The sequence below is a fragment of the Chanodichthys erythropterus genome, chromosome 10 (genome assembly GCF_024489055.1).
Source record: "Chanodichthys erythropterus isolate Z2021 chromosome 10, ASM2448905v1, whole genome shotgun sequence".
In the NCBI taxonomy this organism is placed as follows: domain Eukaryota; kingdom Metazoa; phylum Chordata; class Actinopteri; order Cypriniformes; family Xenocyprididae; genus Chanodichthys; species Chanodichthys erythropterus.
Window position 1 is genome coordinate 53,990,601 of NC_090230.1, and position 288,358 is coordinate 54,278,958.

Sequence of the window (288,358 nt, forward strand, 5' to 3'; positions counted from 1 at the left end):
CTTTAGGGCACAAATGGATTCCACACGTTTTCATGAAAACTTTGGGGAAAAAGTGCAAATGCAAAAATGTTAAGCATGAAGAGATAATAAACAGGTATAGTTCTAATAATACAGCTGCAAGCAGTAATTACAGGGCCAAGCACATCAATGACATGCACATTTTGAGCTGACTATATGTTTATGGTCACAGCACTTAGCATTGTGATTTTATGAAAAGGCTATGAATGGACTCATTATTATTATTATTTAAAACTTTGTAAGTTTTCTGGCACTTTAATATAATTTGTGGGTATTTCTGTAAATACTCCTGTTCAAATGATTTGAAAAATAAAAATGTTGGTCTTTTATGTTCACAAAAGCTGCATTTATTTGATAAAAACACAGGAAAAACAGCAAATATCATTATAATGTAAAATACTTGTTTTCTATTTGAATACAATTCAAAATGTTATTTAATCCTGTGATGTACAGCTGAATTTTCAGCATCATTACTCCAGTCTTCAGTGTCACATGATCCTTCAGAAATCATTCTAATATGCTGATTTGATGCTGATAATCATCCATGCTGAAAACAGTTGTACTGCTTAGTATTTTTTGTGGAAACTGTGCTACCGTTATCACTTTCAGGATTCTTCGATGAATAGAAAGTTCAAAAGAACTGTAAATAGAAATCTATTGAATCATTTTAATGCATACTTGCTGAATAAAAGTATTAATTTCATAAAAAAAACAAAAAAAAAAACATTTACTGACCCCAAACTTTTCAAAGTTTGTCAATATGAGCATTGTCTTAGGTGTTGCCTAAATTATTTCCATTTTTCCAAAATTTTGTCAGAAAATTTGTCAGAAAAAAATGGTACACAAATCCATTTAAGATAGTGGAAAAAACATTGCAAGCCTCAAAAATGTGTTTCTGCGAACCCCCGCAGATATACAGTATATGGAATGAAGAAACTTGACTTTTTCAAGATTTTGGTTCATTTTTATGTTTCCTATTTGATGTAATCACCATCTTATCCATTGATGAGTTACACACAAATAGTTTAGTATATCACAATAGCTGGATGAATTATTCAGTTAAAACCACAAGGTGTCTTGCCACAATCCAAGGAATCAGAAAGAAAAAAATCACTTGATCTCCATGTGGTGCTTTCAGCACTCTCTTGGCAATTTGTAAGAATTTTATGTTTTTGGCAAATTGGTGGCTAATTTGTTTGTGTTTGTACAATCTCATTCATACATTTTTGTACAATCTGCTTGTGATGGTCAGGTTTAGGAGTGAAAACTCATGTTTTTTCTTAAAATCTATTTCTGAACAAATCACACTGTACCAGTTCATACGAAAACATCATCTCATTAAAATAGTAATAATCTGTATCAATTCATACGAAAACATCATCTCGTAAAATAGTAATGTTTTCTCATGAGATTGGGTTGGGTCCCTTAGAAGGCATGCAGTCTGTTTCCTTAAAAATGTCCCTTCATACTAAAATGCTGCTGTTTAGCCATTGATTGACTTGGTAGTGAAGTCTGACCTATACAACAGTAATAATAAGTCTAAACACTACTACTTATTCTTAAAGGTGCCCAAGAATGCTTTTTCACAAGATGTAATATAAGTCTAAGGTGTCTCCTGAATGTGTCTGTGAAGTTTCAGCTCAAAATACGCCATAGTTTCTTTTTAATAATTTTTTTTTTAACTGCCTATTTTGGTGCATCATTAACTATACACTGATTTTGGCAGCGCCGCCCCTTTAAATCGCGTGCTCCCTGCCACACGAGCTCTCGACTATATTACAGTGCATTTACAAAGTTCACACAGCTAATATAACCCTCAAATGGATCTTTACAAGATGTTTGTCATGCATACTGCATGCATGCTGTGAATTATGTGAGTAAAGTATTTATTTTGATGTTTACATTGATTCTGTATGAGTTTGAGGCTATGCTCCATGGCTAACGGCTAATGCTACACTGTTGGAGAGATTTATAAAGAATGAAGTTGTGTTTATGAATTATACAGACTGCAAGTGTTTAAAAATGAAAATAACTACGGCTCTCTTGTCTCCGTGAATACAGTAAGAAACAATGGTAACTTTAACCACATTTAACAGTACTTTAGCAACATGCTAACGAAACATTTAGAAAGACAATTTACAAATATCACTAAAAATATCATGATATCATGGATCATGTCAGTTATTATCGCTCCATCTGCCATTTTTCGCTGTTGTTCTTGCTTGCTTACCTAATCTGATGATTCAGCTGTGCACAGATCCAGACGTTAATACTGCCTTTCCTTGTCTAATGCCTTGAACATGGGCTGGCATATGCAAATATTGGGGGCGTACATATTAATGATCCCGACTGTTACGTAACGGTGTTATGTTGAGATCCGCGTGTTTTCCGGAAGTCTTTTAAACAAATGAGATTTACATAAGAAGGAGGAAACAATGGAGTTTGAAACTCACTGTATGTCTTTTCCATGTACTGAACTCTTGTTATTTAACTATGCTGAGTTAAATTCAAATTTTGATTCTAGGGCACCTTTAAGTTTAGTAGATTCTTTGTTTAGTAGAAAATAATGCACTTGGACGAACTTCTGCCATCGTTTGCCATGGCTTTTTTAATATGCAAGAGTGAGGGAGACATTTAGCTAGCAAGTGAGCACAGCTTATTAAATGCTTCATATGAAAGATCACAGCTAAATGACGCACACTAACCAGTCAAGCAAACATAATTAATATGCGTGAAATAAAATCACTCACCATGACACAAGCATGTACCGGTGAGATGCAACAAGCAGGCTACTCTAATCATTAACTTTCCTGCTGCATCCCTGAAATGAGACAATAACAGTGTTTGTCAAGGCTATTACAGTTTGCTAATAGAAAGTGCTGAGCTTTATGAGGGAAATACCCAACATCCATCCATCCTGCCCTGTCAAAACAACACAGCATGCAGAATAAGGACTATAATACACAAAATCCACAAATTATTGTTGCTAAAGAGCTTTTAAGCCTTTAAAAACCAGTGAAGTTGTTAGCTCCACTGCTAAGATTAGCACAGGCTTACACTATGATAACAGTCTTGGATGAGCATGGTCTAGACAGGATAAACCATTATTTCATGTTTTTCTGAAAATTGTAGGTCCACTCTATATCTCTGTTCTAAAAGCTATTTTTCAGCATTTTAAGACATAAGTGAAGCACACGCTGCAAAGGTTTGGGAATGACAAACACATTAATGGAGTGAATCCTCTAAATAATCAGCCAGTCTTAAAACTGGATAGCAATAACCCCAACAATGTTTAGGTGTCTCATTGCAAACAAGATGAATGCCTAGTTTAACCCCAATTTAACAGTTTGTGTTGACAGAAATGTTAGACACCACAATCCAAAAGACACCCTGTGAAAAACAGTATGTGACAAGAGTATTATGTCCAAATTTATAGTATTCATAAAACAGGCACTACTCTCCCATGAGGCCACAGTATAGGATTTGTGAATGCCACTGAAGCAACATCTAACAATGTTAGGTCACATGACAATGACAACAATGCAGATGTAGTATGTCCGGGTTTCATTCATAATATATATGTTCATACTATATATTGAACGAATGCAAGCGTTTCGCTTGTAATAAACCCACTCAACGTATCGGCACCAGGCACATTTTTGACATGATGTGCCACAACAATTTGAGGCTGTCTATACTGGACACGTCAAAGTAAAAGATAAATAGTATGTGAATCTCCTCAAGTAGCTAATGTTGCTAAGTAGCTGTAGTTGCTAAAATGTGCCATTATACTCAAAAATCTAAAACTGCTATAGCCTATGTGAAAAAAAGCATAAGAAATTTAAGAAAATTATAATAAGCTTCCAGGTTTTATGACTATACTCTGAATGATAGCTCTTTCCAATCTACTGAGCTAGCTTGCTGCATTTAGCAAGTTGCACACTAATGATGAAATTCTCATAAAATATTCATAAATACACACAACACACACCAATATTGGTTGAAAAAACTTGTTACTTTATTACTAAGTGCATTCAAAATCACATACTGTCAAGTAGGTACTACATTTGCTAAGGAACGTACTGTGCGACAATAAAAAAATCAAGTTCTGAAATGCTGTTAGACTTTTTACTTGTAATTGTTATTTTACTGAGCTTGGATGACACACAAATTATGCCTATTGATTCGATATATATCATAACTTGTCATAGTTTAACATTTTCAGTTCATCAAAAATGTATTTAATTTTAAGTTCTGTTAATGTAAAATACATTATGATGACGTGTAAACGTGTTTCATTGTTTTGAGTTGTATGAACACTTCTTTTAACTGGGCTGGGATTTCTCCCTGAAAGGGAGAGTAAATGCTAAAATTAAGTGTTATATAATGTTTTTTTTTTGCACAAGATTAATGGTAAGGGAGATTTAGCAGTAATTATGGTTTTGTTATGCCACTTTGGAAGAGTTAATGTGTTAATGTGGGTTTTTGGAGAGTTGCATCATGGTGACAAGCGGTTCTTGGTAAGTTCATGTTACTTAGAAATGCGTTTTATTGTGTCCTAAAAGCGTCTTCATCTTACTTAAAACAATATGTTGGATCAACTTAAATAGTTGCATTCATGTTGACAATTATTAAGTTCATGTTACTTAGAAATGTGTTTTTATTGTGGAAAAATATGTCTTCACCTTACTTAAAACATTATGTTGGATCAACTCAAAATATTGCTTTGAATTAATGTAATTCTCCCAATTAGCTTAAGTTAAAAATTCTAGTGGAAAACGTTAACATATTTTTTTTTGTTGAACCAATGTTTTATTTTTGAGAGTGTAATATGTTGGACCTTTTATTGAAAGTAGTAGCCTACTTTTACCTGTTGAGACATGCTTTCACAAGAACCTTTAAGAGCTGTGTTTAGCTGCATGTGAAATCACATACTTGCCTACTATATAGTAGGCGAAAAAAAGTATGTGACAAAAGAAGAATGTCCGAATTCGCAGTAATCATAAAAGAGTAGGCAAAAAGTACCCAGATGACCTACTACATCCGACGAGATTCTGAAGTGGACATTATATGCTGTAATGGGAGTTTAGGATTCTATTTGCTGCCTTTATGTTTTTCAAACCTGTAACTGTCAAAGCCACCTCATTACTGGTTTTCTGGATCTCAGCCATTCAATTACATAGACTGTCAACACACCCTCAACGGGTAAATGATTTCTTTCTTAAAATGTCTACATTTTAACTTTCAAATTGTAAAAATGTCTTTTTCTTTGTTTAGTTTAACAGAACATATAGCCTAAGTGTGAGCAGCTCTGTTCAGTTTAGGATGCTTCTCTTCTCCACTAACAGAGATATTGAACTTATCCATATTGTTGGATTTTTTAAATTACTTTGTTTTATGCATAAACATACCCAGTAACAAAACAAACAAACAAAAAGGGTAACACTTTACAATAAGGTTCATTAGTTAACATGAACTAATAATGATCTGCACTTACAGCATTTATTAATCTTTATTGTTAATTTCAACATGTACCAATACATTATTAAAATCTTGTTAACAATGCCCTGTGAACTAACATGAACAATGAACTGTATTTTCATTAACGTTAAACAAGATTAGTAAATACAGTAACAAATGTATTGCTCAATTTCATGTTAATACAATAATGTTCAACTCAAGCGAGTGGCTACCTCAGCTACCCACAAATCAGGTAACCAATTGGACCTCATCTACACACGCTGTGGCTCCACCGACAATACACTGGTTACTCCACTACACACCTCAGACCACTTTCTCATTACTTTCACACTCAACCTGACCCCCAACTCATCACACACCCCACCACACATCACTTTTCGGCGAAACCTACGCTCCCTCTCGCCATCTCATCTATCCTCTTCGGTCTCATCCACACTTCCTCCCGCTAACCAATTCTCATCAATGGACACTAACACTGCTACTGACACTCTCTGCACCCCTTTATCATCTTGCTTAGATGATTTCTGCCCCCTCTTAACCAGACCAGCCCGCGCCACCCCCTCTGCCCCCTGGGTCTCTGATGTTCTCCGTGAGCATCGGTCTAGACTCAGGGCTGCAGAGAGGAAGTGGCGCAAATCGAAAAATCCTACTGACCTTAGCTTATATCAGTCACTCCTTTCTTCTTTCTCTACTAATGTCACCAATGCTAAAACCTCCTACTATCACACTAAAATTAACAACTCAAATGACTCCCGAACACTTTTCAAAACCTTCTCTTCTCTTCTTTGCCCTCCTCCCCTCCCTCCCACATCAGTTCTTACAGCTGATGACTTTGCCACTTTCTTCACACATAAAATAACAACCATCAGCGGCCAATTCTCCACACCACACACTGACAAGAACATCTTAATTGAAAACACACAAATTCTCCCCTCCTTCTCCATGCTTTCTGAGGCAGATGTTTCCAAACTCATTCTTTCCAATCACCCTACTACCTGTCCGCTAGACCCTATCCCCACTCCTCTTCTTCAGGCCATCTCCTCCTCAATTCTACCTGCACTCACTCACATTATCAATTCCTCCCTTCACACTGGAACATTTCCCACAGCTTTTAAGCAGGCTAGGATTACCCCACTGCTTAAGAAACCCACTCTGAATCCAGCTCTTTTAGAAAACTACAGACCAGTATCCCTTCTTCCTTTCATTGCTAAGACACTTGAGAGAGTTGTATTCAACCAACTGTCTACTTATCTCTCACAGAACAACCTCCTTGACAACCACCAGTCTGGTTTCAAGAGTGGCCACTCTACTGAGACTTCCCTGCTCTCAGTCACTGAAGCCCTGAGACTGGCACGAGCATCTTCAAAATCTTCAGTACTCATCTTGCTGGACCTGTCTGCTGCCTTTGACACAGTGAACCACCAAATCCTCCTGTCTACACTCAAGTCGAAGGGCATCACGGGAACCGCGCTCCAGTGGTTCGAGTCTCACCTCTCCGGTAGGTCCTTCAGGGTATCTTGGGGAAGTGAGGTGTCCAAGTCACATCATCTTGCTACTGGGGTACCTCAGGGCTCTGTGCTTGGTCCACTTCTCTTCTCCATCTACACGTCATCACTAGGATCGGTCATTCAGGATCATGGTTTCTCCCATCACTGTTATGCTGATGACACACAACTCTACCTCTCATTCCAACCAGATGATCCGACGGTTGCTGGTCGCATCACAGCCTGCCTGACAGCCATTTCTGCCTGGATGAAGGACCACCACCTCCAACTCAACCTTGCAAAAACGGAACTGCTTGTGATCGGTGCAAACCCAACACTTCATCACAACCTTTCAGTTCAACTTGGGTCTTCAACCATCACTCCTTCCAGGACAGCCAGAAACCTTGGAGTGGTGATGGATGCTGGTCTAACCTTCACAGATCATGTTGCAGCAACGACCCGGTCCTGCAGATTTGCCTTGTACAACATCAGGAAGATTAGACCCTTCCTATCTGAACATTCCACACAAATTCTTGTCCAAGCTCTTGTTCTATCCAGACTGGACTACTGTAATGCTCTCTTGGCTGGCCTTCCAGCATGCACTATCAAGCCTCTACAACTGATCCAAAATGCTGCAGCAAGACTGGTCTTCAACGAACCGAAGAGAGCGCACGTCACTCCTCTCTTCATCAGTCTGCACTGGCTGCCAGTAGCTGCTCGCATCCAATTCAAGGCTCTGATGTTTGCTTACAGAACGACAGCTGGCTCTGCACCGCTATACCTTAACTCACTACTTCAGACTTACGCGCCCTCCAGAAACCTGCGTTCTGCAAGTGAACGGCGCCTTGTGGTGCCATCACATAGGGGCACAAAATCACTCTCACGGACCTTCTCCGGGACTGTTCCTGGCTGGTGGAATGACCTACCACGCTCTATCTGAGCAGCTGAGTCTCTAGCCATTTTCAAAAAAATGCTAAAGACGTATCTTTTTCGTCAGCACTTGACCCAGTAGTAGTAGCACTTACCTTGACTAATATTCTTCTCCTATCTGTGTATTTAAAAAAAAAAAAAAAAAAAAAAAAATTTCGCTATGAGCACTTTACTGACATAACTGTGACTTCACTCAGCACTTGCATACTGTTGTTCTCATGTTGATTTAATTGATTCTACTACTCTCATTTGTAAGTCGCTTTGGATAAAAGCATCTGCTAAATGACTAAATGTAAATGTAAATGTAAACTAAAGAACCTTATTGTAAAGTGTTACCATAAAAAGCATTAAAGCTATCCCATGGCTTTATAACACTTTTCCTTTTAACATTGTCACATACTGTCAAATTTTGCTACTTTTGGCCTTCATAAACATAATTATCTTTACATAAACAAATGAGAGACACTCTAAACTCAATTGTGTATTTCACATGCACAACCTCATCATCTGCAGATAGAAACTGCCACTCAGTTACACGGAAATGGACTTAAAGACGTTATCAGAGATTGTGGAGACTTCACTGGAATTTGGTCTTCATTTGGCATACATCTATTTTGTGTTTTTTTTCCTTGTGCATTTATTCATATTTAGTGTCAGTTGTCATTTAATGTATTCAGCTAATAACTTGTTCGAGCACTGTAATTTTTTTTTAATACAATTTCATATTTTTTACATAAAAAAATTGTCACAGTTGGTTGCATCAAGCAAGGAAGCAGGATCTAAATGCAGCAGTACTTTTATTGTAACAAACCTACAACACAGAAACTCAGGTAACACGAACAGAACAAACTTTATGCAATGGAGAACTGACCAGAAACAGAAGGAAACAGTGTTTAAATACACAGTGAACAGAAGGACTAATGAGACTAATTAACAGAACACAGCTGAACTCAAACACTAACCAAATCAGAAACCATAGTAACAAGTGGCGGGAAACTAAGAACAAAGGGGAACATGTGACCAAAGAACAACAAACTCTAAACATGGACTAAACAGAACAAAACACAACTCAAACCGTAACAAAAATAACATTAATGATACTAATATTAATAATATAAAGCTAATAATATACTAATATTGATAAACTATTATTAAAAAGTTTATTTATCACCCTGAGGTTTTATATAGCACTTTCAAAGTATGGTTCTTTATGGAACCTTATAAAAAGGGTTCTATTTAGCACCAAAATGGTTCTGCTAATTGTCGAAGCCGAAGAACCCAAATTTGGTACTGTTTAGAGCCATTTTCTTTAGAGTATACTCAAGAGAGTATGCAATTTCAGACGCAGCCCTTGTGAGGTTAGAGTATAGGGGGAGGCATTTGCAAAATATGTTTTTTTTTCCCGCTTGGTGCACAAGTGTCGCAGAAACTAACTTTAAGTTAAAATTTTATAAATTTTTATATTTTATAATTTATTTTTTGAACAAAACGTAAAAGTTAACCTTATTTTAACCCAAAACCACTAAAGCACAAACCTATTGGAACCCATGGCAAATTAACTTACACATTCACACCATGACTGAGCAGATTGTTCTTCTCACATTTAATAAAATAAAAGTGGTAGTGTTCATAGCTCTATGCATACAATATGTCACTTATTGGTTCCTAAATATTTACAGATGCATTTCCACTTGAAAAAAACTGTCCTGAAGGGCTTAAAAGAGATCAAGAAACCCAGGGTCACTCGCATATCACACAAAGGACCACTATAACAACAACTAGATCCTTCAAGCTAGACAAGAAAACAAATGTAAATTTATGTTCTCTGTCCAATTAGGTTGTAGGTATAACACCCACTTCCTGAAAAGCTGTCTTCAAAGACAGTAGATGTGTGTCATTAGCGTTCCAGTAACATTCTGACATTCCTCAAACTGATTTGAGGAGCCCTATAATTATCCAGCTCTGAATGCCTCTGCTTAGCTAATAATGACACATTGTCATCGAAATTGTATTCCAGGTGAATAATGGGTTTGGAAAGTGTTCGTGGTCACGAGAGGGATTGGCCAACAAAATCTTTTTACGAGCCTATTAAATTTCAAATCGTACTGAAATGTAGTTCTCTATGGTGCTTTTGTATCTGAACCCTGAATTAATGTTTTTAAAACAATTTTTAGACAAATAGGTAAATAAAGACTTTTATATGATTTATATATTTATAAAATATTTGAAACAACCCAATAAATTCATTAAACATCTTACATTTGGGTATTTAAGACAGATTGGAGGTTATTTTTACATTAAGAAGTTATTTATGATGATTTTTAAGAACATTCTTTTCGGGATTATGAATACTTCTTAAATTTTATCTTAAGAGCAATCTTAAGAAAAGTTTTTGAGAATGCAAAATATTCTTATCTTTTTTTAGAAAATAAGAAGAAATTGGCAGTTATGAAGAATTTTATTCTTTAGTGAATCTGTAAAGAGCACCAGAGAACCATAGTAAACTGGCAATGAAAGACTACTCAAAAAAACAAAAAAAAACAAAAACAAACAAAAAAAAACCTTTAAGGTCACCATAGTCAAAAAGCGCCCTCTTGTGTTTAAATAAACTTTTCTCCAGTTATAGCCATACATGCAAGGTTAGTAAAAGCCATCAATGAAAATTAAAGTAGGTACATTAAGTTTGAATATTTTACATTTTTATTAAAATATTAATTAATTAAAAAAATATTAATAGATGTTTGATAGAAAATAAGAAAATAAAATTAAGTATTAAGTATTCCATTTTATTATCTCCCTCAGGAGAAGCTCCCTCGTGCCGCGCCACCGGAAGTCAGTTTATAAATAGCTCATATTAGGCTTGACCTCTTGAGGCTAAGGAGGATCATCATTTTCTAAGCCTCATTTCATTGAATGTTACAATTTTTTAAGAGATTCGGGCCCTGTTTGTACCTTATTTGTGGAAAACTTTATTAATTCATTATTGCAAATCAGTAAGAAATTTAAATATTTATATGAAACTGGAAATTGCATGTTCGATTTAGGTTAAAAAAAAAATCACAGCATTTAAATGTGTACAATATGACTGTAGTGTCGTTTTATGGCCAGATGGTGTCGCCAACGTCCTTATCAAATAATATCTCCCTCACTTGGGCTTTTCTGTAATACAAATGAAAAGTGAATGAATAGGGGCAAACATGTTAACATGGAGACAGTCTGAAGAGCAAACTGTGTGACTTAAAATGCAAATTTAAATGTTTTTCTTTACACAAAAAGACCTTTATGAATACCCTCAACTATAAATAGTAACGCAAAATGCATGTGGGTTTAGGAGGCACCCAGTGCTAGGCCGTTTACATATGAAAGACCATACTATTTTTGTGAGGGTTTTATAAAATAGAACACAAACATTTCTATCACATATCTCCCCAGTATTGTATGTATATTGTGTATGACATGTTGCTCTGTATAAATGGGATCTATGTTTTCTCTGTGAGCACACACCTGTACAATACACTGAACAATCTGATCTCAAATCAGCAGTGAAGCAGGAACAGAAAGTGTGCGCTTGTGTGCTGAGGAGGACTGAGCATTCAAAAGACTCAAAGGATTCGTTCACTGACAAAAGTCGAGGAAGACTAGCCTATACAGTAGGCTCCCATGAGGATGCTCGTTGTCGAGGCAAATTATGGACCATTTCAAGAATATTTTCGAGTTTACTAATATATCCAGCAGTCCACTCGTTACATTTCTTATTTCACCAAGAGACATACAAAGTGCACGTACAAACAGATACACATGATCTCTTGACGTTCAACTAAAACATTTCTGTCTCTTTAAAATACATGCAGCCTACGCCTCGAAAAGCGGCTTGTTCCGGCTTTGCCCCTTTACATCTTTATCCTTGCCCCCTACATGAAAATAGTACCTTGCACAATAATCAACAACAACATCCTATGCCGTATTCTGTTGAAAAGCAGCACACTTCCAGGGTCTAACCGAGTCATTTTAAGTTTAAACAAGCACATCCACAGCTCAATTCTGGATGCGAGCATCTGCGCGGAGTGATATCGATTCTGAATCTCACGGCTTGACGGATCTTTGAAATTGCGAATCCTACTATGGCAAAGGCGTGGCTAATGAATATTAATTAGGTGATAAGAAGGTTGCTTGGTAACTTTGGAGAGTAAAGCTTTGAATTGTAAGAAATGTATACGGATTCTGGTTCAATTAATGATTCTTTTATATTACTTTTGAGGAAAAAATGTAATGCATTTTTAAAATAAGAATATTACAGATAGCAGAAGAGATCGGCTATAACATTATTTCCAGACTTTTTTTTAGAGGCAGCATAAATGCAAACACTAATTGGTTCTAAAATATATATTTAAAACACCAAACAAACAACGTGGATACATATTTATTGATTTAAACTAATTGGCTACTGATTACAACGAACTATATCGTGAACAAAACTTTGTCCAATAAACGACACTGATTTCAGTCTCGCGACCTCAAATATATCACTTCATATAGCCAACCAGTTTTTGTAACATCACATGATTCATTTCGAGAAGGAAATGACGAACGTCGTAATAGCTTACTGTAAAAATATTTTCTTCCCAGGTCTAAAGCGAAGGGCTTGGCTCATGAATATTGATTAGATAACGCAGACGTCAAGTTGGTGTGTGTCCAATGGCACAGCCCTGGCTTTTTCATATTAAAAAGCAACACTTCGTCATAGTAGTTTTCGTATATTCGCTGACAGTCATGGGAGTGTACCTGCTCATGCCGAACATGTCGCGCTGTCAGGGAATGCGCTCCCAAATCGCTGGAAATTGCATATGTTATTTTATGTGATGTCTGGACGGAATAAAAGGACGCCAAAAAAAAATTCGGGAAAAACAAGTTCGGCTCAGCTGTGAATAATTGAATGCGATGAAGAATTTGGTCTTGATGGCGAAGTGCACACAAACTATGGACGGTTATGATGATACTCTGTATCGCCTACGGTAAGTGCAAGTCGCGCGACTTAGTATTAGGAAGTATCATTGAGGATCGCTGCTGGTGTGGCGCGCGCTGTTTTCAAGATATGCGCGAAATGATTATGCAACATCATCCCTATAATAAAATTATTTTCAAACTTTTTGTTTCCCATGAAAACAAATAATCAGGCAATGGACAGTGATGCATGAGCGCCTTGTTTTAAGCTTGTTGCACAGCTAGTTATTTGCACAAGAAGTTTCGCGAATTTCGCCTTTTGCGTTTGGAGTGATGTGCATTGCATATCATATTAGATATTAGCTATAATTCTATGCCTTTACTTCAACGTCTAATAGAATGCTTGGTCAAGAATAATAATCAATAATCAGTCATTTTCATCATGGTTTTGTAAATCCGAATATCCACCTGTATATAAGATAAAGTTTATCTGCACTATAGCTATAGTTAAGTTTAGGTGCACAGATGACAGTAAAGTTGCACAACACCAAACACAATTCGCGCTCAAAAAGACTTCCGCGTCTTAAGAACAATTGATTCTAACACGTTTCATTGATCCATCCAAAGCATAAGATAATGATGTTCATTTTCCATTGAAACTAACAACGATGCTCGCATTTCTTCACGTTTAAAAACACATTATACAAGAACACATTTCAGACAATAGACAATAAACGTAGTAGTTTCAGTTTCATTATACACTGTAAGCATTACACTGAATGTTGTGACCTAAAGAGGGGTTTTCTACATCATTCCATTCTTAAAAATGGCATTAGTCAGGCTCATTGAGTAATAAAACTTGAATACAACCAGTTGATATAAAGCACATTTTTAGGTTACCTGACAAAACATTTTTAAAGAGATGCTCATTTGAAGGCGTAACCAACATGACTGCATGGCAAGCAGTAAACAGTCAATATGATTATGAATAATGAATAATAAAAAAAATATATAGCCTAGACTAAGTTACAGGTGGCCACAGGTAATGACAACAGTAATAAGTGATTTATACAACAATAACTCTCACTAAGAAGTTGATTCGTCTCTTTGTTTTGCCTTTGCAACCTAAGGAATGAACATTTCCTTTTGCTTGTCCATGCTGTTGGTGGGGGCGAAGAAGTAAGAAGACAGAGGAGTTGTCGGGGCTGACAAGTACAGGATGTTCCAACTTTGAGGTCACAGTAACCTAAAGATATACTAGTGTGCACATTTGCACCCATTACCCCTCAGCATGCACAGGGTTCAGGTTCTGGGCCTGTCAATATATTGGAGCAAGTGCTTTCCAAGAAACATAAGGGACCATCCATCAAGGAGGCGCCAGGTGCAAACTGTCTTGATGGAAGTGATAATTTTATGGTTTATCCTTGGTTGTGTTGTTGTCTATGTGAGTTAAATCAGAATAACTCTAAATATTATAACTTTGTATACTCACGTGATACACTTTAGTGAAATAGTTAGGTGGGAATTCATGAGTTGAGCAGTGCAGTTTTAATTCACCTGAACTTTAGGCACACACACGTATATGATTAAAAGATGATGTGTTTTACAGTAAAATAGTGCATAGCTTTCAAACAGTTGCAAACGTTTCCTGTTTGATTTATTTCTTCAGTCCCCGCGTCACATGGTCACAAGACAGTGAAGTTATTTCCTGTTTATGAGCTTGAACTGATCTTTCGGTTTGTTTTTGCTTTAGCAACACGTTCCACATAGGAAATTATAAGTTTAAAAAAAACCTATTGTAGCCTGTATTATTTTAAAATGTATTTTAACGTCATTAAATTAGCTACATATAGGCCTACTGTATGTAAGAATCGAGTTGCCATATTATTGAAATATAGGCTAAGTATTAAGTATTAAGAAATTTGTTAAAACGCTGTGTTTGTATTAATATAGTTGTAATTAATTTTAAAGGTAAAGTGCTGACTATATGCAAAGTGTATCGGTGATGTTCACTCGCGTGATTAGGTGCGTGGGCGTGAAAATAACAGAATTTCCTCGTGCAGATGCTCCTTGTGACCATGAATCACTGAATCACGGCCGAAACCCACCACCGCAACTATATTCAGACCCCACGACCACGTTTTGTCACATGCGTGAACCCATCGACATTAAATTGAGCAGCATGACTCGCGCGAGCGGATTCAAGCTTCGCTGTGGATGTTTCACGCACGCGGTCATTTACACGGTGCGTAATTGAATACATTTTTTTAATGTAGCCTATATATGTGCAACTTACTATCTACTTCGGGTGTTACTTTATTTCTTTTCTAATGTTGCTTCTGAATTGTTTAGAATAGTGTTTACAATACAGTGCACAATACAATTACAATACAATACAGTGTTTACAATACAGAGCATACGCTGCATTTGCTATTACATATTGGTTTGTGTTTGTTTAATGATACAAAACGAAGTTTCTCGTAAAGGCAGACTTTGCCAGTAAACTTTTGAATACTATTTGAGATGATTTCCTTTTACCTAACAGCTAAGATTTTATACAGTTATTTTTCCATGCCTTTATATGAACTATGGCTGTTGTTTTTTGTACTTTTAAGAGTTTGATGAATATAATGTACTGAAAGAGAGGAGTGCCCACATGGCCACAGGCACAAGTCTTTCCCTGACAAAATGATTGATTCTCAACAGCAGTGGGGCCCTTGCATAACTTGCATGACAGGGTATGGAGTGTCACTGAAGCTTTTCCTGGAGGAAAAGCAACTGAGGAGTTCGTCCAGCAGGTGCTAGTACAGCAGTTACATGGCAGCTGAAGCTCTGTCCCAGCTAACAAAAATATACTCCAAGAACGCTTCGCTAGCACTCCCAATAAGTTATGAAAACGATATTTCTGAATGTTTTTTAAAAAAATCTATTTTTTTATCGAACCAAGAATGTTTCTTCTTGATAATTCTATCATTTTGAAAACATTATGAGAACCTTTTCTCTCTACATTGCGAGAACGTGTATCAAACATTAATAGTATTATTAGAATGTTCATTAAACATTATTTTAAGAGTGCTTTGTCCTAACATTTACATAACCTTTAAAAAATGTTTGTGAAAGTTATGGGAACGTTCCCTGTTAGCTTGGGTGTAGTGTCCAATTTCTTTTACCGCTGCAATTTTACATCTTCCGACAAAAGAGCCATCCATGAGCCACTGGTGAAGATAAAGTCCATTTTCAACTGTCCTTTTTACATGTTCCTCTCCCTGATGTTTGTGAAATGTGTTTAATGTGGGGTTTCAATCAACACATGATGGCTGTTTGTAAATCACACTTATCTGCTCCACCTTCTGTCCTGCAGGAAGTCCCCGAAGAGCAGCAAACAGGCTGAGAGGAGTTCAGAAACAAATAGAGGGATCTAGAGAAAGAGTGAGGGAGGGCTTGAGTGAATGGAGATGTAAGAACATGAATGAGTCTGAGTGCAAGACAGTTTATTCCTGGAGCTGAAAGGTGATGGCAATAAGAAATGACATCAGAGAAGGGGGAAAGTGAGAGCAAAAGAACATTTCTAAAGAGAATATGAGTGCCATGATGGTAGGGTGTTGCTGAGTGGTTGTTATGGTGTTTTGGGTGGTTGCTTTGCGGTTGCTAGGGGATTCTGGCTGGTTGCTAGGATGTTTCGAGTGGCTGCTTACTGGCACGTGTAAGAAAGAAATCACGGGTTACATGCAAAAGCAAACCTATTTAATCCTATTTGTGAAAAAATGACACTTACGAGTCAAATGAATTGGTTCTTTTATTAAAACTAGCAAAAAGACTTAGGAGTTATTGTTGTGAATAATATATCTCTGTTTAAATCGTCATCCTAACACAATTATAAGGCCACCCAGAAATTGTGATTTATGTGTAAGTGTGGTTTCAGTTTTTTTTACATAAATTGCAAAGATTTGCGTGAATGCATGGTTAGTGAATGAAGGTACGTACACACCATGCCGTAATTACCACAATTACTAGATTCCAACTTGTAAAAAGCTTAATTACAACTTGTAAACTGGGAATTTTCTGAGAGCTCCTACTTGTACCACGTGACTGCTGCAGATTCATTTAGGCGTTGATAGTATTAGCATAGAAATGCATGATTCTCAGTCCTAGGATGTGAACAGCTTAGAGTACAACATCACGTGTTGTCATCTCGAAATTACAATAATAAAGACATGGTGTGAACGCAGAATGAGACCCAATGTCGTCTTCTCTCCACAGGTGTGTTTAAGGCACTGGGGCGTGGCGGCATGCGATCTCCCTGAGAGTGATTGTTCCACCTGGAGGTCACAGGATGCCGGTGCAGGCAGCTCAATGGACTGAGTTTCTATCCTGCCCCATCTGCTACAATGAGTTTGACGCCTGCAGCCACAAGCCCATCAGCCTGGGCTGCTCGCACACCGTCTGCAAGACCTGCCTGCACAAACTGCACCGCAAAGCCTGTCCTTTTGACCAGACGGCCATTAGCACTGACATTGATGTGCTGCCTGTCAACTGTGCTCTCCTGCAGCTGGTGGGGGCGCCGGTAAGTGGGGCATGCTGGGCGATTGATAGGATTGCTTTTGAGTTTTTGTGTAGCTCAGTTATCCAACATCCAGTGTTGTTTTATATATATATATATATATATATATATATATTTACTAATGTCATGTAAATTAATAGATTTAATGAACTTCTTAGTGACTTATCACAAATCCCACAAATCTTATGTTTTTTATTTTGGCATATGTAATAATTTTCTTTATTACCATGTAATATTTTAATTTAGCTTCATTCCAAACATTTTCACCAGTGGCCACAAATGATGCTTTTAATCACAGTGTCACAGTAGAAATCTGCTGCCGGGGCTTCATATCTACCAATGTACCAATGTTTTTTTTTTTTCCTGCAGGTTCCGGAGGGAGAGATTGTGAGTGTGGGCAGTGCTGAAGACACGAGACATTATGAAGTGTGCAGGATGTGTGTGGAGGAGCTGGCACTGTATCTCAAACCAATCAGTGGAGGAAAAGGTGAGAGTGTGAAGAGAATGATACAGGTAGATCATCACTCTGATGTCAAGAACCACGCCTGTGAATGCTGCATTATTGTTTAGGTTTGTGGCTGAATGAGCTCAGATTAGAATAGTGCAACATTTCCTGTTGTTCAGCGGGTTTGTGTGTTTGATGTGTCTGTGGTTGGAGATATTTGCGTCAGTGGGAAAAACAAAAAAACAGTGAAACCCAAAAGGCCACTTCTGAAACAAAAGAAAAGCATGCAGGTATTTCATTTGTGTTTACAACATACAGTACACAATGTTTAGCAATGCTTAATAAAAGCAGTGAAATTATTTAAAACAAAAGGAGTAAAGAAAATGTGCATTAAAACATACCCAGTGCAATTTTACATATCGGGTGCTGGTGTCACTGAATAATTTCCCGCTGTGTTGACTATTGAACACTAAGAACGGCTCTTTGTAGGCCAATAAAACACTTGAGCAGTAAAGCTTTAGGAAACTGAAGCTGCTGTGAGTAGAAAAGTCTGTTTCAGGACTCAATTGACTGTTTTATTAGAGTAACAATAAAAGTTACTCCTCACAGCAGACTAGTGGGGCGCCAAAGGCTAAAGCTCTTAAACTCCTCATTGATGAGCTTTGAGCTCATATCAGAGCTCCTCTGCCAAGCCTCCTCTATTACAGTGTGGTTCTAGTCATACGACTCATGGGACTTTCACCCCTGGGGATGTTTAGCAGTTCCTGTAAGTAAGAATAGTAGTTGATATACAGTGCATTAATAGTAGATTAACTGTGGGAAAAATTGACTGACAAGCCATTTAATTGTATCAAGGATAATTTGACTTCAGACCATCAATATAATCTAATATGTATATATATATATATATATATATATATATATATATATATTTTTATATGTGTGTGTGTGTGTGTGTGTGTGTTTGTGTCTATGTAGTATATATTCTTAAAAGAAAAGACAAAAATGTCTGTCCCTACATATATATATATATATATATATATATATATATATATATATATATATATATATATATATATATATATATAATAAACTAACAATACTATATATATATATATATATATATATAGAGAGAGAGAGAGAGAGAGAGAGAGAGTATTGTTAGTTTACATACAATATACACACTTAAATATATATACATATTACATGTGATAGATAGATAGATGGATGATAGATTAGATAGATAGAAAAATAGATGTTTAGCAGTGCTTAATAAAATCAGTAAAATGATTTCAAACTGAAGAAATAGAGCAAATAGCACATTAAAATATGCCCTGTGCAGTATAGTACATATATTAGAAATTTAAGGAACTTAAGTACACAGGCAAACAAGGATAATTAATGACACACACCTGAACTGAATGATGAATCAAATTAACAACCATGACAACAAACTCAATCACATACATACTTAAAATACTTTCTCATATACAGTCATCCAAAAATGATTCAGACACAAGATATAATTTTTAATATTTTATTTTATTAACTATAGTGAATAAACTGTATTAATGATTGAAATGCTCAAGGTGTCTGAATACATTTTGGTTTGACTGATATATATATATATATATATATATATATATATATATATATATATATATATATATATATATATATATATTTGAATTATGCATAGAAATGTAACTATGCAGTTTGCTCTCCCACACAGGTGTAGTGACCCTCAGTCAGAGCTCGCTCAGTAGGCCCATGCAGAGGAAGCTGGTGACCCTCGTGAACTGCCAGCTGGTTGAGGAGGAGGGGCGTATGCGGGCGGTCAGGGCGTGCAGGTCTCTGGGTGAGCGCACTGTCACCGAACTGATCCTGCAGCACCAGAACCCACAGCAGCTCTCCGCCAACTTATGGGCCGCTGTGCGGGCACGCGGCTGCCAGTTCCTTGGACCTGGTGAGTTCTGTGTTATGATGTGTATCATTTCTGCCACTGCTTCATTTTTATTATTCATCATTAAAGGGGTCATGATGTGAGAAATCAAAGATTTCTTTATACCATTAAAACATCCTGCAAGTTTCGTAGCTTAAAATGTCCTTCTCATTACAAAAAACAAAGAATTTATTTATGCAAGCTCCAAAAATGATGTATTATTGAAAAAGTTTGGGAGGAGCACATTCAGATAATCTACCCAGCCAGTGCGAGGAGGCCTGTATATAAGTAGCTGACTCACCTCTGTCCCACAACAGTTTTCCAGCATCCTTCCTCCACCCCAACTCCTCACTCTCAACTGTTCCTATCCCAGCCAGGTATTTCGAGCTCAGAGCCCTCCCACCGGACAGCACACCAAATATGCTTACTGTTTACTTTATTTGGTTATATGCAAGTGTGAACTCATGAAACTGCTCGTTTTGATATTGTGGGATCTGTGATATCACACAGGCAAATACATTTGCATATGACTGCCTCCAGAGCAAGACATTGACAAATAGTTATACATCCTCGCACCATAGGCCCCGCCCACTGTTTTCAAAACACTCTTTCGTGTACAACAGCAAGTGGGCGTTGATATGGTTTCCTATGCAATGACATTAGGCACTCAAAACAGTGGATGTTTACTGACAAGCTTTAAAGGAGCCGCCCCTTAAAACGGATTATTTCAGACAGAGGGTCAGAATGAGGGATGAAATTATTAATTTTTCCACAAATATATATGTTTTTTTTTTGCGCAAAAAAACCTTATGAACATTATAAGTGAACCTCAAAAAACATAAAAAAGAACATTTCATGACCCCTTTAAAGATATATCATTAAAGATATACACATGGTTATTTTTGCATATTTCGGCTTATTTACAACTTGTATCCAATTACAAATTTATATCCAATATTTCAATTCATGTCCAGAAAAAAGTAAATCTGATTACTTTAATTCAGTTATCTGCAAGAGGAAACTGTGAAGGAAGTGGAGGAGTTGTAACAACTGTCCAGACTTTTTATTAGGAGCTGAGTTCTTAATAGCATGACCAGAAGCTTTGGAAATGTAGTCCCAAAAGGACAATTAGACAACTTCACAGTATCTTTATGTGCTGAGCTTCACAGTTCTGCTTTTACACAGCTCAGAAATGGACAGCAATGGTTTATTATTGTTTTTTTATTAATATAATACAGTATGTACACTACCAATGAGAAGTTTAGGGTCAGATAGATTTTTTTTTTTGAAAGAAATTAATAATTTTATTCAGTAAGTATACATTAAACTGATCAAAAGTGACAGTAAAAACACTTGGTGAGCAGAAGATAATTTTAGAAATTGCATTAAAAATACTTAATTTAATACTTACTTAAAGTAAATAACCCGAAATATTATTTTAATGTATGTGAATGGAATGTCCATATATGCATTTGTGCTTGGTTGTCAATGATGATTACTCATAGGGCAGATTCTGAATGTGAAAACGTTGATTTTCCCATCTGATCTCATTTTGAGTTTTCTGGTCTGAGAACATCCAAAGTCTAAATACATTCCTTCAACATGACCAAGCACACATTGATCTCAGCACTAACTCTGTGTCTTTGTCTGTATACATATATTGCAGCCATGCAGGAAGATGCTTTGAAGCTGGTGCTGCTGGCCCTGGAGGATGGCTCGGCTCTCTCGCGGAAGGTTCTGGTGCTGTTTGTGGTGCAGAAACTGGAAGCGCGGTTCCCTCAGGCATCTAAGACCAGCATTGGTCACGTAGTTCAGCTGCTGTACCGCGCCTCCTGCTTTAAGGTCAGAGCTAAAATCAGCTTTATGCAGTGTTTGCGCTAAAACCGCTGATCACTTAACAGCCATTACGCTCAGTACGAAGCCCCTGACAGCATGAATAGAAAGAAAAAGAGTTATCTAATGTGTTAAGCCTGCCGTAACTTGATATTATGTGGATATAAAGTGCTTGGCAATGGAAATATCCAATAAAGTCTTGATATGCATCCAAACAGCTTGATGGTTGCAAATGAGCTGGAATCTTTCATTGGAGCTTGATTTACTATGGCACTTCATGAAATAAATCATCTTAATGAGATCATTTACATCAGACGTCAATCAACGTTGCTTATTTGGAACATTTGAGTGTTATTTATGTTATTTATAGTGTTATCTATAGGGGCTTGTGCTAAACATATTTGTAAACACAAACAGCCATTTCTCTTTGTTTCCTTTCAGGTGACCAAACGTGATGAAGACTCCTCGCTCATGCAGCTCAAAGAGGAGTTTCGCTCTTACGAAGCCCTACGCCGCGAACACGACGCTCAGATTGTTCACATCGCCATGGAAGCGGGACTGCGTATCTCACCCGAGCAGTGGTCATCTCTGCTGTACGGGGATCTCATGCATAAATCTCACATGCAGTCAATCATAGACAAGGTACTGCATGCATATTGCACAAATCATCAAAATAATAATATAAAAAATATAATATAATATAATATAATATAATATAATATAATATAATATAATATAATATAATATAATATAATATAATATGTGACCTGATCCAGCAAAATGAGTCACGTGACCCAAATTTCAAAATTGAGATTTGGTGTCAATGGAAAGATGAGGCAGTAAGCTTTAAAATGAGATCTTAGTCAAAGTCATACCTTAAATGGTTTTAAAAATATACCCATTTGAATTATGGTCTGCCCTCTTTTTCCAATTGAAAACCTGAGAAAATCGTTTTTAAAGTTTTTTGCCCGTTTTTTTGTTGATATCTTTCAAAATCCATTGCATTTAAAGGGATAAACTATTTATTTTACAGCTTAATTTGACCAAATACATTTTTATGTATATAAATGCTATTAAACCAGGCTGAAGCTCAAATTATTTTAAAGTATTTTTTGAATTAATATTTTATAAGGCACTTTTACAAAGATTTACTAAAATCAGAAAGATTGAACAGAGGTGCTACATTTTTACTTGAGAGAGAGGGTGTGTGTGTGTGTGTGCGCATGTGTTCTTGTTTATATTACATTGTGGGGACCCCACGATGTAATATAAACCTGAGCTCACCTCCACGGTCCCCACAATGTAAATTAATTATTAAAAATACTAAATGGTGGTTTTGTGAGAAAATAAAGGTATGCACAGTTTCCTGTGATGGTTAGGTTTAGGGTTAGGGTTAGGGTTAGGGTAGGGGGATAGGAAGTACGGTTTGTACAGTATAAAATGCATTGCGGCCTATGGAAAGTCCCCACAATTCACAAAAACCTAACAAGAATGTGTTTGAGTGAGAGAGAGAGAGAGAGAGAGAGAGAGAGAGAGAGAGACCAGCAGCAGAGCTTAGGTTAGCAGCCTCCAGTGAGTTTAAAGCTTTGGCCACTTTTTTCTCTTTTTGACAGAGACATTTCTCAAATATTATTAGTAAACAGAACTAACTTACACACAGTATACTACACTACACTATACAGTACTGAACTTGAATCTTTCTGAGGAGATCTACTAGCTTGTTTACACAGAGCACGCACTAGTCTGACAGGAGGATGGCTGGATCAAGTCAGTCGAAACGGGGCTTCCCATTGATAAAAATCAGCGTTTATGCCAGTGTGTTTACATTTCTAAGCTTTTTGTTTGGTTCTATACAACGTGTAACTGTATTTGGAGAGCAGAGATAGTGACGTTTCAGGGGATACCAGGAAATGCTCATAGGTGATGAGAGGAGTTGAGAAGTTCATTTCCAGCGAATTTAGTAAAACCATGTCAAATTTAATAGCCATTTAAATACCTTTACTCAATTATCTGGACTACGAACCTTTGGGAGATTATTTTTGAAAGTCTGTTCTTTGAAATTAGCTTAAAAAAAAAATCGATTTTTTTCACATTATCGGCCCATATCTTAAAATAGAACGTTGCGACTTCCGACTCATTTCGCCAGAGCGGGTCACATATTTACTTTAGTAATAGACATTACTCCAGTCTTCAGTGTCACATGATCCTTCAGAAATCATTCTAATATGCTGATTTGATGCTCATGAAACATTTCTGATTATTATCAATATTGAAAACAGTTGTGCTGCTTCATATTTTTATAGAAACTGATACATTTGGTCAGGATTCTTTGATTAACATAAAGTACAATGAACAGCATTTATTTGAAATATAAATCTTTTGTAACAGTATAAATGTCTTTAATGTCACTTTTGATCAGTTTAACGCATCCTTGCTGAAAAAAGTATTAATTTCTATCTTTTTTTTCCAATCTTCCTCAAAACTCATTTTCAGTCGTAATAATATTTCACAGTATTACTGTATTTTTAATCAGAGAAATGCAGCCTTCTTTCAAAAACATTAAAGAATCTTAAATATTCCAAACTTTTGACTGTATTAAATAATAATAATGATTAAAATATATAAATATATAATGTAATACAGCAAAATAGATATCTAATTTACAATAAAGCAAATATTTCTAGACTTTTTTTGGCACTATCGTCTCTCTGGTGCAAATTTGAATGAATTTGTCCTTTTCCACCCTATCGCCACAGCTTCAATCCCCAGAATCCTTTGCAAAGAGCGTGCAGGAGCTCACCATAATCCTGCAGAGAACAGGAGACCCAGCCAACCTCAACAGCCTCAGAGCTCCTCTCGAGCTGCTGGCCAGCATCGACCACAACCCTGGTGAGGACACGCACTTTCACTTCCACAGGAATGCAAACACAATCAGATTACATAGCAATAACCTGTGCGTGTGTGTGTGTTTGTGTAGATGCGGCTGCTCCATCCTGGGCAGAGCTGGAGAGCGTGTTATTGGCCGTGAAGGTTGTTGTCCACGGGCTGGTGGAATTCATCCAAAACTTCAGCAAGAAGAGCAATGAAAGCCCTCAGGTACAGCCTGATCTCTCATTACACTGTTTCAGGATTCTCCTAAATACATTCATTCAGCATCACTTTAAAGGCACAGTATTCAAAACAATAACAAAGGCGTAGCTTAATGATGCCATGAATGAGTGTGGAACCATGGGAGTTGTCATCTTCACCTCCACAGCTGATGGAGAGCAATCCGACGGTAAATCGAGAGTAATGCGGATATGACGTCATTTACAAGCATCGCATTGACACTGGACATTACACTGATTAAAATTGCTGATTTAAACATTGTTGGAAACATTTGGGATAATGTAAGTACACAAGTCAACAAAATATATAACATTGTTCTAGTGGTTTTTGGATTTTAATCCAAAAATCTTACATATTGTGCCTTTAAGTACAGCTTCTTGAAATAGAAAAGATTTGAAATTATGTCAATTTAATCAGACAATTTAAACATTACATTTTGTTGCAATACTATTTAATGTAGTAGATGATAGATATACCTGTCATACCATTATTGTCTTCTGATCTTTACTTTAAGTAAGAACAAAAAAGCAAGAATGAACATCAGAGGTTTTGTTAAAGGTGTTCTAAGTGATCCTGGGTGGAGTAACTTCCTGTTGACGTTTGAAGTGTTGTCAAACAAAGCAGAGGCTAGCTAGACCCTCCCTCCTCCTCCTCCCCCCCTCCCCTCCGTGCTTCCTGAAACAGTCATGAACGTGCATTTAAAATCATTCTTGTCGGTTATTGGCTGGAGCATGTTTATTATTATTCATGGTCCAGGCTGCACCAGTTTGTTTTTATTGCCGTTTTCGGAGCTTGTGGCGACTACAGAGACCGCATTTTTTTACAGTGTGTTCAGGGGACAGGCAACTAGCGGATAGTGAGGAGATGTTTGCTGTATGTGACAAAAATGTTTTGGCCTAAAAACGCGTGACATCACTTAGAGCACCTTTAAAAGATAATGTGAAGCTTAACAAAATGCAATCATCTCTCATGTAATCGAAATGTGATGAAAGTTATCCAATGTTTACAAAAAATTATCTGAACTTCAGCACAAGAGCATGTTTCTAAAACTTTAAATTAGGTTTCAAAAATAATGTGTTAATTTCTGCGATTAATATATTCTGTTTAACACGTTAAAGATTTAATTAATTATCGCAACATTTGTTTTTCCCTTCCTGGCATCCTTTGACTAGTATCACCCACCAGCTGGTCCACATGTATAAGTATATAATATGTATGTATTTTTCATATAATTGAAGTATAATTATTTCAAGTTTATTTAAATACATTTTCTAATTATATCAGGTTTTTTACATTTAAATTTTACTCTCTTTTTGTACAAAGTACAAACATAACTATATCAAAACATATAAGTATTTTATGCATTGAATGTATTTAGAAATGTGCGTTTGTGTATGAATGTATGTAGAAACAAATGTATTTCTGGGTCAAATGACTCCAAATGATGGAGCAGGTCACAAATGATCACAGCTGTGTTATCCACATTAATTTAATAGCTCTCTAATAACTCATACTGTACATCAACTATTGATCAATTTGTATGTATTTTTATTAACCAAGGCATTTTGAAAGTTTGAAACTTCTGGCACAATTTTGATATTCAAATAAATCATATCTATTAAGTTTCCTGAGCTATGAAAGAGCAATCTATAATGATATTTTCCCCCCGATCCTGAAACAGTTGTCTGAAATAGTATACTGTTCCCTTGTTCAGGCTCAACCGAACAGCAAGTACAAGACGAGTATGTGCAGGGACTTGCGGCAGCAGGGCGGTTGTCCGAGAGGGGCCAGTTGCACTTTTGCCCACACGCAGGAGGAGCTTGAGAAGTAAGAACACATGCACACATTTTCATGTTTTTTGGGGACTTTCCATAGACATTATTATTTTTATGCACAAACTGTATATTCTTTCCCCAAACCCTAAACATACCCCTCACAAGAAAACTTTCTGCATTCTAACATTTTCAAAAAACATCATTCTGTATGCTTTATAAGCTGTTTTCATGGGGAAGAAAATGATGGGGAAGAAAATGGGGAAGAAAATGATTTCAGATATTATCATCTTTGTGGGGACATTTTGTCCCCATAACGTAGGGTTTACCAGGACCACACACACATAGCTACAGTCTTGTGCTGTAATGCAGAAAAAGAAAAAAAAAATTGGCACACATGAACCTCCCCGCCTGTTCCTTATTCTTATTCAAGATCACCCACACAATCCCATCAACACAACAGCACACTTTGCAGAATTCTGGCATGACCGTGCCTGGATCTGCCTTCCCTCTCTCCCCTCCTCCCTCACATTCTCTCTACATCTTTCTGTTTCTTTTAGGCACAGAATGAGGAATAGGAAAGCTAGTGGGGTGGTGAGGCCCTTCCTGTCAGTACCCGCAGTTATGCCAAAAGCTGGCACCAAAGGAGCAGTCCCAGGGTCAGAGGTGGGCACCGGAGGGCTGAAGAACCATGAGAAAGAGGATGCGTCTCCCACTCAGCTCATCCCAAGAGGAGGAGACCACCAGGAGGACAAAACTCTTCCCAATGGTGCTAACGGACTGCATACTACAAGCCTAGAACAGTAAGTGCGCTTTTTTAGCACTAATGCAAGCATCACTGTTACTAAAGCTCATACCTAGCATTATAGATTGGGAAAAACTTTGGTGCTTAACTTGGCAGCATTTGTGCTACAGCCTTGAATGATGCCTCAAATCATGTGGGTTGTTGTAGAGAGGTGTGCTATGACTTCAATTACATCAATGTGGTTGAACTTGCAATGGTCAGGGATACAAACTTTTTAGCGAAAATTACACTTTTGATACCAAAATAAGGCATTTGTGTAATTTGTGTAGATCATTTGTAATCTGCAATTGTTCATAAATCTGTCTACAAAACAGAAGTTTAGAGGTCTTCCTGCAGTTTTCCGGCAAAATAAAAGCTCTATGTTTTAACGTTTGAAAGCAATTAAGAAAAATTAAAATGGTCTGTAAAATTATTATAATAAATATTTATTTTTTATTTCACAGTACTATAATATTATTAATCTAGTAATATATTTATTGATGGCTTTGTTTAAATTTATAATTGAATATAATAATAATAATAATTAAATGTTATTTAGTTTCCTTTTTTAAAAAGAAACTGAATGTGATGACAAACATTAAAAATATTTTAAAAATATTTAAAAATAATTTTTTTTTAATTACTTAAAAAATATAATTAATTGAGAGCTTTTATGAATCTGACATTTCTCTCTACATTTAGATTCTTTAAAATGTATTTCTTTGTCCATCTTTGTTTCTTATGGAAGCTATTTTCTTTTTCCAGAAATCCCATTAGTCACAGCCAGTCTTCTGCGATAGCTTCGGTAATGTCTATAGAGGAAGGTCTCCTCAAACACGGACCCGTCCTCACGAGAGCTCATCCTGAGATATACCACTCTCAGGACCAGAGAACATATGACCTGTCACCCTACCACCAACCTGCCAGTAAGCAACAAACCCTGTATCTCTCTCTTGTGGCATTATATCCTCCATTACTTTCACTCACTTCTGTTTTTCTTCCACAGTTCCTCCTCACAGGCCATGCAGTGCTCGCTTCCATCGTTCCAGCAACGTGACTGAGTCCATGTTACCCCCTTCAATGGGCCCTCTGTACCCAGATCAGCACTCCTCTATTCCTCCTTCAGACAGATTAGGCCCCGGCCCTTATGGGCCACCCTCTACCTACACCTCTATTTCCCAGGCTCACGCACATGGCATGTATACCCCCGTCTATGACAGCAGGCGTGTTTGGAGGCCACCGCTGTACCCTAGGGAGGGCGGGAGGAGTAACTCTCTCCCTCCTGAGGTTTTTCATTCCTCCGTCTACCAGCCGCCGCTCCGGGAGCGCTACAACTCACTGGACAGCCCCTACTGCAGCACAGCGGAGCAGAGAGCGGCAATGCATAGGGCAGGTTTCATTATCTCATATCTTGGGGGGCAGTGTTGGGGTAACGCATTACAAGTAATGTGAGTTACATAAAATTAGATTATATTACTTTTAAATTTACATGAAAATATATAGTATAAAGTAACTAGTTCAAAGTTCAAATAAGTATCATCATTTCACATCATGCATCATTTCACTTTTGGTGTAAAAGGGCCTTTACATTTAACAAAAACAGAACTTTTTTTTGTTATTAAAAACGAACAGCCAAGCCCAGCCCAGGTGAGAAAAAGTATTGCAAAAGTAACGCAACACTTTGTTTTCCATAAAACGTAACTAAGTAACACAATGTAACAAAATGGAAAATAACTCAATATTGTAATTCCTTAGAAAAATAACTTTCCCCAACACTGCTTGTAGGCCCATTTATGTTTGTAAAAAGAGTATCAGGTGGAAATTTTCTTCCATGTTAATTTGCATTGTAAGCAATGGCAACTGTCAGCAGCTTAGTGTGTTAGTGTGACAAGACATTTTGTCAGTCACTCCTGAATTATAATTTGGATTGTCCTGGAAAATTAAAATAAATAAAAACTAAAACTGAAATAAAAATGAATTAATCCTAACCACTAGTATTAAAAAAAATCTAAAACTAATAGAAATGACCAAAGCACACAGCAAAATTACTAAAAATTAAATTAAAATTAAAAAGGAAAATTGAAAAGCTGATTCAAAATATTATATATAAAATTTATTATATAGTATAGTTAACAATAGCATTTAATTTTATATTTTAATGTTTAATATTTAATATTTAATTAATATTTAATTGTTCCTGCTCACTTCCCCTATTTTTCATTTATATTACCTTTGCCGTCATCCAACGATCACTTAAATTTAATCTTTGAAAATATAATAATTTATGAATAATAATACAATAAAGACTATTAAATGTAATCTTTAGCAATCTTGAAATACTGTTCATTCTAATGTTGTGTTGCCTAAATTCATGTGTAACATTTACATTTATATATTTATTTAGACAGTGTATACAATTTTAATACTGGCCATTTTTTGGCCGCACAACATTAACTCAAAAGAAATATTTTGGAGTGTATCTACCTGTTTATCCAAGCAAAGGAAGACAGTGGAGTGTTTGATACTTGTTTTTAAAAAAACAGAAATTACACAGTTCACTTTTCAATGCAAAACAGGTGATTATGCTGTTTCATCATGGGAATAGAGAAGTTAAAAGCTAATTTTCTGTATGTTTTGTATAGGACGCATACTCCCGTGTTCCTCTTGGCTATGAGGAACTCTATCGCCACAAACAGGAACAGTGGGCACATCACCACGGCAACATGAACAGGCCCTCCCAGTCCTCTCCAGTCTTCACTGTGGATGTGTGTTCAGAGGTAAGGCCTAGTGATATGGTGTTTTGAGAGGTGTGTATCCTGAAAAAAAACTACACCACATGTCTGAACCGTGCTAAAGTGGTGTTAAATCAGATTTGTTGTTTCTTTGAATAATAACTTTGGCACTAAAGCTGCAGTCACCCTTCTGAGGTATGTTAAGCTATTTTAAGTGGGTCTGTTGCTCAGCAACTGATAAATCCAAAGCAAGAAGCGGTTATGTCCTGAAAATTGTGTGTGCGCACAAGCGCTTTGAAATGCATGAACTCTCAGAGAAAGATTTGGCACCATGGAGGCTGAGTCACTTTGCATTGTTTCTTTCCACCCCCATTTTTTGAATCTGGCAGCCTGTTGCACACTGGTGGGTGTGTGATAGAATGTTGTCATCTCTCTCTTTCTCCTCCTTTAGCATCCTGAGGGTGTAGGTGGTGGGCGTATGACTTGTAAGTGTCATGGTGGAGAAGACAGTCTTGCCCACTACTCGCCCTGGTCGTGCAGCACCATCAGCCCATTTGAGTCAGAGCCCCACCATTTGTCAACCCACTCCTGTTCCAAACAGATAGTAAGTGGTCACTTTAGAACACATTTACTTTTACATTTGCTTACTCAATAACACATTTCTGTTGTTTGCTTTAAAGTGCATCAAAATGAATATGAAACATGTATGAGTGGAGTCACTTCAGATCACATTTACACTAATATACTTTTAAATGTGCTCATTCTTTAACAAATTCTCTTTGATTCCCTCAAAGTGAATTAAAAATGTATAGAGAGTACAACTGGAGTCACTTCAGATCGCATCCACACTGATTCATTCTTAAATCAGCTTACCCAGTAAAACTTTCCTATTGTTTCCATCAAACTTAATCAACGTAAATGTGCAGCATAAGTGGAGTCACTTTAGATTCACACTTATTTACTTTTACATTTGCTTACCATGTAACACGTTACTAATAATTCTCTCAAACTGAATTAAAAAAGGACGTGTATACAGTACAACTGGAGACACTTCAGATTGCATCCACGGTGATTCATTCTTAAATTGGCTTACTCAGTAACACTTTCCTATTGTTTCTATTAAACTGAATCAACATAAATGGGTAGCATACTGTAAGTGGAATCACTTTAGATTAACACTGATTTACTTTTAAATTTCTTACCATATAACGCATTATTTCTCCCAAAACTAAATTAAAAATGAACATGTACTATGTCAGGTACAAGAGGAGTCACTTTAGATAATATTATTTACACTGCTTTATTTCTAATTTTACTTACTCTACGACTTGATTAACCCAATCTGAATTAAAAATGATTGCTTAGCAGATACAAATAGATTCCCTTCAAATAACATTCACACTGATTTACTCTCAAATTTTCTTACCCAGTAACACATTCCTGTTAATTCCCTTAAACTGAATTAAAATACTATAAATGAGTAGCTGGTGTAAGTGGAGTCATTTCAGAATACATTTATACTGATTCAATCTTAAATTCACTTGCTCAGTAAGACAATTATGTTAATTCCCTCAAACTGAATTAAAATACTATAAATGCGTAACAGGTGTAAATGGAGTCACTTCAGATTTGCACTGATTTACACTTAAAATATGCCTACCACATAATACATATAAATTTCCTCAAACTAAATTAAAAATGAATGTGAAAAAGGCACAAGTGGAGTCACTTAACATCAAATTCACACTGAATTAAAAATTAATGTGTAGCAGATATAAATGGAGTCACTGCAGATCACACTGAATCACTCTTTGTTTACTCTGCAACACAATTTTGTTGATTCTATTCTGATTAAACTGATTTAGAAATAAATGTTCAGCAGGTAAATGTACACATTTGGCAGACACTTTCATACAAAGTGACATACAGTGTTACATTCATGGTTTACATTTTGTCATGCCTTCCCTGTGAATACAGCTGTTTGATCTACAGGTGCAAGTTTTCACTTCACAATCAGACTGATTTTCAACCAATTAAAATGAATGCATAGCATGTAGAAGTGGAGTCACTTCATTGTAATATGAATGGGACTGTAATGCAGATTCTCACAAAACATTTAAAGTGGTCAATTATCAGGACTATGAATACCCTAAATTAAAATTAAATAATATATTTCACATTTTTCTTGTAATAATTGTAAATAAATTGTGAGTTTCAGAAATTACTTCTATATAATGACCAGTTACACTACACAAAGCAGTGCTTCAAAAATGTGATTGTGATATGGTTCCTAATGGATATCTTATTATCTGTCCTCAGGACGGGGAGAGTGGTGGCAAACGGTGGCTGCACATGTTTGAACCCTACCGGCGACTGAAAGACGAGGATCCCATCATTCCTTTTGGAGAGGGGCCCATCATCTCTAAGTGGGGAGCCATCTCCCGGGCTTCCCGCACTGGCTTTCACACCACTGACCCGGTCCAGGCCACTGCATCGCAGGGGTGCGCCGGCACCACATCAATCAACTTTAGAGGTTAGAATTTTTTTTGCTTGCTATGCTTTGGACTCTGAATTTCTTTGGCTTTGAGAGTGATTCATGTTCTCTTCTCTTTACAGACTATGGCTGTCATATTGGTCACAGTGACCTCAGATGGGGTCCACGTGGTTCTGATTCCTCTAGTCACTCCAGCTTTCTAGAGAGGTACCAGTTTAAAATGAGACATGAAACTAAAAATCCTATAGACTTGAATTGAAGGAGGCACCTGAGCCATATATAGAGATCCGAGCCATATCATATACAGTATGAGACTTGGGGGTGGGTTCTTTTGACTTGGTCTAGTAAACAACAACCATAGCAACCACATAGCAATATGATGCATTTTAAAATATTATTAGTGTCATTTGTACATTCTTTATACTAGATTGTCAGGAACTTTGTACAAGTAGTCTTCACAGTGTTTCCCTGTCTTTACCCCCGCCCCATCCCGCCATAGTTGTCTCGCTGTCCTCTGTGCCATTCTATAAATAGAGCAGCAGCCGGAACATAGCTCCTCTCGTTTGTGTGTGCAAAGCTCTTATACACAGCAGTGAGGGCTTACATTTCATAGAGTCTCCATAAAATGCACAAGTCTGGGTTATGTATAATAGATTTAAATTCATTGTGCTGCTTAATATTTTTGAGAAAAGCATGATATTTTTTCAAGATTCTTTGATGAATATACTGTCATTTACTTGAAATACACATCTTTCAAGTCTTAATCTTTTAAGACATGATAAATGTAACTTTTTATCACTTTCTTTTTATATCTTATATAAAAAGAATGTATCTTTCTTTTTTTTAAAAATCCAGTTTTTCCTCTGATATGCCCTCCAATAATTTAACATTGTTTTTTGGTGTCAATGATGATTACTCATAGGGCAGATTCTGAGTGGGAGAACACCTCTCACCTGATCTCAAAATTGAGTTTCTAGTCTGAGAACACCAAACAACAGAGCTGACTCATTTGTGTTCTTAAATTTAGGCATGCTTCAGAGCTCAGTGTGTGTGTCTTTGTGTCTCAGCGATCAGCTGGCCGTGTCCGGGCTGCATGTAAGATGTAATTCCTTCAGCGCCGGGTCAAAGCAGGGCACAGATCTGCTGGGGAAGGATGGAACGGAGAGTGAGCCTGACAGAGACATCGAGCTGGAGCTGTCCGCGCTGGACATGGAGGACTCAGAGACACAGGACTGCAACTCTGAGGTAACATTCTCGGTCTTGAAAGCCTAGATTGCATTGGGTTGTTTTGTGTTGTTTAGTGTTTAATTGCTTGTATAATCTAAAGGACTCAATTGAAACGCAAAGCCGCTCCCAGAACAGCCACCTCTCTACAGTCTTTGGTGATCCAGCATCCAGTTCTCAGTTGGAAAACAACCTGCCTGACAGAATGGACACTCACCTTATGAAGAAGATGGCATTCAGGTAAAGCAGAGCTTTGTTGACACTGCACACAAATCTGATTCGGTTTTCAAATCCCTATTTTTAGGGCTGACTGTTTGCTTGTCATTTTGCATGTGATGAAATCGGATAAGTTTGATTGTAGTGGTTTATGTAATGATGCAAGCATCAGCACAATGTCAGGATTCTTTCTCATACAACAACTCTAAGCGCTGTCAGTGTGGAAAGAGAGCATGGTAAACTGGAAATTTTGTCTCAAATGTATATGATATGTAGTTGCAGTGCTGTACATGAATGACATACGGTGTCCAGAATTGCTGACTCTTTCACTAATTTTCACTCATTCAAAAAGTAGGGTATTTATAGTTTGGATTAGTTTTGTGGTCATGAAAAAGTATTGTATCTTCACTTTTTTCCAGTTATGTTAGTTTTTATTGTTATTTCAGAATTTGTTTTTGATGCAACTGGCTGAGAAACATTCCAAACATATTCAAATCAAATTGGACACCACACATGAACATGTCTTGAAACAAGTTTGATCCAACTGTGCACGAATTAATGATCAGTAAAACATGAACCTGACAGAAAAAACATGAATTATTATTATTATAAAACATGAATGTATTATTATTACAGCATAGACCAAATATGCAAAATATTTAAAGGTGCCATTGAAAGTTTTTTTACAAGATGTAATATAAGCCTAAGGTGTCCCCTGAATGTGTCTGTGAAGTTTCAGCTCAAAATACCCCATAGATTTTTTTTTATTAATTTTTTCAACTGCCTATTTTGGGGCATAATTAGAAATGCGCCGATTCAGGCTGCGGCCCCTTTAATTGCTCACGCTCTCCGCCCCCTCCCGAGCTCTCGACTCTATCATTGCATAAACAAAGTTCACACAGCTAGTATAACCCTCAAAATGGATCTTTACAAAGTGTTCGTCATGCAGCATGTCTAATCGCGTAAGTACAGTGTTTATTTGGATGTTTACATTTGATTCTGAATGAGTTTGAGGCTGTGCTTTGTGGCTAAAGCTAACATTACACACTGTTGGAGAGATTTATAAAGAATGAAGTTGTGTTTATGAATTATACAGACTGCAGGTGTTTAAAAATGAAAATAGTGACGGCTCTTGTCTCCGTGAATACAGTAAGAAACGATGGTAACTTTAACCACATTTAACATTACATTAGCAAAACATGCTAATGAAACAAAATCTTACAAATATCACTAAAAATATCATGTTATCATGGATCATGTCAGTTATTATTGCTCCATCTGCCATTTTTCGCTATTGTTCTTGCTTGCTTACCTAGTCTGATGATTCAGCTGTGCACAGATCCAGACGTTAATACTGGCTGCCCTTGTGTAATGCCTTGAACATGGGCTGGTATATGCAAATACTGGAGGCGTACATATTAATGATCCCGACTGTTGCGTCACAGTCTGTGTTATGTTGAGATTCGCCTGTTCTTTGGAGGTCTTTCAAACAAATGAGATTTATATAAGAAGGAGGAAACAATGGAGTTTGAGTCTCACTGTATGTCATTTCCATGTACTGAACTCTTGTTATTCAACTAGGCCAAGATAAATTAAATTTTTAATTCGATGGCACCTTTAACATGACTGAGGCAGACAAGGAAAACTATTATTGTCTATTATTATTATTGTATTATTGTCTAAATGCAAAAAACAAAATATGGAACAAACAGTATTATTGTATTATTATTAGCCATATTACCATATGACAAATGAAAGTGTACCAATTTAATTTGACACACAACCTTTGACATCCACAAAAAATAATTATGGGAAGCATTTTCTCTTCCCTTTTAATAGTTGATAAGTTTATTTATATTAATAAGAGCTATCGTTTATTATTTCTCTTATGGTGACTTATGACATTACAGAAAAACCCTCTCTCCTGGAGGCCTCAATATGGGGAAGATGCAGATGAGGACATGCTCGCCCAGGCCCGGAGACCCTCCACGACCCAGTCCAGGACCTGAGATGCTGCTAAATGGGAAATGAAGCAGGGTGGACACACCAGCCCTCCTCATGTTCTAATTCCATGGGGTCATGCCAAGAATCCACCATCCTCCTTAGGTAGAAGGTAGAGTTGCCCTTATAGGAGTCAATCGAGGCAGCAAGACGCAGCCGAAAGCCTTCTGTATTCATGTGTTCTCTTCATAAGAGCTAGCTATGCCCTGTAATTGTAATCACCCATCATCTGTTCAGAGTCCGTTTGTTTTTCTTAATCACTGCTTGTGGATGAATGTTCACTTTGAGTCACAACTCCACCTCAGGTAACTCTTGATGTCAGCCAATCAGAACCCTCTCCAAGCCAGGAAACCAATTACCCATGTCCCGTTACTCTGTACAGAAGTGATGGTTCTCACTAGCTTTTAGCTCACTGAGGAAACCATAATCTACTGTATGAAAACTATATAGTGGACTCTTCCAATATATATCAAGAATAACCAAGGTGCTTGGAATCTATAGTACTTGCATTGTTATTAATATTATTGCGGTGTTAGCCACTGAAATATTATGTGCATGAATTATTTGTTGGGCATCATTGTTTGAAACTACCATTCATTGTTTAAATGTATGTATGGATTGTGGTATAGGTCTGATATCTCTAAGAGACATTTCATAGGCAATCAATAAATATTTTGTACAATTACTAAAAAGAAACAGTTCACCCAAAAAATGATTTCAGGTGTTATTCTGCATTCAAATACAGTACATCAAGATGTGTCTCACCAGCTTTGACAATGTCGATTGGTCACAAAATCTCAAGATTTGAGAACTATGACAGGAAAAAAAAAACTTTGCAGAGTGAGACCAGCTCATTTGAGTCAGAGTCCAGGCCAAGACCTGAGTAGGTTGAGTCCGTATCAAGACAAAGACTAGAAGAGGCTGGAGTTTTAGTCATATATCGAGACTAGAAGAGGGCCGAGTCCAGATCAAGACAGAGACCAGATCAGGATAGAGTTTGATTCAAGACAGAGTCCAGAAGAGATTTGAGTCTGAGTCAAGGCCTAGAACACAAAAGGGTCAATCTTGAGTCAAAACAAAGACCAGAAGAGGGTCGAGTTTGCGTCAAGATAGAAACCACAAAAGGGTCAAGCCTGAGACAAGACCAAGACCAGAAGAGGGTTGAGTCTGAGTCAAGATCGAGACCAGAAGAGGGTCAAGTCCAAATCAAGACCAGAAGAGGGTCAGAGTCAAGACCAAGTCCAGAAGAGGGACAAGTCAGAGTCAAGACAGAGACTAGAAGAGTCTTGAGCCTGAGTCAAGACCAAAACCAGAAAAGGGTCAAGTCCGAGTCAAGACAGACCAGAAGAGGGACAAGTCTGTGTCAAGACAGAGACCAGCCAGAAGAGGCTTGAGTCTGAGTCAAGACAGATACCACAAAAGGAATGAGTCCAAGTCAAGACCGAGATCACAACAGGCTTGAGTTAGAGTCAAGAGAGAGACAAGAAGAAGGCTGAGTCTAAGTCAAGACAGACCAGTTGAGTTCTGAGTAAAGACCAAGAACAGAACAGGGTCATGTTAGAGTCAAGACAGACACCAGAAGTGGGTTGAATCCAAGTCAAGACTGAATCCAAATGCTGAAAATATGTTCTTGGACCTGGAGAATGCTGAATTTTGATCATTTTTGGGTGAACTGTTCCAATAATAGCTACAAGCAACAAACAGCACAATAGAATTTTAGAGTTCAGTCTCTTTAGAGGATTTTGGGATTGTGTTTAGTTTGTATGAAACGCCGATTACAATGACAGTTCCGGTTTGTTGTTTACAGTGGTCCAAAGGTCACCTCATTTTTATTGCCTCTGTTTCTGTTTCATTGCTTCTGTAGTTTCAGTTTAAAGAATACCGATGATTAGACTGAGTTTAAGGTTTTTTCCCCCCAAAATTCCTGTTTTCCTTTATTTTATTACGAAACATTGCTAACTTCCATGAAGTTGTTGTTGGAATATTTTGTATCCGTTTTTAATTGTTTGGTCAGCATTTTGAAAGTACATTCAACCCTACATTATCTATACACCATCACATGTTTTTCAGGATTATTTCCTGATAAACATGAAAAATAATAATGATAACTTCAAGAATGCTGGTGTTTTAATGCAGGCTAGTTTTGTGCTTCTAAAAAAGAAGTAAAAAACTCTGTGTAACAGCACATAGAAAAATCTCTCCTATTTAAAACAGCATTTATTTGATTCAGTATCTAATTTATGACGGGATTGTTTTTGTTGAATGTTTTTCTCCGGTCACTGACTTCTCCTTTTTAAATGTCTTTCCTGGACCAGTTAAGTGTGTGTAAATGTTTGTATTTGTGTATGAATGCGCACATGTCTTTGTTAAGCCTGAACAAAATATGAATATGAATGCATTATCACTTAAGACTGTTAATCACGGTTTTACTTATGTGGTATATTAGTGTTTTTCCATTGAAATGAGTAATGAGGAGTGAAATCTTCCTGGTCATTAAATCTCATTTTGCCTCCTGCAGTCGAAGTGTTTTTCGACAGGGGATGTTACAGCTGTACCTTCAAGCGAAGATATTTTTTGCAAAATGCTGAAATACAGAGAAATTTGTCCTCCTAGTGTGTGCAAGTGCAACATCTTGTTGATTTAGTGCACATGTTGAGAATTTTGCCTTTTTTTTTGTTCATTTTTTATGTTTGGCCTCATCTGATATGAGTGTTTCAAAAAATGGCGCTGGGTTGGTAAAGATACGAGTTTCCGTTTTAATTTTCTCACTAGCTGTCAAAAATATAACTTTTTCCTTTTTATCACCCGTTGCGACGCAGCAAAGCCTTATTAGTACATGTTTGACTCGTTTATCTGCCAGCTCAGCCCTGTATCATGCATGCTGCCTTTGGCAAAGAGGTTCTTTGGCAAAGGAAGTATGATTGTGTAGTTGTGTCACACAACACCCCAGCGCTGTGAGTGTCCTGCACTGTATCTTACATTTTACTCACTTCCTATAGCGCTTACTGTCCGCTCTTCATTATGGATTAATATCAGGATTATGATTGTTATTGTTTTATATCCATGTAGTTTTTTTCCCTTGGAAATGTCAGTTTTGTTTGCATTTAAATTTTAAAAATTTGCTTAGCTGTAATAATGGGGCAGGACGTGTTTGGTTGTAATGATGCTTGTTTTTGTCCTGTGTGCAACTGCAAAAACGAACTGATGTGTTGGATATTTTTACGTCTGTATTAGACATTTTCTTTGCAAATCTATTATTCGATTCAATTGTAAATGAATAGAAGATGGGCATCCGTCATTTTATACAACCAGAGCCATCATTAGATGGACATACTGCACATTTTTATGATATATAATCAGATATATGAGGCTATTTATGGTCACAGAGAGAAAGATTCTAAAAGTCAGGAATATCTTTTGATGAAATAATAGTAGAGATTATTTATATTGCATTTGTTTCTTTTTAAATACCACCGGGCAAGGATTTCCCTTTTGCTTGTGGCAATGCAAGAAAGAATATATAGAAATGTAGCCAACGCACAGTCAATTCTTACTGTTTTGGTTTTTTGTTTGTTAATGCTTTTGTATCTTGGCTAAGCTTTGCTCTGATATGTAGGGCAAGCTGGTGAGATGAATCTAAAGGTCATGACATGTAGTTGCATGCCAAGATAATAAACACAGTTACATCATCACTTGAGTGTTCAGACTCTTTCTTATTGGGAAGATGCAGTTTTATGAATAAGCATGCCATCTGCTGGTGTGCTGTGGTATGACATGTGACCGTGGGCTACTGAAGTCTGAGATAGCCATTAGTTTATTTAAAGATTAAAGTCCAGCTCACAAAAATGTGTTGTTATTATGTGTGGTGTGAAAATGAGAAGGTGTCGCAATGCTCAGAACTTTAAAATAGATTCCTTATAGTTTGTAGTAATAAAAAAAAAAAAATTTCAGTTAAAGGGTTAGTTCACCCAAAAATGAAAATTCTGTCATTTATTACTTACCTTCATGCCGTTCCACACCCGTAAGACCTTCGTTCATCTTCTAAACACAAATGAAGCTATTTTAGTTGAAATCCGATGGCTCCGTGAGACCTCCATAGGGAGCAATGACACTTCCTCCTTCAAGATCCATAAAGGTAATAAAAACATATTTAAATCGGTTCATTTTATCGAGTACAGTGGTTGAATATTAATATTATAAAGCGACGAGAACATTTTTGGTGTGCCAAAAAAACAAAATAACGACTTATTTAGTGATGGACGATTTCAAAACACTGCTTCAGGAAGCATCGGAGCACAGTGAATCTGTGTATCGAATCATGATTCAGATCGCGTGTCAAACTACCAACGGCTGAAATCACGGGACTTTGGCGCTCCGAACAGCTGATTCGATACACTGATTAATTTTATGCTCCGATGCTTCATGAACCAGTGTTTTGAAATCGTCCATCACTATACAAGTAGTTATTTTGTTTTTTTGGTGCACCAAAAATATTCTCGTTGTTTTACAATATAATATTGAACCACTGTAATCACATGAACTGATTTAAATATGTTTTTAGTACATTAATGGATCTTGAGAGAAGAAATTTCATTGCTCCCTATGAAGACCTCACTGAGCCATCGGATTTCAACTAAAATATCTTAATTTGTGTTCCGAAGATGAACGAAGGTCTTACAGGTGTGGAACGGCATGAGGGTAAGTAATAAATGACACAATTTTCATTTTTGGGTGAACTAACCCTTTAAATATGGTTGATTATGAAAGTAAGTTTTTACATGTTCAATATCAAATGAATATTGTTATAATAAATTGAATAATATCAATTTACAGTAGGAAATACAGCATTACTCTTCCTATATCTGCGTTATTCATATATTCTATACAGGAGATACAGATTTTCTTAATGCATAGATTACATTTATGACAAAGTACATATTCTAAAATGTAGGCTACTTTAGCAATATACTTGTACAACTGTTTGTGACATTGGCTATGTTTAGAATACCATTTTAACATTCTAGGCTACTCTTTTGTTTCTGCAGTATATAGTATGAAATTTTTCTGTAGCCTATGCACACAACCAGATGAGCTACTATAATGTGAAGTATGCAACATAGCACACAAACACAAATCTTTTTTTTTTACTCATTGCTTAATTTGACTGCCAAATGTTTCGATTTTCGATAACAAAGTGTGAAATTATATTTATTTTCTAAATGATAAACGCACTCTGTCAGGTAAACATGCAACATAATAATTTCTTTTGACAACAATGTAGCATACTACTCTGAATTCCGTGCATACGCTGATATTCGACTCTGTTCCGAACATTGCCGAAGAGTGCGGTAGCGCATGCGCAGTTTGAGCGGGGTTTGGTTTGTGTTTACAGCAGCAGCACTGTTGCTGGCTAATGTTCAGCGCTGTTATGTCAAGCCTCTCTGGAATAAAAAGCTTTTGTGGAAACAGGTAGGATGAGTGGCAGCGATACGCACCACCGTGCTTTTATCTATTCTACACGTCCGTTTCTTTATTCAGTAGTTTTGTCTTTTTAAGAGGAAAAAATTACACAATATATGCAGATTTGGATTTGAGGCTAGCATGCTACAGTGTGTTAGCTCGTTAAAGGCCGTAGTGCTCATCTCTGCTTCACTGCATGACACAAAACCTGCAAAGATCTGCTGTCTGCACAGCACACATACCCACCTTTGTGACAGATTCTGTTTTTTTTTAACGAAGAACAATAGAAAACCAAGGACATTGTTTGTGCATTAATGTGTAAGCCATATGTAAGATTTATTTATAGGATTTGTTCGCCTTCTCACTGTAGAAATGCCTCATTTGGGATAGATGCAAACACTGATGTATTACTAAGTTTTATTGCATTTGAGGATGTAAATGTTTTGAATCTATTTGTGTGTGTTTTGATGATCATGTGTTTGATTGCAGTAGCTAGTGGTGGGAAATTTTATTCAGGTTCATTTAAATCCATTCACCAAAAAGGTCTTTCACTGTTCAGTGACTCTTTCTGTAGTACGCCAATAGGTGGCGACAAGTGACTGTCTTTCTGTCTGTATTGAGCAAGCCATTGAATAATGCACTCAAGGGATTCCTTCATTCATGACCGAAAATTATAATCATTATTATCTTTTATTATGATAAGAAAGCATATGTAATTTTTTTTCGAACTGCCTGGCAGGACTAAGAGTGTTTGCTAATATCAATAAGTACTAGTTCAGTGCTGCTCCAAGCCTTGTTTAGACTTGCTTTGACCCGTGAAGGGAGAGTGTTTGTTTATTAAGTCCAGAAATTATACTCTTGAAGTTCTTTGTTTCATTTTCGTTCTTCTAAAAGAAGTTTGAAGTCGCTTTCATTTAGATTGGCAACTTCAGTGTCTGCTATAAAGCAGCTATCCAGTGTGTTCACTTGACGGACTGAACAGAAAAAATGAAGCGGAGAAAATTTCCACCCAGGGATTTCCTGGGTCAGGAAAGGTCTTTAGTGGTGGTGGATTAACACGATCATCCACACAAACAGTACAAATACCCTACCCATGTGAACTGTGAGCCCAGTACTGATACTGTTGGCTCGTGGTACAGTCAGGAAAGCTTCAAAAGGGAAGGACGAGCCAGTAGACTTCAGAGGAACATTTGAGAGCAGTGGCACCGGTGCCACCAAGTTCTGCAGATGGTGGCATCAGCACCTGATTTGGTAGCACCGGGGTGGCGTGGTGGGGGTATTGTCAATTTAATGGGATAGTTCACCCCAAAATGAAAATTCTGTCATCATTTGTTCACCCTCATGTCATTCCAAACCTGTATGACTTTAGTTCATATTCAGGACACATGTATTTTTTATGAAATCTGAGAGTTTTCTGTCCCTCCATTAGGTGTGTGACGAAACAGGTAGCTCACGAGACGAGACTCGAGATTGAGTTCACGAGACGAGACAAGATTTTTAAACATTATTTTTAAGAAATTCTCAACGGTGAAATACATGTCTAGATAAATATTCAGCAGGTGTATTTGAAATGTTTTAACTAATCATCTTGTAATGAATGACATTTCAGTTCTACTTTCTGAGTATGAATTATCATATGCAGTAAAAGACAACAATACTCAAGTAATGTAAAAGGTTTTGCCACGATCTCAACTGACTGACTTCTCTTCTGTATGATTTCAGTCTCTTCAGACCTTACTGTACATGATTTATGAGCTTCTACAACTTTAGACCTCCTAACTGAACTCCTTTCCACAAACTGATCATAGAAATAAAAACAGTATAAATAAAAATGGTAACACTTTACAGTAAGGGCTCATTTATTAACATTAATGTATTAACCAACATCAACTAACAATGAGCAATATCTTTGCTACAGTATTCATTAATCTTTATGTTAGTTAATAAAAATAGTCATTCATTGTTAGTTCATGATAGTTCACAGTGCATTAACTAATGTTAACAAATGAAACCTTATTGTTTGTGCTTAATAAGATTAAAAGAAAACTGTTATTAAGTGCAACCATAATCACACTCTCTCAATATTCAAAGTGCAAATAAGACCACATTTCTCTTTAATACAGAGCTAAGAGATGGTTACAACTACCCTGCCCAGCCTAAAATAGCTTTCATATTGAGAGATATTTGCATTCATCAGGGAGCCGCTTTCAAAATGCGGGGTATTGAAATCATGTTTGAATGCGCGCTCATGTTTACTTTCACGATCGCGCGTAACTCTGTAAATATGGAGCGGTGGCGACCGTTATTTAAATACAAAGCAAAAGCATAGTGAAGGAGTAATGTAAAGGTAGCGGTGGCATATTCCTTCCTAAACATCCTAACCACTCTGTCATGGCAACATCATGAGACTACTTTTCCCCCCGATGAGAAATCTTGTCACATTTTAGTCACACCCCTACCCTCCATTGACAGTCCAACTACCACTTTGTCGCTTCAAAAAGTTCATAAAGAGATCGAAAAACTAATCCATATGAATTGAGCGGTTTAGACCAAATTTTCAGTAGAGACTTGTTTGCTTTTATATGATAAACAGATTGAATTTAGGCTTTTATTCACATAAACATTGATCAACGAACATAAGCACAAGCTCAACCATACTTGCTTGATGTGCAAGAACAAACCTCACTGGTTCTTGCGGAAGCTCAAACGTGCTGCCTAAACATGAACCTGATTGGTTTTTGCACATCAAGCAAGCATACTTGAGCTACTGTTTACCACAGCTGATGTGTGTGTTGATGAATGTTTATATTAGAGCCAGACCGATATGGATTTTTGGGGGCCGATGCCGATATTAACTCGAAAAGAGCTGATTTATAAGCCGATATTTTGATTTTGAAAATAAACTGGATATTAGACCCATTTCCTATAAACTACACTTACACAACATTCAATAGCAAAATATCTGCCTGTTCTATGTATGTGGGCTGTATAAACCATTTTCCAGAAGGGATTATGTTAAAAAAAGCCTTAGATTACAGTCTCAATGACTAAACAATTGCACATCAAAAGTATATATTTTTTAATGATCAAAAAACAGTCTGGTTTTAAACATTTAACAGTTTTACTTCCAGTTGAAGCTGGTTTTAACAGTCTGTGTGTGTACTGTAAATAAATTATAATACTAAAGTTAAAGTAAAAGAGCTATATTTAGATTAAGTTAAACGCTAACGTTATAGTTTGACCTCTTATTAACGTTCGCGCTCTTCCACTGATAAACATGGTATTAGCTTTGTGGCTAATCTAATATAGTAATGCATTAGCGGCTGTAAGTGATGTTACAGAATATTTAGAAGTGATAATGATAGGACCGTTAGCTAGAACTACCACACTGTTTTTATATACAGTGTATTAACTAAATCTACAATCATTTCACATGACGAACGACAGACACCGTCAAAAGAGTACATCTCCGTGGCTCGGCTGATAGCTTTTTTCTGTAGTGGATTTCTGGCGCTGTTGTCAACTAGGGAGTTGCAGAGCTCCCTCTGGTGGGCAAACTATGCAACACGCATAACATGAGTGAAGCATGAGACTCTGTTTCTCATGTTTCATCGGCCATTATAAACGCCGATGCCGATTTAAATGCAATTAGCTCATATTGGCCGATAATATCGGCCGGGCCGATATATCGGTCGGGCTCTAGTTTATATGTGAATAAAAGCCTAATTTAAATCTCTTCATCATATAAAGTGACCATGTCACTTAAGAAAATTCGTACTGAACAATTAAATTCATATGAATTAGTTTTACGATCACTTCATGAACTTTTTGAAGTTTCAAAGTGTTAGTTGTGTAGCTGTCAATGGAGGGACAAAAATCTCTCAGATTTCATAAAAAAAAAAAAAAAAAAAAAAAATTGTTTTGAAGATTGGAGCGACATGAAGGTGAGTAAATGATGACAGAATTTTCATTTTTGGGTCAACTAACCCTTTAACAAAAACAGCTGCATTCAACAATGATCGACTCCAAGGCAACTTTTTCTGAAATTTCGTGAAATGTGACTGGGGCTGGTACAATGTGTCATATCGATTACGTAAAATAGTCAGTTTGCATGGAATGCATAGAATCGTTGTGCTGTTTCTGTTTCTCAGTGATGGCGGCTCCCAGGTATGTTGAAAATAAGCTGTTATTAAAAAAATATCGAGCCCGATGTAAATTGTGGAATTTTTTTTAAATGGAGACTGAATAAAATGGTGCTCTGCATGCTGTGTAAAGCTGAAATGGCAAACCACAGCAACACAACCTGTATGCAAGAGCATCTGAAAACAACGAGACAGCAGGTAATAGTCCAAATACTTACTCCAAATCAATGAGATGGCAGCGTAAGCATTTAGACTATTACAGTGAATTTTTACACAGCACTAGAAAATGGTTGTCAGTCCCATATTTTGTGCTTAATATGGCTGTGTTCATACAGCGTTCAGTTTTTTACGAGCTGCCTTGGTTTTGAGGCACATGGTTCAAACATACTCTTTGCAACCGGTTACAAAGCATTTAATGCTGTTGTTGGTTATTGAAAATATCTAATGGATGAACTCATGCCTCAATTGGACTAATTTATTTAATAATGCGCTGAAATTTGTGGTAAAATTTCTAGGTTTTATGGACACCGCCTTGTTTGATAATGCCACTGTGGTTAGTTAGAATGCGGTTGTGACTTCAGCTGTTTGTTCATACAGCTGAATGAACATATTCAAGCAGCTAATTTCCTGAATGAACAAAACATTTCAGGATTCACACTTGTAAGCAGTTGCTGCTGTAAATCCCAAATAGTTACTGTGAACGCAACGCAGTCATATTAACACCTTTCCTAACTAGCTCTACACTGTGTAAATCTGATCTTTTCTGATCATTAGGTAAAAGTTCATACATAGATTAGTTATGGTTATTATTTATTGGTAAATTAACCAAAAGGATTAATCAACTATTCAGAAAATAATCGCTAGATTATTTAATTAATCTGAAAAAGAGTTGACAGATTAATCGATTGAAAAAAAATATCATTAGTTCCAGCCCTAAATGTGACCTTTTAGCAGTCTGGAGCCCTTGTAATGATTCGTTGATTCAAAAGTTTCGCTCAAAAATACTGATTTATTCACAAAAGAAATACTAACACCACTAACTTATTGTAACACTACATTATTTCTAGAGGCGGACATACCCGTTTCTTACTGACAGCAGTGAGTTCAGCTCTCATAAATGCAGATTCATGTTGCTAACATTAATTCAGGTTGCATAACAGTAGACTTGTTGTCTTTGGAGGAACTGTCTGTCTGGTACGAAGAGCCACCACCTTAATTTAAACCCGGATTGATAACTTTTTTCCCTGACAGGTGAAGTAATGTATTTATTTAATGTGTTGTTGCCATTATTACTCAACATGTTTTCAGCCTTTCATTCTCAAGTGAGCAAACAACTTAGCCCAAAAGCAGTTTGCCATAGCCCAAAGGAGAAATGCTGCATACATTTTGCATATATATATATTGCAAAGTCTGCATATATTATTGATAATTGTTTATTATTATCATTTAAATATATTTTAATAATACTATTTAATAATAATGATTCTGTTTATATAATAATATAATTATGATTCATAATTATTATATTATTATTCTAATCATATTATGATTATTTTAATTTTGTGATGTAAACCACAAAATTTGAAGTTTCTTATGCTGACCAAAGCTGCATTTATTTGGTCATAAATAGAGTAAAAACAGTATTACAGTGAAATATTACTACAATTTAAGAGGTGTTTTCTATTTAAATATATTAAAATGTAACCTAATCATGTGATCAAAGCTGAATTTTCAGCATCATTACTCCGGTCTTCAGTGTCACATGATCCTTCAGAAATCATTCTAATATGATGATTTGATGCTCAAGAAACATTTTATATTATAAATATCAATGTTAAAATCAATTGTGCTGCTTCATATTTTAGTGGAAAAACATTTAAAAGTTTTGTAAAATGAAAAAAAAAAAAAAAAAGCAAGAAAAAAAGAAATTAATACTTTTATTCAACTAGGATACATTAAACTGATCAAAAAGTTCATAATAATACAAAATATTACATTATTAAATAAGTGCTGTTCTTTTGATTTTCTGTTAATCACCAAGTCCTGAAAAAAGTACCATGGTTCCCATAAAAAAAATATTAAGCAGCACAACTCTTTTTCGACATATATAATAATAATAATAATAATAATAATAATAATCAGAAATGTTTCTTGATCATCAAATCAGCATATTAGAATGATTTCTGAAGGATCATGTGACACTGAAGACTGGAGTAATGATGCTGAAAATTCAGCTTTGATCTCAGAAATAAATTACATTTTAAAATGTATTACAATAGAAAACAGTAGACTGTCACAATTGTATATTAGGCTGAAAATTGGACGAAAATTGGTTTCATTGGTTAAAAAACCTAATAGTAGACCATCAGCATTATAAATACATTATAATTCCCAGTGCACTTGTGTTCCTCAATCTAAGAAAAACGCATATTTGACACCATGTGGAACAGTATCGCAAATCACAAGGGATAGCGTGAGTTGATCGATGTGTAAGAGCGTAGGACTGGGGAAAAAAACCCAGTTTGTGACCATGTGTCTAACGGCACAATGACAGATGTTTCTCATCTCTTGGGTATGTGAGACAGCTGGCCCACGTGCAACCGCACCCTGACTCTATATCGGTGACAGACCACATGCTTCATTTGGACATTTGAACTATCCATTACAAACCCATCTTGATGGGTGTTTCTTTTTGTTTTGCTTATTCAGTAGCTGTGTTCAGTGCAGCTTGTTACACTCATTCTATTAGTCATTAATGACAGGCACAGCTGAAAGTTTATTGGCGTAGTAATGCAAACTTGAAAGTAACACTTACTGCTTATAACATATGGATCACTAGCTGTTTCCATGTATTATTGCACCCTCTTTCTCTTTCATTCTGCCTCTCCCTATTTTGTTTTGTCTTTTTTTTCCCTCTCCAATCTGTGTCAACAAAGCTTTATTAGCGTGACTGTAAAGGATTACAGTGTTGCTAAAGTGTTTGACCATACCTACAGGCTTAGCAGGTGTATCTCCTTTTTCACACACCTAATCTACAGTATCATCATCATCAGCTACTCTTACTGATCTTACCTGCTCATCTCTCCTGTATTTTTCTCTTCATATGGGAAGTGAACTGGTGTTTAGCATCCACTGGGCTTACAGCAAGGTCACTCTGCTTAATGATTCAGTGTGGCTCTACACTGTATATGTTTTTTGCCTTTTAATTCACTTCTTATTCTCAGTACAGTACATTAAAGGAGAGGACAGGAAATGATAGGGAGTAGGGAAAAAAAAATACCATTTGTGTGAAATCTGACACCAAGTGAAGAGCTACTGTCCTGGCAGTGTAGACAGCAGGCATGTGACGGTAAAAAATTTTCATGTTGCGATAATTGCTGAAGCTTTAATCATGGTATACTGTATTATCACAATATTGAAATAATTTGCAAAAAAAGTGGTGTCATAGGCTACTATAACAGGTTTAATAACTTTTTTCTTATAGCAAAAATAACTGGACATTTTTAAGCTGCAGTCCGTAACTTTTAACTTTTGATTAAAAATGATTCAAAAATCAATTTTTGAGCAAGTACTTAACCAGCCAGTGTTCAAAACTATCTCCTTAGCCTGATTCACAACAGTAAGCTTGTAAGAATGTTTTATAATAAATCGATACTGGTGGATTTCCGCGGGAAATTCGAGCATGCAGCAGTTCGTCTTTGCGTCATTACGTCACATCTGTAAACAGAAAGAAAGGAGTCCCTGCATAAAGGATGCTGCTGGTAGCGGATCGTTTAGAGCCTTTTCTCACAGCAGCTGCAATAATTAAACTTATCATTTTGATGGCGGAGTGTAATCCAGAAAGGTCCAAATGACAATCATCAGTGAAATTGTAGCGTAACCTACAGAAATTGGAATCTGCAGGTTACGCTAATACACACTAAATACACAGTCACGCAATGCTTATGTTGTTAACATTAACAATTTGAGAAGAAAGTATAACAACAATAATTTGCACAGTTTGATGAGACATCTAAGCATCTAACATCTAAGCTATCATTACATTTAATCACCATTGGCAGCACAATTTATTGTAGGCTAATGCTTTTTCCCTCAGTTGGTCAGAATAAAAGTGGCAGACATGTTACTTACTTGTTCAGACAACATTTTCCTGTGAAAATTCCTGCTTTGGTCATAGTTCAAGACTAAAATCTGTGATTCCGAAAGTACAGTATCCACACCGGTGTGGTGACTGACAGCAAACATTAGATTCATCCACGCTGAGGAGCTGTGCCGATGCACAACGCACAAAGATAATAATTCCACATATAACTGCAATTGCAGATTTCAAACAGAGATGGCGACTAAGAGGCGAATCTTATGGACAGCAGCTTTAAAGGAACACTCCACTTTTTTTGAAAATAGGCTCATTTTCCAACTCCCCCTAGAGTTAAACAGTTGAGTTTTACCGTTTTCGAATCCATTCAGCCGATCTCCGGTTCTGGCGGTACCACTTTTAGCATAGCTTAGCATAGTTCATTGAATCTGATTAGACCGTTAGCATCGCGCTTAAAAATGACCAAAGAGTTTTGATATTTTTCCTATTTAAAACTTGACTCTTCTGTAGTTACATCGTGTACTAAGACCGGCGGAAAATGAAAGGTTATGATTTTCTAGGAACTATACTCCTATTCAGGCGTAATAATCAAGGAACTTTGCTGCCGAATCATGGCTGCAGCAGGCGCATTTATATTACGCAGCATCTCTCACAAACGTCTCCATGGTTGCAAGGCACGTTCCCTGTGCAAGCAGGGGCTCACGGGCGCTGCGTAATATCATTGCACTGCTGCAGCCATGGAACGGCAGCAAAGTTCCTTGATTATTACGCCTGAATGAGAATATAGTTCCTAGCCATATCAGCCTAGAAAATCACAACTTTTTATTTTCCGTCGGTCTTAGTACACGATTTAACTACAGAAGAGTCAAGTTTTAAATAGGAAAAATATCAAAACTCTTTGGTGATTTTTAAGCGCGATGCTAAGGGTCTAATCTGATTCAATGAACTATGCTAAGCTATGCTAAAAGTGGTACCGCCAGAACCGGCTGAATGGATTCGAAAACGGTAAAACTCAACTGTTTAACTCTAGGGGAGTTGGAAAATTAGCCTATTTTCAAAAAAAGTGGAGTGTTCCTTTAAATAGCCTACAATAAAGCAATACACACACAAAATATGTAGGAAAGTAATCAAATATTTCAGTATCAAATATAACAGATTTAAGTGCAAAAGAATTTTAAAGAAGAATAGGTATAACTTTTTGACAATAAGTTCAATAAGATCTACAGAGCAATAAAGAATCAGAACATTTTCAAACAATATTTATAGGGCATGTTGTAGTCTAGATAAAAATGTAAAAAAATATATATTTTTGAAAATGAATACACAAAGTATTTAGATATTTGGTGCTGAGATGAACACCATTGTGAATACAAAAATCTGAATGGCTGTTTAAAACATTTAAATACTGTTCAGAAACAGAAAGTAGCACAGCTGCTTTGTTTACAGGGTTACTGGGGTAACGGCTGCATGTCTTTTGTTCCATCAGTGCCATCTACTGTCAGAGAGTGAATGTTGCCTTTTAATTCAATGTGTCTCCTTCACTTGTTCCGCCCTGCTCTTCTCATCAATGTTGGGCTTTTTTACGTCCGAGTGCGCGCATGCCTCTTTGACCTCTGAGTCACATGTGTCTCTCTCTGCCTCAGTTTTACCTGTCTCTCTGTCTGCCTCAAATCTGTCTCTCTCTCTCGCTCCCTCAGTCACACCTGTCTCTCTTTCTGCCTCAGTATGCCTGTCTCTCTCTTCCTCAGTCTCGCCTGTCTTTCTCACTGCCTCATTCTCTCCTGTCTCTCTCTTTCTGCTATAGTCTGGCCTGTCTCTCTCTGCCTTAAGGCTGGGCGATATATCGCATGCGATTGTCACTCGCATTTCGTCAGTAAAGCCGGTTCCCTGATTACCGCTAAATCGCCATCACCTGCTTTCAAATGGAGCGCCATTTAATAGACAGAGCCATAGATCACTGACAAGCTACGCAATATCACGTTCATTATCGCAGATGAATCGCCTTCGATAATCGGGGTACCGGCTTTACTGACGAAATGCTCGTGACAATCGCATGCGATATATCGCCCAGCCCTACTCTGCCTCAATTTCACCTGTCTCTCTCTGGCTCAGTATGCCTGTCTCTTTCTGCCTAGTCTTGCGTAGCCAGACCTTCAGACTGATGGCAGAAGGTCCGGACTCTATCGCAGCTTTCATTGGCCAAGAGGCCCAGACCGCCCAGAGGCCGTTTGACTGACTTGTAATTAGGGTTGCAAAGGGACGGAAAGTTTCCGTTAAATTTCCGGAAACTTTCCACAGGAACTTAACCTGGGGAATTTTGGAAATATTCCAATTTGGAAACTTAACAGGAATTTATGGAAATTTATGAGAATTTATGGGAATTAATTGGACATTTTGGGAAATTTATATAAATGTATAATATTTACATAAAAGTATCATATAAAAACAAATATAAACATTTTGTTTTGTCATAACATAAAATAACAGTTATTTATTTTTCGCATTCAATTCATTCTAATTTAGTAAATATGTAAAATAAATATATTTTTATTGCAACAATTGTTATGTGTTATTATTTTCAGTGTCACATGATCCTTCAGAAATCATTCTAATATGCTGATTTGATACTCAGTTATTATCATTGTTGGAAATAGTTGTGCAGCTGATAGGGCTGGGCGATATATCGTATGCGATTGTCACGCGCATTTCGTCAGTAAAGCCGGTTCCCTGATTACCGCTAAATCGCAATCACCTGCTTTCAATTGGAGTGCCATTTAATAGACAGAGCCGTAGATCACTGACAAGCCACGCAATATCGCCCAGCCCTAGCTGCTGAATATTTTTTGGAGCCTGTAATACTATTTTCAGGATTCACTTATTAATAAAAAGTTAAAAAGAATAGAATTTATTCAAAATAGAAATATTTTCTAACAATGTCACTTTACTATCACTTTTATTTAACAATTTCACACATCCTTGAATAAAAGTATTAATTTCTTTCAAAAAAAGAAAGAAAAAAAATTACTGACCCCCAAATTTTGAACGGTAGTGTATATTGTTACAAAAGATTTCTATTTTAAATAAATGCTGTTCTTTAAATTTTTATTCATCAAAGAATCCTAAAAAAAAATATCACAGGTTATAAAAGAATTAAGCAGCACAACTGTTTCCAACATTGATAACAGAGTATCAAATTAGCATGTTAGAATGATTTCTGAAGGATCATGTGACACTGAAGACTGGAGAAATAATGCTGAAAATTCAGCTTTGCATCACAGAAATAAATTATATTTTTATGTATATCAAAATAGAAAACCATTATTTTAAATTGTAGTTATGTTTGACAATATTACTGCTTTTTTCTGTATTTTTGATCAAATGTGCATGTTATGGACTGGGAGAATGCACAGTGCATGCAGGGGGTGTGACCTCAATAGCCTCAATAGTAAGTAGTGTGCTGTGTGAATGTCAGGGTAAAAATTCAACTAAAATTGCATTAAATATGGTTGTTTTAACCAAAATTATGCTAAAAGATGTTCTTTTCAACTACATTTAAGTACCCTTTCATAGGCTAACCTGTAATTTTGCAAATTTCCTGTTTATTCCCATTAATTCCTGTTAATTCCCATATATTCCCGTTAATTCCCATGGAAAGTTTCAAGCTTTGAAAATTCCCGGAATTTTGCAACCCTACTTGTAATGCAACCAATCAAAGTTCGTTTTGTTCAGCGTCATGTTTAGGGGCATGAAAATGTAAAACCGATGTCCGTACAATAACAGACTTGCGTATATCTATATAAATGATTCATCCAAGAACATTGTGCAAGTTTACTGCAACAATGGAGCCGCGAAAATCCAGCATTTAGTTGGTAAGCGCTCGTACGTCACAGTTGTAAACACAATGGCTTTCTTCCACGAACTGGTTTGGCGCCACAGCATTTGTTTTTAGACGGACCGTTAAAGAATACGACACACACATCTCCTGGACATCCTGTAGAATTCAACCAACCACATGACGACTTTGAAACTCCTGAAGTGTGAACTTTCCAGATAAGTGTGCCATATGCATCAGACATTCAGCCAGCAGTCCGTGGACGTGACGTCTGAGGCTGAGACTACTCTCTGCCTCACTCTGCAAAAGAATTTTAAAGAAGAATAGGTATAACTTTTTGACAATAAGATCTCATTAGTTAACATTAGTTAATGCATTAACTAACATTAACAATGGGCAATAGTTTTGTTTCAGAATTTATTATTCTTTGTTAACGTTAGTTAAAAAAAAAAGTACAACTGTAGTTCATGTTAGCTCAGGTCCATTAAATAATACAGTTAAAAATTTTGATTTTAATAATGTGTTATTAAATGTTGAAATTATCTAAGATTAATAAATGCTTTAGAAGTATTTTTCATGATAAAGTGTGATAGAGCAATAAAGAATCAGAACATTTTTCAAACAATATTTATAGGGGATGTTGTATGGGAATTAACAGGAATATATGGGAATTAACGGGAATACATGGGAATAAACAGGGAATTTACAAAATTACAGGTTAGCCAATGACAGGGTACTCTCTGCCTCACTCTGTCTGTCTCTTTCTCAGTTCCTCAGTCCTCCTGTCTCTGTCTTTCTGTTCCTCAATTTGCTTCTCTTTCTCTCTCCTCCTTGTCTTTTTCCTCATTGTTTTGGCCCAACAGAGTTTAAAACATCATGTTGTTTCACTCCTCATTTGGCTGTTGCGTCCTGAGGCAAAGAGAGAGAGAGAGAGAGAGAGAGAGAGAGAGAAAAGGGAAAGACCGACAAGCCATCCATTATAATGGCACGAGAACAGAGCATCAGTGTGAAGGAGCATCCTGTCTGTCTGTCTCTTCCACACGAATCCATGCAGATATCAGCGAACAAGGCTATGAAGTCAGTGGTCTTGACTGTTAGTCTGTGTAAGGAGCTACTCTTCTATCTTAACCAGTAGCCTAACCACACAGCTCTTTGTAGGAGCTCTTTGAGTCTTGTGTACTGCTGGTTTCTGGTCATTGCTCCCCAGGGTGTAGCACTGAGCCTGGTCTCCATTAGGACAGAGCACAATGTGCCCAGTCAGGAAAACCAAAGCTCATTCACAAAGGAACAACCTGCCATTCAGTGTCCTCTCTTACAGTATCCCTGCAGGCTGAACCCACTGACCTGTGAATCAACACGTCTCTCCTGCTACAGTTTGTGTAAAAGAGATGGTTCACCTAAAAATAAAAATACTCATATATTCACCCTCATCATTTACTCAACACAAAAGCCGTTTTTTAAAAGAAAGTCCAAGCTGCTCTTTTGCATTAAATGAAAGTGTATGATGACAACATCAGTAACATGCTTGAAACAGTGGTAAGGCTACATAAGGGCACTGGCCCAGTCAGATTGATGTCTCGTTCACCCAATCGGCCATCACTGTATAAGTCGTTATTTTTTTTTTTTTTTGGTACACAAAAAATATTCTTGTCGCTTTATAATATTAATATTGAACCAATGTACTCACATGAACTGACTTAAATATGTTTTTAGTACATTTATGGATCTTGACAGAGAAAATGTCATTGCTGAACTGCATGAGGGTGAGTAATAAATGACATTATTTTCATTTTTGGGTGAACTAACCCTTTAAGTGCAATAATAAGCTGTGGAAAACTCCATGCGGTTGGTGCTCGTGCTGACTGAGCCAGCATGCGATCGTGAATTCGTCTTATTGTCAAAAATGCCCGTCATGTGAAGTATTCACGTAAACATAGTCGGTTATGTTTTAAATTAACAGTTGGGTGAAAACTGGAAGTGTGTCAGTATTTTGGATCAGTGCATTTGGTCTTAAAGGGACCACAGCATAATAAACTGCTGTCTGTCTTATTAATGTTAAGCAACAAAAGACAGAGAAGAATCACTCCCTGCTTTTGAGTGAATCACTTGTATCTTTAATAAGAATCAGTTCATATTTGATTAATTCACTGGAGACTATGCACTATTTTAGTTACTGATTATTCAATTTCTGTAGTATTTCTTTCTACATGATAAATAAATCTACTGTAAGAATGCTGAAAAATGCACAGTTTATTTAATTTGTATCTTTGCTCTATTGTATTTGTCCTACTGTTTGTAATTTGTTTCTTTGTTCTTATTTTTAATAACAATAATAAAATAAAAATAGCTACATCAAGATATATAGGCTAGTAGTTTTTGCTGTGTTATGCAAATACTTAAATGGTGCTTTAAGTAATAAATGGAATGCAAAATTGCATTTGCCCAATTTAATTTTTATTTTTTGCTGATCAGAAAAATGATCCAATCCATGACTCAATATGAGTCTGAACCATGAGTGTTCTGTGATCTGTTGCACTACTAGTTGTCTTCTGTGATTTCAGCTGGTACTGAACAGGTTTTCAGTTTTGTTTCAGTTTGCATAAGTTGGTATTGACCAGTGATCAACAAGAGCCAATTATACAACAGTGAAAACAAACATCTGTCACATGCAAATGCATGTTGAGTCAGTTAAACTGTTTTGTAATGTTCTGCAGTTTGAACAAGTCAAAGTTGTTTCAGTTTAACTTTTCCAGACTGGGCAAGAATTACAAAATGCCATTGTTTGCCTGGCATTCTGGTGGTGAAATCCTCATTATATTTGAAGTGACTTTTTTATAACATTTCTTTGTCTTGGGTTAAGTAAAATGGGTGGATCTCTTTAGTTTCCTATAACTGTCAAAACAGGTGTGCCCAAGTTCCCTGGCTCCAAAGAACGGATGCCTTTTGTATTTTTCCACATCCATGACTAACAATGGATTGCATAATTAACAGTATCAGCCAATATTTATTTATTTATTTATTTACAGCATTAATGCAAAAGCTCACATAAAATAGGCCTAGTAGTCTAGGTTTTGCTCATTTTTGACATTTGTTAACATTTAAACATTAATAGATTGACATTAATGGTTTATAAACAAAAATGAATTAACCCTAAATAATAGTATATTTATAAATTAGTGTTAAACTAGGCTAATAAATATATACGGTTTATTTTTTGTTCATAATAAGAACATTTTGTTCAATCAAGGAGTGTTAAAGTGTTATTACATTTCTGTTAGACCTTACTTTAATTTGTAACTTTTTTAGATTGTATTTTTCTATGCTTGCAATTTGTGTATTTGTTCAATCAAGGACTGTTAAAATGTTACAATAAGGTTACAGTAAAAGTGTGTTCATTATTACGTTATTGTTATATAATTATAGTATGGCTATTAATAGATTAAGATTTATTAATCACACACTTACTGTGAAATTAAGCATATACCATTTGTCTTGTTTAGCACATTCATTTTGTCATCATTTGTTATATCCAGCAAGTAAACCATAAGATTGAAGGGTGATTCTCACAAAACTGTATTTTCTACAAGCTTTTTTTCAAGGTAAATGTAGGTGTCTTTCCAAAAAAGGACAGTTGGAAACTTCAAGAGGACACAAAATAACCAAATGATATAAGGATTCCATAATTCATAAATTTATGCTTTAAAACACACGCTGGAATGAATAATTTACTGAAAATGCAACAGGAGTCTCCATTCTCCCTGCACTCTCTGATGTAATGATGTAATATTGGTTTTTGTTACATTAGCACTGTTTTGGAATGATTTTTTTTTAAAAAAATGAATTCAATACTGGAACATTAGACTGAACATTTTCCTGGAGTTCAGTGGATTAAAATGATCTGATTGCGAAATCGGGTTAAATAGTAGAACAGAAATTTCCACCTACCAGGGTTACAGATTCTTGCACCATTGTAGATGCTTATTCAGTGTGATTAAATTCCCAACTCCCAAGATCAACTGTGTGACGTTACGTTAATGATGTAATTTCACGTTCTCCAGTAACTTGTTTGCATTAAATAATTTTAATGCCTTAAGGATTTTAAATTAAACTCATTTGTGTTAACACGTTAATGTCGACAGCCCTAAATTATTGTTAATAATTAGCTCTGAATATACTGTTAAAAAGTTTGGGGTCAGTCAGATTTTGTTTTTGAAAGAAATCAATATTTTTATTCAGCAAGGATGAATTAAATTGATCAAATGAGACATTAAATATTTTAATGATGTTACCAAAGATTTCTATTTCAAATTTCTATTTCAAATTTCAATAGTTGTACTTTTGAACATAAAAGACTTCTCAAATACATTAAAAAATCTCACTTACCCCAAACTTTTGAATGGTAGTGTAACCATTAAATTGTGACTTTACTTTATGGAACAATAGGAGCATTGTTTTAGTTGTTTGCATTGGTCTGCTGAAATATTGCTGACTGTAAATTCTCTGAGACGGCCTCTTTGAATGTCTTCATGAGAACTGGCTGTTATCTGTAGATCTTGATACACTTGTCACAGGCCTGTAACTCACTGTTGTGACTTGAATTTATTGTATCGACATCCCCTTTGTGCAGGACTTCTGGGATTGTAACACATTGGAGCACATTGTACGTGTGTCTGTGTAAATCACTCAGAGGTTCTGCTCATTCTTCAACACTTCCTCCAGGGTCCTGCAGAAGAATCTGTATAGAGTGATATAGCGCTGCTGCTTTTGTTAGTGCTTTCAAGTCTGGACCTGTACAGTCCCATTATTTCCCTCCCATATCCAAATATAGTTCAGCATTGACCCTCTGCCAAACCCTCTCAGCTTGTCCAGATACACACAGGTACAGCTCTCATAAACACAACTGTTGTTCTTTCATCAGCCTTCTCTTCTGTTGCAGTTGAACTGTAAAGTTTGCTGCTATTTCTTTGGAAATAAAAAGAATTTGCATAACGATAATGTCACTCTGAGATCTTGCGTTTGTTTTTAACTAAAGTTTTGTACCCGGTCACATGCATGGTAAGGTAAACAGCACTTGGCGTCAGTCGGCGTCACAGTTTACAATCCACAGCTGCATCAACTTTGTTTGTCATTTGACTGTTGCCGTGGAGATAACGTTGATTTTTTGCATTTCATGTACAATTGGCTGCTGTAGAACAGAGCCACCCCAATTTCCATCCTAACATTCCATCTGAACATTGTCTAAATAAACTTTTAGCAGATATACACATTTAAAATTCTGGTAACACTTCAGTATAGGGAACACATATTCACTATTTACTACAACTTTTTCCTCATAAAACTCTTAATTTATCGCTTATTAATAATTAGTAAGCTAGATGTTAAGTTTAGGCATTGGGATTAAGAATGTAGAATGTGGTCATGCAGAATAAGGCATTAATATGTGCTTAATAAATACTAATAAACAGCCAATATTCTAGTAAAATGCATGCTAATGAGCAACTAATTAAAAGACACTAAAATACCAAAATTCTTTATTTTTTAGGAAAACATATCAAAATATTAATGGCTCATGTTAATGAGATAATGCCACTAATATCACCTACGTCTGACTAACAATAGTGTATCAAATCTTATTTCATAGCTGTGACACAACTAAAGCCGATTGACTACAGGGGCTTTCACACTGGGTAGTTATAGAAACTCAGTTATAGCAACTAGCCATCAGAACCGTCTCTCGAGAACTAAATGTTCCCCAATGACTATTTTCCTGGTTGCATTCACTGTAAGGTAGGAACTATGAAGTGACTTAAGCTGGCAGACAGCAACGTCATTTAAAAGCGCCATTCCATTATTGATATTTTTACACTCTAAAAAATGCTGGGTTAAAAACAACCCAAGTTGGGTTGAAAATGGACAAACCCAGCGGTTGGGTTAAATGTTTGCCCAACCTGCTGGGTAGTTTTATTTAAACCAACTATTATTTAAAAATTGCTATATGGCTAGCTTAAAATGAACCCAAAATAGTTGGGAAATTTAAAACCATATGCAATTAGAGACAACAATAATAGACAAAAGGTGAATGTTTATTAATAAGCTTTAATATTTTATGAATATAAATGTAATAGTTTAATAGTTTATTAATATAAATGTATTAATAAGCAATTTAATAAATGTTTATTGTTTAATAATTATTCATTGAACATTAATAAATCATTTCCAACATACTTTGGGTTCATTTTAATTAAGCAATACAGTAATTTTTAAACAATAGTTGGTTTAAATAAAACTACCCAGCAGGTTGGGCAAACATTTAACCCTACCACTGGGTTAAAACAACCCAATTGCTGGGTTTGTCTATTTTCAACCCAACTTGGGTTGTTTTTAACCCAGCATTTTTTAGAGTGTACTCATCATATTTTGAGCATCACGAACAGTGAGCATGCTCTGCACAGTATTGGCTCTGCTGGCACATCTGAGTTCTCTTTTTTGCATCCGTCTCTGTCCTGTGTTAACGTCCAGTTTACTGACTTCAGAATATTTCCATACTAATTACATTTTGGGAAATTATTGTAGTGCAGTTTTTTGTTTTTTTTTTTCAGAATAGAGTCCAGAATAGAGATCAGCTAAAATAAAAATTTTGCACCGGAGGAACGTTTTCATAGTTCCTTTAACTAGATATGATGGTTCAGATTTATAGTCAGTCGAAAAATGAAGTAAGCGCACAGTAGTTAAATTTTTTAAATGTGTTAATGTATTCAAGCCATGCATTAGGTAGGCTAGACATTTATTTCGAAACATGATTAACCAAGGTTATAAAAACCCTCCAAACCCTCAAGTGATTTTACTGAACATAAGAACTACTCGTGAAAACCAGTAATAAGTAATAAGATCCTAGTTGATGAGTGATCTTCCAGTGCATTGTAAATCAAGAGCTATTGTCAATCTGATCGATTGATCCAATCCAAGCGCGCTCCAGCTGTAAAACTGTGTCCGATTGGTCTCTACACATTGTCTCTACCCACTGTAACCACCCACCATACATTTATTGTAATAATAATGGGGGAAATAATTGTCATGAAAATAATGCAAAAAACAAACACTTTGGATAATACACATCACAAGTTTGATTTAACACTCATGTATAACCCTGTAGTTTCTAGTAAAGTTAACAAAGTGATTTTATTTTCTTGCCGGTTGGTTTGGCAAATGTTCGCTTTAGACTCTTGATGTGTCCCCAAGTTATGAATACCTATTTCCATTTACCAAACTTTATCTGCCATTTCTTTATCATTTTACAAAATGTTCTCCTCACACACATCTCTGTCTCTTTAGCCAGCATTTTTGTCAAGGTTTTGCAATTTATTTTGCTCTTCAGACACCATGTGTCCATAAATAGCTTTGCATGTGAATGCTACCATTTGTAGAACAGTTTGAGATGATTGAAACTGTGAAGCGTGAAGAGCCACAAACTTTATTTGAAGTTGACAAAGGATGCCTTCAAATTAAGCATGGTCAAGCTCCTCTCATGTTTTTTTTTCCTTTCCTCATTGTTTTTTCATCTCTTTGTTTTCCAGGTAATTTTGCTCATTAAACCACCATTCATGAGCGCGTCTGGCTTGATTTAACAGTCATGGATGACAAGGCCTCGGTGGGGAAAATTAGCGTGTCCTCCGACTCTGTGTCCACCCTCAACAGTGAGGACTTTGTCCTGGTGTCCCGTCTGGGGGATGAGACCCCTTCCACTAATAATGGTAGCGATGATGAAAAGACAGGACTGAAGGTAAGAGTAGACAGAAAATGGACAGGGAGATCTTCTGCTTTGGGAACTATTGATGTATGATTCTTCAGTTAAGGGCACTTTTGATTAATTACAATTTTGAAAACTTCTTCGAAATAAGTTTAATATTCATTTATCACATGTCTTGGAATAAAGCCTTTAAAATGAAGACGCCAAAAGAAAAGTTTGATAAGAAATCTCAGTGTAAAAATAATGATGCTGTCATCTTTCTGAAGTCATTTTGACCCCCTGTAATTTGGCTCCAAATCTCAGGACAAATTGTCATTTTGACCGCCCTCTACAAAATAGTCGATTACTCGGTAAATATACATTCATGACATGTAATAATTTGTCTTTCTTCTTCATTTATGCATTTCTTTCACCATCAATTTTTAGCTGGAGACCTCTGGTTGAGTTGACATGGAATGACCCTTTTGGGGATTGTTCACGAAAATAGTAAATTAATTGATAGTTTCGTTTTTGGTAACAATTTTATTTGGAAAATTGTAAGATAGGATTTCAAAACACTTCATCAAACTAAAATCTTGATGGGGGCGATCATTAAAAAGAGAAATTATAGGAAATTTTACACTTTGACACAAAATGAGAAAATAGTAATTTAAACTGACAATAAAAAATTAAAACTATTATAATATATCCTTTGAACATATACAAATTTTTTTAAATCCTCTGAGGGGACATAAAAGTTCCCCTGATTGAAGAATCACCTCAATAAGGTAATAAGTACAGTTTGCACCACCTGGCTAGGTTGTTCAGAGGTGCTAATGAGATTTTAAATGTTCACATCCATTCTGACAGTCACTGTCAAGAGGACAGGCAGACTGCATACTTTATATTGTCACCCTCATTCCATGTTTTGTTTCTTTTTTTTATCCTGTGCCCTGACTTGTCCATTCCTCACATTACACCACACCACATGAATGTTACCGAGATTTATGTCCAGTTCGTATCACTTTTGATTTTTTCCAAACTCCTAATCCTTTGATTTGATGTGACGGCACTACAGTGTGTTCTTTAGCCACATCCCACTTTCTGCTCATGTGCTTTCAGCCATATGTACAAATGTTCAGTTCTATAATGCCATAGTATCATGGTGGCCCACGATAGGATGATGCATCAATACCGGTCTCATTCATTCATGGACCAGAATTCATGGAGATTCAACTACACCACACCAGTCTTTCCTCTTTTCAGATCTTGCGGTCAAAATGCTTGTATGTTTATTGTATCATGACTCTTTTGCTTTCAGCTTTAATGAATATGTTCATTTCAAGACTTCTCATTCATATTTTCATTTGATCATGGCTATGGACCAGCCAACTTTCAAATGCTTTTTTCCTATGATTCTTGTTTTCATTTGTCAGATTCGGTATTAAAGGAATAGTTCACCCAAAATTATCACATTTACTCACTGTCATGTTCCAAACCTGTTTACTTTATTTTAGTTTTTGCCAAGAAATAATAATAATAATAATAATAATAATAATAATAATAAAAAAAAAACTACCAAGAATTTACCAAGAAATATAGTCACTTAAAATGCATGGAAAAGAGCAGCGTGAACATTCCTCTTTTTTTTCTTTTTTTTTTTTCTTTGTGTGTGTATGTGTGTTCCTTGGTAGAAAGAAAAGTCATATTTGTTTGGAATAACATGAGGGTGAGTAAATAATAGCTGGTTAATAATTTGGCCAAAACACTTGCTATTGCCACAAGAGGGCATCATCACATTTTATGTAGCAAAGTTCCTATTCTACTGTGGCAGGTAAAAGTGAAGATGCTTTTGCTGGTTGTCATATTCTTTTTATAGTCTGTCGGTCATGATGTAGAGAACGTTCTATCTCAGTTAACCCATTCATCACCATTCTCTCACCTCTGTAGGCGTCTCGCATCTCTTAAACACTTTGTTTGTTACACAGGTGATTTCTGAGGAAGGGGTCAGCTTTAAGGTCAGTTTATATCTTTTCCTCTCTCACTTCCTCTGTGGTGATACTGTGTCTTTGTGCTTTGTTTCTGATTGGCTGATCAGTTTGATTGGCAGCTTCACTGGCCTGTACAGCAGCTGTGTGGGGGATATAAGCGGGCCTATGACGTTGTGATTGTGCAGTGCTCAGTTGAAAGTTTATAGGCTTATGTTTTGTGTCTGGTGCTTTCACTGTTTACTTCATTCCAGGCCTCTTAGTCCAGTCACCATTTAGTCCCAACAGTGTACAGTCCATGCTAGATACCTCTGGCTTGTATGCTAAATCTCTTTTGCATTTAGCAGAACATTTTTCATGGAGGTCACCTGCTTAAACTTCTGTTCTCACTGAATTTCCTGGCATTGACACATGCAATTCTTACATGTTCAGGGATCTTTCTTTTTTTTGTCGCTGTCGTCTTGGCTGTAATGAACACAAATCAATGTAATGTAATGAACCTGTGTTTCTTCAGCTAATCACAATAACAATAATTATAACAAGTTACGATCTGCTGAATTACAAACTTCCTGAAGTGAAACCAAATAAAAACAAAAATGCACTGATCATTCTGATTTTAAATCCAATGTCAAATATGAGCAAATTTTTTTGTTATATACATTATATATATATATATATATATATATAATATATATATATATATATATATATATATATATATATATATATATATATATATATATATATATATATATATAATATATATATATATATGTGTGTGTATATGTATATGTATAGGGCTGTCAATCAATTACACATTTTGATTGAATATGGCAACATATGGCAATTAATTAATTGCAGTTAACCATGTATCAATGTTTGCTTTAGAAAAGCCCCTAAAGGACCCAATATATATCAAGCAAAATTGAGGAACAGATGTGACGTGACGTCATTTCAAACAAAATCAGGCCAAAACAAAGTTGTTGTTGTTGTTTTTTTTTGTTTGTTTGTTTGTTTTTGTTCCTGGAGTCAGAAACAGCTTGCCAAAACTTTCTGGAAAAGTTTGCTCCGAGTGGTAAATACCTTTGAACTACCATTGGTCCGTGATGTGTAGGAGGGTGTGGTTCTGAGTCTCCGCCTTTATTGATGTGGAAATCTTCTCCAGTTCATTTCTTCTGTTCAGTCCGTCGAGGTCAGATGCGACTAAAAACATGAGCACACTGCTTTATGGAAGAAATCGCACTTCTAATTAAAAGTGACACAGACACTGCATTTTCATGTTTAATGCTTTAAAGCAGTCTATTGTATAAAGTGCTATATAAATAAGCGTGACGTGACTTTAATGGAGGGCTGAACTGAAGAGCGAGTGAAAACATGTCCACATGTGATGAGATGCTTTTTTAACTGCTGTTTTCTCACCGCTGTCATTTTTGTTGTGTTTTTGCTATTGAAATGAAAGCTCGCAGCACATATTTACATATTCATCTAAACGTGGGTGGCATAAGGATGTTTGCTAACAGTATATCGCTGCTCTGGTATTTCAAACTTCTTTTTATCCCTAAGTGAAGAACGAAAAAGAACTTTACTGTGAGTATATGTCTTAAGTAATTCACCTTTAAAAATGCATCTTAGAAACATCTCAGGTCAGATCAGATGTAGGGCTGCTCGATTATGGCAAAAATCATTATAAAGGTTATTTTGGTCAATATTGAAATCACGATTATTTAATATGATTACTGGTGGGTGATGTGATCAAAGTCTTGTTTCATGATATGATTAATTTTAAATGTCGCAATTAAATGAAAAATGAAAAAAAAAATAAAAATATGACAATTATTGATACTTCAGCAAAAACTAATACTAGGTTAATAAATGTAAGTAAAAAGTCCTCAAATCAGTAACAAAAGACTAGTAAACAGCAATACAATAAGAACAAGCAAAACTGGCAGTGGTATTCAGATAGCTTAAAGCAGAACTAAGTAACTTTTTTACCTTCATAAATAGTTTTCTAAGTCCTTAAGATGGTTAATTGACTTGTAGTGGTGTGTTTGAGGCGTGCACTAACCCCCTCTGGCACGTCTACGCCAGAAAACAGCACTTGCAAGTTGAGCTGCGCCAACCCGACACAATCTCGCCTCATGTTCACGTTCACGCGAGAGTGACAAAATGCTTTACGGTAATTCAAAAACAATGTATATATTATGACTTTATAAGAAAATTTTGAAAATTACCCACCTCCATCGAGATTTCTTGTACTGTATTTGCGAAACTACTGCGCTGGTGAGTATTGTAGTCGTTGTAGTCCAGAGCTGCACTTGGAGTATTTAGATAGTGATTCACTGAAGGAACCTGTAGGGGGAGCTTCGCAAATCTTACTAAGTTCCGCTTTAAAGGTGCTAAAGTGGATGTTTTGTTTTGTACAATATTACTTGAAACTGTCTTTACTAACTGATAAAAGACTATTTATTAGGTGCACTGAAAGGAATAATATTAATATACATCATCTGTGCACGAGATAGGGCCTTAAAAACATCAGCCAATCGTTTACGTGATCATCGCATAAACGATTGACCCTCTGGCTTGTCAATCACTGCCATGATGTTCCTTGTGCGAGACGTGCGCGGCTGCACTCTCCATAAACTTTCCACTCTACAGGCGCCGCATGCAATGTTTTTGTCAGGAGTAACAGCTGAGTTACCTGCGTTGAGTCCGACATAATGAATCCACTAACACGACACAGCGAATGCCGGTGGTAAACACTCGTGTTCCAATACTCGTGCACTAATTTTGGGAGGTGTTCCCACGAAATGAGCTGTGAAGGAGGGGGGTTGTTCTTACGCATGCGCTCATTTCAAAATCTCACTAACAGTCTTTGGTTTCTCAGTCAACAAAAAGATCCTCTTTAGCACCTTTTAATACAACAGAAATTGACTCAAGTAATCAAATGTAAAATAACACTGCGGTATACATTAAATATAGTCTAATCCTTAGTAAAACTACAGAAGTTATTCATTCAAGAGCAGTGAGTGATTTAATCTTTGTCTTTTGTTGTTTGATTAACAATAATGACTGCAGTGGATTTATTAGGCTGCTGTCACTTTATACTGTTCCACACGCATTTTCTTTCTCATCTGTATACATTCACTTAAGACATAACCGACTGTGTTTACAAGGATACTTACTAATACAGTATTTTGACATATTTGTGTTGGATATTTGACCGTTAAGGCGTGTATCTGAAGCCTACAGAATACTGTGCTTATGCTCGTTCTGCACCATCTCTGAGCACGTGCACAGAAAGTGGCCTAAGGAACAGTATCTCTTTCGCGGCTTAATGCACTTTAATACCAAGCACGTCATGCAGTTTAGCAACAGGAGATTGCATTTTACAACACTCACTTATTCGGCTGATCTATGATGTTAATTTGGCTTGGGGAGGAATGAAAGCGCACTGTTGTGAAGAAAAGGAAGGTGAGCTGGACGGAATGCTGCACAATAATCGTTTTACGAAGATTATCTTGTTTTTATAATCGTTGGAAGCCAAAATCGAAATTGAAAAATTTATTACAATTAATTCCACAGACACTGATTGATCTTTATGGTCCGGTACTGTCCAGTCCGTTCACCCTATTGAACCTAAATGTGTCTCAGATGAATCGTGGAATGACTGTACTGATGGGTCTGTGTGTGTGTGTGTGTGTGTGTGTTTAGATTGTGGGGAACGGCAGTGAACAGGAGTTACAGCAGGAGCTGGAAGATGTGCTGATGGACCCTTCGGTAACTGAACTGGTGGGTGGACCGGACCAACTGGTTGGGGTTGACCATGGCTATCCCACTTCAGCTGCGCCATCACGGTCTGGCTCAATGCCCCCTAAACTTGAGATAGTGCTGCCCATTCAGGGAGCTCAGGAGAGCGAACTCAACGAGAGATCTTACAGGGGTAAAAAAAACAAAAATCACCCTACTACTGTACAGACCATCTGCAAGAGTGAAAGGAATACTTGAACATGACTAAGGGTGCTTTCACACCTGAGTGTTTGTTTGGGTGCGTTTCCTGGTGCGTTATCTCCCTTGGTTCGGTTTGTTTAGGCATATGTGAACACGGCCATCGCGCTCGGACCCGCACCAAAACAATCGCTCCGAGATCGCCTGAATGAGGTTTGGAATTGCAAACGAACTCTGGGGCGGTTCGCTTGTGGCGTGAAAGCAATCCGACCCAACGGACCAACGAACTAAAAGATATCATATTTCATAACGGGAAATGTGTTATATAAAATTGATCAGTGTTTGATTCTGTGAGTGAGCACATTAGTTACATCAGTAAAAAACCAAAGAGCGCCTCTTCATCTTAAAATGTTGTGTAGTCGCCCTTCTCCGTGCAAGAAAACCCTGATTCCTGCTCTAGATGCATTATAACATTCGTATATAGTGTTTGCATGTGTCTCGACAAATCTATTAGACAGTTCTGGGAGATACAGAGAGATCGCGCTTGAATTAGTAGGAATGTAGTACATAATTTAACAGCGGGAATGACGGCTACATTCGTATAGTGTTTGCGTGTGTCTCGACAGTAGGTACTAAACAAGCCACAATATTCTCAGCTCATTGTCAATCAATGTAATGAATGACGCAGAGGAAACTCTACACGGAGGACAGTTCTACACGGATGTGACTTGCAAAAACACATTTTGGTACGCTTTGAAATATTGCCTTGTGAAAGCAAACCGAACCAAGAAGAAAATGCAACATTGTAACAAATTAAGCCCTTGTTTCAGAACAATGCAATCCATCTATAGGTGTGAAAACACAATAAGAAATTAAATTGGGTACATTTTGATTTCATGTTGACTTTATAGGCCTGTTCACAACCAAGTCTGTTATCACTTGAGATACTAATTGGTTCAGATTACTTGATTTTTTTTTTAGAGGTGCTGTAAATGCAAACCAATAATTGGCTTTAAGTCTGTTTTAAATAACACTGTTAAAAAAATCAAATAAAAATCCAGTAATATATTTCATACTTAATTTATTTTTATAAAACACTACAGACAAAATGATATGTATGATGTGTACCTTTTTAATGCATGGCAATCACATTTCAAAACCATATTTTTGTGTTCAGAAATGTAAAAATAGCCAATATTAAAATGTCATGGATTTTTATACAAAGAAAAGTGTGTAGAGTCAGTGTGACACATATGCAGGCAGTGCCATCTGCTGGTCATTTACCGAGGTGCATATATACCTGTTTAATTGTAGTTATGACAAATAAATTTGAAGGCACTATTTATTTTGGTGTACAAAAATATAATTTTAAGCATTTAAGCAGAAGCATCCGGATTAAAAGGTTTTAAGGTAATGAGAAATATAAATCAAGTGTGTCCAAAATGTTGAGTTTATAAGTTTAATTTTCGAGTCTTCTAATGGAGTGTGTCTCTCTGCCAATCACTTCCTGTAGATGAGCCCTCTGACTTAAGTCCTGGCACCCCTGTCCCGGACGAGGACAGCGTGGTGTTCAGTAAACTGACGTATTTGGGCTGTGCGTCAGTGAACGCCCCGCGCAGTGAGGTGGAGGCCCTGCGTATGGTCAGCATACTCCGCAGCCAGTGCCAGATGCCTCTGGACGTCACCCTCTCCGTGCCCGGAGTCTCAGAGGGCACCGTCAGGTACGTTGGGAAGCTATGGACAAAAGCAACAAAGAGTGATAACTGAAAAATTGTTGGTTCAAACACCACAAGAGATAATCAATCAAAGCATCTTGTTCTTGAATATCCAATCAGGCTGCTGGACCCTCAGACCAGCACTGAGATTGCCAACTACCCCATTTACAAGATCCTCTTTTGTGTTCGCGGCCATGACGGCACACCGGAGAGCGACTGCTTCGCCTTCACCGAGAGCCACTACAACTCAGAGATCTTCCGCATCCACGTCTTCCGCTGTGAGATCCAGGAGGCGGTGAGACAAACACAATTGCACTTTACACATGGATTTGTTAAGGAAGATTGTGGAATGATATTTGTGTGGAATTTATTGATTGAATCTTATGAATACTGTCAAGAACTGTCCAGGTCATATTTCACTAACGCTCAAAAGTTTGGGATCGGTAAGATTTTTAATGTTTTTAAAAGAAGTTTCGTCTGCTCACCAAGGCTTAATTTATTTAATTAAAAATACAGTAAAAACAGTAATATTGTGAAAAATTATTACAATTTAAAATAACTGTTTTCTATTTGAATATGTTTTACAAAGTAATTTATTCTCGTGGTGGCAAAGCTGAATTTTCAGCATCATTACTCCAGTCTACAGTGTCACATGATCCTTCAGAAATCATTCTAATATGATGAATAGTTCCTCAAGAAATATTTGTTATTATTATCAATGTTGAAAACAGTTGTGTAGTTTTTTTTTTCAGGATTCCTTGAAGAATAGAAAGTTCAAAAGAACAGCATTTATCTAAAATACAAAGCTTTTGTAACATTTTACACTACCGTTCAAAAGTTTGGGGTCAGTAAGAATTTTTATTTTTATTGTTTTGAAAAGAAATTAAAGAAATTAATACTTTTATTCAGCAAGGATGCATTACATCAATCAAAAGTGACAGTAAAGACATTTATAATGTTACAAAAGATTAGATTTCAAATAAACACTGTTCTTTTTAACTTTCTATTCATCAAAGAAAAAAATATTGTACACAAATATTTTGTACAATTGTAAACAATGTTTCTTGAGCAGCAAATTGACATATTAGAGTGATTTCTGAAGGATCATGTGACACTGAAGACTGGAGTAATGATGCTGAAAATTCAGCTTTTCCAACACAAGAATAAATTACATTTTAAAATATTTTCAAATAGAAAACAGTCATTTTAAATTGTAATAATATTTCACAATATTACTGTATTTTTAATAAAGTAAATGCACCCTTGGTGAGCAGATTAAACTTCTTTTAAAAACATAAAAAATCTTACAGATCCCAAACTTTTGAGCGGTTATATATATATATAATATATATATATATATATATATATATATATATATATATATATATATATATATATATATATATATATATATATATATATATATATATATATATATATATATATATATATATATATTATATTTTATAAAAATGATATCTAAAATGTATTTGGTATAATAATAAAAATAAGCAGATTTTCCAAGAAAAAATGGAGTTTAATACTATTGTTTTTTTTGTTTTTTGTTTTTTTTTAATTATAAAAATGAGAATTCTGCGGAACAATGTATTTTAATTGTGAGAAAAATCACAACGATACAAATCTAATAAAAGGCATATGTTTTCTTTCTTTATTTTTCTTTTGATTTTGGGGTCAAATATGATCTGTTCATGAGATATATGCTTGTCATGAATTTTTTTCTTCTTTCTGATAGAATGATTGCAGCTTTCTGGTTTAGTCTGAAGGGGGGGCACTTGTTGTTAGTATTTGCTCTGAGATCAAAGCTTTTGCTTCCATACTGTATGTCAAACTCAGCTGTTAGGTTAAATTTAGCCTGAAATGCTCCCAAAATGATCCAGTTCCTCTTATACAGACACACTTAGAGCTCAGCTTGAGGGAGACCACAGCCGTGCAGACAAATCTGTTATTGTTATTTAAATTCAAATTCAAACTCCATTCCTTTTATGCATGATTCATCAGTGGACATTCTTCTAAAGGGATATATATAATAAGGCTGCATTATGAGCCACAGAATTCAGAAACCTTTGCGATTAGACTCACAGAGCAGTTGTCACTCCACATTTAAAAATTTATATCTGTTAATATGTTTAATAATGATGGATACATGTACACACACATTTGATGGCTGTGTTGGAGGTGATGAATTAAATGATGAAACTTCTCAGTTTTTTACTGTACTATTGACTATTGGCAAACTATAGCATTGCAATTATGATTTTTCACTCTGAAAACATTAAACTCAGTAGTCCAGTGGTTCTCCACTAGTTTGGCCATAGGACCCACAGTTTCCCATGGCCATGAAACCATGACCTAAGTTTTTAGGAATTTGAACCAAACTAATTTATTTCTCAAAAATGGACACAAACACATGAGTACTGTCCTTTCTTTACTTAACATGAACATAAATTCAAAGAATATCACTAACACTGATGAATAACATTATAAAGTATATCTTAGGGGTGTAGCGATACATTGTTGTATCGAGATATCGCGATGATATGATTCACGATATAGAATTAGTTTTATCCAAGGCTCAGATTACTGTATTTTTAAGGTATAATTCACCCAAAAAGGTAAATTCTGTCATCATGTACTCACCATCATGTCATTTAAAACCTATTCGTTCAGCTTTTTATGAAACCTGATAGATTTCTGTCCCTCCATTTAAAGTCCATTCCTCTAAAACCTAAAAAATCAAAAAATAATAAAATCAATCGAGTGGTCTAAACCAAATCCAAGTCTTCTGAAGAGACACATGACTTTAAATGATGAACTGATTTACAACAACGTGCATACTGTAGTAACGCAGACGTTCAAATGCTTGCATACTGCGCAAAAACGACATGAGAGTGAGTAAATGCAGAATTTAAATTTTTGGATGAACTAACCATATGCGCTGAAACGGCACTCCTCAAAATGAAAGCACAAACATCATTTAAATCAGCATATCACATTTAGTTTTAGTAGTATGATTATTGAAAGCATTTTAGATGTGTTATAGTGCATTAATAGCGGGGCATAGTGAGCACCGGGAGAGTCTCTGCGTGCGCAGCTTGTCTGTGTAAGAGATCCAACGAATGCCTTCATTGAAAGTGCGACTACTGCGTAAAGAAAAAATGAAAGTTTATGGAGTTTCATTGACATTACTACATTAAATTACTATATCTAATGTTGAATATAATGTATAGTAATGCAATGGGGGAGTATTTGTGGGCCTCGATAATACATGTAAATTACAGTTACCATGGTAAACTGTACATTGTTGTTTCTTTTTGACTACACGCTTCTCAACTTAAAATGGTCTTGTGACCCACTTTTGGGTTGTAACACTGCACTAGTCAACCTCACTAAATGACCGGTTGATTGTTTGATGACTTGTTGACCATCTTGACCATCTTGAGACTGTGGAGTAAAAGGTTAAAACGGCAAAAGGCTGTGTGTATTTCTATCTTTGTGTGCTAATGAGTGTGTTGATAACCTGAGAACAGAGCGACTGTGAGTCACTGTAATACAGCCTGTGTCACTGGAGACTGTTTTGACTCCAATCACTGAGATGTGTGTGTGTGTTTGTAGGTCAGCCGAATACTCTACAGCTTTGCCACAGCTTTCCGCCGATCAGCCAATAAAGCGCCACTCGCCAAGGCTCCTCCCCTTACGCCAGACAGCGATGTCTTCACCTTCACTGTCAGTCTGGAGATCAAAGAGGATGATGGGAAGGGCACATTTAGGTGAATGACTTTGCTACTCTCCCTCCATTAAAGTTCATTTAGGTCTCCCGATTCCTCCCCGTACATATCTGAGTTTAACCCCGGAGGTCTCGTCTCTAACTGCATAATTGAATTAGGTGTTATTTTCTGGTATCCAGTCTTCGGAAGTCATCTGCCCTATTTTGATGAAGGAAACGATAAAAATAGAAAAATCTGCAGTTCCTCCACCTCTTTTTCTTCTCTTTCTCTGAAGTGTCGACACATGCTTCCTGTCATTTATCATCCCTTACATCTTCGCCTCATTCCTCCGCCCTACACAGAGTTCTATTAACACAAATTTGCAGCAGACCTGCACTGTAAAGCAGTGGAAAAAACTCACTTCAAAGGAAACATATACTTTCTTGGCTTGTTAACATCTGTAAAGAAGCACTGTTCAGTGTAACAAGCACTGACACACATCTCCCTATGTGTGGAATATTCTAATTATAATAATATTGTTATTAATAATATTATATTAATTAAATTAATATTAATTATAATATTACAGTTACGTTTACAATTGAACAGTTTGTAAACCTTTTAGCGGCCTATATAGTGTGTTTACAATGGCTTTTTCAATGCTGCACATTCAAGACAAAAAGAGAGAAAAGTATTTAAGGGCCCAAAATAACCTCGCTGTCTCCATCACCATGAGCTTGATGCTCCAGAGAGACTGTCCCTGTTATAAATGGACTGCAAGTCACTTTGGATAAAAACAACAGGAAAAAAAATGACAGAATTACCTTGAAAGGACTGTTTGCTCCATTTGGATGCAAGAGATGCATGTTTTACAAAGACTTAGTTGTAGTTTTGGCTTTTGCTAAGACTATTCTGAATTTATTTGTACTACCGTTTATATTCAGATTTTTAAAACTAAAACAAATTTTTTTTTTTTTCAGTAAGGACATTAAAAGTGCCAGTAAAGACAGAAAAAAAAAAAATGTTTCAAACAAATACTGTCATTTTGAACTTTCTATTCACAGAAAATGTTAAAATGTATCACGGTTTCCACAAAAATATTAAGCAGCACAGCTGTTTTCAACATATTTCTAAATAGTGAATGATTTCTGAAGGATCATGTGACACTGAAGACTTGAGTAATGATGCTGAAAATTCGGCTTTGCATCAAAGGAATGAATTACATTTTAAAATATATTCATATAAATAGCACTTCTTTTATATTGTAATACTATTTTACAATATTACTGTTTGAACAACTTTTTACTTGACAAATTTCTGCAATAATCACTGATTTACTAATTTAATCTTCGATTTATGATCATTTCATTAAAAAAATAATTACTACAGTAATGAGCATCTAATGAGAATCACCATTGAGTATAATGTGAATTCTCCACATGTATAATTTGGAGACACATTGCAGTGATGCGAATTTTGGGGGGAAATATGCTTCAGTGTTGTCAAAATAATAACAATCTTGTCATTTTGAGGTCAAATCTGTTTTTTTGTGAGATTCACCCAAGCCAGCGTTTGAAAACTCTCTTTGTGTCCATCAGTGCCGTATCAAAGGACAAGGACAGGCAGAGCTTCAAACTGCGGCCAGGCATGGACAAAAAGATTGTGATCTATGTTCAGCAGACGTCCAACAAAGAGTTGGCTATCGAGAGGTACGTGCTTTGCACAGTGACACAGGCTCTCTCCACTGAGAGGACATCCTCATCCAGAAAAGCCCCATGTCTCCCATAACAACCAATAATTCATTTATTAATGATAAACATACACTGAATTATGTGTTTTCTGAGCTCAAGTGTTCCTTTCGGGCCATGAGAAAATGGAGGATGGATTTTCTCCATGGTGACTGATGTTGTTTTGAACTGAAGCCAACCCTGCCTGAATGCACAGCTGTGCTTTTCTGTTTATATATATTTTCTCAGGCTCAACACCCCAAAATGGGTGTGCGAATGTGCAGCTTTACAGTTAATATGTGTAGTTCCTCTGTGGTTCTGTTCCAGTAAGGAATGTGTTTGTGTTTCAGGTGTTTTGGTCTGCTCTTGAGCCCGGGGAAGAACGTAAAGAACAGTGATATGCACCTGCTTGACCTGGTAGGTGGTGTAAGACAAATCTGGATCTCTAGTTTTGGATTAACTCCACTTATCCGTCCCTCTCCAGTACTCTTATCTTTCCTCGATCAATTAATTACTTTATAGCAGTGGTTCTCAACTGGTTTGGCCATGGGACCCACAGTTTCCCATGGTCATTAAGCCACGACCCATATTTTTAGGAATTTGATCCAAGCAAATTTATCTCTTGAAAATGTTTGACATACACACAAGTACCGTCCCACTTTATTTAAAGGTAGGAGTAGGCAATTTCGTAGAGAAGCAAGTAATAGCAAGCTAGCTGTGAAAACATAAGATCTTACCCTCCCTTCAGAGCGCTCTTCAAAGCCACGCCTCCTTCAAAACACATGAACGCACACAGCAGAGTCTGCAAAGCATTGTGAGATGAGAGGAGCCGTTACAACGTCACGGGCTGCCGCCTCGTAATTATGATTATGACATGGCGTGAACGCAGCATAAGCTTGTCGTTTTGGTTCAGAAGGAACTTTAAAAGGTGGCTGCTGTTTGTTTTTGGCGCCCGGTGACTGTCTGTCTTCAACTCTGCATAGCCTTACTGAATGCGCTGACAACGTGATACATATGTTGACAGGCAGGTAAGACGTCCTATCATTGCATTCAGACATTTTTTTTGGTCCTGAGACTTCCACAGAAGATATATGCACGTTTTAATATTTAGACCTTCTATTCTTGATTGGTATCAGGATGTGAAAAGAGACTCAACCACTTTAACAAAAAGTGTTTATGAAAAAAACCTACATTTAAAAACACTGATGAATAAAGGTAAGGCTCAGTCCCAAACAAGTTTTTATTAATACAATAAAATTAGTAAGTTTGGTATGAGCCACCACAGTCATCAAAAACATAGAAAGCAACACAAAGTGAAAATAAAGTGGTATTTTGGTTTAAGGTTACGGAAACTGGTAAAAAAAAATGATACTAATATGAATTGTTAATAAAAAACATGGACACTGATCCTGATGAATAGAATGAACATTATACCTGAATGCAAATCCTTCCTAGATAACACACAATGTACCAGTAGTGTAATTTATTGGTACTTTTTTGGTAATTTCATGTCTTATTAATTAAAGGGTTAGTTCACACAAAAATGAAATTTATGTCATTAATTACTCACCTTCATGTCGTTCCAAACCCCTAAGACCTCTGTTCATCTTCGGAACACAAATTACGATATTTTTGATGAAATCCAAGGTTTTTTTTTAATCCCCCATAGAAAGCAAAGTAATTACCATCATTCAAGGTCCAGAAAAGTAGTAAAGACATATAGACTGAAAGAAAAAAAAAAAAACTCATCTGACAGGCACTCTTTACTTAAAGGTTCTCTAAGTGATCCTGAGCGGAGTAACTTCCTGTTGACGTTCGAAGTGTCAAACAAAGCAGAGGCTAGCTAGACCCTCCATCCTCCTCCTCCCCCCCTCCCCTCCGTGCTTCCTGAAACAGTCATGAACGTGCATTTAAAATCATTCTTGTCGGTTATTGGCTGGAGCATGTTTATTATTATTCATGGTCCAGGCTGCACCAGTTTGTTTTTATTGCCGTTTTCGGAGCTTGTGGCGACTACAGAGACCGCATTTTTTTACAGTGTGTTCAGGGGACAGGCAGCTAGCGGATAGTGAGGAGATGTTTGCTGTATGTGACAAAAAATGTTTTGGCCTAAAAACGCGTGACATCGCTTATTAGAGGACCTTTAAATGACATCTGACAGAAGGGTCAACAGCTTTCACACATGTATTTCAAAATAAAAGTCTTGATGAGTAAAAAAGTTTTTTGTTGTTGTCGTTTCTTTTGACTACATACTCCACGACCCACTGAAAATGATCCTGTGATCCATTTTCAGGTCACGACCCACCGGTTGACCGGTTGAGAAACATTGCTTCATTATAAATTGTATTGTATCCTAGATTTGAATCACAGTGTAGATCAAATAACACACAGGACACTAAAATAATGTAAAAATAAACATTAACTAAATAACTGAAAATGTAGCAAATCATTTGAATGTACATAAATTATAACAAAAATAAGAAACAAAACTATTTGTATAATATATAATCATATGTGGACTTTTGGTTATGTCCTTTTACTGTTTTAAACTGTAAATGATTACATATTATTTCTAAAAATGGCAAAATTAAGAATAAAGAACCTGATTAAAAAATAAAGAACCTGATTAAGCCCTGGATCTTCAAACTTTTAAAACTTGCTTTGAATGAATTTTGTATTTGACCAAATTTGATTTATTTTTTTATTTTTTTATAACTAATACACTTAAGGTTCTCTATTCTAAGTAAAGAAAATGAAAATAAATAAAAATAAAGTCTGCAGCCAAATTAGTGTATCAGGATACATAATCTGTCGACTTTTCCCTGCAAATTCTTCATTGACTGAATTCTGGATTTGTAAAATTGTATGAATGACAGAACTTCCATTTTTGTGGAAATGTGTGTGTGTGTATGTAAAATAAAATAAAATAAAATAAAATAAAAAAAAATATAATATAATATAATATAATATAATATAATATAATATAATATAATATAATATAATATAATATAATATAATATAATATAATATAATATATAAAAATGTTTGTCTTCAGTGACTGCGTAATCTGGCATTAGAGTCAAGCAAGGATACACATGAGACAGTTAGCCAAACATTTGTTTGGGACAAACAGAAAACAGAATGCAAATGTGTCCTGTAACTACAACTACACTTTTCAGTTCTGAAACGGCTTTTGCTTGGCCCATGTGATGATGTTTTCAAGTGTTGTCTTGGAAGTGCTCCATTGTGTTAGTTCTGTAGACAATGCCAGCAATCAGCAGTTAGGATTTTGGCTGGAACTGCCCCCACAGTTGTTTTAATTCATTATGAGCTGAACTACAGCTACAAATGAAGTTTCTTTGAATTCATGATAATGTTTGCCTTTGTTTTTGTTTTATCCTCTCTTTGTCTTGGATCTCCTCACCTGTCCTCCGCCCATCTGTTAGGAATCAATGGGCAAGAGTTCTGATGGGAAGTCTTACATCATCACAGGGAGCTGGAATCCCAACACTCCTCAGTTTCAGGCTGTGAATGAGGAGACGCCTAAAGGTACTGATCCATACACATGCTCAGTTTGCAAGGGATTATGTTCCAAATCATTGTTTGAGGTCTTTGTATGCTGATAATTGAATATTGTCATTTAAACTATAAGTGATCTAGAGAAGTTGCACTTAGCCATTGTGCCCCAAAAAGACCCTACTGAAACGGGTTTCAAACTGTTTTAAATTACACACATTTGTAATGCAGCCTGCCCAATCAGATCAGCACTGGAGTTAACCATAGTACAATAAAGCAATAAGCCCTGTGAAGCTGTGGTTTATAGTGAATGTTAAAACCCCCTTAGCTGTTCTAAATTCCCTGTAAACCATAGCTTAATGGGGTTTATTGCTTTTCTAAAATGGTTAGAATATAAATATTAAAATAGAATATGTACTTATTTGTTTTAATATTTATTTTATTCATAAAATAAACACACAGCAACAACAACAACAACAAAAATACAGGTTTATGATTGTAGAGTAATTTACCACGACTATAAAAGTGGCTCAACCAATCAGAATCAAGGGCTGGAACCATCCACTTTATAATATTATTTATTCTCCTTCTTTTCACACTTATGTTCTTATTTATATTAAACATGTATACTAAAATGTTTTCACTTTAAATGTTCCTTTTTTCCTAAGGTTTGAAGTACTTTGAGCTAGGGATGTCCAGATCCGATCACGTGATCGGAAATCGGGCCCGATCATGTGGTTTCAGACTCGATCGGAATCGGACATTACCTCCCGATCAGGACTCGGATTTATATGTATTAGGGGTGCAACGGTTCTCGGTAAAAAATCGAACCATACGGTTCTCCACTTACTTTGCACGTGCACTGCGGTCCATCTCGAATGACGCATCTATTGGTTAATATGGTTTGTTTAAAATAGCAACGGGGAAAACATACAGAGTTCAGATAATGTATGTTTCAGTCGATGGATGCACAAAACGTTACAACAACAATAATCAGAAAGCGTGGAGAAAACAGCCACTCTTTGTAGAAACTGTTAACTGCGAGTGCCGTCTGCTGTAGGTAATGTCCAGTCATTACGTCGTCATCACCCGGGTGTTGATAGCGCGCGAGTGCAGGTGAGACCTGAACAGCACACGTTGCAGTCTTTGTTTAACAGACAAAACTCATTTAAGCCTTGCTGATTTAAACCTTCAAGAACAAGACGTGAAAGAGAACTCGCGCGCGCTGTGAGAAGATTTGTGTGCGCTCATCCGAAGCGCGCACACGCTTATTCCAGTCAGCGCGCAAAAACTGAGTTCTCTTTCAAGTCTTGCGCTTCGGCGGCCACATTCATACAAAAATTATGTCAACATGCCCGTCCTAGTGAGTATCCTAGCAAACATAGTCGGTTATGTCTTAAGTGAACGTATATTTGTCGAGAAAGACAGCGCATATGGAACAGTATATGTACTGGATCGTGCATGTCTTAAAGGGAAAACAACTATTCCTGCTGCCTGTATTTAATGTTAAATCAAACAACAAATAACAAAGAAATCACTCACTGCTCTTGACTGAATAGTTTTTGTAACTTCAATAATGATTAATCTTTATTTATTTTATACAGTAAAGATAATATGCAGTGATATTTTATATTTGATTACTATTTGAAAACTGTTAGATACCTGAAAAGCACTGTTCCTGGATCTGTTTTTCGCTCTTCTTTATTCTTTTTTACGTAGGCTATTAAGTATCGGATCGGGACTCGGTATCGGCAGATACTCAAAATCAAATGACTCGGACTCGAGGGCAAAAAAACGTGATCGGGACATCCCTACTTTGAGCTGTATTTGATGCGTGAAAGGTGCTATACAAATAAAATGTATATTTAATAATAATTATTATTTTATGAAATATACATCTTATTTGAAAAGCACATTAGAATTATTAACACATAATTATTTTTATCATTAAATGAATAGCACCTTTCATTCATTGAATGCAGCTCATCATTAATGATGAAATTATAACGTATTATTATTATTAATAAATAAATAAAAATACTTTTTTTGGCACCTTTTGTACATTGATGTGTCAAATGTTGCTGTTAAAATACTACTACTACTACTACTACTACTACTACTACTACTAATAATAATAATAATAATAATAATAATAATAATATTTATTATTGTTGCTGTAATTAAATAATAATATATAATATAATAATAATTATTATTTTAGTAATTTGTTTTTTCTTGATATTTGAAGTACTTTGAGCCGCATTTAATGCAATAAAGGTGCTGTACAAATAAAATGTATTTTTTATTTAATAATGAACATTTTGTTGTTATAATTATTTTGTAATTTAATTATTATTGTATTATTATAACAACAACAGCAATAATAAAAATAATAATAATGAATATTATTATTAGGATTATTAGACAAACTTTACAGGAATTCAAGAAATTATTGTGAATGACATCATGCTCAACTAAAACTCAACTAATATGAGTGCGCTTTGATGACCATGTGCTGTTCTTTTACTTGTATGACACAGATAAGTTCATGTACATGACGACTGCGGTGGACCTTGTGATCACAGAGGTGGAGGAGCCTGTGAGGTTCCTGCTGGAGACGCGGGTTCGAGTGTGCTCACCCAACGAGAGGCTCTTCTGGCCCTTCAGCAAACGCAGTTACACCGAGACCTTCTATCTCAAACTCAGACAGGTGTGGACGAGCACAGATCAGGGCTTTGTTTTGCTGGAGAACCTAAATTTTGTGCCTCAAAACCTAGTGAGCTAAATACAATTAAGCTAACAAACTCATGTTTTTGCCAAAATGTCACATTTTTGATTGCAACAATTTGAGCCAGCCTTCACATTAGAAGGACTGGGTGCTCACTAGGTTTTGAGACAAGGCCGTAGTATGAACGAGCATGTGGAGACAGTCTTTAAAAGATTTGTGTGTTACTATGCCTTCACTCTGCTGTCAGATGGAGAACAAGGAGAGGAAGAGTAACTCAGACACGCTGTATGAAGTGGTGAGTCTAGAGAGTGAGACAGAAAGAGAGAGGAGGAAGACCACAGCGAGCCCCGGCATCCTGCCGTCTCACGGCTCTATGGTGCCATCCCCTCCTGAGGATGATGAGGAGGAAGGTGAGCAGCCCTCGGCTGTCATTCAGAGTTGTTCTCATTCACATCATTATATACATGTGGGCAGTTGTGGCCTAATGGTTAGAGAGTCTGACTTATAACCCAAAGGTCGTGGGTTAGAGTCTCAGTACCTACAACTGAGGTGTCCATGAGCAAGGCACCTAACCCCCAATCACTTCCCAGGCGCCACGGGTGTGTGTGTGTGTGCTCAATACTCTTTGTGTGTTTGTGCGTGCACTTGGATGGGTGAAATGCAGAGCACAAATTCCTAGTATGGGACACCATACTTGGCTTCATGTCACATAACCTTTCACTTTCACATAAACTAATATATTTTAGCACATAAGGATATTTACTGAACTTTAGTAACATCTTTCTGGCTTTTCTCTCCCACTATCCTCCCAGATAATGATGAGCCGTTATTGAGTGGCTCTGGAGACGTGTCTAAGGAATGTGGTGAAAAAATTCTGGAAACTTGGGGAGATTTACTGTCTAAATGGTAAGTGCTTTGAAAACAAATGGAAATGAAGGCTCAAGGTTGAAACGTGTGAAGAAATTACAGACAAATGTAATGTTATTATTAAATATATTACCATTTTGGTAACCCTTTACAATAAGGTTTCATTTGTTAACATTATTTAACTACATTAGGTAACATGAACAATGTTTCTACAGCATTTATTAATCTTAATGTTAATCTAAAAGTTTATTATTACATTTTTTAAGATCCAAAGTTGTATCTTTTAACATAAGTTAATGAATTGTTTACTAACATGAACATGAATATTTTTAATAACTAACATTAACAAAAGTTAATAAATGCTAGACACATGATGGAACATGTATACTGCTGTTCAAAAGTTTGGGGGTCGGTAATTTTTATTTATTTATTTTATTTTTTTGAAAGTCTCTTTTGCTCATCAAGACTGCATTTATTTGATCAGGAATACATCAATAGATACAGAATAGAATTCATACATAGAAACATAAAATATTATTACAATTGAAAGTAACTGTGTTCTAGTTTAAACTATAATTTATTCCTATGATCAAAGCTGAATTTTCAGCATCATTACTCCAGTCTTCAGTCACATGATCCTTCAGAAATCATTCAAATATGACGATTTGATGCTCAAGAAACATTTACTATTATTATCAATGTTGAAAACAGTTGTCTCTCTTTACAGCATTATTTAAAATAGAAATCTTTTGAAACATTATAAATGTCTTTACTCTCACTTTTGATCAATTTAATGCATCATTGCTGAATAAAAATATTATTCCCCCTCCCCCTTTTGAAAAAAAAAAAACCTTTTAAAAAAACCTTCAAAAAGTAGTAAATCTATTTTTATTGACTTGCTTTTTGTAAGGTGTTCAATTTAGACCCTGCCAAGCTGCATGTATAATTTTATTAAACTCTTTGCAGGAAAAAAAATATGCTTTGAGCCACAATACTATTGTTTAAGAGCCGTGGGTTGGATACAAAGCTTGTACAGATTCCTGTAGAGATTAATTGTTGCACATTAGCATATGCACATTTAGATTAGAGGTTGTCTTATCCACCTCTTTCTTCTTGACAGTGTTGAACTACTGCCGTATGCCTTCTATGCAGAGAAGTGCTATAAAACAGGCCAAAAATCAAGTGTTCCCGTCCCACACAATATTTTTTTTCTGTCTCCAACTGAAAAATAGCTCTACATGTGTGCGCTCACACACACACACACACACACACACACACACACACACACACACACACACACACACACACACACACACACACACACACACACACACACCCCCCATTTCTAATTTAAGAACTCATTCATGGGAGGGAAATGAGAGAGATATTTTAATGTGGAGCAATAGAAGAGACGGCTAGAGAGACTGGGGGATGAGGGAAATGGTCAAATACAGATAAGGGTCTTATTAAGATTATTTCCCGCTCCCATTACTCTTATTGTTGTTAATCAAAACCTCGAGATGAATTCAATTAAAAATCCCAGGAATTTAATTACAGGCTTGCGACTGTCTCTGCACCCTGAAGAACACAGCTGTGTCTTTGTGTGTGTTGTGCTCACATCTGCATCTAGTCCCTAATTTTTCTCTTCTTTAAGCCCTTGGCTTTCCTTATTTGGAAGCTGAGATTTACAGTCATACTATTGTTAAAGGGGTCATGACATGGATTTTTAAATTATTTTAATATGTTCCTTGAGGTTCATTTATGATGTATAATGTTAATACGGTTGTTTGCAAAAAAAATATATACACACACATATATATATATATACATACACAGTGGGTACGGAAAGTATTCAGATCCCCTTAAATTTTTCACTCTTTGTTATATTGCAGCCATTTGCTAAAATCATTTAAGTTAATTTTTTTCCCCTCATTAATGTACACACAGCACCCCATATTGACAGAAAAACACAGAATTGTTGACATTTTTGCAGATTTATTAAAAAAGAAAAACTGAAATATCACATGGTCCTAAGTATTCAGACCCTTTGCTGTGACACTCATATATTTAATTCAGGGGCTGTCCATTTCTTCTGATCATCCTTGAGATGGTTTTACACCTTCATTTGAGTCTAGCTGTGTTTGAATATACTGATTGGACTTGATTAGGAAAGCCACACACCTGTCTATATAAGACCTTACAGCTCACAGTGCATGTCAGAGCAAATGAGAATCATGAGGTCAAAGGAACTGCCTGAAGAGCTCAGAAACAGAATTGTGGCAAGGCACAGATCTGGCCAAGGTTACAAAAAAAATTCTGCTGCACTTAAGGTTCCTAAGAGCACAGTGGCATCCATAATCCTTAAATGGAAGACGTTTGGGACGACCAGAACCCTTCCTAGAGCTGGCCGTCTGGCCAAACTGAGCTATCGGGGGAGAAGAGCCTTGGTGAGAGAGGTAAAGAAGAACCCAAAGATCACTGTGGCTGAGCTCCAGAGATGCAGTCGGGAGATGAGAGAAAGTTGTAGAAAGTCAACCATCACTGCAGCCCTCCACCAATCAGGGCTTTATGGCAGAGTGGCCCAAAAGAAGCCTCTCCTGAGTGCAAGACACTTGAAAGCCTGCATGGAGTTTGGTAAAAAACACCTGAAGAACTCCAAGATGGTGAGAAATAAGATTCTCTGGTCTGATGAGACCAAGATAGAACTTTTTGGCCTTAATTCTAAGCGGTATGTGTGGAGAAAACCAGGCACTGCGCATCACCTGTCCAATACAGTCCCAACAGTGAAGCATGGTGGTGGCAGCATCATGCTGTGGGGGTGTTTTTCAGCTGCAGGGACAGGACGACTGGTTGCAATCGAGGTAAAGATGAATGCGGCCAAGTACAGGGATATCCTGGACGAAAACCTTCTCCAGAGTGCTCAGGACCTCAGACTGGGCCGAAGGTTTACCTTCCAACAAGACAATGACCCTAAGCACATAGATAAAATAACGAAGGAGTGGCTTCACAACAACTCCGTGACTGTTCTTGAATGGCCCAGTCAGAGCCCTGACTTAAACCCAATTGAGCATCTCTGGAGAGACCTGACAGAGTCAGGACGTTTACCATCCAACCTGACAGAACTGGAGAGGATCTGCAAGGAGGAATGGCAGAGGATCGCCAAATCCAGGTGTAAAAAATTTGTTGCATCTTTCCCAAAAAGACTCATGTCTGTATTAGATCAAAAGGGTGCTTCTACCAAATACTGAGCAAAGGGTCTGAATACTTAGGACCATGTGATATTTCAGTTTTTCTTTTTTAATAAATCTGCAAAAATGTCAACAATTCTGTGTTTTTCTGTCAATATGGGGTGCTGTGTGTACATTAATGAGGAAAAAAAATGAACTTAAATGATTTTAGCAAATTGCTGCAATATGACAAAGAGTGAAAAATTTAAGGGGGTCTGAATACTTTCCGTACCCACTTTATATGCACGCAAGTAAGTGTTTTGAAAACATCCATATGAAATGTCATTTACAGACTAATTATTTTGAAATAATTCACAAATTTTGAAATAATTTAAAATCAGTTTGTGATGTAGCAGCGTCACATTCAATACAGTTTGACTGCTTCATCTTTTAACAAAAGCTTCTTTGCGAACTCTTCATTACACTGAATATATATATTTATTTATTTAAATATATATATATATATATATATATATATATATATATATATATATTTACTGAAAAAGAAAGCTGTTTTGGTACAATATATTGTTACATATATATTAGTATTTATATTAATTTATAATTATATATATTTATATATTATAAATATATTTTTATTCAGGTTTATGCATCTAGTTTCAGTATATAGAATATAAAGATAAAATTGTAATATTTGCTTTGAATTGCATTATTTTACTTACAGTGACAGTATCAAAAAACAACAAATATGTAATTGTAGAAACAACATTTACTTTACTGTTTTTTTAATGAAATTAATACTTTTATTCAGCAAGGATGCATTCAATTGATCAAAAGTGACAGTAAAGATATTTATAATGTTACTTTTTTTTTTAAATGCTGTTCTTTTGAACTTCATATTCATCAAGAAATTCTGAAAAAATATGGATCATGTTACATTGAAGACTGGCATAATGGCTGCTAATAGTATCATGAAAATTAATTACATTTTAAATGATATTTTGAAATGTTATTAGGTTTGGTGAGTGTACGAGACAACTTACAAAAACATTTAAAAAACCTCCAAACTTTTGAAATCTGATTAGCAGTTTTCTCACACTGTATAAATGGCTCATTATGCATGAAAATGTACAGATTCCTTTCATCAAACTTGGTACATCAAAAAGTTTGTCATCTTTATGACATCACAAGTTGGCCAAGTTATTTAAATACATAAAATTCATATTAAATGATTCACATACATGACATTTGTGAATAAAATCACTTTGTTTTAGATGAATATGTCAAATTAGTGACTACAGAGCTGGCCCTTGATGTCAGTGCTTCCTGGTTCAATAGCATTTGGTTTAAGGGGCACATTTGCAATTTCCAACTACAACAACAACAAAAAGATTCTACTGACTTTGTATTTGCACAACATGTGTCTCACGCATATGACAGCATAATGTCATGTTATAAAAAACAGCGTGTTGCACTGATCAAAGTTCTTCTTATTGGAGGAAACAGGTTGCGGTTATAATCCCAATTGAGTTTGTCAGTTTTGAGTGATTGGCAGAGTAATATCAGTGGTAAAAATCCCTGAGGGAAGGTTTGTGCACACTACAACACAGTGGAAATATGCACTTTCCTTTTAATCAGTGAGGAAAATGGGCACCAGCAACGTTTAAGACATTCCATAATCAAATAAATGCTGGTAAATGTGCAGACCACATTTAGAGATTGTGCCTCTGGCAGGTTAACATTGTCATATATAAACATGACTTTAGTAGTAGGTCCTATGGAATAAATTAAACACCAGAATGTCACTTCTGTCTGTGTGGCAGAGTGAGTATCATTATTTTATGCTTAATAGTTTTCTTGCACAGTATATATGGGTCACCGTACATGAAAATGTTGTTTTGGACCCCAATGTATTTTATAGCAGCGTGGACGGCGTCTGAATGTTCATTAAAGGATTAGTCCACTTTCAAATAAAAATTTCCTGATAATGTACTCACCCTCATGTCATCCAAGATGTCAATGTCCTTCTTTCTTCAGTCGAAAATAAATGAAAACATTCCAGGATTTTTCTCCTTATAGTGGACTTCAATGGACCCCACTGTTGAAGGTTAAAATTTCAGTTTCAATGCTGCTTCAAAGGTTGCTGCTTTTATACGATACCAGACGAGGAATAAGGGTCTTATCTAGCGAAATGATCGGTCATTTAAAAAAAAATACAAATATATATGCTTCATAAACACAAATGATCGCCTTGCAAGTGCTTCGGCATTCCACCTTCCGATTGGTCATTTTCAAAAAAAAAAAAAAGTATTCTTCAAAAAGCTTACGCTGCATGTCCTACGCCTAGGGAAGGCGTAGGACATACAGCGTAAGCTTTTTGAAGAATACTTTGGTCATTTTCTAAAAAAAAAAAAAAAAAAAAAAAAATTATTCTTCAAAAAGCTTACGCTGTATGTCCTACGCCTTCCCTAGGCGTAGGACATGCAGCGTAAGCTTTTTGAAGAATACTTTTTTTTTTTTTTGAAAATGACCAATCGTTTCGCTAGATAACCTCTAGGTATCGTTTAAAGTCCTTTGAAGCAGCACTGAAACTGTAATTTTGACCTTGAACATTGGAGTCCATTGAAGTCCACTATAAGGAGAAAAATCCTGGAATGTTTTCATCAATTTATTTTCAACTGAAGAAAGAAAAACATGAACATCTTGGATGGCATGGGGGTGAGTAAATTATTAGGAAAATTTTATTTGAAAGTGGACTAATCCTTTAACAGTATATCGCCGTAAAGTTATTTCCAACTTCTTTTTACTTCTAAGCAAAGAATGAAAAAGGACTTCACTGTGAGTATATCAAAAATCTTAGTGGGGAAATCTTTTGCCCTTGTGTGAAATTTAAGATCACATGTATTCCTATTGAAATAACTAGATTTCACCTGAGATTTCACCTGATGGTAAATGCCACCCCACCTTAAGTAAAAAGTAGGAAGAATACAGATCACATTGTGTGCTAATATAAACTTACAAATTCACAACATAAAAAATACTCTAACTGTTTCACTGTGCAGACACAACATGGACTGTCTTGGATTTAAGTGTTGTAATTAATTTGTAACCATGAGTCACTGTTGGTTTTGTAATGTTTCATCAGGCATCTGAACTTGGCCGTGCGACCCAAACAGCTGCCGGCGCTGGTCCGCAGTGGTGTCCCGGAGGCCTTGAGAGGGGAGGTGTGGCAGCTACTGGCCGGATGTCATAACAATGACCATCTGGTGGAGGAGTACCGTATACTTATCACTAAGGTAGGCATACAATTTCCATCCTCCATTTCATTGCACCAGAGGCACATTTCATCAAATAAAGCAAAGCAAAGGACTGACTCTAATGCATCGTCTCCATTATCAGTATGTTTGTTTGGTTGGATCAGAAGTTTTGATCGACTATCTTAATGAATAATTCATCCAAATTATTTTTCCTTGAGTAGGCCTTAAATGTTTGCCATGAACCAATTATGCTGTAGACATGAGTGGTACCTAAAAATGGCTTGTTGAAGAAAGATGTGCTAGTACTTTTCTAAGCTGTTGGACTTTTGTTTTGTTTTTTTGTTTGAGAATAAATGGGATTATTAAATTACTGTCAGAAATTACTAAAGTACATTGTAATAAATGGCAAGAGCATTACCAGTATTTTTAGAAGATGTTACCAGTAAAAGAATGCACATTTCTTTGTTTATTCACAATATTTTGATTACATTTACAGAAATATTGCAGTAGCAATGTCTTTTTCAGAATAAATGCTGAACCAGAATATAGACCTAAATGTGCGATCAATTTTCATGGCAAAATTCAGTAGGAATGCACGTGATCAAGAATTTCAAGGCAAGTTTGCACTGCAGAGGGCACAGGAAATGATTGGAACGAGAGGATAGGGATGGAATTAGGGCTGGACAATAATTCAATATCAATATATATCGCGATATAATTCTTTTCGATAACGGTGATATGATTTTTAAACACATTTCCGGTATTTCGATATACATTACAGCATTTCTCATTGACTTAGCGGTTAGAAAGAGCAGAACAAGATTGGCTATTTGCGTGATGACGTACACCACAGAGACACGCTGCCATCAGCGTATCTATTGGTTAATATGGTTTGTTTAAAATAGTAACGTGGAAAACAGACAGAGTTCAGATAATGTATGTTTCAGTCGATGGATGCGCAAAACGACGATAATCAAAAAGCGTGGACAAAACAGTCACTCTTTGTAAACTGTAAACAGCTAACGTTAGTACCGTGTGCTTTCATGTCCAGTCATTTACGCCGTCATCACCCGGGTGTTGATAGCGCGCGAACGCAGGTGAGACCTGAACAGCACACATTGCTATCTGTGTTTAAACTAAACTCATTTGAGCCTTGCTGATTTAAACCTTCAAGAATAAGTCGCGAAAGAGAGAGAACTCGCACGCGCTATGAGAAGATTTGTGTGCGCAAATACTGAGTTCTCTTTCAAGTCTTGCGCTTCGACGGCCACATTCATACAAAAAATGATGTCAACATGCCCGTCTTGTCGAGTATCCTAGCAAACATAGTCAGTTATGTCTTAAGTGAACGTATAACAGTCGAGAAAGACAGCGCATGTGTAACAGTATATGTACTGGTTGTCTTAAAGGGAAAAAAAAACTATTCCTGCTGCCTGTTTTTAATGTTAAATCAAATAACAAAGAAATCACTCACTGCTCTTGACTGAATAGTTTTTGTAACTTCAATAATGATTCATCTTATATACAGTAAAGATAATATGCAGTGTTATTTTATATTTGATTACTTTATCCATTTTCTGTACCTGAAAACTACTGTTACATACCTGAAAAACCTGAAAAGCACTGTTTATTTTATTTGAATATTTGCTTTATTGTACTTATTTGTGATGTTGCTTGTAGTTTTATTGTTTGTTCTTATTTTCTTTATTTTTATTTGACAGTAGTCCTATTTTTAGGGTCACGGTTTCGGTGCGGTACAGACATCCATTGTGGCCGTTCTTGGCAGTTTTTCTGAGGCTATTATATAGTTCATATCGATATCGGAATTATATCGTATCGACCGAAATTTAGAATTATATCGTGATATAAATTTTGGCCATATCGTCCAGCCCTAGATGGAATCAGTACATGTTGCAAGCCAGACTCGAACTCGACTAATGAGCACCACACCTCAATCCATTGTGGCTCCAACAAGACTTGTCAAGTATTTTTGCACTATTCTTTTCAGTTTTTGGCATTAAATTAGTGCATATTTTTGCTTAATCTGACCAACAAATATCCATTTCGTTATGAATTGCCATCTTTCCATATTCAAAGAATTTGGTTTGGACGTCAAAAAAGAGTTTCTTGGAAAAAGGCTATAATTGCGTCTCCTCCACTGTACAAGTAAGGAGAGAGTACACATGACACTCTATCATGAGGTACTCTGCATTAACAGATGGAGACAGCCTAGAGATCCTGAGAGCCGCTCGATAGCCAAGTAATGGCTGAAGCATTTTATATGATTACCAGTAGCATTGGATTGCTAATGGCTGAATAATGTGTATGAGAAAGCAGGACTCGAGTACAAAGAGTTGTTTTCTTTCTTATAACTCTTTGTCTATTCAGAGAGTAGGGATGCTAACAATTATTCGACGATCGTTGAATTGTTAATATAAAACTTAACGATGGTCAACTTTAGGACATGAGCAGAACAGAGCCTCATGGCTTATATCTGCATGTTTTCTCCAAGTATTCCAAAGCAAATTAAACTGTTTGTAAATGGTCAGAAAAACGGATTATATCTACTGCACGAGCAAGACATTTATATTAGATGTCGAGCTGCAGGAAAGACAAAACTGAATTATCGGCATGTATGAAATGCTATACTACGGTGCTATGCTATACCGCATATGACATGCTGAAAAATAGATATGATTTCTTTTTTAACCAATTATTTCTTTTGCAAACAAAGCTTTGTACTTCACTCGTGTCCTAATATATGTTTAATGTATTAACGTTTATTTAGACTAAAAAACCTTTTCATTCGAGCGAGAAAGCTGCCGTTTTGAGTGCCATTTGCACATCTGGTCATACTAGTGATTATATGCTACTGTAGTAGATGCATCTTGCAGTATTAAGGTTAACAATTAATCGATTAATTTAAATGATAATCGATCATGGGAATTTGTGTATTGACATCCCTAATTCAGAGCCTTGACATGTAAATGCAATGTAAGGTGTCTTCACATCCAAAACTAGTGTAAAGGTGTGAATTTCTTTGCATTTATTGATTGGAATCCATGTAAATAGTAGACTTAAAAATGATTTATAATAAGTCTAATGTGTTATGAACTTTCAGTTGTGTAACTTGGTGTCGGGGATTCTGTACATGATTTACTTTACATTACCTAAATAAACCAGCAGCAGCATCATGTATTCACTATAGCTTCCCGTTTAGCATTATGCATGTCAACTTAGTTGGTTCATGTTTTATCCCGAGGGAAGCATGTCAATTTACTGTATCTTGTCAATCATTTCACCATGTCCCCTAGGTGCCTTACAGTGGTTTGGTTATTTTCATGAAAACAGGAGCTTTTACTGTGCTGAAGTTTTGGCCTTTTCCCAAACAACATTGAAGAGCACTATTCTCAGAAATCTGTGAGCCTGTAGCCTGTCCCATTTGTGCCTTAATGTGATTTGTCTCTAATGTGAAAGCTGGTTGTGCCTGTTTAAGCCTTGCTTTTGACTGCACTTCACAATTTTCATTATGGCTTCCTTTATCCTATGTGACTAGAAAAGGGTTGAACTTCACCCACTGGAGAAGTCAAGGGACATTCACACTGCCAGTGATTTGTAATGACAGATGCGACATCATGCTTTTTCAGTGAGAGATGGTGATTTGAAGCGGAATGAGCGAGGCGACTTTCAAAGCAATTCAAATCAAAGCAATACAAATGGTAAAATGGAAAAGGTTATGTGGAAAATTTACTATCAGAAGTATTTAGAAAATGGCAGTGATTCTTTCCCAGAAATCCATGTACTTCTGTAAAATCCACGATTTACTAAATATAACACACACACACTTGTTTTGCTATCAAAGTGAGGACAATGGTTTTTATACTGTACAAACTGTATATTCTGTCCCCCTACACTACCCCTACACCTAAACCTATTCATCACGGAAAACATTCTGCATTTTTAAATTTTTAATAAAACATTGTTTAGTATGTTTTTAAAGCTTTTAAATATGAGGTTTCATGAAATGTCCTCATAAAACATATTTACGTTGTAATACCAGTGTAATACAAATACAAATTTGTGTCCTCATAAAACATGAAAACGCACACACAGGTGCACAGGCGCACACATACACAGCTCATGCACAATATACATACAGTGATTTCACTGGGCATAGCCATGTCAGCTGTCATTATGTAAAGAAAACATCCCGCAGCACTGAGGTCCCAGGTGGCTACAAGATGTTCCTCTCTCCCACCCACCCTAAAGTCCAAATAAACTTGATGTACACACTGAGTGTATGTTAGGACAACAACCATGCTGAGTAGCTTCTGCACATATAGGCTTGTATATGTGCAGAAGGCTTGTATATGAACTAAACAAACCCACATTTGTATTGCTAAAGGCCTTCTAAAGAAGGAAACTCATCCAAAACTTCAACTCGTTCCTTTTCCGCTATTCGTCACCATTATGGCTTAAGCTTTGTATGTCTTGTACACAAAGTTTCATTACATGAAAATAGGACAGTATGGCGTAACAGTAAATAATATCCATGAAAATTTCCTGAGCCCAACACTGCCAATGCTGAAGACCTGCACATGTTTATGTAGTGATCCAGAGTTATCATTCGTGTTTAAAAAGAATTGGTCATGACAAGAGCAAGTTTTGCCAGTTCTTGCGACACATGGAGTTGAATGAATACTGTGAATTCTCAAAGATTTCTTTGTTCATGAGTTAGGAAAAAACACTTGTAAAAGGGATGGCCTGGAGTTTTCTGGATAGTCAAATCCAACAGTGTGGCACCAATTAAGTGAAGAGTACTTTACTTAGAATACCTCACCAGCTTCCTAGAAATAATCTGAATTTGATATTCATTGTGCCATTTAAGGGTAGTGTAGCCTATCCTAAAACTTTTCCCATCTGTCTAGAAGAGCATGTAACTCTGGACTGGTGACATTATCATGCTCAAAACTGGTCCATTTCTTTCTTTGTCCAAAAATAAATAAATAATAAAAATAAATAAATGTAATCTCTTTAATCTCACCTTCAGAAAACAGAAAACTTACTTTAATAATATTAATTGAACAATAAAGCAATATTTAAAAAAAAAGAAGTTTAAATTGTATCATTTATTGTGTACTACTATTGTAGTTACACTATTTTACATGCACTGTAATATTTTAGTATTATACTACGGGGCTGTTGAATACTCGAATCTGATTGGTTGACCAACGTTATAAGGTGTGCAATTATTTTCAGGGAACCTTACGGCTAAAGTAGTTCTAGGCAGGTCTTGACCGCATAGCAGTTCCATATCACTTCGCCAAATGATTTGTTATTTAGGTCCTACAGCCTATAACCGCAAATTAAACAAAACCCACAACGACACCGACCAAGCAAATAAATTAACAATAGAATGAAAACGACAAATTATTGTCATGTTTTTTGCCACAAAATGCGTTCAAACTTACTCCCGTACTGTATAGTATGGACACACACTCGCACAGAAATGTTTTGTCAGCACTGTTCTGACGAATTTATCAGTAAAATAGTTTAGCAACTTAAAAGATACATGACATTTCTCACCAGCGAGATAATAACTACTAAGTACGGTTCTTGAGGTAGATAAAATTGCAGTTTCGCTATTAGTAGAGACACTGCTGCAGTGAGAGACTCACAGACGCAGGTTAGGCTAATATGCTTATCCTCTCTCTAACTGCGTTAATAACTGTATCAGTTATTATATACGTATATATACAAAAACCTGACAAATGTCTTGAAATACAACATCGGAACAGTGTCTTGAGGTGTGGTAACCATAGTATAAGTGGAATAATTGACTCCGGGCTGTTGAATTCTTGGAAAATAATGCACACCCGAGGTGTAACGGGCACGACGCGAAGCATTATTTTCTAAGAATTCAACAGCCCGGAGTCAATTATTCCTTACTTGTTACATTTCCTTACACATGCTCTATTATAAGAGAACAGACCTGGCTGCAGCCTTCGCTAAGCTGAATCACAGACAGCCTTTATAGTGAGGCCTTGATGAAAGGTCTTGTTTCCACTCAGCTAGTTATCACAGTCCTGCACTTTTCACCGTCTGCCCTACTAGGGCTCTGCACTCTGATAGAAGAAGACTAAAACGATCCCTCATAGGGTTTGAGTGAAAGCTAAACCGCAAGCCACACGTTCCTCTCACATTGCATAATTAGTAATTAATGATAGTTTTCTTAACCTTACAGCCAATTTAGAAGCTACAGCTGACGGTGATATTTTTTTCAATAATGACAGATGTTGAACCAGGCAAATTCTGAATTCTTTTTTAACACAACAAATGCTTCCTATGTTCCTTATGCTTTGCTTTGTATGTGTGCGTTTGTGGTTGATGCCTGGGAACCATGGTGATTCATTTCTTAAAAGCGTCACACAAAGAATAGCCATGCTCACAGACTTTTGCCATTGTGTTTAATTCAATGGAGGCATTGAACGGGCCCACATTTCTATTTTGAGTTGTTATCACGGAACTGGCAGGCTGCTTTATAGTTTAAGCTTACGGCAAGTTAAGCAGCAAAGTGACATTGATGAAACAGTCTGTCTCTGCTTCCAATAAACATTTTAGTAAGAAATATAGAATTTCCAGTGTTTTGAGAGACAGGCCTCCCTCTGATACATTAGGGCCAAATGGCTGGATTAAGACGAGTGTTGATTTTCACCAGGGCTGGGTCATAAATACATGACACGTCTTAACACCAGGGCTTGGGTGATGACAAGTTTGATTTAGTTTTACTTAGTGCCTTCACCTTTTCCATGTATTACTCAAGTACTGCCATTCTTTCTAACCCCAACAACTTTTCATTTATTTACACTTGTTGCCATGGGAGTTATGGCTGCCATGACAGGTACAGTAACAATGCTGTTACAATGTGACATTTATATACTTATTTAACAGTTGGTTGGGTATGAAATTGTTAAATTAGGCATTTGGAAAATATGATATAATATAATACAATATTATATAATATTATATTATTATATAATATTATATAATATTATATTATATTATATTATATTATATTATATTATATTATATTATATTATATTATATTATATTATATTATTTTATATTATTTTCCAAATGGCTAATTTAACTATTATATTATATTATATTATATTATATTATATTATATTATATTATATTATATTATATTATATTATATTATATTATATTATATTATATTATATTATATTATATTATATTATTTTATATTATATTATATCATATATCATACACACACACACACACACACACACACACACACACACACACACACACACACAATGGAATTCAGTGGGGTCCAATGTTGTTTGGTCCTCACTGGTGCTCATTGTATGGGCAAAAACAATTGAAACACTCTTCAGAATATATTCTTTTGTTTTCTACTAAAAAAGGAACAGGTTTGGAATGACTTGAGGTTGAGTAATTGATGACAGAACTTTAATACTTTACTATCCATTTAATACTATAGGTTTAGGTTAGAAATTTGAACAACAACTCTGAGTATGAGCAGACGTAATGGTGATTGTTGATTTTCCTTCTGAAGAAATGAGTCTAAAGGTGATGATACACGGGGCAACTTTTTGAGCAATGTTGCTGAGCAATGTTGCCTGGGCACTTTCTCATTGAGAATGAGCAACAAATTTACTTTAGATCGGTCGTGGGCAATTTTCTGAGATCCTCGAATCAGAATGCTAGCAGCCGATCACTTGACCAGCTTGGAGATTTCAGAAAAAGTTCAAACAAGATGGCGGCCTCTTAGCGGCAGTGGAGCGAGGAAAAGGAGAGTGAACTTATATCTTTTTAAGCAGGTAAGTTGTCATGTGTCAACCCAAAACAGGGAATTTACCCTATATTTAATGCTTAAAATACCAATAAGTGTCCAATTTAAAATGTGCAGGCTATAATTTAGCCATCAAATGTTTTCAGTTAAATAAAAAAAAGACGTGCTCTGTTTAACGTCTGTAGTGGCGTAAGCTTGTAGGGCTTATGGCACATGAATGTAGCTTTCTTGCTCTTCTGTGTTTTCCTATTACAAATCAGATCAGAAAGGCATTTATATTTAATGAAAACAAAGAGAATAATTGAAAAGTTGAAATAAAGTGCCTAACAAGTGTTCATTGGCTCCTCTCTGATTGGTTGCTGCCAACTGTCCATTGCCCTAATTAGTTACCCTGTGTCTCACCAGGTTGCCTATTGACGGCAACATTGCTCAAAAAGTTGCCCCGTGTATCATCACCTTAAGGTTCTCCAGCTAGAAGACCAGAGTAAAATGGACCAGCTAAGACTGCTTTAATTTGGTTAAGATATGCTCTCATAACAGCTAGTGGTACATGATGTTTTCAGTGGTGATGTTGTAAATCCAATCAAGTCTTTAATGCATCACAAATTGGCATGGAGCCTAAATTTCAGTCAGTCACCATCTGTACGGCTTCTATTTTTGTTAATGAAATAAGTAGCCTATATTTTATCAGATCGTCTGCAATTGACATGGCAACAAGCATCTTACTTTGTGGCCTTTCTTCACTCTGAACCCTTCTGCGCATCCGAACATGTTTGATGGGCTGCATTTCTTCTGCTCATACTATTACCAGATGTTCCCTGTGTCCATAAACACAGACACAGAGGTCAGACATACACAAAGATTTCTCTAGACACTCCTCACACACCACCCCATGTGGTGAATAAAAACAAACTGCTAACACAAAGCCTGGTCTGTTAGTCTGCTGCAGTCTGCACCTCTTCTCACTTCAAGTACCGGCATTCTATACGCACCACAATAAATAACCTTCTCAGCAGCAGGCGTGACTTAACAAAATAGGGAACAGATAGTCTTGAGCTTGACTGCGTTCAGTAGAAGACCTTTTAATATAGCAAATGGTAGCATACATGCCTGTACAAAAATAGTGTCTCTGCTCTGTGGGGTTAATGCCACACTGAATGGTCTAGACCCAGGGGATTGAGAAGGGTTTATGGAGGAAGACGGTGGGTGGTCTATATGGCAGGATACTCTGCTACAGCAGTGATCTCCAGGTCTGTGGGGCTGAGAGTTTGGCGGACTACTGATTTAAACCTGCTGTCTCACTCTATGAAGGGATGAGTATGTGCTGTTTGTGTTCACTGTGTTTTCACCGAGCAGCTGAGTCAGGCTGGACTCGACTAACACCTTCCCATCACTATGGGGACAGCCTTTCTCTTATGTTCTCCTATAGCAGATGACCATAATCAGAGCAGATGACCTGTTTCATTTGACATGTACGAAAACGAGGCTGTGAGGGATAGAAGTATACTGTAGTTCATACTTGTACATCTTAATAAACCAAACCAAATTGATTTTGTAAGTGAAGAAGTATTTTGAACTTGAAAGAAAGGTAGGACAGGATTTTTCGTTGTGATAATTGGTTGCAACATCAGCCATTAATTAGAGTCATTGTAGAGCAAGAGCAAGTGGAATGTTATTTTTTGAAATAATCTCCAAGAATAAGTAGATTTCCAGTAGGACCAGAAATTAAAATGAAAAGTAAAAATTGTGGTCCATATGGTCCTAGGTCACGACTAAATTTTTGGAAGACCGTTTTAGTGGTCGCCAGAATGATCGACATGTACAGTAAGTGTGTGTCATTAAAGAAGCTGTAAGTTCAACTTTTACAACTTCATTTTGTCAAATTAAATATGCCTCTCTCAGTCTCATGCATTTAGCCCTTCCATTCCTCTTTATCTCTTCCTTTCCTCCTCATTGTTCTCGTCCTAATTGATGAGCCCAGTGTTGTCCGCTCTCCACCTTTCAAGTTGGGCCTATTTTTAGCCCCTCGTGTGCCTGGCTGAGGGGATGCGTGAAAGTGGGGGACTGTGTGTGTGTTGTTGATTCTGGCAGTGATGGAATGAAAGGAGACTGACGGGGTGCTATGGTTTTAATATTACCATGGTGACAGGGAACAGAAACTGATTACTATGATATAAATGGTTTGTGTTAGGGAAACACTTAAAGTTCAGTAAATCTGTGTGGCCGACCAGACTAGCACAAATCATATCATGATAACCTTAGTATTTTGACTGCCCGCATGTGTTGATGCTGGCTACATGCCAATCTCTGATATCACCATCTTTCCTAATTCATCTGATAACGTGATAATGTGTATTTGTTTCATGTATCACCAAGAAAAATTAGCATGTAGGATGCAACTGACTTCCTAACATGTATCGAAGGTCTTTGAAGTGTTACGTAAATAGGAGCCTCAACACTGCATAAAATGGGCATAATTTCACGTTGACAACATGAAAAGTTTCAGTTGATCTAGTAAGAAATGTATTTCTTTAACTTTGGAAATGGATACATTCTGACCTTCTGCTGTTTTTTTTTGCATGTGTCCGCATAGGCAGGAGAAAGAGCGAGTGCGTGGGAGGGATGTTGTATTGGAATTGTGATGGGAATAGAAGGAAAAAGAAGGACAGAGCAAGTAATATGAGTTTTACATTAGAGTGTTGTTAAGGGAGTCTTAAAATCTGAAAGCAATGCTTTTTTTGGATAGTATTTGTGAGAGATTGAGTGGTGGGTACGAGTGGGGTGAAGGAGTGTATGGATTGACAAGGGAAGGGGATGCCTCTCTGCTCATGCTTCGACATCTGCTCACAGGCTAGAGCCAAGGGTGGGAGGAGTTTGAGTGCTCCTGCTGCAGCGGAGAGAGGGAGGGAGAGAGGGAAGGAAAGAGCGGGGATGCATCAGTGCCACAGAAGAGAGAGAGACTGCTTTCTGCATCACACCACTCTATCCTTCATTTACATTCCAGACGCTGGCTCCTCTCTAGAGAGCCCCTTCTCCGTTTGAAATGCCAATCACCACTTGCTGTTTCTTCATCCTGGATCACACATACTTCCTCCACATTGATGTGAGGGAGCTGGGAGCCTGGCACGTGCTGAAGAGATTCCCCACTGTTCATTCGATTGACGACTGACGACTGAAGTTTCTGCAAAGACATCGCTTTGGATTGCGTCCTTTTTGGGATTTGTTGGAATAAACAATTTGATTACTTAGTTGTGAGGAATCGTCGGTGCTTTTTTGCTATACGTGATCCTCCGGACTAATAACTGTTTGAGAGCGACTGGGACTTCTGTGATCACAGTGGCAAGGAGTCTGCTTCCTCTGCTTTTTTCCTTGTGCGCGTCCTGTGCCGGCAGCTGCCTACCCTGCTCAGGCGCAGCTGTGCTTCTCCCTGGAAAGGTGGGGGACTGATAAAAGAGGAGGGTTTATTTGTCCTGTACTGCTGGGGTTTTATCCAGAATTTAAGCTAGACTCACCACCTGCCCCCACAATAGTCACTGTATTATCCAGTGTGTTTTACAAGTGACTCTCCCCAGGATACTGACACTGCATGCGTATGTGTTAGTGAAAGGATTGGTGTGGACACTGAGGACTAGCGGCTCATGTTGCTAATATGGAAGGCACCTGGCATGGACACCTCCCCCAACAGGGACAGCCGTACTGTGGGCAGTCTTTGCTAAGCTAGGCCCCCAAGGAACTAGCACCCTAATTGTGCGCCCAAGCGCACCCTGAACAAGATGAACGCCACTGAGTTGAACCATAGCACAGAACCCTTCTGCCTGCTGGACATTGGCTACTCCCAGATCTTTAACACCTGCCTGCTGGAAGTAGCTGTTATTTTCTTCTTGACAGTGCTCATCATCTCTGGGAACCTGGTGGTTATATTTGTGTTCCACTGTGCCCCGCTACTCAGCCACCATACCACTAGCTCCTTTATACAGACTATGGCATACGCAGACTTCCTGGTTGGGGTCAGCTGTCTTATCCCCTCTCTGTCTCTTCTGCACCATCTGGAGGGTTTGAACGAGGAACTCACCTGCATGGTCTTTAGCTACATGGTCTGCGTGTTGAAGAGTGTCTCCATGGCCTCTCTGGCATGCGTTAGTATTGACCGTTATGTTGCCATCACCCGACCTCTTTCCTACACAGCTCTGGTCACACCCTGCCGTCTTCGCACTTGCATTACCCTTATTTGGCTGTATTCAGCACTCATCTTTTTGCCGACTTTTTTTGATTGGGGCAAGCCGGGATACCATGGTGATGTATTTAAATGGTGCTCCTCTTGGGACACCCAGCCCCTTTTTACCGCCTTTATTGTTGCGGCCCTCTACGCACCAGCTGCTTTTACTGTTTGTTTCACTTATGCCCATATCTTTCGGATCTGTCGGCAGCACACTCGGCAGATCAGTGAGCGGAGAGCTCGCTTTGGCCCACAGGATCCTGAGACGGGTGAGCAAGCTTGCACGGACAAACGCTATGCCACCGTGCTCTTCCGTATCACCAGTGTGTTCTACCTGCTTTGGCTACCCTACATTATTTATTTTTTACTGGAGAGCGCAGGGATATACCACCATGCCATTGCCTCATTCCTGACCACATGGCTGGCCATTAGCAATAGTTTTTGCAACTGTCTCATTTACAGCCTGTCTAACAGCGCCTTCCGCAAAGGCCTCAAGCGCCTCTGCCTGCTTTGTCTGCAACGTACCGACACCAAGAAGCCTCTAGGAGATCCACCAGCACCTCAACGCCCTGCATGCCATGTGTAACGCCATCTTTTGGCAAGATAGTGAGCTTAATATTGATGGCAAGGGTCTTGTCTGTTAAGTGGGTGCTGAAGATTGGTTTTGTCATCTGAGCACTATCCCAGTTCAGTCCCGGTGTTCTGAATGAGGCTAGATGACAAAGGTCCGTTTGCCTTTATGTATAGTTGAAGGATTACCTGGTAGGAAGAAATGGACCTTTGATCTTGGTCATTAGAGATGAAGTGCACAACTATGTGAGAGTGAGTTATTCTCATTGGTGTTTTCAGATATACCATTCTCAGCAGTTTTTGCTACAGTGATTAATTAAGCAACGGCGAAAGGAGATAAATATCATTCTGTGAGACAGAATTGTGATTGTGACTCTTGCATTAAATATTGTCTGGATGCAGAAAACATAATTTTACTGTATGACAGTAATGCAAAGATGGAGTTGCGCTCAGCAAATGTCTTCTTAAAAGAAGACCAGCTCGTGTCTTTAACAGACTTCAGCTAGCTGATCTTTTAGACTTTGTGGTGAATTTACCAGCCTTTGTGGACTTTTAGTTCTGCTCATGTTGTCAGCATAGTGAGAACAAATGGTCTCTGTTTCTCCAGTTAACATGCTCACATTGGTTTAAATGTAGGAAGAAGGATCTCTGCTAGACTGATGTAAAATCTGAAATATTAGACTAGATGTTAAAATTAACTTCTGAACAGAGACTCTCCGAAGATTAAAGGCATTTCCAAGAGATGATCTGATTTCAGACTCATAATCTTAGTTGTTTTTACTAGTAATATCCAATTCTTGCCTCGTAATTTCCGAGGATAATCTGATCACTACCCTGCTCTCAGCTGAGGAATGTTTGCTAGATGTTTCTTGCCTAAGAATCAGCGATAAGTCTTGACCTTCAGCAATCACAATTGGAATTTTTTTCTAAAGCCCTTTTCCCAAAGAGCAGAATTCTACTCGAGCCCCTAAGCGATGCCACAATTACATGGTCTTCCCATTTTCTGCTTATTTAAAGCCATGAAGGGATTACATAACCACGCCTCCAGTCAGAGGACATCATCCTTAAAAAACGCAGTAATACAGCAGCAAACAGACGGCACATTCTGATTCCTTTCTAACCCTTGATCACACTGGAGATGAACTTCCTTGCTGAAACAAACATTCTTTCACCCCAGCATCAATAGGCTAACCATCCTGCAAGTCCTTCTGAAAGATCTATTTAACTACTTGGAGTATTTTATCTGATTTTAATTTGATTTAAATGTCTGCTGGACAGAGTGACTCTTGGACTCTGCCGTGAAGTTTCAATCCTGTACAACTCTCTTGCCATGCTTGGGTTGCTTCCACGGGTTAAAATGTGTCCAGACACACAATCACCCTTAAAATATTGCATACTGCAGTTAGGCACAACACAGAATCACATGACTGTAACAGATGTTAGTTGCTTATTTCTGCATTTGGGCCCTTAAGATGAACAACGCCGCAGTGGTGAAGGTTGCTGATGTGGGCAAGAACCAAAAAGCTTGTTGTGTTCAACTGAAGGTGTATTAGGACACTTGGATAAAATGGAGGTCAGAAAAAAACCTACTAAAACAGTGATATCTGGATGCAGAGGTCAAAGTTTTATGGCACATGCTTCTGGAGAGTCTTGCATATGCACACACACACACACACATAAAAAGCGGAACAATAATAAACTGCATCTTACAGCACTGTACTATTTATCTTTATGACACACTTAAGAAGCCTCATACACAGATTCTGTACATAATTCATATGTGGAGGTGCCAAGAAAATAGAGGGCATTGAAAATCATGCCCTTTGTCATTTTTTTCATGCTGTGACTATGATCATAAATTTACTTATTTGGATGGTACTGTTAAAAATACTTTCTTATGCGGATAGCTTTTTCCTTATAGCTGACCAAAGTAACAATATTTATTGATGTTCTCTGATGGAATTGTGTGTTGTTTTTTTTTGTTTTTTTCTAATATATATATATATATATATATATATATATATATATATATATATATATATATATATATAAATAATATAATATACAGGAACCACAAAATGTAATAAGATTGAAATTACATTTTGAATGGATTTATTATTTGTAGTATGTAAGGCATTTATTATAAAAACAGTCTGCATTCCTCTTTGTATTTAATCCAATAGTATTTATGAATTTTACCTTCTCTTAAATTGTTTTAAGAGAATCTTTTCCATTGGAGAGGGTTAAATATTGTGGCATATTCCCAAATACATTTTTTATGATACCATAGGAAAAATGCTCTAATTTTATCACCAAAACCAGTAGTTTGACTGTCAGAAATGGATCTAGTTATTATGCCACTTCACTTCAGTTAATGACTGAATTGCCTAAAGACTTGCTTTCATAACTTTAATACTGTGACGTGAAGAAGTGACTTATGACTGTCTCTTTAAGCGTTTGGTCAAGCTTTTGATAGGTGATGTGTAAAGTCTGAACTGCCATGTCATGGCAGGGTGATGTGCAATACTTACACTCACTAGAGAGTGATAGAAAACATATCACACATAATAGAAAAAGGGCTTTTATTCCCAGCTTGTTTGTTCAAATGTAGATCTTGATCTTGTGGCCTCTGGCCATGTGCTGTTTTTGATCAAGAGCTGAAAGAATTTGTATATCTCAGTTTAGCCATTTACCCATCCATCGCTTTATTGATTGCACATGACTGTGTGTTCGCACACGTGCATGGATGTGTATGTGCTTTAAACAGAACAAAGGTTCATGTCTATTCCAGGGGCTTGTTTTTAGCACTCGTCTTGATTGCTTTTAGGACTTTTTAATGTCCCTGGACCTCTGGACTCACCCAGGACTGCTTCCTCCCTCTTGTCTTAAGAAACAGTCCCTGCATTCACCTAAAGGAATCAAATTAAATTAAACGGCCTTGCTTGAGAAGCTGCCTAGAAAACATTTGCTTGTTTATAAACCATTTGGATCGGTTGAATTTTGAGAAACCAACCATTGTTGCTATAATTCAGACTGATTCTGATGTCTTCTCATTGGTCACAAGTTAATTCTTTCTATAAAAATAAAATCAAAATTGGATTGGATGCATAAACTGCTGAGAAAATCCAGATCTTGAAGCATGCATATCTGTTAATTTTCAGATGCTGTAGATATTGTCTTCTGAGGTTGTTTGTACATACCTCTTTGTGTCTGAAGGATATTGTAAGTGGGATTGTATATTGATTTTCTTTACTACAAATGGAAACGTATGTTTTGAAATGGAATGGATTTTGATGCTCTAATGCTGCTCAAACAGGTGTCAGCATTGCATGTTTTCCTTTATAAGATGATGGTACTTCTGTCATGGGTAAAAGTTGGAGAAAGGATTTTAACTTTTGGGACATTTTGATGCCAGAGAGTGCTTTTTTGTTGTTTGTTTTTTGTTCTCCTTATGATGCCAAAGTATTCTTTTTTTCTTTCCTGTGGGAAAACTGCTCTGTTCTTGAAATCAAAGTCAAGGGCTAGTGCTCTCAAGGGAGAAAATCTCCCAATACGACTTGCTCTCTGCTGTGCCATATTAGGACGCAGGACCCAACCGGCCCCTGCCATCGCAGAAAATGGAGGGCTGAGCTTGGAACAGTGTGTGTTCTCTCCCCGAGGAACACACTTTTTCACGCACACAAACACAAAAACTCACATACACTCCCCTCCATAACCTCATCTTGATTGTGCTAGACATCTTTATTGAGTTTATACATGTATGTTTTAATAATCTGTTAAATTGCTGAGCCAGGCTTCTTAATGAATTGCTCATAATCTTGCCCTCCAAAGCGGGTCCGATTTTTATTTGATTAACTGGAGAGAATTGTTTTTCACCTTTCACCTTAAAACATTCCAAATTGTGTTTCATTTCTTATCGTGAGTGAACACTTTGCGCAAGAGGATATGAAAGCACTGCAAAGTCTTTGTGATTAACAACATTTTGAACTGAAGTTGCTTGGCTGAAAGAAAACTTGATCTGCTTCTCCGTATTTTCGTCAGCATATCAACAAATTGTCTGGTGTGTGTAGGGCTGTAACTGAGGTACTGGTGTAGTGTACCATAAATTTTGTAATGATGTCATGTTTTAGAAAATAATTGTCAATAATATATTTATATTCTGGTATATCTGCACTGAGGAAATAAATGTGATCTTATCCTATCTTATTTGAATGCTTGTCATTGTAAGAAGAAATGTATGGTCGAATGAGTAGAGTGTGTGTGTGAATGGTGAATGTATGCATGTTTTTAATGTAGATGTTTGTGCTAGAATGCATTTCTGACAGTACATTAATAAACTGTTGGTAATTACTTGCATTAGCACTTGTTCATCAATTGCACACATCCACTATTTAACATCAAATGTTCAAGTCAGTGTAAAGCATTGGAAAACATCCTACATTCCTTGAACAAGTACATGTGTTTTTAAGTCTTGCCAACTTAAACATTTGTTTTTCTGTGACATATTAAGGCAGAATTGTCTTTGTTTTCATAAGTACTGTAAGTTTCTCATGACCTTATTTAATGTTGCGTAGTATTGCTGGTTTCACCAAATTTAACAATTATCTAGGTTTTCTTGCATGTCTAGACCAGATTTGTCATGCTAAAAGACCATCCAAATTGCAGAAGCATCAATTTAAACAGGTCTAAAACAAAAATCAAATAAGAAAACAAATCATAAAGAGGTTTTTTTTTTTTTACTCTGCAGCAATATTTGTCTTACACGTTTCCCTACAAGGAGTGATGGGGTAAGTTTCCAGCGACAAATAATTTGTCTGTCCAACCTGCTTGTCGACGCAACATGCACAGTCTAGTAAATGTTTAATATACAATTATGTGGAGCTAGATTTTGAAGCGGTGAGATTTCACACTGGACGGACAACACAACACACAACACAACACAACACAACACAACACAACACAACACAACACAACACAACACAACACAACACAACACAACACAACACAACACAACACAACACAACACAACACAACACAACACAACACAACACAACACACAACAACCAGTAAAAAGTACTGTGTGCTATATCTACAATATATTTGCAATCATTTTCCTGGTAATTATGTTACTTATGAGGTGTCATTAATAATTTTATGATTTTAATAATATACTTACTTATTTAACTTATTATTTAACCATGTTCATAAAGACCATGTCATTAAAAAAAAGTTTCACCATCTTTATTTGTCTTATAACTTGCGATTATTAGTGTTAAGATATGTTTGCTGCTCATTCTTTCTATTGATTAATTTAGAAACTAAAATCTAGGAAACAGCCTAGGTTTAACAGAGAAATATGTGCTCTACGGACGGAGTGTAGAAGGGCAGAAAGAAAATGGAAAAAGGATAAATGGCAAATTTCTTTGTCCAACTATTGCAAAATTCTTTGTCCACATTTCAAGTGGTTGCTCTGCAAAGGTCCAAATTATTTGTAAACTTAATTTCTAAAAACTCCCGCTGTCCAAAGATTCTGTTCTCCACCATCAACTCTGTACTTCCACCATCCTCCCAGTGTGGTCGCTCTTGATCACAGTCTGGAGTTGTGATAAGTTTTGTAGCTTATATATAAACAAAATCAGATGCATTAAATTTCATATTTTAGTGAATCCATCTCAGATAATCTGGTACTTACCTATGAGTCCAGCTAACTTTCTAAATTTGTATTGTATTTCATTATATTTCATGGATATTATCTCTAACTTAAGATTGAGTTTGATTATCTTCAACTCTTGATGCTACTCTAACTACTTTGCTAAGGATGTTATATTCAGTTGCACCTAATATTCTGTCTGTTATTAATAGTTCTTTACAAAAAAGTTTTGTTGCATCCTGTTTTAAACATGCTTTTCTAAGAAAATAAAAGCAAATGAATTCTGATGTTAGAGCCAGCATACGGAAGGGGCATACGGAAGCTTAAATCTTTTAATGATTTAGAGATGTGCTTTTATTTCAACAAGGCTTGCCCTGTATGCAGGTATCAACCACTTTTCCTTTCACACATGCAACTGGCTCAAAACGGTTCAGCTCATTTCTTGATGGGGAAAAAAAGGGGGAGTATATCACCCCCTATCTAGGACATTTACACTGGCTGTAAAATTTAGAATCGATTTAAAAGATTTTAACTTTTGTATTTAAAGCCTTGCATGGCCTGGCTACAACTTACATTGCAGATCTTGTCCCCTATAACCATTATTAATGATTGAGCAGCAAATCATCATATTAAGATGATTTCTGAATGATCATGTGACACTGAAGCCTGGAGTAATGATGCTGAAAATCCAGCTTTGATCACAGGGATAAATTCAAATATATATATAAAATTCAAAATATTACTATTTTGACTGTATTTTCATTCATATAAATGATAAAAAAAAAAAAAAAATATCTTAATTATTCAAAACTTCTGACCAATAGTGTATTTCTATATATTATTTAATTGGTGCATTTAAATGAAAATGATTGTGTTCATTTAGTGAAAAACTGTGGAAAACATTGATTATTTTAACAAGAAGTTTAGTGTTTTACTTCTTGTATTAAACATTTTTAATCTACTTGGTTAAAATGGCTTTTTGATTAAAGTGATGGTTACTCAGATTAAAATCACGCTTTTAAGCCATTTCAAAGTAAATATACATAAATACATATGTGTATCAAAAACAGAAAATGTGTTCAGTGTAACACTGTGTCCTAACTTAGTTTTCACAATGACTGTTTACATAATATAGTGTACAATTCAGTCTCATTAAACCTTTCTTTCTAGTCACTAATGTATTCTAACAGACCCCGGAGATCGCTGCTGGTCCCAGACATGTGCCCAGTGGGTGAGATGTTGAAAGGAAAAGGATGTAGACCCTCCCTGCCTCCGTCTTAGTGAGGGAGTGGATTACAGTGAACCCACCAACTCACCCACCCTCAGTTTCTCACTCTCTTTCATCAAGCTCACTACACTTTTTATAATCAGCCTCCCCCAAGAAAAACAAAATGCCATTTTTGCTCATTGTTGCTGATCAGAATAAACGACCGTAAACAATGGTTAGGAAAAAAAGAACAGTGCTTCCTGCGGAAGCAACCTTCCCCCACCACACACACAATCTCACCATCACAGTCAAAACCCAACACAGGTTATGTTTTGTGCTCCGCACTCACGCAAGAGGTTCACACAAATCCCCTTTTAAGCAGTCTTATGTCACCACGATTTTCTTAGCACTTTTCAGGGTCCAGGATGACTTTCCCCAATGCTAGCAGAACATAAATATGGCTCCTTATCTGAGGCATCAGGTACTGTTTCTTCCCAGCAAACCCTGAACATGTTCAGGCTTCCTTCTTGAGTAGCTGTTCAGACAGTGAGAAAGAGAAACCTTCTGAAAGAAAAAAAACGTGGCTTTTTTTTGGGCTTCATCCATTAATTCTTTGTTTATTATTCATCTTTTCCTGCCATTCTTTGCGTTCTTTTTTTCTTTAATTCCTCTTGTTCATTTTCATGGAAATGCTTGAGAGGAAGAAATTTGTACCTCTTGAACTAAAGACCTAATGCTGGCTCCTGCTCAGAATATCCTCATGTTATGGTTTTCAATACCACCTTTTCAGTAAAACTTTTAGGTCAAGGACCCAAGAATGCTATTTTGTTTGTTCATTTTGTTTGATCATTCATAAAAACCGCAATATTAATTGCATTAATAATGCAGTAACTACACAAAATGACTTGAATACCTCTTATGTAATGTTTGGCATGTAACTTTTTTTATTTCTAAATTAAAGATTTTCATTATATTTCGAGCATATATTCAAAATTCTTGTGAATTTTGACTCTGAAAAAAATAAAATAATTAAAAGCATACAATTCTTGAAAAGAAAATTTTGGCTTAATCTTTTAGTATTTCTTTGAAAAAAAAAAAAAAATCAGTTATACAGTGATAAAATATTGTAAACATTGAAAAACGTTTGTCTGCCAAATGCAGAAATATACAGGAAATTATATTATAAGGCAAGGTAACATAAGTGAGGTTGTAAATGTCATGTGGTACATCCCACAAAAACAAAAAAAAGTAATAATTTTAAATGATATAAATGAATAATTCACAATATTTGTAAAAAAAAAAAACTTTAAAATGTTTATATATTTAATGTTATTCATATATATATATATATATATATATATATATATATATATATATATATATATATATATATATATATATATATATATATATATATATATATATATATATATATATATATATATAATATTTCTTTATAGTTACACCACATTTCCATTCTCTTCTCATCTTGCAGGACTAGCTTGTTTGAGCAGTGGGTCAGTCTGCCTTGTGGTCGACCTGAGTTTGCGTAGCTGCTGAGCACGTCAGCTGAGCTGCTGGCTGCAGATGCATTATTTAGTGGCTCCTCTCTTCCACATAAACATAGCATCAATTATAGAAAGAGAGGGTAATTAATCTTTGAAAAGGGGTATGCTTACTAAGGCAGGAATCCGCTGTTAGCGCAAGTGTGTGGGAGCACTTTTGAGCACCTTGCACGCGTACATGCCAGTCTGTTTGGTGTTTCTTCGGAAAAAAAATTTCCCTGAAGGTTATTTCCTGGACTTTAGTCTTGGTACCTTTGTTAGAAGGTGGCGAGTGACATGTATTACATGTGTGATGGTGTAAATTAGGTAGGTAGGAGGCCCAAACCTACAATGTGTATGCCGACTTCTGTGAAAGTCTGGAAAAATGGTGACAGAAGCAATGGAACCAGGCGACGTAAGCAAAACACATACTTGCTTTCATCGCCTTGTTCCATTCCTTCTGTCACCATTTTTCAGTGTGATGGAAGAAAGGCAGTGCGTGATGACTGATATTAATCATGCTTTTTGGAGAAGATTGTAGTCTTGTGATGGAAAGAAGATGAATAAAACATGGTGTCCTGAATTCAGGCTGAACCCCATCGTCCATACGTGCACAACCAAAGAGAGTTGGGAAACCTGGAGGAGACCAGTGTTGGGGTAACGCTTTACAAGTAACATGAGTTAAGTAATCAGATTACTTTTCCAAGTAACAATTAAAGTAATGCATTACTTTTAAATTTACAACAAAATATCCAAGTTACTTTTTCAAATAAATAACGTAAATTACTTTGTTTTCTCATTTATTTACCGACACCTCTCCTGTCCTCATGTTGAGATAAATTGGAAGTAAGACATTCACCACCACCTACTGGCAGTTTTAGTTTTTTATTTAGGATATCATTTTATAAAAAAAAAAAATGATTTCTTATTTCCATTTTAATAAAAAAACCCATGAAAGGGAAAGTTCACCCAAAAATGAAAATTCTGTCATCATTTACTCACCCTCATGTCGTTTCAAACCTGTACGACTTCCTTTCTTTTGCAGAATTTAAAAGAAGATATTTTGAAGAACGTTGGTGACCAAACTGTTTTGGTTATCATTGACTTCCATTGAATGAACTATATATATATATATATATATATATATATATATATATATATATATATATATATATATATATATATATATATATATATATATATATATATATATGCTGAATCAAATACAATTTCTTTATAAAGCTACTTTTTATAATGTCTATTTGATGTTTTTCTCATTTAACATGGTAATGGCAATGACTTGAAATGTCATGATAATTAATAGGCACATCATGTAATTAATTAGATTTTAAAAATTTTAATCTCTTGATAACCATATTTAAAATGTATTAAAATAGCAGTTATTTTAAATTGTAATAATATTTCATAATACTACTGTTCTTACTGTATTGTATCAAATAAATGCAAACTTGGTGAGCAGAAGAGACTTCTTGACATTGAGGGTAAGTTAAGATTTTAACAGCAGTATTAAAAAATAAATGGTCATAATTATATAATGAGACTCTATATTAGCCATTTTCACAATCTGCATGACCGTTAGAGTGGAGTTTTCTGCAGTTGTAGATTTTGCCTATGCTTAGGCAAGTGTGTATGTTGTGTTGGACATTCAGTAATGAGTCATTGCTGTACTCCTCTCGCATCTCTGATATTAATGAGCACATTTAATAATCAGTTTAATTATGATAGTTCAGAATCATCATATGACTTCCCTTCTCGCTTAAAGGGTCTTTAACATTGCCCAAGGCAGTTACAAGTCAAATGAAGACTTCTGCATGGAAATAACAGGGTTATAGAAATCTGATATGAGCATTATGGGGTGATACTATGAGCACATTAAGAAAATGTAACTTAACATCTCTTTTCCACGAATTGATGTAGGAATTTAGCGCATTGTCATTGCTGTACTTTGTAAGTAACTTTTTGAGTATGTAATTACTGATGGCCATGGGCATAATGTAGTATTTTGCATTATTGTCTTTTAAAATGGCAAAAGAGAGTGGCAGCAGTTTGCCCTCAAGCTTCCGTGACTCCCGCTGGGTGTGCGTGTGTGTTTGAAGCAGAGAGCAACCTATAAATAGGTGTTGTATAATATTTGATGTTGTATGTATTTGGTACATTATAAGCAGTGTTGGGGGTAACATTCCAAATAATGCAACTTATGTAATCAGATTACTTTTTTCGACTTGCAAAGTAACGCATTACTTTTACATTTACAACAAAATATCCAAGTTACTTTTTCAAATAAGTAACTCAAGTTACTTTCCCATTTATTTACTGACACCTGTGAATGTACAGCACTCTTTTCCACCGTCAATACCACGACTGAGGTGAGACCCTTGAGCAAAGCACCGAACCCCCAACTGCTCCCCGGGTGCCGCAGCAAAAATTGGCTGCCCACTGCTCTGGGTCTGTGTTCATGGTGTGTGTGTGTGGCTACATGTCATGTCACTTTCACTTTTTCACTTTATTGTAGGTCTAGGCTAAATGTGAGCAGGCATTTATTCACCTCACTGACATAAAAGCAGATTCAGTATTCCTCAAAATGAATAAAAACTGTGAAATGCAAAACTCAGAATATTACACAATCCTGCAATAATTAAATGTTTAATAACAGAAATATACTTTATTTGATCTCACTTGTTTCAACCCATGTATTTGCTGCTGACCTTCGATGATCCAGTTCAACCATACTAGAAGCAAAAATGGCTTTAGATAAACTTTACATTTGTTTAATTTTTTGTTTTGTTTTGTATATATTGCTGAATTAAGAGTATTGAACTTTCTTCTCCTGCATGTTATTCTTCTGCAATCCATAATGGCAGCACAGCTGAAAGGTTTGTTTGAGTTGCGCCTACTGTACAGATGTAATTTTGCATTTTCATCAGCCTAAGAATTATTCCATTACATTTACAAGACATTTTTTTGTTGTTAAAAAAACAAACATGCATGCCCAGCCCAGGTGAGGAAAAAGTAACGCAAAAGTAACACATTACTTTCCATAAAAAGTTCCTAAGTAACACAATTAGTTACTTTTTTAGGGAGTAACAAGAATGGGCCACATCAGTTGACTAGTCTATTAGTAAGGTGGACTAATTTATCTGGATTTTTGTTTATAGTTTCTGCATTCATCTGCATTTTATGCTTTAAAGGAGACAAATTTCATAACTCCTTTACAGCACTATTTTCTGTAGTTTTCATTTTTTCATGTAATGCTGATTTCATACAATTAATATTGTAAAAAGCATTATACAGGAGTATGAGTATTTAAGTATATGTATTGTATCACAAGTAGCCTGTATGTTCATGTAGCAAATGTGTCTTTCTTTTTCTTGTCTAAGATACATTAAGGATAGTATTTAACAAATTCAAAAATGCATTAAAATACTGAACAGAATCGTTGTTAATCTAATTGAGTCATTCTGAATTAACAAAAAAACAAATCTTTTGATTTTAAAAAATTGTGAATTGCAAATAGTATTGATTTGCTATTAACCCATATTGAGCCCACTGAAAGGCTTTTTTAAAGGCTGTTTAGTCAACTGGATGGCTTGAGTTGAACGGCAACATAACTGACTGTTACTATATAACATGACGAGAAATAAACATAACACATCCAAAGTAATTTTATTCGGCATTTTTGTGCCATCATGAGCTGGCTTTGATGTAACGGGTACAACAATAGATGGATGGGAAAAATAAAGTGCGACAGAAATAGTAACGGGTGTCCGTCAACAGTCTGCAGCCCCAGGCGCTCACGGTTTGTTTATTATGAGAGCGATCTAGTTTAGTGTGATCTAGTTTTTTTTGTAACAGTCTAACTAGACTGAGTTGTTGTTGCTCTGAAAACTTTACATGGTGGGGACATTATATGACTACAAATGTTAGCAGTTTCTGATTTCTGACCAGTAGGTTTTAGAGGCCGGTGTAGAGCTAGTTTTTACCAACCCAAACAAACTTTTCTGCTGTGCAATTTATGTTAATTGCATAAAACTATTTTGTCAGAATATACAAATGCCGTCAAAATACAATGCCGTCAAAGGAGAAATAGGCTTATGATCTGCATAATGGCCTAGTTACAGCAGTGGGGTAACTGTCAAAACTAACCAACCAAACTTTGGTTACACCTGCACTGTAAAAGAATATTTTCATGATTTATCATCATAACTTTTTTTCTTTTGTCAAATCAGCATAGATAATTAATGTAGTTCAGATAACATAATATTTTGAGTTTCTGTTGATTAAATAAATCATCTTTATTGTATTAACTCAAATTTTTAATTTCAGTGAACTCAAAAATTTAAGGCAACCAGGTAACTTTAAGTTAAACCAACATATTTTTTTTATTTCTTTTACAGTGTACATAAACTTAATAGAATTTGAAAATGTGCTCTCTTCTGTTATACTACATCCTTTTCAGCAACATTTTAGATAATTCAAATCCACAGGAAATTGCAGTACAATCCTAAGTTAATTGAATAGATTGAAATTGGATCACAGTGAACTCTAGTGGATGCTGCTCTGGTCAAGTAAAGTAACATCTCCTCCAGAGTATGAGCCTCCCTGTCTCTATCTTTTGCTTTCATTGTCATCTCCATGGCACCCCCCACAGGATTTATCAAGGCATTTTACATATTCTTTCAGTCTTATAATGGTGTTCTTGGATTTAGTGCATCATGTGCTCTTTTCTGAGAGCTGTTTAAGTGAGCCAGTGAAAGATAACAGTCCCCAATTCTCCTGTGGAGGCACGTCTACCATCTGACAATTTAGATCTTTGCTCCGATCACCTGGGCAAAATTTGTTTCTAAAAGACATGGGTAATCTGTAGTCCTGCTGAAAAGACTTTCTTCTGTGGAACACAAAAGGAGAAGTTTTGTGTTCTTTTCCATACTACCAGGGTCTATGAAGTTATGCTGGTCTATTAGCTAGACTAGCACTCAATCTGTCTTAACCAGCCCTGAGTTTTCATGGTGGTATCTTCAGTGATTACAAACTGTAATCAGTATCTCTGAGGCTCAAAGAAACCTATATTTAGCTAGAGCATCACAGAAATATGATTTAGCTGGTAATTGTACCATCACATGCTTTTTTAGGGAGAATAATGTAATAGTTGAGCTGCTGAGAGCTGTGATTTGACTGAAGACATCTGAGATGTGCATGTAGACCTTGCAATCTGAGAAAACTTAAGGATCTTTGGTCTTTGCTAGATGGCCTCCAGCATTTTGGCAACATACATGTGACCAGACAGACCCATATCTCATATCTTACAACCACTGACACTCGAACATACTCATAGGCTGAGCTTCTGGGATATTCAATATACTCTGTGTGTCTGTGATGCTTAAGGACACGCTCTTGAGCACATATATGCATATATTTCCACCTCGATCTGTCCACATTGTTGTTTGGGGATAAGAACACCCTGTTCCAGTGGACAGATCTTGAGGCACAACAGTATGTCAGTGATGTTTTTTAAGCTCCCCAAAGAACCTTTTCTGTGAACAGTTGTTAAAATAACCATTTTTTTCATAGTATGAAGTAAATTTTAACAATCTTGAGTGGAAAGGTTCAATGGATGTTAAAGGCTCTTCATGGAACCATTGATGCCAAAAAAAAAAGAACTTTTGTTAAGAGTGTATGTGTGTTCTGTTCATGCCCTATCCATTGCCCCCTAGTGGATAGGAGTGAAAAGTGCTGTATTTGTCTATATGCAATGAAAGTGAATGAAGACCAGTCTGGCTCAACCATTGCCAAGAGTTTGGGATTGGATGGTCCGTTTGTTCGAACAAAGACAGATGGGGGAGTCATTATTTTTGCACTTCCATTTTGTGATGATAGTGGCAGAGAAATTACACACTTTGTCTTTAAATTGTATTATATTGCATTGTAATTTTATATATAGGCCTTACAGATATTAGCTGTGCCTTATGATAACATTTCTTTATTTCTGTTGCTTGTCTTTTACTAGGAATCTCCGCAGGACAGTGCCATCACTCGTGACATTAACCGTACATTCCCTGCACACGACTACTTCAAAGACACAGGCGGTGATGGGCAGGACTCTCTCTATAAGATCTGTAAGGTGAGCATGTGACCTGTCTGCCATTTGCTTTAAATTTGTCTGCTCACTTCTGTTCTGCTCCTGTTCATTTATTATCTTCAGCTCTACGAAAACAATGTCCTAACATTAAGAAAAGTTATATGTGCACTTTTGGATTGTTCCAGTTTCTTTAGTAACTTACTTTATAGATTTTTTTTTTTTAGGCTCATAAGTAATGCTACATGTTTAAAGACACTTTGTCGAAAAACAAGTGTCAAAGACTAGGGTGGTAGAGATTGAGTGAATGGTATGGTTCAAATGGTTGATATAGGTTGATGATTGATTTATGTCAACTTCCAGCATGGTGGGTGATGGAAGCATGTAATTAATTATTTTCTAGTAACTGATGGATGATGGATGAATGGATGGATAAAGATGAATGCATAGATGTTTAGATGGAGATATAAATGGACAGATGGCTAGATATCGATAGCTGGGTGTCTAGATGGTTGGATGGACAGATAGATGGATGTATATAGATTGATTATAGATGGTTGGATGTATATAGTTGGATGAATGGATAGATATGGATGGAAATCTACATGTCTGGAACTCTGCATATATAGATGGATGGGTGGATAAAGATGAATATAGATGTTTGGATGGAGATATAAGTGGATGGATATAGATAGGTGGGCGTGTAGAATGGGTAGATAAATAGATGAATATAGATCGATGTGTAGATGGTTGGAGTGGAGACAATGTTTGACTCGCATGATAAACACCTGTTTTTAATTTTGGTTTATTTAGCAAAGAAATGTATATTGTTACTGTTGTCATCCCCTCAGGTACCTTCTTTCAAATTGTTTATGTCTCAAATATCTACACTACTTCCACTCGAGAAACTTACTTATGATACACATCAAAGTCTAAGGACTTTTGGCGGATATGGACACCTCTTTGGCACTATGTTAATAATCTTCCCTGATTCCTTATTCTACTGTGTACATTTACTTTCCTGTCTGACACAGTTGTATTTTTATTTATTTATTTATTTTTTATGTATTTCTCTTTTAAAAAAAAAATCTTTCTCCCATTGTGGGTTTGAGGCTATATCTGTATGTCCCTGGACATTGGAGTAAAAAAATAATAATAATAATACTACTGGTATAAACAAATATTTAAAATATATCATCTTTATATTTTTTTTACGTTAATTTCAATGTGAAAATATGTATTACAATATAAACATATATTACAAATTTTAATGTTAGGTGTGATTAATCATCAGTTACAGAAAGAATTGTGATAAATTAGTTAATTTTTTTAAATCGATTGACAGCACTAGTATGTATAATATATAGGTTAATCGTGATATTTATTCATGTTTTAAACATCCACAGTCAATTGGCTTTTTCATAGCATATAAAGATGGTGGAAGTTCAGTCAGTAACCCAAATCACCTGTTTAGCAAACAAAACACTTTTCAGGTCTCAAATTTTCTCCCTAAAATAATGAGGTCAGTGGGTTTAATATGAAAGTCACAAATTATGAGAGAAATGAGGAGATTGATGTTGGGTTTCCATCTTTGGGCGTCTCTTAATAATTCACCAGCCCTCTCTCCCGACTATTACCGCCATCATTCATAGAGCACTATAGATTTCTCATATTGACCACACAGTGTGATTCAGTTCTCTCAATCCACAGTTCACAAAGTTTATTAGCACTGCAGTTTGTGATTGTCACAATATTAGCTGACATTTTAACAGTTTTCAGAGTTATGTAGGTCAATCTGTAAGCATTCTGTCGAGCTCTCAAATCTCATTTGCACTTCTGTATACTCAAACATGCCACTTGAAGATGTGTAGCTCTAGGTTTGTGATGCTAAACAACATAAATTCTCATGTCTCGTACTCACAAATCACTCACATAATCACAAAATGCCAAGTTTTAATAAATGCAAAATCACAATTGAGATTTGAGAACTGCAGCGGCGGTCAAGATATAAAGGGTTAGTTTTATTCACATATTAACATTGATCGACGCACACATCAGAGAATGGAATCTCAAGCATACTTGCTTGATGTGTGAGAGCCAACGAGGTTCATTCTTGCTTGTTACGCAGCACATTAGAGCTTTCACAAGAACCAATGAGGTTTCAATTACTCTAAGTTGCTACCAAGCAATTTAGAGCATTATTACCCAAAATTCCACTTTAACATTCTGTATCTTTCATCCTGCAGGCATACTCTGTATATGATGAAGAAATTGGTTACTGTCAAGGACAGTCCTTCCTTGCCGCTGTGCTGCTACTACACGTGAGTGTCAAAGAATCTTCAATCAAAACAGTTTGAAACAAGGACATCTATAACATTTAATATAATGGCATATTTGCGTATTTGCACTTGCAAAATATGTTATTTAGTCAAGTAAACTCCTTGGTTTGAACTAATGTATGTGACATCATCCTTTGAGATGAGAGGTGGTGCCCTCTAGTGGAGATTCCCTGTTTTGGGATTTTGTCAGCATGATGGGTTTTTAATATTGAGCTCTGTGATCAATGATTGTTTGCGGTGTCATTTTGGTGCAGATGCCAGAGGAACAGGCGTTCAGCGTGCTGGTCAAGATCATGTTTGAATACGGTCTCAGGGAGCTCTTCAAGCAGAACTTTGAAGACCTGCACTGCAAGTTCTTCCAACTGGAGAGACTCATGCAGGTTAGTGTTAGAAAACTAAGAATATTAGTTGACATATTCGAATACAAATAATAACAGTAAAGGTCACATTTTAAATAAGCTGTTTAAATAACCAAATGTGTTATTCTTCCTCTTGAAGAAATAGTCCCTGATGTGTCCTTAAATTAAAAAAGAAGACTATTTTGTCAGATAAATTTGTAAGATGAATTCACCTCAAAAGTACAACTGCACAAGATATTAAGATATTAAAGGTGCCCTCGAATGAAAAATTGAATTTATCTTGGCATAGTCGAATAACAAGAGTTCAGTACATGGAAATGACATACAGTGAGTCTCAAACTCCATTGTTTCCTCATATAAACCTCATTTGTTTAAAAGACCTCCGAAGAACAGGCAAATCTCAACATAACACCGACTGTTACTTAACAGTTGGGGTGTACGCCCCAATATTTGCATATGCCAGCCCATGTTCCCAACATTATGAAAGGCATTAGACAAGGGCAGCCAGTATTAACGTCTGGATCTGCACAGCTGAATCATCAGACTAGGTAAGCAAGCAAGGACAATAACGAAAAATGGCAGATGGAGTGATAATAACTGACATGATCCATGATATTATGATATTTTTAGTGATATTTGTAAATTGTCTTTCGAAATGTTTCGTTAACATGTTGCTAATGTACTGTTAAATGTGGTTAAAGTTACCATTGTTTCTTACTGTATTCACGGAGACAAGAGCCATCGCTATTTTCATTTTTTAACACTTGCAGCCTGTATAATTCATAAACACAACTTCATTCTTTATAAATCTCTCAAACAGTGTAGTGTTAGCCAGTTAGCCACAGAGCATATAGCCTCAAACTCATTCAGAATCAATGTAAACAATATAACAGTATACAATACTCACATAATCCAACACATGCATGCCGAACACTTTGAGGGTTATATTAGCTGTGTGAACTTTGTTTATGCACTGTTCAAGGCAAGAGCGAGCTCTGTGGGCGTGGAGCAGGAGAATTAAAGGGCCAGTAGCCCTGAATCGGCTCATTTATAATGATGCCCCAAAATAGGCAGTTAAAAAATGAATTAAAAAAAATCTATGGGGTATTTTGAGCTGAAACTTCACAGACACATTCAGGGACACCTTAGACTTATATTACATCTTTTAAAAAAAAAAGTTCTAGGGCACCTATAATGCTTCTTGAATGCAAGTCTATTTCATCTTGTAGAAAGGTCTGCTGGTCCTACAAGACAAAATACATATAACTGTACACTGTCATTCTGTGAAAATTTCTTATTCTTCTGCTCAACAAGACTGTATTTATTGGATTAAAAATACAAAAAAAACAGTAATAATGTGTAATATTATTACAATTTCAAATAACTGTTTTCAACTTGAATATATTTTAAACTGTAATTTAATCCCGTGATGCAAAGTTGGCTTTTCAGCATCATTACTTCAGTCTTCAGTGTCACATGATCCTTCAAAAATCATTCTAATATGATGATTTGATGCTTAAGAAACAGTTCTTATCATTATCAAATTTAAAAACAGTTGTGCTGATTAATATATTTGTGGAAACCATGATACGTTGTATGACTGGAACATCCACAGCATCCACAACTGGTACTGTTAGTGACTTCTGCCTCTCTTTATTGTAGGAATGCATCCCAGATCTGTATGCACACTTCCTGAACCTGGGTTTGGAAGCACACATGTACGCCTCCCAGTGGTTCCTCACGCTCTTCACAGCCAAATTCCCTCTTTACATGGTCTTTCACATCATAGACCTTCTGCTGTGTGAGGTAACATTTCATTCTTACCTGCTTTACCTCAATTTTACCTCACTTTTCCTGCTCTCTTTACCCAGTTTACCTAGTTTACCTGTTTATTTGGAGTTAAGGGTTTAGTAGTTGCTATTTAGATTTTGAGTTTTAAATTTTTAACCATCTTTGTTTTGTCATTTTAATATTATCATACTGATTTCTTCCATTTTATGTAAAATAACATTTTTAAAAGGTATTAGAGAATGAAAAAAGCAAATGAAGATGGCAAAAAACAAACAATCAAAAGAATTCATCAACTCAATGCTAATACTGATGTTTGTGCTGATGTTGTCCCACCAAAATCTGTCACTTCCGGGAGGATGATGTCATTAAAAATATAGCTATTATAGCAGGGTGTAAATACTGTATTAAGGACAAAAGAATAATATATAAACAATTACCAGTTAAATCAACATTTACAAGACAACAAGTTTAGTTTGTAACATTTCCATAGGAGAAAGAAAAAAATACCTGAAAAATAAACTGTAATGACAATACAGCAACATCTTATCAAACCAAAATTATTTTAAATTCATTCGATGTAGTCCACTTTATCACCCAGTTTTCATAAATGACTGGCGGAGATGGTTGCTGCCCTCAAGCTCGAAAAGATTCGCTTTTCCAGGATTGATGCTTCTAAAAAAATTCGATAAAATCTGGGGCCCCTTCCTTAGGTATCTGTTTAAGAGTTGAATTTGCTTGTGCATTCATGTAAATGGATAGTCTCACTGATGTATTTCTTCACTCCATGTTTTGTTTGTTTTATGTATTTTGTTTGTTTTATGTTTTATGCTTATGTTTTGTCTAAGATGTTTATTTTTCATTGTATCTGGTGCCTGTTTATGGGGGGTGGGGGGTGGTTCTCTTTTGTTTGTTTCCTTTTTTGTGTGTATAGTATATTTAAGTATTTATGTAAACATTGAGATTTTCATCTGTTTTATGTTTATATAAAAACTGTTATAAATAAAATTATGAAAAAAAAAAAAAAAAAAAAATCATTCGACGTACAATGATTTTTTATTTTACATCCATCCGAAAATATTTGATCTAATATAATAAAAAATTAAGTTGGCATGAAAATGTACTTGTTCATAATAGGAATGACCTCTCTTAATCTTGTGTTTTCTCCTTTCAGGGCATCAGTGTCATTTTCAATGTGGCTCTTGCATTATTGAAGGTAAGGAAGTGCTCATGAATTTTTTTTTTATTTTTTTTTTTATGTTTTTCTCTGATGTTTCACCAAGGTAGCGTAATGAATATATAGGCCCATGCTGTTTCCTGAAAATTAAGCTGCAAACTACCCATGCTTCTTCAGCATGGTTACAGATATGAAAAGAAAGTTAGATGTAATTAGCACACCTAATAACTGGCAACTACACTGCTTTGTGATCAGATGTTACTTAGTGCTGTCATCCAACCCTATAGGAAGAGTGACAGTCTACCAGTGTATCCCCATCACACCTCAACAGCAGAAAATGAACATCATTAAAGGAACACTCCACTTTTTTTTTTGAAAATAGACTAATTTTCCAACTCCCCTAGAGTTAAACAGTTGAGTTTTACCGTTTTCGAATCTATTCAGCCGATCTCCGGTTCTGGCGGCACCACTTTTAGCATAGCTTAGCATAATTCATTGAATCTGATTAGACCGTTAGCATCTCGCTCAAAAATGACCAAAGAGTTTCGATATTTTTCCTATTTAAAACTTGACTCTTCTGTAGTTACATTAGACCGACGGAAAATGAAAAGTTGTGATTTTCTAGGCCAATATGGCTAGGAACTATATTCTCATTCCGGCATAATAATCCATGAACTTTGCTGCCGTACCATGGGTGCAGCAGACGTTGCAATAATCATATTACACAGCATCTCTCACAAATGTCTCCATGGTTGCAAGGCATGCTCCCTGTGCAAACAGGTGGTCACAGGCGGTGCGTAATATCATTGCGGCAGCAAAGTTCCTTATTACGCCGTAATGACAGTTTTAAATAGGAAAAATATAGAAACTCTTTGGTCATTTTTGAGCGATATGCTAACGGTCTAATCAGATTCAATTAACTATGCTAAGCTATGCTAAAAGTGGTACCGCCAGACGCGGAGATCAGCTGAATGGATTCGAAAATGGTAAAACTCAACTGTTTTAACTCTAGGGGAGTTGGAAAATGAGCCTATTTTCAAAAAAAGTGGAGTTTTCCTTTAACTCAAGATGATGCCTTTGAGCTTTTCTGTCTGGCTCTAGAAACATTCTGAAAAGCTCTCTGTCTCTGCCCACAGACGTCTAAAGATGACCTGATACAAACGGACTTTGAGGGCGCGCTGAAGTTCTTTCGAGTGCCAGTGCCCAAGCGTTATCGCTCTGAGGAGAACGCCAAGAAGCTCATGGAGCTAGCGTGTAGTATGAAGGTAACCAACCTGTGTTTAGGCTTTTTATTTAGTTCTTAAGTATTTTATGTGATGGAATTTAAAGACAGAGAAAGGAAAACAATTACAAGAAAATGTGTATAGTGTACAAAGTGACAAATGGGAGAGCTTTTCTCTCATTACCAGTGTCCCAAAAATGGCAAATGCAGGATTTGCAGTAGTATGGTAGTTGACAGGACTCCTGAATACACTTCTGCTGTTTTACTAGAGCTTTTCATGGTGTGAATAGACCATTCATCTGCTATTCGCTCTGCTTGTTGTGTTGTGTTTTGTGGGGCAGTAAGAGTGTTGATGTAATTCTCTGGATTGGCCAAAAGAGGACACTGCAGGGGTAAAAAAGAGACCCATGATAATACATTCTTGGTTCTTGTTTTTACTGTATTTACAGCATCTGTCCTCATGTGTTGTTCATATCTACTGAATGTAATTTATACTTCTACTGTATTTAAAAAAAAAATAAAATAAATGCAGATTATCGGCATTAAAAAAAAATTGAAAAGCTAAATGAATAATCACATTAACTCTCCCTCATGTTGTTCCAAACCAATAAGACTTTTGTTCATCCTCAAAAGCTTATTTTTAATATTCTCTTTTTTTTTCATCTATTGAAAGTTCACGCAACCAAAAAATTCACATCAACACATAAAAAAGTATGTAAAGACATCATAAAAAATAATCCATATGAATGGAGCAGTTTAATCTAAGTCTTCTGAAGAGAACCCATCACATGAACAGGTTTACCCACATACATAGAGCACATCTAATATGGTAAACGGAAGCTAAACGTGATAACCAAAGTTTCATTTTTGGGTGAACAAGCCCTTAAAATGATATATCGATCTCCATATTTTCAGTGTGTTCTGAGACGTTTGAACAGCACTGTATCTGTCTGCCTGTTTACTTTGATTGCTGTATCAGTTCCTCATTGCAGTCTAAACATGACTGATTGAGTTTCTTTTGGGTCTCGCTCTTTTTCCTCCAAATACAAGCTAACCTTTATTTCTTTTGCCCTCATTCACGCTATTCCACCACAACACTGAAAGCTCACTTTCATTTCTGAATTTGGTTGTGTTTATGTGCTATTTATATACGAGGGGCCCAGCATTAGAAAAACAGAAGACCACGGCCCCTTCCTCAGTTTAACACCAGTTGCGATCAAAAGAGCTTTTACACACTACGATACTTCATTTCACTGCATCCAGGGCCTAATTGTTCCCTGGGGTGTCGCTGAAAACATGCTGACTGATGAACTACTCTTGACATTGAGGGCTTTTATATGGATCTCATTTCATCTGTGCAAGCATTACGGATTAAATATGGAACAGACCCGGTTTTGTGTCCCAGAGCTAGTCAGATATGGCGCAGTGCTAAATAGAGCTCATTTACAAACCTGCACGTACCTGCGGCTCTCGCATCAGTTCCACGGTCTTCTGGTGAGAAATGGCTGATGCTGTACACACAAAACACACTCAGTATCGCAGAAATGGGGTCATTTGATGAAAATGAGGTAGTATTGAGCTGCAGGTGGATAAATGTTGCACGGCTTGTGTGTTTGTGTCCAGTGAGTGGGAAGTGCATGTACAGAAATCCTGTTAAATGAATTAGTGCTTAGTCTTGTTGCATTTGAATAAATTAGCTTGTTCAGAGTGAATTTTTGTGTTGGTGGCAAGTCTGATTCTTTCACAGTTTTTATAGTCATAAACTTTAAGAGTAATTCATGCTAGTTTCACAAGAGCCAGATTCTTGACTATTGACATCAAGTCTGGTCCACTTTGGAGATGATAATGACCAAGAACTGAAAGGAAGGGGCCGTCTTGCAGACATGTGAAGTAACCATCACCCACGTGGTACCTTAAGGATTTTCCTTGGCAGAGTAAAATTGCATAGAAGTCAGTCAATAAAATTGAATTTTAAGAGTTTGTGAAGATCTTGTTAGGGCTGGGCGATATACCAGTAGACTCGATAAACTGGTACACATTTGACAAGCGGTAAAGATTTTGGATTATTGTCTTTTTTATGGTGCGCTCATGAGACATTGCAGTGCTCTATTGTCGCAAAAGTTTATCCTTTTAATTCATCTTTAAACCTTTCCAGTAGGGATGCACCGATACCATTTTTTTTTTAGGACTGAGTGCGCGTACCAATACTTTTTTTCTAGTACTCACCGATACCGATGCCTATACATTTATTAATTTCTCTCTCTTTTATTTTTATTTTTTGGTGGTGATGCAGTTTTCCAAGCACAACACAGTGAGACTAATGAATGTAGAACAGCTTCTTTATTATTCTAATGAAACAATTAATAATTTTTATGCGCTTGTCACAAACTTAAAGAACAAAAATTTCACAGTGTCCAATAACCTTCAAATGGCATAATTACCAATATATATGTATATATATATATATATATATATATATATACATATATATATATATATATATATATATATATATATATATATATATATATACATATATATATATATATATATATTTTTTTTTTTTGTTATATAGAATGAAATTTACAAACCAAACAACAAATACTATTGAGATAAAAATTAAATAAACTTGTTTTACAGATACAGTAGGTTTATTTACCATGTACACATTTATTTAACATATTTTGCTGTTTTATTAACATTAATGACAAATATAGCTTACGGTCTCTTTAAGACCGAATCCATGGATACTGAGTAATATCCAGTTTTCACCCAAATGTGTATGTCCACTTAAGCCATAACCGACTGTATTTACGTGAGATACTCCAAACGATGGACATGTTGGCTGCGTCCGAAAACTGAAAAATGCTGCCTTCCGAGGACACATTTCAAGATAAGAAGGCATCAAGGCACGTCCGAATCCAATGTTAGCTTCACTTCCTCTCTCATGAGATACCTTCCTCAGATCGATTTTTGAAGGAAGCATAGATGTATCCTTAGCTGCCTTTGATATCCCACAATCCTGTGCTTTCCATTCTGTGACAGTTGAGCTAGAAAAATAAAGATGGCGTCCGAAGGTTGCGTTTGCTGCTCAGTTTGTGTATAAATGTACGATTTTGATCAACATATTTCAATTTTGATATAATTTCTATCGAGAAATTACTACTGTAGTAATTAAATATTTGTTTAGTTCTCACCAAAGCTCGCGCTATATTGCTGTAGATCATTAAACTGTTACACTGCCTCAGAAGTCTGTCCGAAATCAATTTCGTGAGGTACCTTCATGCACAAACGCTGCCGTACAAGTCATTCTCTTATAAGATAGCGAGACAGCAAGACAGCTACCTAGGTTTTCGGACGCAGCCGTTGACAACTAGTTTATGTGTGCGTTTGACCATTCAGACGTGAGGAGAACTAGGATCGCGCGCAAGTGAGAGAGAGAGAGAGAGCGCTTCTGGTCTGTGTCATTCAGCGTGATTCCGCCTATCCCGCCTTCACTAATCGATAACGAATTGTGATTGAAAGCATGCAGTTCGCAATGTGTGTGTTGTCATCATTAATCTGAAGTATTTCCACTCCCCTGAGGCTGACATTGTTTCTCTTACGTAGAATCTTACGAAGATTCTGTCAGTTACGTCACATGAGGTATCGGTCTTTGGTATTGGGGGTATTTTTACGAGTACGAGTACAAGTACATGAGCTTGGTATCAGGCCCAATACCGATACTAGTATCCCTACTTTCCAGTTTAAACTTTAAATTGATTTTAAGCTGTTCAAGTGCAAGAAGACGTGAAAGAGAACTTAAAGGATTAGTTCACTTTAAAATGAAAATTGCCGCAAGCTTTACTCACCCTCAAGCCATCCTAGGTGTATATGACTTTCTTCTTTCTGATGAACACAATTTGTTATATTGAGTTATATTATTATTGCCTGGCAAGTCCAGAATGATATATCTTCTACAAGATATATCAGTCTGATCAGTCCGCCCTCCGTCGCGCCTCGAGTCAACTCCAAACCGTACCGTGCAATCATATTAGTTTATTTCAGTGACGCAAAAAGCGTCACACTACTGCGGCGAAAGTCCCTTCAATATCAACAAAGATGGCGCACGCAAGACCTGAGAATTTGTTCTATTCAGACGTGAATTCAGTTTTAAATGACCAAAAACACATTAAGTCATGTTAAGTCGGGGCCGTTTATTTGCTTTCTGCTGTTGACACTCTTGTCGCTTTGCTAACGTCATATCCGCCCTTTTCTGATTGGTTTACTCCGCTTCCTGTTTGCTCGGATTTGCTCCACCCTAGAAATTGAATTGATTCAATGGCGACTTTCCAGCGAATGGCGATTTTCCAGGCAAATATTAATAAATATCCTGATGCATCCAAGCTTTATAATGGCAGTGAACGGAGGCAATGAGTTTGAAGCTCAAGAAAGTGCATTTATCCATTATAAATGTACCCCATACGGCCCCATGGGGTTAATAAAGGCCTTCTAAAGCAAAGCAATACGTTTGTGTAAGAAAAATATCCATATTTAACAAGTTATAAAGTAAAATATCTAGCTTCTGTCAGACCAGCTTCCGTATTCTATTTACCAAGAAAGAACACCTCTCGCAGTTCAAAACACTTACGCTATATCCTACGCGATGTCAGTTAAGTCTATTTTTTCGTACGTTAAATACAAAAGGTGGTCTGGTGGAAGCTAGATTTTTTACTTTATAACTTGTTAAATATGGATATTTTTCTTACACAAACTCATTGCTTCACTTTAGAAGGCCTTTATTAACCCCCTGGAGTTGTATGGAGTACGTTTATACTGGATGGATGCACTTTCTTGAGCTTCAAACTCATTTCCCCCATTCACTGCCATTATAAAGCTTGGAAGTGCCAGGATATTTATTAATATATCTCAGATTGTGTTCATCAGAAAGAAGAAAGTTATATACACCTAGGATGGCTTGAAGGTGAAAGTAAAGTTTCATTTGAAAGTAAACTAATACTTTAAATTAAAATGTCTGTCTTTGCCAGTATTAAAGTAAACACAGTTGGTTATATCTTAAATGAACGTAACAGTTGAAGAATTGGATGTGTGTATATATATTGGATCTGTGCATTAGGTCTTAAAGTGACAGCAGCGTAATATACCTGCTGCTGTCTGTATTCTTTATATTAATAAAATAATAAAGACTCTTGACTGAATTACTTTTGTAGCTTTTATAAAAGTCATTGTGTATATATACATATCGACAACCCTTAACTCTTGTTGTGTGTGGCTTTAAAATTGTGCGAGATCATCTTTGTGTGTGCTGCTGAAAGCTTAGATTGGATTTGTCCCTGGGTTCCACTTTTTTTCCCCCTGGGCTGTACTTTGTCCACATCCATTTCAACACCCTTTGTTTTTGTATGTCACAGATCAGTCAGAAGAAACTAAAGAAGTATGAGAAGGACTACCACACCATTCGAGAGCAACAGGAACAGCAGGAGGCGCCCATCGAGAGATATGAGGTAGATTTATCCTGCGTCTGTTTGATTGTCTGACCGCGTGATGTGTCTCTGTCGGATTTACACATCTGCATTCATGACTATGTGCATATGAATATTTACATAACTCTTTAGGGTGCGCGTGTGTTCCCCCAAATGCGTTTAATCTTGCCGTTAGATTTCGTCTGCTCTGAGCTCAAACTCATTTTCCTCCATTTCCATCCTGTATCTTGTGCCATTAGCATATGTGCTTTATGCTTATAATGAGCATCGATGTGAAACGAGTTCACCGCTGGGCTCAGAGATGATGAAAAAATGGCCAGATGGATTCCTGATAACGGCAGCCTGCCAGTCAACTGTTAGCCTGAGCCCAGCTCACGAGGAATTACTCTGATCATTTAGGAACTGTCAGTTATGGTCGAACATCCACACACACACATTAAAATGCTTTTTGAATTCTCTACAACAAAAAGGGCTCCTAAATATTATGCAAGATCACAATTAGAGTGTCTTAAATCAAAGTAAAATGAAAATAGTTTGCTAGAGTTGCCCAGATATTGCACTAGTTCTGGTTGATTTTTTTTTTAAGTGTGTATCCAGGCATGCAAATATTGCCCACAATCCCTTTGTTGGAGTTCGTGATGGCTCTTTTACCACACTTGGTGTCTTTTGACAAGAAAATGCACTAAAAAACACAAAACACTAGAATAATTCACCATTCAGTTATTTACTTGACAATAAGATTTAATTTGTTAACATTAGTTGCATAACTGCATTAGTTAATATATACTAACAATGAAAAATGCATCTGAAGCATACCTACATAGCCTACTGTCTAATAATATACAATATTTTAACAAATTATACGTCTTTTGAAAGGTCTAAGGGTTTTTTGTCAATATGTGGTCTTTGTGTCGGGAGTACAAATGACAACATGCAAAATCAAAAAGGGACTTCATAGCTTTGTTATGAAATAGCGATCGTGAGATGAATCCAATCCGTCGCACTTGAGTAAAATGTCCATGACAAGCGTTCAGTGGAAAACATCCAGCAGCACTTTTTGTCCACAAAAGTGTTAAATCAATGAAATATTGAGATACTATCCATTGTTTATGTCAGATTTTGCCTGAATGATCTGATCTCCGTCATCGTTTTTTAAGAAATTATGCAATCTGAGCACCATTTACATGTATGTTGTAAAACTGTAAAGATTCTCACAAACAAATGAGCCGACCTTATTTTTCAAAATTAGGTGGTAGTTTTACTTATAATATCTAAGCATTGCCGTTGGAAATTGTGATGTCTTTTTTCTCTGTACACAGCCAGTCATGGTCTTGGTTGTAAAATCTTGACGGACAAAACTTTTAACCAATGCGAAGACGATTTCAACAATATGTGTGATGTTTGTCTTCCGCATGTGCACGTAGAGTACAGCTGTGTCTCGACCATTCAGCAGCGAGCTCTTGCCTGAAGCACCTGTCACTAGTGACGTCATTGTTTTTACTCCATGTCCCAGACTGCGCTAGTTGATTGTTAGTTCATTGAAATGCTAATTTCAGCATTTACTAATAAACTATAAAAATTAAAAGTTGTATCTGTTAATATGATTTAATGGACATGAGCTGACATGAACAAACAATGAAAAGTTTTTTTTTTATTTTTATTTACTAATTTTGACAAAGATTAATAAATTCTGTTACAAATCTATTGCTCAGTTTTAGTTATTGAATGTCGAAAAGCTTTAGCTCTGTATTGTTGATCATTGTATTCCTCTTGTATTAATAAAATAATTTACATTTGAATTCACTCCTGCACTGAAAATGCACACTATATGTTGCATAACCTGAATTCAGTCATATGCTCCACTTAAATACAGAAGCTTATAAATATTTCTGTATATGAATGGCATTAACACACACACATACACACACACACGCCCTTTAACAGGCTTTTAGTACAATAGCCGGAGGACTGAAAGTCCAGTCAGTGTGTTAATTGCTTTCTGACATATTTCCTTCTAACTGGTCAATTTTTAATCAGGTTTCTTCTCCAAGGTTCCTCGTATTCCCAGCACAGTTAACCATTATAGTGACTGTCACAAGACAGTGACGGAGTCACACACGCTCACTCTCTGTGTCTACTCTGTAGAGAGAAAACCGGCGGCTACAGGAAGCTAACATGCGTCTGGAACAGGAAAATGATGATTTGGCTCATGAGCTGGTCAGCAGTAAGATCGCCCTAAGGAAAGACTTGGACAACGTAAGTCTTTTAGGCAGTTTGCCACTTTTAGGCTATTTTAAAAGTTTTATTTCATTGCAGGTCTAACTTTAGTGGCTTGTGACATTCATACATGCCTGTGGCCTCTGGTACTGTATAACACAGTGTGTCTGTTTTCCTTTAGGCTGAGGAGAAAGCTGACGCACTCAACAAAGAGCTTCTCATTACTAAGCAAAAACTGGTGGACTCTGAAGATGAGAAGAGACGATTGGAGGAAGAGTCTGCACAGGTCGGAGACACCTCCACCACCACCCAAATCCTACCTGCAATACTGGTCAAAATAGTAAATAGCATCTCATAGTCACAAAAGCTATGAAATAGCACACATTGGAATATGGGAATTATGTAATGAACAACAAATTGTGAACAAATCTCATATCTTGTGTCTTATCCTTTTCAAAGTCATCACCCTTTACCTAGATTCCAGCTCATTTTACTTTGTTCATTCTCTCAACCAACCTTGTGAGGTGCAATAAAAAAATAAAAAACAATTCGCACTACCTGAAAGCAAAATATTTTTTTTAAGAAGATAAATTACCCATAGGCTTCAAAAATAGCTAATGTATAAGTCAATGATTTCAGCTATGTTTAAAAAAAGTTTAATTTCCAAATTCTCAGTGAAGGACTACACTACCCATAATCCTCAAGTGAGTTCCACCAATCAGAGAAGTCACTTTTACCATAAAAAGTTTGTGTGGTGCTCAAAACTACATTCAAAAGACATAAAATCCCTGATTAATTCAGCTTAATTCAACTTCAGATTATTTTTTAAATGCCTTTAGATAAAACAAATGGTTAGTTTTGTAAAAAAAAAAAAAAAAATTATTATATATATATATATATATATATATATATATATATATATATATATATATATATATATATATATATATATATAATATATATATATATATATATTCTTACATTGTCATGAGAAACATAAATTCCTTATGTCTTTTGTTTGGTTTTGTATTTCCTAAATAACGTTCATAAACTGTGTATGTATGTCTATATTTTGAATGGAGTGGTATCAGGGAATGATCCCTGGAGAAGGCAGACTCACAGTATTCTGGATGTGTGCTCGAGTAGATTGCTGTGGTGCCTCTGAGACAGGTTTTACATTTGTACAGCCTGTGGACACAGTTGTCCTTTGATAGACAGGAGATATGTCTCCCAGAGGGGACACTTGGGTTAAATATAGTATTGTTGTGAAAAGACTGATGAGAAAAAGAGGCAGAGTGTTTAACTTGCGTCTATATCTGTGTTTTCAGCTGAAGGAGATGTGTCGGAGAGAACTAGATAAATCTGAGTCTGAGATCAAGAAGAACGGCTCCATCATTGGAGAATACAAACAGGTAAACACACACACCGACTCACACACACACACAGTGTGTCTCCAGTGAGCATGGTCAGCTGTTTCTATTTGAGATTGCTCTGATTCTAATGGCCTTCTATCACTATAATGAAGTCCAATATCCCTCCATTGGCTGCATCAAACCCTAAATCAGTTTAAATGTCCCAGTCTCTGTCATATCTCATCTTAAAACACCCCATCGTCCAGTTATATTACCTTCATAAAACTCTTAACTGAGACACTATGAATGTGCATCAGTTTTACGGTATGGTTTTCTCTTGCCCTGCCAAATGTTTGTTTAATATATTTTTACTTACTTTTTACTTTTACTTACTGTTATAGTTTTATGTGAGTATACATTTTGTCAGTTCGTGCATTCCCTGGGAATCAAACCCAAGACTTTTCTTCCCAAAATTTTCTTGTGCATGTCACTATATCTTTCCCCTTTTTACCTTTTACTTTTATTTCATGCAGCATAACTTAACTCATCCTTAAGGAAAAGAGCCCATTAGTCTGTAGCAGACTCACTACAATACATCTTTTGTTTTTAAGGGACCAGGCACTGGTGGTGTGTAGGCACATATTTTATCTCTTGGGTTTTTCATCTTTTTCTTCTGTTGCTGCTCCTTGCTGGGAGTCTATGGCAACACTTTGAACTGGATGGTTAAAAGTTTGGCACACTCATTAAGGGTGGGTTTCAGTATCCCAGCTGGCAAGTATGGTATCAAAAGCCGCTTTTCCACTGTCGGGCCATTGCAAGCCAGGGCTAACAACGTACCAGGTGGGGCCAATAGCCTCGGACCTTGAGTCACGAGGCAAAAACCAAGCTCCGTTTCTACTGTCAGGCTGGTAGCCCTGCAGCGCTGCCCTAAAACCCGCCCTTAACCCACCTCTGAAGAACAACGTCACACAACCACACCATATCACCAGCATGGGGAAGGTAGCCGACTTAAAACTAGCTAGATCACAAACTGAACATGACAGAAGCGAACATTTGGACGTAAGACTCCAGCATTAATATTTGACCAATGATTTACAATTTAAAAAAAAAATTTGTGTCAGGACTCAGGAGTGCACGTTAATCATTCTGAATCAAACTGTTATTTATCATTATCGAACATAAAAAGAGAACATACTTATTCTGTTGCACCTGCACTTGTGATAACAGGAATGCACAAAACAACTCCATTAAGGTTAAGTCCAAAGGCTCACACATTTTGAAAAATATTGATAAAACATAAAGCGTTTACGTAACATTTATTTTAGATAGAATGAGAATTTCTATGCATTTTCTATGCAATCTGAGGAGGTTTAAGCAATCTCTCCCATCTAACAATACTGTTATCCTTTCAGCCAGAGCAATAGAGGGAGCTCACGAGCAGATAAAGCACAAACTTTTTGCATAGCATATAAATACATTACTGCTTCATACAGTGATCAGAATCCCCTTCAGATTGCAATCGGAAGTTACTTCCTTCAAACACTCACTGGTGTCTGAAAGTGTGTTTTGAGCTGAAAATTGTTTTAAATGTCTTAAATATTGAGGTGCTGAACCTCTCAGTGCTGAACCTCTCCTGACTCAAGATAATCTCTGCCTCTGTTAATGACCACAGTTTACCTGCATTGGACCAAGGCTCTTGGCAAAAAAAACCCTGGCCTTTGGTCCAGATGAGGCCCGATCAAGCCCCGTAAGTGACAGTGGAAATGGTACTGGCCCTGGCACGCACTAGCATGCTTGCTTTTGGCCCGACAGTGGCCCAACCAATGTTTAAAGTTGGCATAACACGGAAATTCAGCCTGTCCATTTTCTAAATGCATCTTAATGGTCTTATTGTAAAAGATTTATCCATGCAAATGTTTTCATTCAGACTGAGACTGAGCTCGCATTCACATCTGCTCCCATCTAATAAACAATTGATGGATGAACCACGTCCCACCCTATGATTTGTTGAAATGATCTGTTGCTACTTGTTAAATTGAGAATTTAACCTACTTACTTTTGAATGGCCTAGAAACAACTTTGGAATACCTAAAGTCAAGCATCTAGAACCTACAATTTTCTATTTGCTGTATAGCTTCTCACAATTTTAAACTAATTCACTTATAAAAAAAACAACAAAAAAGGCTACTTCTCATTCAATGTTTCCTGAATCTTTATCAGACCAAATTTTGAAGTTTGACACTTTTCTACATAGAAACTAAACTGCTGGTAAAGACACCAAACAGGAAGTGAGGCAAAATCACAACAGCTGTGATGCATATTGACATAAAACATTGTATGTATTGTTGTTACATCGACATGAGAATACCTTGTTACATTGGATGCAAAGTTATTTAATGGACAAATGTTATGAAGCTGTAAATAATGGTAACTAACTTTACATGGCTTTGACAAAACAAAGCTATTAATCCTTACAATGTCCCATTGTTGTACTTGGCCTCAGCTGAGTTTTATTGTAGTTTTGGCTTTTTGACACATTTATTGACCAGTGAGTAGAAAGAAGGCAGGAAATGATGGAGAAAATAGGGCAGAACAAGTTTCGTAAGCCAATTCAAAACATGCTCAATGCGTCAGTGCATGTGTGCCAACCACACTCCAACCATTTTGTCTCATTTTTAAGTTTTACATAGGACACCATATTCAGAAATAACCCAAGATGGCTGTTAATAGAGCACAGTAAATAGAGCTAAAGGCTCAATATGCCCCTGTAAACATGTAAGTCCAAACAAGAGCAGTTTAACGTGCTTATGTATGGATAAGGGCTGATCTGATGTCTGTTTGAGTGTAGAGGAGAGGCTGGCCTGAAAGTGGCACCTTCAGTGCCGTATGAGAGCATCTCTGTAAAAATAGTTGAGCTGCTGTCCCTGCAGAGTTCATTTTAATGGGGCCGCTGACAGCATGATTCATGGTGGAGCATGATAATGGTGTCCTCTGAGCTGAACCAGCTCTCTCTCTCTCTCTCTCTCTCTCTCACGCACACACACACACACACACACACACACGCTCTTATTGGTTGTATGAGCCAGACAGCACACAATGAGCGTCAAAAGCCTGCAGGTATCATGCTGGACGGCTTCCCGGTGTGAAATGAACACACATTCACTCATTAGTGTGAGGAGGAAAGGTTTAACACATCTGCTGTCTGAAGACAAGGTTGAGAAAATACAACACAAAAAATATTTCTATAAAATGTTTTCAGGCCTAGTTCATTTCAAAAGTCGCTTCAGTCTCCGTACTGTACGAATAAATACATTATTCACATCTGACATTGCTGGGCAGCAAAAAATGTCGTCTTTAAGTAAAAGTCTTTGTTTAATAAAAATATTTCCCATCTATTCATATCTGTTCACTTAATGAGTAGCTCAGACATATTCTCGAAATGTTGACATTCTTTATATTAAAGAGGGCTAGTTCACCCACAAATGAAAATGCTGTCATTTATTACTCACCTCATGTCGTTCTACACCCATAAGACCTTCATTCATTTTTGGCATACAAATTAAGATATTTTTGATAAAATCCAATGGCTCAGTGAGTCCTCCATTGCCAGCAAGATAATTATTATGTTGGCTTGGCACAAGCCAACATATTGATATTTTACTTAAAACATCTTATTATTTTTCTTCTGAGACTAAATTTTCTGACTGCTTCTCCTCCCAGAGCTTTAACGCTACAAGCACCAAATTCGCCAAATTTTTTAAACTCAAAATCTTTCCATAGACTAACATTGACAGAGCAAAAATGCACCCTCTAGAGGAGCAGTACCGTCCACTGGAGGAAGCCGGTTAAGAAATAATCTTGTTTTCAGCCCAGTCAAATGACAAATAATGTAGAGAGCGCTTCACAAGCTGTTTGTTTATATCAACTGGAAATATTGTGCAGTTTATGGGTAAGTGAAATAAACACTCCAGCGATTCGACAAGATTCTATCACAAGAACGCATTGAAGAGTTACATATAGTAAATGGACGCTGTTTTGATGACAAAGAGCCGCGACTGCCCAGAGCAATGCGTTCTCTCTCTGTTCCTCATTCACATGTGTTTTTTAACCTTTTTAAATAAAAAAATTCCAGCGATTCGACAAGATTCGTTCACAAGAATGCATTAAAGAGGTACTTTTAGATTTTGGATGAGGTTTTAAGTGACACAGGGACGGCTTACGTCTCTAATGAAGCTCTGACTCCGGAGCTCGTCCATTCTCGCCTCATCATCATGTCCAAAATACATGGCGAATCTCATTCAAGTGAGCACAAGAACGCATCAAAGAGCTTATTTGTTTGTATGACTTTGTTAATGTGTTAATCATGTGTGGCATCTGTGCAAAGATTTGTGCATTAGAGGCGCGTTGTGTCGCCCGCGCCGCTGCAGCTCCCAGCATGAGCAGATGAGCGAGAGACACGACAGTTTCATTATATCTTTGTTTATACCATCTAGAATCTCAGTATTGATGGGGTGACTGCATGTTTTAAACAGTTTATTGAACAGGTTAGATCAGTGGTTCCCAAACGTTTTTGCTTGGAGTACCCCCTGAAGGGATTCCCATCCTTCTGCGTACCCCCTTCTCTTCCATTTCGACTGCAGTCACACCTTTTCCTAGCCTGACTTCGTCATACTCATTTTCTAGGCAGAATGTGAGTCTGATACTGCTCCATTGCACTTGAATTATGGGGCGTGTCTTAACCGAACCAGTAAAAAAAAAACTGCACTCAATTGGATAGACCTACAACCAATCAGAGCAATGCAGTAAGTGACGTATGTTGAACTTGTACTTAAACTTTTGCCGAATCCTGTTGGAAGGACGGCAAACACATCTTTCCCATCGACAAATGCCGTGATTGCGGTTCTTTGTTCGTCTTTTAAAATTAATGCGCTGTCGATTTCTTTTATTACAGACGTGATAGTGGAATCTAAACATCTTACTTCTCCAGCAGTCATCGTTGGTGAAAACCAATTCAACCCAAGCGCTCTTTGATGACGTGGGTGGTTACGTAACCGCAGATAGCCTGTCCATCATCGATTAAAGCCCGCCCTGGCAATTTGATTGGCTCGGCCTTCTGGGAGCCGAGCATAATTACTCCACAATGGATCGAGTCCAGACCGAACTTCCCGTCCAAAAAATGTTGTGGGCGGGGTTCGGGCTGGCACCCAGGCTAACCTTTTCCATTAAGGGACAATATTTGCTTCCTAAATTGATTTTCCAGTGCATTTTTTTACCTTTATGAATAATTATATAAAATAAATAATGTTTTAAATAAAAAATGTTCAATAGAGAAATATGCAATGATGGTAAAACTAAGTAAAACTTTTAAATATTAAACTAAAACCGCCCGCAGGTGGCAGTAAGTCACTGTTTTTATGAGTGAGTCATCGAGTCATTCATTCAATAACGAAGCAAGTGGCTGTGAATGAATCATTGACTCATTGACTCTCACGATTCGTTCAAAGCCACAGAATTGTTCGCGAAACACAGACGCGTGTTGTAGTTCTGCTGTGGTTTTCATTAAAACTATTATTTCATTGCAAAATACAGTAAATAGGCTACTACTGTGTTTAAAATGTACATTTTATTTTTTGACCTGTTGTATAATAATATCACGTTTGCAGTCATGTGGATATTTGGGAACAATTGCATTCTTGCACGTTATCAATATTAAATACAAGAACTCACACAAGGTATGTTTTTGTATTGAAGAAAGTTTGAGTCTTAAATCGATATCAGTCCACTATCTGTGTCTGTATTTGTTCTTCATGCGAGTAAGTGCTAAATACCAACTTTTACAAAGGTGCATTGTCGAGAACGGCAGTAATTTAGACCGATTTAAGGCAGCAGATTCGGCACGCAATCTATTATATCCATGCTGCTTCTGTGGATACAGCAAGTGGCAACCTCCCCCTTTCTCTCGTGAAGCCAATACGGAAGTAACTTAAACTGCAATTCATCGACTGGCCGCTAGGGACAGGCTCCCAAAGAGAGCAGAATCTCATAGAGTCCCATGTTAAATTGGCCAAGTTTATAGCAGAAAAAAACATGTTTACAAGTTGGTTCAAATTGTGGTTTTGATCTATACTGCTAATTTTGCCCTTCATGACAACTCTGAGGGGGGTGATTTTTTTTTTTTTTTATAACTCATCCGTTTAAATTATATTAAGCCTTAACACTAGAAGTCCCAGAGATTTGTAACCCTCCTTTAGCCAAGTGCTAACTGGCTAGTCTTTTGGCTATCATTAGCATCAATTCATGTGTAAATATGGTCATTACCTGAGCAATCTGCAGGGGGGTTGGGGGTGTGTGTGTGAATGGTTGCTGGTGGCTTGTTTGTATGTGTGGGGGAGGGAGGGCTGCTAAAAGCAGAGAACTTGATTGACCATGGGCCGGTTTCAGAAAGGAGGTTAAGTGAAAACTCTGAGTATGTTAACCCTGAAATGAGGGAGTGCAAGTGATGTTTAAAAAGTTAACTCACTCATTCACACTGCAACCATGCTTTTCATACTAAGTTTTTTTTTTTATCCTATTTCAAGTAAATTAAAAAAAAAAAAAAATCTTAAATCAAGATGGATTTTCTATATGAGAAAATTATATATGATATTTAGTCTTGTTTCCTGGGGGGATCTAAATTAAGTGCATTTTACTTAAGTAAAATTATCAATATCTGCCAGTGTGGTAATAAAAATAATCTTAATGCAAACAGAAAGTGTTGGAGTGTCTACCCAGGTGAAAAAAAAAGTGCAGTAAAATACACTTTATTTTAGTACACTTTTACACTTCTATAATGTACAGTGCTCTATTTCCATGCACTTATTTTGTACTTAATATACTAAAAGCTCTTCTTTAGTACTTCTTAAGATAATCTTAAGAACATCTAAGTGTACTCAACTGTGCTATTTTGAGACACCATGAATTTGAACTAAAATGTGCTTTTAACATACTATCTCTGTATAGAAAAATGTATTTAGTTACCACCTGTAGTACACTTGAACCCATCTTTCAAACACTTTTAAAAATGGACTTATGATGTATTTCAAATATAAGATTAATATATAATGAATATATACAAAATGTATTTATAATATATTGCCAGGCAGTGCCAGGATTGTGAGTGATTTCTGGAATGTACTCACTCACTTTTTAATATTATTTGTAAATATGTGTACAAATGGTTGGTTTCTTTATTTTATTTTGTACTATTTTTATCAATAGATCTCAGCAACAAAGGAAAAAAAAACAAAACATGTGTGTTGATTTCTCCCTAAGATGGCAAAGTGAAACACAAGTTTCCTTGAAGTGGCTCAGCATGGCCCCACATTGTTTACATAACAAAAGCAACTGTTCACAGCTGATTAAGGATATTAGCCTAAAGCCTTCCAGCCCATCGGCTGTCCTGCGGGTTTTATAGGTAGAAAAGCCAAATGGCTGCTCTCTGGGACTTCTAGTGTTAAAGTTCTGCATAATTAAGGGCGTGGTCACTTGAGTGACAGGTAGATTACCGCTGCTGTCTGTGAGCCGTCATGTTACCTCAGCTGCCGCTGAATTTGGCATCTCAGCCGTATTTGTGCTTTTTTCTAGATTATTTTATACAATTATAAAATATGGCTTGCTGCATAATATTCGAGACTGATGTGTGTCTGTGTAGATGTGCATGCATGGGGAAGATAAACAACACACATTGTTGGATTGTGGCATTGGCTGAAAGTTTTGGTTGTGAGATTTACAATGACAATGGCAGGAGGATATCAAAATCCGACTAAACTAAAACTGCTGCACTATTTTGAAAAAATATACTTTGGACATGGGCTCATTTGTTTGTTAGATACGATCGTATACATCTTTACAACATAAACGCTGCTCAGATTGCATCCTTTCTTGAAGAACGTGATAGAGAGCAGATCATTCAGAAGAAATGTGTTATTATTAAAGTTATTTGTTTTGCAATGGACACTCATATTTTACCTAAGTGCCACAGATTGGATTCATCTCGCAATCTCTATTTATTATAAAGGTATGAAGTCCCATTTGATTTTCCATGTTGTTATTTGCACACCCAACACTACTGGTGTTGGAGCATCTATATCTTAAAGAAACACCATAGATTGACAGTAAACCTTTAGAACGTTCTAATGATAAAACTTATCTTCATTATTATTTTAGATCATATCTAAGATAAGATAGATAGCTCCTTTGCCTGCTAACATGGTCACGTCGAGCTTGGCGGGCGTGGTTTCAGCAACCAGTCACATCAGCTCAAACCATGTCCCGCCTCTTTGCCCATTTTCAGTTATTCGGGAGTGATGTGCGGTGGCAAAGATGGCAGCAGCCTCATTTTCGCTTCAAAACTGCTGTTCAGAACTCTATGGGTGACGTCACGGATGCTACGTCCATATTTTTTTTACAGTCTATGGGATACAGTCGTTTTTGACTGCAAATGATGAGGTAATTTGATTAAATGTACTGGATTTACGACATTTTGGCGTTTAGAAATACATGCTCGATTTTAATATTATTTTAAGGTAGAATTAAATGAACTACTCAGCATTTTGTTCACGTACCCCCTTTTGTCACCTCACGTACCCCAGTTTGGGAACCGCTGGGTTAGATGATCGCCTGATATGATGTTACCCATTCAGAGCTCGCAAGCCGTGCCTCTTAAAGCGCCTGTGACTCTTAAAGCGGCCGCGCCTCTTCTTAAAGTGGCCATGATTTGAGCACCTCTTAAAGAGATAGAAGAATACAAAGATCCATCAATCATCACAACAATTGTTTGTTACAGCACTAAATACAAGAAATTCATTCTTTCTATATTTATTTCTTTGTGGCCAAACAGAAGTCAACATCAAAGTTTGATTTCAAACTTTATTTTCTAGTTAACACTTTTAATGCCCAGAAAGCAATTAAAAACATTTTTTTAAACAGTTCATGTGAGTACAGTGGTTCAACCTTAATGTTATAAAGTGACGAGAATACTTTTTGTGTGCCAAAAAACCCCCCAAAATTACGACTTTATTCAACAATATCTAGTGATGAGCGATTGCTTCATGAAGCTTTGAAGCTTTACGAATCTTTTGTTTTGAATCAGTGGTTTGGAGCGCATATCAAACTGCATCGGAAAGTGTTATTTATCTTGCTGGCAATGGAGGCCTCTCTGAGCCATCGGATTTTATCAAAAATATATTAATTTGTGTTCCGAAGATGAACGAAGGTCTTACGGGTGTAGAACGACATGAGGTCGAGTAATTAATGACAGAATTTTAATTTCTGAGTGAACTAACCCTTTAATTCTTGTCAAGCAGCAAGAATAAATTATCTGGCTTGTTTTTGTTACAGATATGAATGATGCCTCAGCATCATGTTTTGAGGAGAGGTACAGCATGCTACTACATTTCTGACTGATCAGGTTGACAGTTTTAGTTTCGTGGATGATAAAAGAGGCGAAAAATCTATATCACTTGATCTTGATAATTATAGTGGAGAGCAACTTGAAGTTTTTAGGAAGAGAGAAGAGAGAGTGGGACAGAAACACAGGGCAGAATCGACCAGCATCAAACGTAAGCCCAGGTTTACACGTACAGCTTGAATTTCATCCTTAAGGTGTAGTCACACTACACTTCTTGTTCCATTGATTTTAATTCATACGCATGCGAATGTGGGAGACAGGAAACACAAGCTCATATGAATCGTGCTATTGCGAAACATTGTGACCTCTCAGCTGAATTAAAACTACCCAAACTTTAAATCAGCAGTATTGCAGCATTGCTGGAAAGTGGACTAGATTGCATATTTTTACACTTTATTTTGAATTGTATTTTAGAAAAATTATTATTACAGAAAAATCATATTACAGCCATTGCCGTGTCCATTAAAATTAAACATGCGGTGCTTCTCAATCGGAAGACTATATCCTAGTAAAGCTGCATATCTTGGCCACCACATCATCAAGCTCCATCAAAGAATGTGTCAGTTTGAAGGATTCTTTGAAGGCATTTGGTTTCCTTCATTTGGCTTATTTTTTAAGAATCCATCAACTGTGTCCTTCACAATCACCCACAATCCTTAGCACACATTCCAATTCACAAAAAAGAATAACCGGAGAATGAATCGGCACTGAGCTTGTCTCATTTTACTATATAATGCAAGACAAAAAATTATTTTGGAAATGAAGGGATTGTTTTATTTTGTTGTAAATGAATCACATAATGCTAAACTGTGCGTAATGTAAATCACTGGGAGACCACAGACGCTTGTAATTACGCTTTATATAGAAAGTCAGACAATATTAAGCTTTTTAATATAAAGTATTTTTCAAATTATAAGTGTAATAGTATTTTCCATAGACTATATATAAAAAAAAAAAATGTAGAAAATGAAGCCAAAATATCCCAGAAACAGTCGTTGCAGATTACGTTATTTGGAGCCAGTGTCTGTGCAGTAGTGATCCTGAGGTGGAGCCGAGGTGTCAAGGTCCCGCCAACACAGCTGTCAATCAATCATGATGTTACACCCTATTTTTATAGCATCAAATAACTAACTAAAACTAAACTTACTGGGAAAATGAACACTTGGACATAGGTCAGCATGATAAGAACAATCTAAAATGACAAACCATCTTCAAAAAAAGGGGGGGGGGGGATGTGGGGGGTTGGCATAGTTGAATAACAAGAGTTCAGTACATGGAAATGACATTAATATGTACGCCCCCAATATTTGCATATGCCAGCTCATGTTCAAGACATTACAAAAGGCAGGCAGTATTAACGTCTGGATCTGTGCACAGCTGAATCAACAGACTAGGTAAGCAAGCAAGAACAATAGTGAAAAATGGCAGATGGAGCAATAATAACTGACATGATCCATGATTACATGATATTTTTAGTGATATTTGTAAATTATAGGGGTGTGTAACGAAACAGGTATATCACGAGACGGGACTCGATTGAGTTCACGAGACGAGACAAGATTTTTACACACTATTTTTAAGAAATCCTCAATGGTGAAATACATGACTAGAAAAAATATTCAGCAGGTGTATTTGAAATGTTTTAACTAATCATCTTGTAATGAATGTCATTCAGTTCTACTTTCTTAGTATGAATTATCATATGCAGTAAAAGACAACAATACTCAAGTAATGTAAAAGGTTTTGCCACGATCTCAACTGACTGACTTCTCTCCTGTATGATTTCAGTCTCTTCAGACCTTACTGTACATGATTTATGAGCTTCTACAACTTTAGACCTCCTAACTGAACTCCTTTCCACAAACTGATCATAGAAATAAAAACAGTATAAATAAAAGGTAACACTTTACAGTAAGGGCTCATTTATTAACATTAATGTATTAACCAACATCAACTAACAATGAGCAATGTCTTTGCTATAGTATTTATTAATCTTTATGTTAGTTAATAAAAATAGTCATTAATTGTTAGTTCATGATAGTTCACAATGCATTAACTAAAGTTAACAAATGAAACCTTACTGTTTGTGCTTAATAAGATTAAGAGAAAACTGTTATTAATTTTTTTTTATGGTAACACTTTACAAAAAGTGCAACCAAAGTGCAAATAAGACCAAATTTTTCTGTGATACAGAACTAAGAGATGGTTACAACTATGCTGCCCAGCCTAAAATAGCTTTAATATTGAGAGATATTTGCATTCATCAGGGAGCCGCTTTCAAAATGCAGGGTATTGAAATGTTTATCAAATGTTTTTTATTTAAATACAAAGCAAAACGACAGTGGAGGCGTAATGTAAACGAAGCGGTGGCATATTCTTTCCTAATCATCCTAACACTCGTGCCACGAGATCTCGTCACACCCCTAGTAAATTGTCTTTCTAAATGTTTCGTTAGCATGTTGCTAATGTACAGTTAAATGTGGTTAAAGTTACTATCGTTTATTACTCGTCTTTTACCGTCACTATTTTCATTTTTAAACACTTGCAGTCTGTATAATGCAAAAACACAACTTCATTCTTTATAAATCTCTCCAACAGTGTGTAATGTTAGATTTAGCCACAGAGCATACTATCAAATTCATTCAGAATCAAATGTAAACATCCAAATAAATACTATACTCACATGATCCGATCCATGCTTCCAATCCAGGGTTATATTAGCTGTGTGTACTTTGTTTATGCACTGTATTATAGTCGAGAGCTTGGGGGGCGGGGAGCGCTAGGATTTAAAGGGGCCGCAGCCTGAATCGGCACATATTTAATGATGCCCCAAAATAGGCAGTTTAAAAAATTAATTAAAAAAAATCTATGGGGTATTTTGAGCGGAAACTTCAGACACATTCAGGGGACACCTTAGACTTATATTACATCTTGTAAAAAAACATTCTAGGGCACCTTTAATGCTGAGGAAGTCTCTAGCCTACATTTCTCCTCAATCTAGTTTCTCTGCGGCTTAGCATAGTATGTGCACACATTTACGCACAAAGCCAGAATTTTCTAATTCTTTTTACACAGCTCCTACATGCTCCTTGTATTTTCTTGCACTAATTAGTTTGTCCACAAGGTAGCAACACTGACAAACTGTTGTTTTACAGTTTTACAACAAACTACCAATGAGTGCTTGTGTGAGATGCTTGCAACTCTAGTTTAAACGAGCACAAAGACATTTTTGTCACTAATAACTTCTGGAGAGAAATAGCACAGACACTGGTTAAGAATAAAACTCGGTGTGTCGAGCGCCTGTGTTTGTTCATTATATTAAATGTACACTTTGAAAGGCTACATAAACAGATACGCTAAGTTTTCACATCAAAACTGAATTATACTTTGGGCTTTAACCACTGTGTCGTAGCTCAGATGTAAAACTGAATCTTTCAACAGGAATATTCTGCGGCTGCATCATCCCTGCTCATTCATTCATTATTAATTTGAGGCTACATCCTCCCTCCTGATGAATGCATGTTTACTGAGGGTGTTCACCAAATTAAGCAATGCTGAGCTGACCGCATTGATCCAACGACAGCCTGCAAAGGAGTGATGCCGGGTTGGGAAAGAATGCATGAACCCCATTGATCAAGGTGTCCGATCAGAAATGGATATACTGTTGGGTGAAAATGAGCTGTGTGGTGCAGTTAGTGCACTTACTGTAAGAGGATGCTGGGACTTTATAGATACAGAGGGGAAATGTGATATACTGTAACAGGAGAGATAGATTGAAAGATTGTATGTTCCAGTCATGATGGGTGACCTTTTACCGTAAGCCTCGTTCTCCCTCCTCCTCTTGAACTGAAAGCATGTGTATTGTGTGAGCCAGAGTGTTACTGACCCTTGACCTCTGTGTGTTTGTGTTTCAGATCTGCTCTCAGCTCAGCGAGCGACTGGAGAAACAGCAGACGGCCAACAGAGGAGAGCTAGAGAAGATCCGGGTGGGTGATGACACAAAAACACACACAGACAGCAGTCCATAGCTTAATGCAGGAATATATTCATTTAAAAAATGAATATAGAGATTATGACTATTAACTAATATTATAGCTGCACTGTATACAACATTCACACTAACAATTTAATCTAAAACTTGGCATTCTTCTGGAATAGGGCATAAACACAATGTAATGTAGATTTATTTAAAATAGAAAAAAAAATGTAAAGACTGCAGGCAAAAGCACACATTCACTTGATTTTAGATGACATTTTGTTTTTTACCCTGACTGTTGACTATTTTTTGGAATGATAAAAGGAATAGATATATTAAATTCACATTTATTTGTATAGCGCTTTTCATAATACATATCGTTTCAAAGCAGCTTTACAGGGAGTGCATATCATATATCAAAAATCCTCTCTGTAAAAACAAGAAACAAGAATTTTGAATATAGCTTTATTCAATGTTCAGGTTTCTGTTCTGGAAATGTATGCAAGTTTGTGACTAAATACCTCATTTGCGTATTCAAACAAAACATTTCAGAAAACTTGTAATACAAAAACAATGTTTGCAATTCTTTATGTAATTAATCAACTTTACCCTATTCACCTGGGGTATCTCACCTTTAAAAAATTAAATAAGTATATAGAAATGATTGCAGAGATGAATGCAAAAATAATTTTAATAATAAATTTTTTGGCTGATTGTACTTTATCATGTTACATAGCTATATAAATATATACATTAAGTTAATATTGATTTAGCAATTATGTGTGAGAAAGAAAGGATCTCAGAAAAAAACATGGAACTTGCAGTTATGTTGTAAATCAGTGGTTGGAGACAACAATATATTTATACTGTTTATCACCATTATACAATAATATTTGACCACAGATTACTGTGACTGACCAGTCAGAATCAAGTATTCCAGATGAATGAGCAACAATACATCAAATAATATCACCCTAATCAGACTCTCACAACAATTAAAACAAGTGTAATATTGTCACACAATGATATGGTCACTGATATACTGCTGTGTTAGTAGCCTGAAGTTTCTTTAAACATTTAGTTTACCCAAAAATGAAAATTCTGTCATTAATTACTCTCATTTCGTTCCACACCCGTAAGACATTCATCTTCAGAACACAAATTAAGACATTTTTGATGAAATCTGAGACGTATATGACTCATCCATAGACAGCAATATAATCAACACTTTCAAGGTCCAGAAAGACATTGTTAAAACCGCCAACGTGACTGCAGTGGTTCAACCTTAATTTTATGAAGCGACGAGAATACTTTGTGCAAAAACAAACACACACATGCGTTGTGCTGCTCACATGATCAGCTTTGGCCAATACCAGGCTGGCATTCAGACGTAAACACGGAAGCCTTCACTGTGCTTACTACGTCAACTGCATAAGAATAATGACAGGGAAGAGAAGATATTGTTGAATAAAGTTATCTTTTTTGTTTTTGCGCACAAAAAGTATTCTTGTCGCTTCATAAAATCAAGGTTGAACCACTGCAGTCACGTCGACTGTTTTAATGATGTCTTTAGTACCTTTCTGGACCTTGAAAATGGTGATTATATTGCTGTCTATGGACGAGTCATATACCTCTCAGATTTCATCAAAAATATCTCAATTTGTGTTCTGAAGATGAATGAAGGTCTTATGGGTGTGGAACGGCATGAGGGTGAGTAATGACAGAATTTTCATTTTTGGGTGAACTAACCCTTTAAGTGCGTTTGACTCGTCAGATTATTCTGATGTTTGGTTTTCTAACAATGTTTCAAAGTCTACAAAAATGGCCCTGGCCCTGTGGCACATCTCTCAAGACACACACAAACATCCTGTTCAGCTCTCTCATGTGAGATAATTTGATCAGTCACTTGATTGGTCAGTCGTGCCATTCTCTACTAAGCTATTGCTACATTGTATTTGATTTCTTACACAGCTGTTCTAATCAATAATTAGAATCTAGTCTAATAATTACACTCTCTACCTTTAACTAATTTCGATAGCCGTGTAATAAGAAAGATGATAATATACGACCTTACGGCACATTATCGCTTTATCACTAGCTCTTTGCTGATTGTCCCGATCACCTGCTGTGGTTTATTAAATTTGATCTCCATATCCATATCCATTTACATATATTATATATATATATCTTCCAAGGGGTTTTTTCCCTCCTAGGACTTTTTTCCCAGTGCTAGCACGCTGGGTTTTTCTCCTAGGGGGTTTTTTCCAACCCTGGGAGTCAGCCGACATTGGCTTAATGTAGCACCATCTTGTATATGTTACATATTACCACGCTTGTTTGTACAGCTTATTTTTAACCACTTCCTTTTTTCTGTGCTTCTAATATGTAAAGCTGCTTTGAAACAATTACCAATTGTAAAAGCGCTATATAAATAAATTTGACTTGACTTGATTAAATGTTAATAACCAGCTGATACTATGAGCAGAGTTATGCTTGTAATTTGGCCATTGTCAGGCTTGTAGTGAACGGTTAAGTGGTGTAACGTGTTTGTCTGTACAGATGAAGGTGGAGGGCTGTGAGAAGTGCAGCATTCTCTTCAGTAAGGAGGGCCGTCTGAAGGCGCTCAGCGCTCCTAAGGAGGGCAGTGAGGAGGACACGGACGAGGAGAAGGAGGCGCTGAAGAACCAGCTCAGAGAGATGGAGCTGGAGCTCGCGCAGACCAAACTACAGCTGGTGGAGGCAGAGTGCAAGATCCAGGTACCCAAAAAAACAGCACCTACACATGGATTTAGTTTTCTTCCACCAAAGTTCTTTCACAGACACAACAGTTTTCAGTGTGTTTTTATTGGCTTTAGGACATTGTCCAATCATAGGACAGTGTAAAATTCCCCACTCATAATCAGATTGATTAATTACCCATGAGTGATGTGTCCTTTAAATGACACTTCTGTTCAAAGAATGCTTATGATTCAAAGTCAGACAGTCAGTATGTTTACTTGGACAATATTCCAGTATTAACCTGATTAAGACAAATACAAATCAAATTAAGACATGTGGAGTATTCCTATTTTAGTGGCATAATCGAAGTGCATTACAGACATGTACACACCTTAATCACACTATTAATGTCGTGTGGGAGTTTTCGCCGCATTTTGCGACAGGACACATGGCAGTGGTCAAGCGTTTGACGGCAAACGAGAGCATAGCTTCAAGCAAGAAGGCACAAATCAAATTCCTCTCACCTCATCGCATATCCTGTACCTCCGAATTTGTCATGGTGGTATGAATGAAATGCTGCCTAATGAAAGTACAGAGGCGGCATGTATAGCATGACAAATAATTAACTGCACTTGAAGCTTTCGTAAAATTAAAAATTAAACCCCCAAAACGAAGATGAACTGTATGTTGGTATGCAAAATTCTGGAGGGAACTACAGACGGCGTGGCATGGGGACATAATGACGTGTGCCATTAATCGATCTATGTTCTGTAACATGTAAAACGGGAACATGAAAGGAATATTCTAAAAGCAACTCATGTATTCAGAATAAGGCCAATAATGAGACAACTGCTGTCCATGTAAACATAGTAATAATACAAATGTTTTAATAACATTTACAAACCTTTTTAATTAGTTTCTTATATAAGTAATAATTCACATGAAATACCGGTTATTGGCAGGCAGCTTAGTGGTGTCGCCATTATTTGAAGATCAACCTGTTTAAACAGACCCTTTGTATGAAAAGTGTGCAAAATAAGACTTTTTTCTTTTCTTTTGTCAATACAACCATGTTGGTCCTCTTCCTCATGTTGTTCCAAATCCATACGATTTTCATTCATTCATCCTAGACACACATTAAAAAAAAAAATCTTAATCAAAGCTGAGATATTGCTGTACCTCCACCAAAACATTGATGCTTCAAAAAGTTCATTGTAAAAGTAATCTTTATGAATTGAGTGGAAGAGTGCTTTATATGAACAGATTTAATTTAGGCTTATAAGTATTAAAGAATGCACATACATGGAGCACATGGTCAACAGAGGCTCAAACGTGCTTGCATGACGCATGAGAACCAATGAGCTTTATATATATGTATATATTAGATATAGACACATGCACTTTTGTGATAGTCCTGTGATTAAAAATCTGGTAAAAGACATCTTGTAGTTTTGACCTTGACATCATGTTACTGTCCTTATAAGTTTATAGGTTCACCTGAAGTTACTTTGAATAAAGCGTGAGCTTAATGACCAAGAAGTAAATGTCTTCTTTAGGATCTGGAGCATCATCTGGGTCTGGCTCTAAATGAAGTCCAAGCAGCCAAAAAGACGTGGTTCAACAGGACATTAAGCTCCATCAAGACTGTGACAGGAGCTCAAGGCAAAGAGAGCGTCTAACAGGACCAGACTTCCAGAGACCGAACACTCCAGCCCCCATTATCTCCCCCGTCCGGCTCTCACCCCGCAGCTGGAACAGTGCGAACATGAGTTTTCTCTCTCCTCTTTTCCTTTTGTAAAAACAAAAAAACTTTACTTCTAGGGTACCAGCGACCCAATTTAAAACACAATTACTTACTGAAAAAAAAACTTTAACGCTAGTCTTTCTACTACTGATGTTAAACAAAGGATTGTGGCGTGTAGATGACTGAACTGTCTTCTGGGGGATATTAACATTTCTATCTACTGACCTACTCAAGACTACTTGCACAAACACAGTCCGAGTCAACATAAGGTACGAGTGCTGCCGGAAAACTAGCGTGATTTTGGTTATTGTAACAGGAGGGCAGATGTGTTGATGGTGTGCATGTGTACGACCGAGGTCTGCTTTTATTGTACTGTGTGTGTGTGTGTGTGTTGGCCAATATTGTGGTTCTCCAAGGAAGACTAAAAACAGGAAGTAGACAGGTAGCACACTGTACAGTGAACTTTTAATTAAACCACTAGCTGGCGCCTTTCTGATATTAGTAAAAGCAAATGGTATTTGATGGGATACAGGCATTGTGAATATGCATAGCCATATATGACCAGATCTATGAATGGCTGCTTGTGTAACAAAGTTTAAAGGCCCTTTACAGTAGCTGTTGATCATGACTAACAGGAAGCACTTATGCAGTGAGCACATGCTATGATCGGAAAGCACATCTGGAGGTAAAAGAACCTGTGTGTGTGTGTGTGTGTAAGTAACGAACTCTCTGAGGGGGAAGGTCTTTGCACCTTAAAGACATATTTATATTGATATCAAGCTTGCTAGAGTTATTGTCATTGTTAATGAAGGCCATTGAGGCCTCTTAAGACAAATGAGGCCGTTCTAAAAGGCACTGGGTTGTAAATAAAAAAAAAAAGCATATGATTTTTTTTTTTTTTTTTTGGATTAATTTTATATTTCAACTATTTGGTAACTGTACTAATGTTGCCTAATTGTACTGTGCTACAGATTATTACTCATATTTTGCTTTTGTCTTAAATTTCAAACTGCTGTCTCATCATTACATGCCAAATGTACCTTTTACCCAGCATTACGTGCGTGTGGACATGGTAATAGTGTAGGATGCATCATGTATACTTCCATGAATTTCAGTATAAACCTCTGAACACGTGTCTCCTGAGGTCTTGTGTCTGTTCTTCATGAATGAGATTCGCCTTCAGAAAGGTATGAAATAAGTCAAGTTTTGGCATTACTAATTGTTTCCTGGGATCATTTCAGATTTCACAACATTTTGCTTATATGGTACATTTGCAAAACATGAACAAAGTTATAGCAATTGAAAGAAAAAAAAAAAAAAAAATCAGCTTATGTCAACATGCATGACTTATTTCACAAAATAAATGGTGGTCAAGAACTGTAACCCGTTTTAGTAACCTTAATATACATAAGTCATCACATTTAAAACAATTCTCATCAATAATTTAAAGCTCTTTGATCAACTTAATTGGAAGCTAACATGCATGAATATTTACAACACTAACTCCAACAACAGGTCGCTAATTACAACACCTGCTAATTAAATTTTTTTAGGACATACTGTTATCAGAGACAAGAATCCGCAATTTAGTAAGAATCCATTTTAATTCTTATAATATCCCTAAACAAAAAGACACGAATAAATTATCGTTATTGAGATTACAAAATCAAATCAATTTAAGGTTGTGTAGTGTGAGATTATAAAGCCACCAGATATACAATGACCTAATTAACCAAATTGCAATTATTTTCAAATAATACAATTCATATTAATATTTTAAATACTCAGATGCATAATATATTTACTCAAGTTTATGATGTCATCAAACGCAAATGTGACCAGATTTCTTAAATAAACTATGGAGACAAGGTAATTGTCTTACCTATGAATTAAAAAAACAGAAAAATTCAGGGTCTGTGTATTTAAATCAGTATAAATGTAATGCTTTGATGAACTATATTGTCATAGAATTATCTCAATTACACGCCGTTTATAAACATTTGAATGAACTTTAATGCAATATATTTCATACTTAAAATACAATATGTTTGGCATTATATAATGTTAATATGCTCTTGTCCCAGTAAGCCCAACATATCGGCTGAAAGGACGTTGCGAAGTTCATAGCGAACGAAGTGCAGTGGGAATGTAAGAACGTGTTTCCTTCACGCGCTTCACATTGAAATGCAAAGAAAAGCAGCCAATCGCAGTGTGAAATATCATTTGCATATTTACGTTAGGGAGTTTATGTGTTAATGAATGTACCTTACTTTGAAGCTGAATGTGGCGACAGTATGACGATCTCTCACGGTCATTCACGCTAGCTCACAGCTGTAAAATCAGTAAGTCATGCTGCCTTCACGTGCTATCGGAAATTTGATAATTCCTACTTCTGAAGTCGTGATTACGAGCTCATCGCATTCAAGTTTCAAACTGGAGGGAGTTCATGTGCAATTCTTACCTAGGAATCAGCATAATCAGTAGAGAAGCTGATACATGTTGAGTTCAAGTCCTGCACACCATTGTGTTGTTTTCAGCTGGAAAGCAGGAAATTGAGCTTCATTTCAGATCGTTTTCCACGCCGGTTATGGTATGCAAGTTCATGACACAGCCAGCGTTCAACATCAATCTAACTTGTTTTTAACTGTATAATATAAATTTTAACATCTACCTCCACTATTTCCCTGTCTCTAGTAGTGTCGGTGTCCTAAAGTCCCAGAATCCATTGGGTAGCCGACGTCACGTTCGACGAAGGGCACTTCGGAGTGAAAACGATCATGGCCGCCATATTGAAGGGTCGTTCCAAATCAAAAAGGGAATGCCCTTTATAAAGGTTAATAAAATGCCTCCAGGGTAAATAACAAAAATATGCATTTTTAAATATGTCACTGCTGATAAAACAATGATGAGAATGTTGCTTGTTTCAGAATAAATTATATTTACAACACACACAAAAAAATCCTATTTTTTTTTTTTCCAGGCAAGCTACTTTTTTACTCTGACAAGTAAATGACCAATTTAGTTGTCCAAAGGACAAGCACAAAACAAGGCTTAATGTCGAGCACTGTATTTTGTATTTATATTCTCTGCTTTAATGGTAGCATCACTCTTGATCCTGACACAAAGGAGAAGGCACAGGCCTAGAGAAAGATATATATATAAACACACACACACGTTTACATTTGCCTATCTAATCTTACAAATGTGCACATTATTCATATCTCACATTTTACGAACTGATCAGTGGATGAGACTAAATATCAACTAAATTGTTAAAAGCTCTTCTGACACGTCGTCAAGGCAAAAAATGCAATAATACTGGCGGCACCTCCATTGACAGTGTGCTGGTTTTCTCCAGTTCTTAATATGTTAACTAGGCTAGTTTTGTTTGGAATACGTGTAATGCATATACAAACAAATATGTGACTAGGATTGCAACATTTAGGGCTCATAAACAGAATCTGAAATCAGATTCATTCTGATTGAGGAAAATTAGAGCATGTAGACTTACCACAATATATGTTTCTCTGACACAGTAGGGAATATGCACTGGGACCCTATGAATTGGAATGCAGCTCACAAGCTTACTATTGCCAAGCTTCTGAACTGCACTCCAATTTATAGGTTTCCTTAATACTGTATGTCACCCAGCTTCGATAGACTTAACCACTGATCATGTGACAAGTCCTAGTGAAATGGCTGTCCTACAGCATGTATTTTAATATCATTAAGCTTGTTTATAAGCATGCCACATTAACTCTTTAGATAGCACATGGTCTAGTAAAATTATCACCCTGGGATGATGTGCTAAAGAGGTTTGGGAATCCTGTTACCGGGAGTTACCTGGCATCAGTACAAACCTAAACGTCAACGCTGATGAAACCAAACTCCACAGCTCACTTGTCACTCGTTAGTGAATTCATCTGGAGGTAAAGAACAGGGGGAACATTGATAGCACTCATTTACCCAGAGCCTGACCAGTTTGTGCTTGAATACCTCCACCCAACCCCAGTGTGCCTCCAACTCTGCCCAGGTTTCGCTGACACAGGAGACAGGCCTGGTGTTATGCTAGCTCAGTCATCGAAAATAGCTTCCAGAGGAGGTGAGGAACAGCTGCAGGAAAAAAAAATACTGCAATGGTTTTCCCAGATGAGAGGTTTCTAATAAACAGCTGGGATCTCTTACATTCTGGCAACATGTATTATGTCCACTGTCATGCTCAAATACTTGGTCTTACCTCACCATGGCTCTATGAATGTTAACAGCTCAGATGAGGCCAGTCATATGGATGTGTTCCTGGTCCTTCCACCTCAGACCTGACTGGTGTGGAAGGACCTCAATATGTAAAGCAAGAACTTGACTGTAGGCTACAGTAGAGCTAATTTCTCAGTGAAAGTGTAGAGATGAGGAGCAGGAGATGTTTAATCCCACTGGTGACGCAGAGAGTAACCAGACTCTTGTCATTTCATTGGTGCCTGTCATCCAACACCAACATTCCAGGAGTGTTCTATCCACACTGATCCCATCCAAGTGTGATCAGAGACTGACAAGACTAACCCTTTTAAACCCCATGGACCCACACAGACATCCCAAACTCCTTTATTTGATTCTTTTGAGTTGAGAACACTCAGTCGTTCTTGCAATCCCAAACCAGGGATGAACGGGCAACAGTTTGTCGTTGTCAAAAAGTTAAAACATCACTGATGTCATCTAATCTCATGGTATTTCATACACTCCACTCAGCATTTGATTTACGGGACTGTTTACTCCTTGCTGGATAAAATTTGAATGGATTTGCATTCTTCAGATCGCTTATTTCAGCTTTGCTGCAAGGCAGAAGCTTGTCACCCTGCTCATATTTACAGACCCATCAATGTTACAGTGCGCACTTTACACAACTAATCTCAGACTAGGTGTGTCAATTATAAGATCATTCCCATCCCAGACAATGATTATCCCAGAATTACATTTGTACACAAAAGTCATGTGACAACATGGATGAATTGTTGTGGAAAAAGGAAAAAGAAGGGACCTATCCCAAATAGCACCCTAAACCCTCACTGTCTTCTGCGTTCATACTTTTTTATGAAGTAATGCTGCTTTGACTGTCAGTAGCTGGGTTTCCATCCAAACGTAAAGCAAATCTTTTCAAAGTTTGCAAAAAAAAAAAAAAAAGTCAAATGCGAATTGACCTTTCGCCCGGAGTTTGATTGACAATCGATCTAACCAATCAGAACGCCGCATCCGCCATTTTGTCCGACAAAGCAGCCAGTAGTTAAAAGATTAACCTCGGTGGAGTTAAACTTGAAAAAATGGTGTGTATTGACGTCTTTCCGCGTTTGAAACAACATTCATTCTCATGTTCATGGACTAATAGGAAGATATGATCGGTTTTTACGAGTGGCTGAGCTGAGGATCTACAGCAATCTGTCACGACCATGGTCACGACACATTAAAGAGCAACAAAACGGTTTTTATGGTTTGAATTTTTTTTTAATAACTACACGGTTTGAAAGCTGGGACTTTGTTTTAATATCATAAGTAACCTGCTCTGTCTTGTCTGTCGATGTGTGGTCAGTATCCTCTTTGTTCCGCGATGTATTTTTCACTGCGTGTAGAGTGACAGCGCCACGGCTTGTCGGACAAAGCAACAGTAACTAAGGGGGGCGGGGCTCGGCGAAAGGCTAATTATGTGCGTTTTCATCAAGTTGTTCGAGCGGAAGACGGTGGTATTGGTAACCTAGTAACCAAAAGTAAATGAAACACTGTGACCGAGCGTTTGTGAAGGGTTCGCCTAAAAACACTAGAAAACAATAAATGAGAGCCTTCTGAACTTCTGACTTTATTAAGAGTCACACACGTGAGAGGACAAGCCCGAAAACCCGCGACACTCCAGTACAAAAGTATGGCAAGCCCCGAGGGGAAAATGCATTTCACACACATAACATATATCAGAATTTATTCGGCAAATGCGTTTCCATCTCCCATTATTCGCATTAACTCTTTTTCGCACACGTCAAAAAACCCCTCAAGGGAGTGTAAAAAATCTTTTGCGGATTAAGGGATTTTCATTCGAAATTTGGCCTTTCCATCAGTTGTTTCTGATGTGATACTTCAAAATCTGCATAAAAACAGGTTGATGGAAACATAGCTAGTGACTAAGTCCAGGCTTGGCAGAAGTGCAAATCAAGGGCCCATATTGCCTGCAAAGGGAGAGCTTGTGAGCATCCTTCTGAAACCTAAAATGATAAAACGCACACAATGGCCATTGTAAGGGGCTCTTCACACAGAACACGTTTTTGCATTCCACTGTGCTGTTTTTCCATATTTTTATTTTTTTATTTTTTTTATGTTAACATGCAAGACCAAGGGTCGCCAACCCTGCTCCTGGAGAGCAACCTTCCTGCATACTTCAGGTCTAACCCTGCTCTAACACCTGCCTGTAATTTTCAGGTAACACTGAACACCTTGATTAGCTGCTTTAGGTGTTTAAATGGGGCAGAGCTGAACTCTATAGGACAACAACTGCATCCCAATTCAGAGGCTGCATCCTTCAAAGGCTGATTGCATATCATAGCTGCGAGACAAAGGTTGTCCCAATTCCAAGGCTCATTCATATGTGGCCTTGAGATGTGTCCTGACAGATGGATCCTTAGTGGCCTAGCTTATCCCAGAATTCTTTTTTTTTTTTTGAGAGAGAGAGAGAGAGAGAGAGAAATTGCCAGATTACAGTTTTGAGTTTCAACTCAAATATCTAATGATACAAATGAAAAACAAAAACAACTTTAAAGCAGTTCAAATGTTGACATATCTTACTAAGATGCAATTTTATATAGTTTATACTCTTTATTGTGTACATGAATGGACCAAGGTGAACATAATTACACAAGTTGTGAACCCTGTTTTGCTTTCAAAAGTGTACAATCCAGTTCAAATGTTACTGCCGCTCGTTAACGGCAGCTGTCACAGTTGCTAGGCAACAAGAGCAATCCTCTGTAGGCTAGATCGTCCCATTTAACAATGCTCAGTCTGATATTCGCAGACTTTGAAGGATACAGCCTCTGAATTAGGGCACAGCTAGTGACTCCTGCACTAGACGGACATGTTTGACCATTGCACTTGTCTTTTACAGATTCTTGTGCATGAGACAGCGTTTTAAAAATGCAACGTTCAGCTTTTTAAAAACGTGTCTGTAGGCCTTGCATTTTTTTCATTTCACTACCCTGCATCTTGCATTTTTAAATACAAGAACACATTCTTTAAGTATAGCCACAAAGTCCACAAAACTGCAAATACACATGAATTGTGCCATTTGACAGCTTGCTATCCTTGCTTACCCAGCACTCCCTCGCCCTTCTGTCTCAGGCTGAATCCAAAGTGGCACACTTCTATGCCCTTTCGGTCTTGTAGACTTACAATGTCTGCCCTGTGCTTGTCCATTAACTCCACAACACCAGAGGGTATCCCATTCATCACTTTAGGTTTCAGAAGGGTGCTTGTGAGCACCCCCTTTGCGGCCAGTATGCTCCCTCAATGTGCACTTCAGCTTAGCCAGAAAGTCTGCAAGCTACACAGAAGACTTTACCTGGCAGCGGCATTAAGTCACGAAAATGCGGACTCAAAGGAAGACTGTGAGAGTTTAGGGTGCCATTTGGGATTCAGCCACACTCTTTCAACTCTTGATTGCATTAGTCGTTGCTCATTGCTGCCCTCCGTCTTATCGGAGACAGTGCACATAACCAACAACTGGTTGGACACTTTTCAAACAAGCCTGACATTTATATTGTAGCATATTCAACCTCTCTGATCAATAACTGCCACATTCTACCAACTGGGACATCTAGTTAAAAAAAAAAAAAAAATTGAAACATGAAACTGCCACAAAGCTTCTGTCTTGTAGTGCACTAGACAAAACAAAAAAAAAGAATGGACAACAAAATACACCACACATCAAAAAGTTTTTATACATTTATTTAAAAAAAAAAAGTTTACACTTTAGCACTTTATTTTAAAAGCATAAATTATGGCAAAAAGACAAACCACCAGTATTTTCACAACTAATAGTTTATAATTTGATACCACGGCTAGCAAACATCTACTGCTGTCATGTTCAAGCACTGCTCGCTCACATAAGTTGTGCATAATCACCACTTCACATTATATTGTTACCCTTTATAATATCTCAAATCTAGATAATTTTTTGTTTATATTTGTCAAGTTACATAAAATTTGTGAAATGGATAACTGAGAATCCCGCAGACTGCTTTCATTGGCAGTCTGACTCAGGAGTATTTACAGAATCATGGAAGAGCTCACAAGCAAGGATTTGCCTATGCTTGTAAGTTACAAATAAAAGTAAATAAACGTAAACAATGGGCATAAGCACCCCACCCCTCCAAAAAACAAAACAAACAAAAAAACAAAATCACATGAATTTTTTTTTTTTAATTTTTTTTTATCATAGGTAAATAATTCATATCAGTGTATTTGGATGTGTCTACAAAGATGCACTTAGCTCTTCTATGAAAGTACATTCTACTACATAAATACATTCCAAACCTAAACATGGCTGTATTGCTGGTTCAGTCTACGGGAACTTCAGCGTCCCGGCTCACGCATGAACCAGCTCAAATGACGGCCATCCCCATCTGCCCCGGCTAATATGCAAGGGGAGATCGGAGACATGAAGAAAACATTCACTTCAGCAATTCATTTTGCAAAGCTTGCTCATTCTGAAACTGGATCTTTATTTCTGTACTTGTATCGCAAGCTCGCAAATTGAATTTCCAGCTTTCCAGTGCCACACACAAGTCCCTTTCCTTTGCGACAGGATAAATATTCCACCACTTAATTCTTTAATAATTAAGAGTCATCAAAAACCAAAGTAGCCTGCTTGTATTGATAAAGCACCAACGTTATAAATTGTCTCTAATCTAATGGCTATCAATCTATTGCAAAGTGAGAGTAAAGGAAAACTGCTAAATAATTTTCTTTTAAAATCATTTAATCTAGTCATTTACCTATTAAATGAAACAAAAATTAAAAAGATTTTAAATGAGGTGTTTGTTCTGTCAGAGGCAGTCCAATCAAACCTTCACTGCCAATGTTTTGATTTCAATCTAGATTTATTTTTAATTTAGGAGCTAAATTTTTCTACTGTATTGGACAGAGAAAGTGAAGACACTGGGGATTTGAACCTGCATTACTCACATACGCATCGGGTAGCACATACATTAACTGCTGTGTCATGGCAGCAGAAGCGGATGCCATATCTGGAAAGTTGCATTTGACATCTACCCGAGTAGAGCCTATGAAAGTCGCACACAATCTTATGAGTATTGTGTGGCCCCGCCCACAAGCTGTGACATCATACAGGAGTCGCCAAACAGAATCGGAAATAAAACTAACTTTTAATGGCTCACAGGAAATCAAGCCTGGTTTATTTTAATCAGATGTTCTCTTGTGGATCTGAAGCCTCTCTGGGTCTTTTATTGGAATTTTATTTCATACATCACCTCAACACTTAATTTCACAAGGGATACAGCTGTGCAAATGTCTTCTCCCATCTTTCCCTATACGATAGACCACTGAGATTCAAACACAGCTGATGAGCTCCGCTCGACTTTGATAAGCAGAATTAAAATCTAAACTGAACAAAAATTTGAGTCCTCACAACATATTTATGAACACCATCTGGCTGTCGATGCCACCTGGGGAAGCAGGCTGGCATGAAGAGAGACATATTTGCACTTCAGGAGAAGATTTTGATGCTTTTTAAGCACTGCAGCAACAATGCAGCTACATCTGATGTTTATAAAGACAGACTATGGCTGCGTTTACACTGGCACAAGAAAAATCAGGTTTTTTACTCACATCTGACACACATCGGAATTTATTGCACGTGTAAACACAAAAATCAGCATGAGATCCGATTTTTCGCATCCGTTCTGAACCACTTCCAAATGTGGTTTTAAATCTGATACATATCTGATATCTGGAAATCTGACCTATGTCTAAACATGTAAATCCGATTCCCCTTGGATTTCCCACAAGGCGAGGGCAACAAATTTGCCAACACAGATAGCTTTTTAATGTTGTATTATGAAGCAGAAATGGAGCATAGAAACGTGTTTTCAACCTCTGCCTCATGAATCGTATAAATAAAACCGCTTCTCTACTGAAAGCTACACTGTATTTCTCAGCAACGAGATGATAACTTAGCTTTTTTGTAATTAAACTTCACTATTACACGCTGTACCAACCTAATCTCACAGCAATTCGTACATATTTTACAAGGTGGCTAATTTGTATAACCTCACTTGTACAAATCTGTGCATTTTTTTGTTAAATCGTACGTATTGTACGAGTTGCCAAATTCGTATGGATTTGTACGAATGGCCTACCCCAAAGACTATAGAATAACACAAGACATGTCACTCGTATTGTTTTGAATGGGAGAAAGTGTAACGTGCAATATGGCGGAATAAGTCCCGCCTTCTAAATAAGAGCCAATTGCCGACTGGTAAAGTCATCGCGTCACTTCAGCGGCCGTTAGAATCACCAGTTTCTATAGAAACAGTCAGACGCGCGCCTCCGAAGAGACGCGCAATTAGGTCTGCGCATGCGCATTAGCTTGATCCAGCCTGAAAAATACAGGTTTTTTTGTCATGATTCGAGCGTTTAGAAACTAAATTTATGAGCCGGTGGTTGTTAGATTTCATTGGTGATTTTAAATATGAAATTTAATCGTTCATTTCAAAGATGGCCGCCGAGTGAAATTACTTGTCTTAAAGGGACTTTGCCTACCCCCAACCCTGGCCCTAAACCTCCCTGTCACTGGGGTTTAGACAAACAGTATGAATTTTCTACGAGTGAGGTCGTACGAATTAGCCACCTCATAAAATACGTACGAATTGGTCATAAGATAGCGTTGCCGTGGGTAATTCACAATCTTTACGCACTACTTTATTACAATTGACAATTATAGATCTAAATAAACCGTGAATAAAATAAACAAAAATTACCATTATTTTCTGATTTTGTGCCGCAAACATCCATGACAGCTTATCCATGCTGGCAAGTACTCATGGCCACCCGACTTGAATTATAAAATCATTTTAATAGCACGGCCATTCAAAACCAAAGGGTCGACCATGTCGCGTGAGGCGATCACCAACAAAATAATTTTGGGCGGGGATTAATATTAACACAGATATTGGATACCAGTCATGTCTAATGTGAATGTAAACAGGCGGGAAATAAAACAAACAAACAAACAAACAAACAAAAAAACGGATATGGTGAAAAGATCTGATTTGTGTATTAAGACTTGCAGTGTAAACACAGCCCATATGGCTTTTATGCTGGATTTGTATATTTGGATTAATGAAACATCCCTGTAATATCTTTGTTGACTATGAGACATTGCTTTGAAACACGTAATATTTTACAGCACATTTGTAATCTTGGTTAAAGTCAACATGTATTGACATTCTAAACTCACATCTGTAAACAACATTATGTATGTTCAAATGAAATACTGTTTTAATTTGGATTATGAAAATGAGCGTTACATATAAGTCAGCCAGATGATTAGAGGAGAGGGGCTGAAAAATAAGAGGGATTGTTGACATCAGCAAAAGTCATTGCAGAGGCATTTATTTTAAGTTGAAAAAAACAAAAAAAAAACAAAAAAAAAAACAAGTGTTTAACATACAGTGATGAATCGTTTATAATAATCTAGGGAACGTGTGAAAGTAAATCGGGTCAATTTTGATTTCATGTTGACTTTAATCATCAATGAGTTTTATGCTCTGCAAACTGATTAGACACATATCATGGAAGACCTTGAATCGACGTAATGCAAAAATGAAAACATTCTTCGCTACAATTTGTTAGCCCTCTCAATATAACGTTAATTGTGTTAACACCCAGTTGTGAGTCTTTTGAACTGCATAATGCTGGTGTGGTGTCAGATCGAGGAAAGGGGCTTGTGTGTTTGACGATCATACATAAAGCTCAAAGAAAAATAAAGGCCATCTAATGTTTTGTCTTTTGATGAGCTTTTCTCTCAAATCTCTATTGCATTCCCATACAAAACTTACCCATACAAGACTTACCAGCTCTAATTCAAAACTGACCGAAGTCTCGTCTGGTTGGGGAACAGAAAAATGAATTTGTTTTCAAAAATGTTCCAAAAAATTTAAAACGAAAAGTACATTATGAGAAACAAATGTGTTTAAACTGTTACTATCATATGATGCATGTTGTACTATTGCTTTTATTGAACTATACTGTACTATTACTATTCTGTAGTATGTCTCTGATTATATCCCATCTTTTTCCTATTTGAGAGCTACAATATTTCACATTCAAACACAACAGCTAAAATATGACTAAATACGTGGGGAAATTTATATAAGGGGACACATTCAGTATACAGTATATGTGAGCTGGGTGGTAAAGTCTATCAGTTGTGTCCTGTTATTGTGAAATCCAATTTTTTTTTTTTTTTTTTGCCTTATACATTTGGGTTTTGGTGAGAAATTTTAACATTCAATTGGTTACTGAAAGCACAGTAAAATATCAAAACTATTTTGACATACAAACATCAATACATTCCTAGTGATATTGGTTGAATTATCTACTCTTATACATGTGAAGCTAACAAGTGAAGGAAATTTTTATATAAAAAATGACTTTCGTTACTTAAGGATAAGCATTCAGACTACAGTCCTGACAGTAAGATGGTTCTTTAAATAGCTTCAAATCTGAATAAAGCACAGATAAAATGATATCATCAAGCTTATTCCCATTACTGTGCTCTGTGGTTGGTATCTGGGAGTCTTTTGAGTGCCGTTATTAATTAGTTGGCCTAAAGTTGCGCTACAACAGACCTGCTGAAGAAAAACGCAAAAAAGTAAAAAGCGACTGCTCGCTGCTGCATTAACCCAAGGCCTGTTTCACAACACGCGCAAGCGGCGGTAAAACATGCATTGCGCTTTCACACCCACAGCGTTTCTGCTGAACTGGTGATTTGAACACGATGGTGATTTCTAGGTTACTAAACTGAGCATCTCTTTCAATAACAACCATAATTTATTAAATAGCTATTGGGAGTTAGCTACTGAAAACGCTTACAAACTTGACTGACGTGAAAGTGAAAATGTATTAGCCTACTTTACATCCAAATGAGAATTATTCTACGGAACTGAACCCAAACACAAAGCTATAAATCGCTTCAATGATCTGGATTCAGTCAGATTTACTGAATCGAAACTCCCGTTTGTGTCACGGTATAAAAGCTTTTAATGCTAAATATTGTGTTGATAAATAGGTTTATAGCACATTTTCAACATGTTTTCCTCAAGAACAGGCACAGCACAGAAACTTGCAGCTACGCTTCTGCTATCTAAAGTCATGCTGATTGTGCAGGCAATGTGAATGCTGTAACATGGGCACTGAAATATGTCCAAATATGTGCCACTTTTGTGTGCAGTGTGAAACAGGCCTGAGAAGTGCGAATGACAGAATGAATGGAAAGGCAAATGAAGGGCCACCTATGCCGCATTAAAGTGAGCCGGCTGTGCTTTTGCAGGGAGAAGTGAGGAGTGACCGGGTCACGCTAGCTGCCCCTCATACCGTGATGACGTGTACGAGTATGCACCCCAGTCAACGGCCAGAAAGAGTAAACAAATCTGCCGTCGAATGTGCTTTAGAAAAAACCTGCGTGTACGCTTGTGAGGTGTGGATGTAGGCGGCACGGTGGCCAGATGTTTGGAGGAGGACCTCTTAACCCAACCAGAACGCCAGACTTTGGTCGACTGAGCAAAAACACACTCGCGCAGATCTGACGAAAAGACACGGCGAAGCCGCTCGAGTCGGAGAGAAGGAAGCATTACTAATCTACTGCAGGTAGATTAAGAAAAGGGCTTTCATATTGCATTTTCACAAGAATAATTTACGAGTAATAATTTAAATTGCTTAGCATATATATATATATATATATATATATATATATATATATATATATATATATATAGTATATATAAAACTGGAAGAAAGGTATATCCTAGTATAATGGTTACATATCACTTTCCAATTCTAAAATAATTAATACCAAGAATATGTATATATATATATATATATATATATTGCATATAAATATACATAAGTACATCGGTATATCTACACATATATATTTATAGTGCCATAGACCATACATATATATGCATGTATTTATAATAGAGCCACACATACACATGTGGTGAATATACAATGACTATATTGCAATGCCAAGTTTGAGTAAGACTCAACCGAACATTCACATCTCAAGTAAGCTTAAAGCTCAAAAGAGTTCAAGTGTATTGCTATATAAGGAGGAACCGAGGTCCCCGGCCGGTTTTCGGGACGAGCAAGTCAAATAGAGTATTGCTTTTGTAAGAGTGGTGCATTTTTGGATCCTTAGATTGGGTTTGGATGGGTTTGTGAATGAAGTTTGGGCCGTTTCTGTGCGGTGGAGACAGCCTGGTCATGCCTGGAGTGGTACGACAGTTTAGAGCCACACAACCTGATGGTTCTAGAAGTCAGAGAAGAGATCTTGAGGACCCAAGTGAATAAAAAAAGGAGCGATGGTCCGCGGCTGGTAAAAGGGATTGTCAATGAAAAGACCACCTACAGTGAGGACAAGAGCAGAGAGAGCTGCGATTAATGATGCGGCCCGGCAGGAGGCAGCGGTATATATACATTCTGATGGCAGGAGGGAAATGGGGTTAGGGTGTGCCACAGGGGTGGATACTAGGGTCTCTGCTCTTTCGGGCTGTACGTGGGGTTTTCATTGCACCGGGAGCGTCTCAGGTTAATAAAAAAGACATCAACAACTTAAGCTGCACGGTTAACTTTCCGACAAAACGGAAAAAAACTTGGAGCTCATTCCTTTGATAGAAGGCAGAGGAAATGTGAAACGTATGTGGCACCTCTGAGGTTTCCATACAGATGTAGTTAGTACATAACTCTGACAAATCAGATCTGTCGTGATTTTGGAGAGAGTATAGTACAATGACTGCTATCGCTACCAAAGAGGACAGGCCATTGGTTTGGAGTGGACACTTGAGGATGACCATGACGAATGCGAGGGATCCATTTACAATGAATGGGAATATCGTGACCACTCGTGTAACCATGGCGATGGAGTTCCTCTTTGGTAAGCGACGATCATGACCCAGCCATAAGCCAGCACAAGCATTGTCCGGATGACCCAATGAGAACCAATGGAGTCAATGTTTTATGAATGTTAAATCCAGAATGTTTGGAGAAACAGGGAAGAGTTCTTGTGTCTTTGCCCTCAATGTACGGAAGCCAATGTTATATTTAAGGTGCGCAGCATCACCTGTAGCTCAAAGGGTCAGGAACAGGGTTATTACAGATAATTAGTACTGAAAATATGAAAAATACAAAAAAATAAAAAATAAACATATTAAATGTGCTAAAACAACTAAAACTTAAATTAAACTATATAAACATAAAAAAAAAGTAAAATAATGGCAAAAACAAACAAAATTACTAAAACTTTAAAAAATAAAATAAAAATGAAAACATTCCAAATATGAATAAACACTAGAACACTTTCTCAATAAACCTAAAATAGCACTGGTCAGGAAAGACCCAGAGCAAAGTGAGCGCACGTGATCCTCAATGTGAAGTCGCTTGTGCTGGCCTTTGGAGGAGTATGAAATAACACCTCACACACAATAAGACACTCACCAATAAGTCAAAACAAAAAAGGACAAAAAGACATTTCAGTAGCATGTCTCCATGGATCCCTTGTTGCTGCTTTCGATTCTCCGCTGTAAGGCTGTGACTGGAGGCTCCGGTGTGTGTCCATGTGAGGGGGCCGTGTTTGAGTTGTCTGTGTAATGTGTGCCTTTGTATGGTTCAACTCTACTACTAACTGACATCTAGAGCCTGATTAACTAACCTTCTGTGAGGAGACAGCAACGTATGTTTCATGACAATGAATGGAACAATCAGTTTCATAACTAGCTCAAGACAGGGTCACCATTCATTCATTGGGACAGCATGAGGGGTCAGGTCGGCATGAAAAGGGTTCAAAGGCCATCTTGACATGCGTTAACTGCCCAAAAAAGCTACTAGACTGCAGGATGATATTCTTAAAATCCAATGTTTTAAACAAGCTCTGGTAACACAAGCTGCTAGAATGAAATAAAAAGTAATGTTCTGGGTTCAATACATGCCGTCAGTTAATACAGAAGAGAACTGACTCGTCCCTCAGTTTGTAAAAACGAGCAAAAACTGTGTCCACAGTAATGTACTTATAATGGAAATCTATAGCACTGTGAATTTTTGTTTTACATTAAAATAATTAACAAAAACACATTTATATATTAAAATATGTAACATTAAAATATGACACCCTTTGAAAATATAGCTTTAACATTATACATATTAGCACAGTCAATTTTTTGATTTAGTCTAACAAAACCAAACCAAACCAAAAAAAAAAAAAAAAAAAAAAACACCACCAAAATCAAAACAGACTTTCACAGAAAGTGCATTACAGAAATGTTCGCTTAATTTTACAAACTGAGGGACAAATCAACCCTATTTTCTGTGGTAATCAACAGAACGTAAAGATGCTGTCTGGAACATGTCTTAAAACTATGTGAAAGCTATCAAAAATTTTCATTTAGTGCTGCTAAAATTGCTATAGAGGAATATATGAATGCTTCATGAGTAACTAAAGAGGTTTCAAATATACAACAGTCAGTGCTTGGCATTTGATGAAGATAAAGGTTTATTTGTAAGCAGTAGTTTGAATTAGATCTATACATCTTAAGCACAGCTCCTAATATCCGTACATAGAGTAAGCCTGTCATGACAGCCTATTCCCATTCTACAGAAAAAACCATGATAACAAAAGAGGCTAATATAATTTAAATTTCCAAGAATGAGGTAACAATTCACAGTACACATCCTTCAAGTTTTGTTTCTGAACAAAATAAAACCTGTATTTTTTTTTTTAAAACCAGAGGACAAATGTGGTAATAATCAAATAAAAATCACTTTACAAATACCCTTATAGCTGTCCCAGCATGTGATAGGGCTGTGCTATCTGACCTTCCCTTCTCACGTACATTTACACGGTGTGTGTATGTGTGCGTACTTGAGTGTGTGTGTGTGTGTGTGTAAGGTAGGCTCCTGAGCTAAAAGAAAGAGTAGTGGGGGACGGGGTAGGCGGGCACTTTCATGACGGGCAACAGAAGCATTCTCTTGGGCAAACCTAGAGAGAAAATGAAAAGAGCACTCCACATAAGTCCAGGACAAAATAAAAGACCTGAGGGTGTTTTGTTTGAAAGGAAGCTAGAGCCAATTCAGTCTCATTCTAGCATGAGAATATGAACCCAAGAGAGGGTAGGAGAGCGGAAGAACAGGAAAAGTGAGGTCAGGTGAAAAGAGAGGGCAGAAATCAAGCATTCATTCAGAAAGGAGATGACACACATGTACCTGCTGGCTAATGTCATATGACATACACATACAGTTGACCCTCTGAACTACATGATATATTCAGTCATCTTATGAATAATGGCTCTTGAGTAGGGCTGGGCGATATACTGGAGATCAAATAAAATGTAACAGTTTCAGTTCTTTAATTTAATTGTTTGATATTTCAGCAACTTGGTGCTGATATTCAGTACATTGTATGCTGGTGTAATTATTTCAATATTTTCCAGCCTTTTGATGACATTTAAATATACAATATTTATGTATTTTCTGCTCGGAAAGTATTTTTTTAAAGCCCCTAACAATTTAATCAAACCATCACCAATTTCAGCATTGTATAAATCAAACAATAAACAGTGAAATTAAAGTTTTAAAACAATTCATGGTATGTTTGCTGCTAAATTATCACATTAAATTAAAGGAATATTTTTTTTTAATTATTGTTATTTATTTATAATGTATAAAAATATATTAAAAGAATTATATATATATATATATTAATCACATCCAGATAAAAGTTTGTTTACATAATATATGTGTGTACTGTATATAATAATAAGTGTATATATATATATATATATATATATATATTATATATATATATATATATATATATATATATATATACATACATACATACATATATATACATATACACACTTAATATCCTAATAATTTTTGCGCTAATTTTGATCCATACAATGTACAAAATACCTTATGACTGGTTTTGTGGTCTAGGGTCACATAAATCTAACAATATATAATAAATATATAATATAATAAATCTAACTAACAATAATATTCAGTAAAATTCTATTTAAAAATAAGGTATAATACAAGTATAATACTTTTTTTATTCATTTATCAAAAGAACTGCTTTCCGGAGACGAGCTGAATTTCAGAGGTTTAAATCAGAGACGCTAATAAAAAATAAAAGTTGCGACACTCAGTACATATAAGCAGGCTAGTTTACTAGCATAGCCTTGAAGAAATGTAAAAACAGCACAATCTCATTGTAATATTCATGTGCTGGTTAATTTCAATCAACTTATTAATATCCATAAATATTCAGTGTATCACCCAGCCCTAGTTTTAACTACTAGACAGAACTCTCTAAATGAAATTAAAGTTAAAACTGGTGTCTGAACCATACATTTGAATTGTGGGTTGGGGCACATGGAGGGTTACAGGAGTGATTTGCTGGCTGGCGCTCTTATGTGGAGTGTTCATTCTGTGCCGTGTGTGTTTGTTGTGTATATGTGTGTGTGAATAGAACTGTAGTCGTAGTCTCACAGTCGTTCCCATTTAGAAATCCCAAAGCAGCAACAGGAGGAAGAGGGTTGGACAGCGTAAGATGACTGGTGAGAATTACTGCATGCACACAGCTCTCAGGCACCAAACCAGAGAGACGTCAAAGAGAGGGGTGCACTGTTCTCTTACAGCACAATACCAGGTTTCACCTTCCACCTAAAGGAACAGTCTTTATGTGGCAGGCAGAGACCAGGGCGCTGGGAGCAACCCTATATCCACCCATCACCCACCCCCCTCATCCTGCGAGGAATAAACACAGAAACCCAGCAAACCACCCTCCAAATTCAGCCCTCGTTCCCGCTGAGCCCACCTCACCTAGTCCCCCCTGCACATAAGGCTCATTCAAAGCATCTTCATCTGGGCCTGACCGAAGAGAGGCGCTTCAAGATCTCTACAGGAGTTGTGCCGCACATTCGTTTATAAAACCGACGGACCGTGTGTGCATTCCTCTATTTGTGTGTTTATAAGTTTAAGTGCGAATGGGCGTCCCGGAACGGTGTGTTTGTGTGGAATAAACCATGAAAAACATCTCTAACATGGCATGTCAAAACTCAGCAGCATTTTCAGACAGTTATTACAACAATGCGTGATGAATATTAAACATAAAACAACAGTTAACTGTCAAACTGTTAACTGAAACTAAAACAATTAAAAACTAAAATAAAGCTCATAAAATAAAAAAAATATTCAATGAAAAATTTACACTTAAATAAAAAATTTGAAATGTTGCATTGGCAACTAACTGAAATAAAATGTTGAACTTACTTGTTAACTACTACCAAAACTGAAATAAATATAAATTAAAGCTGAACAGAAATATATTTTTAAAAACTATTAAAAATGAAAGTAATACTACTATAGTACATAATACAAAATGTACTCTGTTCTGAATGTGCCATCTCTAATGTGTAGTGTGCAAAAATATGTCAGTATGTCTGAATTCACACTATATAAAACAGTATGTGAAACACTGCTGAGATTTTGAAGTGCACATTTGATGAACACTATTCCATGAGGCCGTTGACCTTTCTTATCAGTTAAAGGCTTTCTGTAGTATGTACAGGTAGGTGGACTGTATTACTAGCATATTACCTGGGGCTATCGATTTTGTTGATTTAGTGCGATTAATTATTAAAAGAATTATGTGATCAATTTAAAGGGATAGTTAACCCAAAAATGAAAATTTTCTCATCATTTACTCACCCTCACACCATCTTCAAGATTTTTAGGACAATAATTCATCTCTGTGAGTCCATATAATGCCACTGAATGGCTTCCACTCATCTGATGCTTGAAAAACCACACACAATGGCTAATCCATACCCCCCCACTGGATGAATCAATGACTTCTGAAGCCAAATGATAGGCTTGTGAAAAAAATATAACACATTGAAATAACATTCATTCTGGTCTACTGTCATATGAGGGTTTATGAGAGGGACGTTGTGACGCATGGCATACATACTTTGTGAAGTTTACACTAGAAGAGGCGGGCATCCGTGCTTCCACGCTAATTTTCACGCAAACTTAAACGCACTTAAGTCACGTCACAACGTCCCTCTCATGAACGCTCATATGACAGTATACCGAAAGAAATGATTTATAGAAAGTTACAAATATATATATATATTTTTTTACACCTATCGTTTGGCTTCAGAAGACATTGATTCATTCACTGGAGTCAAGGATGGCATGAAGTTGAGTAAATGATGAGAATTTTTATTTTTCTCTTTTAATATAACAAACATGCACCCCGACCTGTACAGAAATTACACAAGAAGGGATTTTCCTAAAAAAAATGAAACTATTTCAAGCACATATCGAAGGACTATTCAGAGCTAGGATGATGTTAACTATAACTATAAAGTTTTAAAAATTGTTCTAATTCTATAAAAAAAAAAGTCCACAACTATTTAAATTTTTAGAATGATTTTTCCCCCCATTGACAGCCAATCAGAATCCACCCGACTCAAAAGAGCTGAAGCATTTAAAGCAGATACTAATATAGTTATTGTTATAGTTATCAATCTTGGTGCGAACGGACCTTTAGACGGTGCAGACTGTAACAGTTTGCAGGGTTGAACTATTAAACTTATTTAATGGGGTCTTAAGGGGATAGTTCCTTTTAAAATTGTCGTTTACTCACCCTTATGTTTTTTCAAGCCTTTTTTTTAACCTCTTTTTTGTCTCTACAATGAAGGTCAATGGATTCCAATGTTGTTTTTTTGGAACCCACTGACTTTCATTGTGTGAAAAATATTTCTTGTATCCCACAGAGGCAATAAAGTCATACAGGTTTGGAAATGACATGAGGGTGAACAAATGATGACAGAATTTTTATTTGGGTGAACTATCCCTTATTTGCTAGCTAGTCGCAGTACTAGTCTTCAAACCGTGTTTAGCGTGATCTCTCCTCTCAGTCCATCATGCCCAGCGGCTGCTTTGAATGGTGTAACTGTGTGCTGTAGACAGTAGCACTACGCTGACGCTTAGAGAGCTGCCCAGAGTCAGGAGAAATGGGCCAAGCGTCAAGCAGGCAGACTAGACGAGCAAAGTCACACTCAGGCCAGGTGCAGCAAGTCTTGCTCCAACCACAATTAAGAACCAAAAGGTTATGGTTCAGTTCCATCGTCCAGGGAGTCGTTTCACTACGGGATTCTTTGTGGACTTGATTCCGGGGTTTGAAAGCCCAAATTGAGAGCTGAATGGGGGAGTAAGTGGGGGCAGATTTGGACCCTAGACCCTGACTGGAGGAAGGGAGGATGGGAAGGAAGGGGTACGTACCGTATGCAGGAGTGGCGGCCGCAGCGCTGTACCCGTATGGGGTTCCAAAGCCTGTGAGAACACAGTATTCATGACGAGGGGAAGTGTTAAGTGTTCAGTGTTAAGACTCCTTCACAACACTACCTGTGATCTTACTGACATGAGCCATGTGAAAGAGCCTTTCTGAATACTATTATATGAACTATATATTTATTATATGTAAATACATCTACTCATAATCAAGCAAACATGGATGCAAACAATGTTGTAACAAAATACCATGAACAAAACAGCTGTCCTCATTCAAAATTCAAGCTTATTGACTCTTTTGCAAAATATATTTGAAAACATTTTTCGTCATTCCCTAAAAGTGTTCGGATAACTGAAGCAATTGTAAATAAATAAATAAATAAATAAATAATAATGATAATGATAATAATAAAACAAAAATCATAATTCTGTATTTTGGAGATTAGAGACGCACAATATATCAGTTCTAAATCAGCGATACTAAAAATTCTTGAAACTATCGGTCAATAGAAGGGATGTGCCTGAAGCTGAATACTATGTTCATAAATGAAATTATGCATTCTATGGAGCCTCTAAAGGGACATTGTGAAGGAAAAGGACATGAGATGGGAGGAAAAAAAAAACATTTTTTAATGCTTTTGCCTTCTGAAGCAATTATACAGTTTGAAAATTATATTCTACATAATTTGCAGGCATCAGGGAGCCGCTATCAATATGCAGGGTAGTGAAATCGCTTTTGAATGCACACTCGCTTTTCACTTTCAATTTCCAATTCGGGATTATGCATATTCTGTGTATAGGGAGCGGTGGTACAAGATAAGATATTTGTCAATGATGCGCACCAGATCCTGTCAGTCATTTCTCCTTAAATATCTTCATGTGAAAAGTGAAATCTGATGTACTGTAATGTAAAGGACTACCGCAACAAGCCTAACCATGTCCCTTTTAGAGGCTCTGTAGAAGGCGTTACTCATTTCCCATGCCTTTCCGAATTTGGATTTAGGCACATCCAAACTCAATAGGATTTAAAACAACTGATTTCAGTGTATTTTGTTTTGACTTCAACCAAAACAGTACAAAAAATTAGTTTCAGCCATTTATATTCTATGGTTCAAAAGTTTGGGATCTGTAAAAACGTTTTTCATGGTTTTCTCTCTCGGGCTCACAAAGGCTACATACATAAATAAATGAAAAGTAATATTGTGAAATATTATTATAACTTAAATGCTTATTTGGTGCTCAAATTCTTATTATCAATGTTGGAAACAGTTGTGCTGCTTAGTATTATTGTGGAAACTGATACAATGCTTTTTTCTCAGGAATGAATAGAAGCTCAAAGCATTTATTTGAAATAGATATCTTTTGCAACATAATTGTCTTTACTGTCATTTTTGATCAATTTAAAGCATCTTTGCAGAATACAAGTATTAATTTCTTTAAAAAAAAATCTTACTGACTTTTGAACGATGGTGTAAGTTTTAGGTAAATTGGGAATTCTGTAATAGAAATGCATGGTTTCATGCAGTTACATGTGTTAAAAGAGTCAACTTGAGGTAAGCAGGCCTTTAGTTACTATAGAAAGACTGGCATCAAACACACACCTGGCGTGACGTATCCTGGTGCTGCAGCAGCGCTGACGAAGGCTCCTCGCGTGAGGGCTGGTCTTCCTCGCCCTCGTGCGGCCTGGACCGCGGCGGCAGACACAGCAGCAGCTGCAGCTAATGCCCCTTTGCTCTACATTAAACACACACATACACAGTTAATAACCCCACAGGTTTTAATGAGCAGCGAGAATCTACATTAATGCCACAGTGTTTAATGTGTAAGGTTGCCATAGATTGATTTCTGGAGGGAAAAAAAGATGAATTAGTCTGCAGGTCCCAGTTTCATCTAGGAAATATTGATCACAGAACATCTAATACAGTGGTCATGAATTACCAGGCACTGACCCTGGTTATTCGAGAGACACATTGAATACTGAACAATACCATCTGGACATTATTGGTCACTAATCGAAGCAACCGATGACCTACCTGAGGGATTATTTTTTTCTTCTTGTTGCCAGCAGCATTAGGCCCGGAGAAGAGTTTCTCTAGAGCTGCGAGGGCAGCGCTGGCTTTGGCTACTTTCTTATTGGGCCCTGCGCCGCGGAACTTCTGTCCGTCAACTTCCACCTGCCAACAAGAGCATGGGATGAGGGTCATGAACAGGAAATTACATCATACATTAGCCATCAATAACAGAAATGTGAGATGACGTGTCATGTATAAGGTGTGGTTTTTTTTTTTTTTTTTTTTGGTAAAAACTACATTTTGACACTTTCCAGGGTACATGCAGAGTTTTAAAAATCAAATTTAAGACTGTAAGACCTGCACAAATAAAATGTATTTCATATGTCCATACAAAACAAACCTATACAATCTCAAAATAAATCATGTATCTCAGATTCTTTTATTTAATTATACAGACTGCAGCACATTCAACCGCAAAACAGGGTAACTGCATGATGAAAATACTTGTTTTAATAAATGTTTTATTCAGTATATACATACATGTACAGTATGTATTGAAATTGGTTTATGTACGAATATATATCAAATGATATGAATTAGAGGGTGATCGATGTTGGATTTTGCTGATATGAAGACAATGTTTTTAAATAAAGGCAATAAAAAGATTGTTGGGCTGATACTAGTAAAATCGATATACAAACCAGATTCCAAAAAAGTTGGGACACTGTTCAAATTGTGAATAAAAACAGAATGCAATGATGTGGAAGTTTCAAATTTCAATATTTTATTCAAAATATAGCATAGATGACATATCAAATGTATAAACTGAGAAAATGTATCATTTTAAGGGAAAAATAAGTTGATTTTAAATTTCATGGCATCAACACATCTCAAAAAAGTTGGGACAAGGCCATGTTTGCCACTGTGTGGCATCCCCTCTTCTTTTTATAACAGTTTGAAAACGTCTGGGGAGTGAGGAGACAAGTTGCTCAAGTTTAGGAATAGGAATGTTGTCCCATTCTTGTCTAATACAGGCTTCTCGTTGCTCAACTGTCTTAGGTCTTCTTTTTCGCATCTTCCTCTTTATGATGCACCAAATGTTTTCTATGGGTGAAAGATCTGGACTGCAGGCTGGCCATTTCAGTACCTGGATCCTTCTTCTACACAGACATGTTGTAACTGATGCAGTATGTGGTCTGGCATTGTCATGTTGGAAAATGCAAGGTCTTCCCTGAAAGAGATGACGTCTGGATGGGAGCATATGTTGTTCTAGAACTTGGATATACCTTTCAGCATTGATGGTGCCTTTCCAGATGTGTAAGCTGTCCATGCCACACGTACTCATGCAACCCCAAACCATCAGAGATGCAGGCTTCTGAACTGAGCGCTGATAACAACTTGGGTTGTCCTTGTCCTCTTTAGTCCGGATGACATGGCGTCCCAGTTTTCCAAAAAGAACTTCAAATTTTGATTTGTCTGACCACAGAACAGTTTTTCACTTTGCCACAGTTCATTTTAAATGAGCCTTGGCCCAGAGAAAATGCCTGCGCTTCTGGATCATGTTTAGATATGGCTTCTTTTTTGACCTATAGAGTTTTAGCCGGCAACGGCGAATGGCATGGTGGATTGTGTTCACCGACAATGTTTTCTGGAAGTATTCCTGAGCCCATGTTGTGATTTCATTACAGTAGCATTCCTGTATGTTTCTAAGGGCCCCAAGATCACGGGCATCCAGTATGGTTTTCTGGCCTTGACCCTTACGCATACAGATTGTTTCAGATTCTCTGAATCTTTGGATGATATTATGCACTGTAGATGATGATAACTTCAAACTCTTTGCAATTTTTCTCAGAGAAACTTCTTTCTGATATTGCTCCACTATTTTTCGCCGCAGCATTGGGGGAATTGATGATCCTCTGCCCATCTTGACTTCTGAGAGACACTGAGATACCCAATCATGTTGCCAATTGACCTAATAAGTTGCAAATTGGTCCTCCAGCTGTTCCTTATATGTACATTTAACTTTTCCGGCCTCTTATTGCTACCTGTCCCAACTTTTTTGGAATGTGTAGCTCTCATGAAATCCAAAATGAGCCAATATTTGGCATGACATTTCAAAATCACTTTCAACATTTGATTTGTTATCTATATTCTATTGTGAATAAATGTGTTATATATGTTATATTAGTCTTTCTTGTAATGGGTCGGCCCAGACAGAAGCCACAAGAGTTTACTTTGAATAAACCAGATACAGCTTATTTCGTAACTAAAATACCAATAATATCCAGAAAGCAAATGTTATATGTATAATGCAGGACTTTTAATTATAAAATACACTGGGACTCTTATTTTGAAATGTCTATGCATCCTTACTCCCTGCTCATTCAAAAAGATACTTGATAATTTGCACTATTACAGCCACCTACAAAATATTACAATATTAACACCATAGAGCAATCACTGTCATAATTCATGGTCATGAGCAATCACTTGGCATACATGCGTGGTTATCACTGATTGCAAACAGCAGTGTGTTTTGACTTTGAAACTCCCAGTACTCACAATTAAAAAAGAGCCTTTTGAAGACTAATAATCACATTACACCATATTGCGATTCCTGTTTTCAAATTTACAGAAAGGCCTCTTGAAATTATAATTAAGAGTTTTTGCTATACTTTTGTTAGTAACCATGAAATCAAAATGGACAATTCTTGTTTTTTATGGAATATTTATTATAAATGATTACATATGCACATCATTATTTTTTTTTAATTCATGTGCCCTCATAATCTTTAATAAAAATAACAACATTTTTTCTCTGATGATGTGTTTACTGCTGCGAGGGCAGGGCAACCTGTCACTCACATGAGATCCACCAATAGCAAACCCCAACGATCCAATCAATCAATTAAAATTTGGGTTGGAGATTTGTTCAAATCCCTCACTCCAAATATGACTAATAATAATAACAACAACAACAACAACAACAACGATATTGGCAATCCTCGCCTTAGCAAAGATCACAAAAAAACAGTATTTAATTGCCGAAAAGGGATTAAGAGGTACATGCGTGTTTAAGGCTCACCTCCATGACAAAGCGTTTATCGTGACTCCCTCCGCTCTCTGAGATGAGCTCGTACTTCAACCCGCGACGTTTCTCATTGAGCTCCATGACCGGGTTCTTCCCACTGGCCGTCAAAATAGGACCCTGAGTTCGCACCTAGATGCAGAACATGTTATTAAACTGAACTGAATCAACACTGAATTGATTTAAGAACTTTGTAACATTAATATTGTTATTTTCTTGTTTAGTACAGTGAAGCTGTATTATATAAATCACTTTCTAAACAAATGTGACTTGGCTAGAACACAGTAAAAACATTTACTAAACACTTGAGTAAATGTTGAGTTTGCTGTTGGTGTTTGTATGCTTGTACCTCCAACGTGTTGGAGCTGTCTGAGTGTGAATTGTTATTGCTTGAGTGTGTGGACGATTCGCTCTTGCCCTCCCCATCTGACTTCTCATCTGCACTCATGGAGTCCAGGTCTGTGTCGAAGCCTGTGGGGTAACCCATTGCCTGTAGCACCTACACCACATGTCCACAAAAACATCATCACACAACAGATCCAGCATGGAGGTCAAAGGACAAGATGAGAGAATTATATTTTAGTAAGTTGTCATTTAATGCATGCCTATGGGTAGGGTTGCATCAGTCATTCTTAAGTTCTTATTTAAACTATAACAAAGTCCATACTAGTTTGTAACTAACTTTGTACTTTATTAGGATGCACCATTTGTTCTTAAGGTAGAAAATAGTCATTCGTACAATGAAAAAAAAAAAAAAAAAAAAAGTTGTAAATAACACAGATTATTGGAGTATGTTTAAAAAGAAAGTACTGCAATACAAGTATTTGCAATACAAGGACCGATGCACACAGAGGCTGTTTAGGTTGGGTTTGTAGTTGAGGAGCCCCTAAAAAGGTAAATTATTTACATAACATTGTGTGACTGTGTGAGTGTTCTAAAAGATTGAAGTCTGTCAGATAAAACAAGAGCTTTTTGATGTAGTTCAGTCAATCTGCTATTTTATTCTGCTATTATTATATCATTTATATGTAGAGTTACATTTCTACTAAGTTTGATGGTGCAACAAAAAATATTTCGAGTAAATTGTAAGTTATTAGTGCCTGTTTACTTCGAAACTTGGCTTAGCTGTAACTTACGGACAGCTGGTGTAACTGGTCCCAGAAGATAATAACGCAAGACTGTCATGGACTACTTTTATAGTGCTGTAAGAACATTGTGGAAACTCCAATAGTTTTGGAGCAACACAAACATGAATAAATGACATTCTGCAACTTTTTAAATTTTGGTTGTGGCTATGGCTATGCTACACCAACCCACATTTTACTTAATGTTTGTATCAAAAAACTTTAAATGAGAGACTTTTCGAAGTATTTGTATAAAAGAGCCATGAAACATGCTGAGAAAGTTCAGTTCATCTTTGTGGCCATCATCAGCATGAGCAGGCGGAATCAAAAGTGGACAGTTCCTTGGATACTGAGGTCATTATGGAGAGAGAAATCATCACCTTGAAAAGACTCTGCTTATATAAAAAGGCCCACACCACAGACGCAAAGCTGAGCTGTAGATCTGTACAAATCTAGCTAGATGTTTAACCAAAAAAAAAAAAAAAAAAAAAAAAAAAAAAAGAATAATATATCGGCTCTATATATTATATCAAAAGTTTGGGGTCGGTTAGATTTTTTTAATCTCTCTTATGCTATTTTAGTATCTTATGTTCACCAAGGCTGCATTTATGTGATAAAGCATACAGTAAAAACAGTAATACTATGAAATATTACTACAAATTAAAATAAATGTTTTCTATTTGAATATATTTTAAAATGTAATTTAGTCCTGTGATGGTAGAGCCAATTTTCAGCAATTATTACTCCAAAAACAACAACAACAACAACAACAACAACAACAACAACTGATGAATAGAGAAAGAATAGCATTCATTTTAAAAAGTAAAATTTTTTAAACTTTTGTAACTCTCACTTTTGATCAATTTAATGTGTCCTTTCTTAATTTTCTTTGGGGGAAAAATCTTACTGACACCAACCTTTGGAACGGTACTGTATATAAAATTATTAAAATAATTAAATACATTATTAATACAAATACACACGTATATATTATATATAAACATTTAATATAACTGATTCGGTATCATCGATGGCTCATACCGCACAGTTAAGGCCTTTGCACACTGAGTCCGAAATTTTAGCATGCGTTTTTTCGTATTCACAATCCTAAAAATTCGTCACGCACAGTGTCCTTGCAAACTGAGTCCAATGCGTAATAATGAATGCATTGCGAGAAAAAAAAAAAAAAAAAAAAAAAAAAAAAAAAAAAAAAAATCGCAAAACAATATAAAATTAAGTCGATTAGTTGTCTCCTCTCTTCTTAAAAAGAGAAAAAGAAAGAGGAAATACTGGGTCCATTCAATCCCGAGATTGCATGAGAAAGGAGAATTCACCTCATCAAGGAGCTGCGGGATTATCCGAGCGTTTCAAAGATTAGTTACTTCAGGATGTCAGTGGCTCTGTTTGATGCTTTACTACTGGCACAATATGTCTTTATATTCGGTCTCTTTGTATTCCTCACGTTGTTTGTCATTCAGTGCTGCTGTTTTGTGCTGTAGACGACGTGGATCAACTTGTCAGATGGCATTCTGGATTTTTGCGTTCGCGTACGGTGGCTCTGAATTGTCAAAACGTCTCTCAAAATGCGTGCCACGGATGCAAAAAACGCAGAAAATCAAACCTGATCTGAATATTTTTTTGACGGACGAAAGTTTCGGAGGCAGTGTGCAAACGTGATTGACATAAAGTGAGGTCGAATTTATTTTTTAAACGTGCGAAAGTTTCGCATGTGAATTTCGGACTCAGTGTGCAATGACCTTTAGAGTGAATGCATTCTTTAAGTGTGCGTTTACACAGGCGAAAGGATATCATAAGAGCACCAGTGTTCATTTGACAGTCTGACCCAAATTGGGGCTGTTGTTGCCATTAATGGGTGTGCTCTCACAGAAAGAGGATTAGTGTGGTCTTACGCTCCAGAGCCTTTGTTCACAAGCACTCTGGGATTACATAGATTTGAGCCCTTTTTGCATCCTGGGAATCACTGGGGTGTGTGTGGGAATACGCTTAACTGGTCTTCCTGAAGAGAACCACACATTGCTGTAACCATCTATACAGTGACAATAGGGTCACATTTACAAATCTGGTTCAAGAAGGGTCATCTATGCCACTAACAGACGGATTTAACTAGGGTCATGGGGTCGAGTATACATCTAACAAGAGCACTAGCATAACAACTAGGTCTGTATACGTTGGAGTAGGGCTGGGCGATATATCTTTTGCGATCAGGAAACCGGCTTTACTGACGAAATGCGCGTGATAATCGCATGCAATATATATTGCCTAGCCTTACATTGGAGGCCTGATCACACTAGAAAATGTCTAGTAACACTAGAGTAAATGTTTTAATGGAACAATTCATAGAAATAATAGATTAGTGTAATTATAAAATCGCAAATGCTGCGATTCAATAAATTAAATATACATGCTTTGTGTTTCAGAATGAATCATGGCTGTTCATTTACACACAAGCAGCTCATGATCCATGTGTTTTCAGTGTCTCAGTTCACAGTAAATGTTGCTCCACACAAACTCCAGGTCTGCATCTGATGAGTTTGGGTCACTCTTATAAATAAAAGCTCAGTGGTTTGACATTTGAAAATGGAGAAATTGAGACTATTAGTATTGAAATTTTACACTTTTACTGCAGCCCTACAAACAAGCAGAGCAAACTGGAGATTTAAAAAAAAAAAAAAAACTTAATGCCTGAAAACTCTGAAAATACATTATATGGATGTAAATTGGGTTGTGAACAGCATTTCATGCTGACTTTAAACCTTTTGTGCATGCACACAGAAAGAAAAAACAAGGTTAGCAATTTTATATGATTAATCAAGTAGTTAAATCGAAAACAAAACCAACAGAAAAACAATTATTAGCTGCAGCACTAATTATTATTAAACCTTTTTGACCTTTTTGCCATATTTATTCAATGAGAGCACAGCAAATGAAGAGGGAAAAGTGATCAAGAAAGTCATATCCCCCACATAAGCACTGTGGCTTCAAGTGTATATTGTTAAAGGAATAGTTCATCCCAACATAAAAGCTCTGTCATTATTTACTCACCCTCACCCAGTTTTTTTGAAACTCATATGACTTCCTTAGCTCAGAAATAAAGAAATTAGGCAGAATGTTTAAGCTGCTCTTCTCCATACAAGTGTGTAAATTAACAGTATCAGAAGACTAAAATATACCACATGGGTCACACAGACTACTTTAATGGTGCTTTTTTTGTCCTTTCTGATGCTTGACAGTCATCGTTCACTCTCACTGCATGGAAGAGAGCAGCTTGGACATTGTCTAATTTGTCCTTATATGGGTTTCAAATAACACAAGGGTGAGTAAATGATGACAAAATACTAATTTGAATGAATTACTCCTTTATCTCCTTACAAAATGCTCACCACTCCAATCACATGTTGTAAAAACAACTAAAGTCCAGATGTACCTTTACAGCCACGTGCAGCTTGGCGGTCTTCTTAGAGGAGCCAGAGGCTTCGTAGACAGTGCCGTCGACGTCTACAGACATGGTGAAGACGGGGGCGTGAACCGGACCTGACTGAGACAGCAGTTTATACTGCAGCCCCGGCCGGATCTGGTTCAAGCGCATCAGAGCGTTCATGGGTTGATTTGAGTCTATTGCTTTACTGTCAAGAACTGCTGGAAGGGAAAAAGAACAGAAATAACCGTTAGCAAGTACAGCGAAAAGGAAACGTTTTCCTAGACACACAGCTCATCTTGTAAATTTGTAGCATCCCTTCGTTCCATCAGCTGGCTAATTGCGAAATTCTGCTGCTTTGAAAGCGATTTATTTGAGTCCAGCGAGGAGCACAGGCTGGGGACAGCAGCGCGGCTCCAAGAGAAATTAAGAATCAATGCCATTGATTTCCCAACGGTTGTCTGCTTCCTGTACGAGAGAGCAAGAGATGGAAGTGCAGCAGGATGAAGAGCTAGAGGGAAGGGATGGCCGCAAATAAGAGTGTCGAGTGAGAACCGGACAGCTTATAGAAAAGAAAGCAGGTGAGAGAATAGACAGTACAGCAACAACAACAACAACAACAACAACAACAACAAAAAGGTCTGAGGTGATGGAATATGGAACGTGGCATATGCTAATAATAATAAAGACGACAAAAGCTTTTATGGCCAAACAGGGAAATAATAAAGAACAAATGACTGGAAAATGCAGGTTACTGTATGAGTGTTACCTTGCTGGTTTAAAATACAAGATGTTCAAGACAGGCACATTTTTTCTACAATGTGTCATGAAGCACAAAGAAAGCTTTATTTTGATCAGGAACACTACTTGTAATTCTTTTAATAGTAGTCCTAAATTCATGTATTAAACTGACAGATGTCATTTAAAAAGTAAATAAAAATATATTACCAAAAAAAAAAAAAAAAAAAAAAAAAAAAAAACCTTATAAATATTAGAAAGTGTGCTAGAAATTTGCAGAAAACCTGACTGATAAGAACCTACAACAGTACTACAGGTCAACTGATATGAATTTTTCAATGCCCAGTGCTGATACGGTTATCTACAGTATAGCAATTTAATGATAACAAAAGAATTGCACACAAGTTTGCATAAATTAAGACTTATTTTGCACAATATTTAATCAAAATACACAAAAAATTAATCAACCAAACGAACACTGTTATTGGCAGACAGTGTTAGGGAAAGTTACTTTTAAAAGTAATTGTGTTACTTTTTATGAAAAGTAATGCATAATTACTTTTGCGTTACTTTTTCTCACCTGGGCTGAGCTTGCTTGTTTTTAATAACAACAAAAAAAGTTATATTTTTGGCAAATGTTAAGGTCCTTTCACACCAAAAGTGAAACGAATAAGCCTCCGTCTGAAGGAAATGCATAATTACTCCTGTAAAGTGGAGGGCGCAGCTCAAAAAACCTTTCAGCTGTGCTGCCATTCTGGATTAAAGAAGAATAGGTTCAACATAGAATAGAATAAGTTAATAACACTCTTATTTCTAAATCTAATCTAAAGTGATTTTAGCTTCTTAGTATAGTTGAATTGAATCATTGAAGGTCAGTGCAAAGATATAAATAAAGTGAGTTTATTAATAAATAAAGTGAGTATATTAATTAAAGTATATTTGTGTAATGTAATATAGTTAATTATTACAGGTTTGCATAATATTCTGAGATTGCATTTCACAGTTTTTATTCATTTTGAGGAATACTGAATGTTTTCTTTCAAATGAGATGAGTAAATGAATGTTCACATTTAGTCTAGAACTACAATAACCATCATGTTTACACAGCGCATACAACACCCATGCACTTTTTTTCTCGCAATTCTGACTTTGTCTCATGCAGTTGTGAGTTTACATCTTGGAATTGTGACTTTATAACTCGCAATTGTGAGATATAAACTCGTAACTGCGAGATAAAAAGTCACAATTCTGAGATAAAAAAAAGTCACAATTTTTTTTTTTTTTTATTTAGTAAATAAAAACGGGCTTCCACAGAGAAGAGAGCTTTCAGTCAATAAATGTGTAAAAGTAAATTGCGTTACTACTTTGAAAAAGTAACAGATATTTTGTTGTAAATTGAAAAAGTAATGCATTACTTTACTAGTTACTTGAAAAAGTAATGTGATTACGTAACTCAAGTTACTTGTAATGCGTTACCCCCAACACTGTTGGCAGATGCCCACAATCCCAACAAATATGAGTAAATGAACTGGTCTGGCCAATATATGTCTATCATTACTCAGACGGACCTTTTCTCAGGTTGCGCTTCATCTTCTTGATGAGGTCTTTGTCGTCCAGCAGACCATCTTCATAAGGTCTCTTCAGCCCTAGACCTGATACAACACAAGTTTAAAGTTAATGTGCTGATAAAAACACACCTACAATGAATTACTTAAACATATCAGCAGTCTCATAGAGCTGTATGTTAGTGTAAAAATTCACAATTATTTATTATTATTAAAACAAATTGTAATATCAGTGGCACCAAATCAATTTGAAAAGTTTGTCTGTTTTCAAACAGACTTCCCAAAAACTTCCTTTCTTTGATTGGACAATCAGATAGCCCCACTCTAAACTCCAACACCATTGGTTGAGTCAAAGTTGCTGTTGTCAGGCAGATCAGGATGTTCAAACAAACAGAATAATGTTTTAAGTCTGCCACAGTTTTAATAGTTTTCAGAGAAATCAACCTACAAATGACATAGTTGTATCTATATATTAAACCAGACTAGGAGCATTCAAATAACGAAAAATGACACACTTCAGGTTTAAGTAATGATTTTGGTATGTGTGCTCACCTTCTTTATCTGACCAGGGGAATTTCTGTGAAGGTTTACTTGAGGGGAGAGGGTCCATTTCTAAGACCTTATAGATCTGCCCAAAGGCCATGAGCCGCAGAGCATGCTGAAACACACACACATACACACAAAGATTAGTAATGATAAAAAGGTATCAAGTAGGGTTTAGAAAGGAAATGACAATGACCTCCCATCTAAAATTATGAGATGGGAGGAAAAAATATAAAATGTAATGCTTTTGCATTCTCTTGCAATTATATAGTTGGATAATTCTACTGTATAGAATTTGAGTCATCAGGGAGCTGCTATCAATAGGCAGGGTATTGAAATCGCTTTTGAATGTGCATGTGATTTTCACTTACACTTTCACATTCGCAATCACGTGTACTCTGTGTATAGGGAGCGGTGGTACTGACCACACATTTTACAAGATAAAACATTTGTCAACGACGCTCAGGATCTGATGTGCACCAAATCCTGTCAGTCATCTCTCCTCACTACCTTTACGTGAAATCTGTGAAGTGAAATCTGATGTGCTGTAATGTAACCGACTACCGCAGCCTAACAATATCTCTTTAGGGGCTCCGTAGAAGCCCATTATTCATTTTCCGTGCATTTCCAAATTCAGATTTTAGGCTTCGGGCACATCCCTAGTATCAAGGTTATCAAAGAGCAAACCTAAATGATCTGCTCCTGAAAGAACTGTCTCAAAACATACCCTGAAGAAACACACACACATACATACTTGTTGCTTATTTTTTATTTTTTTAATAATGAAGCAATAACTCTGCTTGAGCCCAGAGACCGCCTGTAGATGTGAAGCATCGGGCACTGAATCTCCATGTTCAGAGGAATTATGGGACAGACTGCCTCACAAATAATTCATGCTACTACTAACTCACATTAACTCATCTCAACAGATATTGACAAAGCTGTTTACTTTAGTTATAGCCCATAAGGAGGCATCATAATGTTTGGTTCTAAAAGTACCTCTAGAAAAGATTTGAGAACCCATTTTGAGAAACGCCTTTAATTAAAGTAATCTGCATCTGCATGAATATCATCACTGAACAGTTTACAAACTTAAGTGGCCATTTTAATATTGTCCCATACAAAATATGAGTAGCTGCTCGTCCGGGGAGGCAAGGGAGGCACAGCCTACCCAATATTTTGAGTTGAAAATGGGAGAAGGTTGATTTAATGTTAATTAAATTCCCAGTTATATTCATGTATTTCTTGTTTGTAAATTCACCACTGTAACACCACTTTCTTCCCCGAATGTGCCGAATCTGCCAATGTAATTACAACCTTTCGGAAGACTGTGCTAAGGCGAAAGTAGCCAATTATGGAGAGTATAGATATTGAATATTTGATCGCCAACAAATTTACCAAGCTACCATTTGAACAGCAGCTGCAAATTAAAAATGAAGGAAAAGCCCATATGCCTAAGCTAGATACAGGGCCACAGCAATCAGCTTCACTAAACGGCTGAACGTGCTCTTTTAACACAGACATTTAAAAGGAGAGAAGGATGGATTTTTGCTTCAAGCGATAGGCTAGGTGAGCGAAATTACATAGTCTTGCTGTATGTGTGCAATTTCCTTTACACTTTCTTTACAAGTGATCAAAAAATTAAAATAAATAAAATCATCGGGAGGGGATCCCCAGATCGCTAGAAAATAGTGCATTTTAAAACAATTTATTGCAACAATTTCATTCCACCAGCTGCCACTGCACAATACACAAACACTCCCTAAAGAGTGATGGAATTGTTACATCATGTTACACTCGGGTGGTACGTCACCCAATAAAAATAAAGCCACACTGCAAGTGGCCAATGTGCCTTCATGTCCATTTTTAATTGAATTTTTTATTTATTTTTATTTTCTATTTTTGAAAGGTTCACTCTTAAATGCTTCAAATTGGTTTTGTCACATATGAATCTCCTTACAGTTTTTCTTTATCATTTGTATTATATAATTAATTATAATAATTATTAATAATTGTAATACACTACCATTAAAAAGATTTTGTAATGTTTCTGAATAAGTCTCACCAAGGCTGCATTTATTTGATCTAAAACTAAAAATAAAATTGTGAAATACTATTGCATTTTAACTATGGCAACTGTTTTCTATTATGATATATTTTAAAGTGTAATTTAATAATGTGATGTCACAGCTGATTTTTTAGCATCATTACTCATTCAAATCTTTCAGAAATCATTCTAATATGCTGATTTGATGCTCAAGAAACATTTATTATTATTATTATTATCCATGTTGAAAACAGTTGTGATACTTCATTTTAGGAAAGAATGATAACTTTTTTCAAGATTGTTTGATGAATTGAAAATTCAAAAGAACAGCATTTATTTGAAATCAATATAAAGTGTCCTTGCTTAATTTCTTTCAACAATCAATTAATCAATCAATCAATCCATCAATAAAATCTTACTGACCCCAAGCTTTTGAACACTAAGGTAAATAAACTGCTATTCCAAAGGATTTCTGCTGACAATTTAGTTGAATACATAGTTATTCACCCACTTCCCCAAGCTTAGCATTAAGATTAAAGCTTATTAGTATGTAGTAGTAAACATTCAGAGTCCGATTTCGACATTCCCATATACACCACCTCAAGGCGACGTGATACCAGTCACGTCCAGAGTAGACATGTTAACATTCATTTTATTTATGTAGAGAGTTTCACAATAAAGTACAGGTTGTTCCTAATGTTAAGTTTTAAGTGACATTTTAGGTTAATAAGCAGTAATGGCATTTTAATGAAGCAAAATTTACATTTTCCCACCTTTAAATTCAGTGATTAAACATGCAGCTCATCTTGAACTCGTGAACTCCTCATCAATGAGTAGATTATAGCTATAAGCACCATCTTTCAGTCTCATGTGTGGCGACAGTAACTCTCTCTTGAATGCAGTATCTCTGCAGGTGGGCATTTCTATGGCATATTACCGCAATGCATCTCATTTATGACTATGGCTAACTGCAGTAAAAACAAATCCTCATTTACACCAGCAATATTCCCATAAAACCTAAAGCATCACATTATCAAAAGCAGAAGATGAATAAAACAAATATATGTAATGAATTATTTTTAACCCAAAAGCTTCAAAATTATTGCTTTTTTCTTTTTTTAACAAGGAAATAATACAATTTTATGAAAATGTTAAGCAATAAAACGTTTTTTCAGTGGTGTGAGTAGAGTCAGGAGGGGTGTGTGTGTGTGTGTTTCTACTGAACCTCTTCGATATGCTGCAAAGCAATTAGACACATTGTGATTCTGATCTTGACTGCATGAGCGTTCAAAGGAAAAGCGCAACAGAAATCTACTCAGATGCAGCTCACACACATACACACACAGTCCCCAGGGGCAGGAGTAAAATTTACAGGCCGACTTTGTATCATTTTCCCACGCTCATTAGAGAGCCAATTATCAAGGTGCTCTATCAGGATGTGTGTGTGTGTGTGTGTGTGTGTGTGTGTGTATTAGGCCTGGGTGATACATAGAATATTCACAATATATTTGCTGATATTATAGAATCAAATTATTTTAATTCTGAAGAGCATTTTGTTAGAATAGTTCCATGATCCCTCCTTGTCTTTTGACTGCTACGACAGTGTTATGACAGGTTCAACACTATCTCTGAGATAAACTTCAGCTGCAATAATGCTGTTAGAGCTGGTAGATTAGATTCATTTCTGTAAATCAATTTAAACTTTCAATGAAGCAAATCAAAACCCAATTCCTTGATTAATTTGTGTATAAACTGCCTGTCCAAAAAAAAAAAAAAAAAAGTTGCAGTTTGGATTTAAATAGGCAAATGCTTAAGAGTGTATGATTGGATTATTATTGCAGTGATTATTATGTTTCTAGCATGTTATATTTTTGGCAACAGTTCCTCTAACCCTAACTGATGGAGTGTGTAGCTTTTCATTTCTTCAACAAACATGTAGGAAGACACATTGCCATATTCCAGGTTGACAATGTCAAGATTAATCAGGCTGAAATTGTGAAAGAATGTTTGAAAGAGAGCATGAAGAATCATTTTCGCACATGAATTGGCACCTCTGAGTCCACCTCTATCCATCTTAAATTCACTGAAAGTCTTTGGGATGTGCTGGAATAGACTTTACAGAGTCCTTGACTCTTGATGGAAATAAATGTTGTGATATAGATAATGGCCATTATATATATTACAATAAATGAAAATGATTAATTTTAAAAAAAAATATATTTAATAATTAGGCAATAGATTTTTATTCTAATATATAGATACATGTAGCAATTTTAACCTCTTTGAAGAAAGAAAGAAAAGAAATAAAGAAAGAAAGAAAGAAAGAAAGAAAGAAAGAAAGAAAGAAAGAAAGAAAGAAAGAAAGAAAGAAAGAAAGAAAGAAAGAAAGAAAGAAAGAAAGAAAGAAAGAAAGAAAGAAAGAAAGAAAGAAAGAAAGAAAGAAAGAAAACAAACAAACAAACAAACAAAGAACTCCCTGCCAACAGGAATATCAGACCAGACAGAGAGACAGACAAAGAGAGAGAGATAGACAGACACATGACTCACTGCCAACAGTAATATCGTGTACATATAAGCCTGAATCACTGATAAGACTGGTGTGTGTGTGTGTGTGAGAGAGAGAGAGAGAGAGAGAGAGAGAGAGAGAGATGGCAGTAATCTAGACAGCACAGATAAGCGCCTCTGAGAGCAGCAGTGCTTCCACATACACCTCTCTGTCATCCACTGACACCTGCATCTCACACACCTGTGCATTGTACGTGACGGCCTCCGCCTCTTCATCTGTCATGGCCGACAGTGTGTTCGTTGGCTCCTTCTCACAGGGATCATGCAGGCCTGGTCCACCTGAGAGGGAACGGAAGAGGATCGTTATTCATACAGGAAATACATTCAACTAAATATATGATCTGTTTATATAACTGACATTGACACAGTCAAGCGTTGTGGAAGCTCCTGGAAACTGTAGTGTTTCATTATTTAGTTACTCACTCCACATCACTGCAGGTAAGGAGTTAATTAAACCTTTATCGTTTAAATCATGCCCTAAAGGTACAGTACAATACAAATATATATTTTTTATGTTCAAATAAGTATATATATCACTGTGGGATGGGCTTATTTCCTATGCAAGCCAATCAAATATTAATGCTTGCATCTCATTATTAATGAATTACTGAGAAAAGAGTATAAGAGTAGAGGGGGGTGGACTAGTTATGTCAAGAGTAGATAAATGAGGCTCCATTATTCCTCTGGGCCACAGACAGGAACTAGAGCTTTGCAAATGAAACCCAGATCTGATAGTGACACCGCTGCTGTCATCACACTGTACAGGACATACTCACACTTATCTTGCATATTCAGGCTTATTTATAGTCGATTATGAAACCAATTTTGGTTTTCTAATAATATTTCACATTATTAATGTTATTAATGACTGTATTTTTGATCAAATAAATGAAGCCTAATTTAAGAGACTTCTTTAAAAAAATTCTTCCTGACCCAAAACAAACTATAGTATACAATCAAACCAAAAATTATTCAGACATTTTTTATATTTTTTAATATATTTTTATATATATGCAGGATACTATAGTTCATTTATGCAAGTTAGGATAGCAAAAAGTAAATATTACACCCAAAAACATTCGGAACCAAAAATTATTAAGACACTTTGACCTGACCATGTTTTGCTTAAGTGTTATCGGACTTTTTTTTTCTGACACAGTTTAACTCTGAGTTCTTGTCATATTTTATTACCATTATTTTAAACTATAATGAATAAACTGTAATATTGAATGAAATGTTCAAGGTATCTGAATAAATTTTTGGTTTGACTGCATATTCTGAAATATAATGAACTGTACGTTAGATGTTTATAATAGTATATATAAATGTCTTGCATATATAGATTTAGTCATGCCAAAAAATAAAACTTTAAGCATTACAAAACTATAAAAGTCCCCGTTTTTTACTCATAAAAATTAAATTTTATGAAGCATCTGGGACCCTCCACCTGTTTTTTTGTTTGGTTCTGTTTTGTTTAGTTTACTGATAATTAGTTTTTTGTTACTCATTTTTATGGCTTCTTTCTGGAAGTGTTCATACCTGGAAGCAGTATGCCAGAGGCGAGACACTCCATGACCCGGCGCAGAGCCTCTCCAGCTCCCAGAGGTCTGTTACATGTGGCGATGGCCTTTTCGCATATTAACTCCAAAGGCTGAGGACAAAAGAGCAAATCATTCAAAGACTGATTTATTACATAAAGAACAATCGATTCATCAAAAGGTGGTCCACTGGGATGAGAGATTAAGTCTGTGTTTATTGTAAAACCAGTCAGTTTAATCACTCACTGTACAAGTTATTTATAATAAGAAAGTGGATAGATCCAGTCCTGGATGCTGATTGGCTAATGAAGTGTTTAGACATGCTAAAATACACAATATAGCTTTACCATCACTGGAAAAATTTACATGAAAAATATATTTAAATATATAAAAATTAAATTTAAAATATATTCAAATAGGAAACAGTTTAAACATTTTAAATTGTAAAAATATAATCACAATTTTACAGTTATTAAGTAATAACGGTGATTATATTATTACAATTTCAAACCCCAATCCATATTGTCTGAAGTGTAAGCTCTGCTGCATGCATGCTTTTCAATAATTCAATGGTCTGTCAATCAATCAATCCTTACTTACCAAATTCTGTACACTGAATCCTCTTCGACAGATTAAACCCCTAAAGTTTTACTGTATCATCACTATAGTATTTGCTGTGATAAATTCAATCTGATTACTCACCCATCCTTTCAGAGGTTCCCACGCTGGGACTCTATTGCACATGTCTCTCAGTATTCGTAAGACGATCACGCATGACTTTAGGCCGTTAACTCTAGCCTGAGGAAACCAGAGGGAATCGGCCAATGAACTGAGAGCAACAATCAAACTCAACCTTTAACCCCTAAATCTTTTGATCTTGACTATGTGTGTGTGAGTGTGGAGGTGTGTGTTGTGGTTTGGTTCTGGTCTGTGTTGTGCGGATGATGGAGGAGGGGGTGGGGCTTATGTCGGTGGGGTGGGAGAAGGGAAGATATGGTGCAGGAAAGCACTAGACAAATCCTTTATGATGACAAGCAGGTTATGGACAAACAAAAACAGGCAAAAGAAAAACAAAAAGTGTAACAATTGCTTTTGTAGCCTTACGATACGTAAATGTTCGTGATGAGGTGTTGAGCATTTGTAGAGCTGGAGGAAATCGAGGAAAATGGCATGTAGTTTTGGGTCATAAGGCTACAATAACAATGAGAAGAAGTGAGCGCCAACCTGGAACCATTTGGCATGTCGCAGAGAGGCCAACGCCACCAGGCACCTCTGTCTATCCAACAGGTCCGCCGGCTCGCTCGACTCAACGCTCTCTATCGGTGAGAAGAACGGGACAGGAAATCAAATCACACACTCGTAGACACGCACGCTCACACACACACGTGATGAGGGAGGGGGCTGTTAAGGCACAGCAGAAGGGAGAAAGGAGGAAGCCAATCGGCTTAGGTGGTCCAGTGCATCCAAAAGAGATGAAACCTCAGTGCATCTCCTTGGCTGGCTGGAAACTGGAGGAAGGATTCGCAAAAGGTGTTAGCATGTGCCAAGTGTTATGAAATGCTAAACCCAGCCTAAAAACAGGCCAAACGAGGCTGCTCAATTTGGCGTTGCACACTATCCTAACCAGGCATGCTGTAATACAATTTTAATTTTAATGTGTGTGAATGTTTTGTGCTAATGAGCTGCAAAAAGTGACAAGCAAAAATATATATTTTCATTTACTTTATTGTATTTGTGTGTGTTATGCTGAGTAGCTCTGCCAACAGAACACTCTGATTGATCTTTTATGCCAAAATGTTTTTTTTTTTTTTTTTTTTAATGAAAACCAAGAGATTTCACCTTTTTGTTATATAAAGGTCACAATAAAACTCCTGGAAATTAATTTTTATTAATATGTTACAGTGTGTCATTTCCAGTCAAGTTGTATTGTTTTTCATATTTTAAATTATGCAAAAAGTGTGCAGATATTATCTTTATGCCTTTATGATTTAAGATACATAAAATGCTAAATAAGAAATTAGCAAGAGGAATGAATTGAAAAATTACTTTGTTTTTGAAGAATTGTGTGTTGGGAAATGAATAATTTGAGATGTGGTGTAAATTACATTTGTTGAAAAATGTGACATTCTCCCATGACATCTACGCTACCATTCAAAAAATTGGGGTTGGAAAGGTTTTTTAAAAAGTTTTTGTAAGAAATCTCTTCTGCTCACCAAGGTTGCATTAATTTGATTAAAAATACAAAAAAAAAAAAAAAAAAAAAAAGAAAAGAAAAAAGTGTGAAATATTACAGTTTAAAAGAACTTTTTTCTATTTGAATATATTTTAAAATTTATTTTATAAGTAATTTATTCCTGTGATGCAAAGCTGAAATTTCATCAGTCTTCAGTGTTGCAATGTCAGTGGTACCTTTTTCAGGATTATGTGACAAATAGAAAGCTCAAAGAACAGCATTTGTTTGAAATGGTAATCTTTTGCAACGTCTTTAATTTCACTTTTGATCAATGTACCTTTGTTAAATAAAAGTATTCATTTCTTTATTTAAAAAAGCAACACTTACTGACCCCAAACTTATGAACAGTAGTGTACAGCATATCCTGTGTTAGACATTGTTAAAAGACAAAAACTATTGAGAACATGTTTTAAGACAGTTTAGTTTCTAAAAGTCTTTAGCGGCTGAAGAAATCTGATTATACTCTATATAAAAAAAAAATCAAATACTTTCTGACTGGCTGCATCTCTTCACACAGCATTTCAGTTCAGACTGAAAAATATATTTCAAATTTCCTGCGTCATGCCTGGTTAGGAGTTAATGTCAAAATCATCAGCACACGCTAACACCGTTAGCGAATCAGTGCCAGTTTGTGCTTGGATTGACACTGGAGTAATGAAGACATGCAGTGGGTATTGTTATAGACCAGTCACAACAAGAGAAGAGATCGCTCGCACACAACACACACATACAGTTGTCAGAATATTTTTTCTTCATCTCTCCCACCCAAACAATTCATAAGGTTCATTCTTCAATAATGTTTGCTAATTTTTTTCTTTCATTGGCTCAGGTGAGCATCTACGTACCAGTGAGACCATCACATTGTGTTCCTCTGCAGATAAACAAACAGATAAAAGAAAGACAATGCGGCCGCAGTGTAAATCCAGGAAAAGGCGTGCAGGTGTACGGGGGTTATTTAGAGATTATATGATGATAACTGAAACATTACTCTTTCATAATTCCTCTCTGGATTTTAATCAGAGAAGCCCAGCTGAGGATGGTTAAAGAGAAAGATCTGTCGAAGTGATGGAAAGGTTTAGCCCATCCTCTAATCAATGACACACACACACACCTCAAAAATCAACATCAATCCATCATTTATCACCCCAAAAACTTCCACACATTCAAAATGAGACAAACGCTTCAGTGCATTATTAATCTAATCACACACAAACATAGGTGGAGATTGGAGAAACATGCCCGGGCCATACAGTGGGGTCCAAAAGTCCAATTGCCTCTATTTTATATGTTTTGGTAGTTTAATAGATAGTTTATACAAGTTGTATTATCAGCAAAACAAAAAACTGAACTGAAAAAGTAAATGAATCCCAGATTTACAATATAGACAATAGACACTGAATTTCACCCCAAATTCAAATGAAATGAAATAAGAATAAAATAATGAAAAGTCAATTACATTTTTTATTTTTTTTATTTTTTTTTTTTTTAAATTGGGACATTGTCATGACCTCAAGGGTGATGTATTAACTTTAATACAATGATTCTGTATTTAAAATCAACAAATTAAAGGGTTAGTTCACCCCAAAATGAAATTTCTGCCATTAATTACTCACCTTTATGCCGTTCCACACCCGTAAGACCTTCGTTTATCTTCGGAACACAATAAAAATATATTTTGATGAAATCTGAGAGGTTTTTTATCCTCCATTGAAAGCAATGAAATTATCACATTCAAATTCCAGAAAAGTAGTAAAAACATAATTAAAATAGTCAACGTGACTACAATGTTTCAACCGTAATATTATAAAGCGACAAGAATACTTTTTGTGTTCAAAAAAAAAAAAAAAAAAAAAAAAAAACTTTATTCCAACTTTATAACCTCTCTGATTTAATCAAAATATCTTAATTTGTGTTCCGAAGATGAACTAAGGTCTTACGGGTGTGGAACGACATGAGAGTGAGTAATTAACGATTGGAGTCAAATGGATTCATTTTTTTTTTAATAGATGGATTCATTTTTTTAGTCTTCAAAATCTGGGCAGCCATTCACAACCATTATAAACCTTGGAGGACTAAGGATATTTTTAAATATATCTCCGATTTTATTAATCTGAAAGAAGATAGTAAATCATGGAATAATTTTCATTTTTGGCTAAACTATCCCTTTAAAAACACCTAACAAAGTGTGACTATTTTTGGTTGTTTAAAGTAATGAGAATATGATTTGTATGCATTACAATAATGAGAACTTAGGGTTGTGCTTAAAGGGGCACTATGTAATATTGACAGCTAGCAATTGAACTGGGTCCTGCAGTCCAAATTCAAAATATCCTCAAATATCCTCTCCTCAGACTCGATGTTCACGTGGGTTGCTAGATTGAGGGCACACTACATAAGCAATGACTCTTACGCTTACTTAATGTATATATTTGCAATGTTTTATTGGCGAAGCTTTTTGGTCGCATAAAATTTGCCATTTCTGACACAGTTCATTCTCTGGCTTCCATCCCTTTGTTTTCTGCCAACTGGCAACCTTGGGGGTCAAAATACTATTGGGTAAATTGGCAGTGGGCAGGATAAACCAATACAGAAATAATATATTCCGACACAGAATGCACATTTCAAAGTAGAATAACTGGCTGTAGCATTGCTTTTCAGAGAAACAACTATTTTAACTGATGTACTTCTTACATCTCTGCAAACATACTGTTATGCTTAGTACAGGTAAAAAACTATCACAATGTAAAATATCTTGATGGTCCTAAAAACAGGCTTCATGGTTGTTTTGAAAAATATAGTTTCTTATTGCTTTTGAAAGGGTGAAAAATAACCCAGCCATGTTGTAATATCATATTGTTATGTCTGTGTGTGTGTGTATGTGCGTGTGTATGTCTGTGTGTGAGCTGATGAGTACTGCTCATTCGGGCCAGTCCTGAGATTGAGCAGTTTCTCAACGGGACAGGGCCCTTGACCAGGTCGGGAAAATACGAGGTGCTCCTGTGGTGATCTACAACCCATCGCTCCATCTCTCCCTCCCTCCTGTCATCTGTCATCCCACACTCCAGGGGCAGTGTCCACATCTGACACATCTGTTAGATGGATGAGGTGTGTGCTGGCACAGGTATTGATTCCTCAATCCGGATACATTCTTTCATTTTCCTCCCCCTGCTTCTAACAATCTACATCAAAGAGGATGGTGGTGTGAGCAAACCAATGAGAAAATGAGTGCGTATGTGTCAGAGAGAGCGAGATTAAGGCATACTTCCCCTAATGCAACACAAATGCCTTTTTGCATTTTTTTTAACAATCTGAAGCAACAATTCTTGCTGTAAATTGATTTAAGTTGATCAAACTGTCAACATATCTATAGCTAGCTAATGGAATAACAAAAGGTGTGGCCACAAGAGGTCAGTTTTCTATCATCAGTAATGTAGCGATATATGAATCACAGTTCACGCAGAAGTCACTTTCAAACCAAGCAAGTTAAGTTGACTTTGCAAAATCTGCATGGGAAAAATCTTTCGCTCTCATGCAAAACTCCAGATTGCGTGGATTCCTATCGAAATGCCTGGATTTCGCTTGTGAAAATTCAAGCAAACAGGGGTAAATGTGGCCGGTCCTTTTTTAGGTCAAAATTTGTACTTCATTATATCAAATTATCACAGTTAACTTCAGCAGAATTCCATGGTACTTCTTATAGAATTCCATGAGGGCTCCAACAATAACACATCTAGGTAACTATCACCCTCTTGAGTATGGAGGTTTGCTACTGCCACAGTAGCAGAAGAGCACTCAAGCATGTACAACAGGGCTGCAACCTTTTCATTGGCAAAGCATTTGCATTTTTGCATAGAGCGACATAATGTGTATGAGAGTGTGTATGTGTGTGTGTGAAAGAGGCAAGGAGCCTGTGTATGAGGGAGAGAGCGAGAGAAAGAAACAGCACGTTTCGCATCACTGCAGCTCTAATTGTTATAGCCAAAACGCCATCCTCTAAAGATACAAAAGCTTCGGCTGTCAAAGCGGTCAGTCACGGGTCACGGCACCAAAAACTTCAATAACAGACTTCCATCTTGACTTAACTCATGCGTTCTGAGCTCAAGTGCCTCTGCATCAGTAATTACTGACCATAAGCCCAATCAGACTTGACATAACACATTCATATGAATGTCAAGACTTAAAGAGAGATAAAAAGTGTGACTTTAAGACAGGAGGGAAGTGAGTTAAAGGGATAGTTCACTTTAAAAAATAAAAAACTCACCTTCATGTTGTTCCAAACCTATATGACTTACTTTCTTCTGTGGACACAAAAACTATTTTGTCCATACAATGAAAATCAGTGGTGTCCAGTGTTGTTTTGGACCCCATTGACTTTCATTATATGGACTTGAACAGTTATTCTTTTGTGTTTTGCTAAAGTAAGAAAGTCATACAGGTTTGAAATGACATGAAGGTGAGTAAATAATTTTAATTCATCAGTGAACTATTCCTTTAATTGACATATGAAAGACAGGAAAACAACACGCCCCTACCAGAATTGTACCCAAAATGCACTGAGCTGCTCTTACTGTCCAGGTTGAGTATGTAATATGGATGATGTAATGGATAAATAGTCGCACCCTACATTCTTCTTGACTGAATATTTGGTTTCACTTCATAATGTCCCATTACAGAAGCATTTAATGTGGTCTTAAAAGGAGATCTGTATGTCTCTGTGTCCTCTCTCTTATTCTCCTCCTGCTGTATGTCAGCACCTCCCGTGAGGGGTCCCGCGGGTCAAGAGTCTGACAGCACGCAGACCACTCAACCTGCTGCTGAATCAGCTCTATGTGTGTGTGTGTGTGTGTGTGTGTTTTGACTATAAGATGAGTCCAGTGGTGTGTGTGTGTGTGTTTATGTGCACAGCCCTGAGAGAGTTCTGGATGCAGAGTAAGGAAGAGATTAAAGCTCGTTCTTCTAATGGACAATCACTAAAAACGCACACACAAACATTCATCCATCCCTCCCTCCCTCCCTTCCCTCACCTCCTGTTTAGAAATGAAGAAAGAAAAAGCTGGTCACGTGCAGGCACAAACCTTGCTCCTCTGTCTCGCAGTCATCTTTCATCTGCGGGGAGGTGAGCGTCACCTTCAGCGTGAGTTTGGGCTCTGTCGTGGTACAGATCAAGATGGCGGCTTCTGGAATACAGCTCTGTACCTCATACTTCTCCTCTGTCAATTTCTGTAGGGGTCAGAGTTAAAATTTTAAAAAACATAACCAAAATGAATAGCTCTATGGCTTTATAGTAGTGTCGAGTTTTAAACGGATCATATCATGGAAAAATTATATTTCTTGCTCTTTTATTAGAAATCTGATGTGTTATATAGACAAGGGGTGTCACTATATACTGGTAATGATAACAATGATATTTAAAAATTAAACATTGATTTTATGTTAAAACAAGACATATGATTGAATATAGTAACTTCTAAAATTCTATTCTTTTGGCCACAATAATCACGTAGTAAAAAAAAGTCCCAGTGTAGATAAAGTAACTTTACAAAGTTTACAAACTTTAAAAGTCCCGGAACATACACCGCTTACTGACACCAAGCTGCAAAAACTGCCCACATTAAAACTGTGAAACTTTTTTTTTTTTTTTTTCCCCAGAGGCACAAACTGAGCAAAAATATGCAAATTGGTGCAGTTGCTGATATATGGCCAAAAAGTAAGATGAAATTCTGATAGCTTGTAATGTAAATCAGTAAGATTTTTAAAAAGGTAGACTATAACAAATTAGTTACATAAAATGTATCTAAATATCAGCTGTTACACTATATCTCCCAATATGTTTTAGTAAGATGATATTTGAATGCATAGTTTTATGACCAAAGCTCTGCAGTTTTTATTTTGGGGGCAAAACACAATGCAATGCAATACAATGATGACTGAAAGATGTATAAATAAATCTTCCTCAAAGCCTGATGTATCACATTTGATACTCACAAATATGATTATGAATAGTCAAGTTAAAGTTGCTTCAGTCCAGTAAATGTTCATCTTGAAATATTACTAACAATATAAAAGTTATTCCTAGGTTTACTTTATAAAAATCATTAAAGATTTCAGAGCAAAAAGACGTGTACCTCAATCTGCAGGGCAGCGTTTTTACAATTAAACTAAAAGGCTTTTTACTTTTTAAAAAAGTAAAAACTATCAGATGCCCGTAGTAGTAATAGTAGGCACGTAGTAGATGTCTACAGTTTTATCAGCAAAGTTTTGACCAAGGCTTTCTAAGGTGCAGAACACTTCAAAACAAACGGGACAAGAATCTAATGTTTAAGGCTTTTTGTTATCACATGACCACAGCTGGTCACACCATCACAATGCATTTACAAACCAGATTATGAGGTGGGACACAGACAGCACAGATGTTGGCTTTAATGTTTATTGTAATCTGGTTTGATGTGGGGAACCAGTCTGTAATCCATTCAATTAATTCCAGCCGCACATTTCCAATCCGCCTGGTCTTTTTATGTCAACCAGAGATCAATTACGTCTCCCACCACAGTGACCCTTGTGTGTCTGTTTGTGTGTGCGCGCGCGCGTGTGTGTGTGTATATGGACAGCTGAGACAGGAAATGTGCATGTCTATCGCTGACTGATATAGAGACAAAGAGGAAGAAAGTAGAGAAAGAGAAAGTAGTCCACTGCCATGCCATTTTGAACAGATCCATTATACGGAGACTTGACCTGCTGGCAGTACAGTCTGCTTTAATGGGATTTCTGTCTGGCTATGTTGCGTGTGTGGGTGGGTGGGGGGTTCAGACTGGGTCACCGCTGATCACCCCGCGCTCCTGGCCTTTCCTAAGTGTCTAATTAGGGAAACTGGTTGCTAGTAGGTTTAGATTAATTACACATGATGAATATAAATAGAGCAGGTCTGTTTTGTATGCTGCAGCTTTTTTTCTGTATTGAAATCTGCATTGTTTCATTTCCCACAAAACACTGCAGCTCTACTGAGTTTACAACCCTGGCAGTATAATGGTGTGTTCACACTTGGCAGGTTTGGTTCGATTAAAACAAACTCTGTTGCGATTGCTCTATTAGTGCAGTTCATTTGGATAAGTGTGTATGCTGCTATCCGAACCCTGGTGCGCACCAAACAAGCATTTGTTCCACTTCCAAACAAACTCTGGTGCAGTTTGATTGACATATGAACGCAACACAAATCAAAGACATCTAAACTTGCAACCCTAAAGAGGACAGAATGCTAAAGAATACTTGTTTTTTCTCTTATAGAAGCTACATTATCCTTTTTTCTTTTGGGTTCCATCTTAAAAATGACAGTGTGAATGCTAACTGAACCAGGACCAAATGTATCATTTTCTTTTTTGTTCCGGACCAAAAGAACCAAGAGAACCGGACACACCGGAAGTGTGGACGCCCTAAAATACATTCAAACATGCAGGATCAGATAGTCACAAAACATCTTACATGTTAAACTGAGACTAGCATGATAGACTGACTTACTGACCTTGTAAAAGTTTCATCAAAATACTTATGACCAAGTAATACAAGTAAACAATATTTTTCAACATGAAAGGGGCAAGAAACTAGAATGGCATGTGACATCTGTTGTTTACATGGAGCAAATTCCTCCCACAGGAGTTAGATTGGTAATGTAAAACTAAAAGCTCAGCTGCATGAACCAGTATAATTATTACAACTTGAATAACATTTTGTTTTGTGATAATTCATAAACACAAAAATACACATTTAACATATTCACATTCTGCTTTTAAAACCTCTGGGATGTCTTGTCCCATAGAGACTTGTGCCATTCTTGAGCTACAGTCTTAATTACAGAAATCACATTTTGACAGAATTCATCTGTTATTCTAGTAATATTTATTATTTTGCTTTTTATTATTTATTTTAGTATTATTTTTAAATTTTAATTTCTAATTTTAGTAATTACTAAAAGTTTTAGTAATTTTGTTGTGTGTCATTTTTATTATTTTTTATTAATTTATTTTTATTTCAGTTTTAGCTTAATTAATTTTATTACTTCAAATTAAATTTATTTATTTCATTTATTTGCAAATGAAACATTTCAAATTTTGTGTTCAAGTTTTCCACCTAAAATTTTAATTTGATTTCAACTTTATTTAAATTAACAAATATATATATATATATATATATATATATATATATATATATAATTTGTTAATTTAAATAAAGTTGAAATCAAATTAAAATTTTAATTATATATTTATATAATAAATATATATATATATAAATAAAAAAACACTGTTGAGATTTTCGAAAAGAATAAAAATAGGTGTTTTTTGCAGCCATTTGTGTTTATGTATAGCAAATAATGATAATTTCAGAAGCTGTTACAGTAGCAAATGTTCAGGAAAAAATTGCAACATTATTTCAACAATCGTTTTGCAAAAATAAAAATTCAGAGAAAAAGTGGTCCATTGCAGACAAACATCTCATGCTCTTCTGAGAAAACACAGCTGCAGTCTACTGCTGTCTTTCAATGGATGTAACGCAAACAATAACTTTTGAGTGTATATTTAGCAATGGCAGATCAAAATTCTATGAGTAAAGGAGATTGTGTGGTCAGGGTGTATTTTGGTAGCTCATGAGGCTTTTCTGTCAGCAGGTGTGAGAAGTGCAAGCGTGTGCTGTTACCTCGATCTGCAGCGGGAGGTTGTCACAGACGGTGCACAGCAGTGTCTTGGTGGGTTTCTCTCGGCACATGAGCACCAGCTCCAGGTCCATGTCATCTTTAATCAGGAGGCCTTTGGCCACCAGACCGATCCTCATCACTCCACATAACACCCCTCCTTCACTGGGACCACTGCTACAGCTGCTGCCCTCACTGAGACAGACCACACAAAACATGACTACCATCTCTGGATCAGAATTAATGACATGCAATATTTATATCCAATAAATCAATAACCAACAGCTTCTGTCCATATTCCCAGCATGCAATGGGAGCACTCACTTTGTGCTGCCTTCTGGAGATTCATCTGCGCTGGCCTCGGTCTCCTCCTCCTGTGTGCTGGATGAATTTGTTTGATTTGATTGGCTGGCTTGACTTTGGTCCATCCAATCAGACACATGCTTCAGGGCACACTCCACGGTAGAAACAAGACTCTGCACTGCCTCCAGGACCTCAGAGGAAGGGTAGATGGTGGAGTGCTTGGCCATGACGTGGCGGTCATCGTTCCCGAAAGACCGAATAGACCTCTGACGGACAGAAAAGTGTCATTAGTTTGAAAAATAAAATATAGTAAGAAACAATACATAACACTAGTTGTAGACTCTGCACACACCAATAAAGCATCTCTTCAGCTGTGGACACTTTATGTTTAACAACCATTTACTTATTTTTGGCTTTGTCCCAAACCTTGACTTTGAATCTTAAAATTATGAAAGACCATTATTAACATTATCCCAGAGCTGTGGAATAACTTCTGACACAATTTTGCCTCTAATGAAGATTTTACAAGAAGAAAACAGACTCAGTGATGAACATGTTTGACATGATATAGGGCTGCACGATACGAAAAAATGACATTGAACTTAAACGCGATTCTTAGTACGATTATGAAATTGTAAAGTCTGCGATTATATGTGCAGCTTTTCAATGAAGTATAGCTCCAAATGCTAATCCATCTGAAAGCACTGCGAGTTTAAGTTGCTTATAATGTACATTTGAAAAAGCAACATGCATCAAACATCTTTCCAGACATGCAAAGCATTTATTAACATCTTGTCCAGCAAAAGACAATATTTAATAACATGTTTTTACTCCAAACTCACTTCATAACGACAGATGAGCATCCTTTTGTGAGATGATGTGGCTTCTTGCACAGAATAAGGCAGTTGTGTGTTTATTAGTCATGTTTAATCAAATCAAAGAATTTCAATCTTCTGTTTATTCAGCTACAGCATGGCATATTTGGAGTTTCTGTGCAAGGGCTTTCAGATGGAGAAGCATTTTCTACTGAGCCGTACAGCTCTGACAAGCTGCGCATTAAAATAATCCCAGCCTTTGCCAAATCGCGTGCTGTTTAATCACGATAAATCATGCAGCCCTAATTGACCCTTTGCTAAGCCATGCCCGAAAACCGCCACAGGCCAATCATGGTTTAGCAAACCGTTACTAGGCGTCTGTCAAGTAACCGAGTGAGGGAACGTGCCGAAGCGTTGTGCTTTATGGATTGTGTTAACCTGATACCCGGTATCCTAAAAGTTTGGACGTGGTGGTGGAATTTTTTTCCTTGGAAATAATGACGGTTCTTTGTTCATAATGCATATATTTGAACGTGAAATAAAATGATAAAAGGCAAGATGGAGTTACGTTAGCCTGGTGTGCTAAAAATATAAGCGGGAGAATGTTATCATTGCAAAGTGGTCAGGCTAACGTCTTGTGTTTATTCCACAATACTTATTGATAAGCTGTTTGATTTATAATTATTAGGTTATTTTCACAAATTTCACTTAACCTGCTGTGGATGAACAAAGCTTTTCCTCAATAAATTCTGTGTTTCCCATTTGAATGGTCAGCCTATGAGGCGGCTGCTGGGAGCATTAGCTTCAATTTTGATCAAATTATTTTCTAATCGGTTGCATATTATGTTGCGGATATATCCCCTCGAATGCATACTGCAGTCCCTTTTGTCTTGCTCTCTCAGATATTTCACCTGTTTGCCAAAAATGACTAATTATCTCCTTGAAAATGTCTGACACCGGTGCTTACATACTGTAAATGACTTGCCAGACGTGAAAGCTTGACAGGCGTAACAACAGTAACTAAGGAGGGCGGGGCTCAGCGAAGGGTCCATTTATACAACAAAATAAATGTAAATATCACTTGTGAACAGTATCATTTTAATGTGTTATCAATCAAACAGTAATTTCATCACAGAAACGTATAGCTTGGTGGAAAGAAGGACTGTTAGAAGACAAAATAAAAATCAGTAATATAATTTTTAAAGAATTTAATACATTTATTAAGCAAGGATGCACGAAATTGATTAAAAAGGAGTAAAAATACAGTAAATACTGTACATTTATAATGTTACAAAAGATTTATATTTCAAATAAATGCTGTTCTTTTGAACTTAAGAAATGTTTCTCAAGCATCAAGTCAGCACATCAGAATGATTTCTGAAGGATCACGTGACACTGTGGACTGGACTAATGATGCTAAACATTCAGTTTTGACATCACAATTAAATAAAAAATATATATATATTAAAATAGACACCTTGAATATATCAGAATAGCAGCCTTGGTGAGCATAAGAGACTTCTTTCAGAAACAAAAAAAGAAAAGAAAAAGAAATTCTACTGACCCCAAACTTTTGAAGGGTTGTGTATATATATATATATTGTTGGACAATTTTAGTAAACAAATCAAACAAACTAGTTATTTCACTAAGAACAAAAGCACCCATAGTTAAAGAAACAACTAAATACCAGTAACACTGATAAAGGTGCATTACACACAAATACCCATACTCCTATCTTAACTTCTGAAGATCACCTTGGCTGACTTCTTCAATTTATCTCCTAAAGTCAAGTGTGTGTGTGAGACAGACGCGCGAGGTTAGAGCGAAGCATTTAGCGGCAGATTAAACTTTAATCAATCAAACTCACCTCTGCTTGCCTTCGTGGCAAAAGAAATGTCTACAGAAGTAACATCAACAGAGCTTACAGAAAGGGGTTCACATATGTGTGCCCAAAGCCGTATGTCACATCCGACCAACCGGGAACACACCATCAGACACGGATGTGCTGTATTAACCCGTGTCTGCAGGTGTCAGCGTGTTCTACATCATCCTCACGGGTGGAAATCAATTTAAACTCAGTGACAGTCACCCAACAACCTCTTCTAATCAGACATGAAGCCCTCCTGCTCCCGCTTACCCACAATCCTTCAGTCTTTCATCAACCACTGTCTCTCACCTTCAGTCAGTCTCTCATGTAATGTCACCCACTTCACGACTAGATCTAATAACCAACAAATCCTCAATTCCTGCATTAGTATTCAGGGTGGCGTTTCTCAACTGGTGGGGCTAAAAGTGGCACTTAAAGTGGTGATATATATATATATATATATATATACAAAGATATATATATATACAAAAAGGACATTTTTGTTGTTGTCACTGGTTCAATCAAACACCAGAGAACAGATACTAAACTGCTGTTTCTGCCATCTCCTACAATTCATCAACATCACTTAATTGCAATTAATCATTCTTGACGTGATTTGCTCCAAATTAGAGTGCATGCAAATGTCAATTACAGAGATAACGCAAACACAAGATAGTTTCATAAATGGTTAAGATGCATAAAATTTTGAACCAGAAATGAAATCAATGGCACTTTAAAGAGGATGAGATCTTTAGAGATGCAGCAACTCTGAGAAGATTGTTGCATGTGGACGGCATGACAGTTCTTTCTCTGAGAAGCGGAGTCTCTATCTCTATCTGCTACCAAAGCAGCGCTTTTGTAACATATTTACTGCCTTTACCAATCAATTTAAAAGACAAGTACAATAAAGACTTTTTTTTTTTTTTTTTTTTTTACTTATTTCTCTTTTTTTTTTTTTTTAAATTGGGATGTTCACATGAATCTTTGGCCATTGTGTTGCATTGTGTTTTTGTCAACTAATAAAAAATTAATGTTTGAGGAAAGAAGTTTTAATGGAAGAAGTCTCTCATGCTCACCAAGGCTACATTTATTTGATAAAAAATACAGTAAAAAAAAAAAATAAATTATATATATATATATTTTGAATATATTTTAAAATGTAATTTACTTCTGAGATCAAAGCTGAATTTTCAGCATCATTACTCCAAAAAAACAGATGTGCTACTTAATATTTTTGTGGAAACCGTGATACATTTTGTTCAGGATTCTTTGATGAATAGAAAGTTTAAAAGTTTAATTGATAATATAAAAAATAAAGATTTTTCAGATTTTTATGCATTGAGAGCTAGTCTCTGCATGCAGCAAAATACAAAAAAATAAATAAATAAATGAATAAAAAGATGGAAATAAAAAGGTAGGCGTGCACTGCCAGCCAAATCTTTCATCAATTCATTCATCATCTTTCACACTCCTGAATCTCCATGATATCAGCACTATTCAACACAAAATCCATTCCCTAATCCTGTCATTTTCATTCTATCTCTCTTCCTGTACCATTTCTACATTCGACAGCAGACTTGCTCAATAGCGTATCAAAGCTCATATCAGTGCCGCCGCAGTCCCCGGGGGGGGGGTGTGACCTTTCACGGAATATGGACATAAAAATGACACGATGCATCCATCTTCTGCACGGCAGCTGTTGTTTAACTAGCAAGAAAAGAAAAACAAGATTCATTTGTTTCAATCGGAACCCACAGAATGACATTTTTGCTCTGGTGGCTGCTACAAGACAGCCAGGCTTGTTTGTCGAGTGCGAAGCGCTGATGGTTGAAGGCTGCAACCTTTAGTGGAGTTGATCAATTAGTGTGATGCAGAGTGAGCACTTTGACACTGCTATACAAACTACACGTGTTTGAGAACATTAAAGCAGCCTTAGTGAGCATGGATCAGGGCGGGTGTCTTTCGGCATCTGCATCAGTGGGTGGCTCGGATATAAAGATGCATATCTATGCGTGTGCGTTACCGGCAGTGACAGCGGCCTCTCTGTGGCATCAGGCCAGTATTTAACAGGCAGTGCACAGGGTTTATGAGGCGCTCCTAATGGCCGCCTGCAAGGGGCCGTAAAACATACTGAGAAGTGTAAAAGAGTGTAAAATAGCTAAGGAGGAGCAGAGAGCACTGCAACTTAATCATACCAAAGAGAGGAGAAGGATGGATGAGGATAGAAAGACACTTATGTACAAGGTGTGCACAGAGTAATGGTTACATATTACAATGCTGTTGGGTACATTCAACTACCTCAAAACACATTGGGCTGCAATGAAAAAAGGTGCAGTAAGCGATTTCTGAGAAACACTGTTGATATCTGAAATTAACCCAAACAAATACATCCCTCCCTTCACTGCTCCACCCCCAATAATTATTGTCATCACTATGAGTGCTGGAAACTGTGTTTTCAATTCATACTTGCAGCTGGATGGCGCTCTTTGCACCTTTAGTCCACAAATGAAGAACAGGCATACCATGTGACATTCCAGGAACTAACAGAGGCTTTCAGAGATCGCTATAATCATAGCTATAACATGCAGATAAACACTTTTGAAGATAATAAATACATGTTTGCGACAATGTATACATGTATTGCCTCAGAATTTGCGTCTGAATAGCGCTCGCTCTTTGGGCGTGGCCGCATTAGCGGATAATGAGCTGAATCACGGGCGTCTGACATGGCTCTGTTTTCATACAGATTACATAAAAATAATTTTTGTTTTCAATTTGACTTACACAATTTAAAACCTGACATTTCAATGTTTCTTTAGACATAAGTCTAATTTTTTTGTGATTAGTATTCACTAAGTTACACTTCCTTTTCTGAGAACTATCAGATTGGACTTCGTTCAGAGGGAGAGGAGAAATCACGCATCATGCTAGTTTTCTTTATTTTGCAAAAAGCACAACATTTTGTTTTTATTTAGTGTACACAAATAAAAGATGATATTCCACAGATTAAAATGGTGTATAACTCTTAATTGTATGTGCAAAATTGACAGTATTTTGAGTCTCTTTCACACTGGTAAGAAAAAAAAAACTGAGGTGGTATCGCCTCAGACTCCAGTGTTAACGCGGGTCCTAAAGCTCTTTCCAGATCATAACAGTTCTTTTTCCAGTGATATCCCTCTGAACTTTTCTCTTTTGTAATGTCTCTCAGCCATCTCTCTTTCTACAGTCTTTCTTCAAATCTCCCTCTTCCTCACTCTCTCCCCTCCCCCATCATGAGTGGATACGCCCCCTGCTGCTGATTGGCTACAAGTGTGTTTTGCTGTGGTTCTCAGAAATCTCTTACTGCACCTTTAATAAATTGTAACAGCAAAAGAAATTTTGACAATCTGAATGTTGCAGCAGAAGTAGAGAGCCATCAGGCAACATTTTTCCAATCCTCTATTGTACAGTTTTGGTGAGCCGTGCAAATTATAGCCTCAATTTCCTGTTCTTAGCTGACAGGAGTGGCACCCGGTGTGTCTGCTGCTTCTGTAGCCCATCTGCTTCAAGGTTCGACGTGTTGTGCATTCAGAGATGCTCTTCTGCAGACCTTGGTTGTAACGAAAGGATATTTGAGTTACTGTTGTCTCTTTCCATCAGCTCGAACCAGTCTGGCCATTCTCCTGACCTCTGGCATCAACAAGGCATTTTCGCCCACAGACTTGCCGCTCAATGTATATTTTACATAGTGGACCATTCTCTATAAACCCTAGAGATGGTTGTGCCTGAAAATCCCAGTATATCAGCAGTTTCGGAATTACTCAAACCAGCCCTCCTGGCATCAACAACCATGCCACGTTCAAAGTCACTTAAATCACCTTCCCCATTCTGATGCTCAATTTGAACTTCAGCTGATTGTTTTGACCATGTCTACATGCCTATTACATCTCTATTATGCCATAACTATTGCTTAAAAATTTCCTATTAGAAAGATTGTGAAAGTCATTTTCATGTCCATTCTGTCGTCTAATTGTCTATAAGTACAGAATTGCAAATATAATTTTTATTCTAATTTGAAACCAATCCCAACAATTCTTAAACTAATCAGGCTAAATGGGAAATAGCATAAAAGCATACTACTGTACAAACAAACAGAAAAATGTGAGTCTTACAGAGGAAGATATTATTTGATTCTTAGTAGATTCTAGGATTCTTTTGGAGGTATTCCAATTTATGACAAAAATTCAAAAAAGAATCCTGTACACATTTTACACATTTTGTAAATTTACACAATTTACAATGTATTTGTTGAATCTGGGGACACATTCAGACAAATAGATCTCAATCGAAAGGAGTAAGATGGACAAATACACACACATAAAAGGAACAAGCCTCTTAAAATTGAAAGGAAATCGATATTTTGCATGGTTTAATTATTATTATTATTATTATTATTTTAAAGGCACACTGACTGTTATAGTACAGTTTTTATGAAGTAATGTGTATTTATGCCTCAGATGAAACACAACAGCACAAGGGTCCTAGCATGTTGTGTCATCTTTGTGTGTATATGACATTCAGTGTTCAGTAATAAATTAATTACACACCCCTAATTAAAATGTCTTCCAGTCAGGCAATGATCTGCAAAGCTCTGCGGCTACTTCTAGACATATAGGCATAGACTTGTGCAAACCACAAACAGCTGTTGACTGATGCAAGTCTTCTTGATGAGTGAGTGTGTGTTTTTGTGTGGTGATATTGACACAAACAGACTGTGACAGTGTGCGTGAGCAGCTCTCTGATGCCCAAAGTGTGTAAATCAAGCGGCCCCAGAACATAGAGCACTTAAAAATAAAATTATATTATATTATATTATATTATATTATATTATATTATATTATATTATATTATATTATATTATATTATATTATATTATATTATATTATATATACACACACACACACACACAACTTGACAGAAAAGCAAGCATTCAATTTATGCTTTATATAGATGGTCTATTTGTGACATGTTGATTAGCACTGAAAATAATTTATTCAATCCTCATTATTTTAAGGTAAAAACATGGTAACAAAGCCACATACAGTGCAATGAAGGTAGAGGGCTTAAAATGCTGAGATGTAAAGCTTGCGTTTTTGTTAAAGCACTTAAATTCTTCCCTAAAATGAATATTATTTAGACTTTAAAGTGGTCATCACCAAAGTAATTCCAGCTTGCAAAAGGTAAAATGCTATTTTCTTAATCTTGCACTTTTTTTTTTTACAGACTTTATATAATTTTGCACTGAAAAACCACATGGTGTAAGGTTTAACTTTTGTGTCTATATTTTCAAAAGTGTGGGTTTTTTTTTACATTTATTGTGTTAAGTGCACAATGTTTGCTTGTTTTGTTTTGTTCTTGGGACAAGCAAAATCATTTTCTATGACATTCAAAAACACATCAGAAATGCTCTGGACAGGACTACAAAAAATGCAGAACCTTCCTATAAGCCAGAATCACAATACTCAGAATTGTGCATTCACTTTCAGACTGCCATTATATTCATAATAGAGCCCTGTGTACCTTTTATGAAAGTCCATTTCTTTGAGGTCAAGCTGACACACAGCCAGTGCATGTGTGCATTTTTCGTGTGTGTGGGTTCTGCCACTTTGGCCACAGTTTGACAGGAAGTCGAGTGAAACCAGGAAGGTCACCTCGTTATATGCACAATAAATCAATACAGATACAGATGCAGAAGACACAGAAAGCTGCTAGAGTGAGAGAAGTGGGAAGCGTTTGAGTGTATATGCGTGTACGCGCTTGCGTGTGCATATCCAAGGTCACCCCGGCTGCGTCGGCAAAGCTGGGTTAGCATTAGAGCTCACGCTAGCAGGGCGCTCATTACGTTGGGTTATTTATGAACCTACCCCCCAACTCTCAGACTTTAATAATTCAAACAGCACAGCCCTACTCTCCCATGAGACCCTGCTTCCACAAGCCGGAGGTGAGGCCCATTAATCAAACGCTGATCCCCCCCCCCCCTCTCTTCTCTCTTTCTCTCAAGCTCCCATCACATTTTCTCGATCACATCTTGGCTCGTTTTAGATTAGACCGGTTTGGACAGAAACACATGTAAGGGAGATTTTATAATTTAGACATTAACCTTGTACAAACAAAAAATGTGACAATCAGGCACACAAACAGAAGATGAGGGGTTTACCATGGCGGCTGGAGGGCTGCTAGACGCGGTGTGTCCGTGAACTTGTGTGTGCGAGCGGTGGAGATGGGGGTCTCAGGACGCCCTCTCCTCATGCGCTCGCCTATCTGCCCCCCCGCTGTGCCCTATTGCACCAAACCTGCAAGACAGACAGAGAACAACATTAATTACATCATTCCAGCATTTATTGAGTGTATTTTTCTTGTTAGCATCGCAACACCGTCCGTGCAACAGCACTGAAACCAAGGAGACTAAATGTGTAGCATCACAAACCATCACACACTTCCCTCAGGAGGTATCACTGACTCTTTGTCTGAAAATGAGCAATGCAGTATATGAATGTTATACATATTTCATGATCTGGGTGCTGCCACACAACTGTGACGTGGCCTGTTCCGTTGTTTATTTCCCAACGCAGGGAAGTGTTTGCATGTATTCTTGTTTTATTGAGCACTTATCTGGGTATGTTTATCAGGGTTATTTCACAAAGTGCTTCCACTGCTCAAGATAAACATGATTATAAGTGAAACTCGGCTGAATGCAGAGAACACACGCATCAGAATCGTTTTGAGAGCCAGCAATAACCATTATTTGTGGATCAAATACTGAACTGTAAATTTTTTACCCCACTTAATCCCTTCTTATCTAGCCAAATGTCTTCCCTGTATTAATGTAATTTCCCTGGAATATAATTTCATTCTCTGGATTATGGCTTTCTGAGCTGAACAGATGTACTCTCAAAAAACGATTCCAGGCCAAAAATGTAAAAATAAATAAATAAAATAAAACAAAAAAAAATCCAAAAACGGTGAGGGGACAGAGCTGATCTCAGTCATATTTCAATGCTAAAGAAACAAACTCATTACATTATGTAACCAGATATTTACATAAAGAAAAAAGGTGCTTAATGTGAAAACCGTATCACAGTTTCAGCAAAATTATGAAGCAGCACAGCTGTTTTCAACATTGGCAATAATAAGAAATCAGCAAACCAGCATATCAGAATGATTTCTGACTAATCATGTGACACTGAAGACTGGAAAAATGACAGTATTAATAATATTGTATAATATTTCACAATAGTACTGTTTTCACTGTATTTTTGTTCAAATTAATGCAGCCTTGGTGAGCCTAAGAAACTTCAAAATCATCTTGCTGACTCCAAACTTTTGAACAGTAGTGTATATGGTTGCTAAGTGATTTTAGGGTGATTGCTAGTGTTGCTATGTGGTTTGAGTGAGTTTACACTTTGCATATGGGCTGTTGGCTGATAGTCCACTGGAAAGCTCGAACCAGTGAGTCCACAAAAAAAGTCCTCTGCACAAAAAGTGGCCATTCCTGAGCACCATCCTGAAAGTCTGAAATGACAAATGGGACACCTGGGAGCAAAGACCACAAGACCGCAAGCCAATATCAAGTGTGCCATTTGGGACAGGGCCACATATAGGACTATGTCCATGCTCTGGTTAAAGCATATAATATAAAACGTTCTCACCTAATGTACATTAGCCAATAATCCATAACCAAGATAATGTTAAACAGGAAGGAATAGTGCTGTCTAATAAGCCACAGCTTATCTCCCAAGTCCCTTTATGCACAAAACCTCTAGTTTGACATCATTTTAAGAGATGAACAACTGTATCTCATGAGGGACCCCACGCTGCTGCCAACAGCGCAATTACGCTCAAATGCAGCCCTGCAGATCTTCTGTAATAATGTTCAGTGAAGTGTGTCCACACAGAGACATTCACAGTCTGCTCGCTGGCGTCCCTGCTGTCACTGCCTCGTTATCAGTGGCACAATCTGCTGAAAACACACAACGTATGAGACCTTTCAGAGAGATCATTAGCCCAGACAACCATTTAAAAAATAAAAAATAAATCAGATCACTAGATTAATAATCAAATGCCACATATATATAAACTACAATACTGTCTAGTTATAATATATAGGATATATTTTAAGATACATATATAAGTAGACGTTTACATTTGATTTACCTCAAAAAAAAAAAAAAAAAAAAAAAAAAAAAAAAACAAATTCACAAGTTTAGTTTAGTATCATTTTTCTGGCACAATAATCTAATGTTCTGGAATAATCTTCATTGGTGGGCTTTCTCAGTAGATGTGATAATGTGATTAATTAATCACCATATCATGTAATTAAATGAAATGTTTTCATCAACTGATGACCATAGTCATAATTCTGTTAAAGTCCCAAAATAACACAGAAACTGCAGTGTGTGTTAATATGGGTCAAATAGAAGTGGCCACAATATATATATATATATAAAGGGAAATTCTTTTTTTTAAAACATATAGTTTAAACACATGCCAAGATCTAAGAAATGTACTCTTTGTGTTCATGTTGATTTCATATGGGTTTAAAAATTATGCCATTATCAACAACAGTTTACATTTAAACACTATAAAAATATAATGTGGTTTATAAATCAGGTAAAAAGGTAATAACATTCTCCTTACATCTTAAATATAGTGAGTGTACGTACAGATCTTCATTATTTTTTAGTTTTTAAATATATTGTACATTATTCAAGGTCTTTTTTTTCTTTTTAAAACTATCATAAATTGATTAGTAAATATAAGTTTTTAGGGAGCCACAGCTGAATAAATGAATGCATCTGAAGGATGTTATACATCAAGCTGAGTGGTCAAATTATGAAAACACATTTAAGCTCTATATTTCAGCAAGAACAAGTAGAAATGCACATACATCCTCCAACAAATAAGTGAAAAGAACGAGATAAGCCTTTTCCAACACTGCTCCCTTGACCGACCTTCACCGCCTTCTTTCTGACTGATGTCAATCCTTTAATCATTTTTTGGTTCCCTCTAGCAGTTTTAGATAATAGAGGTATTAGAAAAGCATGAGCGAGATGTTGGGTTTAACTGGATTCTGTCACCAGGACAGTCTGGCCTTCCTGAAGACAGCCTGAGGCGACACTGCTGTCCTGCAAACAATTACAGTCCCACTTTGTTGCAGAATAATAGGGTAAACAAACTAGTTCACACCCTCCAAATCACTACCAGGCGTCAAAGAAAATAGCGAGCAATACTGTTCCTTATCACGGTTTTAGCTTTTCTAGCATTAACAGTTCTCGTTAGAAATGCATTTCTCAAACTAAATATTTGTTGACTAATTTAAGTCAGATAGTCACTAAAGTCACAGAGTCTGTGGTGGACAAATGTTGAACATGGCTGGTCCATGTGATAATGTCATTCAGGAAATTTGCCTATTGACCTCAGACACGGCTCATCATTTGAAACATGCAAGTAGAAGCCTCTTTACATGGCTGCTCCTGTAAACATTAACGTTAACCTAGATAAATGTGTGCTAATATTAGGAACATTTCCAAGTGTTCCTGCAGAGTGTGGAAGCTAAATTAGTACTGTGCTTACTGCATGATTAACTGAACGTGCATTTCTCTCTAAAGGCACATCAACTACACTGTGAAGGTGACAAGTCAGCACCGTCATCTTCATCTTTGCAGCCGAAACGGTCTCAGAAATCACAAGTTTATTAATAAATTGTTAACATGTTAAGACAGTCTCTTTGTCTTTCTCCAGACACATAATCATTGCTTTTGCCAGTGCACTGCAGCAAGCTTTATGCATGCACTTGAGTGCTTCATTTATATTTTAATGCTCATTGTTATGGTTTAGTATTTCTCTGTAATGTACAACAATGTTACATTCTTTCTCAGCCCTGAAACTGAAACCATTTCCCGATGCCACTCCCCCAATTATATTTAAGCTATTAAAAGAATATCAAACATCTTACTAGTCAACTAATGTCTTAAATGAGCGACCACTAGTTTACTAAAAAAAAAATCTTTAGTCAGGGGAAGAACTGCAAAAATTTTAAGTGTACATTGGTTATAGCATATCAAGTAGAAATGTATAGATATACAAAACAAATTGAACAAATCTGTGTTTGACAAAAATATTAGCATGAGAAAAGATATATTCTGAGTTTGAAAGATATAAACCATTTTTTACTATTCAAATTCATAATTGGATGTTTCTTCAACTTGCAAACAATATTGCCAATCATGCTCTATTTTTTTGTTATAAAAAAAGTGCCAAAATATTATTTTAACGTTTTTATTAGGACATAAAATGTTAGATAGCAAGACAAAGGAGTCGGCCATTTTAATACAAAACGTAATTTCCACAAGCATCATTTCTATCAGAAAATGCAATTAAACAAAGTACTGTACATCATTTGAGATGCTGGGAATGACACTGCGTAGGAATTTAGTACTTTCAGTATGTCTGAAAAGCAATGTAAGAAATGCACAAAAGTGCTCCGTTGAAAAATAATCAAATTACATTAATTTTGTCAAAGTGCACCTTTAGAAACTTATGGGAATTGGCTTCTTTTAAGATGTTAATCAGCTATGTGTACAAAAAAGCGACCCTTACAACAGAACGTATGGCATCACATATGCAGTAACACAACCTCTTATTGTGATTCATTGAAAATTTGCAGTCCTTCTGCATACTTAAATGAATTAGTGGCAAACCTCATTAAAACACATCAATCCACCAGAGACTTGAGACAACAGGGAGCTACTGTAGTAAGGAACAACACTGTTTTCGACTACCAAGCCGAAGATAGAAAGATTTTGTGAGGGGAGTGGGTGAAGAGGGTTACTATCATGTCTTTGCCCCAGTGCTACTAATTATATGCAATAATTGTGTTTTGAGGAAAACTGTTAATTTCTTCTCTAGGGTAATCAACTAAGTGGGTATTAAATTAGAGGGACTTTCAATCTAAGCCTAGTTGACGTTTTCTATACAAGTTTGGCATTTATTTACTGTTGAAAACCTCCTAAAATTTCAAAATGAGTGCGTGTTCATTTTTGCTCACTCGTTACAAACATCTCATCAGATTCCTCTAAGGAAAATGGCTCTGGCCTGCAGGCAAAAGGCATTGGCATGGCGGATGGCGTCTCATTAGTATGAGGTTGCCAGATCAGCAACACACTTCTCTGCACACTGATTATTGGACGGCCATTTAATGAATCTTACACAAGGCAAACCACACCTGCTCCCACTCAGAGCAACCGGAAACGACTTGGGGGCTGGTTAGGGTGTGTGCAATAAACAGATGTTAATTTTGTTGCTCCAAACATCCAAACCATCAGTCTGGGAATGCTGTGTTATCCTAATGTTATTTCCAACTCAAACTGCAACCCATGTAAATGCAACAGTGTTATGTTTAGGTGAGTGGTGGGTTATTTTTACAGCTAAATATGGAGGCCTGTGTTGATGGACGCTCGGATAAGTTTAAATACCACTACTAATCAAAATGTTTACTTCAGAGCCATTTTAACCTCTTTGGCTAAGTCTATTAATGGTAATCTCAATGTACCCCTATATTCAAAGCATTTACTGAAGGAAAGAGAATGTTTAAACAAATCATTAAAAACTTGCTCACGCACACACTTGAGTATTCCTCAGTAGTGTGTTCACGAGGAAGAGCCTGGACTCAAACCAGCCGAGTGACATGCTCTGTGAGTGCCGTCTTACACACCCAAACAGAAGCACACATGAATGCACATGTCCAGAAAGACAATGCACTTTAGGGTGCCCTTCTTCCTGAACTCTATCCCACATCCAACGTTTCTAGATGTTGATGAATAATTCATTACTATGAGGTGTTTAACTTATAGTTATGCAGTAGTCAAATCAAGGTTCTAGCACAAATACATGTAAACAAATCCTCCGACATGTTGAGCTGAATGACAGCAGTGAGAAATGACTGTCACAGGTTTCTATTCTTATGCTTAACAGTGAGACATTCTGAAAGAAAGAAAAAATACAGACAGATGAAAAAGAAGTCTTTTGTTCTTTACATATTTTAACCTTCAGTAAACATTCTTACAAAAGCGCTGTCAAGAGTTACAAGGAGAAAAAATTGGCATTGTGGATCTAAGATAGGCATATTTTTTACTTCTTAGAAATGTAATCTTTGTATTCGTGTTCAATTCATTTAAAAAAATCATTTTCATTTAACACCATTGTATTAGGTTTCTCACTCAAACAACTGCATTGTGTTAAAGGTGCAGTAAGTGGTATTTGAACTACACTGTTGGACATTGTTGATATTTGAAATCAACCCAAACAAACACACACCTCTCTTCATTGTTCCGCCTCCAAAACTCACACTCCAATTCTAACCACCCTGCTCTGAGTCGGTCTCGAACCACTGCCCGATCGCTGCTGGCATGTGAGGCAAATGCACTACCAATGACACTAAACATCATTCTCTAGCGGTCGTCACAGTGCGCAGTCGTTTAGCTGCAGAACTCTCACTATCTGGCTGCTGTTACACACGCAATGCGAGTGGAAGTCTGTTTATCACAGCTGACGCACAACAAAATGCTTCACAAAAAATAAAGCGCAGTTGATGAACGAATGACAAGGAAGCACAAAAAAATGAACATACAGTACACACGAGAAAATACAAAGTGTTCGTTGTTAGTCGCAAACAGCACAGCAACTCCAGACAATCAAAACCCGGTGTTACTCACACGAGCGGGATCAAAGCAGTTTTCAGGCCTTCTGTCTTAGCTCTCTCCAGCGCTGGAAAGCTTTTCTAATATAACCGGGTCCTAAAGCGCTTACCCAGGCATAAAACTTAATTCCAGTGATATTCATTTTAACTGTTTTGTATCGTGTCCCATTTCTCGTTCTGCAGTTTTTTTTTTCTTATTTTCAAATCTCCCTCTTGCTTGTTCTCTCTCCTCGACCGTTATACGTCCCCTGATGCTGATTGATTAGATGTTTGTTATTGGACTCGCCCGAGTGCAAATTATTATATTTTAATATTATATTTTAATATCATATTTTAATATGATATTATATTATTATATTTTAATAATAATTTATTTTATTTATTTATTTATTTATTTATTTTTAATGATCATGAGAGTCTGCAAGGGCCCTCTCTATATAAAATATAAACTAAATTCTGTATTCTTTGGCATTTTTCTGCACCACATGGCACTGCTTTGGTGAACATCAGCTCATAAATAATAATAAATAAGTTTTTAAATAATAATAATAATAATAATAATATTGTTAAATTAAGCAAAAAAAAAGTAAATCAGCCAAAAGTAATCAGCCACAACTGTCCAGACTTGCTTGCAGACAACACTTACATTTTAATAGAGTTATGTATGCACTAAAGTGCACTCAAGTAATTTTTCATAATAAAACTGTACGACGGAACAAAGTCCTAAAAATTGAGGCAAATCTCAGAAATACAGCCTTCTAAAGCAAACAAAATTCTTCAAATGTCCTTCCAACACACTTCTAAATACAACAATGAAGCAATAGTACCACTTAAACTAAATTTAGTATTAACCTTTCACCTTTTCTTCTTGGGGTGTGAGCATTTAAGAGTTGATTTGAAAATCTAACATGCTCCAAAACACCACTTTGAGGTAAATTTAGCCAAATGGGAAAAAAACCCTGTCATCTTGAACAGATGCATGAATCTCATAACAACCTGCTCCCTTCAAAGGCAATGGGGGAAAAAAAATTAAAGGTGCTAATATAATGCCAATTAGTTACGATGAGCACAATGCAAACAAACACGCATCATCTTCCAAAAATGATGTCCATTTTACTGACAACACAGTCTTCCTGGAATCTCTTTATTAAAATATGGCTTATATTAAAGTGGAAATGTCAGTGAAAGTGCAGCTTCTCGCATTTGTTGTTTTGGCAGTGAAAGAAAATGCTGAACAGGCTACAGGGAGAATGGATGCCATCAATAAACAAATAACTGCATTGCCAATATTTAAGATGGAGGGATGCTTCCTGCTGACTAGAGGTCAACCCTGTAGGGACAGAAGCAAGGAAGAGGAGGATAACAAGAATAGAGAAATTACGAAGGGAAAGTATAACTTACGAGAATAGAAACTAACGTGTGACTTCCTGTTGTCATCTGCTATTCCCACAAATACATCATAATCTCTCATTTAGACTCATTCTTCCTCACACAATTCTCATTTGTCTCACTTCTATAGTTTTGTCACTTCCTCAATCAACTTCTGATGGCCTAATGTGACACTGACTAACAGACGCACAGCAGACGGAACGATCCATCAAAGCAAATGGTTCCCAAACTGAACTCAATATCATAATGACAGGATGTAGCTGCCGTGTGTAATTTTTCCATTTTAAAATACTTCCTATCCCAGTTTTCTCTGAAGATTAGGTCACAATACCAAAGTAGTCAATATCATTACCAATTAAATTCACCCAGTTTAATAATTAATAATAATTAACCATTTGTTACATTTATAATAGAGCTGTCAAAAGTACCAACTTCGGTACCAATCGCAGATGAGACGTGAAAACAATGGCCAATCAGGGGTGTTTACGAATCTGCTCAACAGTGCTCAAAGCATCACATTTTTAAAATTTCAGTATAGAAAAGGTACTGAAGGTAGTACTTTTGACAACTCTATTGTAAAACATGCTTTACATATGGAAGAGGGAATCTCCTCAACCACCACCAATGTGCAGGATGATGTGACGGCAGCCATATTGCACCAGAACACCCACCACACACCAGCTTATTGGTGGAGAGGAGACAGCATGATGAAGCATGTCAATATGAGGATAATTAGGAGGCCAATGGGCATTTTTGGCCAGGATGCCGGGGTTACACCCCTACTCTTTTTTTTTTTTTTTTTTTTTTTGAAGGACATCCTGGAATTTATGACCACAGAGAGTCAGGACCTCGGTTAAACATCCCATCTGAAGGACGGTGCTTTTTGACAGGATAGTGTCCCATCACTATACTAGGACCCACATAGACACAATCTTGTGTAGCCAGACCTTCAGACCGATGGCAGAAGGTCTGGACTCTATCGCAGCTTTCCACCCAAAAGGACGTTTGACTGACATGTAACAACCAATCACAGTTGGTTTTGTTCCACATCATGTTAAGGGGTGTGAAAATGTAAAGTGGATGTGCCACCAATAACAGCGTGCATCTAATAAATTATTCATTCAAGAACGTTGTACAAGTTTACTGCAACAGCTAACGGTCTGTAGACGTGACATCTAAGGCTGAGACTACAGGGTGAGTAACTCTGAGCACAGAATACTCTTAGTAAATACTAATGTGGCAAACCAACCCAGGCTCATTGGAAAAAGGTGCCTGTGGCAGCATTTCTGTAAAACAATATTACATTGCTCCTTGTACAGCCCGAGACACTTTCAAAATGTCCAGTGAGCGGCGGTAAAAGCCCATTCAGATGAACTGATAAATGTGAATCTGACAACGTTCTATGTTGGTTGTTGTATGTATATTGGCAATTTGGAAATAAAATGGCCGGTGAGTGACGCTAAAAGGTTAATGCTCTATCGCATTTAAAAATACTCTACACTAAACCTCTCTGATAGATTTAACAAAAGCAAACGTGAGACATTTTTCAGCAACACATTTGCTGAAGCAACAATTGCATGTGAGCTTGCGTCAAGTCTTTGAGCCATCATGACTTTTCATGGGACTCATACCTGAGTGAGTTTTCTAAGTGAAATTCATTTCAACACCAATTTTGGCATGTTTTTCAAATGAGCCTATGTTGTAACAAACACATAAAACATTGTTTTATTTTATTTGTTAATATTTATATTAATATTTAACTTTTTAAATGCAGGAGGTATGTAAAAAGTCAATTTACCATTTAATGTAGCTCTCATGTACAGTATTCACCAGCTGATTCAGTTTTCCAAGGGTATTTAGTCAGTAATAATTGTTCTTCCTGGCATTTAACAGCACTATCAAGGATTCAAAGTAAACATTAAGAAGCTGGTTAAAAGGTTAATAAAATAAACTAAAACTTAAACGAAGAATGCATAATTTATTTGAATTACACTCAAAATATTTAGAGGACTTTTAATGGTCTTTACCATTTTAATCACAAATCGCTGGTCATGAAATTAGCAAGAATTTAACATATTCTGTATTCTTCCCTTAACTTGCAGACATCTTTTTACAGGAAGAAGGAGTGTTGTTCCACTCAGTGTTAATGGCTTCAAACAGTTCATGAGTAGCTGAAAAATGTCTTCCAGTTCGTTTGAGTTAAACGTGAGACCGAATATTCACTACAAGGTTTAAATCTGGACTCTGACCAGGCCAAAACATGAGCCTGATGGACCTGGGGTCCGTTCTTCTTACCTCTCTTAATACATGATTTGACAGATGCCAGATCTTCTAATTGTGATAACTGAACTTTGGCTAATTTGGTTCTTCAAATGATTTTGCAGATTGGATTAAAATATCTGGATTAAATTGTCTGAGATTACTGCACGTACTTGTGTTCCTAGAAAAAGAGGCAGATGTATCGATACTCGAAACCACCATCGGCAATGAAGCGATTGGCTGGTGTCAAAATGGAAATGTAGTGACATCATATAACTAAAAAAAGACATACAGTGGATGAACAACTTGATGAACTTCTGGAACTTTATAAGAAAACAGCTAAGCAACCAAACCAAACCCAAAACCCAAAACAAACCAAACCAAACCAAACCAAAAAACAAAACACACATATATTATATAATATAATATTATTATTTTACATAAATTAAATGCAGTTTTTTACATGATTCTCAATTATATATTCACGATTTCTAGTAGGCTATTTGCACAGGCTTTACATTTTTATTTCAATATTGTAATTAGTAATTTATTTAATTACACCTTTGAAACAGATTTGTTACGGGACAGCATTAATTAAAGTTTCTTAAGGGTCAAGATAAAGTTATCTATTGCGCTGCATCAAACCACTCCCATAATAGCCGTCGTGGTTCAAATTAATGCACGTACGGCAGACTGTACATCATGTATGGAAGACTCCAGTTAAATTATTAGGTAATTATTGAAAAATTTACTCTTGAGGGAATGAGTAAAACTGGCTGGGTCTATATTATGATAGACTACTCAACATAATATTATTTGCAAATTTATTTTTAAATCAATATTACTGTCCCAAGTTCACATTAGGGTACGCCTGTAAAAAAGTAGCAGTGGCTGGGACAGACTTTAAGATCACCTCTGCTTAAAAAGATGATATCTAATCCTGTTTACATTGCTGAGACATTTGCTTAAATTTTGCTAATTTCTTGACCAACAATTTGTGGTTAAGACAATTAAAAGCTTAGAGTTTAGCCATTTTGTACATACATTACTATAGAAAGTTCAAAACACATCAATACACAGGCATGACTACCTACAAAGTAGTAACAATCATAATCTTTCTGTTCAAATTAAACTATTTAACTTCTTACATGTTTATACACCTAAAATAAAACTACACAATACACACATGGGCTTGGGTTTTAGAAATGTTGGCAAAAACCTGATCTACAGTATTGGCTGACTCGTTTGTGCAATCCCATTAGGATTTTTTCAAAGGAGGAACCACAAAAAAATGACCTGGAATTATTAAATGAGATGCATCAAATTGATTTCCTCTTTAATGTTGCCTGAGGACTCCAATAACACACATGCACATGTTTAAATCCCCATATACACACCCATGCTCTGCCAAATAGCGTTTTATTCTAAAACCTTGAACTGCATAAACACACACACACACACACGTTACAAAAGCAAAATGCGAAGAATTGTTGTGGTATTAAAACTAGTCATTCTGAGAATGTATTAATGTAATAGCTGGTAAAAAAAGCTCTGGAATAAACCCACAAACTCAGACAGAAAATATCTTTTAACGCAAGAGATTACAGCTGCTTTTACAGACATCAACATTACATGCTTTCCCCCCATTGTTTTAGTCTCAAAGTCCAAACAACCACACAAGGCTGCTACTCTGAACATGAAAATAGGTAAACTACAGTCATGCTACAAGTGTATAAAAAAAATAAAAAAAATCACTACAGTACAAAAATAATCAGCCACAAGCTAATATTAACTTTACAGTGTACTGTAAGATAATTACATTATTTAAACCAATGAATAGTTGCAAGTTGCTGAACAAAATAATTACATATCAAGAGCATTGTTCATCAGTATTACTCAGTATAGTGTAACTACATTGTAACAAACACTGTTGCACAATATTACCAATAAAACGTGCGTCTGAGTACATCAGGCTCATTTACACCATAATCCGTCTCTTATTACAATAACGTCTTTTAATGTCTCTGTATTAATCACTTGTCAAATAATTCTGACAGCCCAGTTCACAAGCGCAAAAAAAAAAAAAAAAAAAACTAAAGGTTTCTCAAAAGCTGGAATTTGTTCATTGTGAGGTTACAGTGACACATAAAAGACGTCTACAGACTCCGCAGGATACTTGAGCTTCCAGTAGCTTTGGTAACACTGCAAACGTGCTAAAAATACAGCTGTCCATGTTACAAAACAAGGGCTTAAAGTGAAAGCCATTTAGAGTGGATTAGATCTTTGGAGAAGTGCAAATGGACAAAGAGAGGAAACACACACAACACTTGTTTAGCACTTAGAGTTAAGATACGATACTGAAAAAGAATTTTAATAAAGGAAGGAAGGACAAAAAAATATGAAAAGGAAACAGAGCAGGGCAGAGGGAAACTCCATCAGGACAATGAAGTGAATAGATGCAGGAAAGAGCGAAAAAATGATTGAAAACACTGCTGGACAAGAAAGAAAAGCAGATGAAGGAAATATTATTGAGTGTGTGCGTGTGCGTGTGTGTGTGTGTGTGTGTGTGTGTGTGTGTGTTTGTGTGTGTGCGCAGATACAGCCCACTCAACACTTTGTATCCCGCCGATAAATCAAGGAGACTCTTGAGTAGAACTGAGCCAAGACAACAGTTAAACACAGCACAGCGGTCAGCCTCAAAATCATCATCTTCCTGTATCCTCGAAACAGACCTCAAAGAGACACCACAGCTCAGACGCACGGCAGGTAAACTATAGGGGCCATGCGGGTAGTGTTTTATCTCTCTTCATGAAGCCTTCTTATAATAGTCAAAGTTTTTTTGACTAACACTCATAATTTTGTTTTACACAATTATTTTTCACTCTCTCACTGCACCTTAACAGGCTGTTTTTGGTACTGTACCTTTAAGATATCATATGTAGATTACCTCCGTTACGACGGCTAACCTATTATAAGTGAAATTAATACATATTTTATAAAACTTTACAATAAGGCTCTATTTGTTCACACTAATTGGCTACTTTAGTCATCATGAACTACTAATGAATAATACTTAGAAATGAATCTTAGCTAATGTTAATTTCAGCATTTACGAACACATGATTTAAATTAAAAGTCACATCATGTGTGCGTGCACGTGTGTGTATGTACTGTATAACAATTTACTTCAACAATATTCCAATTTTTCTATATACAGTATTCCAATACTTAAATTTCTAAAACCAAAATGTATTCCTCGGACATCAAGTAAATATACTCCACTTCTATGTACTTCAGTTTTTCTAATTAAATAAATAAATTTCATACTTTGGTTAAGGAATAATTTTATATTTAAAAATGTAAGTAATAAAATAAGATATTTGTGCATAGTTGGACGGCAAAATAAACAGGCTTACTACATATTTTGTTGTAGGAAGCGTATCCAATTAAACCCTACACATATATTTTCCGCTATACAGTTTATGTCATGTTAATTAATTTTGTATATGGTTGACCCTATGAAGCTTATGGAAATATATCATAATAAATTTCATGTTACATTACAAGAATGTTAGATTTGGTCACCACTTGATGCCCAATGTGTCTGAAGCAAAACCACCTGGGAATCGCTGCATTAGCAAGAGAAATACTGTTTTCCATCATCTGACCCTTAAAAAAGTACCCTTATATAACGGCACAAGGATCATGGCGCTCTCTCGCTCCTCTCTCTCCACTTCAGCTTCATGAGCTAGCACACAGGGCAATACGGTACGTCAGCTCCCCCGCTAGAGTCGCGTCCAACCTTGGGCCGCCGTGGCTCGGTATCATGGGCACCATCTGTTCATACTGCAATCAACACAGCAGGCTGCACGCTGCCCCCTGCTACTCCATACTGCACCGCCAACATGTGTGTGTGTGTGTGTGTGTGCACGTGTGACCTGAGGAAGCGAGGTATATTTGTGAAAGCGCAGAGACAGTGCAGAACAAACTCAGCATGTAGCTGCGTTTACGCAGAAAGAGGAATTTAGAACAAGTGTGGGTAAGCCGAAAGAGGAAAAACAGAGCGCGCTTGTGCACACGCATTAGCCGCAGCACCTCACGACTAGGCTGCCAAGTCAGAGCGGATCAGTGAATCCATTCATTCCAGGTCAATTTGGGCATGTTACTCGACAACACCAATTCATTAGCGCGATCCCTCGCCGTCTCTCTCAGAATAACCCACTCCCTTCGATATCCAGCAGTAACCACGACCCACAATGCACTGGGACAAGCAGTCTACGGTCAATCAGATTGAGCGATGTTGTAAATATTTCAGTGGCTGTCTCTTTCACTCTTCTCCATTCCTTCTCCCTCTCAAATATTCGTTTACTCCCTCCGTTTTTTTCTAAGTCCACCCAGGAGCCTTTGGCTTCCGAACATGATTTTTTTCACGAGTCTTTAAAACTAATTCCGAATCGGAACGGCCTGGTTTCCAGAGACCCTCTGGATTTAGAAATGAATGAATAGAGGTTTGGTTATCAAACGAGGGTGGCAGGAAGCAGGTTCATTCAGACGCCTACATGTGCGCTTTCACAGGCAGCGCTGACCTCGGGTGCACGGCTCGTACGCTCCCAATAAAACGGCCTAATTAGACACGGGGAATTCGTGCCGGGGGCCTTGAGGTTGAAAGAGTCTGAAGAGTTCATCATACCTCTCGCTTGTGTTGGGTTTGTTTGAGTGCACAGGAAGTGGGAGAAATCTGATGCCAGATTAAGTACTAAACATCATTTTTCCCTTTTTTTCCCTTTGGTTTTTCAGAGACGCCTGTACTTGTGAAGAGACCTTGAAGGAGAGTGAAAGAAAAATGTAAAAAGGTCATTGAGGTCACGTCAGTGAATTTTGAAAGCTTAGCTTACAGTTCCTGTCTGTCTCCATGCTCATAATAAAATACAAGCTTACTGCACAGTATACACTGAATACTGCCACCTTTGTTTTCTTTTTTAGTAGTATGTGAAAGTTCTATTCTGTATGGAGCAGAGATATATTAAATATTCATGATACATTTGTAAGGGGATGTGCTAGTGATATAATAAAGTATTACTGTGAATATATATATACAAATGACAGTGTGACGCATATAATCTTTTTCAATATTTCAACATTTATGTGCTTGCTTAAAAAAAAAAATGATAAAATCTTTTTGACCAAACAGTCAATGTAGACAAATAGATTCAAAATGTAAAATAATAAAATAAACAAAAAATAGTTGTTAACACAGTTTTCCACACAGTTTATCACTAATTTAATAACCAACGATTAATATTTACTCATTTTCCTTTGCACTCATGACTATATACATTAACAGTAATACATATATTTTTACCGTCACAAAGATATTCACAAAGAATGATTTTATATTGGCAACAAACTGCAGTAACTGCAGTAAATATATTAAACATTCTTATAAGATCTTTTATGTTAAATATATTAAATATTTTATGTTCTGCCCAGTGCTGGTAGTATGCTTTTACAAACATCACCTCATTTTCAGAGAGGTGTGCAGCTCTTGGGGGTTCAATGACAGTGTGAATGGAAAACCGATATGGGGCTTATGAGCTCTGTGTGTGTGTGAGCGCGTGTGTGTCTGCAGAGTGACGGGAGGGCGCTGTGTGTGAGGAGGTGAAAATCGGCTTGTCTCAGCAAAGCGCTGAATTCCTAACAGAGTTCAGTGACCCCAGGACCATCAGACGCACCAGCCAGAGAGGCAGGAAGATGTGTTCATCTCTGTGTGTAAGCTGCAGTTTTGACCCCTGACCCCATTTCCAGCATGCACCACTCTCCTAGTTACATATTCATCACCTCTCATCCTGCATTTCTGATTGCGCATGTGAACCACATCGACTCCGTGATGTGATGATCCAGCACAGAGATTAATGCGACGGATGGGATCTGCTGCTGATCAGAGATGTGTCTCAGTTCTCAGTCCATGTGTTTGCAGTACAACTCGTTCCAGTCATCTCTGCTATTTTGGCTTGATACAATGTTGAATCTTATGATCAGTGTAATACACTTTTCATTGAATTCTTATTTTATTCTTATCTTATTTACTTAATTTGATTTTTATTATTCATATTTTATATATTTGTATTTTTATTTATAGTCTTTACCACAGTTTAAATATATTTTTTTTATCTTTTTTTCATTTAATTGTTTACTTCCTTAGTTTTGCATGGTTCTTTTCTTATTTATGTTTATAATTATTTAATATTACTATTTATTTATTTATTTATTTATCAACAATTGTATATATTTTTTTAAAGGGGTCGTGAACTGCATTTTTTTCTAAGCTTAGTTTCAATAGAAGCTGTTTTTAGACTAACAAGGAAATTGAGTTCTGAAACTTACAGAATATTTTTTAAAGTACAATGACCTCTTATATATCAAAAGATTAAGGAAAATTTGATTTCTCAATCTATTAAAGGTAAGGTAGGCAATTTGTTTTAAAAAAACACTGTTATACTGGTTGAAACTCTCTTCACGTCCTGATAGCAATAATATTGCATACGATGTCCTACCTGCCTGTCAACAAATGTATTTCCATACCTCCGTGCACCTTGTGCAGACATCACATGTTGCATAGTTGTAGACAGACAGTCACAGAGGGCCACAAACAAACAGCAGCTGCCTTTTACTGTTCCTCCTGAACCAAAAAAAGTAGTTTATGCTGCGTTAATGCCATGTTGTATCCGTAATTATGAGATGGCTTATACCCGTGACATTCTACCCAGAGCTGTTCATGTCCTCAGACTCCAACTTATGTGTTTCCATGTCAACACTATAAATGGCGAAATTAATCTTTGGCAGTCAACTAGAGCTCTATAAGTTGTTTACATTTATTATTATTGTAATGTTATGTGCTTTGAGATAATTTAACGGCATCTTTCATCTTTTGAAGCTTTGCAGACTGTGCTGTGCGTTCATGTGTTCTGAAGGAGGCGTGGCTTAGACGAGCGCTTTGAAGGGAGGGTGGGATCTTACACTTTCAAAGCTAACTTGCAATAATTTAATAATTATTCATTAATATATTTTTTTTATATTTTCTTTTATTTTTTAATTCTAAACTTTTCCATTTTTCAATTCCACTGTTTATTCATACGAGTATTGTCTAAACTGGTACTTTTTGGGGTAACACAAATACACCCTTTCTTGTTAGGCCAATAACACAAACTGGGAGAGAACAGAGAGATTGCATGGTAAGATGGGCAAAAAAAGTGAAGCTCTGTGCCGACTTATCCCGCGGGAATTGTCGTCATGGCTACATCCTTCCAGAAGCAGCTCCCCGATTCCCAGGGAGCGACGAATGGAAGACAGGAGGAGAGAGAGACCGACAGATGGAACGGCTCTTATTGCAGTGAGAGGCTGAGAATTGAGATGGTACATTACCACACTGTAAAACAGACAGATGCATTGTCTGTGCACTGACACAACAAAACTCAATCTAACACTCCAACATAACCCATTCATTCCATTTAACTTCCATAATGCAATGTATTTGGCCATTGTGTTACATCTCGCTGTATTTTTCACTGTTACGGTAACCAGCTGTATGAACTAAAAAAAGTTAAATTCCTGCCGATTTTAAAATTAGGTAGGTTTGCAAATGCGTATTATTCATATTGCTCTCAGCTGAGGAAGCGAGCATCTCTCGTGTATCAGTGTTTATCTGTATTCATCAGTAGCGGTCGGCGACTCCAGGAGTCCCACCAGCAGACAGTTTTAATCAGAAATTCAAGCAGCTTCAGGCAGAACAGTGTCCTTCTCTCTGAGAGCAGCTCATGTTCATGTCTTCCACTGAACAGTCCTTTCAAGACATACATATTCAGCCCAATCCAAAACACAGCTGAAAATGATGAAAAACAGATACGAGATGCGAAGAACAAAGCCTGACAGAGAACAAAGACTTCACAATGAAATACAGTAGCACATACTCCTTCACAGGAAATGACAAAGAAAGAGAAAAAACTGATGTCATTCATCAGATGGTGAATTCTGATTAGATGCAGATTTGGAAAAATTCCAGATATAAGAAGAGAAATAATAGTTGTTGTTAATAATAATAATAATAATAATAATTTTGAATTTATATTTGTATTTGTACTAAAATAATACATTACTGGGTTTGATACATTATTAAAATTAATAATAATAATAATAATAATAATAATAAAAATAATATGTGGCATCTGATTTCAGAAAGAAAGGTTTAAAGGAAGAGAACAACTTCAAAGAATTATTGTAAATTATTGTGATTTTGGATTTTAAAAAATCCATAGATATAAAGATACGGTGAAAAAGGAAAAAAAAAAAAGGACGATATGAAAATAATCTTAAAGTATTATTACCATATTATTATTATTATTATTATTATTATTATTATTATTATTATTATTATTATTATTACCATATTATTATTATTATTATTATTATTATTATTATTTACACTAACGTTTTACATAATTTCCTTATCCATTTTATTATTTTTGTTTTATTTATATAGTAATAAAAAAGTGGCATCTGATCAGAAGATGGCTTCAAAAAAATTAAGTTTACTAAATGTACAATATCTGCTCTAAAAATGTCATACATATGTTAACTGATGTCAAAAAATATGTGGAGAATAAACCAACATTAGTCGGATGCTAAACGCACGATGAACAATTAACGCTGAAATGTCAGATGTACTAAAACCGCAGAGATAGAGGCGCGGGCTGCCAAAGTCATTGGATTCTCAAGGACACTGCGGCGAAAGAGAGAGTGTGTGTGTGTGTGTGTGTGTGTGTTTGATCGAGAGAGACGAGCGTGCAGGAATATGAGAGGTAGCCTGGGAATACACTCACGTGGATTGGCCATACCGTGTGCATGTGTGTCAATGCGTGGTTCTGAGGGCGGGGCTTGGCATCCGGTCCGCAAAGCATCCTGGTGGGAGTAGAATGATGACGGCAGGGTTTGGGCCAGTTTGGGCCGGAGAATCACGTTCACTCATCTCTACTGCTAATGAATCGAGGTTATAAGACAGAAGAGCAAAGTGGACTCAAGCAGACACAAGTTGTTAGTCTTCGCAACTTGCTCATCCTTGCAGTTCAAACCAGCAGAGACTGATTAGCCACCATTTGGGCAGGAAGTCAGAGCATGTTGGCCTGTCGGAACAGCGATACACTCCATTACCTGAACCAAGTCTGAGAGGAGCAATAGAACTGCTCTCAACATCCACTCCACTGCACAGAGAGCCAAAGCGAGCAGACTTAAAAGACAATGTTTGATTGGTAAATTTCTGCCCATGCCAAGGCAAGATCAATGCCAGCCACAACCATTACTTGGTTATTTTGTGCCCCAGACACTTAACTTCGCAATTACATCTTAGTAGTCATGATAAATGGGCCTTTCCTGTGTTGGTGGATACTTGAAAATGAGCCATCTCTGTGTGGACATAAAAGGTGTGTGATTACATTGCCAGTAGTCTATGTTTGGTCTCTAGTAGAGGTTTCAGTTGTACATCATGAGTGGTGATGAGGACTCTGAATAAGTAATCCATCAGAACAGAACTAACTGAGATTGTTCTAAAATTGATCTGGGGATGAAACCATCTGCTAGGGCTGCACGATCTGGAGAATCGAATTGGCATTTTTTTCAAATAAGAAATGCAATGGTGATTTAAAATACGATTTAAAACCCTTGTTTGCTGTGCTTGTTGTTTGTAGAGCTGCTCAATATATAATAATAATTATAATAATAATAATAATAATAACAGTAATAATTATATAATATAAATATAACATAAAAGGTGATATTATATTATAAATAATGATAGTAATAAATATAATATAATTAATATAATATAATATAATATAATATAATATAATATAATATAATATAATATAATATAATATAATATAATATAATATAATATAATATAATATAATATAATATAATATAATATAATATAATATAATATAATATAATATAATATAATATAATATATACTGTCATGATTCCTCAAATAAAGTAGAGTATTTCTTTTAAAATGTGTCGAGGACCTCGATTGGTTCCGATGTTTGGCGCAGATTATCTGGTATTGTGAGGTGTTCACAGATCGAATCTTGCACCTCCCGATCTGCTCTCACACAAATTGGGGCCACCCCGATCATATCAAACATGTTTGAAATTTGGGATTTTAAATCAGGAAGATTACGTCAGTTCTTTAACAACAGTCAATGAGAGAAGTGAATGAGAGCAACCGTGAAACCAGTTGCTGTATGGGTCCATTTGAGAATACCCAAGAGAATACGTAAATGTTTCTAAATACGCAAGTTGTTGTTCATCGCAATTTCAAAATAAAAGTTTAAACACTTGCTCTGAGTTTGCATGTGTTGATGTCCACATGTTCTTGTTCAAGAAATTAGAGTGGCTGTAGCATTTCTATTGTACAGAAGTGGCCAAATATTAAAGATTAAGAGGACATTTGAATTAAAGGGTTAGTTCACCCAAAAATGAAACTTGTGTCATTAATTACTCACCCTCATGTCATTCCAAACCCATAAGCCTTTCGTTCATTTTCGGAACACAAATGAAGATATTCTGACGAAATCTGAGAGCTTTCTGTCCGTCCATAGACAGCTATGCAACTACCACTTTGACGCTTCAAAAAGTTCATAAAGAGATTGTAAAATTAATCCATATGAATTGAGTGGTTTAGCCCAAATTTTCTGAAGAGACTCAATTGCTTTATATGATGAACGGTTTGAATTTAGGCTTTCATTTCACAAAAATGTAAACATAGGCTAAGGTTCATAGAGGCTCTAAGGAGTAAACAGGTATACGTTTAACTAAACATCTCCATGATACAAAATAGTGCACGGAAATGAGCCTTTCAGCCAACAATCCATCTCAAAGTTTAGTGGGAACACATCCAAGTGGCCATATGGATTGTGAAGGATTTAAAACAAGACATTTCTGAATAACACAATTATGTTGGCAATCATCGAGACACACCAGAGGCGGTGAGGGCAAATACACTCAAACAAACTAAGACTTCAACACTTGAACTGCATCCAGACCACCCTGTACTAATTATTCCCAAAATAAGCAGTGGGGGAAGAGTTTCTGTAAGCTCCACACCCATAAAGCACGTACTCAAAATAAACGCAGCAAACAGATCCAAGAATGGTCCGGTGGTCTTGAGTACTACTGATATATGTGCCTAACCCCAGCCTGACCCAACCAGGACGGCCTTGTTTGAGAGGTCGAGAGAGAGGTCACGTACCGTCAGCGCTCACTTCCTGGCCCTCACCAGCACCTGCTCACGGAGGACAGACGCTGTCGTATCTGGACCTGTTGAAAGAGAGGATCATTTGTTAATCATTCACAGGAGTATAAAACAATGGCTACTGGGTTGGAGAGAAACAGACAAGACACAAAAGTGCTGCATTCATGAGTGCCCTTTAATACATTGTCACATCTTAACAAGTTTTAAAGGAGCCGTATCACGCTAAACAGAAAACGTATTGTCAACAATGCTCAGAACGTAACGGATTCTCCACCATCCTCCCAGATCGTTTATCACAACAGAGGTAATTTACATATAGGTGCAGTAACAAAAACTGTCACAGAGAAGGTGGAAAGTGGTTGGTTAATTTTGGACACTGTCCATGTCGGTGTTATTTTAGTATATTTAAGATTGTATTATAAGTTTTTTTTATAAATATTTTGTTTTTGTTATTAATTTATTTCAGTTATAGTTTCTTAGTACATCAAGTTAAACTAAATGAAAGTGAGAAATATTGCCTCTGTAACTTTCAAATAAATGCTGTTCTTTTGAACTCTCAAAGAATCCTGAGAGAAAAAAAAAAAAAGTATGACCATTTCCACAAAAATATGAAGCAGCACAACAGTTTTCAACATTGACAATCAGCATATTAGAATGATTTCTGAAGGATCATGTGACACCGGAGACTGGAGTAATGATGCTGAAAATTTAGCATAATTTAAAAATATATTCAAATAAAAAAAATTTAAAAAATGAGCACAAGCAACTGTGGCTCTCGACTTGTGGTGTGAGATATTTAATAGCAGTAACAGATCACTTCAATTTAATGCTCAGTGTGTTTGAATGCACAATGTGGACTGCTTTTAAACATCACCTCAGTGCTCTCTGAATCATTGCTGATCCGGGGTTCTACATCTACCATTCCCTCAATGGGCTCCGGTGGGAGAACAACAACATAGCGCTCGCTTTATCACACTGACCCTGTGGTTGTTGTCCACCGCACCATGCAAGATCCAGATGGCAGAGAGTGAGAAATACAGATAACAGGAGCAGTACGGCATCACACAGCAGTTCTGCACTAGTCTACCATATGATAACTCAACTCCATCGCTGCGGGTGGTGGGTTGTGGGTGGGTGGCGAGCCGGTGCGCAGTGAAAATGCCACAACCTCCCAGCTCTGTAAACAATAACTGCTGCCATGATCATGAAATCACCATCCACTGTTGGTCATGGAGTAAATCCATTTCCACTGAACAACCCACCATCTGACCAATAATCACTGGACCGATGCTCCATGATCTACATTTGGAGCTGGAAGTAACACACCTCAACAAGCAATATTTTTTTTTAATTCAATCATGTGATTCAGTGAGTGCCTGTATCTAACTGTCCGTCAACCAAAATACAACATAAGACCATTACAAATAAAACAGAACTTACAATGTGAATCCAGCACTTTACTGCTAAGGTTTCAGAAAGCAGCTGTCTCACTTTTTCTTTTTTGTTGTTGTTGTGGTGGTTGTTTTTTGGAAATGTTCATTTTTTAACAATATCTGTAATTAACACATTGAAGCTAGAGTTGTCATGATCAAGTCACTGAACAGTTTTCTAAAATAAATCAGTCAATAACACTGATTCATTTAGAAACAAAACACCACTATTGGTTTGGAAAGTGAATAATGCATAGTAGAATAATAAATTAATTATTATTATTATTATTATTAATTATTTTATAGACGCATTAAATGGGTCAGAACAGTGGGAATGTGGCCTGTAAAAAAAAAAAATTATAATTATATATATATATATATATTATATATATATATATATATATATATATATATATATATATATATATATATATATATATATATATATATATATATATATATATATATATATATATATATATATATATATATATATATATATATATATATATATATATATATATATATATATATATATATATATATATATATATATATATATATATATATATATATATATATATATATATATATATATATATATATATATATTATATATATATATATATAAAATTTATTTATTTATTTTTTCTGTTCACTTTATGGTTACAGAAGTTTGAGTTGGTTGTTGTAATGACTAAACCAAGTGTGAAAACCAAATTTTTTTTCAAGTTTTCCCCCAAATCATTCAATCCTAAAAGGATAGTTTGCACGTACGGTGTTGCCTCCAGGCAACATGGTCTATTTTAGTTTGTTTTTAATAAAATAAGGCACCAATTGTTTTATCAAACGTATCTCAGGACAGAATAACTCAAATATTAATCAATAAAAGTGCAAAAAAGACCAAAACATGACCTACAGGGGTCCATTTTGTGTCCTGTTTCAGTACATGTGCACATGTCACATGACTCCATATTTTCTCCATTGAAAAGTGTTTTTTCACTTGTTTGTAACCATTTAATCACCCACAAAAATATGAGTCACCTTCACTGGCAAGTAAAGAAGTATTTTTAGGAACTTTACATTATCAAATGTTTTAGAGAAAATAACAAAAAACTGTGTGTTGCCTCAAGGCAACATTGTACCATAATGGAATCGCATATGGCCATACAGGCATAATAGGTTTGAATACAAATGTATCATATTTGTAAGGAAAGGAGTGAGAATTATCTAAATATGTTGCCATTTTCACATGATTTTGTAATGCACTTATGAGAATAGTAATTCACGTACTATATCTGCATATATTATGATCTGCACATTTTCTATAGCACTTCAAAAAGGTATAACACACAGGTAGCAAAGTCAGTTGATGAGGGTGAGGATGAGGAGTCATACTGTAATGAAGAAGATGAAATCATAGTGACAATCTGTCAGGGAGTGACTGAGGGTGAGAGAGAAGAGGGAGATGAGGATGAAGATGAATATGATAACTTGATATAATAACAAAGATATGATGTTTTGGTAATACTTGTGTTCCACTATGGTACAATGTTGCCTGAGGGCAACAGCTGGATATAAAAATGTTACTTTTTATTAAATATGAAACTTTTAATATATTAAAAACTAGATAAATTAGTTTAAGTGTCTAGTTAAAGAAATTGATGTTTTCAATAAATATATTTCTTTTTTCTACATGAAAATGCCAAATGTTTAAATTTTTCCATTGTGGTACATTGTTGTCTCGAGGCAACAAACTTTTTTAAATAAATTAAAAAATTATGAAAATGTTTGATATTGTTGATTGATATCGTTAATGTGTCCACTAGAATGAAAACTAGATATTTTACTTCATAACTTGTTAAATATGGATTTTTTTACACAAATGCATCGCTTCACTTCAGAAGGCCTTTATTAACCCCCCGGATACACATTTATGATGGATGGATGTGGATGGAGACACTTTCTTCAGCTCATACTCGTTGGTATCGCTCACTGCCATTTTAAAGCTCAGATGCAACAGGATATTTATTAATATATCTCCGGTTGTGTTCATCAGAAAGAAGAAAGTCATATACACCTAGAATGGCTGGAGGATGAGTAAAGCTTGGGGTATTTTTCATTTGAAAGTGAACATATATTTTAAATCATTTGCTGAAAATTTGTGTATTTGTTCATATAGCAAAATATACTGCAGAAAAAAAAATTGCAATTGCAATGTCAGTTTCTTCTAATATCATGCAAACCTAGTATATTTGGTTCATTCCATTGTCTATACAAGCTTAATACATGTACTAAAATGTCTTAATTCACAATCTCCCAAAAAATATATTCCAGAGGGTCACAATGATAACTATATCTGGAAAAGTAATATTCAAAATATTCAAACAACACACAGAAACACTTTTTCTCATTTGAAAGCCCTTATGTAAAACAGCAACATGTGACTGGAATTTTAAGTGCACAATTATCACAATTGTCAAATATTTGAGTCAAGACAATTATGTAATAATTTCAACTGGCCTGATGGAAGCAGCCAGTAATCTGTTCAAGTCAAGGATCAAGTGAGGAAAGTGAAAATAAAAGCAGTTGTGGGTTATAGAAATCTACCATTTATTAGTCTTGGAAGCACAATGGATGAAAACAATACTGTTAAACACAAGCTCTTTCCATCCAATTCCAAAATTATAATTCAGTCTCTAGTGGGCACTCAACTGCTGCGCCTGAGTACTCTTGAAACTGACCGCCCGTGAGTTTCATGCTACACCTCAATCAATGGGCATTTTGCCAAGACTAAACTGGTAGTGGCGCAGGGTCTCTCTATGCACTTCAATATCACTGCAGTGACTGGCGGAGCGGCACGCCTGATTGTTTGATGATAAATAAGGCAGAGAAAATTGTTTTTGCCGGGAGACGGGTGACAATGGGCCATCTCTAATCTTTACAATTGAAAAATTAATCTACCAGTAACTGTGTTTATGAGCCATACAGTGCCTTTTTATCCATCTACAGAAAAAGGGTGAATAAGAGGAAAGCAAGAGAAATTAGGAAACAAGGATACGAGAGAAAACAAGGAAAGCAAAGAGGGAACAACAAGAAAAAAAGATAGCAAAAGAGCCAAATAAAGGAACACAAGAAAGAAAACAAAGAATTGATGAGTAATAAAAGAAGAACAATATAACCTTCTAAAAAAAACAGCAAGAAAGAACGATTAATGTAGGAAATACAGGGAAATGCATTAAAGAGAAGGGGGGGGGGGGGGGGGCAAAAAAGGAAGCAAGGAAGAAAGCATAAGAGACAGAAAAAAGAAAGAATGGAGAACAGGAAAGACTTAAGAATAGGAAGGAAGGAGTAAAGTAATAGGAGAAAAGGGTGAATAAAAGGGATGAAGGAAGTATAAAAGAAAGAAGAACAGGAAGGAAGGAAGGAGGGAAGGAAGGAAGGAAGGAAGGAAGGAAGGAAGGAAGGAAGGAAGGAAGGAAGGAAGACAAAAATAAAGTATGAAGAAAAGGAAAGATGGGAAAGGAGGATATAAGGATGGAAAGAAGGATGGAAATTAGTCAGAAAAAGTAGTAAGTATACAGGAAGAAAGGGTGAATAAGAGGAATTGGAAGGAAGCATAATACAGATAAATAGCAAGAAAAGCAAAAAAAAGAAAAACAGGAAAGCAGCATAAAAATAGAAAGTATGAATATCAGGAACAATGGAAGAAAACGAAGAAAGGGGAAGAAAGTTAATAACAGGAAAAGAAGGAAGCAAAGGAAAAAAGGAAAAGGAAAGAACCATAATAGACAAATAGCAAAATGTCAGATGAAATGTTACATTTCACAACTGTAAATGTTTATTATCAGACATAATTTTCATCAATATTACACTGAGCTACAGAAGATCTAATGAGACACATGAAATACAATGAAAACGCAATGGTGTTTATGACTAAATATTGTGGAGATATATGGAAGCACACTGCAGTTGTTCTGTAAGACTGCATTGATGTGAAGCTGGTGTTTCAACAAGTCCTAGTGCCACATTGATCAAGCTGCACTAAAATAGAGGCATTAGCAGAAGTGTGATCAATGCACAGAACTCTAATTCAAACATCAATAATTACACTCTCATGTGAGCTGCTATGATACAAAGTGCTGCACACTCAATTATCCAGCAAAACAAATGTGAAGTCAGAAGTGAATAATGGCTACCTCACAAAGATGGAGGGCATGACAATTCATTTGAATTGCTTTCTGTCAAGATTACAAACTAACAAAGTTTATTTTTAAAAAAACAAAACAAGAAATTAAAAATGAAAAACAACTTGGGCACAATTTATGCTGGTCACGCGTTTATCCATAACGCGTGACCAGCATAAATTGTGCCCAAGTTGTTTTTGTATATGTATGTATAGTCAGATGACAAATACAGTCAGTCACAGGCAATTCACACTCCAATCCAGAATAATGCAATGTTGTTTGCTAACCACAACAGGAAAAAGCACACAATAACAGACAATCTATGCATGTAATCTCTCAATGAGTGTTTCAAATGCAAAACAAAACAAAAAACACAAAACAAAACAGCTTGAGATTATCTCAGAAAGCATTACATTTACCTCCGGCAAGTCATTTAGCGTCCACAGCATGTTAGTTCATTAGAGAAATAAACTCTAGAGGGGTGCATTTGACTAAATATTTGCACTATATTAGCTTGTATATTAATTATATTTACTTTACCTGTTAGTAAGGTCTTAATTATTTAATATGTTTAAATAAATTTGTCATGAAAACAAGTTATGACAGTAATTGTATAACTGATTATATATCAAAAATGATTATAAAATTATTTTTCAATTAGATTTAGAAGTTAATGCAAAACCTGCCTTATGTGCAATTTACTTTTTTTTTTTGAGTGTTGATAATTATATCTAAAAAATAAATAGCAACTGAATTTAATAGTTTGGGCTCTGCTGTTAATTGTAACCTTTAATATTATAGTAATGTGCAAGAAAGGGCACCCTGGACTAATTTACAGCATTATAGCTGAGATTTTTTTGTTGTTGTTGTTGTCCTTAAGAAAATTTTAATTATAACTGAATTTATTTAAAGAGAGGCCAAATCTGTTCAATAAACCACTGTTTAATTAAAAAGAAGAAAAAAGAAGCAATTTTATGTTTAGTTTTCTCCCCCTGCTGTACCGAATCTGTACCGTTACTTTAAAGTGATTTTTCACTTTTATTTACAACAGGATCTATATTTTAATAGGTTTAAATAAAAGATGTTTGTTATAAGAGACAATAAAAACAAATTTGTGAATCAAAACCACTCATTTCCCAGTACAAAATTAACTTGATTTTCAAAAGCCCATGAATTTGCAACAGCTGAATGTAACATTTCTGACAAGTCTCGGTCTCTGAGTAACATGTAATTATTTAAGCCACGAAATAAACTTCATTCTGTAAATGAAGTATAATGAACTACACAAAAAGCATTTCAAACATCTCCAGCTCATTTTATAATTACACAAAAGTCAAACATAGTTCAGCCCTTACACACATTATCACATCCGTCAAAAACTTATTTAGATATAAAACTAGTCCTTTTTTAGACAACTACTTAACCATCCTGCCCTTCTCCATTGGATGCAGACAATGAAATCCAATAATGTTTCCAAATAAAGTTAATAATAAATAAGCTCTTAAGGTATGAAAGCAATCCCAAGAACTCTGGCATATACGCAAAATGAGTCTATATATTTGTCACAATGAGGAGTGTTATTCCTGCGTCTAAATCTGTCTAACTCCACACATGTGTGATGAGCCAAGCGGGATCGTCAGTAAAGAGGAACGTGTGGTGATGATGGAAAGTGAAATTCAATTAGCGCTCTCAGACAACGTCTCCCACACAGTGCTCCACTTTGAATACTGGAGAAAAGGTCGCTTTCCAGATGAGAATAGCTCTACTGTGGGATACATGTCAAGCAGACGGTGTCTGTGCTATAAATTTTAATTGATAAAGGCCGATGTAATCTACAGACGCCTTCTTAAGCTAGGACACTGGATATCATATAAACGGCATCTTTTGCCACTGAGCCATAAAGCCCCGACTCACTACACGGCACGCATGCAAAAAATAAACTAGATTCCCCCGATTGTTTTCTTGACAGCTTTTTCAGGACAAACTTGTTTCTTGTCAGATAATGTTCTTCCTGAAAAAACGCCCTTCTGAACATGTTGTGTCAGACCTTTATAAAAACAACGAAAACGTTCAGCATTCCAAAGAACGAGTTTGCACCATCTGAATGCCAATTGACAAACCAGTCTGACTGCAACTCCGTTTAGAAGAACATCGAGGAGAATCTGCTGGCCAAACCCTAATGTTCTCTTGTCAGCAGCTATAAAGGTCAGGGATGCCATTATTATTAAGCACTAGTGCCCTTTAGCTTCCAGGAAATGCTGTCCCTTTAGAATTATTTTAACATGTTTTATAGAGGAAATAAAAAGGATTTGCCACAACATATTGAAGAAAAAAAAAAAAAGAAAAAAAAAATCAGCAAATTAACATCTAAATGATTTCCCACAAAATGGCTGTAAGCAGTTTTTAGTTAATTGGCCTTACTGCTTAAGTTCATGTAGATGGTTAAAGCAAAAGGCCAGATTATTTTTGCAGGAACAGCAGGAAAAGTGCTCTGCTAAAACATATAGAGTGTGTATGTATATGTATATTATATTACTGTGTTAATTTTTTTTTTTTTTTTTTTATTTTTTTTTCGGTAATGGGAATTGGGGTGAAATCTGCTTAAGTGTCATGAAAATCATGGCTCAATGCAAAATAAAAAGGAAAAAAAAAACTTAAGTGTCCTAAAAATAAGATCCTTTAATCAAAAATATTATGACTTGAACATGTTTTTGACAGGTTTCATGAGATTCCACCATTAGTACAAAATATGGATTCAAAAACAAAGACTATAAACATGAATGCCAACAAAGATTTTGGACACACTACAACAGTCTTGCAAAGAACACAAGCGCATATTCAATTTTGGCCAAGACTCGTTTTATTTCTGCCTTTTCAGAATTTTAATGTGTTTATGAATTTAACTGGTCAGATTCTTTTCTGTGTTAATTCAAATGACCATGAAAATCCATTAAAAAGCTTCAGCACATCCGTGTGAACAGAGTGACTGACTGCAGAGAGCCCTAATTAACAGTGCCAGCCTTAGACGTCCAGATGTTCTCCTCAGAGAGCTGACGACTGCATCTGAACACACAGAGAGGAGAGGGATAAGCACAAGGATAAAGTGTGAAAATAAAGATGAAAAAAAGAGAGCAAGGCCTAAAAGTATTCCATGCCAACTCATCAACGAAATCGCTTCTAGCTTTGGAAGTTCGTTTTTGTGTTAATATTGGCAAACGAAAATATTTGACAAATTAATTTTCGTTTTTTGTCAAAATTGTTCTGCAGGGCCAAATTTAATTCGACCGAAACAATGACGTTTAATTAGATGACTTGTTCTGACTGTTTTATTTCATGCACACAACTTTTATCAGCTACAACACCTAAACATGTCAGCTGTGCTGATGCACTATTTATTATTATTAACAAAAATGAGTAGAGCAAAATGTGTTCAGCTATAATATTTAAGAAGTCAAAGAACTATACGATGACAGGTTCTTTATTGGCATCGATGGCTCCATGAAGAACCTTTAATATCCATGGAACCTTTCCATTGAACAAAAGGTTCTTTATAGTGGAAAAAGGTTCTTCAGATTCTAAAATGTTCTTCACACTGGTTCTTTAAAGTAAAGTAAAAGGTACTTTAGGGAACCAAATAAGGTTTTTCTATGGCATCACTTGAAAAACCCTCTTTTGAAACTTATTTTTAAGAGTTTCATTTATCACCTGAGAACACAACACACTGAACAGCATTCCAAGTTCAATTACCAATATTCATTTTTTTTTTCATTTAGTATAAAACTGAAAAAAAAAAAAAAAAAAAACTTAATTTCAGTTTTGGAGAAACATTTATTTCAGTGCATAACAACATTCTCAGTTTTGCCACAAGGGATGCTATATATATTAGTGTAAACTGTCTTCTATGGTCAGTTTTCTTTCCTGTAACTTAAGGCCCATTCACATCAAGAATTAGAACTATAATAATAACTATATTAGCATCCACACCAGCAAAAAATTTTTTTTTTTTTTTTTTTTTTTGCTGCTTTAAATGCTCAAGATCCAATTATAGTTGTGGTGTTGACTTTGCAATTCTTTTACTTTTAGAATGATTTTTAGTTCTAGTTATCATTCTTGGTGTGATAAGGCCTTTAGTGCAATGATGGAACAGATCAAGTTAAAGGTGCCCTAGATTGTTTTTTCACAAGATGTAATATAAGTCTAAGGGTTCCCCTGAATGTGTCTGTGATGTTTCAGCTCAAAATACCCCATAGATTGTTTTTAATTAATTTTTTTAACTGCCTATTTTGGGGCATCATTAACTATGCACTGATTTTTTTAGCACGGCCCCTTTAAGAGATGCGCTTCCTCTGCCCCACGAGCTCTCGACTATAATACAGTGCATTTACAAAGTTCACACAGCTAATATAACCCTCAAATGGATCTTTAAAAGATGTTCATCATGCATGCTGTATGCATGCTTCGAATTATGTGAGTAAAGTATTTATTTAGATGGTTACGTTTGATTTTGTGTGAGTTTGAGGCTATGCTCTGTGGCTAAAGCTAACATTACACACTGTTGGAGAGATTTATAAAGAATGAAGATGTGTTTATGAATTATACAGACTGCAAGTGTTTAAAAATGAAAATAGCAACGACTCTCGTCTCCGTGAATACAGTAAGAAACGATGGTAGCTAACCACATTTAACAGTACATTAGCAACATGCTAACGAAATTTAGAAAGACAATTTACATTTAGAAAGACAATTTACAAATATGACTAAAAATATCATGATATCATGGATCATGTCAGTTATTATTGCTCCATCTGCCATTTTTTGCTATTGTTCTTGCTTGCTTACCTTGTCTGTGCACAGATCCAGACATTAATACTGCCTTTCCTTGTCTAATGCGTCGAATGGGCTGACATTATGCAAATATAAGGGTCATACATATTAATGATCCCGACTGTTACGTAACAGTCGGTGTTATGTTGAGATCCGAGTGTTTTCCGGAAGTCTTTTAAACAAATGAGATTTACATAAGGAGGAGGAAGCAATGGAGTTTAAAACTCCATTATGTCTTTTCCATGTACTGAACTCTTGTTATTCAACTATGCCGAGGTAAATTCAGATTCTGATTCTAGGGCACCTTTAAGGTTGATATACTTTTAGCTAGCTAACTAAAACATATTCAGTAACTCTACTCTACAACTCTACTTGGACGCAGACAAAATTGCTAACTTGCAAATGAAAACCTGAACCAAAATATAAAACTCCCTTTTGTCTCCTAAATGATCTTTAGCTATCGTTTTAACACATCCACATTTTCTGTGCTAAATATAGCAGTGTTTCAGCCATGTCCAAGCAAGGATTGAGACGGGCGTAGTCACACATGCACCTGCACACTCATTCTGGTTCGCCTACGAAAGGTCGGAGTCGTGCCGATGGCCTCTGCTGTGAAAAGCTCGCTAACTAGTGAATGATAAAAACATTCTCCTCTGCCATTCAACAAAAACAGCTTCTCACCAGGTTCCAAACGCCTTCCATGAGACCAGACGCATCCTGCAGAGATCTCTCACAGAGCGTTCCAGCCCTGTTTGAGCAATAAGGCAGTACTCTCCAGTGCCAAAGCAGGATTGTTAGCCCTGACTCCCGCAGACAATGGCTTAGCAAAGCTATTATAGCGAAGAGCCAGATCTCTTTGTCCCCGAGAGGAAAAAAATCCTCAACAGTATGTTTTATCAGACAGATCAGGACTTTTGACCCTAACTTAGCTACAACACTGTTCGAGTAGAATAGTAATGCTGGTTACTAAAGGTAGCAATTTGGTGAAGTGCAACAAAAGGGTTGAAGTGTTTAACTCTAGCTGCTCTGAAGATGATTTTCAAATGAAAACAACCCAGAGATTATCCAGCTCAGGTGTCTCAAATAGAACCTCTTATCTTGCAGTACCATTTAAGTGCCTTTGCTTTTAGTGAGGCGGGCATGTATTCATTCATGATTTTTCACTGGGAAAATAGGAAGCGGATGACCAATAGGAGGGACGACCAATATGATCAAATTCTTATATCACATATGTTTACATTTCATGGTATATAAAAATTCCACGGTATATTTTTTGGTACATAAATTCCACATTTTCTTTTCTAGAAAAACAAACCAAACATTTTATACATTACATAACATTGTAATGTCAATTTTGAATGACAAGAATGAAAAAGTAACACTTAACACTTTATATATGTTAACATTACTTAACTATTACTTAACATGAACTGACATCAAGATCAATAAATTAATTATTTGTTAATCTCATTTATTAACAAAAATCAAAAGCTGTGTCTGATAATATTATTGGAAGGACTTGAGCTAACATGAACTAACAATGAACAGTTGCATTTTTAAAATATTAAAGATTAATTAATACTGTAACAAATATTGTAACAGATTATATCAGTAACACTTTACAATAAGGTCTCATTTATTAACATTAGTTAATGCATTAACTAAAATAAACTAACAATAAGCAATACTTAGTTCACCCAAAAATGAAAATTCTGTCATTTATTACTCACGCTCATGTCGTTCCACACCCGTAAGACTATCATTCATCTTTGGAACACAAATTAAGATATTTTTGATGAAATCCAATGGCTCAGTGAGGCCTCCATTGCCAGCAAGTTAATTTACGCTTTCAAACGCCCAGAAAGGTACTGAAAACATATTTAAAACAGTTAATGTGAATACAGTGGTTCAACCTTAATATTATAAAGGGACGAGAATACTTTTTTGTGTGCCAAAACAACAAAATAATGACTTTTCAACTATCTAGTGATGTGCAATTTCAAAACACTGCTTCAAATCTTTTGTTTCAATTCAGTGGTTGAAATCACATGACTTTGGCACTCTGACCCACTGAATCGAAACAAAAGATTTGAAGCAGTGTTTTGAAATCGCCCATCACTAGATATTGTTGAAAAGTCTTTTTTTTTTTTTTTTTTTTTTTTTTTGGCAAGTATTCTCATCGCTTTATAATATTAAGGTAGAACCACTGTAGTCACATGAACTGTTTTAAATATGTCTTTAGTACCTTTATGGGCATTGAAAGTGTAAATTAACTTGCTGGCATAGATGCCTCACTCAGCCATCGGATATTATCAAAAATATCTTAATTTGTGTTCTGAAGATGAACGAAGGTCCTATGGTTGTGGAACGACATGAGGGTGAGTAACTAATAACAGAATTTTCATTTTTGGGTGAACTAACCCTTTAATGTTAGGCGATAAAAATCCAGCAGTTCATTGTCTGTTCATGTTACATCAGTGCATTAACAAAATGTTAACAAATACAACTTTTGGTTTTAATAATGTATTAAATGTTGAAATTAACATTAACTAAGATTAACAAATGTTGTAGAAGTGCAGTTCATTATTAGTTCATGTTAACTAAAGTAGTTAACTAATGTTAACTAATGAAACTTTATTGTAAATAAATAATACACAACCATTATTTAACAACATTAATTAATACAAGTTAGTGTATAATACAACTAAAAACATTTATAAATAAACATATCCTGTATAATTTAAAAACATACTATTGTTCAATGTTCAAACTTGTGCATTAAACAATACAACTTGAAATGTTAATTTCTATATAGTGCATTTTTATCATTAGCCTAGATTAATAAATGTATGCAATAAATACATAATGCATTAACTAATGTTAACAAATTAAATCTTACTGTAAAGTGTTACCACTTTCTAAACTTTGCAAAGTGAAAGATAAGATTATGAATCATACAGTTGCATAGCATCTCACTGCTTATTTCGTACAATGAGCGACACACTGACAGCCAGACATAAACCGTTCAGACATATTTAACTGCTCAGTGACACTAGCTGAATGAACTTCCTAATCTGTGGAACACCACAAAGCTTAACTTCACATCCACTTCTTGTTAGTGTGAGAGTTCGAACAATCTACTCAAGTCAGGCCTGAACAGGAACAGTGGAACTGAAATCGATAAGACACCCAGTCTAAACAGGTCAAGCTTTCCCCTCACAAAGAGTTCTCTGTTCATAATCTAAAAACACGGCCCCCTGTTCAATATAGAGCTCAAGCGAGCTTCAACCATCCATAAAACAAACCAACACTCAACGTCTGGGTCTCATTTTCCCAAGAGCCAAAATATTTACCTTTGCATGTTCTCTCATCCTGCATTGAGTGCCAAAGAAATCATACACTGGTTTAACATGCATATCCAAGTCAGGCAAAAAAAGGGCAAAGATTATGGGTATTATGTGAGGGCTTTGACTCTTTATTGAAATAAAGACAAATTACTAAATTAAAAAGTGATGTAATAGCCACTAGGCAGGGTTTCGGCAGTACAGATTACAGCGGTTAATCTAGTCAAGACAGACAGCTGTGATGTTGAAGAGTTTTTCACTATATTTAAAAGCACACTAGATTTAGAATAGATGTGCATTGCTCAAAGAATTGTTAGAAACAAAACAGGACAGAAAAGGGGGAGAAAAGCCCCTCTTCCGTTCATCACTCTTTACACAATCTGGGCCAAACCCAATTATTTTACTCCTGCAGTTACCATGGAGACTGGCTCCCTCCCACTCCTAGGTGTTAAGAGACATTGCGATCAGAGGCCAAGCCTGATGCTCAGTGCAGTTTGTGTTCTCACCTCACTTGTTTTTAACGCAGCTGCCGTCTCTTAACTGCTCCGGTTTACAGCCGCAACAGGAAACAGCTGCAAACTTGCTAATAAGCAGAAGTTGACTCAGTCAAAGCCACCTTATTCTATCAAAAGTTACCGTACATGAGAAGATGAGCTCATCTCAAGGTGTGTGACAGACAGTGGTAATGTTAATCCTGAAATCTGTTTCAATGAGTCCTGGAAATAAGAGACACACTGTATCAACACTTTACCTTTTAAAAGCTACAATTTTAAAATATAAAATATTCAAGAGTCAAAACTACCCAGCTGAAAAACTAGTTACAGCAACAATACAAGTTTCTAAATAACTACTTTGTGGCTATGTAAAGGGGCAATACCTTGATAAATATCATCATCTGATAAAAAGTGCAAAGTAGTAGCTATGTTTTGTTAGCAACTTGTATTACTAAAAGAATTTTTTTTTTTTTTTTTTTTTTTTGGTAAAATGGGCAGTTTGTACTTCTTGTAAATGCAATTTGTTTAAGGCCTAGTCCACATGACCACCATTTTTTTATAAAGTTTATAGAGTTTTTCCTCTGTTTAAAAAAAACAAAAAAACATGTGTCCACATGAAAACACAAAAACACACTATGAAGCGCTGTCAAGAGCATGCCAAATGAACAGGTGGCGATATAACCCTAACCGTAAAGCCATGTTGGCCAATCAGAAGCCTGGAAAAAAGGTTATTATCGGTGCCGGTTCCGACATCACAAGCCAAAATCTCCGGTTTCACCATCTACACTGCAACCAGAGTTTCTAAATATCATAACCCTGGCAAGATTTTTCCAAAAAGTTTGGTTTCAGTGACCGGATACTGTGTTTGCGTATGGACAAACAGCCAAACTGCACAAAAAAAGCTGCGGTTTTGAAAATATGTGTGTTCATGTGGACAGGGCCTAAATATATCTGTTAAAGTTCAATGCCATCACCACATGATCCTCATTGTTTCTGTGTCAAATAATTTCTGCTGTAATTTTGAAAATTTGTGTTTTTAAAGGAGATATTTAATAAAGGAGATATTTATTTGGCACAAACATAAAAAAAAAAAAAAATGTATAAAATCTTTATTATGGTGACAGTATTAAACTTGAACAGATAGATTTTTACATAAAATACAAGTAATAATTAGAAACACCTTAATTTAGGCCTATATTTAAAACTGCCTGACATCAGAATTTAACTATAAATTTCACAACAAAAAGACATCAGTTAGTGATTTTTTTTTTTAAATTGTCCAACTGCACAAATGGTTCAAATGAACTTTTACTAAAATTAATCGATTCGCTACACTGACATTTGACTGAAATTACACTATTATGTAAATTGATGAGCTACAGTCACACTACCTACTAGTTCAGTTGGTAGCATCACTACATTATGAAATTTGCTTGTGTAAGATGAGAAAGTGAGAGCAACTGTCTCTCTAAAGGATAAATTTGCATGTTTCTGTGATTCTGGTACTTGACACCGGCATTACCAGCAGAAAATACGGAGATACCTAAAGTCTCTAATCAGCTTAACATTAAAGGCTTATAATCAGTGAGGTCTCTGCGTCCTAAACTGCCTGCTGAGATGCTTCCGAGGCCCGTACATGACCGGAGGCCGAACAGGCCGTATGCACATGGTCATACAATTTTGATTTCTGCAGTGTAGACTAGTTATGACCAGTCGATTTAGGCCACTAGCACTACACTGTCTGGCAGGTTAACACAGTCAGTTATGTCTTAAGTCATAGATGCAGCCATCTAAGTCATTGACCTCTCTGTGAAAGAAGAAGTGAATAATAATGATCGAGGTTTGCATCACTCCAGACTTGGATCTCCAGAGACTGCACCATCCTCTACAAATATTGCTGAGAGAGCATCCGCTGACAAAGACAATTTTTGTGCACATGCGAATGCTGTGCAAGCTCACGTACCTGTGAGCTTATTGTCAGTACACCTGATCAGTTACACTGCAATCTTGAATCATCACGTGGAGCAATGTTTGTCACGTTGCAGGATGGCTGAAAAAATACCAACACTTTAAAGTAGCATTTGACTCCCATCTTCCTCGGAGCAGAGTTTTTTTTTTTAGTTTTTTTTTGTTTTTAAAAGGAAGATAACTACTCCTTGATCCATTCCCCTTTCACCGCCACCTCCTCAAATTCAATGCAAAACAGACAGTGACAAAGGTGCAGGAAAGAAAGGAGGAAAAGAGGAAAAGAGGAAAGGAAGGAGGAAAAGAAATTGTGAGGCCTGCCATTGTTTTATTCTTTTAATATGTAAAAAATAACTTCAAACGAAAGGCAAAGTGGGTCAGAGAATTCCCAAGGTACTGCAGAGAGGCAGCCAGTCGTATCACGGCAGAAACAGAGCTTAGCCCATCCCAGCTCGAGGCTCCCTGGACAGCCATACGAGTATATGGAAACATATTACACACTGGTCATACCATCCATTCCTAAAGGCTTTGTTCAACTGAATTTTACTGTTGAAGGGGGCATATGGAAAACAGGGTCTTCTTTGAGCAGAACAGTGGTCAGTCTACTATGATACTATATTCTCGAAATGCAAAGCATCCTACTCAGTCCATCAAGGCCATTTACAGAAATCAGGGTACAAAAAAGTAAATAAATAAAAATACCGATGCCAAAGTCCATCCTGAGGACCAACATGTGACCTCCTTTTTGTACATGGAGGTTAGACAATCAAATAGAGGTCAGTTACATAGAAAGAATGTAGCAAAAACAGCCTGAAGAACTAACTAACTTTGCTAGCACAAGTGGATTTCACATCAAAAATGCACTATACCCACACACAAAAGATTTTTTTTTTTTTTGCATTATCAATTAAAATGAGCTAATTCAGTCATTCTTGAACATTTCTGTCCCAGCTTAAATTGTGTGAAATATGCAAAATAGAATTTTACACGTACGATCACACAGGTGTGATTAGCACGTTCAGTGCGTCATGTGATCAACTGCTAAATTCAAATGTGCTTTCGCGCTTTGGCTGGCGCTGAACCAGAGACGGACGCCCTCAGCACATTTCATACATCACAACTATTTATAGTGATTTCAACCACACTTTTTATTTTAGCTTTCAGACATTTAAATACACATAAGTACTAGCAAAAAATACATTTAACGGTTGTTAAATACACACTGATGTCTATGGAAGTGGCAATAATATTTGTGTGTTTTAGTCATATCAGATACACATTGTGTAAGTAACTAATCTATTCTTCTCCTAGTTCACCAGTCACTTTTACTTTCATGTATTTCAGGAGAAGTGGATGAATTCATGTGTCATAAATATGACAGATCCGATTCTCTGAATTGTGGCACAAACCAACATGGTGGCACCCATCGCACAATCAACTAACATGATCATTATAATGGTGTTTAAACTAAATTAAAGCTGCAGTCTAAGTTTTGCCTCTGTCACCATCTCTGTTTGAAACCTGCAATTGCAGTTATTTGTGGAATTATCTTTACATGGGTTGTGCATTGGCACAGCTGAATCGAATGTTCTGAGGAGAATATGTGGCTGTCAGTCACCATACCGGTGAATACTGATACTGAATCACACATTGTAGTCTTGACGAAAATAAGAATTTTCACTGGAAAATGTCATCTGAAAAAGTTACAAATCTGCCACTTTTGTTATGACCAACAGAGAAAAAAAAAAGGCATTGCAATAAATCATGCTACCAAATGGTGATTAAATCTACCGATCGCTTAGCTCATATCACAGCAAATTATTATTATTGTTTTACGTTGTTCTCAAATTTAATGTTAAATGTTAACAGCATCAGCACTGTGACTGTGTGTATTTAGTATGTATTAGCATTAATTGTAGATTTAAATTTCTGTACAGTCTAATCTCTAATTATCATTTTGATGGCAGATTGTATGGTATGACAAATGGACAAGTTTAATTACTTCAGCTACTGTGAGAAAAGACTATAAATGATCCACCACCTGCAGCATCCTCACGTGATATAGCCTACTAGCTGGGACTCCTTTATGTAAACAGACGTGACAATGACGCAAAGACAAACAGCGACGGTTTTCCTGCAGAAACCTACCAGTACCACTTAGATTAAAACAAATTATTACAAGCTTATCGTTGTGAATCAGGCTAAGGTAAGGAGGTAGTTTTGAACACCGGCTGGTTGTGTTTTGAATCATTTCTAACCAAAAAAGTTACGGACTGCGGCTTTAGGTGTTGAAATGTTGAAACCAAGTGATATTTTGTGTTTTTCAGCAGGATGAAAAAGGGGGAAAACTTGTTGGTATAATGTTCTCTTGGGATTTAGAACAACTTCTGTTATATTGGTATTTTGGGGGTTACCATTGTGCTGAAGAGTGAAGCTTATACTATCATCGTCAACCTAAGTACAAAGGCTATAACTACGTTGCTTTAGTCAATAAGCAATTACCGTGCAAATCTTAAAAAAAAAAAAAAAACACCACATCTAGCATGTTAACGTGGCTCTCCCTAGCTGTAAGTGAACAAAGATTTCAGTTAATTTGACATATAATTTTATTGGCTTAATTCATCTCAGTCAAATAGTACGAGTTGAATTTGACATGGCAATTTAAATGTTAAGAAAAGTAATCTCCAACATTTAAACCTCTGTCCACAACTAAATGAAGTTTAGCCATAACCAAAAACTTAACATGTATATTGGGGGGACTAAATTAAGAATCAACCATTGAAAAGCCCATATTGGTTAAAAACTACTCTGAATGTTTTGGGGAGGATGTCCCTGTAAAATCCTCTGCTAACCACAGCCAAAAAGAATGGCTATCATGCGCAATTACCCTCTTAAATCATTACAGGTGCGATAACAGAGCTGCTGTTTATGTTGGCATTGCCGTTTGCGTCCAACATGTTTGTTTATTTCCCTGAGAGTGACAGGCAGTTGAAGACTGCTCTGGTCTGTAAATAGACAAGAGACTGGGAGCAGGTCAAAATTAGCAGCAGCTGTCAAGCTATCCACTGTGACACAATCAGGGTTCGACCTGAAAAGAAAAAGAAAAAAACAAAGGGCTGAAGCCAGGTTTACTGCTCTACATACAGTAAGCCACCAGATGATTTAACATGCTAACAAAGCTAACCCGGCTACTGCTGCCCACGTTAAGCCTGATCAGTGAATACTAATCAGAAGAGACTTAAAAGTAATCCAGCCAGGATATAACACATCCACCGCACAGATTAAAGGATGTTCCCGTGAGGTCAGTTAGGGGCAGAGCGTCCTATGCATATAGGAGTTTGCAAATGCGCATCATTGAAAAAATTAAAGGAACAATCTACAGCACTGCAAAAAACTCAGTGAAAAAGAAAAGCAAATGGTGATTCTCTGTGTAAAGATGTAATCTAGCTCAGACAACAAAGTGTGATGACATCATTAGATCCCTGTTGTTAGGGAGCACCCCAGAGTCTTATGGGAAATAGACATTCTGGTCTCTAGAGAGAAGATGGCATGACTTGCCAATTCAACCAAGATTTAGTGTAACAATAGCAGTATTGCTGAGGCTGAGAAAGAGGCACAGCTGTATCAATACACGACACAGCAAGAAGGACTTACACACTATAGAGAAAGTTCTGACAAAGCATTTGATGGACAGAAAAGTGCAGGACCCATTTTGAGCAGGGGTGCCCAATCCTGCTCCTGGTGGACCACTGTCCTGCAGAGTTTAGCTACAACCTGCTCCAACATATCTGCCTGGAAGTTTTTTAGCAAAGTTCTTGATTAGCTGGTCCAGGTGAGTTTATCCAGGGTTGGAGCTGAACTCTACAGCACAGTGGCCCTCCAGGAGCAGGATTGGGCACCCCTGCTCAAAATGGATCTTCACAAGTTGTTCCCCAACGTCACTTCCAGGAGTTGACGTTGTTCCTCTACATCAGGGGTCCAAATCGCAGTTCCTGTAGAGTTCATCTTCAACCCTAATTAAACTCACCTGATCAAACTAATCAAGCCCTTCAGGATTATTTGAAAACTACAAATACATGTTTGAGCAGGGATGGAGCTAAACTCTGCAGGACCGTGGCCCTCCAAGAGCTGAGTTTGGCACCCCTGCTCTACATTAAGGGTAGCCAACCCTACTCCTGTACTCGGTCCAAAAACTTAAAAATGCTGCCTTCAGAGGAAGCATTCCAAGGTATGAAGGCATCAATACATGTCCGAATTCAAAGTTAGCTTCACTTCCTGTCTCCTGAGATACCTTCATCTGATCTATTTTTGAAGGCAGCATAGATGTATACTTCACTGTTGTACATTCTTTTAATGCTCCAAGGTGCATTCACACTGACTGCAAGTAAATTGCAGATGTTACAGAGTCTCTGTTCTGTCCTTCTTACATGACCTCTGTCTCTAACCTGCAGATCAATGACAGCACTTTTTGCAGATGTGCAAATTTCATATTGTCAACTGTCGCTGTCACTCATGTTTGCAAAAATCGCCAACGTTCATTGAAAATTATTGACTTACAATTGCTTTAATCGCTGTCATTGTTTGCAGTCATCACGTAAATGTAAATCATCATACTCAACCACAGAATAACTTCTGGTCACCTTAGCATTGCATATTGCTATCAAAATCAAGACCCTACGGCAGATTTTGGCACTCACACTGTCCTCCTGTATCCCAGTTCACCTTGTCCTGAAAACATCCCTGCACTGAAGATACACTCTCTTAGCTTAAGACCAGGAGGTATGCATGTACACATACATATGTGTGCGAAGAAGCAGAGAGAAATCCCTGGGATTTAGCAAACCCAAGAAATGAAGGAAATATATGCAGCACTGGGTGTCCCTTGGCACAAGGGAGATTTTTAATTACTCACTGTGCCTGAGAGCTTAGCAGGTGGCCACAGCTATGAACAGTCTTGAGAAGGGTAAGAAAGACAACTTCAGGATGGAGAATGCTTTTTTTTTTTTAGAGAAATCAATATTCAAGAGCAAAAAATAAATAAATCCAACTGAGAGATGGAAGGTAGAAATCATTATCGTAATGAAGAGCAGCAGGTGACACTGTGTTCGGTGGCCACTGGCTGGAGTTAATGAGCACTGTGTAAAGTTCATGCTGGACAGATGTTAGATGAGGTTCTGGACATCATTAAAGAAGATTCATTTTGTGCTTTCATTAAACTCACCCTTTTGTCTCTTCATCTTTCATGCACAAATCTAAATGCTGTTGCTTCAAGAAATAATAATCACTTAATGATTATTGACTTCACTACTTGCTATGAGTTTTCTCGAAAATCTCACATCTGTGGGTCCGATACCATTCTGCCCATCTTCCAACATCCTCCTCTTTCTATCCAAAAAATCTAAAATAAAAATAAAAAAACTGGTTACCGCATGTGCTCCGGATATATTAAATTGTGAGTGATGCAAGTTTGAATCTGGCCTGCAATACGTCCAAATCATATTCTCCCACTGTACCGATAATTTCCTGTCACTCTCCAAAAGCAAAAACTAGGGTTGGGCAGTATACCAAGTTTGTACAATATATTTATTTATTTTTATATCAATATAGAGTAGTTTGATATTACAGGCACGGAGGACACAGAGGGAGCTGCTGTGGATAAAGTGCATAATCCAATTTGCCCTAAACATGAGACATTCTTTATATTAAGGCCTTAAAATACCTACAAGATATAGTTAAGGCATATAGTTTAATGAGGCTTACCCAGTCAGGTGCTCTGACAGATACTGTCAGTTTAACTCTGACACTACAGTACAGTTTAATTTGTTTGAGATGTGCTGTTTTCCTCAGAGCATAACTTACTTTTCATAGGTATAATATTCTCCACATGTAAATGTTAGGAATTCATGCAAATATTTCCAATTTGCTGTCAGGAGTTGACAAGCCTTATGCGATTGAGTCTCCGCTTAACTTACATATGCACCAAACAGACAGAGCACAATAATTCTGACTAAAATATACAGTTTGATTAATTATTTGTTGGACATCAAATGCACCTTAATATGTAAAATTGTAAACTGTAAAGTGACTATTGTAATGGGGTAATCAAATGTAGGCTAATATAATAACTAAGCTCACATGAGTGAATGTGTTTCTCTTACCAGTTACCAAGTAGTCTGTTAAATAAAAAGAAAAAAAAAATGTTTAAATACAAATAGAAAAAAAGTATAAAATACAGGAGGTATAATTTTTTTTTTTAATGAGATTTAAAAGGTGCCATAGAACGTCTTTTCAAAAGATGTAATATAAGTCTAAGGTGTCCCCTGAATGTGTCTGTGAAGTTTTAGCTCAAAATACCCCATAGATTTTTTTAATAAATTTTTTTAACTGCCCCTTTAAATCACGCGCTCCAAATCCATCTGCCATTTTTCGCTGTTGTCCTTGCTTGCTTACCTAGTCTGATGATTCAGCTGTGCTCATCCAGACGTCCTGCCCTTGTCTAATGCTTTAACATGAGCTGACATATGCAAATATTGGGGGCGTACACCCCGAATGTTACGTAACAGTCGGTGTTATGTTGAGATTCGCCTGTTCTTCTGAGGTCTTTTAAACAAATGAGATTTATATAAGGAGGAAACAATGGAGTTTGAGACTCACTCTATGTCATTTCCATGTACTGAACTCTTGTTATTTAACTATGCCAAGATAAATTCAATTTTTAATTCTAGGGCACCTTTAAAAAGGAAACTCAAGTGAGCTGTAGATGTAGGTGGAAAAGTAAGAGATGTTTTGATGCAGTGTTTGATGTGACGTGAAACACAGGGATACATGAACATACCACTCTCACGAGTATTGGAGTGAAACAGCAACAGAAACGTGGCTTTGGGAAAACTGAAAACATGAAGGCTGTGTCTGTAATTATGAACTAATACATTCACACAGACTAATAATCTTTCAAGCAAGTATAAGTGAGGGGTTGTTGGCTAAATTTGGCAGGAGGAACAGAAATTAACAATGTGCATTTTGGTCTGTTTACAGAGTACTTACAGAGCTTGCAGATGCAAATTGCCACCACCCAACTAATTGGACAACAAAGTATTGCTTAAAATAACACCGTAAGAAATCATAAAATTGACTCAATACAACCAGCTAGGACTGGCCTACGGATTAATTTAAATTCTCTGATGCGCCATTGCGCTCAAGAACACAATGGCCATATCAGTAACTGGTTTATTGAAAAATCCACCAAGTCATTCAGATATTACTATAATGGTATTTAATAAGATTAGTTCTGCAGCCATATGCATTTGTTTTGTGATGGAATTTTTGTATAGGGTTTCATATCAAGAATACATCACTGGAAGCCTGGTCTTTTATTTATAACCCATACACTTATGACTTCAACACACCCGCACACACGCCCCGAAGTAAGCAACATTACCAATTATCCTTAATGAACAGACCGACAGTCATTATAGGGCTTCCAACAGCCGCTACAACTGTTCCGAGAACAGTGAATAAGATCGGTGTCAGATAAGTGCAGTTCCGTCACAAAAGTACAATTCAGAGCGAATCACTTCCTACAATTATGTCTGGCAGCTTAATTCTCACTACCATAACTCACACACATGGTATTGTGGGATGAAAAGAACCGTGCAGTACTGTATCACGGCACAATGGAACAAGCGTGGTGGGGCGAACGCAATAACCCTCACTTGTCTTTATCAATATTCTGCTCACTCATTTATAGGCTAAACAGAGGGCTCCTTTCATCTATCTAATAGTGTGGCCAGCAAACGCACCAGGCGCAGCCTAATTGGTTAATTCTCTGTGGAGGCACAGGGGTGACGACCATCAAGGCAGAACAAATCAAAGTGTCCTACACCCCCTCCTTTTTCTTCATCTAACCTTCTCTTTTTCTTTCTATCTCTTTATATCGCTCATAAAAATCGTCCTGGTGATGCCACTGTGCTGGAAACCTCCCTTATTAAATTACACACACTATCTGATGGGGAAGCACTCTGCCTTCCAGCCTTTAATTGAATATCTATATCAGCCATGACATTTTTTTAACAAGGAGGTCAAATGGGGATTAATTGTTACATGCAATAACATTCAAGTGACCAGAGTGCTGTTTCAAAACTTGGAGAGCAGCCTACTTAGACAGCAACAAACAATCAAAATAAAAGGCAACGTAGCATGTATCCTTAATGTCTATCCTTAATGATAATGCAATCCCATAATGCACTGCTTCAAAAAACTCATTGATTGAGATCCCTCTTCATTCCATTGTGCTTTGTCTAAATGTTTTTAATGCAAAATCCCTTCCTGCATACATGCCTCCTAGGTTTTGGAACAGAGATATTGTCACACCATTCGAATCTTATAATCTGAAAAATCTTATCAGGCTAATAAAAAAACAGGTGTTTCGAAAGAGGCAGTAAATTTGTCTCACTGAAGGAAACAAATATGTATCCTAAAATACTCTGTCGGTTTTCGCTGACTAAATTCACTGAGGAATTTGTGTGTATTTGTGATAGTCTTGCAGAGACCGATAACATCCAGTTCTTCCTCATTCATCACTGCGCACCAAAATGCATTTATAGTACCTTACTAGTACTGTTGCTCATACTAAGGTTGTCAAACACTACCAGTATGTACTTAAAAAAAAAAAAAAAAAAGTTACCAGTAGTAATGAGTATTGGGTCAGTACCCGCGCTGATAGACACTGCTTTCAAACGCTCTCATTTGTTCATTTGTGTGTGTTTGAGCACTCTCTGAACGTCAAAGGTATTTATTTATAGTGTGTTTTTACAAGCGCTGAGAATTTTAGCCAATCACAATCATATCTGTTAAATGCTTGAACACAGTGGCCTATCAGAAGTGTTAATAAGTTAATTTGAATCTGCTTACACCGAAACACCGTCGAAAACGCATAAGGATTTTTGTTCCACACTCGTGAATCCTTTCATTATAACCAACAAAGTGTAAACACAATGTAAATAAGATATTCAATGTTCAACTGAGACAGCTTTTTTTATTATAACAGAAGCTTTCATGAGTCCAGAATTCAGTGAGCTTGTGCTTTAGAGATTGACAGCCTTAGTGATTATAAAGAGAGGCTCTTCTCTTGTTTTCTGTTTATTAGCCATTCACAATCTGAATACAAGTTTAGTTTTTCCATGCTGCCAAGTATATTACAAAGTTTCTGGATTGACAGCCGTATTTTTAAATCGATTATACAGGTATACAAAGGTACACAAAAACTTCAAATATTGAAAAATAGCTCCCAAATACATGTTTTTTTTTTATTCATGATCTGCAAAGTACGGCACCTAATTTCAAATATTAACGAGCATAAAAGACACTGTTCACGTGTTTCAATTCTGACCATATAAGAAGGTTTTAATGTGAGACAATACTTTATAAGTGGAACTGTTCCCAGGTCAGCATTTAATTACTATGTTTGCAAATTCAATAAATCAAAAGCAACAGCACATAAACACTAATCTTTGGTTTTAAATACCTTTATAATGCAAAATTTATTATTTTATAGCTTGTGTGGTACAGTTAATGATTTGTTTAGAAATGCTGCTGTTCTATTGAATGTGTGTGTGTGTCTGTGTATGTCTGTCTTCAGGGAATGGTGACCCACTGTGCGCCTCTCTCTCTCTCTCTCTTTCTCTTTCTCTCTCTCTTTCTCTCTCTCTTTCTCTTTCTTTCTTTCTCTCTCTCTCTCTCTCTCTGACTCTCAGATGCCTTACAAGGCCATTCCTTCCTCATGCATGCATTAGATCTGGTTTCTGCTCATCGCTGGATCCATTTCCGCTGCTCCTGTCAGCACATCAGCTGCCTTAAAACCACTCACACACGCACATATACACAAACTGCATGTTGACACAGCGCAGGGCACTTTTCCATTGCACACCCCCTCAGGAGCTCCAATCCCATGGTGCCCTTCCTTCAGTATGCACTCACAACTAAATGTACACTTGTACCCTACTCTCCACTTGCTCCATTTGACTCCAAAACCCATTTATCAGACAAGAGTCACACAATGTCATTCCGAAGTCTTTAGCAACAGTGCAGCTCACTAAATTGGACAACTAACAATTATCTAGCAAATTGAGCATGGACCAGCATTTCCTGCACCTCTGTTAGTGCTGCCACAAGAGCTACAACGCCACAGGAAAACACATTTTATCTTAATTGTAAGTTTGCAGTTTGAATGCAATGCAATATAAAAAGATTTGATTAAGCACAAATTCAAAGACATGTCTTCTTATGATCCATATAGTATGATTATTTTAAGTTTATTTAATGAATGAATTTTTTTTTTTTAAAGTATTTTTGTGTAATGTAACAAGTATTTCTATTAAAGTATTAAATATTAAAAGTATTTTTTGTATAATAATATAGTAAAATAATTTTGTTTAGAATTGCTTAGTTTGAAGTTTGGACCAATTATGTACACTGTAATATAAAGGTATATTGTGCTCATAGGGTAACCGGGTTCAGGTCTGGCTTGGGTCATATCTTTTACCTGCCCTTCTCTCTTCCTGTACTTTTTTTGTTAATTCCCCACTGTTGCCTAATAAAGGCAAAACCCAAATAAATAAAATAAAATAATGAATAAATCAGCAGATTTCTTTGTAGCTGCTTTGCTGTTTGCTAGATTCTGACTTTGCGCTACATGCCAGTTCTTTTATGGCATTGTTCACCTCTCCTCATTAGTCAGACGGAGTTAAATTCAGCTGCCAAGATGCAACCAAGTCACGGGCCAAACTCAGTTGGCACAGTGGGATGTAATGCCTGTAACTGGTTGCCGTTTGGTTATTGCCAAACCAGCAATAAACAATGTACAATTGTTAATGCTGCTAGCAGAAGACCTCAGGCAGTCTAAAGACCTCAAGTAGAGGGAAAATTATTTAAATATACTTCTCCTTTTGGAAAAAGGAGAGCTTCTTCCTCTCTGTTTGGTTCTCCCTTTCTCAAACACTCTCACCAGAAAGGCTTTCTTTGTCATGCAAACAGCAGACAGTAAATCAGATGTCCTGATGGCGGCAGTGGCAGACGGCAGAGGGGTGGATGGTGTCTGGTGCACAGGCTCAGGAGGAGGAAGAGAGCTTTGGCTTGAGTCGAGCTCAAATTCCCCCTCTGTTAGCAATGTCAGCTTTTCCCATCAGCTAGAGAGCAGGCCAAGAATAGCTCCGATCGGTTGGAGAGCAATGGAGGGAAAAAAGGTGAAAGAGTGAGAGAACAAGGGAGAAAGATGAAGAAACACTTCATCAGGTGAATGCCACCTCATTCTGTCAAACAGCCAATATTCTGCAAATCTATTTTAGGCACTATTGGCATTTTATAGAATATACAGGCAAAAACTATGAAAAAAAATCCCAATACATAAATATAATAAAATGAAGTGAAAAGTGAAGATTACATTCAACACTGGAAATGAATAGTTCTACAAATAACAAGTGACAAATTGATTCTTACAGCTCTTTACACAGCTTGAAGGAACCCTGATTCATTTATTATGGTTTTTCAGTAGTAACTGTAGTATTTTGGCAGGTTACAGGGTTCCCACACTTTTTGACCAAATTTCCATGACTTTTCAAATCATTTCTGATTATTGGATGTGAATTTAAGTAATTTTATAGAGATTGCATAGCCATTTTGTAGCTGAAAAATACATAAACATGCACAATGTTTAACCACTCTATTGTTATCTATACAAGCTACCATTCAAAAAACTTATCAATATACTTTTAATCAGCAAGGATGCATTCAATTGATCAAAAGTGACAGTAAAGAACTTTAAAATGTTACAAAAGATTCCTATTAAAAAAAATGTCTTTTGAACTTTATATTTTAGCAGAGTATCCTGATTTTTTTCAGTTTCCACAAAAATATTAAGCAGCACAACCGTTTTCAACATTGATAATATTTCTTGGGCAGCAAATTATCATATTAGAATGATTTCTGAAGGATCATGTGACACCGAAGACTGGAGTAATGACACTGGTGCCAAATTCAGCTTTGATCACAAAAAAAAAAAAAAATAAATAAATAAAATTAAATTGTAATGTCACAATATTACTGCTGTTAATACTATATTTTGGGTCATATAAATGCAGCCTTGGTGAGCATAAGAGACTTTTTAAAAAACGACTAAAAAATGCACTAAAAAGAATCCCAAAACATAGTCTAAACATCAACTTACTAAAACTCTAGCAAGCAAAATGAAGTAAACACTACAACATAAATAAATGTATCCATTTCAAATAAGATAAATAAGCTTTGAAGACAGCTTGAGTCTGTAACGTCAGCCGAAGAGGAAAGACGAGGCAGAGTGAGTTATGAAAGATTACATACTGCAGACAAACAATTTCTTTTTATTTGGAATAGCATGCACCAATGAATTTTGCGCAACGAGACCAGGAACATGCATTAAGAAAATTAAACAAGGTCCATTTTGATTTGATGTTGATTTTAAGATTAACCTAAGACTGTGGAGGAATGTCAATAAATTGACAAAGACAAATTTATATTCAGGTTTATTTTGCCTCTCTAAATCTCCACAGACAGCCAGTGTGACCTAACGATGCTGAAAAGTCAGCTACATCTACCACCGTTGACTCCCATTGCCCTCAGGAAAAAAAATCTTTAATGATTATTCAAGCACTAACCCTTGCAACAGGCCGTGAGAGTCAAATTCAGACCTCTGGGACTGATGTGGGACATAACAGAGACTAAGCCTGGGAGAAACAAAGGCAAAGAGTGAAGAGACATCCACACTTTGACCTCCCGAGCATCAGTCATCTCTTCTCTGGGTAGAATATATCTTCAGGATGATCAAAGATCAGATTCATAGAGCCTAAGGCAGGTTTATTTGGTGCAAAAAAAAAATTCTGTCCTCTACGATATGACCCCCGTAAAATCTTGGGGGAAAAGACAGACTGTGCGACAGCCATTTCGCATGTCACACTGTACAAAATAAATTTTAAACCAACAGTATTTTAGACCAGTGGATCTCAAACTGGTTTGGCCATGGGACTCACAATAACTCATGGATATTAAGCAGTGACTCAAATTTTTAAGAATTTGAACCAAGCTAATTTATATCTCAAAAATGGTTAACACGCGCACATATCATCCCTACTTTACTTAACATACACATAAAATGTAAGAGCATCACTTACACTGATGAATAAACAGTATAAGGTAAGGATATTAAATAGCAGACCCAAACTGTTTTTTTTTTAAAACAATAAAGTTAGTAAGTTGGTATGAGCCACCACTGTCATCAGAAATATAGAATTTGTTGTATTTTGGTTTAAGGTTACGGAAACTACAGTTACCATGGTAAACTCTTAATAAAATATATGAACACTGATCTTGATAGAATGAACATCATGCATGCAAATCCTTCCCAGCTAACACGACATAACACAATTTATTAATAGCAATAATAATTCACTGGTACTTTTACAGTGGCATGAAAAAGTATGTGAACCACTTGCAGAATCTGTTTTTTATTTAGTACTGTCCTGAGTACGATATTTAACATAAAAGATGTTTGCGTTTAGATTGCAAGACAAAACAATAGCTGAATTTATTAAAATAACCCCATTCATAAGTATGTGAACCATTGATTCTCAATACTGTGTGGTTACCTGATGATCCACGACTGTTTTTGTGTTTTGTGATGGTTGTTCATGAGTCTCTTGTTTGTCCTGATCAGTTAAACTGAGCTCTGTTCTTCAGAAAAATCCTCCAGCTCCTGCAGATTCATCAATTTTCAAGCATTTTTGCATATTTGAACCCTTTCCAGCAGTGACTGTATGATTTTGAGATCTGTGTTTTCATACTGAGGACAATTGAGGGACTCAAAGTCAACTATTAAAAAAGATTCAAACATTCACTGATGCTCCAGAAGGAAACACGATGCATTAAGAGTCGGGGGGTGAAAACTTTTGAATTCAAATATCAAGGTAAATTGTACTTAATTTTTCATCCGGGAAACATGCAAGTATCTTCTGTTGGTTCTGAAGGGCAGTACTAAATGAAAAACAATGATATTTAATTATAATAAGAAAAACTGTGACATCTTAATCCTGTTCAAAAGTTTTCACCCCCCGACTCTTAATGCATCGTGTTTCCTTCTGGAGCATCAGTGAATGTTTGAACCTTTTTTAATAGTTGAGTTTGAGTCCCTCAATTGTCCTCAGTATGAAAACACAGATCTCAAAATCATTCAGTCACTGCTGGAAAGGGTTCAAATATGCAAAAATGTTTGAAAACTGATGAATCTGCAGGAGCTGGAGGATTTTTCTGAAGAACAGAGCTCAGTTTAACTGCTCAGGACAAACGAGAAACTCATGAACAACCATCACAAAACATAAAAACAGTCATGGATCATCAGGTAACCACACACAGTATTGAGAATCAATGGTTCACATACTTATGAATGGGGTTATTTTAATAAATTCAGCTATTGTTTTGTCTTGTGAACTAAATGCAAACATCTTTTATGTAAAATATCTTACTCAGGACAGTACTAAATAAAAAATAACATGCATTTTGTATGATCTCACTTATTTTATTAAAATTATTCACATTTTCACAGATTCTGCAAGTGGTTCACATACTTTTTCATGCCACTGTAAGTAATTTCATGACAATGAATGTATCTACAATGTTGCATGCTCAGAATTTTAACCACATAAATGTTCTTTGTGAAACAGCCCTGATAAATTACAAAAATAACATTAAAATATTCACATGGATATCATCTGACAGCAAATTCTGAATCAGGACAAAGCGAGACAGGTCAGTGGAACGAAAAAAAAAACGCAAGGTCTAGAGATGCAGGGTTTTTTTTAAATGTTGTACTTTTAACTTGAGTTTTAGTTGAAAATGGTGTAGAGGAAATGTCCCCCAAGTTTTGTTGTTGCTTCTTTGACAACACACTCCACTTTTGGGTCATGGCTCACCGGTTAAGAAACACCGTTTTAGACTCCATAACCAACACCTTACAGTCAATACAATGAACATCACCATGTAACACACCACAGTTTATATCTGTGTTTTCAAACTTTTGTTTTGGCACAAACAGCTTAGACTTGCACAGAAATGAAAAATAAATACGTTTCAACTTGTCTCTCTCTCTCAAGGGAATTCGGTCCTTACAAACTAGTGCAATCTTTCGCATTTCAACCCGAGGCAATATGTGATAGCCACAAGCTATTTTCAGACAATGTGCCAAGCAATTTCCAAAGCATTTCAGATGCTGGGCTACAGCAGCGTGTGTCGCTGAGAAAGAACAGTGTGTGCGTGTTTGTGAGAGACGGAAGCGACGCATGAGCTGATCGCATGAGGAAACAAGCATCACAGTTATGCTCTTTGTTCTTGTGAAAGAAAGGAAAGTGGATATTCAGGATCATACAGATCACACACCAATATGGTTATGGATGAAGTCAAACAAACTCACTTCATCATACTTGTGTAACAAGTTAACATTAGGAGGAAGCAAAAACTGATTTATGTAGCCTACACAAAAATTTAACCATGGTATTTTTGCAAAAATATTAGTTACTACAGCTGTGGTTTGTGAAAATAAAAGTTAAATAACAGTGATTTGAAAATTCTGAAGGATTCATTAGTTATTATGGTTTTACAGTACTATGGTATTTTGGCAGGTTACAGACTTCAGTTACCACAATTTTTGGTCAATTTTCCATAATTGTTCCAGTGGTTCATTACATAACTACATCTAACAAGCATATTATTTCTCTTTAAATTTGTATTAATAGACTTGTAAAAAAATAAATAAATTAATTAATTAATAAAAAATGTCCATGACTCGTTTTTTTTTTGTTCCAGGTTTTTCACGGCTGTGGGAATGCTTCGGTTACCATGGTAAAATATTTTAAGAAAAACATTAATAGTATATTTTTGGAGAGTATTTTAACAACAACAACAAAAAAAAACATTTCTGCTATTCGTCTATTAAAGTAACGTCCCGCCCCATCAATCAGTTCTTCGGTTTGCTCTATGCTCAGCTCTAATCAGCTCACTCATCGCTTCTAGGCTCATTACGAGTCGGTAATTCCCGTAAGACTATTCTCGGTTCAAATGAGTCGGTCAGCTATTGACTCCAGAACCGTTCGAAACGATTCAGTCTGATTCGCGGGTGTTTCGTACCAAACGGTCATGTGAACCGATTCAATCAATTCACTGAAAGATCCGCCTCACAAGAAGGATTCGTTCACATGGCTAGTACAAAATAGACGGGTGTGAAACTGCGGAAGTCCCTCTGCAATACACCTGCTGCAAGATAACTACAAACCCTTACTTAACCGACTCTACATAACCGTTTCTGTTGGAAAAAGATAACGAAACAATCCCACAGCACTAACCATCAATAATAGCATTCACCACTGACACAGGTTAACGGACATAAAACAACAGCGTGTTTCAGTTTCTTACCACATTCAAAACAAGAACAACCGGCTGTAAACGTGCAGTTCATAAAACAACATTCAGCATGTGCTTGCAAACAAATCTAAATTAGGGAGAGGAAAGCTCTTTTTAGCGCTGGAGAAAGAGAAAGCAACTTTTTAAATGAAACTTGTCGCAACCGCTGAGCCAAACGAGAGTCTCAACCCCGTTTCTCCAGGGCTCGCAGAGGAAAAGCCGCAAACACGAGCACAGAAAGACTCAAAAGCGCTACTTACTGGTGAAAGACGAAATGTTTAATAATCCAAATGTATACTGAATGTGTAGGAGTCGACGTTCAGACTAATATTGTGGTGTCAGCAGGACTCGCACTCCGCCTGCTACCTCTCACTCACGCGCACTGAGATGAATGAGGAACGCGCAGAAGCGTGCACGAGCTCAATTCATTATTCACGCGGAGGACAGTGGACTGTCCTACGCAAGTTTCCCAACATCGATCTTCCGTGGTTATCACCGCATTACATTTTGCATGTAGAATATTTACAGGATCGTTTTAGTGGAATTTTGACATGCTGTCAGGTTGCATTTGCAAATGCCCGGGCCTAAGGTACAGAGCCTTATAATAATTAACACCTATACGGTATAGGTGTTAATTATTAGAATGTTCTATAGGCTACCCTATATATATATATATATATATATATATATATATATATATATATATATATATATATATATATATATATATATATACAAAAGTAGGCTATTTAGTTACACAAACATGAAAAATATATAATTCATTTTTTACGTTTTTAATAAAAACAAATTTATGATAAATGTATATTAAATGTTTTTTTTTTTTTTTTTTTTTTTTTTTAATAATTACACCCTCACACATATCCTACTGTTCCCTATGAGGATACAAGAGGACTGTCCCTGATGTAAAAAGCCTCTTGGATGTTATTTTCTCTTAATATATTATATAACAACAAAACCATTATGCCTACATCATTTTTTTCCTAAACATTATTGCTGCAACAAATAGTTTTGAGTAAGTTGTGAGAAATTGATTGGATGTGGTGAATATGCAAAGTGTTTCTATGACTGCTCACAATACAGATTTGTGTGAGCTAATAGAAAACTAAAATATTATCTCTGAGATGTACAGTGTTCCTAAACTCCTAAAAGCAGAAAATGCAAATGCTATTTTATAAAAACATGAGATTTATGAAATGCCAAATAGCTATGAATTAAATAGAAAACACTTTTGTCCCACTTCAGTCACAGTTGTGTCCCAAAGTATTCAAATTGTGTTACTCTATTAAACTGTTTATTTTCTATATAAAAATGTGTGCTACTTTAAGTAGCCTACACACTAAAATATATAAAGTAATCGGTTAAAACATAATCTATATTCTATAATCAATTTAGGTCAGATTTGCCCCATGTAGCCTCACAAGTGGGTGCAGTTTAAAGGACAATAGAAAAGGTTAAAGCAAACAAACCACCACTTCACACACTTGACAATGGCACGCTTGGTACTTCACAGCAAAATTACACAGTTTAACAACCAAAGTTTATTTTGGCAAAGCGATTGATGCCTTCACCTCAATTAAAATAGTCTCACATAACAAGCGAGTTTTTGTTTCTCTCCTTCAGCCCCAGATACACAGCCTAATAAATTATTCAGCTACAGCAGATGCACCAGCACAACCTCAATATAGCCTACCAAAATGCAGCATCTGAAAGCGCGAGGTGAAGTTAAATGCACGCGCGTGCATGTAATTCATCCATTTGAAAGCCGATACAAAAACCATCGTCCGAGGAGCGACTGCATTGCCTTGCCTGAAAGCATCAAATAAAGATACGATGGCATTTGCAGTTAAAACTACGAATCGCGGTGGTCGATAGATGCGCTCAGATCCGCAGATACCGTAGCTACATTAACTAATACCAGCAGCACATATGCGGATAGACACAGATGATGTCCACATGAAACAGTCATCGCAACAACACGATACGCTTTAAACCCATATGTGTGTTCCTATCGCATCGTAGGATCTTAAAGCGTCCCGAACAAGATGAATTACCGTGGTCTCGTTGGCCGTATTCCCCCGCTGGACCGATATACCTCCAGTCAAGTGTTTCTTTCTCCGGTTGTCTCTCTATCTGCTTTCCAACTGTCTCAAGTATTTGGACCACGGGCGCGTTCACGTCATGATATGCGCGTGCTCTAATTGGAGGGCTGCTGCTCTGCAACAACTGATACAGTGTTACACTGTTTCACCTGGTGAAACATTTGACTGTCTTACAGTGTTATCTTTCGAATTATTAAGTATTGAGGCTAAGTTTATCTTTGCCTTATGCTCTGGAAAATTTCCAAATATGTATTTAAAGGAAGAGCCCAGACCATTTTGTCATTGCACCTATTTTTATCAAATATTATCAAGCATGATTACTTAGTTATTACAGAGCTTACTCAAATAATCCACTAAGAATGCAGTGGTAAACTGAGGATAGATAGATAGATAGATAGATAGATAGATAGATAGATAGATAGATAGATAGATAGATAGATAGATAGATAGATAGATAGATAGATAGATAGATAGATAGATAGATAGATAGATAGATAGATAGATAGATAGATAGATAGATAGATAGATAGAATTGTTATATTTGAAACAAGAACTTAAAATAACCACCATGTATTTAACTTCACCATTTTTAAAGCTGCAGTCCGCAAATTTTTTTTGGTTAAAAATTATCCAAAATCAATTTTTGAACAAGTACATAACCAGCCAGTGTTCAAAACTAATTATCTTGTCTCGATTCACAACAGTAAGCTTGTAATAATGTTTTATAATAAGAGCGACATGGCGGATTTCCGCTGGAAATTTGAGCATGCAGCAGTTCCTCTGTGCGTCATTACGTCACGTCCGTAAACAGAAAGGAAGGAGTCCCGTCGAGAGGCTAGCCAGTTATATCATGTGAGGATGCTGCCGGTAGCGGCACATTTATAACTTTTTCTCACAGCAGCTGAAATAATTAAACTTTAACTTTCCTCAACCACCGCCAATGTGCAGCATTCACCTGGATGATGTGATGGCAGCCATATTGTGCCAGAACGCTCACCACACACCAGCTTTTGATGGGCGGATTGTAATCCAGAAAGATCCAAATGACAGTCATCAGTGACAATTGGAGATTCACCCGTAGCCAAAAAGCAAAAGACTTTGGACTGTGGAGTGACTACAGAAATTGAAATTTACAGGTAACGCTAATACACACTAAATACATAGTCAAGCAATGCTGATATTGTTAACAATAACAATTTGAGAACAATATAATAATAATTTGCATGGTTTGGCATGATCCGAGCTAAGCGATCATTAGATTTAATCATAATTGGCAGCACGATTTATTGTAGGCCTAATGCTTTTTTCCTCAGTTGGTCAGAACAAAAGTGGCAGACATGTTACTTACTTGTTCAGATGATATTTTCCAGTGAAAATTCTTATATTGGTCACACTTTCAAGACGTAGAATCTGTGATTCTGAATTACAGTGTCCACACCGGTGCGGTGACTGACAGCAAACATTAGATTAATTTGCGCTGACGAGCTGTGCCGGTGCACAACGCACATACAGATAACTGTTCCTCATATGACTGCAATTGCAGGTTTCAAACAGAGATGGCGACAAAGAGGAAAAATCACGGACTGCAGCTTTAAAATAAATTAAAGGTACAATGTGTAATAATTTTGTCTGCTTGAGGTCGCTAGAGGCCTATTCAAAACAAAGACGTAGCTTGATGACGCCAAGTTTTAGAGCGGAATCTTGGGACATGTGGTCTTCACCTCAACAGACGGTGCAAAAGAATAGGGATTGGAATCGGGAAGAACTCGTGTTCATGGATACGATTATTAACTTTACTGTAGTATGAAGCAGTAGTACGGACCGAGTGTTGTGGGAGCTGAATGAGGCCGCTGGAGCGATTGCACAACACATGCATCACGAGCAGCAGAACTTTTACGCTTCCGCTTTTCCGGTCATGAGTATGAGGTAACACAGCTCTGTTTATAATATTAGATACATTTGAGAGTGTTGAAAAAGATGTTATAACATTACTCTGTGTATTCGCTCGGCAGCTGCTGTGAGACACTGTTGCACACTGCCACTGCAGTAAGATAGATCAATTTTAGAATATCATATTAAATTAGGGCTGGGCGATATTGAATGCTTTTGCGATATATCGAATGCTGACAAGCCACGCAATATCACGTTCAATATCGATATGAATCGCCGTCGATATTGAACACGGCTCTGTCTATTAAATGGCGCTCCATTTGAAAGCAGGTGATGGCGATTTAGCGGTAATCAAGGAACCGGCTTTACTGACGAAATGCGCGTGACAAAAGCATACAATATATCGCCCAGCCCTATATTAAATAATGGATGTCTTGTGTTGATAAATGCATGCAATTAATTTTAAAACGTATTGTATAATGGAGAAAATTATGTATTACTGTTAATAAAAATAAAGCTTAATCTAATTATGCTATGTTAGCTACTTGAGAAAATAGTGTTTTTCTGAGGCATGGTAAAGCATGGTAAATCGAAAAATGTGTAATATTTTAAAGTGTCTTTGGTGTTTCCATGGTTTCTACAAAATAAAAATGGAAACCAAGACAGACCGAGGGTAACGCGGGTATGACACAATTGACAGGCGACTCCTCACACGTCCCGGAGCCTTAGTTAAAATTGCGATTTTCTCACGATTTACAAATAGTTGGAAACATTTGGTATATTGTAAGTACTCAAGTGAACAAAATATATAACACTGGCCTAGTTTATTTTGGATATTTTACTGCAAAAATATTACATATTGCACCTTTAATGAAATATAAAGTAGACTATTTGTAAGACACTATCATCTCCTCATAGCCTGCTCAGCTTGGATGAGAGGTCTCAGATTCACTCTTCTTTTAGCTGTGTTGCTGGCCATATAGCACATCTTGTCAAATAGCTACATAACAATCCAGTAAGGTGAGTATGATTGACGAGATACACAGTGACTTCAATGTTTATCAATCAGTTCCCAGACAAGCACATGAATCTGTTCAACCCAGAGCTTAACTGCATAATCCAATCAAGGGTATGAAAACAGGTATGTGTGCATTGAGAATAAATCAGTACTGTTCTAGTATGGAAGGCCACAAGGAATGCAGAATACTCTGGCTCTCAGAGCAGTCTTTCAGAAAACACCTCTTTGGCCGTTTCAAAGCAAGGCTGAACACATTAGTCTGGTCTCTCCTGTAGAACAACATGCCAGGGCTACAGACACACACATATACACACAGCTTACAGTTTAAATTCCTGTTCATTTAAAGGGTGTGTTTGTGTGATACTAAGTGTCTCTGCTGCTTACACACTAGAACAAAAGAGCATACTGTCCTTAAAGGACAAACACTTCTCTATGTGTCATCATAAATGTATACAGCTGGATTTCATTAAGTAAAATGAAACATAATATAACTCTCTATTAAACAGACACCCCTCCCCTCTAGAACAACATAATGTCCCCAGTCATCTATATAAGAGATGGCATAATCTAATAAATATTCATGTTTTTGCATAAATTAGTGAGCTTCAACCTGCAATATTATAATTAGATTACAACAGACCCTCCCTTTGCAGTGCCAAAACTGTTTCTAAACTGACTCGGAGCATCACAATGTATTCAGGCATAAAATGGAGTATATAGATTGAGTATATAAATTATAGCTCCTGCCACAAAAATGGAATGATGTACAAATGATAATAAGGAATATTCCCAGGATTTTGCTCTTATATATGCTCATCATCTAGATTTTAAAATCAGATTTGACTCTTCCATATTCCTATCTGATTTGTTGATGTTATAGCTGGTAGCATAGTGATTAAAAAATTAGTATTATTAACCCATGCAAATTATTCCTTTTGTAAGCCGCTTTAGGTAATATTGCATCAGCTGAATAATCAACTCACAAATATTACAATGCACGTTGCCTCAGCATTTGAATGATTTTTCATTGGTTCGCTCCACGTTTTCATGACAACTTAAAATAATTTGGCATGGTGAAAACCGACATTGTATGACTTGGCTTATACAAAAAGGTAAGACTGCATTTTCTTTACAACGTAATGTGTATGATTTCTTAGTAATAATTCATGCAAGATGGCAAAATACTACTTCTTACTACGAGGCCAGGTTGGTTCTGCTAACATCCGCCAAACTCTTAGTATTTAACTTCACATTGTAACTTATCTCAGATGCTTGTGCTGCAGACATGTATGATAAAAAATTGCATGGCTTTTGGATTAACAACCAGGTGAACAAAAATGAGATGAAAAGGTCTGATAGACTTGCATAGTTGAAAGGACCCGAGCCATATCAACCAAGGGCACCCCAGAAATTGCATAGCAATGCTCTGGCAACCACCCACATCTTTGGCATTGTGGCTGCAAGTATTCACATTTGTACAATGTAATAGTCTAGTTTCCTTTTCAAAACTGAACGGTTCCCTGCAAGGAAGCGTCCAAGAAGCAATCAACTGGTTATTTTGCAAGTCATTTGACTGACTGTGTGTGTGCATATCTGCATCCATATGTGATATGACAGTGCTGCTCTCTCCACCACACCTCCATGACTGGATGCCGAAGACTGACAATCGGGTTGTCTGTCCCCCATGGGTCTTCCATCCTGACCTGCCAAACCCAGAACATACAGTCCTCCTCTTGCCCCTACCTGAAACACAGCAGGACAAAAGCGGCACAGATGGCCAGCACTCTCTCCATACCCCCACCTCCCCCTTCCCAACCTCTCTCTCTTTCTCTCAATAGGACCGCTTCCCTCTTCAATTGTATCACAACAAGCCTGACATTCAACACCGACCTCAGGAGTTAGCTTTTATCTGTCCTTCTTGAGGAGGAAAGGATTTGAAAGCTCTGTGCTAGTGCACTTCCTGTCCGCCTGCTGACACCAGTTCAAGTAAAAGCACTAAGAGGGTTTCCACATAAGGGCCTTCTTCAGTTCAGTCGAAGATCCAGCCAAACTTGCCAATTTTCCAGTTGTATTAGGGCCATTCCAGATGACTGGCCCCTTGGGGCCTGGGAGTACTGGTGATGTTAGACCTTCAGAGGAGGAGATAAATGAGAGAGATAAAGAGACTGAGTAAGGGTAAGGCTGACAGCTGGGTTGTAGGCCCCTAACCTAAATGACAGGTGGCCATTTCAAAGCTGTGAACGTGAAAATAACCAGAGAGCTAGCTAGAAGAAGATGTACCTAAGAGGAATCAAGCAAATATACTGGCGGCAACGACTTATTTACCTGAACAGAAGCAGTAGCACATCCACAAATTAGATGGACAAATCTGATGTTCATACACCTTACCCCACTGGAAAATACAGATCAAAAAGAACTAGTTAACCAAAAAATGAAAATTCAGTCATCATGTGTTCATGTTGTTCCTGACCCATATGAATTTCTAGAGGCTGAGCTGGTTTTTGGATCATGGTTGCTATTTTTTTGGCTTGTCCACAATGGTTTACCAGCCATGATCAACTTGACTAAGAATAATCACTAGGTCATCCAGGTAAAAGTCCAGCTTAAACTAGACTGGACCTGCAAGTGACCATCAATGACAAAGCCTAATCACCCTCTACTTTATGTTGCCCTCAAGCAGCAGAAAGTTTTCTTAAGCCCTATATTTAGTACATCATGTATGTTTAGCCCTATGTTTATAACCAATTAGAAAGGTTGAAGAAGTACCAAAGAACATTCCAGTAAGGTGTGGAATTCACTATCAAGCACCATTTGAAGGTGGGACATCCTGTTCTGGCACATGGTCACAGGAGCACATGATTTTTTCTTTTCGTTGCCTCAGGGCAACGTTGTGCGTTAAGGGGTACTTTTCGAGGATGTTTTGGACAATACATTGGTAATAATGTGTTATAAGAAGGGAAGATGCAGGGTTCCTGGGTGTGCAGGAACACCCAAAGTGATGTGCAAAAATTATAACATACACCTCTATTTCACAGCAGATAAGTGGTTTTTTAAGTTTCGTACGGAGTGAAATCTTAGTACATGAAGTACTTTATATGACATGACACACTACATGACACACTACATGATACCAGACCTATGCAAGACTAGTTGCCCACTGAAGCTAAGCAGGGCTGAGCCTGGCTAGTACCTGGATGAAAGACCTCCTGGGAAAACTAGTTTGCTGCTGGAAGAGGTGTTAGTGAGGCCAGCAGGGGGTGCTCACCCTGTGGTCTGTGTGGGTCCTAATGCCCCAGTATAGTAATGGGGACACTATACTGCAGGGGTCACCATTCCTGCACCTGGAGGGCCCGTGTCTCTGCAGAGTTTAGCTCCAACCCTAATCATACACACCTGAAGCAGCTAATTAAGGTCCTACTAAGCATACTAGAAACTTCCAGGAAGGCGTGCTGATGCAAGTTGGAGCTAAACTCTGCAGGACACCGGCCCTCCAGGAACAAGTTTGGGGACCCCTGCTATACTGTCAAAAAGCACCGTCCTTCGGATGAGACGTTAAACCAAGGTCCTGACTCTCTGTGGTCATTAAAAATCCCAGGATGTCCTTCAAAAATGTTTGGGTGTAACCCCGACATCCTGGTCAAACTTGCCCATTGGCCTCTGTCCATCATGGCCTCCTAATCATCCGCATACACTGATTGGCTTCATCACTCTGTCTCCTCTCCACCAATAAGCTGGTGTGTGGTGAGCATTTTGGCACAATATGGCTGCCGTCGCTTCATCCAGGTGAATGCTGCACATTGGTGGTGGTTGAGGAAATTCCCCCTTCAATATGTAAAGTGCTTTGAGTGCCCAGAAAAGCACTATATAAATGTAATTAATCATGTAATTCAATATATCAATGTCTTTCAAGTGTTTTTCAAACAAAAAATCCTCTCTGAGAATTGTCTTATGATAATTTTCTATATGATTCTATACCATTGTGCCACAATGTTGCCATGAAACAGTAATGAAAACATATTTTGGTGTTGGGAGAGGGTGGAGGGGTCAAAGAAATGTTTTATCAATAAAATGTTACCGAATGAACAAAAAAAATGTGGGGGGTTTTTTATTTATTTTTTTATGTGCCATCAACATGTGTGCAGTAGAAGGTTTACCAGCAAGGTCTTCTTGTGTCCCTTGGACTTTTTTAGCTTGTACATTCAAACTTAGCAGCAATGCTATTTTAAATTCAGGACATTTATTTCCATAATGTCACATATTTCCATGTGAAATAGGATATCCAACAAGACAAGCATAGAGCGGGAATATTTTCCATTAGGAACTGATTGAATTGTGGCGTTCAAGCCAGAACCTAAGGTGTGTTTGCAGACTTCTCTCCTCCTGAAACATCAGCAGCACCTGTTAGTTAGAACTTAAGTAGTCTTGCATAGCCAGACTGACGGCAGAAGGTCTGGACTCTATCACGGCTTTCACTGACAAAGGACCGCCCAAGAGGACTCTTGACTGACATGTAACTGTCACGAATTCAGTCAGTTCCGGACTACACTTCCCAGCATCCTCCTTGCCTATCACATGCACTCACTCCACCAATCACCTATTGCCACATACTCCTGAAGCTCTTTACCTGGACTATAAAGGACTCTCACTCACACACACACTTTGCGAGGTCTTGTTTACTCTGTAGCATTTCCAAGCGTTATTTTCCCTGTCTGTCTGTTCCCCGTGTACGATTCCTGCTGCCTGCCCTTTGGACCTTTTGGACTGTTTATCGTTTCCTGGTTTTGTGAATGATATCTGACTGTCCTGATTCCCTGCCTGTTCAAAGATCACGATTCTGCCTGCTCTCTGCCATACCTGTTTGCTACTGTTTGACCCTTGCCTGTTTAACTACAAACTCTGCTTTAATAAAGCTTGCACATGGATCCAATCCTGAGTCCCGCCTCGTTACAGAAGACCTCGCAAAGTGTGTGTGAGTGAGAGTCCTTTATAGTCCAGGTAAAGAACAGAAAGGATTCGTGACAGTAACACAACCAATCACAGTTCGTTTTGTCATGTTTAGAGGCGATGTCCCTACAATAACAGACTGACGTGCATCTAATAAATTATTCATTCAAGAACGTTGTGCAAGTTTACTGCAACAATCCTCGAAGCCTCGAACTTCACATACTTTTGATGGAGGAGCGCATATGAGCCTACTGTTGTTGTCAATCCTAGAATTTTTTTACCATTTTTGTCTGCATGTTTTAGATTGATAATAGCATATTAAAATCTTGGGACTCATTCGCATGACGCACGATTATGGATGTAGAGAGGGAGGGGGTGGGGTGGGTGTGTCCTTTGCGTTCATTAGCGGCACTGCTCATTCTCACAGTTGTAAACACGACAGCGTTCTTCTTCCGCGAGGGGGTACAGCATTTGTTTCCAGGCGGACCGTTAAAAGAACGCGACACAGAATTCAACCAACCAGATGACGAATTCAAAAATCTTGAAGTGTTTCCAGTTAAGTGTGCCATATGCATCAGACATTCAGCCAACGGTCCGTGGACGTGACGTCTGAAGCTGAGACTAGAACTTAAGTGGCCTTGGTGATGTCATCTGAAAAGAAGGCCATTTCAGAAGAGTATAAGTTATTACATTTCGGCGAAAGGTTACAACGACAAATATTTTGTTAGAAGAAGACCAGGAACATGCAATAAGAAAGTTAAAAGGGTCCATTCTGATTTCATGATGACTTTAACCTACTTTAGTTATATATGCTCGAGAAGTATAAACAAGTTTAAGGTGACTTTTATGACAAGCCTATAACCATTACTGTATTCTTGTAATAAGAAAGAGAGGGTGTTGGGGGAGGGGTGGCACAAGCACCACCTGGCCATCCACTCTGTGCCAGGGCGGCAGGAGTCATGCTGACATTCACCAGATGGTAGTGACCAGCGTGGCACAAGCTGCGGGCACCAGCAGCGGAGAGGTGCCGACGAGCCCAGCAGGTGGTACGGAGATGGAGACATGGACAAGGGGGAGATAAGGTCCGCTGGGCAGCACAGACAGACTGTGTGCGTGAGAAAACAACAACACTCATCTGATCCCCTCATCAGTCTCTGTTTTTAATTTCTAGCAGATGCACAGTGTCAACAACCTTCCCATTCAACAGGTCTGATACACAGTGTCAGCTGTCGACAGTAAACGGACACTATTTTGTCTCGACATGATTGATGAATCTCTTGCCTTATAGGGTGGTAAGACCAGTGGAAAGAGAAAACAGAAAAGCGGGTCTGTATTTAGTGGGTTATTTGGTGCATGCGTTCCTGTGTGTGGGTGTTAGATGAGACATTTATTTTTGGATACCTGCTTTGTCTGTGTTTTCTTATTTACTTCTCCTTTCTCTCTCTCTGTCTCTTTTTTTCTTTCTGTTCTCCTTCTTTAATGTTTACACATTTACAAACACACACAAACACATCTGTCAGCTACCTTACAATCAGTCTAGTTACTGAGTAAACCTTCATAATGAACATCTGTCACCATTAATGGATGAAAGCGTGTTGAGAGCTCAGATCTTCTCAAATCTTTTTTATTCTAACATAGGCATTATATTTCAGAACATTCTCATTAGCTCCTCCCCATTGTCTATCCATGACCCCATTTGAGTGACATCTCAAACTGACCCATCCCATTATTCGAACTGAATAATAGCCCAAAAGCATAAACTATGCTCTAAATCTTAGTGAGCCACCTTGTTTTCTACTGTCTACATAGGCAGCAGCTTTCACTGGCAGCATCATAACAGGAAATTGAATCTCTGATTTGGGACACTATATCCAAAAAGCAACACAAATAGCACTTCTTATGAGAATAACTTGGGAGGCTTGGCTCAGTAGAGATATCAATAGTCTCGCAGAGCCAGTCCTTCAAACTGACAACAGAAGGTCTGGATTTCATAGCAGCTTTGATTGGCCAAAGACTGCCCAAGAGGCGTCTGACTGACATGTAAAGCAACCAATCACAGTTTGTTTTGTTCAGTGTCATGTTAAGGGGTGTGAAAATGTAATGTTGATGTCCCTACAACAACAGACTGGTGTATAAAGCTCTTGGATGTATTTTGAAGAGTGTATGCCACATACTTCACATACTTTTGAAAATCCAGAGTTTAGTTGATCCTGATCACAGTTGTAAACATGACGGTTTTCTTTTTCCATGAGAGGGTTTGGCATCAAGGTATGTTTGCAGGAAGACCGTTAAAGAATGTGACACACACGTCTCATGGAAATCTTGTAGAATTCATACAATGAGATAACGATTTCAAAACTCCTGAAGTGTTTCCAAATTTGTGTGTCTTATGCATCAGACGTTCAGCTAACAGTCTGAGGGGATGATGTCTGAGTAAATGATTTCTGAAGGATCATGAGCATGAAGTCTGAGGCTAAGACTGAGACTATCAATATTTTGACATTAGTGTTTTGCTAAGCTATTATTTAGATTTAACAAACATTTTTGGGATTGAATGAAATAAATACACTACTGTTCAATAGTTTGGGGTCAGTGTGATTTTTTTTTTTAATTAATAACAACTGTTTTCAACATTAATAATATTCAGAGCAGCAAATCATATTAGAACTAGATAAAAAAGTTTGTTGAGACAAACTTTAAGTTGGCTTGAAAAAGCCGGTCCAGAAAGTTTGAACCAGTTTTAAAAGTTTTCAGTTTGAAAGTTTCAGTTTTAGTTTAGTAATTTTGATAGAGTACTCTGTGTGGTTGCTAAGGTTTTGCTATGCGGTTGCTAGGGTACTCTGGGTGGTTGCTAGGGTGTTGCTATATGGTTGCTAGGGTACTCGGGATGGTTGCTAAGGTATTCTGGGTGGTTGCTAGGGTATTGCTATGCGGTTGCTAAGGTACTCGGGGTGGTCGCTAGGGTGTTGCTAAGGTACTGAGGGTGGTCGCTATGGTGTTGCTATGTGGTTGGTAGGGTACTTGGGGGGTCGCTATGGTATTGCTATGTGGTTGCTAGGGTACTCGGGGTGGTTGCTAAGGTGTTGCTATGCGGTTGCTAGGGTACTCGGGGTGGTTCATAGGGTGTTGCTAGATTTTTTTTTGATAGATAGATAGATAGATAGATAGATAGATAGATAGATAGATAGATAGATAGATAGATAGATAGATAGATAGATAGATAGATGAGTTTATGAGTTTGAATGAGTTTCAATGGATTAGAAATAGTACATAGAATGGCACTTGAGTCTAATTGAATTTTTGAGTCTAATGGGTTTCCGTAGTTTAAATTAGAATTTTGACAGTTGGAGTTTGAACAGTCTTGGCTCATTTGAACATTCCGTCAATGAAAGTCAATGGGATTTTTCCATGCTTTAACTGTCTTTTTTAGGAAAACCGTAAGTCCGATCAGTTAGAAATGATATAGCACACTAAGTCAGAACAGTCTGAAGATCTGACCTGAGTTTGGAGTATGTAGAGTTAAAGCTCTAGGAGGAGTTAGAGTTGGAAATTTTAGTCTCAGAAGAAAATAGCATAACAGTAAGTTGGCTTTTCCAAATTGCAATAATATTTCACAATATTTTTTCAAGGAAATACAGCATTGATGAATATAAGACACTTCTTTCAAAAACATTTAAAAAAAGACCAACCCAAACCTTTAAAAGGTAGTGTATATATTATATGTAACTAATTTCAACATTTCTCTCAACTCATATGCTATATTGGATAAATGTTTTCACCAAACTCTGGGATTTTGCATTTACATTTATGCATTTGGTAGAAGCCTTTATCCAAAGCGACTTTGCATTTTATCAGTTCATGCATTCCCTGGGAAACAAACCCATGACCTCGGTGTTGCCATAGCGCCATGCTACTGTTTGCGCTAGAGGAATGCTTTTTAGTTTCTTAGGCACATTACAAATAGAAAGAATTTTGAAAGAATAAAAAAACAACACTAGAAGGCATCCACTGTCTGGACTTTCCTGTTAGGCCAGATCCTGCTAAAGAGGTGAGTTTCTGTTAAGATGAGGAAACAAACAGACTGGAAAGAATGTGCAACGTTAAACAACAGTCAGGCTACTAGCAGAAAGTAGCTAACTATATTTTCTATATTTAATAAACAGTACATTTATACAGTTGTTACTACTGAACTACTGTAAACTTTCTGAAAATTGTAGATAAGTTAGTAGTGTGTGATAAAAAGAAAGTTTGAATCTGGTTCCTGCAGGAAGTTCTGGATCGATGGGATTGAGGAGCCCATAGTTAGACACAGAGATTTTGCCTCAGCATGTCAGCATTTCCTTGACCCCCTTTGGCTTAGCTTACCCTCAACTGTCGAGGAACAAAAATGTAAGACCATCGCCATTCGCCAAACCCCCCTCCATCCATCTCCCCTATTCTACAAGACCAAAAGATCCTTTCATCTTCTCTTTTTCATCCTCCATTTCTGTCTTTCTCTCAGGAGTCACTTCGGCCCTCAAGCCCACACTCTATCACTTCAAAGGATGAGCAAACAGGAAAGAGAAAGAGGACGGGGGAGGGCGAGTGAGAGAGAAAGTGATTTTGATCTGACAAACATGCCGGAAATAAGACAATAACAAACGCACAATAAAAAGCCCTCTACTTTAGTTTCACAAACAAACTCTTTTTTTTTTTTTAGTGTGGATGACACGTAATCTAGAAAACAACTTCTCTTTTTTCACTTCGCTTTTACTAAAGCCAAACACTGAAACACAAAAGAGGCTTGTCAGCCTTCACACATGAAACTCCATTCATAACACATTTTACATATGATGTATTTCTAATTAAAACCGAAAATTCAAAAAGAATTTTCATTAAAAATGTAGACAGAGATTGTTTTTTTCCCCCCAGGGAATTTAAATGAATTTTGTGAAAAGCAGGCATTATATTATCAATATTTTTAAACTGAAATAAATAAATATTATAAAATTATTAAAATATTATATGGAAAATATTTGTAAAAAAAAAAAATTTATATTATATTATTATACTTAACAGCACATCTAACAAATATTAGAATATAAGAGAAACATTTCCAATTCAAATTTATTGTTCCAATTCAAGTTTATATTTAATATTGCCATATAATCATTATGCAAGCTAAAGAAAAAATATATGAATATGCACACTGCAAGGGTACATTTATAAATAAATAAATTATTATAGATTTTTTTATATTGATTTTAGTTTTATAGTTAAAATACATTTGTCATTTTTTTTCTCTCATATTTTTGAGATGAACCTGACTTTACCAAGTACAACATGTTCCTTGATCAACATCTTTGCTGATCCTGGAACAACATTCCAATTAACCAATCAGGGCTGTGTTTCCCAAAAGCCTCGTAAGCCTAAGTGGATCGTAGAACCATAGCTACCGATGGAGCTACGATCAACTTAGGGTTACGATGCTTTTGGGAAACGCTACCCAGATTTGAGGAACAAGTTCACAGTTTATGTCAAGTTTAGGCTTACAAACCAGGGTTTGGTGTTATTCACCTATCATTTCCCTCTGATTTCAGGGAGAAGGAATGCAAGAACGTCTTAGTTGGCAAAATCACAGTGACCTATTTTTGACAGACCACCTGGCGCCCTGTTACAGCACTAAAAACAGCCCTAGCATGTCTTATGAAGGTAGAGAATTTCTTTATTAGAGCTGTACATTGCTACTTTGCTAATCAAATATTTAATGTGCAACTTGTGGCCAGTGGTGAACCACCATTTCTCTTTTATTCATCCCTCACACATTAATCACATGTTACTCGCAATCCATTAGCAACCATAAATACAAACTTTTTCTGTTCAACTTAATTCCTGATCTTTCTCAAACCAGTTTATACAGTCACCCACATTTACAATACTGTGTTCTTTTTTAGCATTACAACATCTCCATACAAACCTCAACATCTCAAACCTCAATTGAGTTGTTGAGAGCACAAATTAGGCTGTGATTGTGTGTAAAACCAAAAGTTGAATTGCGTGTGCCCTGGCATGAGTCACAGCACTTAGCGTAGACTGCCGCTTGGTGAAGTTAGCTGTTAGCATACAGAAGAGCCCTTAATCTTGCCGTCTGTGAATATACATCCGCCAGATAAACACCAGACTCTCATCCAACAATTCCCTTCCAGATAGACACACACTCACAGGTCACATTATGTTATACCTAGCCTCACCTTCAGATGGGACGCCTACGAGCCGCCTGCGGACAGTTCACACTGTCTGTGTCTGATGCTTACACAAAATGCCAAGAGTTGGCTGAAATCGGCAGATCTGATTGGCTGGCTTCGGCACAATTTCTTGGAGTCGTAATGCACGGGTTTTATCAGTCCAGCAGGAAGCAAAGTTGTGTTTACTAGGTTGCTAGAATCAGCACTTGTGAAGAGCTATTTGCTGAGGTTCATGATGTCATATCTCTGTTTAAAGGGGACCTATAATGCCCCTTTTACAAGATGTAATATAAGTTTCTGGTGTCCCCAGAATGTGTCTGTGAAGTCTCAGCTCAAAATACCCCACAGATCATTTATTAAATTTGCCCCTATTTGGGTGTGAGCAAAAACACACCATTTGTATGTGTCCCTTTAAATGCAAATGAGTTACTACTCCCGGCCCCCTTCCCAGAACAGGGCGGAGCTTTAACAGCATTCGCTTCAGCTGCTCAACAACAAAGCTGGAGAATCTCACACAGCCAAAATGACGATTGTCAGTAACGGCGTTCAGCCTTACATTGTTCAAACTGGAGTCAGACACTGATGGAAAGAAGAAGTTACAACATTTAGAATTCATCTGGACGTTTCTGAACCATTAGTTGATAAATTTATGTAGTTGTTGTGGTTGATTCAACTTATTGACTAGCATGTGCCGTCATGTTAATCTTTTGTGCAAATCCAGCATTGAATTGACACTCGTTTGTGAAGCAGTCCGACGTAAAATGACAGCATGGTAACAACACTCTACTACAACAACTCTTCCTCTTCTCTAAAGCAGCCAAACATTGCCTCGCCTATCTATCTATCTATCTATCTATCTATCTATCTATCTATCTATCTATCTATCTATCTATCTATCTATCTATCTATCTATCTATCTATCTATCTATCTATCTATCTATCTATCTATCTATCTATCTATCTATCTATCTATCTATCTATCTATCTATCTATCTCTCTAACGATCTATCTCTTTTAAATGGCAGTGTATTGCCATTTTCACAAAAATTTGACTGTTTTCAACATTGATAATAATCAGAAATGTTTCTTAAGCATCAAATCAGCATATTACAATGATTTCTTAAGGATCAGGTGACACTGAAGACTGAATTCTTTAAAAGAAAATATCTCCTTTTGCATTGAACTTTGAGCATTATAACTTTTCAGGTATTATTTATGCTTTAACAGCAACATTACACACTGACTAAAGCAAAAAAAACTGAAATAATAATCAACCACCCCTTTAAAGGGATAGTTCATTAAATTTTTCAAATAAAAATTTCAAATGAAAATTGTCATCATTTACTCACCCTATTGTTGTTCCAAACCTGTTTGACTTCCTTTCTTCTGTGGAACAGAAAAGGTATTATGAAGAACAGTTTTTTCTAAACAAGACCAGACCCCATTGACTTTCATTGTATAGACAAAAATCACTGACCCTGCGTCCCAACTATGCTACTTCCATACTATATAGTAGGTAAAAAACAGTATGTGAGCCAAGTAGTGTGTTTGAATTAATAGTATTCATAAAAGGAGACTTTTTTCAAAATATCTTCTTTTGTCTTCAAAGTAATACAGTTTGGAATGACATGAGTGTGAGTCAGTGATTGCTCACTTGGTAATTTCACAAGGTTCCGATAACATAATATTCTATATATAGGAAGTAATCACCCTCCACCCACGTGTGCATATATGTAACGTACATGAATGCCTATTTCATATCAAGGAAACAGGGCAACAATGATTTGCACTCAAGGGGGTGGTTCATATAGGGATTATATAAGTGCTCCATGGTTCATGTTTTCACTACTGCTATATTCTCCTAGATCTCTGGTTGCTTTACAGGTTTGCTGTGAAGAGACTTGCTCTAATTGAGTGCTGGTGAGTATTTGTGTTTTGTGTGGCTGCTCAAATGAGGAGTGAATCCTGGGTCCCTCTGGGGCCAACTGCAGGTATTATTCAGTGACAGGAAGCTAAAATGGAAATAAGAAAAGACAAGAGACAACTTGCACCTTTGGTCTGGAACATTTGACACTGTGTTTTTGTGTGTGGGTGTTTAACCTAGTAGTACAAAATAAAACTAAAATTTCTGGTGACAAAATCCTTAAAGCATAAATTGATTCAATATATTTTTACTTATTGAGTTTTCCTTTATGAAATCATATGAAAGATTTGTGTGAGGACTGAAGACTGAAATTATAGCTGTTATTCACAGAAAACATTTCCCTTAGGCTGTAGCTTTCAGATCTTGTAATTGTGCATATTTAATAGGCCATTTGATCCAATGACGCTTGCCATCATTGACGAAGGGCACTTTACATTTTGATGTGGGATATTTGAATACACACAAAACATTTTCTTTTATGGGTATGGTTCAAGTTAAGGTTAGTCTAGTTAACTGGATGAATCTCATGAAGCTTGCCAAGAACATTTCACGCGCGCACACACACACACACACACACGTTTGTGTTTGTGTGTGTGTGTGTGTGTGTGTGTGTGTGTGTGTGTGTGTGTGTGTGTGTGTGTGTGTGTGTGTGTGTGTGTGTGTGTGTGTGTGTGTGTGTGTGTGTTTATATTACATTGTGGGGACCAAATGTCCCCACGATGTAATATAAACCTGAGATCACCTACATCGTGGGGACCAGAAACCAGTCCCCACAATGTAAATTAATTAATAAAAATACTAAATGATGTTTTTGTGAGAAAATAAAGGTGTGCAGTTTCCTGTAATGGTTAGATTTAGGGTTAGGAGGATAGAAAGTATGGTTTGTACAGTATAAAATGCATTGCAGCCTATGGAAAGTCCCCACAGTTCATAAAAACACACACACACTTGTTTTTGGACATTCCATAGGCGTAATGGTTTTTATACTGTACAAATCGTATTTTCTATCACCCTACACCAACCCTACACCTAAACCTACCCATCATAGGAAACTGCACATTTTTACTTTCTCAAAAAAAAAAAGAAAGAAAAAAACTAAAAACTCATTCTGTATGATTTATAAGCCTTTTGAAAAATGGGGTAATGTCCTCATAAGTCACCCTCTCCTTGTCATACCCATGTCATTATACACATTTGTGTCCTGATATGTCACAAACACACACACACACACACACACACACACACACACACACACACACACACACACACACACACACACACACACAAATAAAAAATAAATAAATGATATTTTGTATTAAAGAAAATTGAGCTGTGTACTTTAATTAATTGCTATAAATTGCTTTCCATTTTTAAAGGGTTAGTTCAGCCAAAAATGAAAATTCTGTCATTTATTACTTACCCTCATGCCGTTCCACACCCGTAAGACCTTCGTTAATCTTCGGAACACAAAAGATATTATATAAGATATTTTAGTTGAAATCCGATGGCTCAGTGAGGCCTTCATAGGGAGCAATGACATTTCCTCTCTCAAGATCCATTAATGTACTAAAAACATATTTAAAATCAGTTCATATGAGTACAGTGGCTCAATATTAATATTATAAAGCGACGAGAATATTTTTGGTGCGCCAAAAAAAATAAAAAAAATAACGACTTATATAGTAATGGCCGCTTTCAAAACACTGATTCATAACGTTCCTATGCTTCATGAAGCAGAGTATCGAATCATGATTCAGATCGCGTGTCAAACTGCCAACGGCTGAAATCATGTGACTTTGGCGCTCCGAACAGCAGATTCGATACACTGATTCATTTATGCTCCGATGCTTCCTGAAGCAGTGTTTTGAAATCGGTCATCACTAAATAAGTCTTTTTTTTTTTTTTTTTTTTATTTTTGGCAAACCAAAAATATTCTCGTCACATGAACCGATTTAAATATGTTTTTAATACTTTTATGGATTGAGAGAGGAAGTGTCCATTGCTCCCTATGGAGGCCTCACTGAGCCATCGGATTTCAACTAAAATATCTTAATTTGTGTTCTGAAGATTAACAAAGGTCTTACGGGTGTAGAACGGCATGAGCGTGAGTAATAAATGACAGAATTTTCATTTTTGGGTGAACTAACCCTTTAACTGTGAATATTATTTTCATTTATATTCATATATAATGAATCTCATTAAAAACCTGCGTGGCAATGAAGAAAATATAAATGGTTAATTTGCATTATGCTAAATATTATTTCTTTTTCAAAAACATGACAGGACAAACCTCTTGACAGGTTTTGTGAAATTATTCCAATTAATTTTATTTGAAAACAACACTTGTCTATATCATGTCATCATTCACATAATTGAATTTGGGGTTATCAGTATTTGGACTGCACTCATTCTTTCAATCAACATTTGCTCTATTGAGAAGTGAGAATGATTTCTAGTAATCTCATGCCAAAACAATATCTCAACACTCTTTTATCCCCAGCCTGTCTCCACACACACACACACACACACAAACACACACACACACACACACCTGAGCTCCCTAATGGCAGCTCTGGCTTTGGATCCCTTACAATTTGATGAAAATGAGAATGGATATTTACATACGCAAGATAATCCACTTTTAATGTGGCTGGGCCTTTAATCGGCTAGCTTTATTTGTGCGACTGACTTGCCTTGTTTAAACGCGCTAATTACCGCCACATTTAGAACGGCATGTGCCTATCCTCTACTGACGATGATGGAGAAACGACGGTAGACATGCATTAATTGAGTGAGGCACGAATACAAAATAAAAAGCACGCTTCAGGTTTCACATTCACACAGGTAAGACAGGTGAGAGAGTGAGTGGGTGTCTGTAAAAACACACACACCAAACAACATGTCCACTTCAGTATTAAGTCTCTTTCAGCATTTGTTTACTTCAGCAGAGCAGCTTTGTAACGTTAGCTTTGGCAGCCATTATGCAAAACCCTCAAGGCCGCTTGCTTTTGCAGCTCATTCTTCACCCTGGATTTGAATATGATTTTCATTCAAATGGGATTCTTCTCATTTTTCCCTTTCACACTCTTTTCCTCATCCTCTTCTACCCTCTGCTACTCTCTCAATCTCTCATCCTGTGCCTCTTTCAAGTGTCTGTGCCAGAAAAAAAGAAATAAACAAATGAATTCCCATCAGTCAAATGCTCACGGCAAACAGAAGGATGCTTACGTTCATGCCTGTCTGTGAGCATGTTGTGCCATATTAGCAACTGATGAGGTTTCTCCATCATAACCTGCATGCAGTGCTCCCACAATGTTCCCAGACTCATTTGAATTCCCAGATGAGCATCAGAGGGAATTGACTGTAATCCCACTAACACACGCTCTCAGACGTGTGCCTATATCCTCCATTATCCTCAGGACCTGCCGTGTGTCTGGAAGCTAAACATAGCTGCCCTCCGGCCCACCGCTGTCTGCCCAGCAGTCTCACTTCTGTCTGACCCCTCTGCTCATGACGCCACCATAATCACAGCGGATGGAGGTGTCGATATGTACTGTACTCGGTTTTGGGCTGTTTATTTGGTTACGCTTTATTTTGATGGTCCACTTCAGACATATAAGTAACTTTGCAACTACATGTCAACTAACTTCCATTACAGTATTAGTAGGGTGTAGTTGACTGCTAAGTTTGGGCTCAGGTAAGTAGAATAAGTTGATGTAGTTATAAAGTTACTTAGAGTCTGTTAGGGGGCCATCAAAAAAAAGTGTTAGTAGATATTAAGCAGACAGTCTGCTTATACTCAAATGACTGCTAGTTGACATGCATGCCATGTTTACACCTGGTATTAAGATGTGTTTTGGTTGATCGGATCACAAGTAGGCAAAGGTCAAAAGTGGACAAGCTCAAAATGTTTTATATCCCATTTACACCTGTATTTAGTGTCAAAAATGCTTCTTAATGTCAGGTTTAAACAGGGATATAGTTGCTGAGTTACTTATAGTTAGAAGAATGTTCGGCAGCAGTGTCTCTACTAATAGTGAAAAAGCAAGTTTATCTGCTTCAAGAACAGCGCTTGTATTACCTTAGTGAAAAATGTCATGTATCTTTTATGTTGCTAAACTATTTTACCAATAAAATTGTCAGAGCAGGGCTGACAAATGCTTTGCCTTGTGAAAAAGAAGTACACTTTAACATACTTTTAAAAATTGTACTTAATACCTAAATAATATACTTTACAAGAGTATACTTAAGTGCAGACTGAATGTAATGTCTTTGTGGACTTAATTGCAATTAAATTAAAAGATACTACAATGTAAATTTATATTAAATGCAATTAGCTAAACTTTAGAGTGCTTTTTTTTTCTCAGCCGATACCAAAAGCTGATTATTCAGAATGATATCAATACTGATAGTTTGATTTTCTTAAGGAACCCCCAAATAATGCTGCAAACTATACGGGGAACCCTCTCATTTGGTACATTACTATAATATTAGTGGTTAAAATTGAAGCTTATATCAGATTGTCTATATTTACACCAAGTGCAAATAGCCCGCATTGTTGGCGTGGGCTATTTACACTAACTCTGCCCACCAATGTCTGGTTGAGCAAAGCAAAATTACAAAAGAAACCCATCTGAAAGCAGCAGACGTGGAGAGTAAGGTGTGTTGATGTGTTCGAATCCACCTTTTTCTGAACTCATACTTCCTATAACTCAGTTCAGAGTATCATTTATTTTAAATATAAATGAAGAAAATATTTGAAAAGTGGAAATAAAGTGCCTAACGGGTATTCAATAGAATAGTTGTAAAAAAAGAAAAAAAAAAAAGAAGTGTTTAACGGGTAGAAATAGGGGTAGGTTAAGAGGAGGGTTTTAGGAATAGGAACAAGTTATGTCTCTAAGGTGGCAACCATTTATGATTTTAATAAATATAATCATATACACTGTGTATATTGTTATTGCAAACTTTTTTATAATGTACTACAATACACTGAGGTGCAAAGAACATTTTAAACTTAGTGCGAAGAAAATACTATTTTCACTGCATAAAAGCATATTGCTATTTGCACTTAATAGCCTCTGCCTTAAAATATATTAACTTTACATATAATATCAAATCAAACACACTACAGTTGAAATTACATTCAAGTACTTTACATGTGCTTTAGTATGTTAGTCAACACATCAAAATAAGTGTGCCTCTTAAAAGGTTATTAAATATAATTCTTTAAAATGTGACAAAATATTAATTATGTGCACTTCTTTTTGACAATGGAATTGACATACTTACATTTTAATGCCAATCAAAGTTCACTACAAGCAGATTCAAATAATCTCACTAATCAACATAGAAGTGTCTCCACCTGCTTATCTCACTTATTCTTATCCTCTAACTCAACATTTTCTCTCCACTGTCCAGGAAACTCTGAGCTTGACACAGTGTCTAATGCTTGATAAACTCATCTCCCTATTCCCATGTCTCTTATGGATTATTTGAGCATGAAAATTAAGTGAGATGTTTGGTGAGAGAATTATAGGCAAATCATTTAAGACTCAGACTAATGGGGAAGGGCAGTAACCCACTTAGCTCAGCTGTTGCAACGGAAAACTACGGAAATCTGATATTGAGTTTGACAAGGACAACATCTGGCCTGCTGCACCACAACAGATGCAAGAGGGAAGGCGGTACGAGAGAGGGAGACGGGTAGGCCTGTGAGAAAAAAGAGATAGTGGAGAGAGAGATGATGAGAAGGAAAATAAAGTGAGGAGAGAAACACAGCGTATGTGTGGTGGTGTATCAGTGATCGACAGACACTCTGGCTAAGGTTCAATTCACACCTCCTGGTGATGATTCTATCTGGAGCTGACACTGAGTTGTGTTACCTCATCAGTTCCTGTCTCTCTCCTTCACTCCTCTTCCTCTCTGACACAATCTGCTTTAGCCCTCTTCACTGCAAAAATAAAAAAAAAAAGAAAAAAAAGAAAAAAGAAAAAGAAAATAGAAAGAAACATTCCTATAACTAGATACATAAATTTACCAGAGTAGTAAAATTGTCAGATGACTTCAGCGAGTTTTCAGAGAATATATCTTTACCCCTTTAGTTTATTATGATTAAAACAAATAAAATATATTTAATTACTCCTTGTAAACAAGTATTTTTGTACATATACTTACTGTAACATAAGTTCACATTTGTGGCAGTAACAATACAGTAGAGCTGCACGATTAATTGTTAAAAGATCGCGATTCAAACACCCACGCAATCATATTTTTAAATGACAACGATATGCCTCTGTTTATTAAACCTTTGACAAAATCACATTCAAATCTGTTTTCACTCTGACGTTGATCCAGAGAGAACAGTTATCATGTTTAGGTCTAAAACAGCTTCACAAACAGTCTTTTCAAACACACAGTATCATCATTCAGTAATGAAACAAGTGAAGTATTTGTGAGTGAGTTATTGAATCATTCATTCAGGAGGTTTGTTCAAAAATTCTGATTCATCCAGTAATGAAACAAGTGAAGTCTTTAGGCTTGTGCGCGGGCCGATCGGCTTATGACATCAAAGTAGAGCAGATGACTCCTTATGCTTTTGAATTGCTCTCACAGTACTCGGTAAAGTAACTTAATTGTGGCAGTAACCATACTCAGTGGAGCTCCTTTGACTAGCAACCACCTAGCAGCCACTCAGAACAACCTAGCAACTCCTCAGCAAGCACACAGAAGAGCCGAACAAATGCATAGCAACACGTTAGAATAGTCTGAACTTGTTGTCAACCACATAGCAATATCCTGGCAACCACCATTACAATCTTGCTACTGCATAGA

General features: G+C 36.7%; 4 protein-coding genes across 18 annotated transcripts in view; 3 read left to right on the forward strand and 1 right to left on the reverse strand.

Annotated features, from left to right (window-relative positions):
- The first annotated feature begins 12,675 nt into the window (after positions 1 to 12,675).
- On the forward strand, positions 12,676 to 39,658 carry rc3h2 (ring finger and CCCH-type domains 2). Of its 2 annotated transcripts, none has more exons than XM_067398206.1 (19): positions 12,676 to 12,925; positions 17,115 to 17,418; positions 17,785 to 17,902; positions 19,593 to 19,826; positions 21,469 to 21,644; positions 22,077 to 22,277; positions 24,392 to 24,524; positions 24,613 to 24,731; positions 26,458 to 26,570; positions 27,076 to 27,318; positions 28,065 to 28,225; positions 28,306 to 28,688; positions 29,942 to 30,076; positions 30,483 to 30,635; positions 32,351 to 32,564; positions 32,648 to 32,732; positions 33,593 to 33,770; positions 33,853 to 33,989; positions 35,876 to 39,658. In XM_067398206.1, the coding sequence occupies exons 2-19, from the start codon at positions 17,188 to 17,190 to the stop codon at positions 35,994 to 35,996; spliced, it is 3,135 nt and encodes a 1,044-aa protein (XP_067254307.1). In that variant the 5' UTR covers positions 12,676 to 12,925; positions 17,115 to 17,187; the 3' UTR covers positions 35,997 to 39,658. The 2 variants fall into 2 exon arrangements, with proteins under 2 accessions (XP_067254307.1, XP_067254308.1); XM_067398207.1 differs by lacking the exon at positions 12,676 to 12,925 and adding an exon at positions 14,584 to 15,099.
- A 1,677-nt stretch (positions 39,659 to 41,335) lies between these two features.
- On the forward strand, positions 41,336 to 150,069 carry LOC137028877 (rab GTPase-activating protein 1). Of its 3 annotated transcripts, XM_067398208.1 has the most exons (27): positions 41,336 to 41,435; positions 61,071 to 61,276; positions 63,211 to 63,240; positions 66,922 to 67,150; positions 68,669 to 68,876; positions 68,991 to 69,165; positions 72,504 to 72,658; positions 74,194 to 74,304; positions 74,673 to 74,739; positions 77,769 to 77,871; positions 80,379 to 80,548; positions 80,814 to 80,976; positions 81,379 to 81,472; positions 87,767 to 87,917; positions 114,931 to 115,044; positions 117,246 to 117,320; positions 117,593 to 117,718; positions 119,360 to 119,503; positions 120,660 to 120,701; positions 121,799 to 121,927; positions 127,296 to 127,388; positions 129,513 to 129,623; positions 129,766 to 129,870; positions 130,913 to 130,996; positions 144,299 to 144,370; positions 146,920 to 147,117; positions 148,635 to 150,069. In XM_067398208.1, the coding sequence occupies exons 2-27, from the start codon at positions 61,127 to 61,129 to the stop codon at positions 148,755 to 148,757; spliced, it is 3,222 nt and encodes a 1,073-aa protein (XP_067254309.1). In that variant the 5' UTR covers positions 41,336 to 41,435; positions 61,071 to 61,126; the 3' UTR covers positions 148,758 to 150,069. The 3 variants fall into 3 exon arrangements, with proteins under 3 accessions (XP_067254309.1, XP_067254310.1, XP_067254311.1); XM_067398209.1 differs by lacking the exon at positions 63,211 to 63,240; XM_067398210.1 differs by lacking the exons at positions 41,336 to 41,435; positions 61,071 to 61,276; positions 63,211 to 63,240 and adding an exon at positions 64,280 to 64,402 and having other exon boundaries at positions 148,635 to 150,068.
- On the forward strand, positions 98,736 to 102,396 carry LOC137027500 (probable G-protein coupled receptor 21). Its single transcript, XM_067395667.1, has one exon. The coding sequence runs from the start codon at positions 99,492 to 99,494 to the stop codon at positions 100,518 to 100,520; it is 1,029 nt and encodes a 342-aa protein (XP_067251768.1). The 5' UTR covers positions 98,736 to 99,491; the 3' UTR covers positions 100,521 to 102,396.
- Positions 150,070 to 162,897: 12,828 nt separating the features above from the next.
- Positions 162,898 to 288,358, reverse strand: part of strbp (spermatid perinuclear RNA binding protein) — a 128,370-nt gene continuing 2,909 nt past the window's right edge. The window contains exons 2-21 of one of the 12 annotated variants that reach the window (XM_067398213.1): positions 280,953 to 280,989; positions 230,685 to 230,752; positions 209,198 to 209,333; positions 200,340 to 200,584; positions 200,021 to 200,210; positions 196,411 to 196,555; positions 190,327 to 190,418; positions 189,805 to 189,900; positions 189,104 to 189,215; positions 187,746 to 187,843; positions 182,962 to 183,067; positions 182,413 to 182,496; positions 180,116 to 180,327; positions 175,896 to 176,045; positions 175,544 to 175,678; positions 172,480 to 172,620; positions 172,048 to 172,180; positions 171,904 to 171,942; positions 170,438 to 170,488; positions 162,898 to 163,495 (exon numbers count right to left, since the gene is read on the reverse strand). In XM_067398213.1, the coding sequence (XP_067254314.1) occupies positions 163,401 to 163,495; positions 170,438 to 170,488; positions 171,904 to 171,942; positions 172,048 to 172,180; positions 172,480 to 172,620; positions 175,544 to 175,678; positions 175,896 to 176,045; positions 180,116 to 180,327; positions 182,413 to 182,496; positions 182,962 to 183,067; positions 187,746 to 187,843; positions 189,104 to 189,215; positions 189,805 to 189,900; positions 190,327 to 190,418; positions 196,411 to 196,555; positions 200,021 to 200,210; positions 200,340 to 200,584; positions 209,198 to 209,200 (2,127 nt within the window). In that variant the 5' untranslated portion in view covers positions 209,201 to 209,333; positions 230,685 to 230,752; positions 280,953 to 280,989 and the 3' untranslated portion in view covers positions 162,898 to 163,400. Of the gene's footprint in view, positions 163,496 to 165,617; positions 166,122 to 170,437; positions 170,489 to 171,903; positions 171,943 to 172,047; positions 172,181 to 172,479; positions 172,621 to 175,543; positions 175,679 to 175,895; positions 176,046 to 180,115; positions 180,328 to 182,412; positions 182,497 to 182,961; positions 183,068 to 187,745; positions 187,844 to 189,103; positions 189,216 to 189,804; positions 189,901 to 190,326; positions 190,419 to 196,410; positions 196,556 to 200,020; positions 200,211 to 200,339; positions 200,585 to 209,197; positions 209,334 to 224,075; positions 224,235 to 228,276; positions 229,086 to 230,684; positions 230,753 to 259,617; positions 259,637 to 263,667; positions 263,788 to 265,479; positions 265,574 to 280,952; positions 280,990 to 288,358 lie in introns of those variants that run through there. The other 11 variants (XM_067398212.1, XM_067398217.1, XM_067398211.1 and 8 more) reach the window with 11 other exon arrangements.

Coding starts and splice junctions, on each gene's coding strand:
- rc3h2 (XM_067398206.1), top strand. CDS start 17,188: ATGCCGGTGCAGGCAGCTCAATGGACTGAGTTTCTATCCTGCCCCATC. Junction 32,733..33,592: donor CACTCCAGCTTTCTAGAGAG/GTACCAGTTTAA, acceptor TTTGTGTCTCAG/CGATCAGCTGGCCGTGTCCG. Junction 33,771..33,852: donor CACAGGACTGCAACTCTGAG/GTAACATTCTCG, acceptor TATAATCTAAAG/GACTCAATTGAAACGCAAAG.
- LOC137028877 (XM_067398208.1), top strand. CDS start 61,127: ATGGATGACAAGGCCTCGGTGGGGAAAATTAGCGTGTCCTCCGACTCT. Junction 69,166..72,503: donor GCTGTGAGATCCAGGAGGCG/GTGAGACAAACA, acceptor GTGTGTTTGTAG/GTCAGCCGAATACTCTACAG. Junction 129,624..129,765: donor TAAGGAAAGACTTGGACAAC/GTAAGTCTTTTA, acceptor GTTTTCCTTTAG/GCTGAGGAGAAAGCTGACGC.
- LOC137027500 (XM_067395667.1), top strand. CDS start 99,492: ATGAACGCCACTGAGTTGAACCATAGCACAGAACCCTTCTGCCTGCTG.